A 227255-nucleotide genomic window follows, 5' to 3' on the forward strand; every position below is an offset into this window, starting at 1 on the left:
ATGGCTTTGCTATGTGGGGATAAATCTGCTGGTTACGTTCGTGAGACAGCTGATTAGTACTCTAGTCATTGACCGTAAAACAGTAACGTTATGTTACAGGAATCACCAACCCGTCGATCGCGGTCGGCAAGTCGATCTTTGAAGCATTTTATGTCGATCGCGAAGAGTTTTCAAAATCAGAGAAAAAAAGCCTATTGTAGTAGCCTAAATGGTGTCTAGGGGATGCGGAGGCACGCGCGCTTACAATCATGTCATTGTTTGCCTAGCGCACCTTTGGGCTCATGCGGACGCGTCGAGTTTAAACAAGGCTTTACGCTTTAACCAGCTCAGCCACAGTAACAGCTCATTTTAGCCAGCTAAACTTTTACTACCCTGTTAGAAAAAATATATAGTTGCATAGTTTCATGTGGTTCTTCTCCCTCGCTGTATTATGGGTTTGCTATGTGGGAAGAAATGTGCTGGTTACGTTTGTGAGACAGCTGATTATTATTATTATATTATATATTAAGACCCTTGATCCTTACCTGACTATGGCTTTGTAAACTTTATCCATGATGTGGTTTATAATGGACTGTGGTACAGAAACAGTGACAATGTTACACACTCTTGGCTTACTCTGGCTATTCTCTCCTGTCTCAGACGACGATATGTTTGTCCCGTTTTAGCCACCGTAGCTTCTTCGAAAGGGAGGGGTGAGCAGTGGGCTGAGCCCTTAGTGCAACTCGCAACCGAACCGCTAGATATCGCTAAAAATCACACACTGCACCTTTAAAGGTTAACCACACAAGCTCATTGGCTACTGAAATGGCAGATAGCAATCAGCTGTATACCCTATAGATAACGATGTGATTGCAAGAAGTCGGCATGTCAGTTTCCGGTTTACGGCTGTTCATCCGCAACCGCTATAAACGAACAAGATGAGTGCTGCTGTTGTACGAAAAAAAGAGTTGTTAAACACATCTAAGTTTCTAAGAACTGTAGGTGGATCCATCATCTAACGCACGTTTCACACATACCCCGTTTGCAGTGCGTGTTGCGGTGCAGGAGCAACGCGCGCTATAGTGCAGTTTCACATATGATGCGTTTGCAGTGAATAACTGATCCGCGGCTGTACCACAAACACATACTTACTTTTTTTTTTTTGCGCGTCGCCCAAAATGTCTATTTTGTGCAGCCACTGCGCACGAAGGTTGGTGTTTTTCGGGAAGCGTTGGAAGCTCAAATGGCTGTTGGCGACTTGAAGCAGAGCAAAGTGGCACACAGCAGTGCTCCTAACGCACCATGTTAACAGGTTAGGGCTTTCACTTTTCACACCGTTTCAGATGCGGCACGTATAACAGCAGTGCAGCAATCGTTTCTGCACCGAATTTATTTCTGCTGTGCTGCATTAAAGTGACACCGCATGTTTCGTGGTCAAAATGCACAAAGATTGACCTGAAAATGTAGTAATTTCACCATAAATGCGTTTCATTAAATAAAATGTAGTAATCTCACCATAAATGCATTTAATATACCAGTACTACTATTTTTCACAGTCATCTGAAGACTGTGAAAACCGGGGTAAATCAAGGAAAACTACAATTAAGGCGACATAAAGAACAACACTCGTCTCATTCGTGGAGGTGGAAAAACAAGTTCTTTGTGACATGCAAGATCTATAGGCTATTACAATTTAAATGCAAAAGAAAAGGCATGTGAGTCGGCTGTTTTTGCCAATTTTAAGTTTTAATTTAAAATATTTGCCATTTTAATATAGTAAATTTGACCACTTGCTTGAGCAACTTAATATAAGTAATGCATGGAATAATAGCCCTAACTTGCGTTGTTTAAATTGTGTTTAAACGTGCATACATCCATTAAAGAGTGTGTACAAAGAGAATCGCAATGCTGACAACTTTTTTTGAAATAAAAGTTGCAGCACAACTTCTGGATTTTAAATAAAAATAGTAAGTATGTGTTTGTGGTACAGCCGCGGATCAGTTATTCACTGCAAACGCATCATATGTGAAACTGCACTATAGCGCGCGTTGCTCCTGCACCGCAACACGCACTGCAAACGGGGTATGTGTGAAACGGGCGTTAGATGATAGATCCACCTACAGTTCTTAGAAACTTAGATGTGTTTAACAAATCTTTTTTTCGTACAACAGCAGCACTCATCTTGTTCGTTTATAGCGGATGCGGATGAACAGCCGTAAACCGGAAACTGACATGCCGACTTCTGACAATAGCGGAAGTTCGAAATTACGCTTGTGCACATAGCCTATTGGTTGCTTCAGGTGTATTTGATAAGGTTTGGAGATAAACTGTGCAGGGCAGTCGATCGGCAGGAGCAGTGTTGGGCACCCCTGATCTAGAGTTTCATGACAGAACATTGTATTAAACTACATAAAAAATATATATATTAAAAAATATATAAAACATTTTTTTTTTATTTAAACAATTTTTAGATAATTGAAAATTTAATTCGACAAATTCATTTGATTTAAATCATTTTAAATAAATATTTTTTTTTTGTCTTTTTGACAACAACATTATAGCAGCCATTCCTTTTGCCATTTCAGCACAGATCATTGTGTCACTATCAGAATTACATGAGATGAAACTGCACCTGAGACACATCATGAGTTTGCTATTTTTAGATGCATATTTCCAGCACTGCTGCTTTTATTATCTCTCTCTTGTTCATTCTGTGAAGTGATGAAAGGGACTGAATTTAAACTACAGTAAGAGAAATATGACACCTCCCACACAAGGCTGCAGATAACTCTTTGGGTAACCACCCTCATATGGACTAAGTGTGATATATGTTTCGAGCTGCATGCGTCAACCAACAGAACGCCCACCTACTGTACGCCCACAACAAAACAATGTTTTTTGGTTCCACTTTAACCTGCAAGGCCTTGTTTAGCTTGGAGTCCACATGTAGCTAAACCTCAGAGCTCAGCAGCAGCTTAACCATATGAGGAAACAACGAGATGCTTCACTCACCACCAGTGTTGACAGGGGCTATGAAAACCTGAAAATTCCTTTTTTAAATAGAAGTCCACTCAAAAAAGCTATATTTGATGAACTCTGTGAACTCTACTCAAAGATATGGAAATACAAAGTTTTGTCATGAAACTGTAGATGGTGCAGGCTGATAGGTCCTTAACTCAGTCTGCTTGCAATCACATCATTCTCTATAGGGCACAGCTGATTGGTTCCTGCTGTATCAATAGCCAATGAGCTAGCTCCTCAACCTTAAAATACTTGGTCAGCATTTGTTGTAGCAGTTGTAGCAGGAACTCTCCACCTTCCCCAGCTCCACCTGTAAAGATCTGCTACGGGTAATTCATGTATGCTATATTGTTCAGCAGCAGCATGTCTTACTTGCTAGCAGCATATTGTGTATGTATTGGAAGTAGCAAGACCAACGCTATCTCACAACCAATTCGTACAAGTGAGTACGAGGTGGCTAATTATGGAGGGATTATTGGGTCAGATTGAAAACTAAAAGTCTAAAACTAAAAGTCTTAAACGAAAACCAAAAGTTTAAGTTTGAAACTAAAAGTCTAAGTCGAAAACTAAAAGTCTAAGTCAAAAATGAATTCGGTATTTAGGATTGGGCATTTGGTATTTAGGATTGGGCATTTGGTATTTAGGATAGGGCATTTCGTATTTAGGATTGGGCATTTGGTCATTTAGCCATTTAGGATTTAGGATTGGGCATTTAGGGATTTAGGATTGGGCATTTAATCATTTAGCCATTTAGGATTGGGCATTTGAGGATTGAGGAGTGTATGCAAATAAGGAGGCGTGGCCCAAATACTGGAGGCTGGGTTTTAAATGGCTGGTGCAGATGCACCTTATGGACAGCAGAGGGAGCTCCAGTGCTAAGGAGCACACTGTAATGAAACCAAACAGAGCGAGTGAGCAGGTCTGGAGCGAGGACTGTACTTTATAATGTGATAACTTCAACTTAATGACAGCGTTGTATAGGGGTACTGGAACGGTACATGTATTCCTATTGAACCGAGACGGTAGCCTACGGGCGTCACTAATTGAACCCAGACGGTAGCCTACGGGCTGCACTAATTTACACGGAGAATACACGGTATAAAAATAAATAAAACTCTAAATAGCGATACATTTCGCTCTATTCGCGTTTGGTGTGAACGCAGCATAATAAACAGGCTGCGACGTCAAGGTTGCAATGTTGAGTGTGTGCGCAAAGTTCAAACTGCAAAGTGTGTATATTTGTGTACACTCGCAATAAAATACAACATTGTGCTTTTGTCACGCGCTAAAATCTTGTCAAACTGTAACCTACAACTGTCACCCAACCAAAATCACACACACACACACACACACTCTCTCTCTCTCTCTCACACACACACACGCACACACCTAGTTCGATCGCGCCCGCGCCTCCCCCCCCCTCTCTCTCTCTCTCTCTCCCTCTCTCTCTCTCGCTCTCGCGCGCACACACACACTCCAGCATTGCAATCTTGACGTCGCAGCCTGTTTATTATGCTGCGTTCACACCAAACGCGAATAGAGCGAAATGTATCGCTATTTAGAGTTTTATTTATTTTTATACCGTGTATTCTCCGTGTAAATTCGTGCACCGAACCGTGACGCCCGTAGGCTACCGTTTCGGTTCAATAGGAATACATGTACCGTTCCAGTACCCCTATACAACGCTGTCATTAAAGCTGCCGTCGCCAAGTTTTTTGATCATATTCAGTGAAATCGACACTACAACTATAATCTGACAGAACAACATAAATAAAGTGGTTTTAGAAAAAAACCCGAGCTTCTAACTCTACCTGGAGCGTGTTATTTGTTTTGCAAAAATCCACAGCTCCCGGTTCATCATGTCCAATCAGCGCAGGGGGGTGTGAGATCTGACTGTCAATCACAGATCGGGCACACGCCACCCCTCGCGCACGTTACAATCACATGCACACGCCTGAAGTTTGCGGAAGTTCGCGCAGTAACGAAGAGTGATGGTGGAAAATCAAGTACGCTCATTTAGAGTATAAATGACGTTAGCAATTGCAATCTATCGGTAGATTAGCCAGGACAGCATACCTCCAAATACTCCATGGTGTTGATGGATGCTGATGAGACGGGCGCGGGAGAGCGTGACAAAAGACCGAAATGAGTGACTGTCACGCTCAATGCGTGACACTTGAGAGTCCTGGCGTTCACTGAAAATCTGGTGCACACGCACTGACGAGCATGAACTGGGTGGGAGGGTATCCGTTGATAGTGGGGGAGGGGCATGAGAGTTGTAAACATTCAAAATTTTCCTAAATCCACTCAATCTGCCAGACTTGCCGACTGGAGCTTTAAGTGGAAGTTATCATATTATAAAGTACAGTCCTCGCTCCAGACCTGCTCACTCGCTCTGTTTGGTTTCATTACAGTGTGCTCCTTAGCACTGGAGCTCCCTCTGCTGTCCATAAGGTGCATCTGCACCAGCCATTTCAAACCCAGCCTCCAGTATTTGGGCCACGCCTCCTTATTTGCATACACTCCTCAATCCTCAATCCTCAAATGCCCAATCCTAAATGGCTAAATGATTAAATGCCCAATCCTAAATCCCTAAATGCCCAATCCTAAATCCTAAATGGCTAAATGACCAAATGCCCAATCCTAAATACAAAATGCCCTATCCTAAATACCAAATGCCCAATCCTAAATACCAAATGCCCAATCCTAAATACCAAATGCCCAATCCTAAATACCAAATTCATTTTCGACTTAGACTTTTAGTTTTCGACTTAGACTTTTAGTTTCAAACTTAGACTTTTGGTTTTCGTTTAAGACTTTTAGTTTTAGACTTTTAGTTTTCAATCTGACCCAATAATCCCTCCATAGCTAATTCGTACGAATTCGAACAAATTCATACGAATTGGGCAACTCGTAAAATATGTACGATTTAGCAACAATCTTGTATGAATTTGTACGATTAGCCACCTCGTAAAATACATACAAATTGCAGTGAGATCGGGTTGACAAGACCCGTACTTACTCTGCAGCAGCAGCAATAACAGCAGCAACAGCAATAACAGCAGCAATAACAGCAGCAACAGCAATAACAGCAGCAATCACAGCAGCAACAGCAATAACAGCAGCAATAACAGCAGCAACAGCAATAACAGCAGCAATCACAGCAGCAATAGCAGCAGTAGCATAGCATATCTATTCGGCCAAGATCGAAAATATCAACATTGTCATATCCATTGTCAAACCCCTGAATACCTTGCTTTTTACAATGACTGAGCGAAAGCGCACACTAAATGTAACCTTTTTCTGTGTTTAAAAAAAAAGGTATAGTGATGCACCAATTTTTATTTCTAAAACAACAAAACCACAATTAAAGTTTTCATAATTACATTTGGTTAATGGGTAATTGAACTCTAATTGCATGCTGTTCAGGGTGATCTCAGTTGTCTTCTCGGGTAATAAATAAAACCAGTTGTAGTGAAGTTCTTCAGCAACAAGCCACCTCTTGATATTTCGCCAGACATTTTTTTTTGGTTGCCGAAATTTTGGTGCATCACTAATAGACAGAAGAAAGACAAATATATGTCCTCAACCTTACCAACCACAAGCTCAAATCTTCACCATGACAATAACCCATAAAACATCACCAGAAACTCTGTCTATTTTTTTCTAATCTTGTTCAGAAACTTAAAATAACACTAAATTTCAACATTTTTTTCCCCATGCAGTCCAGCCAGACAATCTGTGGAATCAGCATTTTGGCCATTATTCAGGTAACCAAGGCAATGGTTCTCCCAAGTGTGTTCTTGGACTGGCCTCAAAAAATTTATTAAACATGTACTAAAGTTGAGTGTAGCTCCAGTGAGACAGGTCACCAGCGGATTATGTCAGGCTATTAGTGGATTCAATGAACCCCTGAATCCTCAGGCCTGTGCTGTATCTTGGTAAGGTTTCTCTTCTCCGATACAAGCCTGCAGATCAGTGTGAGCTCACTTAATGTGATTATTTGGCAACATGCTGGCTTTCGTCTCCATTAACAGTCAGATGGAGCATAAACACACAAGAGCTGTGACCAAATGCACAATCATTAGGACTAAAAAATAGCATAGCAAAAACAGAATCTAGCACCTTTTTAAAACGCATTTCCTGCTCACTTGCAACCCTACTGCAGCTGAGATAGAACAATTAATACACACACACACACACACACACACACTCCTTGTCAGAATTACTTGCACCTTGCTAAATATGAACAGAGGCCTGTGAAAATAAATCTGCATTGTTAAGTCTTTTGACCTTTTATTTGAAAAAATTGACAAAAATCTAACCTTTCTTTGAAGTAAAACAATTAAAAATGGGGAGAAATCTCATGAAATAAATGGTTTTCTCTAATACACATTGGCCACAACTTTTATTCCATACTTTTTGCAACCTCCAAGATAACAGCTCTGAGTCTTCTCCAATAATGCCTGATGAGTTTGGAGAACACCTGACAAGAGATCAGAGATTGTTCCATTCCTCCATACAGAATCTCTCCAGATCCTTTCAAATTCCCAAGTCCACTGTCCTCTTCAGTTTTTTATAGGGTTCAGGTCTGGGGGTTGGAATGGCCATGATGGCAGAACCTTAATTTGTGCTCAGTGACCCATTTTTGTGTTGATTTTTTGATGTGATTGATGTTTGTTTCGGATCATTGTCCTGATGGAAGATTTGACCACGGCCCATTATAAGATTTCTAGGTGGTTAATTTTGATTTTTTCTCTGTTGGTATTTGATAGAATCCATGATGCTATGTATCTGAACAAGATGTCCAAGACTCAACTATTCTCAGCAATTCTTCAGTAGTGTTCCTGGGAGAGTCTTTGGCCACTCGAACTATCGTGCATTAAGACAATAATATACTGTAGACGAAACAGGAAGACTAAAAAACAAAAGGATAAACAATGCAGGTTTATTTTCACAGCCATCTATGATTATATTTGCCAAGGGTGCCAATAATTCTGACCATGACTCTAAAGGGAAGATGCCTTCCTGAAGAGCGTTTACTTCTAAATTGTATATGTAAAATAAATCACACATTTTTATGGATATTTTAATAGTAAATATAAAATACTAAATAGTCCATATACATTTTAACATTTTGACAATTTAGTGAATACTTTTCCCAGTGATAGAAAGGTGACAGTTTTCAGTTAAAAGCAAACAACTTGTGGAAAGTGTGACAGTGACTGTAACTTTCTAAAAAATGTAAAAAAAAAAAAAATATTCATTTCAAAATGTTGCAAAAAAAATTGGGGGAGTTGCATTTAAAAGCATGTTTTATGTTTCTCATTCTGGCTGCACATTCACATTCACCTGACATACCTGACCCGCTCATTTGTAGAGAGCTCCATAACCTGAATTGGGTGTCAGATTAATGAGACGCCAAAAATGAGCAGTGCTAGGGGGTTCCTATAGGAGCAAGACTGAAAACACATTATCACACTGCTCAGATCTTCATGCTCTCTCTGTAAACACAAACCTACTGTGCAAAATGAGTAAAAGCAAACCTGTGACCCTGTACCTCAAATGGAAAAGAACATGGTTAAGGGCAACAACACGGTCACGATGACTGACTACCATGGAATGCACATACTGATAAAAAAATTATAGCTTGAGTGCTCCATAACTGAAGATGTCTGCCAATGCCATGTGCAACAAATCCTGTTTAATTTGTGGCTCTCGACAAATCGCCAATATTCCTGCAATTAATTTCAATCCACAACAAAAAAATCTACTTGAAAAACAACCTAGATGTGAGATTGGTTATGCTTTTGTCCGGTGTCTTGACCATGTATATATATATCTATCATTGTTCTCTAGGATTTTTCCAAACCTTTCCCTCTTCACTGCCATCTCACCCAGAAAAGAATAGCTTCCACGTTGCACCATAATACTTTTTGTTCTGGTGCTGTGTCTCGTGTCAGTTATAAATAACTTCCTTTCCTCCAGAGGAGGCTGAAGCTAGAAGAACTGCTTTCCCTCTCTCTCTTCCTCAAAGTGTGAAAGCATGCAGTACTTAAAGATTTCACTGCAGGGGCGGAGGAACAACCCAATCACCTCTTGCAAAATAAATCACCTTTGCCCTAAATACTGAACATCTACTGCCTAGTCTAAATTTACCTACAGTAAATGTAAGAATGCTTAGGCCATTATGAAATTGTGTCTTTTTGATGCAGTTTCAGACAGGCTTCAGAGAAGGTAATTTATTCTGTTTTAGTAGGTCAGACGAAAACCTACTAGGTGCTAGACCAGTCATTTGTGCTTTAGAGTGAGTCCCCCTGCAGCACAACATATAGAGAATGACAGTTAATTAAATCAAATCTCACACTATACTGGTGAAACTGACTGTGCAAAGATGTGTGTTTTTTTCCTGCAGTGTTTTTATGGTGTGCAGTGTTCTGCTGTCTCCACCCATCAGCAGACAAAAGCTATGCTTCTCATTACCATTTTATGAGGCCCAGGGCACTATAAGGCCGCAGAGCTATAGTGTCAGAACCAAGCTGCTATCTAAAGATCTTCATTTCAAGGTAACTTGAGCCAGTGTTCATTGAAGTTGTGCCAGTCCTGCTCTATATGAGCCCGATTCGAATGATTACTTGACAAACTGTTCGGAGAATTTAATTGGAAAGTACATTTCAGGATTTACACAATTCACCTGGACTTTGTTGTTCTAGTAATCCAGTCAGACACTAGGGTGGAGGTTTGGCAGATTAGCATGGCTCCATTAGCCCCTTGCAGATGCTAACTACATTCTAAAAAAGCATTGTTTTGCCATTTACAATAAAAAAATGCTAACATTAATGTAATAAATTCTAAAGGGATTTAAGCCATAATTTGGCATTATTTCAAATGATTTGAATCTCTCTCTCTCTCTCTCAAAATTATTATAAACAAAATTATAATAATTCTTAGAAGAGTCGTCACAATCAATGTTCTGCAGTGCATTTTGAGAAATACTATGCAAAGCCTGGGAACAGAGATGAATACTTGTCTCATCACACCCGTGAGAGATTAAAGAGTCACACAACTGTGTGTACTCAAGAGGGACTGGCCGGGAACCCATGACATCACCAAGGGTTATCACTAAGGAATGCACTCTCTCTCACCCACTCATTCTCTCTCTGTGGCTTTTGCATATCAAATCCAACCGGAGGCAGAGGTGCTGAGTCGTTGCTGACTGAGTGCAGGAACAAATGGTGTGGAACATGTTTTTGTCTCATTTCAAATAAATTGCTATGTACTCATGGCCTCCAGACCGAACCATTAGCATTACAAAATCACAAATCAGCTGGAGCCATGGAGCCTGTTCCATTAAAGAAAAACACCACAAGCACAGCTTTGACCTTTATGCTTGCCGATATGTTAAAAACAAGCACAGATTTTTATTCTGTTAGACAGGTGTAGGGGGTCACCTTCAGCAAAACAACACAACATAAGCCCAGCGTGTAAGACGGAAAACTATGTAAATAAGGCATCAAGGTCACATTATTACGAAGTGAAGCCAGCATCTTTCAGCACATTACAAACTGTTAAAGGTAGCATCCAGACTGGCCTGAAGCCCTGTTGTGTTAGTGGCATCATAGCAATGGAACTGACAGTTGTGCACTGCTTTTTTATCTTCACTGTATTCTGCACACCCAGTCCAGCCTTACTGAAAAAGAGCAGCACTGCATGACTTCAATCAACTTCTTCAGAATAAAACATGCTTGCTGACCAACTTCACCAGATTTCGTACAAGTTTTGTATGGCTATGCTGATTGACTAGCTAAACCAGTCAGGCTGCAGTTATTTAAAAAAAGAAAAAGAATTTTGCATACATCCATGTTTAAGCTGTGATGCCAGGTTTGTGAACAAATAACACTTATGAACAAGTTCTTCTTAATGAGTTCAGTCAAAAAGATTCAAGAAACATCCTGGAACTAGCTCATAAGCAAGCCATTTGAAGGAGACAGTGAACTCAGTGACTCACACCCTGAACTGTTTTTTTTTTTTAACTTTATATTAGTGTTTTTACATTGTTAGAAAATATTTTTTATATATATATTTTAAATGCTGTTCTTTTGAACTTTCTATTCATCAAAGATTTCTGGGGGGGAAGTATTATGGTTTCCTCAAAAATATAAGATACCTGTTTTTAAAATTGATAAAAATAAGAAATGTGTCTTGAGCACCAAATCAGCATATTAGAATGATTTTATGAAGGATCATGTGACACTGAAGACTAAAAATTAAGCTTTGTTACATTATTAAATTACATTTTAAAATATATTAAAATAGAAAACAGATTTAAAAAAGGCTCACTCCTTGGTGAGCATAAGAGACTTATTTCAAGACATTCTTCCAAATGTGTGGAAGTCAGCTGCTGTTGTTCCAATTTTCAAAAATGGAGATCCATTGTCAGTGGGCAATTTATTAGTATCACACCTACAGTGTCAAAAGTCGCTGAGAAACTAATTTCCCAACAAATAATAACACATTTGAATACCACTACATTTTCCCTTCATTCAATGCAATTTGGTTTCAGAACTAAACATTCTACGGAAACTGCTAATTGTTTTTTCATAGAAAATATCAAACAATTACTGGATAAAGGTGGCGTGGTTGGAGCTGTTTTTCTCGATCTAAAAAAAGCCTTTGACACTGTAAACCATAAAATATTATTAACCAAACTAAGAAAATTTAATTTTTCCTCGGATGCAATAAAATGGATAGAATCATATCTATCGAATCACTCACAGTCAGTCAGAATCAGTAATTACCACTCACCGCCCCTCGTCATGTCCACAGGGGTACCTCAAGGTTCTATTTTGGGGCCTCTGTTATTTTCACTCTATATAAACGACCTCCCTTCAGTTTGTCCTGACGTCTATATTCAGATGTACACAGATGATACAGTTATTTATATCCATGGTAAAAACACAAAACAAGTTGCTGAAAAACTTACACAGTCTATGGCCCATGTCTCTGAATGGCTAAAGCAATCCTGCTTAAAACTTAATGTAAACAAAACAATGTACTCAATGTACTTCTCTAAATCAAACATTGCAAATAATCTGGCAGATATTTATGTGACAGGGGAAAAAATTAAAGTTGTGTCAGAATTCAAATACCTAGGCATTTTAATAGACTCTAAATTAACTTTTAAATCTCAGATAAAAAAGGTATGCAATCGAGTCAAATTTAATATTGCAAATTTCCGGTTCATAAGATCACACTTGTCACTTCAGGCAGCTAAAATGTTCATGTACAGTATGGTTCTGTCTCACATTACTTACTGTCTTACAACCTGGTCACAGGCAAATAAAACAACACTAAAATCTTTAGAGTCACTTTACAAACAGACAATTAAAATTCTGGATAAAAAACCATCAAGCTATCACCATTGTGCCATTTTACAGAAGCATGCATAAGCTTCTAGGTTGGGAAAATGTCATCAAGTTTTCAAATCTTTGTTTGTTATATAAAACCATCCATGGTCGTTCATCTCCTCCACTTAGTCAGTTTATAAACATTAGGAACACCACACAGAGAGTAACACGAGGGTCGGCCCGAGGAGACTGTGTTGTTCCTCTGCGGAGAAGTGCATTTAGTCAAAGTACCTTTTCCGTCACAGCAGCACAGGAGTGGAACTCTGTCCCTCAGAACATCAGAGAACTCACCACATACACTCTGTTTAAACTACATCTAAAAAACTGGTTCATAACACATCAGATATGTCAGCATTAATAAGAATAGGTATCTTCCCTCATCCCAACTGTGCTGCCACTCGTGTCTATGCTGTGTCAATGTGTAGTATAATTTTTATAAATTAGTATCAATGTTAACAATGTCCATTATAGCAAACGTGTACACTGTATTTATCATATCTGTTTTACTGCTTTTTATATTTGTATTGGTCATTGTAATTTTTTATTGTTGTTTTATTGCTTTTCTTTTTAGGTAGACAATTTAAGATCTGTCCAGGGACAACAGATGAAAAATAGCCTTTTGGCTAATTCTGGTGCATTTACAGCAATGTCAATTAATGTACACTGTCCCTGTCAAATAAATTAATAATAATAATAATAAAATAAAAAAACATAAAAAAATCTTTCTAACCCAAAACCTTTGAATTGAATTGAGTTCTTATTCATATTGCAATGTGAAATTAAAGGTACATATTACACTCACGATAAAGTGTTAATATATTCTAGAACAACACATTTTCCTAAAGAAAAATAAAAATAAAAAATAAATCTGAATTACATCTGAATTCAAATCCTATTTTTAATTTAAAATCCACTTGTCTCAATATGAATGGGCATGATGCTTCTTGCCCCTTCATTAGATTCCTTGAATAAAACAGAAGATAATGCATCTGAGTGTGCATGCCAGTTATTGACTGCACTGCCAGGAGATGAAATCTGATATTGAATTTGTACTGAATCACAGTGAATTATTGACTACTTTATTTTTAGGCAGTGGCGCATTTATAATTAATCAAATAATGACTGGCCATGTTTTTATGCACTGGGCTCTAAAGCATTTTCTGGAGGTCTAATTTCAGAGGCGTTGAACTAGAATGAATGAGAGAGACAGGCATTGTCGCTGCTGCATTAGCAGTCTTGTTCGCACAGTGAGTCGTGCACTGGAAGAGGGTGTCCGGCACTTGGGAGAGGAAAACACTTCACATATGGATGCACAATTGTGTTGAATGCAGGTTTCAACAGACTCTCAAACACACTCACACAGACAACACACAGATGCCATGTACTAAATGCAAGAGGACCGTCCCAGAGGAGGCTTCATTTTGCAACACTCTGTTTAGCCAGGCAGACTGAAATGCCCCTCAAAGAGCAAGTCAGTCAATTCTGATGTTGATAGATGGCAGACTAAAAGAAGCATCTTGCTCTCTGGCCTGTCTGTCCGACACGCTTCAAGTGTGCTGATTGCAAACCAGTCTCATGCTATACATTCACTGACATCTGATGCATATTGCTTCCAAAAACCAATATAATTCAACAGTTCCGTTCAAACTGACATGTTTATTCTGTCACAATCAAAAGGCGGAAGCAAAGATGCAAGTGACACTTTATTAATATGAGGATGGACGAAAGTTCAGAGATACGGGTGGGCTGGTGGCGCAGGGACTAGATGGTCATGATGCGTGAAGTGGTGCGGTGAAGAGACGATGGTGAGACAAACGTAGAACTCGAATCCAGACGAAGAAACAGGAACACAAGGCAGGAACTGGACGCAGGAACTGGACACCGGAACACCAACACGAACCACATGAAACAACGATCTGACAAGGATGAGAGAATGACGGTGAGTATAAATAGTGTGGTGATGATCAACTGCAGCTGGTGATGTGATGATGAGCAGCTGGAGCGGATCAAGTGATGTCATACAGACACACCCCTCACACACGTGCATTCATACAACAACATAAACACGAGACTAGAAGGAAACAGAGAAAACGTCTACCGTGACAGTACCCCTCCTCCTAAGAACGCCTCCTGGCGTTCTCAGACTCCCTTACCTGTCGATTGTAATCATCGATAAGAGAGTGATCCAGAATGTCTCTAGCAGGAACCCAACTTCTCTCCTCCGGACCGTAACCTTCCCAATCCACCAAGTACTGAAATCCGCCTCCCCTCTGTCTAGAATCCAGAATACGATTGACCGAATAGGATGGTTCCCCATCTACGAGTCGCGGCGGTGGGGGAACCGGGACTGGCGGATTAATGCGAGCATAAAACACGGGCTTGACTTTGGATACATGGAACACGGGATGAATTCTCCTGTACGCAGGAGGAAGTTTGAGGCGGACTGCCACCGGACTAACGATCTTGGTGACAGCAAATGGGCCAATAAATTTGGGAGCAAGTTTATTCGAGACGGATCGGAGAGGAATGTTCTTGGTAGAAAGCCACACTTTAGAACCGACGACGTATACGGGAGGTCTCCGCCGGTGGCGATCGGCCTTGGCCTTGGTGCGTGCTCCCACTTGGAGTAGAGTCTCGCGGGCTCTAGTCCAAGTGCGATGACACCTCTGGATGAAGGCGTGGGCGGAGGGGACCGCGACTTCGGACTCCAGACTAGGAAAAATTGGTGGTTGGTAACCTACACTACACTCAAACGGAGATAGGCCCGTAGATGACACTGGTAACGAATTGTGGGCGTACTCCACCATTGACAGTTGCTGACTCCATGAGGAAGGATTCTTGGAAACCAAACATCGCAACGTTCTTTCCAAATCCTGGTTGGCTCTCTCAGTTTGACCATTGCTCTGGGGATGAAACCCAGAGGACAGACTAACAGTCGCCCCCAGTAATCTACAAAATTCTCGCCAAAATTTGGACACAAATTGGGGACCCCTGTCGGAAACCACGTCTATCGGGAGGCCATGTAACCGAAAGACGTGATCTACGATCGTTGTCGCTGTCTCCTTAGCTGAAGGTAATTTGGGTAAGGGAATGAAATGTGCTGCCTTCGAGAATCGGTCCACCACAGTTAAAACCACTGTGTTACCCTGAGAGGGTGGGAGGGCGGTAATGAAATCTAGAGCGATATGGGACCAGGGTCTTGAAGGCACCGGCAGCGGCTGAAGTAACCCATCTGGAGGTTGATTGGAAGACTTACCAATGGCACAAACTGAGCAAGCCAAAACAAAATCGTGAATGTCGCGAGCCATACGTGGCCACCAAAATCGTTGCTTGACTGAAAACCCAGTGCGATTAACTCCTGGATGACAAGCTACGTTGGAACTGTGACCCCACTGGATGACGTCTGACCGTAATCCCTCCGGTACAAACAAACGGTTCGGTGGGCACCCGGGCGGAGGCGTTACCCCTTCTAAGGCTCTCTTGACCTTCGCTTCGATCTCCCATGTGAGTGTTGAAACAAATATGGTTTCAGGTAAAATACACTCGGGAGTAGACGGGCGTTCGGAAAAATCAAATATGCGAGTTTTGATGTTCTTGGAACCCGGACGGTAAGAGAGAGTAAAATCAAAACGACCGAAAAAAAGTGCCCACCGAGCCTGCCTGGAGTTCAATCTTTTAGCAGTTCTGATGTATTCGAGATTCTTATGATCAGTCCAGACAATTAAAGGTACCCCCGACCCTTCCAACCAGTGACGCCACTCCTCCAACGCCAACTTGACTGCCAACAACTCTCTGTTACCAATGTCATAATTACGTTCGGCTGGGGATAATCGATGTGAAAAAAACGCGCAAGGGTGCACCCTGTCGTCCACAGGTGAACGCTGGAATAACACTGCTCCTACTCCCACCTCTGACGCGTCGACCTCCACCACGAACTGACGTGATGAATCAGGGGCTATGAGAATCGGAGCTGAAACAAAGCGGCTTTTCAGTTTAGAGAACACAGCCTCGGCTGAGTCAGACCACCTGAACGCAGTTCGGGGGGAGGTCAAGGCAGTCAGAGGCGCGACTAGCTGGCTGAAATTGCGAATGAAACGCCGGTAAAAATTGGCGAACCCCAGAAACCTCAACAGGGCCTTGCGTGAATCTGGACTTGGCCAATCAACCACAGCCTTGATCTTCTCAGGGTCCATCCGCATACCCTCGGACGACACGATGTACCCTAGAAAAGGAACAGACTGTGCATGAAAATCGCATTTCTCCGCCTTGACAAAAAGCCCATTCTCTAGCAACCTCTGAAGCACTCGTCGGACGTGTTGCACATGTTCCTGGAGAGATGAGGAAAAAATCAATATGTCATCCAGGTAAACATATATGAACTGATCGATCATATCTCGCAACACGTCATTGATCAGTGCCTGGAAAACTGCTGGGGAGTTGGACAGCCCGAACGGCATAACCAAATATTCAAAGTGCCCCCTAGGGGTGTTAAAAGCAGTTTTCCACTCATCATCCTCACTAATGCGAACCAAATGATAAGCGTTACGTAAGTCCAATTTTGTGAAGATAGATGCTCCCTGCAACCTCTCGAAGGCTGAAGACATCAACGTATTCTTCACCGTGATGTTATTCAACCCTCGGTAATCAATGCAAGGTCGCAACGATCCATCCTTCTTCCCCCAAAAAAAAGAACCCCGCCCCCGCTGGAGAAGAGGAAGGGCGAATGAACTTGGTTGCCAGAGAATCAGAAATATATTTCTCCATAGCCTCTCTTTCAGGAATCGAAAGTGAATATAACTTGCCCTTAGGCGGAGACTTACCTGGCAGTAAATCTATAGCACAGTCATAGGGACGATGCGGAGGGAGAGAAGCAGCGCGAGACTTACTGAACACTTCCTTCAGGTCCAGATACTCCACGGGCACGTTAGACAAATCCCCTGCTTCCTCCTGAAACACAGAAACCGGTACAGACGAACAAGCAGACACAAGACAAGACTTATGACATTCCTTGTTCCACTCCAGCACAGCTTTATTAATCCAGTCCACACGAGGGTTGTGTTTGATCAGCCAGGGATGTCCGAGAACAACGGGTGCCAGGGGTGAGTCCAAAATAAGAAAAGAAATAGTCTCGGTGTGGTTGCCAGAGGTAATAAGTGTGATGTCTTCAGTGGTGTGAGAAATGATGGGAAGCTCTTGACCATTTAATGCGTGAACTGAAATCTGGTGAGTGAGGGGTCGGAGGGGAATCTGGGATGTAAGTGCGAAATTATAGTCCATAAAATTACCTTACGCCCCGGAGTCCAACAGTGCAAGACAATCGTGCTGGTGGACTGACCATCTTAGTCTAACCGGGAGGAGCGTGGAGGTAGATGTAGTCGATGAGGTCTTCCTGGCGGAGATCCCACCCGATAGTAGCCTCAAGTTTACTATCGGGCTTGGCCTTTTACCGGGCAGTTGTAAGCATAATGTCCCGCTCCACCACAGTACAGGCAAAGGCCCTGGGATGTCCGCCTCTCTCTCCTCCCGGGAAAGCCGAGCTCGCCCGACCTGCATGGGCTCGTGATCGTAGACGGGGCTGACCGCGTCCCCGCCGCTGGCTCGCAGAGTCTCCACCGCTCCAGACACCCGAGCGGGTAATCTCCGACGCTCGACTCCACACGGAGCGCCAATTCGATCAGTCCATTGAGAGTAGTAGGTAAGTCCATGGCGTAAATCTCTCGCTGGACGCGGTCAGCCAGCCCATGCAGGAACATGTCCCACTGCGCCTCCTCGTTCCACTGACACTCTGCCGCCAAGGTCCGGAACTCGATAGAGTAATCAGATACAGATCTTTCGTCTTGCTTGAGGTCTGCGAGAATCCGTGCCGCTTCTCTTCCCGCGACTGCGCGGTCAAACACTCTTCTCATCTCGGCGGAGAGTGTCAGGAACGAGGCACAGCATGGATCCTGGTTCTCCCACACCGCCGTCCCCCATAACGCTGCCCTCCCAGTCAGTAGCGTGAGCACGAACGTGACCTTGCTACGTTCGTTCGCAAAGGTCCTGGGCTGCAGAGAATAGTGCATCGAACAACGTGTTAGGAATGCTCTGCAAAAGTTCGGCTCACCGTTGTAGCTCTCAGGCACTGGTAGGCGGGGCTCTGACTGGGAGACGTTCTCTGGTGGTACCGGGGGAACCGGCGGTGTGGGTGGCGCAGTGGGAGCTCGCATAAGTTGGAATTGCTGGGTGAGCTCGGACACCTGCGCCACAAGAGCTTGAATAGTCCGACCCGACTCGTTCATGTTCCTCTCCTGGGAATCCATCCGTGACATACTGGACTTGATGAAATCCTCCAGGGATGAGGCGGTTCCGCTTGCTGCTTCCATATCAGGTCAGATCGTTCTGTCACAATCAAAAGGCGGAAGCAAAGATGCAAGTAACACTTTATTAATATGAGGATGGACGAAAGTTCAGAGATACGGGTGGGCTGGTGGCGCAGGGACTAGATGGTCAGGATGCGTGAAGTGGTGCGGTGAAGAGACGATGGTGAGACAAACGTAGAACTCGAATCCAGACGAAGAAACAGGAACACAAGGCAGGAACTGGACGCAGGAACTGGACACCGGAACACCAACACGAACCACATGAAACAACGATCTGACAAGGATGAGAGAATGACGGTGAGTATAAATAGTGTGGTGATGATCAACTGCAGCTGGTGATGTGATGATGAGCAGCTGGAGCGGATCAAGTGATGTCATACAGACACACCCCTCACACACGTGCATTCATACAACAACATAAACACGAGACTAGAAGGAAACAGAGAAAACGTCTACCGTGACATATTCAATTTAAATTTTTTAAAAGATATTCACAGTTTTGTTGGATGCACCTAGCAACAAGTAAACTAAATTTCTGCAAGCAGAAATATATTTTACTTTGTTTCCTGAGTTAATGAATGCATGTGAAATAATCCATTCTTATTTTGAATACTGATATACTTCTGCATTTGTTTCTGGTTCGTTTAAAAAAAACAAAAACCTTTTTTTTTTTTATCCGGTAATGTATGTACTAAGTTCTTATTCATATGGCAACAGTTAATGAAAAGTAGATATTGCACTCACAGTGAAGTGTAAATATATTCGAAAACATCAAAGATTTTTTTTTTTTTTTTTAAATGGCGTAATTGAATTATAGCCTAACAGAAGTATGAAAGATTCAAATCATTTCATTTAAAATCCACTCGCCTCAATTTGAATGGGCATGATGCGACTTCATAAGATTCCTTTATTAAAACGGATGTTTTCTCTGTACAATTTTTCATTTAATTTTCTTTTCACACTGATCTATTATTTTGAAAATATATTTTAGATCCATCTTTAAGCATGTCAAAAACAAAACAAACTGTGATTGGTTGCTTTACATTACAATCAGTCGTAGTCAGTCTCTTCCTGTCTAAGTGTCTGGTTCTTAGCCAGAATACCAATCAGTTTCAAGCTGTATGCTCTCAAATGTGTGACACGCAAGATGACAAATGAAAAGGGAAATAGTGCAGAGTCAGATGTTAAAGTGGCAGTGAATGAGTGTTCATGGGTCCATTAAATGCTGCAGTTTCTGATTACTGGAGGTCAAGAGCATGACCATACCCTGATTGACTAATTCATTAACAGCCCTACCCACTTAAAACATCTAAAACAACTAGCCCACAGCAGGTAAAAGGTAATGTGAAAGATATCATGTCAAATCCTATAGAGCCTCTCATGGCCTGTTTTCTCCATGCACAGATGGCTGCTAAATTTTTTAACATGCAAGAAATGCTTTAGACCTGTATCTTACATAATCTCAGCTTCTCCCTTCTTTCATCATGTTTAGTACTGTGTGAGTACTATACAGTCAAGGTTAGACTGTTCTTGGATGTAAACAACACATCAAATTTAACATCCTAACAAATAGCCACAGTCACATCTAATTGTGTGTCTGTGCAACATAATAATGCAAATAATTGCACAGGCTCATGTAAATAATATACTATAATAACCTTGAATTCCCTTAGATATTTACAGAATCGTCTTCGCCCTACTAAATTCATTAGCTCAATATTAAATTCGGTACAGTGATTCCATCATCTGAAAGAGGATCTTCTCATGCTTGCTTTCTTTCTTGCACTGATTGCCCATTTACTCCTCTTCAATCAAGAGGGTCCTCTGTGTGCTGTCCAACCCCTAATTGGACCCAGAGGGGAATTAGAGTGGACACAACTGAGTACAAGCAGCCAAGTTCATCACATTTACTCTGATTAAACATTCACCTACTGAACACATACACACAGCATCGTCACCTCACAACTTTTGCAAAATGTTTGACCTCTGGTTAATCAAAAGAAGTTATCTGTGTTTCAGTCTGATTCGCATCAGCCTGACACCCACAACATTTCATGCATTTCATACGTCAGATTTGTGGAGATAAGGTTTTGGCATTGTTGATGCTGTAAACATATCCGCTTCATATCAGCATCACAGATATCTGGTCCCGTCTCAAGACCAGGCTCGAGTCTCAGACCAAACCTGAATACTAATGTTCAGATAACCAAGAGCATGGAAAGGTCAGTGGGTAGGAAGCAGAATTCCAGAGTTCCAGCTGCGGTTTGAACAAATATTAGTTCAAACAGAAGGAGAATCTACTTAAATTTGGCCAAATTTGGCTTCTGCAAAATTAATCTAGTTATTAATAACTTTGTGAATGAATAAATTCATTAATAATTGCTTTATTTAAAACATCTGAAATCAAAAGCAGAACATTATATTACTGTACCTTATAAATGCATTCATAATTTACATACTGTATGTGAAAAAAAGACTCCTTGTTCTCCTTGAGGACAATATGACGAAAAGTGCTTCTAATATACTTGGTATTCATGAAGGCAAGTGTGCAGTTCTCTGCCCTTGCTTTGCAATATTGCACAACCCTGAATAAGTCGTTATCCAAAAGGATTGAACGAAGACCTCGACCTTGGCATTTACCTTGCTGTTTTACGTTCCTTTACAATTTGTCTCCTGGGCAAGGCACTTTACCATTCTATAATGCATAAAAAATACAATGTCATTTTTACACTAGTCTCTATCAAAGTCTGGCCGTCTTTCTAAGTCTAGTGTCTTTCACTCAGGCCGTCTTACAGCTTCCCAGCGGTGTGAAGTAGTTTACATATTTTGAAACCCGCTGTTCCGTCACCCTGAGTTTCCTGAGCATTTTGAAGTACTGGGATCACTGTTCTGCGTCTTTGCTGACATGTAATTGGACAGACAGGAAGGTAGTAGCCCTGCAGTGTGGTCCTGTCAAAGTAGGGTGAGAGCTGTGCTGTCAAATCCTTGACATTCACTGCTTTGGGTAGCCTGGGAAAACCCAGACAACTTCCGGCAAATTTAGATTTGCTCTGAAAGTTAGTCTGGCAAAGAGCTCATTCAAGCTCATTTCCAATCCGCCGAAATCGCGGCACCAATCAGAAACGTTGGGGCGGGCTTTACACGATGACGACAGCGCTGGGATTTTGAACATGATTTTGTAGCCTACATTACAAAGATGGAATGCGCCGTCGAACATCACTCGTTCGAATCAGCTATCGCATCTGTTTTAAGCGGTTTGAACGTTTCCTTTTAGTTAAAAACCGAGCAAAGAACAACACTCGGAGATGTTTTTCCGCCGCTCTGCATACGTCATCTCCTTCATCGCTCTGATTGGTTTTAGGTCTATCCGCGACGTCCATTGATGACGCCCCTCTGGAAATGATTTGTCTATGACGCTTTGCCAGACCATAACTCAGTTACAACTGAGAATGGTCTGGGTTTAACCAGGCTATGCTTTGGGTCCAGCATGGATTCCAATAATGCTTCAAGGCTTCCTTTCTCCCTACAGCAACATGGCATCAATTTGTATTACTTATCGTACACGGTGGCCCAGATGAATAACTCACATTATAACTTACATTATATTTATGCATTTAGCACACCAGAGTGAGAAACATCGCAAGCAATTCATCATAAGAGGCAACAATATTTGCAGCACACATTACCAAGTTTCAAGTATAAGCTAGAATACAAAAGCTAGAGCTGCAGAAATGCAGAGAATTTTTTTTTTAGAAAAAAAATGTTTAGGTCCACATGGAATTTTCACATTAGTTGTGCTGATTGTGAGGGGGACATCTGAGTAATTTTGGAGAATGGACTTATAATCTTAAAGGCAATTTACTATTTATACTTCTAAAAAAGGTGTTACTTACACTGAATGTAAATGGTAGATGTTTTTTGCACCTATATAAATAGCAACAATTAGCATCTTGGTTACACAAGAAGCAGCAGATGCTATTCAGACAAAGTGTAAACAGAAGTAATATGCTATTTGTACTGAAAAAGCTGAGTATTGCAGATGGAGTTCCTGAAAATAGCCTCTGCCAACAATGTTAGCTATTTGCATTCAGTGTAAGCAGACACTGTATAATTAGTTCAATGTAGCTGCGTAGCTAAAAGCATTTTCAAAATACTAATTCACATATTTCATCAGCAAAATGCAGTTTTCTGTTGAATCATGAGGGCACAAATTACATGCAGACTTGACCAGATGGATCATATGTTATTTTAATAAGAAAATCAATGGAGGTTTAAAGGTGCTGTATAGCAATTTATCTAAACTGTCTGTCAGGATATTTCTTGCTGTTGACAGAGACAGGTGTGATTTCTCAGGAGATCTACAGTATTTCAGGGAAATCTGTTTTAGGACCTTTTATAGTCTGAAGATTAAAAAGAAAACCCTTAAGAAAAACATGTCAGATGCCTCACTGGCAGCAGGATTATAGTGTGATTATGCAAACTCCATATAGGCCATCTGGGTGAGTCTAAATCAGACAATAATTATTCTGATACGGCTGAATAGCTAAAAATACACCATAAGTCCCATAAAGAAAGGGGAATTATTAATAATTCTTATTATTTACATATTATTCTTGTTAAAATGTTATCGGCATTTTTTTATTATCATGAATACAACACTACAGTTCACAAGTTCACCCTTAGGATAGGAAATATTTAAGAGTGAGGAGTAGGGGTGGTGGAGGGATGCTGGGTAGGTCGGCTCCCGACATATAGCGACATATACCTCTTCTCATGCTAATTAGGTTGATTATCTAAACGTTCTCCTGCCGAACTTTGTTCGTAAAACATCATTACGTTAATCAATCACACTAATTATGACACAAAAATCCAATCTTAGATGTGTTATAAAAAGATAAAGGACACTAAATTCATTAAATATATGAAATATTCATGGAAATACTGATGAAAGTGAGAAGTCAAATAGAGCGAGAGGTAGAAGAGAATAAAAAATACATCAAAATGAGCCTTTTAGTGTTTGAGCTGAAGCCGATTGAGGTAGAAAATCTCTCCTGCTGAGTCAACCTATTTGCTGCTAAATCTATTCCAAATGAGAACACACTGTGAAATTATCTGTTTCTGCACTATACCTGAATTACCAGCTGTGCCTCCCGATAATAGAAGATTACACTCAGTCCCACAATGCAACGGGGCAACTCTAGATAAGCACCAGTGGCCACTGGACTTGAGTGAGCGAGACAAAATTAAGGAGAAAACTGAAAATAGATCTGTGGCGGGAAACAATCCAGTCAAGTACCTCTATAACCTTGTTTAATCCCTGATGATTGCTGTGAATTTAGTGAATGCATAAAAAACTAATTTTCAGGCACTTCTCCATTTACAATACCCATGAAAGATGATAGTATTTACAGTTTCAAGGTTTAATCTACATTACGATCAAGACAACATGAAATTAAACATACAGAAGACTTATACACAAGGCTGTTACAAATATCTTTTTGAAGTTCCTTGGTAAGATGATTAAAATGAATCAAAATGAATCTCACTAACCTTTGCTGGAATATAAACCGCACACTGAGAAGGTTCTGTCTAACACTTTCTGTTGTCTAGAAGTAACATTGCACCTATGTATGTCTAGTCTACGAACTCTCATAAGAGTATTAGTAGATTATTAGTAGACTGGTAGGGTTAGGGTTAGAATAAGTTGACATGTAGTTGCAAAGTTACTTATAGTCAACAGAAAGTTAAAAAGAGACCATCAAAATAAAGTGTTACCAAACAGTAATATTGTGAAATATTATTACAATGTAAAATAACCGTTTCTATTTTAACACATTTTAAAATGTGTGATGGCAAAGCTGAATTTTCAGCAGCCATTACTCTTTAGTGTCACATGATCCTTTCAGAAATCATTCTAACTGTGATACATTTTTTTCCCCAGGATTTTTTAGAAAGTTCAAAAGAAAAGGATATATTTGAAATATAATTTTGTTTGAACATTATAAAAGTCTTAGCCATTTTAAGTATATTTAATGTGTCCTTGGTTAATTAATAAACGTATACATTTCTTTTAAAGAAAAAAAATCTTTCTAAACAACTTTTTAAAGGTAATGTAATATCTCTCAGCTTTTGCCAGTTGAACACCACGGGGTAAAATCTTCATAAAGTCTGCTTACTTGCCTGTATGTTTGTTTCTAAACTTAAATATACAACTTAAACTTAAAATAGGTTGAATTCTATGCTCTTTATCCACATTTTTGCCAAACAAATAAAATGCACAAAAAGTCAATAAGCAGAGAGCTATTCAAGTAATGCTTGAGCTGGCAGGCGTCTCCCTGCAGGCTTACTCAAAGCCCTCAAAGAACAGTGCCCAATATCTTGCAAAGTACGAACCAAAAAGAGTTTTACAGCCTAAAAGAACACTTTGTTCCACAGAAACATTTTACTCTCTAGTTCTTAAGGAGTCTTTGAAGAGGCACTTTAAAGAACCCAGAAACTATTAGGCTGATTGATCTGAAGAACCTACAGTATATGTAACACCAATAATTTATGTTCCCCATTTACACACAAGATACAACAAACATGGATAACATTTACATCTAATGTCTTCAATCTACAAAAAAAAAAGGAACCCAACTCAAGGTATAAACTGCTTAAACAGTCTATATGGAGTCAGATTTACTGTATAGAAAGCGTTGGTATTTGTTGGTATTAAATGGATAAAAGACATCAGCTCTGTGTAAAAATTTGATGTCTTCTCACAATTTTTCTTTCTTTTTTTTTTCTTGAAAATGAATCACAAGATTCACAGTACCTACAGTATTCACATGCATCTTTAATAACACAGGCTACTACTCATCACATCACACATAAATCTGGCAATCAAACCAAAAAGGGAAGAGACAAGCAGAGTAAGATCATCCTTAAGAAGAAAAGATATGACACACTAGTCTAAAAGTATGAAGAAAAATCAGGCTGCTTAAATGCCTGGTGGATAACAACAACAAATGGCATGTGAAATGAAGTATCAGACAAGACCATGGAATGATTGGCATGCCAGCCTCAGTTCAGACGCACTGTCCAATTCTGTGGCTCAACAGACCATTGACGACAGCTCATGAAATGAGCTGAGCGGAACCAAGCCATAAAGACAGCAGTGTTGAAAGGGATAGTGTGTGAGGGGTAATATTGAAAACAAACATTGCCCATATGTAAAATAAGCAGCTAAATTGTACCTCTGTCTGTTTTACCAGATGCTGTTTCCATATTTTAAAAGCCCTGTGCCTATAACACTTCCTCTGAAACCACAACTGTGACATCAATACAATACAAACAACATGACAACATCACAACCTCATTTACATACATAAAACCAAACAAAGCTAAAATTAGGAAATATTTCATTTGTCCCCAACCCCACATAGTGTACTTCATAAAGGTATGCGCGATAGTGGTGTTTCATACCTGAGTTAATCAGTGCTTTTGAATGAAAAAGTAGTGAATGATTAGCCTGGATGCAAGCCGAACTTAGCCCCGCCCACAACCTTTGATGATGGGAAGTTGGGTCTGGGTGCTTCTCAATATCCCTCCTCGTCTCCTCGATCCTCCGTCCTCCATCCTATGACCCGGAAACCGATCGAGCTCAGCCATCTTGAAGGACATCTCAATTCTCTAATAATTGCACCGCGAGGAGTCGAGGATCGAGGAGTGAGGAGACTTCCAGAGGAGCTATGAGCGAGGATGCACAGTTGTATGCTTTGCGGAAGTGTTTTATCGATTAAACTTGACGCACGTATAAATTCTCTTCCCCCTTCACGTCGGTCACAATCATTTTAATTTATACTTTACCATTGCAGTTTATATAAACCACACATCTCACATATTTCAACAGGGTATCTTGCTTTATTATTATTTATTACTAATTTCTGGAGCTGAGACGCAAGGAAAGGAAGCGAGGAAAGGAAACGAGGATGCACAAATAAGAATTGAGAAGCACCCAAGGACTTGATCCGTTGTGAAGCAAGTATGCCTGAACCAAAGCTGTTCGGACCAATCAAATTGTCAGGGCGGGCTTTATACGATGATGGACAGATGATCAACCGTAACGTAATCATCCACGTCACCAAAGAGCGCTTGGGTTGAATTCGTTTACAACAAAGAATGGCTGCCGCTGGAGAATTTCATAGACAGTAAAAAAAATGGACACAGCGACCCCATAGACTTCAACGGAGAAAAGTGAAGTCAATTCGCCTTTGGCTAAGCCACACCCTAGAATGTAGATTGACCAATCACAGCGCAGCCAAGAACGAGCTGCCACATAGGTCCGACACTTTTTCACAGCGCTCCGTTGACTTTAACACAGGCGTCTCATATTTTTGGTCTCGGCAGGCTATTACCGTCGTAGGTTTACCTAAAATATGGTTAAACGTTGTGCCTGGGGCATTTGTAACACAGATGCGTGTTTCCCAGAGAGGTTGGAGGAGGGTGTCCGTTTTTTTCCCTTCCCAAAACCGAAGTCAAATCCTGACAAGTGCGTCTAGCACACGCTGCTAATAAATACAACCTTATACTCGCGTAGTCCGTTTGCTTTGTAATAAGTGAATAGAGACCTACCCAGCTTTGTATGAACAGTGTTGCTCCTTGATATTGTTAGTCCCAGCCTCCGTCTCGATTAGTAGGATATGCGGTGGTTCATTTTTTGACTGTGACCGGTATGCTTTTGCCTCTATTTGGATGCCTTGTTGTTCCTTGCGTTTCACCTGTATGTCGTTAATATAGCCTTCGAATGTATATTGCAGCCCCTTTTGCCTACTTCTATCGGACACTTTATTTGCTGCTTTATAAAAGTTTGATAAAATTTCAGCAGGAAGAGCTGTCACAGCAGAAGCCATGTTGATACCAGAGCCTAGATGAAGTTTGTTTGTCGGACGTAGCAACAGTAACTAAGGGGGGTGGGGCTTAGCCAAAGGCAGCACTTACTTCCTGATGGCCGAGCGAACTGCGCAGGCTCAAACTGAGCTTGACGACGTAGATGTGACGTGGGCAACCTGTCTGACAGTTGTACGTCTTCTAGTAGCTGTGGAAGGAGAAATCTGAATCATTCCCTTCCGAATCTTGCAGAGACTGAGAGCGTGAGTAGGAGCTAGCAGCAGGATCAGCTTTATGACTCTATATGGGCTTCTCCCTTGACTTTATGCCTCCGTGTCCCCCCGATTGTCCGCGAGCTTCTCCTCTTGTCTATACGGTAATTTTCTACTGCGCGACAGAGAGTCGCGTGTTATGATGCAATCGTTAGCCTATTTTTACAAAAACTGCTTCTACGGGGCCATAACGTAAGATACAAGGTAATGGAGCCTTTTATACATTGTCGTGTTTCTTTAGAAATAAACAATGGACAAATTGAGTCTTTAAACGCCTCAGATGTAAAGTTATTCGCTGTCAAAATGACACCAAAATGAATTGGCTTGTTAGCCAATGGCGGCCCCCAGCGGGAGACTTCAGTTTCCGGCTGGTGGATTACCCCCTTATAGAGAATTTAGATGTGTAGATTCAGCCATCACGTCTGTTATAGAAGATGTAGACAGCACATTCGTTTTAAAAGAGGAACAGAGAACCAAGATCAAGGCATTTGCCGATCCAATTGAGTGCAGAGGCATTTTCTTTCCTGGTTCGGTTGAAACACGCCCCATAATCACAGCCTAATGGAGCAGTATCAGACTCACATTCTGACTAGAATCTGAGTATGACGACGTCAGGCTAGTGAATGATTGCAAAGGAGGGTGACTCGCTCAAAAAGACTCTTGATTATTTTATGTATCAGTGTTTTAAATCAATCACTTGAGTGAATGATTCAATAACTATAAAAAAAAAAACTTCAATAAAGATCATCTCTGGTTTCATCCTTGAATGAATCAAGGCTTTTGAACGAATCAGTTGAATGAAATGAAAGAATGTTTAATGCCGCACTTGCCACACCTACTGGAGGAACAATGAAACCTGCAGAAAGAGTCACTGAAAATTCACTGGTCTAGACACACTGGCAGTCTTTGAGGGTTTGATCAATGTTACAGACCAGGGCCCGTATTCATAAAGATTCTAAGAATCCTCTCAGAAAACTCTTAATTTAGCTTAAAACCTTTTACGTAGGATTCTTAGCTTAAGAGCGATCCGGGACCGATCTGAGAGCAACTCTGAGTAAGGAAAAGACAAAAACTTTCATCTTAGTGAGGAGGCGGGGTTGACCCCGTTGCTATGTATGACACAATCTTTTGAAGGCTGTGATTGGTTGGTTGTCCAAGAAGGAAAAAAAAGAGTGATTTTAAGTATAGGGTCTATTATAAGCCTTCACTTTGAAATTACATGCGTAATTTTATCTATTTGACCGTTCTCTCTCACACACACACACACACACACACACACACACACATTATATATGTGTATATAAATCCTTTTTTTATTTACCATGCTGTTAATTTCCTATAAGGTATTTGATCGGCTTAGAATGATAAAAAATTGTTCCACTCTTTCCAATTACACTGATTGCTGGCATGTCTTTTTAAGTGGTGGTTTGAATGTTGGTTTTAATGCAACAAACATGGAATCAAAACAAGAAGGACGAGAAAGCCCGACTGGACAGAGGAACAGTGTTTACTGTTAGCCCAGTAAGTGGATGAACACAAGGCCATCCTTAAAGGAAAATTCGGGCCGGGTGTCAATCTATAGCGTCTTATTACCGGTAACTCACTGTCATCCATTGTCTGCAACACATTTCTTCTCCCTCTTCATCTTTCTGCCATTTTCTCCTCTGCTAAAGAAACTCTTAAGCCTCTTAAAAGTCCTTTCTGAATTACTTTTTTCTTTAATTTTAAGAGTAAACGCCCACATTTCTAAGAATTTTCTTAGAATTTTGTCACTAGGAGCTACTCTTTGCATTAAGATTCTTTATGAATACAGGCCCAGATTAAACAGTAGCCTATGCATTAAGATGTTAGATTCTTCTGTTACTGGTGCAAGACTAGACAGATACTGTATGTTAGCAAGAAAGAAAACAATAAAATCATGATAAATTTCAGAATGGTTTTTCTGACCATCATATTGTTCCCATTGATTTTAATATTTTTAAAGTACCACATCCAATTTATTATTGCCATTTTTATGTTAAATTATCGCTGGATAACTCTTTCTGTGAGAAATTCTGGGGGGATTTTGATATTGAACAAGAAAAATTGTGAAAATTTGACTCAGTCTCTTTCCCGGAGATAGGGAAAACACAGTGTCATGATTCTGCCCTCTTGTCATTTCCTTTCTCTAGTTTTGAGGCAGGATCATGACAGACCCATGTTTTGTTGCAGGCACATGGCCTTGATTTTGGGTTGTGTGTGCTTGTGTTGTCTCGTTCTCTTTCCCCGCCCCCTTGTTATCCTCATCTTGTCTTCATTGCCTGATCAGTGTCACCTGCTGTCGTTATCTGTTCTCCCTATATTATCCCCTTGTGTTTGCTGTCCTGTGCTGGTTCATTGTGATTGATTGTGTATGTATCCACACAGGGTAATACATGTGAGTACCTTGTCTTGAGTTCTGTCTAAACAAAGAAGTTTTCTTGTTATAGTTATTTTGTGCCTGTGAAGTTTTATGTTTAAGTCTTAGTCTATTGTTGTTAGTCTTTTGCTTTGCCTGTGCTGTTTTTCCCCCCCCTCGTGGGGTTTTGTTTTCCCTTTTTGTTATCAATAAACCTTGTGTGTCAGCAAACTGTCTGCAATTGGGTTCGTGAAAATCCGCGACACACAGATCAAGTTTTCTTGTAATTCCACTGTCTATATAAAAAAAGGAAATAAAACAGTTGAAGAAAGATTTTCAAGATATGGAAACCTTGATGTCAATGATGTAAGATTAATTAAAGGGTGGGTTGATTATGATTTCACTTTTCTAACTTTAGTTAGTGAGTAATGTTGCTGTTTGAGCATAAACAACATCTGCAAAGTTATGACGTTCAAAGCAAAGGGAGATATTTTCTTTTAAAGAAATTGCTTTTTAAGGACTACAACAAACGGCTGGTATAGGGACTCCAATACATTCCTCCTGGGTTAGTGACATCACAAACTTTAAAATTTACATAAACCCTGCCCCCGGGAACACACTTTATAGATTATCAAGAAAGAATATGCTAATCAATGACTAGAAGATCACTACATAAGCTACATAAATTCATTAAACTAACCATTCAGAAATGTTGTCACTTCTCTCCATCTTTCTAACTCCAGTTTGAACATAAAAGGCTAAAAGTGTCTGAAATTTTCAGTGCATGTCTGTGTGAGGTAATTGGCTTTATGCCACAGCTTCACTACTTCCTGAACTTCAGCCAGCCCTTTGTTTCCTGTCTGTCATTATTGGACAAACTGATTAATCCAGGTGTGCCTGGCCTCAGTAACAATAATCAGGCACACCTGGATTAATCAGTTTGTCCAATTATGACAGACAGGAAACAAAGGGCTGGCTGAAGTTCAGGAAGTAGTGAAGCTGTGCATAAAGCCTATTGAAGCTTCTAAGGGCACAAGTTGTTGTAGCTCCGCCCTCTGTGCCGGGAGCAGCAGCTCATTTGCATTTAAAGGGTCAGACACAAAAGCGGTGCGTTTTTGCTCACCCTCAAAAAGTGACAACTTTTAACATGCTATATAAAAATATCTGTGGGGTATTTTGAGCTAAAGCTTCACACACTCTGGAGACATCAGAGATTTATTTTATATCTTGTGAAAAGGGCATTATACCACCCGTTTAAGGATTTAAAGAATAAGAAAATGGATCTGAAAAGTTTTTTTGGAGGAAAGAGTCAAGGGTGCTTTGATTAGAGAAAGAATAATGTCTATTAAAGAAACTGATGCTCCTACTTCTTATTTTTTAAATTTAGAACGGAAAGTTGCACAACAGAATGTTTTGCACTGTTTGCATCGCGAGAATGGGACATTGACTTTAAATCCATTGGAAATGAGACAAATGACTATAGACCTTTATGCTTTTTTTTTATTAAACTGGAGGGAAAGTTAGGGTTTTATTATGGGTGAATGGAGGAATAGTGGGATACTTCACATTCCAGGAAGATTGAAGTGGGGCACAGAAGGTATTAAAATCTTAGGAGTTTTCTTGGGTTCAGAGAACTATATATATATATATATATATATATATATATAAAGAATTGGGAAGGTATGGATAAGGTGCTAGCCAATTTGTCTAAATGGAAATGGCTATGACCTGAACTATCCTACAGGGGTAGTCTTGGTCATAAATAATTTGGCTGCCTCTATATAGCACAGGCTAAATGTGCTAGAGCCACCTAATGGACTGATAAATCATAATATCCAATATAGGATATCCAAAGAAAGTTGGTGGAGCCTCCTGTCTCAGGTGCTGAAGGAAGTGCATGCAGCTTTACCTAAAGTCTGCAGAGAAGCTTTAGTACTTCAGCAAGAGAGGGGGGAAGACTGTAAGTTTCCATTGATATCTGTGTCTGCTGTGGCACAATATTGACTTTTAAAACACCAGAATTGGGGAGTTTTCGGGACATTAGTAAAAAGCTTTATATTCTGTGTGTCAAAATGTTCCATTGGCATGTTTCGAAAAAAGTCAAAGCTTGGAGGTGGTCTATTTGGGCCAAGTCTCCTAGTAAAACGTACAGCTGATTTGAAGGGGACACTAATTTATGGTATTATAATTTATGGTATATACACTCTGTCTGTACGAACAGACACGTGGCGCACCTGAATCCATATAGGAAAAAATTGTCCCTTTTGCGGAATAGAAGAAACTGTGGATCATTTGTTTATTTATTGTGAGAGATTAGGTCTTTTTGATATTTGAAAAAGTTGGTTTGAAGGTTTTGGTATGAATTTTTCTCATAAAGGTTTTATTAGTGGTCCGAAATATAACTTCCAAGAACGAAAAAATTTGTTTATTAAACTAGGATCAGCAAAGATAGCAATATGGAAATTTAGGAACTGGATCAGTTGATGATGATACTGAAAGGGATGGTTGCTGCTTGAATTAAAATTGAGTTTTCATATTTTAAAAAGGTTAATAATGTATTAGAAAATCAAAAATCAAACACATTTGAACAATAACAACACTCCCAAATGTTTCTCTGCTGACTATGCCCAAAAGTCTAGAAACACAAAGCTGATTCTTCAGGACTGAAGGCAGCTAGCAGGAAAATCAGCAGATTTTGTTTACAACAAGCTGTCAGTTGTGGTTAGGCTAGCTATATATAGAGCTGTTAGAAGTTCTGTCGGGAATGTCTAATAGGTTTTTAAAATAGCGTTAAGTTGTTTATAAAATAAAACAAGGTCTATGGTTAACATTACAAATTAAGAACATTAAGAAACTTTCCCATGCAGCCTTTCCACATCTAAAATCACATCTCTGGGAGTCATCAAAAAGATTTGTAGTGTTTTTCATATCTCACACACCCATTTGATTGTTATTAAAGTATGATGCCACACTACATACTGAAACAGCCATGACTCCAATAGAGAATTTTTGTTAGAAGTAAATTATAAGTTGTATGTGAAAAGACTGCATGAGTAATTTTATTCAAAAAATTTTTTTTTTAATCTTTCATTGAACACTACTGCCATCTTACTATGAGCAGAATAATGGGCCATTATCACAGAACACATTCCACTGCGCTGCTTTTCCATCATTTTTCTATTTAATCATGCGCTAGATGAACACGTTTGACCGTTGCATGTCTTTTGCAGAATCTCGCACATGCAGAATCTCGCACATGATATTCTGTTCTAAAAACACTGAGCATAAGTTAAAAGTTGTTCCACTTATAAAAAAAAATGCATCTCTTGACCTTGCTCAAGCCCCTGCCTCTGACATTTTTAACTGAAAAGTGAGTTCTGTGTAAATGGCCTTTAAGAATGTCACAACTAGTAACTTGTCAGCAACTTATGGTTTAAAAATATACACAATGGTTTCAAATTTCACATTTGATGTATGATTGTGTAATTTATGCTCTAGAATAAAATAGAAAACTCATAAAATAATGTCAATCACAGACCTTGTTTTAGTCATAAATTAAAACATGCTATTCTAAAAAAACATTTGAAATTCCTGTGAATTATACAGAGCCCATAAAATGACTGTATATACAGTAGTATACTGTATAAGTATACTGTATATACAGATTTTAGATTGCCCGCAAGAACATTTTTGCATGCGCACGAGGAAGTTTTCAGGTGCGCACGGGAATTTTTTGCATGCTCACGTGTTACAATACAAATGGTGTTTATGTACATTATTTCCTTCCGTCACTCTGCCCTCTTACTGTGAAGAAACAGAGATTGCTAAAAATTTCGGCCAGCACAGAGGATGCGTTAAAGTGGACATGAGGCCTTGATATTAGAGTTACTGCCCTAACAAAAGCAATCTTTTGAGCAAATAGATCTCTATTAATTCATAGGCATCCGTGCTCTCATTTTCTTCACTGTAAGATGGCAGTGATGCACAAAGAATAAACCGGAAATTGTAATGGAAAAAATTTCTGTGCGCATGTGAAAAGTTTCTAAGTTTCGCAAAGCTTCTAGGTTGTACGTCACGCATCACACACATGACCAGCGTCGGCCAATAGTGAGCCTACGTGTGACGTGCAACCTAGAAGCTTTGCGCAGTTTCACTACGTGAAATATCACGGCCTTACAGAGTAGTTGAATAAAGTTGTTCTTTTTGTTTGTTTTTTGCGCACAAAAAGTATTCTCGTCGCTTGATAAACTTAAGATTGAGCCACTGTAGTCACTCGGACTATTTTAACGATGTCTTTCATAACTTTTGGTCCGGCCAGTTTCGCTCCCTTAAGAAGCCTATGGAGGAGTGATCCAGCTCTCAGATTTCATCAAAAATATCTTAATTTGTGTTCCGAAGATGAACAAAAGTCTTAGGGGGTTGGAACAACATGAGGGTGAGTAATTACTGACAGAATTTTCATTTTTGGGTGAACTAACCCTTTAACACACAAACAGTATCTCGTGCACACATACAAGTCTGTATATTTTTTTATTTTTACAAAGGTCCCTTTAGGGGCTCCGTAGTACCGTATTAACCTTCAACGTTTAATTTGATGTCATGACCGCGGATTTCTGTTGAGATGCTTATTACAGCACCTTGAAAGTGTGTGGTGTTGTCCATTCACAGACTGAGGTAGGTGCAGCAGAGAACAGCAGGGCTGACAGGTAAATGACATCGATCATAGTGCAATCATCATCCCGGGCTCAGTTCCCATTTATTCCCCACTGGTGAGGAAGAGTAATTTATAGGAATCATGTGAGGTCAGTCGTGCAAAGAGTTGCCACGGAAACAGACGTGTACACTTCAGCCTCAGTGTATGACATCTGTATCCTTCATGCATTGGGATGACAATTAATCATTTCAGGGGTCAAAGTGTTTGACGTATAGACTGCATTCAGATGGATGTAGCTATAGACAATTGATGACGTGATGAGATCCAAGAATCCCTAAGAACCCCAAGAACCACATTCTGCACAAAGAGAACTCTAGCTGCGCACTTTCCCTCTGGCATTAGGCTCACAATATCTACAGCTTGGATTCTTATCGCTTTGACTAATTCAGCCTATTATGAGGATGTTTTGGCAGAAAATAAGAGGTTAGTTTGATATCAAGCCCGCAGAGCTTTTTCAAATCCTAACTCGCACTCTCTCTCCATTTTCCCCAGAGAGAAAACGCTGTAATCAAACAGTGGGTCAGGAAGCAATCTGTAAACCACAAAATTGAACACGCCGTAACGCAAACATCACCTTATTTATTTAGATGTAATCTTCAAGTGTGTCTTGAGCAGCACAAAGCAATCTTAAACAAATACATAATTCATTTCATGTTCCAAGCACGATTTCTTAAACGATAACAGTTCAAATTTGTATTTCCCAGAGCCATGGAGGTGCCAATGCATATTTTAGTTCAATTCACCCACAGCCACAAGCAAAAACCATGTAAAACATTTAATCCACACACCAGTGGTGGTGACAGGATCTTTTCATTAGGGTGCCCAGCAGCCAGTCTGGGGTGGCACAGAAATCTTTATTATTCAAACATAAAAAAAAATGAGTTCGACTATAAAGTACTGGACTGTTTTACTGCCTACAACACAACTTTTTAATTGAAGAAGTGGTGGAACAGTTCAAGTAATACTGGGTGAATTAAACCATTTTTTTTCTTAATCCTATAAGACCTGTTTCAAAAACTTGCAACTGAAAAATTAAACACTAAATGTTTAACATTCAATTAGTTGCCAAAATAAATTAATTGCAACAATTATATCAAACTTAAAGGTGCTATATGTATTTTTTAGCGGCCTCTATCGGTGATGTTTCAGATTGCAACCAATTTTTACAAGAGCGCTCGTGCTCTTGCGCGTGCTCGAACACAAGAGCGAGCACTCATGGTACCGGGCACACTGAGACTTTCAACACACCGGAGAAAGCATCACACAACATGCTGGAAACTCATGTAAACTCCCACTGCAACGTTACAATAATAGGCTACTTTTATCAGCTTGACGTTGAACTAATGCTCCATGCTCGTACCATGATAACGTTAACTTACATTGACTGCATTTACATTGACTGCACGTGGTGTTAGCATAAGGTATTTCACTAACTATTCGTGTATCTTTCACAATCAGCAATGTCAACATAGGTGAATGTATAATATGATAATGAAAACGGTTAGTGAACTAGACTGAACAATTTCAGTGTAACAGTAAGATCGTAGGAAGTAACATTACTGTACTGAACGTGTCTGGAAATGTGTATTATAAACGATATGATAGTAGTGGGATGAGTGACGTTAGACAATCTAGTACATAAAATAAAAGTTACATCCTAAAGCACCTACTTTTTGTTATCCTGGAACAGTCTTTTGTATTCATTTCATGTCTCATATATGTTGTAGTTTACCTTGCTATTTTATTACAGTTTACCATTATTTCAGCTGCTGAAATAATGGTAAACTGTAATGAAATAGCAAATTCAGCATATCTGAAAATGTGTAATTTATCACAATAAAAATAGCGGAGGTATCTCCATAATTCAAACGCTCTGCCGATGTTGATCCGTGTTTTCGTCCTAAGTCGATCCGATTCACGTTTGGCCTGACGAGCTTCAGCAGATACATTTTTGTTTTGTTTTGTTTTTTTTATATTTATGTGGAGTTTGTGTTGGAGTCTGTGTTGTGCTGGAGGCAGGTCGTTTTTGGGTGAGTAAGCTGCAGTGCCGTCGCATAGACTGTATATAAAAAGGAGAGAGGCTCGGGAGCGCGCATGCACGTCACATCCGATGGATTTCGCAGAAAATCCGACCCGGAGACTTCACATAGAAATAGGAATCCTGGCCTTCAGAGGTAATAGCAAAACCCAATAAGTGGATCATTGTAATGTGTGATTACAACCCCTTCACACACAGGCAATAAAAAAAGGATTCATTTTAGAAGAAAAGTTACAGATGAAACTCATTACAAAGGAAAAATATGTTCTCTTTTGATTCCCCATGCGCAACAATGTGAATATAAAAGCTGCAGCAAAGAAAACAGATGCCAGAATATAAAATCTGTAATTTATAAATATATAAATTCCATTTAATTTACTTCTGTATATTGTGAGCTTACATAGTAGCAGTATATAAAGCAGTATACTGCTTTATTGAAATGAACTTGTTTAATGATTGATGATCTTTACAACTTGACTTTAGCTGAACAATGACACTATTCTCTTTTAGAGCTGCATTACAGTCGAAAGCAACTGTTTGCATCATTGAATCACTTCCCTGTTATCACTGTAAAGCAGCTTTGAAATCTGTATTGTATAAAGCGCTATATAAATAAAGGTGACTTGACTTGACATTTGAGGATGATTTTCATAAATGTGATGCTTAACAAATACATGATTTTTTTTACTTTAATCATCTCCACATTTAACCATGTGGTCATAAAAAGACGGTTCTAAATAAACTCAATTCTGGTCAAGATTTAAAAAAGACAGAAACAGCAATTGTGTGCGGGGTGGCCAAAAGGGAGTGCAATCCATTCGAGAGTGCAGCTCGTCCTTTCAGATCTCTCAGATCTATTCCACACAATACTGCAATTTCCAGCAAAAGCTACAGCAAAGGTTGAAGGGGAAGGGAGGTGTAAATATCTCTAATTTGCAAATATAATGCAACATCCTGCCCCCAGGTGTTAAAACAAACAAAGATGTGCATCCACACACAAAAAACACACAAATCAATGGTTTGTGGTAAAAGGGCAGCAGAGGGTCATTCGGGATGCAACCTATTCTTTCTGTTTACCCTGTCAATTCTCAGATGCATGTTATCAATTAGGCCGCTAAATGAAGTAAGTGAAAGTGTATTCATGAAAATAGCAGGTGGTAACAGGCTGGAAAACAGGCTTAGAAAAGCAAACTCTGCTTTTCTAAGTGGCCTTCAACGTAGATCGCTAAAAGGGATGAGAGCCAGAGAGATACATTTATTTCTCTTTGCTAAAAGGACACAAGCTTTAATTAAATCTGAAATGGGCTCTACACAGACATTTTCATTTCAGAAAATTGACTTAATAGTGCACTATTTCTCCTCTCCTAAGGCCATTTTTATTTTCATATGTTGTTTTCCTATAGGAATTATATATAATCTCAACTTCTGTGAGGATTCTGTTACAGCTTCAGCAGTGTATAGTGCAATTGGGGAAGGATATAGTGTTAGTGTGTGTACAGTATTTTGTCGGTCTCACTCACTGGGAGGATACCTGCAAATGCTGATAAACCACCATTTCTTCTTTCAGTCTTTCTTTCTCTTCTCAATTCCTCTGATCACATTAATAATCCATTTTTGTCCAAACAGAAAACCGCAATCAACTTTCCTAATCTTCCTAATGATATTCCCCACACAATCCTCAGCAAAATTCATCTGACATACTTATTTATCTATATATGTATTTTTTCAAAATGGAGAAAAAAAAAAGGAATTTGAATATCTGCGCATATGCATGCAAAGATTCAGTATGAGCATTAAAATAGTCAAATGTTCTGGGTTTTAATGCTTTGTCTTCTAATTACTCTGAACGCATAAATTGGGTTCTGGGGTCATAACGTCTGAAAACGTATTGAAGATTCAAAATCTGATTTAAACCTGGAAGTAATCAAAAACGTTTTAAAATTTAAAAAATCGAAACAAAAAAATAAACGTTATGACGCAAATTGCATATTAAATATTTAAGATTCTGTCACAAATTTGTAACAATGTGAACTCCATTAAAGAAGCTTGAGACATTTTCAAATCATGATTTATATAGGAAAATGGAGAAAAAATTATTTTTTAGATGTGGCATAGAAAATTTGAATTTTTAGTCATATTTTATCGTTTAAGTGTAAGTTCAAGTTAAAATATTTTGTCTTTTTTTAGATAGTTTTACACATATTTGTGGAATACATGCGTATTGGAGTACATTTTTATGTACTTTTCAGTTAAATTGTTGTGTTCATTATCTTATTTGCTGTTAGAAATTTGAATTAAAGTATACATTTGCAAAACAGGAGCATTTTCACTAGTGATCTAAGATGTTTGAATCACACTGTTAATGAATGTGTGCACACATACTTACAGTGGTGTGAATAAGTTATTACCCCCATGCTAAAGTTGCCTAAAAAGAGGAATAAAAAATCATCTTTTGGAAATTGATCTTAATGCCTTAATTAGAAAAATGAGGAAAAATCCAACCTTTAAGGACACCAATTTTCTTTGTGTATGAATAATGTATCATAAATAAATAAATGTTCTTCCTTAAAATACAGGGTGCATAAGTCAGGCCCCCCCTATGTTAAATTCCCATAGAGTCAGGCAGATTTTTATTTTTAAAGGCCAGTTATTTCATGGATCCAGGATAATATGCATCCTGATAAAGTTCCCTTGGCCTTTGGAATTAAAATAGACCCACATCATCACATTCCCTTCACCATACCTAGAGATTGGCATGGGGTACTTTCCATAAGATCATCTTTCAATGCAAATCAAACCAGCTATTAGGCTAACTGAAATAACACCATGCCAATCTCTAGGTATGGTGAAGGGAATGTGATGATGTGGGATATTTTAATTCCAAAGGCCAAGGGAACTTTATCAGGATGCATATTATCCTGGATCCATGAAATAACTGGCCTTTAAAAATAAAAATCTGCCTGACTCTATGGGAATTTAACATAGGGGGGGGGGGGGCCTGACTTATGCACCCTGTATTTTAAGGAAGAACATTTATTTATTTATGATACATTATTCATACACAAAGAAAATTGGTGTCCTTAAAGGTTGGATTTTTCCTCATTTTTCTAATTAAGGCATTAAGATCAATTTCCAAAAGATGATTTTTTATTCCTCTTTTTAGGCAACTTTAGCATGGGGGTAATAACTTATTCACACCACTGTATTATATACAGTATATCAAACAATACAGATGTGCTTGGTAAATAATATGTTGAACTGTGTGTGTGTGTACCTGGTATTCCCTTTATGGTTACCAAATGTCCCTATAGTAAAACCAGTAAATTTTTTACCTTGAGGGGACTTTTTTTTTTTGGTCCCCTTGACAAAAACAGCTTATAAAGCATACAAAATTAATTTTTTTTGAAAATGTGAAAATTCTAAATAGTTTTCTGTGATGAGTATATTTAGGGGAAGGGTTAGGGTTAGGGGATAGAATAGTTTGTACAGTATAAAAATTATTTTCTATAAGTCCCCATAACACATAAAAACCGGTATGTGTGGGTGTTGTTCTCATGATTTATTTGTCAACAGAAATCCTCCTCAATATGCTCTCTGACTCAAAAGAAACAGGAAATCCAACAAATCTCCTTCCTGCAATCTCCTAGACACCTTCTAGCCCTTTCCATTTTTATCCTCTTTTTAAACTAGCTTCCTACTTCTCTGTTACTCTTTCTGCTATCTAACTCCATAATCTCTCTATCTGCCATTCTCTCTCTCTCTCTCTCTCTCTCTCTCTCTCTCTCTCTCTCTCTCTCTCTCTCTCTCTCTCTCTCTCTCTCTCTCTCTCTCTCTCTCTCTCTCTCTCTCTCTCTCTCTCTCTCTCTCTCTCTCTCTCTCTCTCTCTCTCTCTCTCTCTCTCTCTCTCTCTCTCTCTCTCTCTCTCTCTCCCTCTCTCTCTCCCTCTCTCCCTCTCTTTCTAATAAGAGCCTCCTCCCTGCTTGAATGTCCTGCAGGATCCACTTCTCTCACAGAAGTGCATTACTACTCATCTGCTTCTTTGGCAACACACAACTCCACTTGAAGCCAGGAACTGAAGCAGAAGGGCAATGTTCCTTCTGCAACTGGCATTGTTCATAATCTCAGCCATTCTTCTTCTGCTAACAAGTTTCTTAAGCAGCCAGGAGACATTTGTTAGGTTGCTCCAATTCTGTTACGTCTGATCAGATTTTATTGCTAATAAAACGAACGGTATGACAGCAAAGAGGAGGCACGCCTTTATGTGTTATAATGACTAACGAATCTCTTTGCGACATGCTGCGTCTCATTCCTCTGAACAAACGGTGCTTCATTTAAAGAGTGTCTGTCTCACCTGATACCAATCACTTTTGCGGAGTGTTCAATCACACACAAAAATGCTGATGATTATAAAAGAAATTGTGAGCAAATGCCATTGAAACGAATGGGGATGCTAACTAATAGCTTTTCCCAGATATTATAGACTTTCTTGGATAAAAGTGTATCATGGCAAGTTAAATCTGGATATCCAACAGGTTTTGATAGCACAGTGTTTATATGACCTTATACACATCAATGTAAGATTGTGCGTGTAAACACATTCATTCTAAAACATACATCTGCAATTTTTGGTCTGCCGCAGCAGCTTAATACAATATTTGATTTTCATGAATTGACTGAGTGTGCATCTCCATGTGCGTGTATGTGCGTTGAGTGAAAAAGAGAGCACAACAAGGAGAAAGGAGTTTTGTAGATGAGGCAATATTAAAGAAACAGGCCTTAAGGCAATAACCCTGCTTGGTGAATGGTATAACAAAGCTCTGCATGATGACCTACAGCATCGCTCAGCCTCTTTCCTGCTGTCTCTTTGTGCTACTGAGAAAAATACAGTCTACTCATAGACCCCCAACCACGAATTATATGATTCCCAGAGATGAAGTGCAGTAATAGCCTCGAAAAACCATGTCATCCGGCTTCCTGTTATGGACAGAATGAAGTAGAAAATTGGCAATTTAGGACAGAGCCCTGACTGAAATTTCAATTGACTGGGTGAGAAAATCAAATCAAATATAAATTCTAATACACAAAACTATTAAAATAAAATAAATAAAAAAGATTAAATAAAATAAAATAAATGAAATAAAATAAATAAATCATGATGTGCTCAACATCTAGTGTAATGAGGTAGAGGTAGAAAATGAGCAATGGTTACCCTTTGAGGCTCTGAAAAAGCTGTCAAAAAAATGTTCTCTACAAAATGTCCTCGTTTTTTTAACTGCTAGTGGTCTTGGTGAGGGACCATCTGCTGATTTTTCTAGCTTTATGTGATGACAAGCTGCTCTCACTCTTAGTAGAGAAAAATCTGGCAGTTCCTATATCCAGGCCAGTGGAGAGGAGAGCTGGCAGCTCTTCAAGAGGTCACACTCTTCACAGAGGCTTCACTTTAAAAAGCGGAAAGCTGGAATGTGTAATTAAACAATTATTTATAGTCACTGCTATATGTCAACAGTCATGGGAAATATCTCATCAATTTAGAATTATTTCCAACGTTAGTTAATGCTTTTAGGCAAGCTTTTCAAAGGCATTTTGCCGCTGGTAATCACGACTAACAGCTCAATTGAGAGTGTGATATTGCTTTTATACAACCATTCAAAAAGCAAGAATTTAATATTGAGCAACTTTCATTTTAGCCACAAATTTCATTCTGTTAACGAAAGTAGTTCCAAACAATGTCAAAGTAGAATTCACCACTGCACGTATCAAAGCCACGCACAAGAGCGGTTGTGTTTGGTTCCTGAATATATATATATATTGAATGAATCGATTGAGTGAATAACTTAATTTCATTTCATTTCATTTCTTTGTTTATTTTACAGGGACAGTGCTCATTAATTAACAGTAAAATAACTGTAAATGAGCCAGAGTTAGCTCAACAGGCTAATTTTCATCTGTTGTCCCTGGCTAGTTATTATGAAGGCAACCTAAAATCAAGATATAAAAAAAAACATAAAATGACTTTTTATAGTCCACAAATAATAACAAAAAGTAGTGATAAGACATAAGACAAGGCTAAAACATAATAAGAGATTTCAAAGTCTGACACAAGACAATCTAGCCTGGGAAAACCCAGACAACTTCCGGCAAATTTTTTCCTCTGAAAGATAGTCTGGCAAAGAGTTCATTCAAGCCCATTTCCAATCCGTCGAAATCGCGGCACCAATCAGAAACGTTGGGGCGGGCTTTACACGATGACGACAGCGCTGGGATTTTGAAGCAGATTTTGTAGCCTACATTACAAAGATGGATGCCGCCATCGAACAACACCGCGTCTGTTTTAAGCGATTTGAACATTTCCTTTCAAAACACGGAGATGTTTTTCCGCCGCTCTGCATACGTCATCTCCTTCATCGCTCTGATTGGTTTTAGGTCTATCTGCGACGTCCGTTGGTGACGCCCCTCTGGAAATGATTTGTCTATGACGCTTTGCCAGACCATAACTCAGTTACAACTGAGAATGGTCTGGTTTTAACCAGGCTAAAGACAATCTGCTAGCAAGCAACAATTCTCAGTAGGCAGTCAGTAGTCTAATGTGCACATATCTGATTATCAATTAGCCAGTTCTTAAGCTGACCAGTAAAAGAACGATAAGTGTTTGTTTCTCTTATCAGCCTTGGCAATATTCCACTGTTTAGTTGCTGTTACAGAGAACGCTGACTGACTAAAGGCACTTTTTCGAGTGGGAATGATACTGCTTAAAAAAAGCTAATGACTCATTAAAACAGTCACTTGTTTAATTCCTGAATAAATCCGTGTTTTTGAATGAATTGGTTGAGTAAATGACTCAACTTCATCTGTTGGCCTAACGATGTAATGTATAGAAAGCAATTCCCCGCCACTTAAGGCCCTGTCCACACGGACAGGGGTATTTTTATAACCGTGACTTTTTTTATGCGGTTCGGCCGTTTGTCCACACGAAAACGCACTGAAACCGAACATTTTTGAAAACCCCTGCCAGGGTGAGGATTTTCAGAAACGCCGGTTACAGTGTTGTCGTGTAGACAGTGAAACCGGGGTTTTTGCCTTGTGACGTCAGAGTGTGCGCCGTTATCCGCTGTTTTTGACGTCAGATTTGCGCTTCTGATTGGCCAACGTGGCTTTACGGTTAAGGTTTATATCGCCGCCTACTGGCGTGGCATGCTCTTGACCGCGCTTGATAGCGTGTTTTTGCGTTTTCATGTAGACGGAGACCGAGCATGTGTGGGCGGGATTTTTTTTTAAAACGCTGAAGGAAAAACTCCGGTTATAAAAATACCCGTGTCCGTGTGGACAAGGCCTAAGTCCCACCAGCAATAACTGTATCAATAATTATATTTCCGGCATCCACATCAATGACGATAACATTCTGTTTATTCTAAGCACAAGCTGCTGTTTAGCACATGCAGCTGTTAACGCTAAAGCTCTTTAAAGTCAGATGGATTCTAATTGACTAGTTACAATGGCCATGCCGCCCATACGTTAAAACAAGGTGGATAAACAGTGAAAAGTCACATTGCCGTTAGCTGTTTCCATCCACCTAGTTTTATGTGCATTTTGGGATATTGCATTAAAAAATCTGGATGAAAACAGCAAGATGCGCATACATTTTTTTAAAATGCACATAAAAAAGTATGCGCTCAATGGCGGATACATTTTTTTTTTATCCGATAAGAAGTCAAGCTCATAAAATGCGATGGAAACACATTTACCGATCCCTCCAATGTGCAAAAAAAAAAAAACTTTGGCTCAGCAGTGGATGTGGTTGGATAACTAACTAACCAGCATACCAATTTCATTGCACAGCATCTCAAATGTTGGTTTGATCATTCTGAAATGTCATTTATTTATAGGGGGGGGGGGGAAAGCCACAGTAGCTCTCCGATTGCAGCAACTTCCACTTTTTATTACAGAAATGTTGCACCAATTTCCCAGGAAGTTACGATTTTTTTCTCTTGAACACATGATATAGAAACGCTGTTTCATTCACAAATGTTTTATGCAAAATTCCAATTTTGTGCATAAGTTAAATTCACAACTTTGGATGCAAACCTAGCTAGTGTATATCGACAATCTTGGAACGCCGCTCTGCCAATCAGAATCAAGGATCAGAACTATAGGGTAATCTGTTCAATAATACTGACTATCCTAACACAGTGTCTGAAAAGGGGCATCATGCTCTACCACTACACAGCCATAAAGCAAATTACAATTATAAACAACCAAAACATGCATTTTTTAAAACAGGTAAGGTCTTGAAGTAAGGCTTTTCCTGTCATAATCACATGATTTTAGGCACTGTGTAAGTAAATTAGTAAGTAAATGATCTGATGCTTGGCTGTAAAGTGCAGGTCTCCGTAGGGACTTAAGAGTCAGTCCTTTATGACATGATTCTCTCTTGATAGTTGCTTTTAAAGGCAAATGGTGTTAATAGGTCTTGAAAGGTGTCCTGACTAAGGAGACTGAAATAGAACCAGCCGACAAGAGTTTAATCATGTCGACTGCAACAGTGCAAAGCCCAGATGTTTGCCAAAGAAAACCCAGCAGTGTGGACAATCTGAGTGGGTCATTAAGGTGAATAGACAAATACTGATCTTGGTAAAGTGCTGCTCTCAAACTGTGGACATAGCAAATGTTCCTTAGGGAGGGACTGCAAGCAAGAGGAACACAAAGATCTGCACGTCTCTGTCTGCTTAATAACTACAACTCATCCTCAAAGCATTTTTAGGCATGCGTATATGGATGATATGGAGCTGGACACAAAATGGCTCAGCCATTAAAATCTACACAAATGAGTCTCAGGGGGATGGCCTTGCGGTTACAAAAGTGCTTACGTCACATTTTCAGATGCGTTTCTTTTCAGGGAAATCACTCAATTCATGCCTTATATAGGGTGGAGACTCTTGCAATGCTTGGGATATTCAAGGTGGATCAGGGACATGTTCGTGCCAAGACTGCAGTCAGGTCAAGTAAAATGTAAAACAGTTCTGCTTTATTTGAATAAATAAACAGAAAGGCATGTTAGATGCAGATTGTCTAGTCCTTGCTGAACTGCGATTGTTACCCTAACGTCAGTCGAGAGGAGCTGGACACCAATTAGGTAAATGTTTAGACAATGTGTTCAGTATTGACAAGCACAACATGGGCAACAGTTTGGGTGTTATTTGTTTAGGCAAATTGTGTTTGTCTATTTTTGTCATTGCCTTTGGCAGACCACATTTCAGCAATTAATGCAGGAGTTAGGTAGCCTACTAACAAAGGTTCCTAATCTTTTTCTTTCAGCACTATTTTATGATCAATTTCGTTTATTGCCAAAGTCTTTGCAGCTTATAATAAAAATAAAATGCAAAAGACAACCTATACAGAGTAACTAGAATTGATCAAATAACATTATAACAGTAATAATAACCATTTATATTTTTACAAAAATAATATTTCTGTATATAAAAATATTCATTGACATGATATTTTGCTTAGGAAATAGGTCCATCTCCATATGTAACAATATGATTTGGGCTCTTTGTTTAACTCTCTGACCTCTAACCCCCTGCGTATGACCCTTTGGCCTGCGCTCTATGCCAACAAACAGTTGAACAGCTTTGATAAGTGCCTGGAAGATTTCCCATTGTAATCCAGTATACAAAACAAAAGAAACACCCTTATTATCCTGAGAATCCTACAGTCTGTCTGTTTGTTTGGTTGTTTGTTGATTTCTAATTTCTTTTGTCATCCCTTGAGTGAGATCCATTTATGTGGTCCTGCTCTGCTGGGGTTACAGATTCTTAGTGCCAGTTGTGTAATAAGTAATTATCATTATCATTAGTATATTTTTCAACTCCCAGGGACACTGCTCTTATAGAACACAAAAAGGGCCTCACAACATATTCAGTCATGTTATTAGTTTTATTGGTTGAATAATTAGTTACTGCACATCTGTGTATTGATCTGACTATTATTAGAGCACACTGGGGAATTGTAGAATCCCACATAGTTCATTTCATGAATCACTGACGTTTTTTTTTTTATGTGCTTTTTATTTCTTATTTAAACTACTTTATTATTATTTTAAATGATAAAAAAGAAATGTGTTTTTTTTTTCTAAATTTGTTTTGTATTGTTTTATCTGTGTGCATATCAGCTGGAAACACTGTTTCAATAATGTGCAAATATTTGTCATGCCAATAAAGCAAACTTTACACTGCTATATAAAAGTTCTTCCTGTGTAGTCATGGAGGACTCATTTAGAGGAATGTGGCGTCCCTTTCCTCAGAATCAACAGGATAAATCTCATGTTGTAATTCTGTGTGAAGTGCATGAATGGATTCACCGCACATGATGGATCATCCAGAAACTTCTCTTATGGAAATGAGACTGGCACTGCGGCCAGCTTTCTCGTGCTATGAATTTTTCTACTTGCTAAAATCACCTGAATTGTGGAGGGGTTCTGTGCAAAAGCTGGAGAAACCATGACTGAAAGCCCTGCATGTGAGTGGGGATTTGACCGGGAAATGACAGATGGAGAAATACTTCATTATGATTCACCTTAAAAAACAGGAGATTTTTGTCAGCCACAGACAGAGTTAGTCACTGATCCACAATACCAACAAACATAACATGCTCTAGAATTTGTCATTTTATTTTTTTTTATAAATATTTTATAAATATATATTTTTAATTATGATGTCTGTTGATCAAATAAATAAATAGTACATTTGCATTTATATTTGATATTTTGCATTTATATTTGATATTATACTGATCAATAAATCAGTATCCTCATCACTGCTTTCTCTGTTCTTCACTTTTCTTCACTTTTCCAGCTCTATTTGCAACATACTTCGTCGTAATTGTATATTTTGAAATAATACAACATGTCTTTCTTTGATTCATGTCAATCAATGTAAGCTTGTTTCCATCTGTTTTGTCTCTCATAAGCAGATGGCCTTTGTATTTGTTTGCTTGTTGTTTGTTTGCTATTTGTATTACATTGTGACTCGACCTTGGGTTCTTGAAAGGCGCTATAGAAAATAAACGTATTATTATTATTATATTTTTATTTGCTGTGTCTATAATGGCAGGTTCTAATGTGACAATTTATACAAAAATTAACTTACAAAAATAAACCTACACTGATAAATATTAAATGGGGTAAAAAGTGGGACAACTAGCCCTGTCTCACCGATTTAAAACTTAAACATCAAAAGGACCTTTCAAAGACATGTGGATAGCTACATCATTTTTGAGTAACATTAGATGGCTTTATTTGTGAGATAACTGGAGCATACTGGTTTTTTTTTAATTAACTTATGTCTCAGTTGGCACACTAAGCTTATTGTAGATTATTAAACCTATTAGTTTAGTTGAAATATTGCAAATATATTTCACAATCCATTTTTATATCTTCTTTGGGGCGTCGTTTGAGCGTAAATTAGTCACTGCATGCTTATCAGCCTCTGTCACCTCCTACTTCCCTGCACTCTTATGAATGCAATATCTCATAGGTTATTATAGTGCTCACTAATATTACACTAAACAGAGGCACGGTCAGCCTCACTCTTTATCTCGAGTTAAACTCTGAAGACGAAAGAAAGTAGAAAACGCATGTTGGTTGTCCCTCAGATATGCTCAAGCAGGGAATAGACGGCGCGGTGTCTGGGTGGTTTTTTTTTCTCCTGTCAAAGGAAAACGGAATGACCTCTGGGTTTGGGATTTTCACCAAAAAAAAAAGGAATCCACACGGGTTAGTTGGACTTATTTTGCTCCCAATTGTATTAAATTGCTAAGTTGGCGAGTATGTGTGAGACAAAGAGGTCTACCCATCGACAGCTATTCTGGGGCACCGCATAGCACAGGAGTGTAAACGACCCGCTCTGGACAATAGGCTATATTGTTTCACATAGGCTATCCAGGGACAAATATGGTGCGTCTTTTAATTTACTTTACTATTGTTTGGACATTCAGAGAACTGCCTGACAGTTGTAGGTGACATGGAGAAATGTATTTGTTTGATTGTGGGATGAATAAGTGGCGCGCGCATTTCTCGCACGAGCGCAGGTGGAATGAAGAGGCGCTGTAGTAAACGAGGAGAAAACGCCGAAACTGGTCGATATTTTTAGCAGAAGATTGTGTTAGTCACTTCTGTGGTTTGTGGGGTTTGTTCTTCTCGCGTTCCATTTTAAAATGTAAATAGGCATGTGTGGAATACCGCTACTCTTTTGAGGGGCAACGCTTTAATGGGAGGATTTTTCTCTCTGGACTACAGTTAATCAATTTACACACATCACTTTCACTTGAAAACCCATTTTCGCGTGGATATTCATCGTCGAGCAGAAGAATGCCCGAGGAGTTTTCCGCAGCCAAAGCCCTCTACATGGGCATGGAGGTGGTGATCGCCGTGTCATCCGTGATAGGAAACGTGATGGTGGTTTGGGCAGTAAAAATTAATAAATCTCTGAGAGATACTACATTTTCCTTCATTGTTTCTCTGGCGCTCGCGGACATTGCAGTAGGAGCGCTGGTCATCCCACTGGCGATAACTATAAGTATCGGACTCCAGACTCACTTCTACAGCTGTCTGCTGGTGGCGTGCACGGTGCTGGTTCTGACCCAAAGTTCGATCCTCGCTTTGCTCGCTATAGCCATCGACCGATACCTGAGGGTCAAGATCCCAACCAGGTAAAGTTATCCTTATTAAATTTGTGACTTGCTTTCACACATTCCTGTAACACTCTCATACCAAATGCAAATTATGAAAAGGATTACATTTAATAAGTTAAATAATAATCATCATCATAGCCCCACTGTCTGGCCAGACATTGAGGGGTAAAGGAAGAAACCTCATGCACCTGACCCAATGACATGTGACTCATGCCTTTCCACATGGCTTACACTTTATTGTGCACTATTTGCAGAGCTCTCCATACATTGTATATGAAACAATTCATAGAGAATGTGTCTTTAAGTAAGCAAGCACTATCTCAACGGATCTGAAAAGGCTCTTATTTTCGTTTTTAGAACAGGTATTATATTCTTTGGTAAATGTGCCATGGTAAACATTTTTATCCTTTTTTTTTTTTTTTTTTGTATATGTTCCTTATTTTTGTATTGTTCCTTTCTATACTTACTGCTTATCACTTAATGTCAAGTGTCAGAGACATCATGGACAAAATTCAAGAAACATGCCACAATTCAACTCATCACAACAGTTTAAAAGCTGCACCTGACTCCATATGCACAAGTGCATTATTTCTTTAGGGCACAAAATGCATACACAATCTACTTTTAAGTTCTAGCAACATCCTATTTACATACTATGCCTGGGTTCTCCCTAGAGGAGCTAAATGCAACATACTCAGCTATGTAAAAGCCATTCCATTTTTAAAGAGGCTTTTTGTGTGGAGAATAGTTCTGTGCTCTTTTCTCACTGTAATGCATCAAATATGGGAGTCCTGTGTTCAAATCCCAGATGAGCTTAATCAATAACTTTGCGTTTAATTTTTTTATTTCACCGTCTTGATTACCATGACCTGTACTATACGCCAAAATTAACATGAAATCCACCCCTTCAACACTTTTGTGAGGTGACTTGTGGGCAGGCTCATAGTAGAAAATGTGTGAGGGAAATATAGCACATGGGGGCTACATGGAAAAAGTTACCTCCTAACAATTTATTTTGAGAGGTGTAAGTGGAGAGCAAAAACAATCCCATGAAAATGTCACGAAAGAGCTATAGAGAAGTGAAGTGTGTCTGAGAAGTGTATAGAGTTGCTGCCCTGAGCGACTGCCTGTCGGCTCTGCCAGGATCATTCATTGTGCACAATAGATGAGAACAAGTTATCAAATAAAGGACCTACAATGGGGTCCAAAAATATAAGACCACTATAGAAAATAATGCTTTTTTTCTCATTAATGAATCGTTTTCCATTGCATATTATCTTATCAGCATAACAATTTGAGTAGAAAGTTGATGTATCATCTTATCTAATATGTCTCACTGATAGCAGCATTCGATCTGTATGAATTCCACAAGTTTCATCCATGTTATCCCAGCATGATCCCAGAATAATGGAAGGATAAGCTTATACAGAATACTAAAATTCTGAGGTCTACTGTGCTGATGCAGAATGTTGCATGTGCATTACAACCTACTTGCAGAAGACCAAATTATTTGACAAATATGTTCCACTCTTCAATACCATCTATTTTTGTACAATCAGAAAACTGATCATTTAGTCACAGCAACAGCGCTTCTCTTGGGCCTACAGCATGAGTGAAAACAGAGTTATGTGGCTCTAGGCAACAGAAATCATGTAAAAGAGTATGAATACTGAGATGAAACAAACAATTCGTCATTTGACATTTCTGTACTTAATATGATTAATAAAAGCACATTCAAGCAATGATTCAAACAAAAACCATCTACTGAATCTTAACAAACGGAGTATTGACTCAAAGCGTCTTTGTGTAGAATTCAGTCAGACAGCTGCAGAAAAGTCTGCCATTAAATCACAGGTACCTTTGTTGTGAAATCATTCACACAAAAGACAAGGAATCTCAGATGAAAGATGGCATTTTAGAGAAGATGCACTTGTATTGAAGGACGAGAGGGAGTGGGTGGGACTGAAACAAGCTTTCTGGTGGTGGTACTTTGTCACAATTTGGCTCTTAATTTAAAGTTACATGGCAGGTCAAAGAAGCTGCCCTTGGTCAGTCAAAGACTATACACCTGATTTCAAGTGATTTGCAAAGTAATCATAATTCTGTACAATTTACACAGAATTTAGCCTTTTATTTTCTTGTAATGGAGATAGTGAATATGTATGTGTTTTCTTGACTGCACATTTTGAAGTATCTATAATACTGCATATCATGAGAAATTGATTCAAAGTAAAAACTTGTTTAACTCTTGTGTTCTTGTTTTGTAGTTATAAGCGAGTGGTCACTCCCAAACGAGCTAGAATTGCAGTATTCATGTGTTGGACGGTGGCCTTCATAATTGGCTTGACTCCCATGCTGGGCTGGAACAATTTACACAACCTGCAACGTAACAACCGCTCACTCGGCCCTGACCTCAGCATCACCTGCCAGTTTGAGAACGTCATCAGCATGGAGTACATGGTCTACTTCAACTTCTTTGGTTGGGTGCTTCCCCCTCTTCTTTTCATGCTCATCATTTACTCTGAGATCTTCTACATGATCCACAAGCAGCTGAATAAGAAGGTGTCCAGCCACTCTGAACCGAACAAGTATTACGACAAAGAACTGAAGCTGGCGAAGTCTCTGGCACTAGTCCTTTTCCTGTTCGCCGTTAGCTGGCTCCCTCTCCACATCATGAACTGCATCACGCTCTTCTGTCCGAAGTATGAGAAGCCCATGTTCCTAATTTATATAGCCATTCTGCTCTCGCATGGCAACTCTGCAGTCAACCCCATCGTTTACGCTTTCCGCATCAACAAATTTCGTACAGCGTTCCAGAGGATCTGGAAACAGTACCTCTGCTGCAAGGAGGCTCCTCCTCCTGACAGCCAGCCAAGCGAGAGACTGGATAACAATCACTATATCGCCGCCGCCACTGCTCGTGCAGACCCTGCTTTGGAACATAACGTCTGAATGACTTCCCAGCATCCTCTGGGGAGCTTGAATGCCTTCTGCTGGCTGGACAGCCAAAGCTGTCAAGTCTCGGTTTGTCTCTTTTGAATGTAAATCAGAGCTCACCACAGACTGTTCTGGCTGAAATGTCCATTTATTGAAATGAGACCACATCGCTCATAAAAGAAGACAAAGTTCATAGGGAATCACAGGAAATCTTGCTTTATGGAGAGAGGCCTTGAAGAATGTTTTGGAGTAAAATGAGTTTGACAGTACAACACATCATACAATTAAATGATAAAAATATAGAAATATTTGCTCAAATAATGCACACAATTGTATATCGTGCAGTTCTGTAAACATCTATTCGCCAGTTAACTGGTTCAATCTGAATGTATGCAGAACAGATATCAGAGCACCGTACACACTCAAGGTTCTTGGATATTCTACTTGTATTCTGAACCTGTGTGCACAATGACAGGAAGAGGATGTCAAAAAACAGTGACAAGGAGGTGGACACGGGTCTTTCTTGTCCTATTATGGAGTGTCTGAGCACTGGTCTGTTATTGTGAAGGACAAAAGTATGTACTGCAGACAGCTGACACTGCATTTCACTCACAGTTACATTGAGGTTCTCTTGCCTTTTTGCAAATTTGTGTGCGTGTATGTGTATGATTGTGTGCATGTCATTACAAAGCTAGAATTATTAGAGGAAATGAAGATGCACTGAAGTCCTATTTATTCTTTTTTCTTGTGATCGGAAAACAAAAGTGGAACTGTCTGTACCCAAGACTAAATCTCCACTATTTGAATATTCAGGGTTAATAAAAGATCAAATCCAATAGTGTATTTCCTTTCAGTTTTATAGAAGTACTTAGCTATACTACTGTTTCAACAAAACAAACAAACGGACTCATTGGAAGGATTGGAATGAGTATGTAACACTACTGGGTAAACCTACTGAACTTATTATTTTTTTATTTATCTTAAAGAGATAGACCTCCCAAAAACAAATATTCTGTAATCAGTTAAACACACTTTTTTTTCTCCTGTATAACACAGAAGGGTTTTTTAAGCAGAATATGAACACTTCTATAAAAAACAGACACAATAATAAACTAGTTTGACTAATTCTAAAATCACAGCTAGAAAAAAAAAAGATTTCATATTTTACATATAAAATCTTTTTCCAAAATTAGTTTTCTATCCATTTGACCTTTGACCTTTTTTTAGGGTGCTGTCATTTTTAACGGACTTTGTCCTATTAGGGTCAATTATTTTTGGCAAATTGTCTGAAACTTCACACACACACATTTAACTTGTGATTAATCGCATCCAAAATAAAAGTTTGTGTTTACATAATATATGTGTGTGTACTGTCTATAATTATTTTGTATATAAATACACACACATGCATGTATATATTTAAGAAATATTTGCATGTATATACTGTATATATTTATATATAATTTATTTTATATATAAATATGATTATTTTATATATATAAACACATTTTTCTTAAATATACATGCATGTGTGTGTATTTATATATACAAAATAATACACACACATATATTATGTAAACACAAACTTTTATTTTGGATGCGATTAATCTTTTCACAGCCTATAATTTAAATGTATTTTCAAAATCTGAAAAGTACTAAAAAAAGGTCTTAGTGTTTCAAAAAACATTAAAAAGATTTATTAACTTTCCATTTCATTTTGTGCTTCTATATTTCATTAGGAACTAACATGTGAAAGTCAGAAAATGTGACAAAAATTCAGATGCAATTTCACTTCCGATAAACTAGTGAAACCATGTCTTAACGTTTCAAAAATAATTGAAAAAATCTTTAACATCGTTTCTTTCTTTCTTGGCATTCCAAATAAATTGTTGTAGCACAAGTGAAAATGAACAAGACTCTTCTTTTTCAGTGTAGCCCACACTTTCCACGCATAACTCGATTTTGACCTGTTTAGTCATCATTTTTGGAGCATCCCTGCTTGTCAGTGTATTGACACCAATAGGCAGTGGCATCTGACCTTTGGTTGTAGTATGGATCAAAACTTCCAAACTGGCGTAGGATAATGTACCTAAATGCCTGACAACAACAGTCTATGGCATATATTCTTCATCTCTGCCGGCACCCTCACTGCATCTATCCTCCTTGGTCTTGAACTTCTTCCTTCCTTACTACAACCTTATTTTCTGGTGCACTGCCATCACCATCATCAATACTTTCTGGAAAAGGTATAAAACGTAACATTAAAAAAGACTATTATACTGCCTGCCAGTACTGAAAAATAGTGCAGCTACACAGAAAATATATATTTTCTAGTCTAAAATTAACTCACTTTGGAGCCTTGGCAGCATGTGACCTAACATACTGGTGTCTCCACTTCCTTGTTGCCAAAAATGTCAACCACATTGCAAATAGATTTTAATTTTATTGGCTGAATGGGAGGTCATATGACATTACTAATATTTTTGTTTTGTTGAACATTATTATTGTATTAGTGACATTTATAAATGGCAATGTCCCTTAGAGGGTTAAGGATGAAGTGTATATTTTTTGAGATGATAAAATGCTTTCTCCTATCCCAACTAAAAGTAAAGCCATTTTAGGTTGATTTCCTCAAAAACACACTGTGGCTCCGAGGCACTATCAAAACATTGCTCTGTTTGTTTGAGCATCCTGACCATGAGTTTAGGCATCAATTACTCATGGGGGAGTTTGGGAATTTGAATGATTTTTGAAAGTTCATTTTAGTCATTCTAGTGGCACAGAAATTACACATGTGACTTGTCACACTTCTGTGGGTTTTTTGATCTCACATGTGGATGTAACACCAGGTCTATACTGACATCAAAACTGAACATGTATTTAATCTGTACATAGCAATGTTATATGCACCATGTCCAAGTACATTATGTTCATAATTGTTTAAAAGTTGTGGAATTACAATCATTTGTACATGAAATATTTCTGAGTAAATGGGAACAATGGGCTAATTAATTCTAGCATTTTGTTTTTACTGCACTGCATCAGACAGACCGGACAGAGAGAGTATACATAAAGTGCATTGCCTGAGTGAGGAGGTGGGGGCTTCTTGTCCCTGAACCCCACGCAGTTCTCAATATGTTCGAAAACAGGAAATGTCAGTTTACTATCAATGGAAGTGGTTCATCGTCATTCATCATCTTTACTGTCAGCACATTTGCCTTCTAGCTGTTGGTATCAACTTTTGTTTGTCTCAAAGCCTCTATTATGCAACCATTCCTTATGCGTGAGCAGAAAGAAGCCAAGGAAGAACTGAAGTTTCTTATTAGAAATAACACAGGTCCCAGGGGTCCACATGCACGGGTAGGGGAGACAGGGTTGGTAGGCACAGTTTTTTTGTTTTGTTTTTTGAATATCTCAAGTGGAAAAAAAATATATTAACCCAATTACTGTATGTTCAAAATTAAAGCTTAAGTTAAATAAATATACATTCAATGTCATGAAATATTTACTAAATTTTGTTCATTTATGACTAAAGTTATATTAATGGACATACCGGTAATAGAAATGGTTGGCACAGTGTTAAACATCTACAGCTTTGAGACAGTAGCAACAAAAATAAAATAAAAATATATATATATGCGATATGAAATTATGATCCGTATGAAACATGATTAATATGATTACTCCACAAGTTGCCTTTTTTATTATATTATTCTGTTCTGTTATTATTATAGTTGTGTATGTGTCTGTATGTATTTGGTAAATGATTATAGCTTATGAATGTGTCATAAAAATGAATAAATTACAAATGATTTTCATAAATGATTTTAGCCATGCAACATCGTTTATCACAGGCTTTCAAATCCGGTTCCACGGAATAAAAAAAAAGCAAACAACCCATACTCTCACAATTCTGACCTTTTTTTCTCGCAATACTGAGTTTATAGCTTACAAGTCATAGTAGCGAGATATAAACTGAGATATGAACTAGCAATTCTGAGAACACAAAAAGTTGTGAGATGTAAACACAGAATTCCAAGAAAATGTCAAAATTGCGAAATGATTGAGTAATGACTACCAACCACAGTTTCTCCCTAGTATGTTTAGTCAACGTGTTGTTATACTGACCTCTAGTGGAGGTATAGGCGCTGAATATAAAATAAAGCATTCCATTATTATTAGGCCAATTGTGCAAGATTTAAACAGTTTAGCCTAAAATAAAATAAAAACATATTTTTGTATTTGATAAGGGAATATAACACGACCAACATCTAAATATACAACAAATCTAAATCTATATTTCATACAACACATTGATTAAATAAGTGAAAGTAATTGAGCGAACAGCACCGCCCAGTGGTTACATATTAAAGTGAAAATAATATGGCTGTATTACCGTTTATGTGATTTTATTACATAATGAACTGCTTCTCAAAGCCAATTACAAAGAAAGAAAGAAAGAAAGAAAGAAAGAAAGAAAGAAAGAAAGAAAGAAAGAAAGAAAGAAAGAAAGAAAGAAAGAAAGAAAGAAAGACCACAAACATTAATAAAGCAAAATGAGAATTGAAAGCATCTTATTTGAAGTTTGAATGCCACTTAATATCATCTACTGTGATAAATACTCGTTAAAATATATATATATATATATATATTTGGAGGAAGCAGCGATTTCTGGGTTAAGCTCAAGCAAAAGACCCGAAATCTGCACATCACGGAAGTCAGTGACGTCAGATGAGCTCGTGAGCGATATGGAGGCGTGGACAATAAACGTATTTTTTGGCGGACAACCCAGTCGCAAATATCATAGCGCGCTGAAATCTTTTGAATTGGTAAACACACCGCGACATGGCGCTCATCTGCAAAAATAGAGCACATCATCATCTGCCCGGCTAACCGGCCTGCTAACACACTCGGATAAACAAAGACTGGAAAGCATGCAGTTACATTTATCCTTTTTTTGTCTGACTTTGTGCCTGCATAAAGCCGCTATTCCTGCTAACGCTGCTTGCTTAAGCTGTCCGTTACATTACAAACACTTGCCAGTGCATATTGAATATTGTGTGTTTACATGTATGACAGCGCTGCTAGAGAAGTGACGCTTTTTAACGCCAACAAAACCAGTGCAGCTGAAATACGGCTTTTGTCAAAAGAAAATCCCTTTAGGAATAAGCAGTAGGTAACGTAACCGCCTGAGCTCCTCACAGAAGCATAAAATGAACGGAAAAGTCCTACCGGACACTCCCATAGCCGTAGACTGTTGGCAGCTCCGTAAGTGCCATCACGTCCGACTGTTCTTTCTGTCTCACATGCACGCGGATCACACCTCTGGCCTGTCATCCTCCTGGAGTCACAGGCCCATCTACTGCTCACCCCTCACTGCCAAACTGCTCCAGCTCAAACTGCAGGTGACTGCCGGGGGCCGCACAGGGTTCTGGGGAACATTCCAAAGAAAACAATATATATATTTATATCTTATTTATATACTATTTTAAAAATAACAACACTGTTATATATCAAAGTCAACTGTAAATTATGTTATATGGAATGACATTTAGCCTATAGTGAAAAGTGCTATGCATTTTTTTTTTTAAATTGACTTAAAAACGTTTCTCTTCAGGTTTATTCAGAACATTAATCGTGGGTCAATATTGTAAGAATGTGCTTGGCTTTGGTACTGTAACCAGGTTATTCATATATGGTTTATGGTTTATATGGATACAGTACCAAAGCCAAGCACATGCTTTAGAAAGCCTGTTTTATTTCATTTTTACAAACAGCATGTTTTCTATAATATACATTTTTTTCTCACTCGGTATAAATTGGTCTTTGTACATTACATGAATGTATTTAGCTGTATTTATATTTACAAAGGGGTTCCTTCGCAAAGGGAACAATATATTTTGGGGGTCCTTAAGTTTGAAAACCTACAAAATGGATGAAAAATTATAAACAGATTCCACAGAATCCTGGACCTAATATCCAGAGATGAATAAGTACATTTATGTACGCTAAATGGCTGAAAATGGCAGGAGTGAAAAATTGTGTCATGTTGTTGTGATCTACAGGTCAGACAGAAATGGATTCGTCCTTTGGAGATTGGGGAAGCTCACATGCTGTTGCTAGATGATCTTGGAAAAGAGCGGCTGACCGTTACTCTAATAGATGCCAATCACTGTCCTGGGGCAGTTATGTTTCTCTTCGAGGGATACTTTGGCACCAGACTCTACACTGGTGAAAATTAATATTATGGAAATGCACAATATTTTAATAGTTTTTCTTAAGAAAGTTATTGATTCTCACTGTCACATATTGAGATTACATTTTAATGATAGTTAATGTGTTTTATCTCAGGTGACTTCCGTTATACCCCATCCATGCTCCGTGAGCAATGTCTGAGGAACAACACTACTATTGACGTGCTGTATCTGGACAACACAAACTGTGACCCCACTCGAGCTGTACCTTCTCGTCAGCGAGCCACTCAGCAAATTAAAGAGATCATTAGGGCTCATTCTGGATACGCCGTTGTTATTGGTAAGACACGCACACTTTCAACATTAAAGAATTTCATGTAATACAGTTTCATGTGTTTTTACAAAAAATCGAAAAACATTTGAGTCTGTTAGTTAATAAAGGCCAACTGTAATGATAATAGGGATGTCTTTTCACACCGGTATATAAACTTGCAACAACACCAGTATTACAGATAAAACTGTGAATCACTGTTGAATGCGTCCTCCCTTTTCGATTTTCGAATTTGCGATCACGTGTTGCCCACTCTGTGTGTAGGTGTATAATTTGCCACTATTTATATGAGGGGTGTTGAAATCACTTTTGAATGCGTACTCTGTGTATAGGGAGTGGCTGTACTGTCCTCACATTTTACAAGATATTTGTCAATGACGATCAAGATCTGTTGCGCACCAAATCCTCCTCCATCGTCTTCTCAGTCATCTCTCCTTGCTCTCGTCATGTGATAAGTGAAATCTGACTTCTTCTGCACTGTGCTGCAACACTGCAGCTCATGCTGTATGGAGCAGAGCAGACACTTTCAGCGTCCGTTGTCTAGGGGTGTTCGATTCAGTGTTTTCTGGAGTTAACTCCGATTCCCGACTCCATTTGCTCCATTTACTTTGTCAAAACAGGGTCGGCAATATAGGAATACAAGATTGCCGTCATTATTACACACTAGGCTATTCTTTTTTCCGACAAAAAGCCTAAAACTACCTTTATTAAAACAAAACACACTTTTAGCGAGACTGGCCAAATTAGTCCAGTTTAGAAATTACATTACCTTGAAATGATGTGTCACCATCATTTCCTAGTTGTTGCAAATACTACCTAATTTTAAAGCTACTGTAAATGTAGGATAAAACTATGTGACTGTAACGTTGTTAAGTAATGTCACTGATGTACGCCCAAACACAGTGTAACACAGACTACCGTAGCAAGCGTATACCATAACTGTAATGATAATAACTATAAAGTTTTACTAATCGTTCTAATTCTGTAAGAATAGGGAAGTCCACATCTCCACAAAACAGTTTCAAACTAATTACAACGATAACGACAGAGAGGAACAATATTTTTGAAAACATTTTTTTTTCCAGCTGATGAACAATAAAAACATTGAGAATCAGATTCCAGAGCTTGAGCATTTAAAGCGGCAGACAACAAAAAGCCTCCAAATATTTGTAGGTGACTCACTCACTCTCTCTCTCTCTCTCTCTCTCTCTCTCTCTCTCTCTCTCTCTCTCTCTCTCTCTCCTCTCTCTCTCTCTCTCTCTCTTTTGTACAAACAAATGAATTTTCTATTCATCAAAATTTGTAACTTTCTATTCTTTAAAGTATCCTGGGGGATTCTGCTTTCAACATTGATAATATTAAGAATTGCTTCTTGGGTACGTAATTATCATTAGAATGACTTCTGAAGGATCATGTGAGACTGAAAACTGGAGTAATGGCTGCTGAAGATTCACCTTTGCCATCACATGAATAAATTACTTACTTGAATTACTTTCCTTTGTGAGCATAAGAGACGCATTTCAAAAATATATATTTTTTAAAATGACCGACCCCAAACTTTTGAATGGTAGTGTATATACAGTACGTCGCATTTTTTCATGTTAATCTCTCGACTAATTAATGTTATGTAGAAAACATACTGTGAAAAGTGACTGAATTCATCTCACACTTTTGAGGTAGTTTGATATTTTAAAATTGCAATAATTATTAATGAGCCTGCTATCTGTTATTAGGTCTTTACTCTCTGGGTAAAGAGTCCTTGCTGGTGGAGCTGGCTATGGAGTTTAAAACATGGGTGGAGGTGGATAGAGAGCGTCTGGAAACCTTGCGAGTTCTGGAGCTTCCTGACGTTTTCACCACTGACTCTGGTGCGGGCCGGATTCGTGTGGTCTCTCAGTCTGTGATCAACGCCTCCAACTTGCTGGCATGGAATAAAGTGCAGCCTACCATCGCTATATTGCCCACCAGTCGCCCTATGGTCTCCTGCCACCCTAATGTCTATGTGGTGCCATACTCTGATCATTCCTCCTACCAGGAGCTAGAGGACTTTGTGTCTGCCCTGAAACCTTTCTCACTAGTGCCTATAGTGGGCAACTGCCTGCCTTATTTTTCTTCCCTTCTGAGCCCCCGCAAGAAGTCTAAAGAGGTGGTGATTCCAGAGTCGGTCAAGCACTACATGATGAACAATTCTAATATTCAGGCCTCCACAAACGGCATGACAGGCGTGCTTCAAAGAACCTCACGTCTTGAGTCTCGAGGGGTGGTGTTTGACTCTCCAGAGTCAAAAATAACCCGTCTTAGTCACAATGACGGGGATTCAGATGATGTGGATGTAGATCATGATACTGTGAATGGGAATTCTAAGATGGATCAAGATTCTGACTGCATTCTTCTAGACATGAGCACCGACTCTTACCATGGCCCACGTGGCAAGCATTTGAAACTCGTCCGAGTTGCATCGGAAGATGTCGTCACGATTGGCAGCAGCCTTCCTCCGGATGACAACGAATCCATTTGTACACTTAAAGATGTAGGATCACCTGATCACAGCTCCATGTACGAATGTGAGCATGAAAGTCCAACAAAATCATCCAAGGAGAAGAGTCCTCAAATGGGCAGCACCAACTGTAGAGAGATGTGCTCATCGATGGACAGCATCAGCATCCATGATCAGACCTGTGTTTCCTCTGCGGCTGCACTCACACCCCCTGAAACAAGACCAGCGGCCTCTGCCTTGACCCTCAGATTAGAGCGAGAGCAGTGGCTCCTTCAGAACTTCACCATACCCGCTGAAGAATGCAAAAGTGACCACGTGTTGTGTGGACTTTATGAAATGTTTCGCATTAATCAGGTTGATCTTCCTAAACCACCAGGTGATCCTCTTGAAGCGGCTATAAAGGAGATTCAAAAGTCTAAATAAAGCAGTTTGTGATTAAGATAAGCACTTATGTTTATGTAAATGTTTAATAATTATGTATCAGTGACAACAGTATTGTCTCCAAGTCATTAGTGCTGTGCCAAAAACTGTTGATGGCATCAATCTGATGGTATTATTTTCAGTTCTAATGTTTGACACATCACACCAACATGTTTTCATATGTAGCATTTACAAAGCACCTTATTGTGGCAGATTTGTTTTTAGATGGAAATAAATGTTCTCATTAAAAGTGATCTTTGTCAAAATTGGCTTGATTACAAATAATCTTTAGATAATTTTTTTAATTAATGCATATGATTTTTAGACCTTTCAAAACTATAAACATTTCCGTTTCATGTGTAGAATATTGATTCATCCAAATGAACTTTTATTTAATGTGAGAAATGTTTGTCAGCCTGAAACAGATGGACTCGGGATAGAAAATGTGCATGTTGTGATGTGTGACAGACCAAGGATTTGAAGATTATTAAAATAATAATTCTTGGTGGTATTTTTAAATTAGCACAAACTTCTGTGGCATAAAGAGGATACTTTGAATTATAAAGAGAATAGTCTGAGACTTTATTAGCTGCTCAAAGCACTAAACATTAATGGAGAAAAATGCCCTTAAGTAATGCTTTGATTAATCTGGCACTTAATTTCTTACTGAAAGCTTTCTTACGGGCAGTGGTTCTTAAAGTGCGGGGGAGACTTCCCTGATTTTCCTGATTTGGTTGTATGTGCTATTGGGCATGCTGAATTTATCTCTGAAAGCAAACAAATATGTCCCTGCTGCGCTGCACATCATTAATGTGGCAGAATAGATCTTAAATTTCAGTGTGTTTCTAATACAATGTTCCTCAAATGACTAGTGCAAGCGATGCATAGACTACTTTTGTCATTTGTTCCAGGGGAAAAGAGTCATATAGAATGACATGAAGGTGAGTAGATGATGGAAAGATGTTTTGTTTTCAGGTGAACTATCACTTTTTCTAGACCAAAAAAGGGAGAAGCACTGCTTTAGGCGGTGTGAATTGAATAGGCTGTTGGTTTAACCAGAAGGTGGCAGAGTAGTTCAATACTCTAAAACTCAGCTATACATATACAGTAACATGCAATAAATGCAGGGAAATATTCTGAATTAATCTTATTGATTTTACAATTGCCAATAAAAGTTTGAGAAAGGTTTTTATGACAGTACTGATTATGTCCACAGCTGCAAAATTCTATTAATTTTAGTCTCAAAATGTAATCTGGAAATACTATTCCGTTTAAATTGAAATTCCTCCCAAGAAAGAGTTTCTGTAGAAGGAACATTTACACCACTGAAAGTCTGATTAGATAAGCAGACATTAGAGAAGCAGCCATTCTTGATCATGTCATATGCTCATGCCTCACAGATGGGTATGAGTTTAAAAAAGAAGAACTTCAACCAGTTACGCACAGAGAAAAGCCCCAAGCAGCTCCAATGATGTTTTTGAAAGAGATGCATTACAACTTAAATTTCAACTGTGACAGATTCATTGCAGTTTTATCAGACATTCCTGTTTCCTCAGATAATTTTATGTTCGAAGAATGGGCACCGTCAAAAGTTTCACCTAAACAATTCTTTTCTGAACAGATTAACCGCAAGGATTTGTCCCTGTCACTGATACCAATGCCTCATATTCAGAGAGATATGAATAAAATAAGAGCGGATCAATGTCTAATATGTTTCTCTCATACCGCAGATAGGGAAGTCAGAGGTTTGTGATTTAGTATTCACCAGCTTGTGATAATGCAAGTAATACATATTTAGGTATTCCAAACACTTCTATTTGCCATTGAATTCACGTACTGAGGGATTGTGCGTAAGTGATTGGGCTTGCATGCTGCTCGGCAAGGAAATATACAACTTAAGCCAGGCTGTCCTATAGCAGTGATGTTTAATTCACCTCTGGTTTCTGCCTGCTCACTCGGCTCATAAAGGATGAATGGTTTGATGTATCAGGGGGGCTCTTTGCATTCCAGATGAGGCCAAATCCACATTAAAATGCTCTCTGGCCTGATCAGCACAGGCATCCTTACATCAGCTGACATCCTAGAATGATGGCCAAGCACTGACTCAGCCAACCGCCACAGGGAAACAGACTCACCACAGCTAGTGAGAGTTATCGGCCTAAATGAGTGATTCAGTTGGCCCATCTGAGTTATCTCTGAATGGTTAAATGTTAGACAAGTACACCATTATCGACATCAAATCTTGTTACTTTGTGCTTCAAGAGAATTATTTTGTACCAAACAAGTCACAAATGGACTGTGACCGGGAGGGGACATGTTCGGTTCACTTAGTTTTGTCAACCTCAACGAAAACCTGACTTTTCTGTCTATAGGAAAGTAAAATTGACATGTGAAGACCAAATATGGTAACCCATATGGAGAGTTTGTCCTCTGCATTTAACCCATCCAAATTAGTGCACACATTAGGAGTAGAGAACACTCACACACTGCAAACCGTGGACACACACACACGGAGCAGTAGGCAGCCATTTTGCTGCAGCGCCCGGGGAGCGATTGGGGGTTAGGTACCTTGCTCAAGGGCACCTCAGTCATTTCCTGCCGCAACTGAGAATCAAACCCGCAATCTTTGGCTTGCCAGTCTGATTCACTAACCATTAGACCACGACTGCCCTAAAGGAGAAGCAGAAGACAATAAAAATAAACAACGCATTTGCTCATGATCCACAATAGGACAGCTAATAGCTTCTCTCCACGCCCCATTAGTCCTTGCTGGACACTGCCGTTTAAGAGAGTCAGACAGGGCAACGCATTTACACCAAGTGTAAAGACATTTTAGCTTGTTAAAAAGTCACTGTCCTGTCTGTCCCTTACAAAAAATAAGTATACTTCAAGTTCATTTTATTAAGTATACTTAAGAAAAGTTCAAGTATATTTTTATGTAGTAAGTAGGCTATAGTAATATCAATGCACTAGTAGTATAATTGTAAGTGTACTTTTTTAACACAACTTGGGACTAAATTGGCCAACTTTTTAGTGTATAAAAGTATACTTTTAAGTAAACTTTAAGTGTAACAGCAGTAAACTAGTTTACAACTAGGCTACATTTTTCATTTGCTATACTACAACTGAACTTATAACTAGTTTTACTGATCATTTACTAGTTAAATATTTTTAACTAGTAAAAAGGTGATTTTTTAATTTATGAAAGTAGGCTACACTTTGAAGTATACTCTCAGTAAAGTACAATAAACTACAATTTTTTGTAAATTTGGAATCAGTAACCGACTACAATTCAAAATACAATTCAAAATACAATATTTAACTGTTGCATGAAATCAGTCACACTCATAATCATGTTTGTGATTCGTTGTGCAACTCCGAGAAAAATACAGTGGTGTTTTGTTCTGAAATTAATCTTTTCAAACTAATCTTGTCTAAATAACTAGCACTCAAGTGATATTTCTTAAAAGTAACTTTATGTAATTGGTCCTACTTGACCCGCTTCGAGCGGGATTCGAATTGGCTTTTCCGGCATCTTTGTTGTTGTTGCTGAAAGTCATCAAGGCTAAACATTGAAAAGCCTATAAAGAAGCTATATTTAAGTCTGAGTGATATAGCAGATACAGGGCTAAATGCTCTACATGTATTTGATTTTAATACTCTTCTGAAGACTCTCCTTCTCAGTTTGATCTCAGATCGCATAATTACTATGGTCTCTCTCTGATCAGTAGGATACAGCATCATCACCCCAAGCATAATACAGTTATTCACTCTCTAAGGTCGGTTTGGTCAGAATCAGAGCCTCATGTTATTTGAGCCTGCTTCCTGAAGTAGGCCATCCAGTGACTTTTACTGGGAAGATTGAGCCAAGTTCTGGTGGTGCTGCTGGAGTGTTAAATTAGGCATGGAGTATTTCATCAGCTCCTGTCGCCACCGAGAAAGTCTTTGATGTGCCCCAGACGGGGTGTCCCTCACTTTACAACAAGAGCCAAGACAGCTTAATGAGAAAGAAAAAGAGGGAGAGGATGTAGAGTAGAAAGCTGGTCCTATATTAGATGCCTTTAACTACTATTTACTAATATTTAAATTAATCATTTGATACAATGCACTTATTGTGTAGATTCATGTTTTTACATTGTGCTTATATTTTTAAAATACCTGCATGTTACAGCTGTAATTGATTTCTGTAATTACATCTAAATTACACCGTTGACCCTTTCCTTACACATTTCACCCATAGACAGTATAAGAAGTGGACAGAGCCATCTCATTGGTGTTACGGGTGTGGTGCCGGTTGAAGGAGAGGCAGAGTCCAGATTTCCAATTCAATCACTTTTACTAATAATATAAACTGACAAGGTTCAAACAGGCAGATGGACGGAGGAAACACACACCATAATACAAAGTAATATCAACGAGAACCGACAAGGAGTGAGGGAGAACACAGGGTTTACATACACAGAGAACAGAATAGGGGAACAAGACACAGCTGGGGCAAATGAACTAGACACAGGTGAAGGAACTGAGAACTAACGAGGAGCGGGAAAACTGAGACACAGGAATAAACCAAATACACAGTGACGGGGGGAAACTCAGGACACACATGTAACAATTGGAACTCAGTTGAGACAGTTGAAGCCCATTTTGAGAGGCATCCAGCTGCAGCCCCGCAGACTCACTTCTCGCTAGACACCAGTGGCTGGACACCAGTGGATGGACAGCCTACGTCATTTCCGTATCGTCATTTCCGTATCGTCATTTCCGTATCGTCATTCACTTTTCAAATTTGACGCCCCATGCAGATGTCAGCGGTAAGAAAAAAAATATAAACTGTCGATGATTTATAGGTCATGTCAGAATTCAAATGCACAAACTAGCTAGTTAAAAAATCGTCTTGTTTTCAAGGTACTTTGTCGTGTTTTTTAAAGGTATTAGTGAACTCTGGTGTGCCTCAATTCTAGAGCTAGGTTGCTACAATAGAACACTTGTACTCTAATATAGTTAAATATAAACATGCTCATTCTAATCATATTGTACATCTGTTATTGCTTTAGGTGTGGTGAATGTCAAAAAACTGCCCCAGGCTGTAAGAGACATGTGTGTCCCTTTTAAAATTGTACAATGCAGAAATTGCAGATGTTCTTTCAAAGACTGGGTGGGGTAACGTTACCGTGGAAACGGAAGACGTGGAGACCTGCGAGGGTTTTATACAGACCCTGAATTTCCTGAGCATTACCCAGACTGCCAGTTTTAGGGGGCAGGAATGAGGTGTGGTGTGCACAGTGTGCAATAGTTTATTTGGTCTATAGTCTATAGTTTATTCTCTTGAAATAGGGACTTCCCGCACAACCTTACGGGCCTGACTGTGGCATCTTCATTCTGATGGTCAGATTTGACTAATTTTACTAATTAGATTGTGCAATTTCCAATAAATATTGCAAAACCATGAAGTGTTCATTTGATCTGGATTGTTTGGTAAATTGTCTGATCATGTGAATCTACGTATATTTTAAAAACAGAAGTGGTTACATTTACAAAAAAAAAAAAAGGAAAAAGAATTGAATATCCAAATGGGCAAGGCAAAAAACTGTGGTCAATTAACATGTACACGTCTGTTGTATTGACAAAACGTTATAGTCCATTGATCTAGACTGAATTTAAGTCACAAAAAATAGTGATTTGATCTGAACAATATATATTTTCAAGGTGGTTCTTGTGAATGCAGTTTGCATGAATTATTGAAGTTATAATATTAGGTATATAATTGAGAATTGTTTTATGTAAAGAGATATGATAAAGATCATATTTCAATTTGCACACAGCTTTTATATTATATATTTTAAGTCATAAAAGTAAAATGACAATACGGAAAAGACGTGTGCAATTAAGCCTGCAAAGAATGCTGTCTATCCAGAGGTGAAAATCTAAAATAAATATATGTCTATCCAGAGGTGAAAATCTAAAATAAATATATGTCTATCCAGAGGTGAAAATCTAAAATAAATATATGTCTATCCAGAGGTGAAAATCTAAAATAAATATATGTCTATCCAGAGGTGAAAATCTAAAATAAATATATGTCTATCCAGAGGTGAAAATGTAAAATAAATATGCTGTCTATCCAGAGGTGAAAATATTAAATAAATATGCTGTCTATCCAGAGGTGAAAATATAAAATAAATATATGTCTATCCAGAGGTGAAAATATAAAATAAATATGCTGTCTATCCAGAGGTGAAAATATAAAATAAATATATGTCTATCCAGAGGTGAAAATCTAAAATAAATATGCTGTCTATCCAGAGGTGAAAATCTAAAATAAATATATGTCTATCCAGAGGTGAAAATATAAAATAAATATGCTGTCTATCCAGAGGTGAAAATCTAAAATAAATATATGTCTATCCAGAGGTGAAAATATAAAATAAATATATGTCTATCCAGAGGTGAAAATGTAAAATAAATATGCTGTCTATCCATAGGTGAAAATATAAAATAAATATGCTGTCTATCCAGGGGTGAAAATGTAAAATAAATATGCTGTCTATCCAGAGGTGAAAATGTAAAATAAATATGCTGTCTATCCAGAGGTGAAAATATAAAATAAATATGCTGTCTATCCAGGGGTGAAAATATAAAATAAATATATGTCTATCCAGAGGTGAAAATGTAAAATAAATATGCTGTCTATCCATAGGTGAAAATATAAAATAAATATGCTGTCTATCCAGGGGTGAAAATGTAAAATAAATATGCTGTCTATCCAGGGGTGAAAATATAAAATAAATATATGTCTATCCAGAGGTGAAAATGTAAAATAAATATGCTGTCTATCCATAGGTGAAAATATAAAATAAATATGCTGTCTATCCAGGGGTGAAAATGTAAAATAAATATGCTGTCTATCCAGAGGTGAAAATGTAAAATAAATATGCTGTCTATCCAGAGGTGAAAATATAAAATAAATATGCTGTCTATCCAGAGGTGAAAATATAAAATAAATATGCTGTCTATCCAGAGGTGAAAATATAAAATAAATATGCTGTCTATCCAGAGGTGAAAATATAAAATAAATATGCTGTCTATCCAGAGGTGAAAATATAAAATAAATATGCTGTCTATCCAGAGGTGAAAATATAAAATAAATATGCTGTCTATCCAGAGGTGAAAACGGAAATTAGCGGCAAAACGGAAATGACGGAGAAAACGGAAATGACGTAGGCTGTCCATCCACTGGTGTCCATCCACTGGTGTCCAGCCACTGGTGTCTATCGAGAAGTGAGTCTGCGGGGCTGCAGCTGGATGCTATTGCCCATTTTTAGCGATTTTTGAGCACTTCCGTTCCTGACGCGCAGACTCAAACCGACTCAAACTAAGCTTGATGACGTGAGCAACCTGTCTGACAGACGTTAATCTTCTAGTAGCTGTGCGTGAAAATTGCCAATGTTAATCTTGCAGAGACGGGGAACTTGAGCAAAGAGTTCTTTGTCGTGAGTGAGCAGGAGTAAGTACTCCGTTGCTTTTATGGACTCATTATCAATGGGCTTCTCCCTTGACGGGACGTCCCCCCGATTGCCTGCGAGCTTCTCCTCCTGTCTGTAAGGTAATTTCTGTACAGCGCGACAGAGAGTCGAGTGGTTATGACGCAATCGTTAGCCTATTTTTACAAAATCTGTTTCTACGGGGCCATAATGTAACATAGAAGGTAATGGAGCCCTTTATACATTGTCGTGTTTCTTTAGAAATAAATAATGGACAAATGGAGTCTTTAAACGCCTCAGATGTAAAGTTATTCGCTGTCAAAGTGATGCCAAAATGAATGGGAGTCAATGGAAATGCTAACACAAGGGAAGTTCTGCTACAACATGGCGGCACCCGGCCGGCTTCAACTTCCGGTCGATGGATTACCCCCTTGATTTCACCCTTAAACCCATAGACATAATAAATACATAGACGCCCTATTGGCCGCTGGAGCGTACGTCAACGGCGCCGCCATGTTGGGGATGGCAACTTTCCCATACCTCTCATACCGGGAATTGAGAAAAATGCCTGTTTTGTGCGCTGCTTGGGGCTGTACACGTCGCCACACAATTGAAAACAGCTTTCGAGGAATTACGTTTCACAAGCAAGACTGAACGTTTGTTTTTGGTTGTATTTGGTCATGATTTAATCAGTAATAGTAACGTTCAGAGGTTACATTTAAAAATACTACTGTTATTGTGTCACGAAATGTAGTTTTAATAGTTTTTCAGTTGACAATGTAGTTGTTTAAAGCTCAAATCTGTGGTTTGTTTATAAAGATAGCGCCTATTTAAAAATTTGATCTGACGTTTTCGGAGTTGTAAGATGCGCTCAGCGCTCGTCTACCCCGCCTGGAACAGCCGTACCTCGGCCAGTGCTTCTGAAGTTTTGCCGCTGACTCGGATGTCTGTAGTCTAGTGGTTAAACATGAGATATAATTCGTCTTGTGTATATCTAACGGGCGATCTTTGGTCTCATTAATCTATAAATGGTTCCCTAGTAAATCGTTTTGGCTGAGGGCTGTTATGTTACTTCTGTTATAATAGCTATTACTGATCAATAAAACTGAAATTTAACAAAAAGAGTTAAATATTAAAATGTCACTATTTAACTTATTTTTTATTGTATATATTCTGTAATTGATATTTCTTATTCTATTGCTATTATTATAGCATTATTAATAAACGATATGCTATTATCAATATTTTTATGATTGTATTATTGTACTTATGATATGATATAATTATACTATTCATTACTATTTTATTTGCTGTATACTATTTGTTTATTTTATTGACTAAACTATTTACTATTACTTCTCACTTTATGTTATTTACTATTTGCATTGCACTATAGTTGTACCGTAACATATGTATTATCATCAGTGTTGGGAGTAACGCGTTACAAAAGTAATGCATTACAGTAACATATTTCTTTTTGCTGTAACGCAGTAGTGTAAGGCATTACTAATCAATTTTCAGTAATATTTTACTATATTACATGTTCAGTTATGCTTGCGTTACAACACACTTTTAGTTTTAATTGTAAAAAAACAACAACAAAAAAAACACCAAGACCGCGAGACATTAACGAATGAAAAATGCAAGTAGGCTAAGTTGCCTGTTCGTGGTCAGTCAATAATAGCCGCGTGTGGTGTCCAAGTTTGTAAATAAAGACTAAATGGCAGCGTCTGATATATTTTTTATAGCGATTTATTCTTAACAGGAGTGCTGTGAGGCCTGATTTCGGCCTCTGTGCTCGCGCTGGCCAGTGGAAAAGCGGCTAATGGGTGAAAAAGAAGACCGTACATTCGCGAGATGGACGTATGCGCATTAGGCTACTCCATTTGTTCTGTGTTTTCTTTCTAAACAGTTACTGTAGGCTATGTTTAGGTGGTATTTTTCTTGTTTTCATCACGCAATCATTTTTGATGCGGTGGTGACGCGTTCACGTAACATGATGTAAGGAAAGCAACTAAAAGCTGTCACAAAGAACCGGCAAAAGCAATGATTATGAATATGTCAAATATAGCAAGGAGACATTTTAATTGTTTATTAATAAAGATGAAGTTGAAGTTGCTGACTCGCGATCTTCGCAGTAGTGAATGCGCCAGAGAGAAATGCACATTTCATACAGATAAGCAGGGAGCAGTCCGTTTTCTTTCGTTTTGAATCATTCTGTTTACAAGTAGACATTTCAATATATATATATTTTTTTCAGGTCTGTGAAGTAGGCTACCTTATAGCCTACGCTGAGTTTCGGTTAATTTATGAGATGCGCTCCAGTTCACGCGCAGGCGCCTCCATGTCGTGATTATCTATTGTCTGCTATATTTACTTCTTATTTATTAAATCCAGGCAATTGGTTGATGAAACATTGAATAAAATTAAGATACAATTAGTACAAATCGAAATTCACTTTAAAGAAATTTGTGTCTTCTTTTTGAGGTCTCTGTGAAAGTTCAGAGCGGTCGCGCCCGTAACGGAGAACTGTCACGTAGGCCTACATTGTTTTTTCCTCATAAATGCGAACACGAAAAATAAAATAAAATGAATATTTTATGTTCTGTGGAGAGCCAACCCTTCTTCATCCTGTGGGTAGTATTACTTTTGATTTGCGCAGTGTAATTCACCGAATTACAAAAAAATATTTTGCCTCCTAAAAGTTAAATATTTTTTTTGTCACGCATGAATGCGTGCATTTCCCTCATATTAAATATAAAACGCATGTGTAGACTGATATTTTTCTGATGTCTGGACTCTTTTAAGGGGGTATCCTATGGATAAACAGACGTTTCAATATATTGGTACAATACATTACAATTCTGAGACAGTAATATTGTAAGGTAATGAATTACTTTTAAATTACAGTAACAAGTAATGTATAATGTATTACAGTTTGGAAGTAACTTGCACAACACTGATTATCATAAAGGATCCATCAGTTATCTTTGTTATTGCTAAAATCTGGTCAATCACAAAAAATGCTTTTTCCACAATAAGAAAACTTAAATTATATCTCAGTGTGGGGGTCTTCACCATTCTTATCCAAGAATAAAAAGCCAAATACATGACAAGCCTGAGCTTTGACCATTCTTTAATAAAAAATATATATTTTACAAGTCTAACTATCGAGATTTTAAATAACTAGAGATGGAACTTTTTGTACACCACATACAAACCACTGAAATCGGTTGATAAATGTAAAAACAGTTTGTTTTTATCCAGAAAAAACGCAGCTCACCCGTTTACTTACATTTGATTACAGTGCAGTCTTGCCCTCCGCAAAATGGCGGACCCGTTGACATATCGCAGCAACGTTCCAAAGCGGCCAATAGGGCGTCTATGTATTTATTATGTCTATGCTTAAACCGACCAAACCTGTCCCTATCCCACCTCAATAGCAGCACAAGTGTTTTGCAATTATACATATATGTCATGGATCAGCCAGGCTCCACTGTCAGCCAATCACAACGTTCTCAACCACCGGAATAATAATCACCCACACCTGCAGATCATTCCCTCATCATCCCTAAATGCACATAAACACACTCCTCACGCAGTCACTTTGCCTGGTTTCCTTTTGAGCTATTCCACATTGTCTCCAGCACAGTTTTGTGTTCCATTTGGATACTTTCCTGTTCTTTGTCGAGGTGTGCGCTTCAACATCTGTTCATCCATCCACAATCTCCACTCCATCTGCAATACAGAGACTGTAAGTATCTTTCCCATTTCACTTTATTGAAACCTCTATTAACTTTATCCCTGTCTTGAGTCTCTGTTCCATAACAATATACACAATAAGTATATATTTTTGATGTAAGTAGACTAAATAGTAGTTAAAGACACCTAAAATAAAGTGTGACTGAAAGGCTTTTTTGTAAATGTCATTAAATGTCAAAGCAGAGAATTTATTCGGGTATTAAGTATAGAAGAGATGCACAAAGTTACTAAATCTCTCAAAATTGTTGATACGTTACATTTATTACATTTTACATGATATTGTTTTACTTAACCTACGGTTTACAGTTTTATTATTGCACTTTATATTAATTTGTGAGTTTTCTATTTTCAAACTGGAGATCAAGCACACTTCAAGAATTAAAAGATAAACAGCGGTGTGACACAGGCTCTATTGGGTTTGTTCAAGACCAATCGAGCTGATGAAATCTGAATCATTTGATTTGATTGCACATGTTGGAAGTCCATAAGAGCATGTCAACAGTCCAGCCTAGGAGTATCAAGGATGAGAAGTATGTTGCATGCTTAGTTAGGAAGGGCCTGATCTTATGTTGTGTATCACTGCAAACCTGTGTGATCGTGCTGTCGTTGCAATGTGTGCAATTGTGCTGTACTGATGAAACTTACATGAGTTGACAAGATTCATGAAATTAAAAATAAATACAATTTGTGTTAAGCTAAGAAAACATACCGTGCTGTGAACAAGTCCAAATTATGTTACTTCTTGGGTGTCAAACTGTAAGGACAACAAAGTGTATTATATTGGTGAAAGTGCCAACTATTGAAAGTTATATCAGTTTACTTAGTTTTATTTTAGGTTAGCTTGGCGTAATTTCATTTATTTTAACAGCAAAGAACACCAAGCCATTGACTAAGTCGGCTTATGAAGATACATGAGGTTGTTCTGTTTGTCCTCTGAGTAAAGTTAATGTGTTGTTGCAAACCTCTCTAATTTTATGAGCAGAAAAACCCATTTAACTGCTCACTGCACTAGAAAATGAATTCTGTTGTTGGCTAAAATATGCCTGAAATGAACACACAAATGAGATATTTACAAAAACCCCTCGCTTGTGTATTTCTGATTGTGAATATGTAGATTTTATTCTCTCTCTGTCACTAGGGGAGATTATTTTGATTATCTCACTAAGCATTGCCAAAAGTCTTGTTATGTATGTATTGTTGAAACTAGATGAATGTCAAAGCTGTACAATGAACACTAAAATGATTTGAAAATGTGCAGTCTCGCAGGTGCAATGAAATGTGTGTGAGGGCTGGAGTTCTTCTAGACTTCCGATGCCCCAGATTTCAGATGACATTTGTGAAAATGTTCCCTGGTTTCTCTATTTCAGGCTCATGCTTTTCAATGGAGTGACTGTATTTTAAAGCAGGCTGGCTTAAGGCAGGTTGACAAAGAACATTAGTGTTCCAGCACATTGATGACCTCAGACCTGCCTTCCCTTCAGCCATGTGTTTTATAAGGGGACTGACATCTACCGAGACAGACAACAGATAATAGCCTGATACAAACAAACAAAACTAAAGATGTTTTAATAGCACATCAATCAGTAGCAAAATCAGTCTGCAAACCCTTAGCGGTTAATACTTAATTTACCAGCAATAAAACGAAACAAAAGATACATGATTGCAGAGAACAATAATTCACTCCTTTCCGCTCACGGCACTAAATGAATGAATAGAGTAGTGGTTTTCAAACTATGGGTCATGTAAGAAATATGAAACAAAGTACTCAAATTAGGTACGATGAAACAGTTTGTTGGTGGACATAACTTGTACTCACATATTTCCATACGGGACGCAGACCATAACAGTGGTATGCAAGTCGCATACTTCCCTACTTTATAGGTCAAAAAGAGTTCATGACAGTATTCATAAAAGAGTATGCAGGAAGTACCCGGATGACCTACTACTTCCGCTGATATTCTGAAGTGCGCATACAATGGAGACTTTACTATCCCATAAGGCCACAGAAGAGGATTAATGAATGGCAGTGAAGCCACGCATGTGTCGTTGGTTGGACACAATGACAACATGGCGAATGTAGTATGCCCAGATTACTTTCATACTATTACTTATACAAAATGAGTACCAACTCAAGAGAGCATCCAATTCTAGAAGCAACCACTTTCTCCTGCATCCCAATATTCGGAAATAGCGTTTACCCACCTCCAAAGTGCGTTTATCCACCTCTAAATAGCGTTTATCCACCTCTAAATAGCCCGTAGTTCCTAAAACATTTTAAATTAAGCTTATGTCGTTTTAGTTTCATATTGTTCATTATTAGTTTCATAGGTTGTTAAAACTAAGACGAACTCTTTCATATTGCGCTGCATTACTGTCAGTGTTGTTGACTTTTACTGACGGTCGGGCAGCCTCTCGAGGAGAAATCTACACAAATGAGCGCACACACACACTCAGTTAACCAGTTAACAACATACTGCTGCCTATAAAAAATCTAAATGTAGTTTTTATATTTTTAACATATGTTAAGCAACCTCAATTATTTTTCCTGAACACCATCACGATTGAAAATGTGACATTTCCTACAACAGTTCAATAAACAGTTAAAATTAAGTCACTTACATTTTAGATGCAATATTGGCTGTTTTTGTTCTGTTTCAGCAGCGAAAATAGTTCCAAACAAAAATCACAGCAGAACCACGGCACATCTCACAGGAACACTCAACCTGTTTTCATTACTGAATGATTCAGCATTTTGAACGAATCGATTGAGTCAAAGATTCAATGACACATTCATAAACATCTGTCTCATTCTTGAATGAATCAGCCGTTTGAACGAATCGTTTGTTTGTTTGAATGAATGAATCAATGACTCACTCATTAAGACGGTCGCCTGCCGCCACCTACTGGCGGTTTAGTGTTATGTTTAAAAGTAGTATCATTCTTTCCAATGTTTCTTATATGTAAATTTAAATAAATTTCATAACATTATTTTACACAATTGTAATTTTTAAGTGTAAATTATTTAATTTGATCAGCCCCTAGGGTAACAGCCCTAGAGTGTCTTATTATTCTAAATAACTGAATTTATTGACCAAATGTATGAATTTAAAATGAAAGAAGAAGCATACATTTAATAATATTGGGGGAGGGGATGCCCTTTAAAGGTGCAGATATTACAAAATGCCGATTTAAATATCAAAGCTGATTGAACACTGATGAGAATAATCAGAATAAATGAGAATATTGTTTCAGAATAAATTAACACACACACCAAAAAAAAAAAAAAAATCCGGACGAGCAATTTTTTTACTCAGACAAGTGAATGACAGATTTACTTGTCTGAAGGACAAGTGAAAAGGCTTAATGTCGAGCAATGTTAGCAATGTCATCAGGTAGGCAGTGGCCCACCTTACCGGGTGACCACGTCGTGGTCCACCAGAATTTATAGTTTACCCACCTCTTTTTTTTACCACTACACCTCTGGCGTGACCTGAATACGTAGATTCCCTAACAAATGACTATTATGAGCCGGTTCCTTTAATGAATTGTTCAAAAAACACATGCCATACTTCTCAGACGGAAGGCTGCGTCTATAGTCTTTGGTCCTAGAAAGGTTGCATATCTCGGCTGCCATATGCACTGCCAAAGAAACTTTTTTTTCACCAGGCAGTGTATTTTTCTCCATTTTGGCTGTCTACTAATAAAAAAAAAATTTTTATACCTTTTTATAAGCCTATTACTGTTGCCGGTGTTTTTACAGTAATTTCCTGTTTGATTTAAATTTTTTATGTTTTTAACCTACCATTTTTAGGGTGTATTGTAAATTGAAACAATGTAGCCTACTGGGTGAAGAAATGTACTGCATGTATTTAATTATTTATTTATTTTTACAGTAAATGGCTGTTAAGTAATTTCACAGTATTAATAGCATAAAATTACAGAAAATTGGTGGCATCTCTGCTGCCAGTATTTTACTGTAAAAAAAAAAAAAGGAAAATACTGTATTTCGTTTTACAGCAATACGCTGTAAAACAATTCATACCGGTGATTTTTTTTTTTTTTTTTTTTTTTTTTTTGACGGCAGAGGCGGAAACATTTATTATGTAGCCATGCACACTTAGGCCTAGAGCGTCTTATTCTAGCATTTAATGCTGAGGAGGACTCTAACCTACAAGCCCCGAAGGACTGAGGACACAGCTTTCCATTTGAGAAGCACCCACGAACTCTTGAGCTAATCACTTTGACGAATCCGACACTGAATGATCTCACCTAATCAACCGGAGCGGCTATTGAATCAATATGACTCACTGAACTCACTGCAGGTTCCATGTCAATGTCTCTTAGGAACATTTAGGCTATTATTACTTGCTGTGCCACCAAGAAAGTAAAACAAATATTTTCACCCTTTACCTGTAACTCAGAGTGATGCATTTGTTCATGGTTGTCCTAATTGTTATATTTTGTCATAATGCGTATGCAATGAAACTGAGGAATAAAAAAAAAGCATATTTTACTCTAAAAAGTGTGTAATGAGTCCTAAGATTGATTATAATTGGGTGCTGGGTCCTATATGACAGTGGTTCTCAAAGTGGGGTCCGCGGACCCCTGGTGGTCCGTGAACTATAGCCAGGGGGTCCGCGAAATAATTTATAACAGCCTACCGTTTTTCCCGACTATAAGTCATGTTTTCTTTAGCATCTGAAAACTTGCTATTTATTCCAACGTGACTTATATAATGCATTTAATGTCAAATAATAAAAAAGTAGGCTCTTAAAGGTTTCTATAGATAGATAATCTATCTATATTTCTTATGTCTGTGCGTCAAGTATTCGCTGTGTTTTGGTCGATTTTTGGGCACGTGCGCCAGAAAGGAGACGGAGACGGCAGAACGCGCATCCTGTTGTGTTCTTTATTTTTAAAAGGCATGACATTTTGTAGTCATTTTTAATGTAGGCCTATACACAAATAAAAAAATAGACACTTTGCCGTTTTGAATGATGTACTCTTATCTGTATGACCATAAATAAGAGTATTCCTTTGTTTCCACTGCTGAGGAAAAATCCAAGTGTTCGCGCCGGCGTCTCGTGTGCGCGCACAATATGTCAGTTCTAGCACTGCTAATTTGACATCAAAACCTGTTCATTGTCAAAATAAAATACTCACCGAACTTATAAAAAGTTCTGCTTAATTTAATTTGTCTGTTGCAGTTGTACACTATGAAGGCAGTGACGGTCAATCATATACTGTCGACTTGCTATTGTTCCAATCTCATTTCTCCAAAATGTGAAGATGCTGATACGTGTAGGCCTATATTGGGACTGAAGCATGAAGCTTTCTTTACATAAATAGTTAAGCATCCAAATGTTAGGCTACATCGCAAATATGGAAACTTTGGACCGAATGAGAGATGCACGAGCCCAACGTCTGCAGTTTCAGTTTCGATTCAACTTAATTCGTTTAGAATTGATGTTTTAAATAAATGTTGTCTGTATACTACTATTATTATTATTTGTATTATTATCTATTAATAGTATAATTTTTCATTCTCGTTTTGTTCTGAATACCATTAATTTAAGGATTTGCTGTGGAGTGAGGGGAAGTAGGCCTACTACGCCTCAAGAGCGCAACAAAGTATTACACACTCAGGTGCAACTTATTTTCTGGAAAATACAGTAAATTATAAATTTGTGCATAGGGACAGTGTCGTATACCCACAATTGAGGTCCCTGAGGTCCGGGCCTCTGTAATTTTTCTATGTGTATAATGAAAGTTGTGAAATAATTGCCTAATATTAACTCTAATTTGGTGCTGCAAGGATATTAAACATCGCGATGATAACTGAGCTTCTCATCTGAGCTGCTTCAGCAGACTAACAGCGCTCGTCAATGTCAAAATGTTTGAGTCGGAGATTAAATCAAAGTAGGCTGGTTTATGTTCACAGAAGCTGCAAGCCGAGCGCGAATTTCCGCATGACGCTTCAGTTATTCGGTCATAAAGTGCGAGATAAGATGTAAATCGCTAAACTAAACAGCTGTTTAAGATAGAAGTTTTAAACGAACGACAGAAACAATCAGTTTGCAAAGTATCAACCGGGAAAGGAAATATAGGGGATAGCGGGGCACAACGTAAATCCCAGTTGTGCAAGTGGGTCATGTTGTCACACTGCGTTACAATGAATATGTTTTGAACTATGTTGTATATGTGTTCGTTGTCAAACTCAAAAATTAGTTTATTTTTAATTATTTTAAAATGCCATTATTTTATATGAAAAAGTTAATTGTATTTTATTGAGAAAATATTTTTGTTTGTCTTGTATATTTGTTTGATTAGATCAGATAACATTTTAATCTGTCATATGGTCATGTTACAATGTGCCCCACCTATGGGACATGTTGTCACATTGCACTTCCATTCTTTCTGGGTATATCAAGAATAAAAGTACAATTTTTGGCCTTAAAAACACCTTAAAATGCACGTGTAGATCAAGAAAATCTAAAATTCCTCAGGGGGGCATGCCCTCGGACCCCCCTAGCAAGATCACTTTTGGGACCTCAGTATGCTATTTAGAAAACCCTGCAAATGACCCTGGGTGGAGACTATTTGTGTCAAAATATTTAATTAACCGCTCCCACATTAACTTTAGGCTCAGTCACTGCTATAAATATGAGGGGGTCCTTGGAGATGTTTTTCCCCTGTAAGGGGTCCCTGGCTCCAAAATGTTTGAGAACCCCTGCTATATGAAACCGTTTAGGGAACCCCGTATGAGCATAACTGACTAGTTCATCTCCGCTTTATCACTGTCATCTGTGTAGAATGGATTGTTATGATGTATGTGTCTCTACCAGATGGTTTCAGACATTTGGATCTGTTCTTCCAGAGAACATTGTCCAGATGTTTTTTTTTCCTCTCTGTTGGGAAACCGTTGCCAGTGAAAGCCATTCCTTTCGCTGGTTCTTCAGAGCAATTTGTGGAATTAATTTGGCATTATAGCACTCAAAACCGATATGGTGGTATTTGAAGGGACCGTCAATCAATCTGTCAGAATTATGAGTCTCCATCTCCCCTGGTAACATTGAATAATACCTTTTGATTTCAAAGAGGTCCACTCATTATAGAACAGCTGAAAGCCTAAAGAAGCAGGACGGCAATTTAGCAAATGCATTTTTGTTTGAGGGAGAAAACAAATCAACTCCTAATCAGTGATTGTATCTTGTCCTTCCTTCCTTCAATTCAGGTGATGCAGCTGATGTGTCAGAAGTGAATTTTATTAAATGCTGCAGGTGCTCTTGAGGAAGGAAACACACAAGCTGGCCTCAGGGAGCCCACTGATTGGACGGAGAGTTAGTTATCTACTTTCCTGCTGTTTGGCAATGACAAAAAGACTGTGATTGAAGGACAAGTCTGAACAATACTTGTCACTTAGTTAAAATTCTCCCTATCTCCTGACTTAGAGTTTGCTTCTCTATTTGCATCAGGATGGCCCTTTGTCAGTCAATTTCAGCCTAAACAGAATTGACCACACACTAAATAGCAATAATTTAACAAGTAAACATAATGAACACAGGATAGATTAGAACTTCTGCAGTTCTTCTGCAAAAAAAAAAAACTAAAGACATTTGTACAGTAACAGTATTTTTACCCTTTTAGGAGAGGAAATGCACCCATGTACACCATCTAAACACTGACCAGAGAGACTAGTGACTAATCGCTCAGAATAAATGTGACAAAACCCAGAGGAACTAAAGCGAATAGACTTATGTAAATGCACACCTGTCTCTGGAGGGCCCGGCCGTGGCATATAACATGAATTAATGAGAAAATCTCTCTGCTCTCCCATTAAAGGCTGCTTCGGTTTGTAATAGACTGTAACAGTTTGTAACTGATGGATTATTCATGAAGAAGAAACTCATGCATACAAAAAAAATCTCTTTCCGATCTTCTCGAAAAACGTCATTGTTTTATTCTTTGTAATTTTTAAGGCAATCCATTACAAATTTCACACACCACGGGAATGACAACAGCAATGTTCTATGTTCGGTTTGGAAATAGCTCACCATGCATATCGACTGATATAAAGAGAGGTAAAGAAGAAGAGAAAAAGAGAAAAGGAATCCAGCAAGAACGAGATGCTTCATGCTCTGTATTCCGGTTATGAGGCTTAAAAGTAGAGCAACAGGCCAGTTTTTCACTGAACCCATCGGCCATTTTGGCACAATCATGCAAATCTCACAGAGGGAATGTTAGCACTGAACATCTTTAGTACACAATTGACACTTTTTCATACTATTATACCTCTTTGCAATAATTTTGAGAGCTACTTCACTATGACTTACTGGATTTATTATAGTGGGATAAAAAAAAAATAGTATTTGCTAAATTTACACCATGCCATAAAATTAACCCATTAACATTCTCTGGATAGTGATATACATTTCAGGAAGCCTGTAATTTGTTTTCAGATTTACAAGCCATCTAGCAGCAATGCGTTGATGAATATTAAATAGGATTAAAAAAAAAAAGAGGTTACATTTATGCTAGTAGAAATTACAAGTTTACATCTAGAACACAGAAAGCCCCTTTGGCGGGGACAAACAAAAAAAACCTTTAAAACACCAAATAATAAAAAAAACAATATCCAGTGAATAAGTAAAGTAGAATAAATCAATATACCCGTTAACACTCTCAAACAAACCCTTTCACCCAATGCTCTGTGTGTCAGACTTCATCGTCGTCCCCTAATTGATTGATGGATCACTTCATTCTCAGTTACTAAAGGTTTGCTAATAACTCATGGAAAAAGAGAGGTGCATTTAAGCACATTGTCTTATTACCTGGGAGCAGATTTTCCGAATGTAACCATCTCTGCAAAAGAAAAGTGTCGTTCTTGTTGTAGAAGTGGATTAAAAAGAGAATTTCTCATTTTGTAAACATCTGTGCTCACTCATAAATTTGTAGTTTCAGGACCAATGGAGACTTTTTAAAAAATGCAGTTCAACTTCACAGTTCATGTAAAATTTAAATATATTAACAGATGCTTGGTCTAAAGCCAAAACATTGTTACAGCTTGGGACAAACAAGAAAAAAGATGTCAAGATTTACTCGACAAGAAGAAAATGTATCAAAACTGAGAGTAAGAGCAAGTATAAACAGCCCTGCTGTCCAATAAAGAAAAACAGTATTTACTGATACATACACATTTGTCTGATAATTTTTAGGTTTTAAAATGGACCTCTGACAAAAGAGGCTGTATGTATGTTTTTTTTAATGTTTCTAATGCTAAATGTTTGAATTTTGTTATGGTAGTAAAATGAAAAAGAAAATCAACATGAGCTTCCTTTGTAAAAAAATATATAAAATACTGTTTCTAATGTATGCATGCTATCAACCATTAATGTAAACTTACTGTTTGTAAGGCAAGTTTATTAATTTAACTGTTCGATGTTTATCAAATTACTATGCCAATGCTATAAATCATCCAAGGCTAGAACATGTAAACAAAATCGCACAGCGAGAAAAGCAACTTCAGCTGCATGCAAAGTGTTTTTTTTTTTTTTATCTTTTGAAAACTCCAGGGTGAATCCCAGAAATGAAAGGGCAAAAGTTTAGTGTGGCTGGATGCGGGCAGACAGAAACACAGCAGATGTTGCCTCATCTGCAATCATCTTTAGCAGCGAGCGGCGAGGCATCTCTCATGTTTCCCCCTGATGGGTCGTGCTGCTGTACAATATCAAGACATACTGGCTCCAGAGCAATAAGGAATTGGAGTGGCAAATTAAAAAGGAAAGTAAATCTGGCGTTCTTGAGCATTTACGAGGTGAGTACATCTCTAACTTCTCTCTGATTCACATTTACAAATTTTACAGCATTAAGAAAATATTTGTGCTTTCTTTTACACTGGATTTTTCCTAACTGACTTGAAAGTATGTAAATGCATTTATTACAGTGTCTTAATGCAATGTACAATTGTTTTTACCTGGATTTCATGCTTTAGAATAGCATCATATAGCTCTAAAAAGCTATAAATGGGAAACTGCAATGGGAAATATTACTTTGTACTAAAAAGACTTTGCCTGTGGAAAAATTAAACCACAATTACACAAACTATCTACAAATTCTGCAAACAAATCAATCAATTCCACTACATAGATTACCCATAAAGGGTATACTATTTCAAACAATCACTTATAATTTCACTATTTTTCTTGTTTACCTCTGGTGGATATAAATTATATAGGAAGATTTTCCTATATAATTTTCCACAGTCCTCGCATGCTGACGCACAAGCGTTTTTGTAGATTTTCAGATGTTAAATAAATAAAAAATAGTATTGCTTGCGCAGATCTTCTCCATATATCCAGCACAGTCAGATCCAAACTATTAATCTGTTCATAGCATTGACTAATTCGTGAATAAATTATGGGGGAAACAAACTCACAGACCAGTCAGAACCATCCTTTTCTGTTCAAAGGCCAGAATACAGATTTAGTTTTCAATTTCTCCAGTGTATGGGATCCAAAAATGAAGAATTGAAGCCATCCGCTCTTCTAGACGCCCAATACTGATTCAGTCGTATTGGCTTTGAATGAGATCCAAATTGGAGGTGACATAACAAGCATGGCTGTTTTCTTTCAGCATGCTGGGTAAACTCATATGGTGGGGGTTGGGCTGAGTCCAGGTGGGCTGTAGTCTGGTGGCGGCTGGTTGGGCTTGATGCCCCTTGACTTCATATATAAGATTAACTGCTCTGGAATCTCAGCCAGGACATCCTTGGCAAGTCGGGCCATACTCAAGACATGGTTTCCCGTCCGGTCCATATAGTCTCTGAATGGTACGAACTGCAGGCACAGACAAGGTTAAAAGGAGTTAGTAATAGGTGTTTATTTATTCCCTGAATCATTTTTATGTTTTTAAAATGTCCATGTAAAAAATGTAACAAAAACCTGGCTTTTTACAAAAAATGTTGGTTGCACACAGCTAGTTGTTTGTTATCTTGAGATATTTTATTTTTTCCATGTGTGGTGTCGCAGTGTTAAATCTGACATGCCTGTAAATGTAGGTCACCAAAGTTATTCCTTAAGAAACTTCCTCAAATGGATTATTTTGACACTAGTTAGACAATATATACACCACATACCATCCAGTAGTGATCCACTTCCTGATTAAATCAATATTTTTGAACAAATAAGTTAAGTGAATGATTTAGGGGCTCAGTTCCTGAATTAATCAATTACTTTTTTAACAAAATTGAATTAATGTTTAAAATGTCTCTCTCATAGACAACCACTAGTCACCATAAAATAGTGTGTGCATTTGTGTGTAGAGTAAACGCACACATATAAATTTAAATACAGACATAAATTCATAAATATACAAATACATAAAGATATGTACCTGTACAATATCTCTCTCCGCCAGCTTTCCTCTGGAGGATATTCTTACATCGTCGCCATCCAGTTCTACCATGGCTAAAAAGTGAGATCATCAGGTTATCTGCCCTCAGGCCAGTAAAACTCAATCTTGAGCCTTTCCCCCAGCATGACACCAACATTTACCTCTTTGCTGGAACATTATGAAAGGCTAAACACAAATACTAATAGCAGATGGTGGGACAGGCTAATTATATTGAACAGCTGTGAGATCTGTGAGTTGACATCTGCTTACCAGTCCGAAACCCTAAACCTTCCAAATTAGGTGACGTTTCATCCAGAAACTCTACTTTATGTGAGTGCAAACTGTGAAGTCGCATTCATGCCTTCAAGTTTTAAACCTCCATGTGGGAATGCTAATGTTAGCTTTCATTTAGTGGAGTTGATAGTTATGAGCAGATGCTGAGTACAATACAAACAAGCAAGCAAAAAAAGGTTTTCAGTACATTTTCTTTTTATGTTTGCAGTACATACAAATAATGAAAATAAGAGTAAATATACAGAAAATAAAGATAAAACTAAATAAGATAAAGACTGAATCTTTACAAAAGTGTGAGATTAGATTTCTTACCATCAAACTCAGCCTGGCCGACTCCAACAATAATGATGGACATAGGTAGTTTTGCCGCCTGAGAAGAAGAACACAGAGAAGATACATTCTACCTCATGAAACATTTTACATGCCTTAATCATCCCCTGTCTATTTAAGCCCTGTGTTCCCTCAGTTTCTTTGTCCAGTATTGTTGGTATTAAAGTGAATGTTCTATAGTGTCATGTTGTTTTGGGTTTTGTTTAATGTTTATATTTCCATGTCTTTAATTTTGTCTTAAGTCATGAGCTTCCCTTGCTTCTCATGTTCCCTTTCGTTGTCACTCCGAGTTCCGTCGGATGACGACGAATGGGGTTTCGCTTAGAAAGCCTATCGACTTCGAGTATTACAAAACGAGCCAATGGCAAAGAAATGCCATGGGTCTGCGGAATTTGCATAGCATATCTCCGCCTTACCTCATGGGTATAAAAGGAGAACGCCGGCAATATGCAGATATGTTTTCGCTTCGGAGCCAAGAAGTTTTCTTCACTCCTGCAGCCTATTCTCTTACTATCTTCGAGAATCTTCTAGACGAGCAGCTTCCAGTCGGTGTTGGTGTGATGGCGAGTTCCAGCGAGTTTCATATTCCTGCCTGCTGAACTGATCAGCGTGTGTGTTTCTCCCAGGGCGCTTCAGCACTGCTGCGAGCTTTTCTCTCACAAAAAGAGCGTGCACGCGGCACGTCTTTCTAAAGACGCGTCTTTCTAAAGACGATCTGCCCGTGTCTTTCATTCTGAGTGCGGTTTTCTGATAGATTCACCTGATGGGCACGAGCGCTGTTTTGACGTGTTTGGGCTTCGATCGCGTTCAGACAGCGCTCGTAGATGTGTCACATTCTCCCAGCGGGAACGTGACCATCGCAATGTAACGGTCGAGACTCGATGAGCTCAATAGAGCGAGAGTCCCCTCATCCACACCCCGATCTATTTTCTCCACGTGAGATAATACTTCGGCTGGTGGCCAGGGTGACCTAAGACAGCAGGTCTGGAACTAAACCGACGAAATATCCTCGGTCCACACGCCGTCTTTCACATTGCAACCCGCGTGGTCCCGAGTGAGTTCGCCGGCCCGCCCGTGGGCCCGCGGTCTCATTCGGTCCCCCGACTGATGAAATCATGTATATCGCCGCATCACAAGGTGAGCTGGAGTCCTCTGGAGATGATGGCTCGTCTGTGCTGCCATCCTCGGGTGTGCTAGCATAACGAGTCTGATCCAGAGTTGACAGCTATGCTTTCCCGGGCCGCCGTGAGTATCGGGCTTGTGTGGAACCATCTGCCATGTCCCGAGCACTTAAGGCTGATGATTGTTTTTTGGGGGAGGCGAACCCAAATCCTTTCTGCCCGGACGTGCATGAAGAGGTCATGAGATCGTGGGAGTCTCCTTTGACTTTTCGCGACTGCTCAGCGGCCTCTTCCGCCTTCTCTGCCCTCGCAGAGGCCGCGGCCAAGGGTACACTGGGGTTTCCCCCGTGGAGTGTTCTGTGGCAACACATCTGTGTCCCCACAGCGCCTCCACCTGGCGTGGCGACCCTAAGCACCCCTCCAATGAATGTAGGTTTTTTTGTCTACTCCGGTGGCAAGGACCTATAGAACTGCGGGGCAGGCTGCCACCTCACTGCATGTTATTGCCATCCTTCTGGGTGCTCAATGACATGCACGAGGGTAGGGCTGATTCAGGGCTCATCCAAGAGCTGCCTGCCGTCACCGACCTTGCTCTATGAGCGACAAAGGTGACCGCACGCTCCCTGGGTCAGGTGATGTCCACATGCGTGGTCAGACATCTCTGGCTTAACCTGGTTGATATGCGCGAGGCTGAGCGAACCCGTTTCCTCAACTCCCCATATCCCAGGCTGGCCTTTTCGGCGGTGCGGTCGAGGACTCTGCCCAACAGTTCTCGGCCGCCCAGAAGCGGACTGTGGCTACCAAACTTGTCTGACCCCGCGGCCATATGCTGCCAACCAGCCGCCGGCTCAGACGCCTCAGTCTGCTTGCCGCCGAACGCGCCCTCCTGCGACTTCCGCCCCCTCCCGCCCGGCCCCAGCAGCACTGGGCCGCGCCGTGGAGGTGGTCGCAGGAAGGAGCCCCTGCCCGTACCAGCCCCGCTGAACGCCAGGCGATGCGGCGCTCCCGTTACGGGCAGCTCAGACGTGGGTTGCAGTTCTTTCAGGAAGTGGTTGCAGGGCCACTCCTTCCCCCGGTGGAGGGCCGGGGGAGAACCTCTTCTCCAAAGAGCTGCATCCCATCTCTGAGCCCCCAGAGGGCGCGGATGACAGTGCGCGCCGCTTACGAGCCTCGCTACTCTTATCCCCCTCTGTCCCAGAGCTCGGATGACAGTGTGTGCCGCCCCCGGGCCGTACCACTCTCATCCCCTCTCTGTCGCGAGACCCTTGGCAGAGCAGGCCCCCGTGGAACGCTGGTCCTTCCCTGGCCTCCTCTGTCAGGACGCGGCTAATGACCGTGCCCCCTCGCCGGGCCGCTATGCCACCCTTGCCTGGGCCGGTCATTCCGCTTCGCTGCACCACCGAGGGGACGTCTGTGGTTCGCGTGACCCCGTTGGCACAGTCCTTGGGAGCCAGGCTAGAGCTTCCCAACCTGTGCCACTGGGTCGCACGAACCATCAGGCTCGGCTACGCGATTCAGTTCGCACGGTCTCCTCCCCGCTTTAGGGGAGTCTGCTCCACTATGGTCGGTGGCTATGCCCCTATCATGAGAGCGGAGGTTGCTACCCTACTGGTGAAGGGTACAATCGAGACTGTCCCTCCAGCCGAAATGAGGTCCGGATTTTACTGCCCCTATCTCATTGTCCCGGAGAAATCCGGTGGGTTATGACCAATCCTGCACCTGCGCATCTGAACCGCTCGCTTCACAGGCTGCCGTTCAAGATGCTCCTGGCCAAACGCATTTTCGGATGTGTGCGGCTACAGGGTTGGTTTGCAGCGATCGACCTGAAGGACGCCTACTCTTATGTATCCGTTCGACTCAGACGGTTTGCTGTCAGGGGACGCGCAGATCAGTACGCCGTTCTCCCATTCGGGCTAGCCCTGTCTCCTCGCGCCTTCACAAAGGTTGTTGAGGCTTGCCGCCGAACACGGGGAACACGGGGGAACACGGGGTTCGCATCCGGAACTATCTCGGCGACTGGCTTTCCTAGCTCACTCTCGAGACTAGGTTTGCGAACACAGGGACCCAGTGCTCCGGCACCTAGCTTGTCTGGGCCTTCGGGTCAACTGGGAAAAGAGTAAACTTTGCCCCGTGCAGAGGATCTGTTTTCTCGGTATTGACTTGGTCGCCTTCTCCACTCAGCCACTGCTGACTTGCCTGCAATCAAGCGCAAGAGTGCGGTTCTACTGAAGTTTTTTCAGAGGCTCCTGGGGCATATAGCGCAACTAGGGCTGGGTTTCGATTCAAATTTCAAGAATCGATTCGATTCCGATTCTCAAGATCTTGAATCGATTATCATTATTCGATTCGATTCGATCCGATCTGATCCGATCTTCGAGATTTAGATAAGTGTTTTTGAAAAAAGCATTTTTTTTCCAGCTGTTACGTGAATTACAGGATGCAACATATTGATACTTCATTATAGACATTTAACTGCAAATTAATGGAGTATTGATGGTTGTAAAGAACAATCCCCCTTCCAGAGTGTTGATACAACTGCTTTCACAAACTTGCACTGGTGTAGACCACAGAGGACGCAGAGGTATATCAGCAGCAGTATTAGGGCTGTCGCGATTACCGCAATCTTGTAGTACCGCGCCACTGACAAGTCAACCGCAGAGAATTGCAAGTAATCGCAGCAATCGCGATATTCACGTTTTTTTATAAGGCTACACCCTTCTTGTTTTGAACTTCATGCATGTGTATTGAATGTTAAACAAGTTCATAATGATAACAAACAAGACTGTTTATCGTGGTGATGTGTAGCCTACAGAGGCTCCGCACAGACAGTGAATGAGAGAGATCGGCAGAGCGCGTGCGATACCTGCGTCTGTCTTTGAAGTCATATGTATTCGTGAAAAAAGTTGCCGTGTCAAAGGAAAGGGAAATATGTGTCGTATCATCCTTTTAACTTTCGAGTCACGGGTATTTACCATAAAAGCGCGTCAGCAGCAGCGCTGGTCAGCATTCCACAGCGCGAGGAAGCCGCGGGGAAATAAAATCAGCGAGTCACGCATTGAATCAATGCCATATTGGTCTCTAATAAGTGAAGCATCAGCTTCAGCGTTACCCATGCGACGCATTGCTGCTCAGCTGAGCCTTGAAAAGTGGAACTCAGTTACAAATAATTAACACCTTGTTTCATTACATCTCTTTTAATGAATCAGATTTTTTGAACGTGTTCGTTGAATGAACGGTTTAATGACTCACTCAAAGCCCGTTGTCATAACAATGTGCGCGCTAAATGAAAGCCTTTCAATGCGCATAAAGGGATCTCCCAGTCGCGGCAAGTTAAAGTTCACGGGGAAAATGTAAGCCTATTATTAAATCGATCCTCTGAGTTACGGATCGATCTTTAGAAATTAATATCAAAATCGATTCAGAATTGGTGAATCGATTTTTTCAACACAGCCCTAGGCGCAACATCACCGCTCAGATTGCTCATATGAGACCGCTTCAGCTTTGGCTTCGCGACCAAGTCCCGAGGTGGGCATGACAACACGCCACCCTCCGAGTACCAGTTACTCCGACCTGCCGTCAGACCTTCACCCCGTGGTCGAACCTCAGTTTTCTACGGGCTGGAGTGCCCCTGGAACGAGCTTCCCGGCATGTTGTCTCAACAGATGCCTCCACCACGGGCTGGGGCGCCATGTGCAATGGACATGCTGCCGCGGGCTCCTGGACAGGACCCCAGCGCCTATGACATGTCAATTGCCTCGAGTTGCTGGCAGTACGTTTTCCTCTGCACCGCTCCGGGCGTTGCTCAAGGGTCAACACGTACTGGTCCGATCAGACAATACCGCCACTGTAGCGTACATCAACCATCAAGGTGGTCTACGTTCCCGCCGTATGTCGCAACTCGCCCGCCACCTCCTCATATGGAGTCAGAAGCATCTGAGGTCGCTTCGAGCCATTTATTTTCCCGGAGCCCTGAACTGCGGCCGACGAGCTCTCACACCTTCAGCCCCTCCCTGGAGAATAGTGACTCCATCCCCAGTCGGTTCAGCTGAATTGGGACCAGTTTGGGGACGCACAGGTAGAACTGTTTGCCTCCCACGAGGTTACGAGGTTATAGCAGGTTATTCTGGTTGCGCCTCACTGGCCCACCCAGACTTCGTTCTCCGAACTTGTACTCCTCGCGACAGCACCTCCCTGGCCAATTCCTCTGAGGAAGGACCTCCTTTCTCAGTGACAGGGCACCCTATGGCACCCTCGTCCCGATCTTTGGAACCTCCACGTGTGGCTCCTAGACGGGACGAGGTAGGTTTGAGTACCCTACCACCACCGGTGGTGGCTACCATCACTTCCACTGAGCATCGTCCACGAGACATGCCTATGCGTTGAAGTGGAACCTCTTCGTCTCCTGGTGCTCTTCTCACCGAGAAGACCCCAGAAATTGCTCGATCAGTGTCGTGCTTTCCTTCCTCCAAGAAGGGTTGGAGCGAAGGCTGTCTCCCTCCACCCTGAAGGTCTATGTTGCCGCTATTGCTGCACATCATGACCTAGTTGAAGGTAAGTCCCTGGGAAAGCACGACCTGATCATCAGGTTCCTGAGAGGAATCCTCCTCGCCCTCCTCTCGTTCCCTCTTGGGACCTCTCAGTGGTTCTAACTGCCCTGCAGAGTGCTCCCTTTGAGCCTCTGCAATCAGTGGAGCTTAAGTTCCTGTCAATTAAGACAGCGCTCCTGGTTGCATTGGACTCCATTAAGAGGGTAGGGGAACTGCACGCATTTTCTGTAGACGAAGTGTGCCTAGAATTCGGGCCGGCCTACTCTCACGTGATCCTGAGACCCGGTCTGGATATGTGCCCAAGGTTCCCACCACTCCCTTCCGGGACCAGGTGGTGAACCTGCAAGCGCTGCCCCTGGAGGAGGCAGACCCAGCCTTGGCACTGCTCTATCCAGTACGCGCCCTCCACGCCTATGTAGACAGAACGCAGTGTTTCAGGACCTCAGACCAGCTCTTTGTCTGTTATGGTGGGAAGCTGAAGGGAAAGGCTCTCTCCAAGCAAAGGCTGTCACACTGGATAGTGGACGGCATTACTTTGGCTTACCAGCAGCAAGGTCGACCATGCCCCCTTGGTGTGACTGCCCACTCCACCCGGAGTGTGGCATCCTCTTGGGCTCTAGCGTATGGCGCCTCGCTAACAGACATCTGCAGAGCTGCAGCCTGGGCGACACCCAACACATTCGCCAGATTCTAAAATCTCCGAGTGGAGCCAGTGTCCTCTCATGTACTCGCTTCAACCAGTACCGGACCCGCTCAGGTGTCTTCGCTTGCTCGCCATTCCACTCCACTGGATACGTGTGATATTCTTCTCAGGTGAGCCTCACAAGCCCTGAGTTCCTCCAGCACTTCTGACGTCGGCGCCAGTGTCTTTTGCCTGTGCGTCGGCTAGGTGCCTCCCGTGTGCATGGTACCTCCTCTGAGCTACCCCCACATGTGTATTTCCGCTGTAAGCCTCTCTGAGGCTGTGTCTTTCCCTTGGCAAGCCACCTTGCCACCCCTGGGGTTGAAATATTCCACCTGCGGCTGGACACCCCAGTGTTCTCCATATGCATCCCTCCGGGTCATATGTGTATTCTCTAAGCCCCCCCCCCTCCCCCCTCTGGGTTGGCAGTAATTGCATATTTCCTCTAAGCTTGGGATATGCTCCCCAGTGTACCTTGGTATTCCTGTGCTAAATAGGAGTCCTTCGTCCGTGCTAGTCTCACGACAGGGATCTCAGATTTACGCAGGGCACTGGAAGACAGCCGAGAAGGTGGCGTGATTAGACTGGTATCCCCATTCGTCGTTATACCTTACCTCGTGGGTATAAAAGGAGAACGCCGGCAATATGCAGATATGTTTCTTCGCTGAGGAGCCAAGACTAAACTCGGCTGTTCCAGCGGTACAGCGGAAAGTGGCAGGAAGACAGAACGTCTCCGTTCCCTACTCAGGGAACGTCTCTGCCACTTTCCGCTGTACCGCTGGAACAGCCGAGTTCAGTCTTGGCTCCTCAGCGAAGAAACATATCTGCATATTGCCGGCGTTCTCCTTTTATACCCACGAGGTAAGGCGGAGATACGCTATGCAAATTCCGCAGACCCATGGCATTTCTTTGCCATTGGCTCGTTTTGTAATACTCGAAGTCGATAGGCTTTCTAAGCGAAACCCCATTCGCCGTCATCCGACGGAACGTCTCCGTTCCCTACTCAGGGAACGAGGGTTACATACGTAACCGAGACGTTATCCTGCCATGTGATCCCCATGTGTCATGTTCTCATTGGTTGATCTAGTCATGTGTTCTATGTTCTAAATGGTTCATTGTTTGATTATTCACAGGCGTTCCTTGTTAGTAATTAGTCTCTTGCTGCGTCCCAATTCGCCTACTTATACTATGCCCTAAAATTGTGTACTGTTTTTTGTGTAGAAATAGTACATACTTTTTATTGTGTAGCAGAATAGTATGTGAGCTTTGGGACATACTACTGTACTTTGTCATAACTGCATCTTTAACGGAGAGCTCTGTCGCTTAGTTACGTTCATCCTGTCATGGTTTAAACTGCCTTGTCAAACATCTTGTTGTCACAATTAAAATACCGTACTCCAAATTAAATTAAATTAAATTTCCAACCGTTTCGGAGAGAAATATAGTAGCACGTTGATCTGCCAGTCGTAAGTCTTTCATGCGGAGAACTCTCCTCATGTGTTTTCAATTTGCATTATAATACATTTAAAAGTTAATGACCAAAATGTATCTTTACAAAAGTTCACAATGCTGTTGCAGATGAAATATAACATGGACAACATAGAACTGCACTTCGGATTCTAATCGGAAAAAGTAGACCATCTGTGTATCTATGGAATACTCATTTCAACATAGGACTATGATTTGGGATACACTGATTCTAATTTTGAATACTATTTAGGACGGATACTATGTGAAATGGGACGCAGCATATGTGTATATTTAGCCCTCATGTTTCCATTGTTCCCTGTCTAGCTTTGTTCACTGTAACCTCTTTGGGTGAGTTTTGTTTCATGTTCAAGTTTAAGTTTAGTTCAAGCCAAGTCAAGTCTGTTTATTTAGTATTTTGTTCATGTTTGGATAAATAAACTGCACATGGGTTCTTCAGCGGACTTCCTTGCATAGTTTATCTCCTGAGTGTTCTGTTTAGAGGTATTAAATACTATTTTAAATGAAAATCACAAAACAAAAACTCATTTCATTTGCTTTATGCAAAATACAATTTATTCTTAATTTGTTTCTGTTTTGGGGCCAAAGTTGGACGTGTTCTTGTAGGATTCACCCTTACAGGGTCAATTTTTATATACATTTAACACACAGCTTGTGATAGAGATAACAATAGATTTTTTTTCTCGGTACATGTTGAGCCAATCAGGTTTGAAAGGACATTATGACTTTGACTGTGATGGTTTGAAAAATGTTTGAAAGCTATGCATTATTCAGGCCCTCCTGGATCAACATTCTCTCTCCTGTGCTAGCTTTCCCTGTTCCTGATATGATGCCTGACTGACAGGTCAAATCCCATTTATCAGAGAAGTAAAGAGTGAGTCTATATTGAGAAAACTCAGAGGCAGCTTAAGTGTGACAACGGATAACAAGAAAACCACAGGATATTCACAGAAACAAAACTCACTTTCTCCCTAAAGCGACTTCCCAGTGGTTTGAAATGAAAAGTAATTGCAGATAATGCATTACACATGATCCCAGCAGAAACAGAATAAAATAAAGGAAATACATACATGGGGGAAAACATTATTTCTATGACATGTAATCTAAAGAGCTTATAATGAGATATATACCTTTAATATACAGTATCAAAAATATAATGAGAGAAATATTAAAGGCTCCTGAGGGTTTGGATTTTGAAAGTACTTTCCCAGAGGGCCTGTGAAAGCCTGTTGAGAGGAATGAATAATTTGTTGAATAAAGCTGGCTGGACACACAACCTCAGTCACGCTGATAAGTTTGTGGGCTGTAATGGAGTTAGAATTGGAATTTCACTGGGGGCCACACACTAAAACACATCACACAAGATGAAAAAGAGACACACACAAACACAACCCCCGAACTGTGGGGCCTGGAAAGCTAATCAAACCAATGAGTGATTTAGATCATTAATTACTACGATTCAGAGATCGATTTCTTCAGTAACCCTCAAGCTTTATGTGGGAAAACAAAAGATGGACTCAATAAATTGTGAGAATATGAACAAATACTAAAACAGAATCAGCTGATTGCATATTTCAGAATATCAGACATACATATAGAGGAAATCAATATAAATAAATAAAATAATTTATTTAAAAAAAATAAAGTTGTAGGTAATAATACAAAATTAAATAATTAAAATGAATTAATTTATATGGATTTTCATGGTGTTTCTTTATTTCTGAAATATACTGTCTATGTATGTGTGTGTGTATATATATATATATATATATATATATATATATATATATATATATACTGTATATATATATATATGAAGACCTCTGATGCAAAAGCCTCCCCGCACATAGTATACATTACTGTAAGTGTACAGAAACCTATACAGGAGTCTGATAAAAATGTTAATATTAAAGAAAAACGTTAGACGGACTTAGAGGCTTTTCCATCTGAAGTCTTCATACATATATATGTGTATATATATATATATACACACATATATGTATTTTTCAGTTTATTATTTATTATATATATATTATTTATAATTTTTTCAATTAGTTTATCTGTGTAACACTGACTGGCCACTATATTAGTTACACCTGTTAAACTACTCGTTAATGCAAATATCTAATCAACCAATCATATGGCAGCATCTCAATGCATTTAGGCATGTAGACATGGTCAAGACGATCTGCTGAAGTTCAAACTGAGCATCAGAATGGGGAAGAAAGGTGACTTAAAGGGTTAGTTCACCCAAAAATGAAAATTCTGTCAGTAATTACTCACCCTCATGTTGTTCCAACCACGTAAGACTTCCGTTCATCTTCGGAACACAAATTAAGATATTTTTGATGAAATCTGAGAGCTGGCTCACTCCTTCATAGGCTGCTATGTAATTGCACCTGCCGGCCCAGAAAGTTAGTAAAGACATCGTTAAAATAGTCCAAGTGACTACAGTGGCTCAACCTTAAGTTTATCAAGCGACAAAAATACTTTTTGTGCGCACAAAAAAACAAAAATAACGACTTTATTCAACTATTCGTTTTCTTCCGTGTGGGCCTCTGAGTGAGTTCGCGAGAGCGCCACGACGCATGCGCGAGAACTGAGAAGATGACGCAGATGGGACTCGATGTAGTGTTTAAAATGGTTCTAAAGTGTGCATTTCCTGGATGTCCGAATCGTGAGAAACCAACGAGAAAACGTAAAAGTGCCTTACCAATGCTGCAAAATGGCTTACCTTTCACACTTTCCCATCAAAGGATCGTGAGCGTCATCTTCTCAGTTCTCGCGCTTGCGTCATGGCGCTCTCGTGAACTCAAATATATCTTAATTTGTGTTCCGAAGATGAATGAAAGTATTACGGGGTTGGAACAACATGAGGGTGAGAAATTACTGACAGAATTTTCATTTTTGGGTGAACTAACCCTTTAAGTGACTTTGAAGGTGGCATGGTTGTTGGTGCCAGACGGGCTTGGTATTTCAGAATCTACTGGGATTTTCAAGCACAACCATCTCTAAGGTTTACAGAAAATGCAGAGAAAATATCCAGTGAGCAGCAGTTCATAAAAATCTTTTTACCCTTGTTGATGCTAGAGGTCAGAGGAGAATGGCCAGACTGGTTAGAGCTGATAAAAAGTCAAAAGTAACTTGTTACAACCAAGGTCTGCAGAAGAGCATCTCTGAATGCACAACACGTCAAATCTTGAGCTACAGCAGTAGAACACCACAGCGGGTGCCACTTCTGTCAGCTAAGAACAGGAAACTGAGCCCACAATTCACATGGGCTCACCAAAATTGGACAATAGAAGATTGGAAAAATGTTGCCGTTCTGATGAGTCTCGATTTCTGCTGCAACATTCAGATGGTAGGATTAGAATTTGAAATAAACAACATGAAAGAATGGATCCATCCTGCCTTGTATCAACGGTTCAGGCTGCTGCTGCTGCTGGTGTAATAGTGTGAAGGATATTTTCTTACACACTTTGGGTCCCTTGATACCAACTGAGCATGGTTTAAATGCCACAGCCAACCTGAGTATTGTTGCTGATCATGTCCATCCCTTTATGGCCACAGTGTACCCATCTTCTGATGGCTACTTCCATCAGGATAACACGTCATGTCACAAACATCAAATCATCTCAAACTGGTTTCTTGAACATGACAAAGAGTTCACTATACTCAAATAGCCTCCACAGTCATCAGATCCCCATGCTATTGAACACCTTTTGAATGTACTGGAATGTGCAGTATCTGCAGCAACTGCGTGATGCTATCATGTCAATATAAAACAATGTTTTCAGCACCTTATTGAATCTATGCCATGAAGAATTAAGGCAGATGTGAAGGCAACATAGGCCATAACCCAGCACTTGCAAGGTGTACCTATCAAAGTGACCGGTGAGTGTATATACTGTACATACATGCATACATACTTATATACATACAAACAACCAACAAACATAAAAAAATGCAGCCAATAATTATTTTATCCACTTGTGATGTTGTGATGGGGATGGTATTGGTCCCAGGCTGTTTTTTGTCCACCAGTCAGTCCAACCCTGTCTGTATGCATTGTGCAGACAGCACACTGAGTGCTTGGTGCCAATGGGCAAGGATTATAAAAACATATTTATGGGGTTGGAAGTAGGTCAGTCTTCCCGGAAATGCTCACGGGGGACAGAGGCAGTCATGAGTTGAAAGAAATAGAGCTGGGAAGATGAGCCTAAACAAACACATTTCTCACACACACACACACACACACACACACACACACACACACACACACACACACACACACACACACACACACACACACACACACACACACACACACACACACTTCATGTATTCACTGCTCTGTTTCCTGTAGGTCTTTCCTTCAAGCGCCTCTCTCGCAATCTTTCTCATTCACTTGTTTACTTTCCCTCTCCTTCTTGTTTCTCCCTGTTTTCTTTACTTTTTCTTTTTTTTTACCAAATAACTCTCTCAGCCTTGAAATAAGTGCAGATTACTGTGAATTATGTGAGGTGACACATTTACAGCTAGCCTATAATAAACTCTGTGAATTACAGTGTTTTCTTGTCTGCTTAGCCACATACCCTCTTGCCTGGCTTCAGTGTATTCCTAGATTTTCAGTGAACACGCTCACACCTGCTGGTATCGGTGAGGATAAAACTTCTTTGGAGTCATTTAACAGATTTATTAAATATAAATCTTTTTCAATTTGTTCTTTATTTCAATTGACAAAATGTTTTTTTTTTCTTGTTTCAAGGATAAATTTAACAGTTGAATTATGTTAAACAAAAAAAAACGATGCTAATTGGGACAACTTTTTATTTACATTTATTTGTTCTTTATTTTAAGGATGTTTAAACAAATCTACAGAAATAAAAAGACAGTTTTTTAACAATAATTAACAATTATTTTTACAGTTTAGCAGAGGTGCATGTGTGTTTAAAATTGTTGATTATTGTTGTTGTTTTTTTAAACTCCAAAGCAACCATTTGGTAGAAGGAAATGAACCTACATCATTTTAGTTTCTCTCAGAAATAAGAGATCTAAGCTAAGCTATAATTTAAAGATGTTTTAACTTTGCTTCTAAAGTAAATCATTTATTTATTTAAAGGATGTTTAGATATTTTTACTTGAAAACAAGACAAATACTGATTATGAAAATGATTCCAAAAACAATTCCAGAGTACCAGCGAGCATATTTGTCTATTCTTGTTCAAAAATCTAAATTAGTGACAGAAAGTGACCACACAGTTTACTGAATTGCCCTACATTTCACTTCAGCTACTCTCAGAATATATAAGAGGCCAAATTGCTGTAAGTGCAGAGAATCACAGAGCGAGAGTGCATATGAGAAATACTTCAAAGTGCTCATTTTAATCTAATCATTTAAAAAAAGAATAACATAAAAGAGCACAAAAGTGGAAATCTCACAGCAGACTTCAATAAAAAATCACTTGAGGCATAGAAATGAATAACGCACATGCATTGTTCGGTCATTTGGCGTGAACCCAAACTCAAACCTCGTGACTGAAGACTGAGATCCAAAGCATCAAGGGAAGAGGGTGAAGAGACAGAGCAGCAGGCAAGATCTTAAAAGGAAGGTGTGGCTGTTCTAATAATGTGACTAAACAGTCGCAAATTCCCTTTAAATCCAGTCTGCTGGGTAACTATAGCAACGGTGACAGACGAATCCCATTAGATGTGAAGAGGACCTCCAGAAGACCCAAAACACACCTTAACTCTTCTTGGGCTTTTAGACCTCTTGTGATGCAATTTTTTACCAGTGTGGTGATATAAACAGTTTTTGAAGACAGAATGAGAGAGAGTGAGGTCAAAGATGACTTACATTGACGATGGCCTCTTTAGTCTGAGCCATATCTGATATCACACCGTCTGTGATGATGAGAAGCACAAAGTACTGCGAGCCATCTTGAACTGCTGCGCCATACCTGTGTCCGCACACACACACACATACACAGTCACCTTTTCATATTAACAAACATATTAGCAAAAATCCAAATCACCCCAAATGAACCATTAGCCAAACATGAAAATTTCTTCATGCTGGTTCAGTTGATTGACTGTGTTTTAACATCCCAGATGAATAATGAAAGAATGAGCATCCTCATTAAACACTTAGTATTCAGTGCTGAATCTCATGCATATATATATTTGCTCAGGGATGTCCCTGTGCTATTGACATAGCTCTTCTGCCTTCATCAAAATCCAATAATGCTCTTTGTGATGCAAAACACTTTACAGAAGCTATGACAGAAGATCTGGCCTCTCGGAGTTCCGCACTCGTGCACAGCGACAAGAAACCAACATTTGGGGGTTGTTAAAATCATCTATAGGCATGTTGAATTAGACCAGGGATGGGCAACGTCGGTCCTGGAGTGCCGCTGTCAGAGTTTAGCTCCAACCCTGATCCAAAATAAAAAACCTCACCTGACTGTAGCGTTAGTAATCCTGAACAGAGATGGTCTTATTATTGGAAGATACGAGGGGCCGTGGCTCTAACGTTGGAGAACGGCTAACTTGGATAACGTGTGCCTTGATAACCAATCACAGAGTTGTACGATAGTCAATCACTGTTCGCGGATACCATAGAAATCATACCCGTCACGTCTGTGACTTCTCTTATAAAGAAAACAGCATTCTTTTCGGTGTAAACTCTAAAAATAGATAAATCCAAAACTAATGTTTAAGAGCAAACATGTTGAAGATTAGCCGATGGGCTGTCGATTAATTAAATAAGCTATTTTTCTTCACAAAAGTGGTTTATTCAGCATAGTGAAGCCTTCCCTCCATTGACATCCATTTAAAAAAGCACTCTAGTCTCTTGTCTGTCCAGCAGCATTAGCAGGCGTTACGCTTTTTTCAGCCAAGGTTGCAGGCTTGCCTTTAAAGGAGTAGTTCACTTTTGAAAAAAACTTTTGCTGATAATTTACTCACCCCCATGTCATCCAAGATGCCTATGTCTTTCTTTCCTCAGTCGAAAAGAAATTACGGTTTTTAATGAAAACATTCCAGGATTTTTCTCCATATAATGGACTTAAATGGGAACCATACGGTCCAAGGTCCAAAATACAGTTAATAACAGTTTCAGATGCAGCTTAAAATGTCTTTAAACGACACCAGACGATGAATATGGGTCTTATCATGCGAAACGATCGCTCATTTAAAAAATAAATAACAACGTTTAAGTTTTATAAGCTCACGTGCTCGCCTTTCTCTGTTCTGTGTGACTCTCCTGTTCGAACTCGTTCATCAAAATGAACAAATCTTTTTTCGAGTCATTTGATTCATTTAACGACCGAAATGAACGAATTGACTCGGAAAAAGATTTGTTCATTTTGATGAACGAGTTCGAACAGGAGAGTCACACAGAACAGAGAAAGGCGAGCATGTGAGCTTATAAAACTTAAACGTTGTTATTTATTTTTTAAATGAGCGATCGTTTCGCATGATAAGACCCTTATTCATCGTCTGGTGTCGTTTAAAGACATTTTAAGCTGCATCTGAAACTGTTATTAACTGTATTTTGGACCTTGGACCGTATGGTTCCCATTTAAGTCCATTATATGGAGAAAAATCCTGGAATGTTTTCATCAAAAACCGTAATTTCTTTTTGACTGAGGAAAGAAAGACATAGGCATCTTGGATGACATGGGGGTGAGTAAATTATCAGCAAAAGTTTTTTCAAAAGTGAACTACTCCTTTAAGTGGCTTTGTCCTGAAGACTGATGGGCTTGTTCAGGTGTGTTTGTCTGGAGATGGAGCTAAACTCTGCAGGACAGCGGCACTCCAGGACCGACGTCGCCCGACAATAAGTACAATCAGCTACAGTATTCGCTACAGTATTCAGGAGTATAGAATTCTGTGTTCATCTCTGATTACAAAACAAAAAGGCAGAGTGTGACTTTTTTTCTTTTAATTGCTACTTAAGTAATAGTTACTTTTTCCTCACAGTTGCAACTTCTTTTCATAATTCTGGCTTTATATCTCACTATTGCGACTTTGTTTCTCATAAATGTGACTACGTCAATAGTGACTTTTTCCTCACAGCTGGGATTTTTTTTTCTCAATTGCAACTTTGTATTTTCCAAATGTGACTTTCTCATAACTGTAACTTTATATCTCACAATCGCAACATTGTTTCTCATAATTTCAACATTATATCTCAAAACTGCGATTTTGTTTCTCAAAATTGCGATTATATACTGTATCTCTCTGTTGTGACTTTCTCACAGTTGCAACGATATCTCACAACTGCGACTTTTTTTCTCATAATTCTAACTTTATATCCCACAATTGTGACAATTTTTTACAGTTGCAATTTTATTTCTCAGAATTTTTTTTCATTTTTTACACAGAGGTGAAACTAATACATCAGCACCTGGGTCAGCCTGAAAATCTGTTAAGTTTTATAGGGTCCTGTTGTTCTCATATAAATGTCATAATTTCTGCCTGTGAGTTTTGGTTTGTCTGAAGCAGGGGTCCTAGAACATCAGCTGAAGATTTGTTTTTCCAATACTGTGAAGTCTGTCTTTAAAATAAAGTCTGTCACAATAAATTACAATTAATACAACCATTTTCTATTCATTTGAATCCAGGAATCTGTTTCAGGACTGTTCTAGCACGCTCCTTTGAGCGTTGTTGCATTTTTCTCACCTTGCTACATGGTTGATAACAGGAGCAAAATTGGTGGGGCCGTAAAGCTGGACAGTCTTCAGACTCTGGTGGTAAGCCTCCAGGATGCCCTCCATCCCGTTACAGTATGGGTTATCTACATTACCATTCTTCAAAAAGAACATCAGAGATCAATCAACAACTACGCCTCTACTGTCAAGGTCAAATCAGCAGATTAGATTTATCACAACACTTACATTTCTCAAGATATCTGCAGTTATTCATTTGAATAAGAAACTTTACAATATAAAGTACTTGATGCTTATTAGGGCGTCTAGACACTTTAATTTGCATTGCATCAGTGATTTCAACTGTGAATCCATTGAAACCGCAAGGGTTTGCAAATGTGTAATTCAACCAAAAACTGGTTCTTTAACGTTCTTTCTGTATCCTCGCAGCCCATCTAGCACATTCATATTCTTCAAATGCACCATCAAAACTTTCTCTAGTGTATCACCCTTAGGGATCTCAGTATCTGCTCAGTATTTTATGATTCATTAGATAATTATTCATGCTCTAATGACGGTGATATTCAAAGAATCAGGGAGTGAAGCAGCAAGAATGAAAATGAACAGTCATGATCTCAAGTTCCAGCACAAGGAAAGATAGAGAGGGGGATGGGGGGAGAGAAAGAGTGAGCAAAAACTAATTAAGAGACTCCAAATGCTCGACGAGTTGATGGTTTGGCACACACACATCATGAATGCTCGGGTAACGTTAATGAGCAGGAGTGTCAAGAGCGCCTTATTTACACATTACACATAGATGAAACCAAGCATTACTAATTACAATATCATCAACATATGTGCAAACAACTAAATAAATACCTCGAAACAACCATACACAACCTCACACATAAAATTTCACCCACAGGATAAAGCAACATTATTCTGAGTGTCTAAAAAAAAACACGGCACGTATTTAGGACTCGAGCAGAAATTACTCTGGATATGTGCCAGATAGCTGTGAAATCCACATAATCTATCATATCTAGGAACAGGTACCAGGGGAAATTCATGGGAAACCCGGCCATCAGGAGGAAGTTTGGCTCCAAAGCCCAATGCAGGAAACATCTTATCGCTGTCATAGTCTTGAATGATCTCGCCCACGGCCTTCAACGCCATGGCGTACGCGTTCATCTGATAGGGGTTCATGTAGTGCAGGGAGGTTGACTGTGAAGGGTTCCCTAGAGTTTAAAGAGAGATGGATCATGAATTAAGGCCAAATCTGATTCAGATATGTTAACCAACTGCATGGAGAACAAACTCAAAACAGGAAACAATCATCACGGAAAAAATTACCATTGGAGGCAGTGAAATCAATGGCCACTGTGAAATGGATCTGAGTGCTAGAATGAGAGAAAGAGAGACGGTAAGAATATCAAATGAAAGCATTTAAATTGACATTACAGATGTGAGAACCTGAAGCTGAAGCTCAACAAAGGTGATGGATCCTGATTCACACCAAGCCGTGGCACATAACATTTCCTGCTTCAAAACACTCCAATGTTTCCACTCCTGCTGTTCGATGGGTTGGTGCAATTACCATCTCCAGCCCTGCATTGTGCCGTCTCTCACCCGACAGGCAGACAGCCAACCTCCCGCTCACCAGCCAGACTCAACTCTGCCTGGAGGGCAGATCCAACATCTGTGTAATCCCACTTCTTTTTCCTCATTTTTTTAAATTAGAGCAACAGTGAAACTGGTCTCAGAACAGCAGTCGACAAGCTTTCCACATACAAAACTGCCAAAAATCATGGATTCTCTAACAACTCTGTTCTTGTATTGAAATCTGTATTGTCCTCTAGCCAGTCTCTCTGCAGGACAAGCATCTGTAATCCAGGATTAAACTGGAGTTCCCACTGATTTCAATACAGAAACGGAAAGCTTGCCGACTGACTGCTGTTCTGAGACCAGTTTCACTGTTGCTCTATTTAAGAAAATTGGGTGAAAATTTGAATTGAAGTATATATTTATTTTAATTTGTATTATTTAATTTTTCAGTTTCAGAATTTTAGTTTATTCCAGGCTCAAGTTCAATTTTGTTTGGATTTAGGGTAGTGCCGTTACAACATAAAAATGTCCCAGTCCTGTTTTCCCTTAACTTTCCTGTCAGTTTTCCACAATCATAAATCATACAAACAAAATGGCATGCATAACATACATGCATAAATTGTGTCTTCATAAAGCATTATTCTTTGTAAAGCTTCTTTAGTACAATATATATTATAACAATAATATTGTGAGAAAGTACAAAGAAAAAGACAAATCTATTACAGAACAAATTGTAATACTGGTTTTTTTTTTTTTTTTTTTTTTTATCTCTTGCATTAGATCATTTTATTCCCTACAAACTAACAGGGCACTGAGCCCACAGAAAACAAATGGCAAATCTGAACACCTGCACAACGGAAACGATTATACGATAGCAAGCAACTTTTTCTGCTGCTGATGGGAGTACAACACTTGCACAGATAACCTCTGAAGCACCGAAAAATATTATAATGACATCTAATATCTGAATCTCAAAGGCATTCCTCTTTCACCATGAACTCTGCATGTGTCTGCTGTGCTCTCTGTGCAAATGAGAAATGAGCTTTAGATGCAAATATATTGTTGGAAAACATGGAGTAGGAGGTCAGTGAATATTTATAAAACATTTCCAAACATACAAAGAAATCATCCTCTGATGCAAGTGGGTAAAAAATATTTTAAATGAAGGCCTGCCCTGATCTGCTGTCATTCATATGCAATCTCTGCGGCGAGATGTTTTCTTAAGAGCTGATTCATCAGTGATGATGGGTCATCAGAGAGTAATTATGTATTTTAAACATTCACTGTACATCCACAAACATGACCACATATGTTAATGAGTGATTCTGGCCAAATCTCATTCATAGGCAACACAAGGGTATTGTGTTTATGCAAAGACCTTGGGTAAGCACCAAAAAAAACCTGCTTCCTTTTTATCAGCCCTTGCTTTTTTTTTCATTATTTAACTCAGCACAATATAAACAGGAGCAGCACAATGGTGATTAACAAGCTCTGTGTACGCTCCTTTATCTTCATTTCTTTTTTTCTGTCCATCTCAAGTTTTTTTGTGATTATCACTGATGTCTCCAGGCACAAAGTCTGGGCTGGTGCATTAATCTGCATTATACCGGAAACCTCAACAGCTCCTGTGCTGGAGACGAGAGAACTCGGAGAGCTTTTGAACCAGAGCTTTCATATGAAGAACATTTATCTTAATGGTGGAATTCTGAATGTCATCTATAGGAGTGAAAAAACAGCTGGAAAAGAATGATATAGAATGATGGGATTGTGCCTGTCACATTAGCAACAGTGCAGACAGATATATATACAAACACACACATACACATACAAGATATATAAATGTCCAACTTGATCCAAGAACACACAACTCTGCAATGCGGCAGTTTAGAAATTCCTCGCTTTATGGTTAAGTTACGAATATCTTGTCTTTGAGGCTATATTCCCCTCATGAGTTCTTTAATGACATTTGACACAAACTCTGGACCAGAAGTGAAATCTGATGAGTTCAAGAGACCTCTAAACACATAAATCACCAATAAAAAAGCACTTCACTCAGATTCACTAAACAAAATAAGAAATAAAAGTATCACATTTTCATGAAAAGGTACTTGCTAAGCCTATTTCTTTCTACAGTATTTGTCATTGAAAAAGAATCAAAAATGAGACCTTTTTAATATTTTTTTTTTTTCACTTTGTTCAGACAGCAATGAAACTAAATAGAGAGCAAATGGAGACTTCAGATTCTCAGGTTTTCCTCCATTCATGAATATGGTATATTTAAATAATCTAAATGTGTAAATGTAAAGTATTATTTTTACATCATCACTTTGATAACAGTAAAAGAGTGCATATGCACAGTGTTCGTATTTTGGTTTAATATGTTAATTAAGAAAGAAAATATCGAAAAAAATGGGATACGTCATAAAGGGCGTGGAAATGGATTGAATACAATATGTCAGGAGATATGGAGTGGGTCGGAGATGATTTTTGACCACTTCATAAGTTTGTTTGAAGTTTTTTCGTTTTGTATAATTTGTACCTTAATTTCAATCGATGTTTTGTAAATCAATTATCTAGATTTAAATAAGAAGAAAACTAACAACGCTTGGTGGAATGAAGTGCGTAACAAAACACAAGCCCACTACCATGCTTCCGCGTCCTTGAGAAAAGGCCGAAACACGGTATATCGTTTTCGTTTCTGAATTGCGTTGTAATCCATCCGCACATTATTTTTTCAGGGGCCTTCAAAAAAGTGGTGGGGACATGTCCCACCTATCCCAACCGCAAATTACACATATGGTAAATTTGGTTTATTTACATGATTTTAGCATGTTAAAAAAATCACAGTCTAAAGTCTTTGCTTGCTGTTGAAGAAATATATTTTTTACCAATAAATACTGGGCTTAAGGCAAGATAAAACAGGCAAAACCATTGTTTTTTCAGGCTCTGGTCAATTTTGAGATTCCATAACTTATCTTTATGTCTATAGATTTCAATTACAATACATATCTTTAAAGGTTGTTTTCAAATTCAAGTTTTTTCTCCTGCACTGAGCCAGAAATCTCCACTTCAGTAGCACTTGTATGCCAAACTTTCCAGTTTTATTCCTATATATATTCTGAAGGTTTTACAGATATCATATACCTGATGATATAACATTTTAATCCTTAAAACAGGTGAAAATGCTTAGGGGTCATAAAAAGAGATTAAAAACCTTTGAATCTAATGTCAACAAAATGAAACAAGAATTTTTAACCTGGCTTTGTCCAATGTTCAGATTTCTGTTTAGAAAATGTATGCAAATTAGAGCAGATTATTAGGTAATGCATCATTTGCATATTTAAATAACATTTCAGAAAACTTGTAATACAAAACAACTGTATTAATGTACTGTGATAAATCAACTGGGGAAAGTATGGAGACATCTTTTAGTTGAAAGTTTTAACCTATTCACCTGTCTTGCCTTTATATAAATGAAAATAATTAGTCTAGAAAAAAAATCTTCCAGCAGTCCATTTCTTTTCAAAAACATGATTAAACATTTAATAAGTTCCTTGGAAAGGGTTTTGAATTTTACATTAACTCTGAGAGCTACCTTTCTGACCTGCACTAAATTAACACCTCACTCAAGACATGATTCTTTCACTCAATCACAGAAGTAAAAAGTGAATTCATCACACTCTCTGAAGCAGGATATGTTGATTTAACAGCCAGAAGGGTAATATATATAGTCCTCTCTATAAAGAGGAAAGTGAATGAAACATGTACTGTAGCAATGGGAAATCCATACAAAGGTCTGCTTTCAGCGTCAATATTAAAGGTCAGAGTCTGATGGAGAAAAATAACAAAGGTGAAAACCTGACAGAAAGCAGTTTGAGTGTGAATAGAGTGATCTGACTAGGTGTGAACTGAACGTGGCACACAGGGTGATGTCAGAGCGATATGGATTACTCTAGTGTGAAAGGTCAGCCACATCTTTTTGGATAGTCATAGATAACAGTCCACACACTTTCTGACCTCTCTCTTTTTTATTTTTTCGGCTTTTGCCATATTTATTTTTGACCTTAGTGACAAAGAAAAATATATTATATCCCCAAACTTATTTCCCCTAATTCCTTGTAAAAATTATTTTGTCTTGTTTTCCATTAAAAATATCTAAACATCCTTAAAGGACAACTCCGGTGCAAAATGAACCTCGGGTGTAATAACACATTGGTACAGACTAAATCGTTCCCTGAGATTTGTTTTCATGATAATCGAATGTAAAGAGTTTTATCTCTAAAAACAGTTTAGCTTATAACGCTAGTATATTGGGCATCGAGTAAGCAAAAAGAGATCGCTAGTTAATACCATTAACAAGGCTCAAATTAGCCCCACACTAACACGGCAGCATAATGAGTGTCCTTACATGCAAATCGAAGCATTGAGAACTTTGTAAGTGTATAGACAGTTTAATAAGAAGATACTTTACACAGACAGTACAGCTAGCGCATACGCACATTCTGTAATACTAATCTTGAAACAATACCACATTTGTTTTTTGAATGTGATTGTGTAAAGGAGTTCTGGAAAAAAGTAGCCTGGCTTATTTTTTCTACTTATTACAAACTCTTTACTTTTGAGGTTGTGAATGTGCTGTTTTTGATTTGGGACTCTGGGTTAAAGGAGATGGATGACAGATTAAAACTACTTACTTTATGTGGTATGTTTCATCTTCATAAATGTAAAGTGACTGACTCTAAGCCCAATTTTACACTTTTTTGTGTTGATTTAAAATTATTTTATGACTCTCTTTGTTTATCAGCTAATAAGAAAGCTACTAAAACTACTTTGTTGCTCAAAGAAATTATGATTTCATTATAAATTACCTCCTGATTGTCGGAAGATTATTATTTATCTATTTCCAATGCTATTTATTTCTAATTACTTGTATTCATTTTGTGTATTTGTAGTTTCTGTGCATGTTTTGTGAACTTTTATTTTGATTTTTTGTAGACTATCCCGTATCTACTGCCTTGCTTGATTGTACTGTTATATTTATTTTATCTTTTGTGATTGATGCATGTATCCCCTGTACTTTGTGTTCATTAGAATAAAAAAAAAAAAAAAAAAAAAAAAAAAAAAAAAAAAAAAAAAAAAAAAAAAACAGCTAGCGCATACAGACAGCAGCCATCTTGGAAAACAGCCTCGATCAGTCAAACCACGAACACGGTGATACGTGAGCTGAACTGTGACTTGGAATCTCATATGGTCCGTTGTTTCCGGAAGAAAGCACTGAGCGCATAAGAGAAGCACTGAACGCAACAGAGAAAATAAAAAAATAAATATAATTTATCTTATCTTCAATATCTACACGTACTGTTCGCTCACCTTCGTGGTTCGATTGATCGAGACTGTTTTCCAAGATGGCTGCTGTCTGTATGCGCTAACTGTACTGTCTGTGTAAAGTATCTTCTTATTAAACTGTCTATACACTTACAAAGTTCTCAATGCTTCGGTTTGCATGTAAGGACACTCATTATGCTGCCGTGTTAGTGTGGGGCTAATTTGAGCCTTGTTAATGGTATTAACTAGCGATCTCTTTTTGCTTACTCGATGCCCAATATACTAGCGTTATAAGCTAAACTGTTTTTAGAGATAAAAGTCTTTATATTCGATTATCATGAAAACAAATCTCAGGGAACGATTTAGTCTGTACCAATGTGTTATTACACCCGAGGTTCATTTTGCGCCGGAGTTGTCCATTAAGATGTAAAAGTTTGAGGTCAGTAATAAAAAAATAAAAAAACACAATAATGCTGTTTCTTTTCCGGCTAGGATGCATTAAATTATTCAAACAATTAATCAAATGTGACAGTAAAGACATTTATAATGTTGCAAAAGATTTCTATTTCATATAAATACTGAACTTTCTATTTATCAAAGGATCCCGAAAAAATGTATCATGGTTTCCACACAAATATTGATAATAGTAAGAAATGTTTCTTGAGCACCAAATCATCATTTTAGAATGATTTCTGAAAGATCATGTAACACTAAAGACTGGAGTAATGATGCTGAAAATTCGGCTTTGCCATTACAGGTGTAGTGTCTGGACTGAATCAAGGTGATCGAGTCAGCTCAAGGCCTCAGCGAAGCTTTTAACTTTTGACTTCTTCATGTAAATCACACCCCTGGCTCCAGTGAGTCTGTACCCTGGCAGATGCTAAACAGAAACACCTTTAAAGGTGCCCTAGAATTTGACATTGAATTTATCTTGGCATAGTTAAATAACAAGAGTTCAGTACATGGACATGACATACAGTGAGTCTCAAACACCATTGTTTTCTCCTTCTTATTTAAATCTCGTTTTTGAAAAACACCCCTGAAAAATAGGCGAATCTCCACATAACACCGACTGTGGCGCAACAGTCGGGATCATTAGTATGCACGCCTCCAAAAATTTGCATATGCCAGCCCATGTTCAATGCCAGGCAGAACTGCGCAGCCGAATCATCGGAAGTTCTGCAGGTGAAGAAACAAGCGAGGATCACAGGGAAAATGGCAGATCATGGAAACAAATGTTATGTTCAAGGCTGTGCAGGGGATGTGAGGACTTTTCATACCCTTCCCACAGAAAAGAAATGTCAACAGGCGTGGTTGATGTTTATCTATAATCGGATAACGTTACCGCAACAGTTTAATTCGAAGTTGTTCGTTTGCTCTGCCCATTTCAACACGGACTTATTTTCTAACCTGGGACAATATCAAGCAGGCTTCTCTCAGCGTCTTATACTGAAGTAGGAGGCAATTCCAACTATATTCCCACAAGCGATAAGTAGTGATTTTATTAACGATAATTTACACTGTGTTATCTAGATCCAGCGCAAGATCCTAGTACAGTAACAAATAGCAAACTCCAAGTAACGAGCATACATAACTAAATAGTATGACAAAGTATTTACGCTGAGGTTAATATTTCTTGCCTGTGTTGTCATATAAATCTACAAAATAATACTGTAGATACATATGTAAATTCCCTTTTGTCAAATAATTTTACTTTCGTCTATTTCATCAACAACATGTCAGGGGCTAACTACGTTAGTAGTTGCTCAAAGATAATGTTAGCTCACTTGATCCTTCTAGCTAACGTCACATTCTCCACCACATAAGTTGAAGCTATATATTTATTTGACAAGGCATCTAACGTTAGTCCATTTGTTAGTCCATTTGTTTCACTGAGCCCACAGTGAAACAGCCAATCAGAGCAGAACTCCTCATTACTATTCATGACCCTTCCAAATAAGGTAAAAACAGATCATTTCATTCTAGGGCCAATTTCTAGAGTTGAAAATGGACCTGTAAAACCATTTTAACATTTTAAATGCCCTTAACCCTCTGGGGTCGGCAATCACGCCGGCGTGATCTGCTCGCTTTTTTCCTTATCAGTGCAAAAGAGACTCAAAATACTCTGTTGATTTTGATCGTACATATAAGTGTTATACATCAATCGATCCTATTAAGTGTCCATTTTTTTTGTGGATACTCACAATAAAAACAAAGTGTTGTGCTTTTCGCCAAATAAAGAAAAAAAAAAAACATGATGCGAGTTCTGCGTTCTCTCTGTCAGTGAAGTCAATTCTGAAACGCGTCCTAAGATTAACTGTAACTCCGCGAATACTTGTCACACAGGCACGAGAGATTTTTCTTTATGAAGCTTGAATTCTCTTCTTTTAAATGAAGTAATTTATATAAAAAACAAATTCTCAGTTTATGTAATCCGTTTGAAACCAAGGAGGTCCAGTTTTTTCTTTCTCCCCTCATTATTTTTAATGAGTTGAGGCCGCCACACCCCCGGCGCTATTCACATGGTAAATAGGCGATCTATGCATCGCAAACGCGGCACGCCCCCCGATCAATGCCATAACAACACGAAGTAACTTTCTTCATCAGAATCAATGAAAACGTAGCGTAAGTTCCGCCAGGAAGACTCAATTGTTACGTCATGTATTACCTTCTCATCTATCCAATCGCGTTCTAATACGTGAAGTATAAAAGATCCTTACTTACACTCGTCTGAGTTCGCAGATGCTGACGCTTTCACTTTCCACCATCCTCCCCACCTCCACCAAGACGGTCTTCGCTCCATCCTTTCCACCACCACCAGGTCGGTCCCTTCTAAAACCCCAAGGGGGGGTCGGCTGCGCCCCTGCCTTCATCTTCAGGCAGGATATGCAGAATCCGTACCCTCAGATCGCGAGTTATGGACGGGCCCTACGCCAAAGAACTTTATTGCATATATGGCTTGCTGGGCTGTTAATAAAATGCATTATTGTACAGTATCTTATCTCCCGAGTCTTTCTGGTAGAACTGATAGTTCATCGCGTTTTGAGGATGGCAGCACGCTACTCCTTCAGAGGATTATGGACAGCAGGGAAAAATTCACCTTTTCCTCAGAGGAATTTGAAACTTGGACGACGAACGGCTGCATTTTGAAGAACGAATTGACCCCGCCGATGATACAAGCTCGGAGTAAGTTGTTTAGTGTTATATAATTCCTTTTCTGATCATAGAGCTCAAATGAATTTTCATACTATATTTTGCCTAGTTTTGGCTAGCTCTTAACATAGGAAATATTACCTATAGGCTCGTGTAAACTTTTTGAATAACTGCTTAGGTTATAATGATTTTGTGAAATATATCGATCCGCAAGTTTTGCTTGAGTACTTCAGTGGTCTAGTGGCAGATCTTTTGCCAAGCGTGTCAGAGGTTACGGGTTCTAATCTCTCATCAAAACCGAATATGTTCATCAGTGGTTACAGTCTATATCAAGCAGTTGTGTGCCTTTTATTTTGTGATTTCACCGGAATGAATAGTGTCCGCCGCAACGGCGATAGATTGAAGAGCGCGTCCGAGTGAAGACTGCACGCGCGCCGCCACAAGATAACACTGTATCAATGACACTGATAGCAGCGGACACGAGCGCTTAGCTTGAGTTCAAAAACAAAACATTTTAGCGCTAGATCTCTTATTTAAGAGCGGACTAAATGAATGCTCTGCTAGTTAACTGGAGATGTTTTATTTGTATTAGGTACATCCGTGCCTCAATGTTTCCAAAAGTGGTGGGTACAAAATGACTCATGACGAAATCTGGTGGGGACGCGTACCCACCGCCCCCACCGAAATCGACGCCTATGCAAATATGTGATACTGTCTAAGTAAATACAATATATTTTTTATATATAAATGTTCAGTTTTGGTTAGTCTATTACCCAGGCTGCCAAGGCAACTGCAAAAGGCTGCAAATATAAATGGACAGATGTCAGCATCAGTGAGATGTCCGCTAACTTACCTAACTAACCATCAGCCTTCAGAAATCATTCTGATATGATTTTTTTTTTTAAATCAATGTTGGAAACAGTTGTGCTGCTTAAATAAGCCACATACCCTCTATGTAGATATCAGAGACAAAATTATTGGGCATCTTTAAGTTCCGTGGTGACTTTAAAAAAAAAACACAAATAAAGGCCGACTCCACTCATAGGTATAGACATAACCCATACACACATAAAGACTTGGGCATGTCCCCATGTTATATTAGCCTACTTATGATTCTTTAGTTATGTTAGGGTAATTTTAAATGCTTATATTCATATGGGAGAATGTTTCACTCCTTTAATGTCTTCACATTTGGTATTAAAATGTCCCTCTCTTTATGCCTTAATTATTGATGTACAATATCTTACGATAAAATGCATTATATTAATTTTTAAGGTTTAAGGATATACAAAGAAATAAATTTCAGGTAATTTCAGAAAAGATGTGTGTGTATTGATGTGTCCTTATAAGAGACGTACACTAGAACATCTTCGCTCATTTTGCTTATTTCTTCTTCGGATGAGACAACACTGTCCTGACTTTCCAGCAACTCGCTTTCAAGTAAAACCTTTTTGTAAACATCCCACGAACGACTCAATCTCTGGAGGAATCCAACTAAGCTTCAGCTCACGAACGCCTTACTCAGCAAAAAAAAAAAGCAAAAAATGCATTTGATTCTTTGCTGGCTCTCAAAGGTTAACTGTTTGTGATATCTGCCATTCTTTGATCTTCTCTCTCTTTCTTTCTTTACTTTTGGTTATTCTGTGTATAAACATCCTTTGTATACAAGTTTGTTGTATGTATTCGTATAGTTCCATTTATTGAAACCATATAAATAAACATCACAATTGAACCTTTTCCACATAAGCATGGCTCAATAAGTCTAGAACATGTATGCTAACCACTAAGTCTTTTGTCCTTCTCTCTTACGTAAGCTGACGTGAATTTCAAGCAAATTATTATTCTTAAAGCAAACATTTGTTTTGAAGAATAATGTACCACAGCACAAGATCGAAGATTAATTCAAAAGCTGAACAACAGTACTAGCAATTGTACTATCCACATAGACTACAACAGTAAAGAACACTTTAAGGAAGAGTCTGTTGTTTTCTGAACCTTATCTATGAATCAATTCATAGACCTTATCATTACTTACTCAACACTACAGTCAGGTTGCAAGCCACAGCTTTCTTTCTTAAACCAACTGCTGCCTAATAAGTCAATGAATATATAATGAATGAAGATATCTTCAACAGGAAGAATAACATCTCACCTCATGATCTACAAAAATATAAGAAAGCCTTAGAGACATCTAGGCAAATATTTATAACTATACAATGTTTACTTTTCAGTAAAAAAAAAAACTTATATTAATAAGTTTAACATAAATGAGCATATACTCTATCATTCAAAAGTTTGGGGTTGATCTGTTTTGTCTCTTATGCTTATCAAGGCTGCATTTATTTTCTGTTGGCGCCAATAGCTATGTAGGCAGCGCTGACATATAGCGCCATTGCGCTTGGGGCAACCCGAGTTCGAGTTCCTGGTCAACTTTCCCGATCCCGTCCCCTTCTCTCTTTTCCCACCTTCCTTCCTGTCCACTCTATACTTTCGTATCCTAATAAAGGCAAAAATCGCCCAAAAAAAAAAACAAAAAAAAAAAACTTTTTTTATATTTTAAGATATAGCCTAATCTATTCCTGTTATGGCAAAGCTGAATTTTCAGCATCATTATTCCAGTCTTCAGTGTCACATAATCCTTCAGAAATCATTCTAATATGCTGATTTGTTGCTCAAGAAACATTTCTTATTATTATCAATGTTGAAAACAGGTGTGTTGCTTAATATTTTTGTGGAAACCATGATTTAAAAAAAAAAAATTCTTTGATGAATAGAAAGTTACAATGAACAGCATTTATTTGAAATAGAACTATAGGGATTATAAAATGTCATATATAAATGTCAATTTTGATGAATTTAATGGATCCGGTTACCACCCCTATTAACCCTCTGGGGACCAAGGGTTTTTTGGGGCCCTTGGGATGTTTTGACATGCACTGACATTTGTGCTTTTTTCAGTTATTTATAAACATGTTAATGGCAAAGGTGTAAATTCACTCTATATAGCACAAACGGGGCTACCATAATCTGTGAGCAACATGTATGTACATGTTTGTATTTTTGAGAGAATATTATTTATGCATGGTTATTGAAAAACTTAAAAATAAAAGTTTATGAAATAAGGCCACAAAACACATTGATTATTTCTTCACAAGACTTTTGAAAATTGTATCACATAGTCTAGAATATTTGCTCCAAAACTATGTGAGAATCATCCTGACTACTCATTCAGATAAGTCAATAAAGTCTTTTATAATGTGTTTGACGTGTTTAGTGTGAGAAAGCTTTATGCAAGGAGGCGTGATCTCTCATTAATATGTATGGCATTTCACACTTGAGAAAGACAAAGACCCTCCCATAATGGCCCTATTAGGTGCTATCAGGCCCCATTACGAGGAGCCTTGCACAATGAATGAGGAGATTTAAAAAAGAATGGCTTTTAGATTGTTTGGATTTATTTTACAACACAACATAATCCAAAGATACACAACAAAGGACAAAAAAGCACATTAGTAAACACACTGATCTAAAAACAGAGGCTTGCACAGTCACACAGCATTGTCCCATTCCTGAAACATAGTACATACCTGTCATTTCCAAGGTGTTTGATTTTTCATTACAGTCTCCTGTGAATGTTGAAGTCAGCAGGACTGATATCAAGAGAAACTATATGGCTGCACGACTTTGGGCATGCATTGTAGATTTTTCTGGTTAAAATAGCTTTTTAATTGTAGGCTATATATATATATATATATATATATATATATATATATATACACACACACACACACACACACACATACTGCTTAGAATTAGAAGTGAACACACCCATGCTAAAGTTGACTAAAAAGAGGAATAAAAAATCTAAATGCCTCAATTAAAAAATGAGGAAAACTCTAACCTTTATGGACGTGAATAATGTCCCTGAATTCTTTGTGAATGAATAATGTATCGCAAATAATTAAATGTTCTTCTTTAAAATACAGGGTGCATACCTCTGGACACTTCTATCCCCAGAAACTCCTAACAAAAGCTGATGTCTTTATTTTGAAGCTTATTTGAAGCTTATTTGATGCTTATTTGATTTGAAAAACTTTATCCAAAACTAGTCAACGAAATTTTGTCTTTTATTTCGTCTGTAACAGTGTGTATCTGTGCGTTCATTCATTCATTTACACACACACACAGAGAGAAACATGATTCACATTTAAACAGTATGCTATTTTTCCGTTTACAGACACTAACGTTATTCTATATCGCGATTAGAACAAAGCACAGCCATAAAACACTTACAGTTCTCAGCTGAATCTGTTGCTCCTCCTCGAAGTGAAACCAGCACTTCTGTATTAAATGTCCCAGGATTATTCCTCAATCATAGCCGCGCAAGACGAATCTTAATCTGACTAAAAAATATAGTGCGTTTACAGCATTTGCCTGGGGGCGTTTATCTATTTTGCAAATGGCCTCAACACATTATCTTATGAATAGCGCGCTCTGCGAGTGGGTGTGAACAAATTAACGATAATGAGCTGAGACAGGAGAAACTGTACTTCTCTTTAGTTTCAGACAGATTACATTGCAGGAGAATATTTGTTTTAAATGTGAATTGTTTTATTTAAAAGAAGAAATTTAAAGCGTTCTTTAGACGTATGTTTCATGTTTGTATGATAAGTATTAGCGGAGTTTCCGTTCATTTTCCAGACATGTTTCAGAAAGATTTTTGCGGAGACAGAGTGAGCTGAAAGCGCACCCTGTTTACTTTATTTATTTAAAAAAAAAAAAAAAAGGTTTTGATGTTAATGTGAGTGTACACAAAAAAAGAAGACCCTCTATAGTTTATAATCATGTATTGATTTTATTTATATGACCATAAATGACGGAGTATTTTAAGTCTATGTTGCTGCTATGTGAAAAAAAAAACGCGCGGGCGCGTTCTTGGTCCCCAGAGGGTTAAAATTAATTAAGTACTAATTTCTTTTAACCTCAATTTATTCAATTCATCACCACACCAAACAGACAGGATACATCGCTATACCTTTAAAAATCAACCAGATGGAGGTATCTTAATAAGCAGGATATTATTCAAACCTTGGATTCGGACATGCCCTGATGCCTTCCTACTTCCAGATACTGCCTGTCAATGCAGCTTTTTTTCCAGTTTAGGACAAAGCCTTTGAGTCAGGGATAACAGACAAAGAGGGGCAAGCAGGTCATACGTCCTAATGCCAGATATATCAATGGATCAGACCACAGTATAAGGTCAGCGGCCCTGAGATGTTTTCCCCAAAACTGGCATCCGAGCAGAAGGCAAGCCTTTCATCAGAGCAAACTGAAAAGGACCTGGCAACCCCTGAATACTGATTACAGTAACTACAACAATAGCCGTGTTTGTTGTTCTAGTTTAGTATTTAAGGGGTTATTCGGGTCTTGTTTACAGGAACTCTTTCCCAAAGCTGTTTGATGAGCTGTTTGACGCCATTACAATGATAACATCCTAGTGGCTTCAGCAAGATTTTGACCTTTACATCCGCTGAGAGTGTTTACAAAAATTACATGTTGTGACGCTGAGATTTCAGAAGCATTTTAGAACAAGCTAAATACAGTACATTAGCTTACATGAGGGTGAATGTGTGTATTTTCGCCCATACCCTGCTTTGATGTAGTCCAGGAACGTGTGTTCGGCCTCCACCGAGAATGAAAGCATTGTCACCTGGGTAATTGAGCAACAAAGAACAGATGGTTTACAACAGCATATGCGCACAAACCACATCTGCAACGAAACAATCCATCATGGCATTATGCAAAGACTCTCTTCTCTCAGCTGTCAGTGCCACACAGTCTTTTTCATTAGTATTGTCATTAGACAACCAGGATCTTTCCATGTTGGGAGGAAGACAGGTGATGGACTATTCATTTGAGTTTTGATTAAAATCTCAAAGCCAATTCATGGCAGTCAATGCGGAGAGTCTTTGTGGATCATCAATCACTGTTATCCACCCGGACCTCCGATATTACTTCCTCACTGCTCTCCTTATCAAAGTGTGAAACAGAAAGCACTATCCAGTCAAGGGACTTGGATCTCAGATTGTCAAATAGTTTATCTGAATAATAACCAGACATACTGAGCCCTTGTGGAATACAGCTGGACACATATATTTAGTGTTGTAAGAATGCAGTTAATTCAATGCAAAACATTTAAAATGTTGTCTTGGCATCAAACTGAAAAAAATGTAGTTTAAAGGTGCTGTATGTAAAAAATTTTTGGACTGTACTAAAGCATAAACATATCATAATATGTTTGCAGATATTTAGGAGACATGCTAAGTTCACATACTCGTTTATCTGATAAACAATGCTATTGCCAGTTATTCTACTTTGAATTGTGCGTTCCGTGTCGGAATGCCTGTTTTTGTTTTGGTATGTGCGATGCCGCACGCTGCCAGTTTAACCACTACTATTTCCACACCCCCGGTTGCCAGTTGGCGGAAAACACAGCATATTGCATATTCCAGACCTAAAAGAGCCCCAGCATCCATCTAAAAAACCTCTATGAACGGGAGCATATTAAAATGCGGATAACTCAACAACTTACAGTGTGTAAGTCTCCTCGGCTTTCATTGTTAATTGGGCTCTCTCCTGTTGCGTGTCTTCAATCTGGCAACCTGCTTGAGCATCGAGTCTGAGGAGGGGGCGGGGGAAACAACTCTCTCTAATGTTTTGAATTTGGACTGAAGTACCCATTTCAACCACTAGCTGTCAATATTACATATTGCACTTTTAAGATGAAGTACAAAAATGACTAAAACTAAAATTGAAATGAAAATAAATGGAAATATTAAAAAACAAATAAAAAGCAGTTTTCATTTTAATTTTAGTTTAAAGGATTAGTTCACCTCAAAATGAAAATTTCCTGATAATTTACTCACCCCAATGCCATCCAAGAAGTTCATGTCTTTCTTTCTTCAGTGGAAAAGAAATTAAGTTTTTTGAGGAAAACATTTCAAGATTTTTCTCCACACAATGGACTTCAATCGCAACCAACATGTTGAAGTCCAAATCAATGCAGTTTCAAAGGGCTTTGACGTGCTTCAAAGGGCTGTGCACGTTCCCAGCTGAGGAATAGGGTCTTATCTAGCGAAACGATCGTTCATTTTCTAAAAAAAAAATAAAAACTTTATATACTTTTTAACCACAATTGTTCGTCTTGTGCTGGTCTGCGGGATTACGTCATCTATCTAAGTTATTTGTCTGTGTACTCCGGTTCAAAAAGGCAGGGAAGGGCGAAAAATTCCATCTCATTTTCTCCCGTTTTCTCCCCCAACTTCAAAATCGTCTGACATCTTTGTTTTAATTTATTATTATTATAAAAAAAATTTAAAAAACGTGACGTTTCCAACGTGATGATGTAATGCCTGGCGCGTCGCCGACCAGCACAAGACGAACAATTGTGGTTAAAAAGTATATAAATGTTATTTTTTTTTAGAAAATGAACGATCGTTTCGCTAGATAAGACCCTATTCCTCAGCTGGGATCGAGCACAGCCCTTTGAAACTGCATTGATTTGGACTTCAACATGTTGGTTGCGATTGAAGTCCATTGTGTGGAGAAAAATCCTGAAATGTTTTCCTCAAAAAACTTAATTTCTTTTACGCTGAAGAAAGAAAGACATGAACATCTTGGATGGCATTGGGGTGAGTAAATTATCAGGAAATTTTTATTTTGAGGTGAACTAATCCTTTAAGTAGTAACTAAAAATATAAAAATAAACCTTAATAAAATATTACTTTTAGTCAAAATATAAATAAATACTAAAATCAGTGTTTCCATTCATTAACTAGACTAGCAGCCCGCCCGTTTTCATAATGAACTGAAAATATATTTAAACTTCTCACTGTAACATAAAAGGTCTTTAACGTTGTGTTTTCCGCCAAAATAAAAGCATACATGTAGCGTAAAATGAAATAACATACTTATTAACATATTTATTTTACAGTGCATTTGTTTCACAATTTATGGCTATTACTGTCCTAGGAATAATAATAATATACTATGTTAATATGTTTATAATATGTTTTCCTTTGTTCAATTTGCACACTGAACATGGGTTGGAGCTCTTAATTTTGAACTCTCAAAGTTCAACAGATTGATGAATTTAACATGTACAAAATTTTCTTCCGGTGGAGCATGTCCCTGGACTATCCTAGAGGGACCGAGGTTCACCCCCCACAGTCTAACTAAATCCTGTAGAAAAATACTAAGATAGCCCTGTTGCTAAAGACAGAAAAGCTTTTTTTCAGAGAACATATCTTGAATTGAGTTTTGTTCTTATTTTCCATTTGCAAACTTTTTTTTTTTCTTATTTTAAGTATAAACCTCACTAAAACAATGTGATATGAAATATAACCTTAATTCAAGATATATTGAAAACAAATCGTATTATCTTATTATATCTAACCTGTTAAAACATTTGTAGCCTACTAAAACACAAGATTCAAAAAAATATTTTTGTGCAGGTTATTAAGAGAGCAAATTCACTACTCACTGTGCCAGAGTTGATGTATCTTCTCTTTTTGAGTTTCTTTTTAGAATTCACCACCTGAAATATAAAATTTAGAGATGACACATCACTTACAGGAAGAGTGGGAGTATGTGTGTGTGTGTGTGTAAGGGAGAGAGGGAGAGAAAGAGAATGAGAAAATAAATGTGGTTCTTGTCCAAAAAGAAGAAACGTTTGAGAGAACTGCTACTGGATCATTTCCAGGCTGCCAGTCATTTTTTTTTTGTTCCTCATACTTTAAAGGACACCACTGTTCTAAATGTTCAGATGCTTTGACAAATCCAGCTCAGGTCAGTTACATACGCAGCCTTGGCTAACAGTTTGGAAACCAGGACACAGATGATTTGATTTGTATGGATTGGGGTTTAGCTGAACCGACCCTGCAGCTTCTAGTGTTGTTTGTCCGACTCAATCCCCAGGAAACCCCAAATCCTTTCAGCACACCGCTGAGACTGTCACACTCCTGTAGAACATCTTACCACCCCCTCACCCCACCACTGGGCTAATGCTAGGGTGAATACATACATACACACAGCACTTTTATACACACCCAACCCTCTCCTCCTTTCTCATACACAAAAAAGATTGAGCTCCTAGATAAAACAAATATTCAAGATCACAAAGTATATGTGCATTTTTAGCTTGATTTATGTTGTGCACTGTTATGGAATTTTTCTATTATTACTCTGATTTCAGTGATTCCTAATGATGGCCTCATCTGTTCTCACGAATGTAGTGAGAGGGGGCCTTTGGGTGATAATTTACTGTGGTTGGGAGTCAGTGGAGGTAAGGAAAAGCAGGTGGTCAAGGGGTTATCTTGAGTGCATTTGTACGTTATAGCCTAAATGGTTAAGGGGGCATTTACCTCTCAGGGACAGGGAGAAATAGGAAAAAAACAAAGTATATCTCTCCTGTGAGGGGTGGGCAGAAATAAGGCCTTGGAGGACGCAAGATATAAAAAAGACAGACACTGCTTCTCTTTATCTCTCCTCACTGACTCACGAATGTGTATTGGTGACGAAGATCTCTTTTGCAAGAGAATAAATATTTTATAAACTATTAAATTGGACTCAGAGGCCCCTATCTTGCACCCGGCGCAAATGACTTTGTACACTGACGCATGTATCATTCCTATTTTGCACCCGCGCAAAGCGGGCTTTTCCCTCCACAGACGCACGCCGGTAAACTAGGAAATGAACTTGCGCTCCCTGGGCGGGTCGGCGCAAAAAGGAGGCGTGTTCCGGCGCAAACATTCCCTGGTGGTATTTTGCAGTTCCAGAAAACAATTGCGCCACTGACCAGAAAAAAACTAGTCTAAAGTCAGTGGGGCGTTTCAGATGCTATTTTAAGCGCGCATGCTTGGCCATAATACAGAGTGTGAACAACGCGCATACACTGTAGATGATTCTCTCATCTACACAGATGCATTTTACTTTTTGCAAATGATATATTATTATAAGGAAAAATATTAAAACACGAGGGAAATCATTGTTGTGTCCATGACAATTTGAAAAATAGGCATAAAGCTTACACATTTATCCCGATTATTATATGCATGTTTAACCGAAGCTAATTTGGGTGGGTTTGTCCCGTCCCCAATGTCACTTCTCTTTCTTTAACGGCCCTGACGAGAACATCGATCTCCTCGGCTGTGAACCGATTCTGAAGCGCGCCTGGTAAATGCGCCGTTATAATAGTTTTGCGCCATGGAACAAGCGCACCTCGTTCATCATGCTCTTAAAGGGAATGTGATATGACGCTCTTATTGGTTTGTTTCCCGTTACGCCCAAACCACACCTATGAATAATGAAGCTACTTCAGACAACCCCTTTTAGATTTGCGCCTGGCGCAAGAGGCATTTATCCCGCCGGGAAAATAGCAACAGCGCCGGGATCCGCCCACAAAGTTACTTGCGCTTTGACACTTGCGTTTCAGATCGTTAAAATAGGGCCCAGAGTGTCTCTTACTCAGTGATGATGTTTGTTGGACAGGAAAAGCCACAACAATTTGGTGTCAGAAGAGTGGGATTCCTTGGAAGTGGCTTCTGGACCTGAGAGCGGGCGGTGTTTGGCCACCTGGACTGAGCAGTTCCAGCTCTACCTCGTAAGCTTGCGAGAGAGGGGCCGACCGCTATCGGGTCCGGGAGGGGCTCCACTGGAATCAAAAGAAAGCGAACCCGTGGCAACCAACATATCTCTGGTAAGAGACGTCTAAAATATTTTCTTTTGGGGAAAAGTATTTTGTTTCGGGTATGAAATGTGAGTGAACCATATTGGCTGAGGGCTGTTTCTGTGGTACGTAATCTGAGATTAATTGAGATCTATATATAGATCAAGAGGTTTCAAACAGATACGAGAGAAAATTGTCTGAGATTAATTGAGGTCTGTAACAGATCAAGAGATTTCAAACAGATAAGTACCCTGAAAATTAGTTGTTCCACGACGGAGCAAATTGTTTTTAGGTACTGAGGCTAATTAGGGGGAACCAGAACAGTTTTTGGTAAACCATAATTAGGAGGGCACTAATAGTGCAACCCGACCGATTTGGGTTAAAAGAGAAAATCGGGTCTGTTGGGGACGCCTAACAGATCAGGAAAACGCGCGTTGAAGAGAAATCCACAGACAACAGAGAAGCAGCCAATATGGGGAAGTCTCAAGGTAAGCATGCAAAATTTGATACACCGGTTTTCTATCAAATGAGAAAATTATGGGGGAAAATTTATGTTTTAGATATTGAAAAAAACTGAGAAAATACCATGATTTCCCCAGGGAGGGAACACTGAGCACAACTAGACTGAAAGTAGTGCGAGAATCAGTTGAACAGGGCAGTGAGAAACAAAAAGGTTGTTATGGCTGTGTTCAACGTGTGTAAGCAATGTGGACAAACAATGGATTGTTGTCTTAAAGGGTCAGATAAAAAAGAACTGTAGAGAGAAATAAGGTTTTTACTTCTTCATCCAGTAAATGGATGCATGACATTAGATGTCTAGAGAACTTAAATTTATATGATAAGGATTGAAGTAGCAAGCAGCAATAAGGCTGTCTGTGTGAAATAGAGGATTGTAATTTGATATTTTGGTTTCTGCAAAACAGTAAAGATAAGTGGGACTGAGACAATACGGATAATATTTTTTTTGGATCTCAGACTAACCATTTGATAAAGGAATACTGTGAGAAGTAGTTATAATGAAAAAAAAATAAAGTTAAAATTAATGTTATCAAAACAAGGGAAAGATTGGAAATTCAAGTGTCACTATGACGGGTGAGAGACTTGATGGAAGAAGAAAGTGAAAAACAAAAGGTTGGTGTGTGAGATATGTTTGTGTGGGGATTGTGCAAACAATCATGTACTGGTTAGATAATGAAGGAACTGGCATGTTTGAGAAAAGAAAGGAGAGGATAATGAAGGAAACTGGCATGTAGGGAAAAGAAAGGAGAAATATAGTAGAAAACTATATGTGATGAAAATAGACATGGTCTGACAGAATTTATGGAAGTCAAATTAACTGTTTAAATGATATGAAAAGTTTTAGAATAAAATAAGGCATTGTATGATTGACAGGGATTAACATGATATGAAGAATGTTTTAAGCAGAATGGGGAACAATTCTAGATTTTGATAAAATAATGATTGAAATGATGATATTTCTGCTTTATTTTATTAATGTTAAGAAAATAAGGGTATTGAAGCAAGTAGCTATAATGGTTGTCTGTGTAATTTACGGACTGAGTAATATAATCTGTTTTGGAGAAACAGTAGAGATAAGACTGAGACAATAATGATAATATTAAGTTGAATCTGCAGACTAACCATGTGATGGAAGAAAAAAAGGCTTCAAACCAGTTGTAATGAAAATAATGATGTACAAATTGTTACACTTTATGAAGAGTAACTGAACAGTCCGGGAAAATAAATAAATAGTGAGACAGAAGAGAGCAAATGCTGTAAACAGCTCTGCTCTGAAGATCTCACTTTGAAGAGATTTGCAGATGATGTTTTGTAAAAGATAAGCTGGGATAACAGCAACAGTGCTTGCTTATTCGCCCGGCTTCCGGATGTTAGACATGTACTTGTAATTAGTGTTGTTGATGATAATACCAAATTAGTAAGGTAAAGACAGAAAACAAATTCGAATATTTTGAGCATTTTCTGTGCTGCTCATGAAAATGAATGTGTTGCCAATGATAATGATAATGAAGATTATGATTTGGCTATTGTGATTAAATCCGCCACTGGTGGACTGTAAAAGAATACAGAGAACTGCTTAATCAGTGGCTCTGTTTACATTCCTGAATGGGACACACACTGCTTCAAGGGTGTGCAGTAAGTTGGAGCCGTTTGCAAGCTCACAGTGATCAAACTATAGTCAAGGTGTCTGATGCTGTAGTTGAGGCTGACACATGAACCCACCAGATGACAGAGAGTGTCTGGATTGTGGTCAGCAGGACCATTTAACACGTAACTGTAAATGCCCACCGAGAAGGTGTTTAAAAAAAATGTGATAGTGACACATTTCTGATAATAGTGTGGGTTTGAAAGTAGATCAGTGTTTAAATGACGACATTAACATTTTGTCTGAGAAATAAGAGATAAAAAAAACAAGGTCAAAAGATTGAAGTCTTAAAGTGAATCCTTTTGTGTGACTCCAACAAATGTGAGTTGCAAAATATGTAAAGGTAACTAGAAGGATGATTGTGTTTTAATTAAACATTTTTAAAAGGGTTCAGGTAATATAGAGAGACAGATCTCAAAGATGATTTATAATAACTGCAAAAGATGCAGAGTAGCCTTGTCAAAGTTAGTGTGAATCCTGATTGGAGACTGATAAACTCCTAGAAGAGAAAACTTTGAAGTCAGAGATTAAACTATGGTAATTGAGATTGAGAAATGTGAAACGTTATTGAGAACTAGAATAATTACCATTATGTAAGAACAAATAAGCAGAAGCAGTAGGCTACTGAATTAACAGTTGCTAAATGTAAAATGTGTTGAAAGGCATCTGATTAAACAAACAGCTTGAAAAGTTGACCATGAAAGAACTAGAAGCTGATGTTTTGCTTTCAAAAGATAAGTTTGTTATTGGCTGTAATGAAACAGTTCGCTTATCTAAATCTGATGTGTGCTGTGGCTGAAAACTGCCAGAGAGACAGAGACTCAATCTGAGTGGAAATTTGTAATGTCTAAATTCCCTGAGGTGGGCAAAAGACAACTATAAAATTATGTTTATTTGGAAACACATGTAATTTCTGGCAAAGATGCCTTAAGCTGGGATAGAGTTAAAAGATGATAGATAAAAGTTTGATGTTAGAAGTATATGAGAGAGCAGTGTACCATCCAATAGAGTCTCAGAGTCTCTCTCATTCAATGAGTCAGCTAAAAGCTGTTATCTGTGATAATAAGTAAAGCACAGTGTTTCAGTTGAAGATCATAGACACAGAGATGTTTTAAAAATAAAACTGAATGACTTTAAAGAAGTACTTAAAATAATAATACAGATAGAGATGACATTTTGATTAGCTTATTTTAGGACCAGTAACTTCTTTGTCTCATTTAGTCTCCACCATTCAGGACCGATGGCTCCAGCTACAGATGAAGTACACTGAATGTACGGTTGTGATCTAAATTCACTGAGTATAATCTAAGCAGCTAGGTTTCTGCTTTTAAGATGGTTAATGGATTTAAGTGATTAAATATTGCTGTTATTAACCTGTCTCCCTGTGTGAACACTATTAGGCAATCGGAATGGCTCTGGTGACTCTTGAACGTGCCTTTCCTAAGCTCCAGAAAACAGCTGAGTTCTGTTGAAGAGAACTGATTGTGTGAAGGGAAAGAGCGGTCACCAGTGGGCACGAGTGACCATCTCTATGACGGGTAAGACCTTCTTTGGCCAGACAGGGGGCAACCTAAGGCAGAGGGGTCACGTAAAGTCACTGGGCATCTCCTGAATGGAGGTGTGTTATGTGAGACAGGTATGAGGGTTGAGCAGGAGCTGTGAGGCCAGCAGCGTCCTTATACCGTTACAGGGAGATGAAGCTGTGACGAGTCACGGCATGTCTGCCCCATAAAGCAAAGCTCCTCCATACCACTCACCAGAAGAAACCGCATTAGTTGTATGGCTTGTTTTTTATTGTGACAAGCGTCTGCAAATATGCCAGGGGAAAACACCCTGATGGAGATTATAGATAAAGGGCCAACAGAAATGGGCTTTCAAGGGCCAGCTGAGACCATGAGGGGATTGCCATTAGTTGTTGTGGAGACAGTAGCAAAACTTTTTATGTACTGGTTGCCTTATGGGCAAGGAAAATCATAGTGTTGATTTTGAACTAATAGGTCTATGACATAGTTTTAACTCTTGAAGGTCGTTAGACATGGTGGTGGCTAAAGATGAAGACAGCTTTTGATTTAAGGAAAGTCTGGATGACAAAGGTGAATGGTCAAAGGTTATTGTAATGAATACAAATTTTGTCTAAGTTACAGCCTTAGGAGGCTGGTGGAAAAATTATTTGTTTATAGTGAGAGAGACTGCCTGAGTTGGAGGAAGGGATGGTAACTGTGTCTGTCTTTCTGTTATCGGCCTGCCTGAGCAAGCTGAAGGGAAAATAATGATAAGGAACCAAAACAACCCAGCTGACTTGTCTAAAAATCAAATGAATAATGAACAAGACATGCTTTGAAAGTGGTTAAGAGACCATGTAAAATTAGATAGAAGCTACAGGAAAATGGAAAGGTTAAAATCTTATTTAAAATTTAAATCTTTTAGCAATAATATAAAGAAAAGTGAACATTGAGAATGAGCAGTTAACATATGTGTGTCTAGTGTGAGTGTGTGTGATGGTGACAGCACTTTATGTCTTGTATGTATTAGTTTGGGGTAATAATATTCCGCCTGAATAGTGAGTATACTGTGTCATTAACCATCTGGAATGAGTGTTTTATCATTACAGATGGGTTAAGGTAAATGACAAACTTTAAAGAAGCTGATAATTGTGATGAAAAGACAATACAGAACATGGGACAAGCTTTAAGTTGATTGGCCATCAAGCTCTGTCTGGTAGTAATACTTTTGTCATACATAATGTAGATTTGAAGATCAGTTTAAGTAAATGGGAATTGTGTAAGTTGTAGATCACCATCTGGCATGGGCTGAGATAAATGAAAATGTTGTAGATTTGATGGCAACAACAAAGTGACATATTGGCTGTCAACATGAAATTATCAAGAGAGCCCCTCACATTTATGATTATTGTGAACAAAGGGGGAGAAATGATTGACTGACAATGACCAAGTCTGTACAGCACGACCTGACCTGATAGAAACAATTGATGACTTTGGAAATGTTTGTAGATGACTGACTTGAGAGACCAAACAACAGGCCTGAAAAGCAGGATTCGCTGTGAGACTCAGGGCCATTGCCCTTCAAATACTTCGATAAGAAGATGAGATTGGGCTTTGAGTGAAGAATGTAATATTTTGTTTCAGAGACAGAGAAAGATGTCTGGAGGAAATTTGGCTGAAGGACAGTGTTGATGGCAAACTTTGTTCATCCAAACACAATTATGTTAAATTGATGCATGAGTTGATTAATGCATCAAAAAAGGGGGATGGTAACAATTGACATAATATGGTTTACTAAGGGACAATATATATGTTGGGAGGACACTGGGTTTAATTGGGTAAAAGCCTGGCAAGAAGCCATTCTTCTCCCTAACAAAATTGCTGTCTGTAAGTGTATTTGCAGGACTGTTTCAACAGGAGACGCCAGGGCAGATGCAGCAGCGAAGGCCGCGGCAGCACAGCAGACAAAATAAACTACGTGTATTTTACTATCTGAAAATAACCTCGACATTTGTTTTTCTTTATAGAGCATGCAGACTTTTGATACAGGACAGAATGGGCCCAATAAAATGATGGCTATGGATGAATTTGGCTAACTATCCTGGCCTGGGTTATTATTGCAGCAGAAAGGTGCCACACCTGCGCAGCGCATAACTTAAGATTTTCCTTTTACAGAATGTCAGGATGGATTGCGGAAAACAGAACTGATTCTGTTCCAAATGTATAAATATTGTGTTGTGGACATGAGCAAAGGGGGTTGAGTGTTTTTCAGGGTAAAAGGATCGACCCCGAGTGCTATTAAGTGAGCAAGAGATTATCCGGTGATAATGTTTCAGGTTGTTGATTCCACAGGTCACACCAAAGGGGACGAGCGGCTAGACAAGTCACTAACAAAATACTTAAGGTCTCCATTCACAGGTGAAAGCAGGCAAGAAATGGTTCACTCCAGTGGGGGTGCGGTCGTGATTTAAGGGAAAACCTTATAAGGATCAGAAAATGGTTGGAGAGTGTGACACCTGGGTCCAAGCCTCTCACCTTAGACAACACCAACAGGCCTCAACCATCCAATAGAGCACAAAGTGAGGGATTCAAGGACGTGCTAGTAACGTACCTCGCTCACCAGCGATGGAAGACCATGGCTACGGCACGCAAAGTGTCAACATGGTGAACACGGAACGTCCGTGGGGCGAACGAGATGATCAACACACCTGGAGGAACCAACTGCCAACTGATGGTTTAAGTTTAACAGAAGAATCTGTTTTTGTGATGATTTTGATGATTTTGTTTGATTGAATCAAACTAGGTATTGATTTGATTGGTGCAAATGTAGAAAATCTATTAATTTATGTGTAACAAGCAAAAAAGACGGACCGTAATGGAGATATTAGAGTTAATTTTGAACAACTAATTTGGTTAGAGGAATGGGAAAAAAAATTATAAGACTTCTCTGGTTAGATTTGTTAAACAGTGCGTTCAATAGAGCTTACTAAATTGAATTAGAAGTGAATGAAATATGGAGATGGGCGTAGATTAATGGAAAAGGCTTAATGATAGGAGTTAGGATTGTGTGTGTTATTCTGATAATTTTGTTATTCATGGGTGAATATGATTAGAGAGACAGGTGAAAACCTGCTGTCTGTTCAATTGGTGAAAATGACAGTCTATCCCAAGGATGAACAAAATTATGCGACGATACAGTTAGCGGGAGCAACAGTGAGATATGTGTTAAATGTATGTTCTGTTTGTTTTTCTTCTATTTGTTTATTTTCTGAGAAAGATTAAGGGCAAAAGATTTAAAGAAGGTTACAAGCAGCGGTCATCCGTGTTACGAGGTGGCGTACAAGGACAGGGTTTGAAACTGAGGGATTTTTATTATACTTTTTCTGTTTGTTTTCTTAATGTGTTATAACTATTTATTCCTTACTGGTGTGACTGAGGGTCTGCTTGCAGGAGCGCAGAAACAGTGATTTCTCGTTTAGCCCGGCCCAGTAAAAATGTTTACTTGCTTGCTAAATAATTATGGGGCTTTCCCCCACAAAAAACAGCCTTATGCTTCTTCATTCTAAACTTTTTCTTCACAGGTTCAAGGAGAGTGATTTGTATGTAATGACTTGAACTTGCATTTATTATTACTATTATTACAATGTTTGATTTATCAGTTATCAGAGTTTGATAAACAGAGAGGAGTTGTTATGGAATTTTCCTATTATTACTCTGATTTTAGTGATTCCTAATGATGGCCTCATTTGTTCTCACGAATGTAGTGAGAGGGGGCCTTTGGGTGATAATTTACTGTGGTTGGGAGTCAGTGGAGGTAAGGAAAAGCAGGTGGTCAAAGGGGTTATCTTAAATGCATTTGTACGTTATAGCCTAAAGGGTTAAGGGGGCATTTACCTCTCAGGGACAGGGAGAAATAGGAAAAAACAAAGTATATCTCTCCTGTGAGGGGAGGGCAGAAATAAGGCCTTGGAGGACGCAAGATATAAAAAAGACAGACACTGCTTCTCTTTATCTCTCCTCACTGACTCACGAATGTGTATTGGTGACGAAGATCTCTTTGATGATGTTTGTTGGACAGGAAAAGCCACAACAGCACTTATGCAAAACAACTCCAACAGGGTTGGTCCAGGTTGTCTGTGTCCACAGTGTTAAAAGACTAGTTTAAAAGTCTACCTTAAACCAAGTCTAACATTAGTCTAATATTAATATTATTTCTATAATAATCATAATAATAATCATAATAAAATATGTCAATGAATACTCTGAATATCAAGGGGATGTTCCAACCAAGTCTCCCCTATTTTTTTTCAACAAGATAAGCTCCCATACACATTTTTATTTCTTTTTTTGCCATCATCACTTCATGAATCTAGAATCACCTCCTTTATATGAACACAATGGTTCCTCAGTGGATTAATGGATCAGTATCTGATTCACTAAACTCACCTCATACACGTTGAACTGACTCTGACCGCGAGAGAGCTCTCTGTAGCTGGTGGTGAACTCCCCGATAAAATCATGACTGAAGCACAAAGAACAACAAAGAGACTCTTACTGTCTGTGATGATGAAAATAGATGGATTTGAACTTATTTACGAGAGAGTGATCAGTATTTGTTAGTGCCAGGCGTTTTAGAGCATGGGTCTGCAGGAAGCTAGGATGACATTTTTCCACTATGTTTTCAAGAAAGAAATCATAATTGTGTGGGGTTTACCAAATGCACATATTAGATCATGAGATCATATTACGTAAATGTGTATTGTAAATAAACAAATGTGTGTTTTTCTACCTGCCATCTCTGTCCCAGTCGTACACCTCCACTTTAATTGACCTGAAAGATTTAAAACAGAGCATTTAGAAACATGGTGTGGTGATATGTCAGAAACTGAAAAGAGAGCAGCAGCTGAAATGATGGATGCTTTCTGATTATAAAAGGGCTTAAAGAACCTGTCTCACTGTCTTTTCATCTCAGTGCTAAAACCAACCAATTACAGGCTATTATCCAGACAGTGCACTCGGAATTAAACAGCGGTTGGCAGGGAACGAACTCCCGGGTTGTGACACAGAGCAGCCCTGGAGCGTCACTTCACCTGACAGGACGCAGGCGAGTTTCATTTAAACATTAATTACATCTGAAGTTTTGAATAATTAGAACCTCATTCTGTTCAAAGCAAGTTAACACGATCAATTACAGAGAGGCAGCAGAGATTTGTAGCCTTTGTTAATAAAAATGGCAATAGCTCTAAACGGCATTCGGCACCGAAGCATGTCACACACTTGTTGTCACAAAATACAGGGATGTGCTTGTATTTACTGTTGCGATGAAAATGAATGAGCGAAAACGGACATCAGTCATTCTTTTCCTGTTTGATAACCAGCACAATGTATGTTGTGTTATCCTCTTGAAGGGATAGTTCAACCAAAAATGGTTCTCCTCAAGAACACAAAAATATATATTTTGAAGAATATTTCAGCTGTTTGTGTCCTTACAATGACAGTCAATGGCGTCCAAAACAACTCATTGTATGGACCACAAAACACTGACTTGCAGTGTTTTGTCCAGACTTGATTATGTTTTCACATGAGTATGCTACAAAAGGTGGATTTGTACTTTGTAAATCAGGAAATTTCCATAGTCGTAGGAAAAAAGTCGTAGACGTAAAACATGATTTTGTACGGTTGCTTGATTAGAATCATTTGTAAAGGTAGTAATGAAATCTCAATGGCACAAATGCATCATCTGAGTTGGGATGAGAGAATGGACCTAAACTCAGAGCACTGAGCTTCTATTGAGTATTTCCATGGAGTACATGGAGAATCTCTCCATCTGTTGGTAAAGCAGATTGGTACAGCTCTGGAGTTAGAGAACAGATGTAGGCGATTCATCAGAGATCATATGGAACACATCATGTCTATCAGTTCTCAGATTCCCTGCAGACAGGCAACCAGAAGATTCACAGACCCTCAACTAAACAGCAATAGGTCTGGTTCAAATTGCAACTTATTCTATACAAGGGTCTGATTGACATGTAAAGTGACCAACCACAGTTTATTTTGTTTTCATGCCTAATCTGAAATAAAATATAATTACTTTTCCCTACTCCAGTCTTTTATTGTGGTATAATATATAAAATTATATTGTATACAGTACCGCTTTTTTTCTTTTAAAAGAAATTAATACATATTAATTTATTCAGCAAGGATGCATTAATTGGATGCATTAGATGTCAGTAAAGACTTTTACATTATTAAAAAAATATATATTTAAAGTAAATGCTGTTCTTTTTAACTTTCTATTACGGTAATAAAAAAAATCGTGGAAAGAAAAAATTTATTACAGTTTCCACAAAAAAATATTATTCAGCACGATTGTTTTCAAAATTGATAATAATAAGAAATGGTTCTTGAGCACCAACTCATAATATCAGAATGATTTCTGGAGAATCATGTGACACTGAAGACTGGAGTAATGATGCTGAAAATTCAGCTTTGCCATCACAGGAATGAATTACAATTCAAAATATATTCAAATAGAAAACATTTATTTTAAATTGTAATAATATTTCACTGTTATTTGCTATATTTAACTGTTATAATAAATTAAATTACTGAACTTTTTAACAGTAGTATACAGTTGAATGTATTTTAATATGAATATTTTATTATATATTTTAGTATTTATAAATATTTATTTAAATATAGCAAGTACTTTTTTCTTCTCAATTCAAACCAGACAAAAATAGAAAAATATTGGAAAATGTATAGCCTAGACTAATTAGAATTTCTGCACACATTTATCCACTAAAACCTCCAGTGCCAAACATTACTATTTTATAGGACTTTCTACTGGAAAACAACTTCCACAACTTTCTATCAATCTCCCAGAGTGTCGGAAACATCCGGAAGCCCTGAGGTAATTTCCTCTGTAAAGTCTGAGACGTGTCCCTCAGGAGCTTGGCTGATTGACAGGGTTAAGTGCTGTTCCTGTCTCTCCCTGAGATCACAGACAGATGCAGATCAGTTATGACACTATGGGCAAATTATGGCTTCCCCTCGTGTCAATCAAACCAAATTTTCTCTCATTTGTTTAAGACCCCTGAAGGAGACCCTGCCCTCTTTTCTAACCTGATTTAATACAACAAGCATTTGTTTCAAAGAAAATAATAAGATATGCATCCAGAAGATTCACACTAATGGTCAGCAAAACAGATAATGCTTTATGTTCTAAAAATAACTTGAGCTTTTGGTTCATATTAGCAAAACCTGAGCTGATCATCAGTACAACAGCACTCCGTTACAATGAAATGAATCAAATAATGTCATAATAGCATACTTTCTGCCACATTACTGCTTAAAAGTCATTATTATTTGCTATTCTGATTTGGAACCAATATATTAAGATCTGCATAACATCTAAAACTTAGTATGGTCTTTTTTCTGTTGAAAAAAATATACCAACTACAATATAAATACTCCTCTCAGCTGGCACCCTTACAGCAGGTAATAATTAGCACAGCACCACAACAGCTGGAGTTCCCCTTTCCTTTTTCTTACTCTCGTTTGCTCTGTCTCTCTCACACACAAAGGATCAGAGGCCAGGTGGGAACTGGGTGGCAGGTGGTTCTGTTCCCTGTGTTCTGATTGGCTATGACAGCTCTCAGACGACACACAGCTGCCAATGCGTCTGCAATCCTCACCCTTGCCATGAAAATGAACACACAGGTATAGCCTAAGAAAGGGTAGGCAAGGTCGGTCCTGGAGTGCCGCTGTCCTCCAGAATTTATCTCCAACACTGATAAGAAAAACTCACCTGTCTGTAGCATTAGTAATACTGAAGACACTGATTAGCTTGTTCAGGTGTGTTTGATTAGAGTTGGAGCTAAACTCTGCAGACAGCAGCACTCCAGTACCGATGTTGCCCGTCCCGGCCTACGAAATATCACTGAACATAACAAACTGTTTGACACACTAGAAAGCATATAGGCCCATGTAGACCAACAAAGAAACAGTGTAGTGCAAACACACACAAATATATGCTACACAGAAAGTAGAAAGCAAAAATAATGTGTCCTTGTAGAGCATAAATCACAACAGTGCAGCACCGTGAACAGGAGGACTGTCTATAATCAAATAATGCTGATGCAATGAGTACCAGCAGTCAGGTCTCAATGTGCGACTGAATCAAAGAGCACAGGGACACGATCCCTCTCGACACGCACATACACAGGGTCTTATTCAGTAACAACAGCATTCTCACGCTAAATTTCCACAGGATTCATAACATTCTTATGTTAAACCCTCATTGCTAAAATGAGTCTAAGTAACGGAGTGCATACCCACAGAGTAATTAGCATAATTCACACCCAAACATCTCTAAATAAGGCTATTCCACATACTAAACACCTTTACATAGTGCTAGACGGCAAGTGATCGACTGCATATCAGAATGAACAATAACACAGTTTTGTTACTCTAAAAAAGACAACATAGTTATATAGTTACTTTTTATAGTTATATTACAATTATATTAAAATGTTATATTAATTATATTAAATAATAATAATAGTAATTATATTATATTAAATTTATATTAAATTAAAATATAAAAAAATTATATTTTAAGCAATAATAGTAACAATGTAATATATATTTATTTTTTCAAATTATATTTTAAACTATATATTTAAAAAATGCAATTATATTATAATTTATAACAGTAAAAAAAAATTATATTATATTATATTGTTACTATTATTACTTATAATATTATTTATTTTGTTATATTTTAATTTAATAAATAAAATGGCCAAAACAAATCACAAAATGTAATTAATATAATATAATATATACTTTTCTGTGAATTGTCTTTATCCTAAAAAAATGATCCTACATTTTAAAAAATGTATTGACACATCATAATTACAGTGTGAAAGCTTTTGCACACTGGTTTTAAGTGCATGCACAGTTAGTACATGAGACCTGTTAACACTGGTGACAGGCGTAAAGCATCAGTGCATATTGACATGCACGTCTGTTTGTGTATGTGTGAGTGCACCTGTCATAATCTCCATTGCAAAGCGCTCTGACAGGGATGGTGAACGCCTGCCAGACAGGGTTCAGTGTACTCTTTACCACTTCAGTTTTATGGCAAATAGTGAACCTAAGCAACAAAACACAAAGATGTGAAATTCAAACAAAGCAGTGCACATTGTATGATTACATTGTATTATATACACTGCGTGTAGAATTATTAGGTACAGTACGTTGATCTTCTGATCATATTTTTTTTTTCAAGCACATTTTACCAATTCCAAACCACATTAATCTTAATAACTACTATTAATTGTGTATTTAATCATTTATAAGTGATATATAATTGTTCATGAAGGCTGGAAATGAAAAACGCCTCATATTCAGTTGTGCATAATTATTAGGCATGTTTTCTTTTACAGATAAAATAAGCCAAAAAAGAGATTTAATTCAGACTGAAAAGTCAAAAATTATTAAATGCCCATGAGAAGGATGCATTACTAATTGTCATGAAACTGCACATGGAACATGGACAGAGGTGATCCAAACGCAGGCTTTATTAAGAGGAGAATCCAGAGACAGGTACAAGGAAACAGGCAGGGGTCAAAACCAGGTAAGCAGTCCAAACAAACATCAAATCCGTGCAGGGATAAGGCAAACGGGAAACCGGGAACAGGTAGATAATCAAGGAACCGAAACACTAGAATACAAGGAAACTGGAACAAGGCTAGGTAATGCAGTCAGACACATACAAACAATACTGAGCCCTGAACAAAGGGAAAACTCAGGCTTAAATCAGGGACGCTCAATCTAAAACAGGTGCAACAAATAAACCATAATCAGTCCAGGGTAAAACATAATGGAAACAATAAACTAGGAAGGAGTGCCCTCCAGAGGCTCAAGCGGGCACTCCAGCCGCAGATCGTCACATAACCCCCCCTCTAAGGAGCGGCTTCCAGACGCTCCTAAGAGCTCCGGAGGGAGGTCGACGGGGGATGGGATGGAGGGCCAGGCCCGTGGAGAGGCAGGGGGCCAGGCCCATGGAGAGACCTGGGGCCTGGAGACCAGAGCAGGGCAAGAGACCACGGGGAGGCACGCTCCGCAAGTAGCCAGGGCGGAGCATGCTTGGCAGGAAGACAGGCTGGAGCATAAGTGACAGGAGAACAGGACAGAGTACACATAACACAGGACCAGGGCAGAGTACACTTAACAGGGGACCAAGACGTGGGGAGCAAAGGGCTGGACAGGACCAGTGACATGGTAAGCTCAGGCGAAGGTGGTTGTGCAAAGGTCCATGTAGGCACCACCTCCATGACCCTCTCAGGTGTAGGTGGTAGTGCAAGGGTCCACGTAGATGCCACCTCCATGGCCCTCTTAGGGTACCTATTGCCCCCCCCAAAAAAGTTCTTGGGGAAATTTAAAGCTAAAGCCTCCGGGCTGGAAACCGCTACTGGAAAAGGCTCCCGAAGCTTGAGAGGCGCAGGTAAGGCGAGGCGCAGAGGCGGGACCGGAAAGGCGAGGCGCGGAGGCGGGGCCGGCAGGGCGAGGCGCGGAGGCGGGGCCGGCAGGGCGAGGAGTCTGGGAACACCCACCGGAGCCTGGCGAACCAAACGAGTCCTCCTTCTCCTCCTGCGACGGCGAGTCACTGGGCTTGATACACTGACTTGACTGGATTCACTCATTTGGCTCGACTCATTTGATTCACTCGACTTGGCACTAGATTCACTTGACACGGCACTAGATTCACTTGACACGGCACTAGATTCACTTGACTCGGGACTTGATTCAGTTGACTCGGGACTTGACTCGGGACTTGACTCACTTGACTCGGGACTTGACTCACTTGACTCGGGACTTGACTCACTTGACTCACTTGACTCGGGACTTGACTCACTTGACTCGGGACTTGACTCACTTGACTCGGGACTTGACTCACTTGACTGGGGACTTGACTCACTTGACTCGGCGGCACTTGACTCACTTGACTCGGCGGCACTTGACTCACTTGAATCGGCGGCACTTGACTCACTTGAATCGGCGGCACTTGACTCACTTGAATCGGCGGCACTTGACTCACTTGAATCGGCGGCACTTGACTTACTTGATTCGGCGGCACTTGACTCGGCAGTTGACTCACTTGACTCACTTGACTCGGCACTTGACTCACTTGACTCACTTGATTCGGCTGGCACACGCTCAGACTCAGTAGAAAACTCTTGAGGCAGGAATATAACGGAGCTTACGTGAAGTGTTAGAACGTCGGGATTCACATGTTGCGTGGATACGGCGGACCCTTTACGAAGCGCTGGTTCAACTGGGCTTTCATGTAGCGCAAACTCGGCGGAGCACGTGTGATGCGCTGGTTCACCGGGAGACAATTGATGCGTGGATTCAGTGGGTACCTTGTAAAGTGGCGAATCGTCGGGTCCTTTGTGAAGCAAAAGTTCCAAAAAGTCCACAGTAAAAAGCGAACCGCCCATGGAAAGGGCCAGGTCAATATATTGGGTTAGAGTCCAGCTTGAACACGGAAACGGTATAGCAGACCCGAGCGGTTCAGACAGTCCTCCCCGAAAGAACATCATCAAACAGAAATCATTCAAGTAGGACTGACGAGCGAGCTTCAAAAAATCTGTCACAAAAACCTTAAATGGACGTTCTCCTTGACGGAGGCTTACGATCTGCGCTGTGGGATCCATAACGAGGTCCGTGTTCCTCTTAACCGCTGGATCAGTAGTGGCTCAGTATTCTGTCATGAAACTGCACATGGAACATGGACAGAGGTGATCCAAACGCAGGCTTTATTAAGAGGAGAATCCAGAGACAGGTACAAGGAAACAGGCAGGGGTCAAAACCAGGTAAGCAGTCCAAACAAACATCAAATCCGTGCAGGGATAAGGCAAACGGGAAACCGGGAACAGGCAGATAATCAAGGAACTGAAACACTAGAATACAAGGAAACTGGAACAAGGCTAGGTAATGCAGTCAGACACATACAAACAATACTGAGCCCTGAACAAAGGGAAAACTCAGGCTTAAATCAGGGACGCTCAATCTAAAACAGGTGCAACAAATAAACCATAATCAGTCCAGGGTAAAACATAATGGAAACAATAAACTAGGAAGGAGTGCCCTCCAGAGGCTCAAGCGGGCACTCCAGCCGCAGATCGTCACACTAATGCAATACTAGAAATTGCAGTTAAGGCCTGACCATTGGACAGTGAAATGCTCATTAGGTCAGCAGGGTCAGACAAAACCAGGTGGAGAAGAAAAGACACATTTTAACTGCAAAAGAATTAAGAATTAAAGGTGAACTAAGTAACTTTTTTACCTTAACCGAACAGCTTTGGAGTCATTGTAATGTTTATATTACTGATTTCGTGTTGAATGGTGGTCGTCTCGCACCCCCCTGGTGCCTGTGAGCCGCAAAACCACCCTTGCAACTTTGGGCCGCCGGCCTCAGTGTAAGGAAGTATCGTGTGATATCAGGTCTCGCGAGGTAACGAATTACTTTACGGCAAAAAACAGATCTGATAAAATTCTGATAAAACGAGCATCAAACAGAAATAACCCGGCGCCGTATACATGTGGTGTTCGAGGCGCACATACAATACAGATTGCCGACAGTTAAACAGGGCGCGCGCAGCTCTTAAAGGGGCCATACCTTATTTCCACTCGTTACAGCGTCCATCCTACTGAACAGGTACCGGTGTACAGGGGGAGGGGATCCGGCCGTGAGTGCGAGCCATCTCTGCGTGAGTGCTATTCACGACAGTACAAGTACTCCACAGCGACTCTAGGGGTCGCTGTTTGACAAAAACGGAATTCCTACTTAGTGCTGCTTTAAGGTGAAGAAACCATCAGGAACCCTTTAGTCTCCAGCGCCACCATTTTCCAGAACTGCAACCTACCTGGAGTCTCCAGTAGTGCAAGGTGTCAGGATCTCAGAGACTCAGGCTAGGTAAAGAATCCTAAAAAATGACCCCCTCTTAATAAGAATCACAAGCTGAAGTGTAGTAAAATACATGAAGACTGTTTTTTTATAGGCTTTATAGACAGACAGATTGAGAGTGACTCATAAAGGACCAGCACCACATCCTCTTGTACCACTGTTTGAAGAATTCATCTTCTAGAATCTTGCAGTACGTTTTGGGAGTTCATTATTTGTTCATTTTTAGTCCATCTCTGCAAAACGCATCTGCAGACTTCAGGGTAGGAGATGGACTGCTTACTTACTTACTGCCAGATTCTGGAAGATGAATTCTTCAAACAGTGGTACAAGAGGAATTTTTTTTTCTTTTGCCTTAACTGCAATTTTTAGTATTGCATTAGTATTAAATTTTATAGTGCGCATTTTCCGCACTATAAGGCGCACCGGATTATAAGGCGCACCTTCAATGAATGACCTATTTTAGAACATTTTTCATATATAGGGCGCACCGGATTATAAGGCGCATAAAATACTGCAGTCAAACGTTTGACTGGGTTTGCGTTATGCATCCACTAGATGTGCTAAAGGGAATGTCAACAAAACAGTCAGACAAAGTCAAACTTTATTAAGCGTTCTGACAACTCCGTTCACTCCCATGGTAACGTTGTTCAAACGTTGAAGGAGAACTCTGGTCAATTTTAACATTGAGCTCATTTTTTTGTAAATTCTGAGTGCTGTCAGTACAGATAACAACGACAAAAACCGACCGTGTTATCCTCTTTTTAAAATTCGCACCCTGTTGACTTAAACGGGGCAAGTTTTAAACCTGCTTTTAGCCTTTTAACAACCTTAATGTGTCATTACAAGTGCACAGCCATGTGAGTGAACACGGTGTATCTGACTGCATTAAATGTTAAAGATATGATTAAAAATTATATTTATTCAGCCAGCTCACATACCCGTATTTTCTTCACGTTTTCGGTCGAAGTCCACGAAGTCCACATGAGTGCGCGCGCGCAATCATTGGTAACTAAGCAACAGTGGAGACTCAGACTGTCAGCTGTCAGCCGATGACGGTGCTGTGTGGTGTTCTGAGAATATCAGCTCAAATGGATAGTTCATCCGAAGTAGATGTTGAACACACGGAGGAGGTTTGATTCCGCGCGCGAACTCGACAATCAACTACTGTGGACTTCGACCGAAAACAGGAAGTAAATACGGGTATGTGAGCTGGCTGAATAAAGAGATTATTCCTGCCTTCGTGAAAGCTCGGATCACAATTGAGACTGATATATCAGCCCAGGCATCCACGTTCCATTGGCAGATAGTGGCGTAAGTCGCCCGGCGCTGTCTCCCCGTCTTGGTGAACGTGTGTTCACCATCCATATATAAGGCGCTCCGGATTATAAGGCGCACTGTCGTTTTTTGAGAAAATGAAATGCTTTTAAGTGCGCCTTATAGTGCGGAAAATACGGTAATGCATCCTTTTCATGGGCATTTAATAATTTTTGACTTTTCAGTCTGAGTTAAATCTCTTTTTTGGCATCCCGGCAAATTTTCCCCTTGGCCTCTGTCCATCATGGCCTCCTAATCATCCCCATATACTGATTGGCTTCATCACTCTGTCTCCTCTCCACCAGTAAGCTGGTGTGTGGTGGGCGTTCTGGCGCAATATGGCTGCCGTCACATCATCCAGGAGGATGCTGCACATTGGTGGTGGTTGAGGAGATTCCCCCTTCCATGTAAAGCGCTTTGAGTACCAAGAAAAAGCGCTATATAAATGTAACAAATTATTATTATTTTTATTTTATCTGTAAAAGAAATGCCTAATAATTATGCATACCTGAATATAAGGCGTTTTCATTTCCAGCCTTCATGAACAATTATATATCACTTATAATTTATAACTTATAATATTAGTACAAAATGAATAGTAGTTATTAAGATTAGTGTGGTTTGGAATTGGTCAAATGTGCCTGGAAAAATAATATGATCAGAAAATCAACGTACCTAATAATTCTGCACGCAGTGTATAGGTTAAAAGTTTGCATATTGATAAAAGTACTAAGTCAATATTATTGGCTAGAACAATTTTCAAAGACATTCCTAAGACCCAGATCAATTTTCTTCACCTCTCCTTAGACATGACTTCAAAAGAAGACTTGCACATTTCTCGTTCATGCTTCCCTGTCTGAGAGAGTGCTGTGAATCAATGAGAGAGAGAGAGAGAGAGAGAGAGAGAGAGAGAGAGAGAGAGAGAGATAGAGAGAAAGAGAGAGAGAAAGAGAGAGAAAGAGAGAGAGAGAGAGAGAGAGAGAGAGAGAGAGAGAGAGAGAGAGAGAGAGAGAGAGAGAGAGAGAGAGAGAGAGAAAGAGAGAGAGAGAGAGAGAGAGAGAAAGAGAGAGAGAGAGAGAGAGAAAGAGAGAGACGGCTAACTCACGTTCCGTCCTCATTACTTCTGTAGAACATCATGAACGGATCAGAGCGGCCAAAGAAGTCTTTCTTATCCAGCTTATTGGCACAGAACTGCATTGTTGCACAGTCCTGTGGGGAAGAGAGAAAGAAGAAAAGAAAGAACATGGGGGGTGGAAGGAAAAATGCAGAGAGCAGAGAGCAGCTAAATCTAGTGAAATCAGAGGCACATTGCTTTTTCTTGAGCAGCTTAGATGAATGATGAGGGTCTCTGGACCTTCAGGCACAATTCACCCCCACCATGACTCTATAGTTCAACATGTACGCATGCACATTTTATAAAGTCATGTGCTCCAGACAGCTACGTCTCCTTCGTTCACCTTATGATTTTTGGTGGGAAAAGGTTTAAAGCTAAAACAACTTTTTGTTTTCCTATTCTTTAAAAGACTGCAATAAATAATTCGCTAATAAATGATTCCTCCCACAAATACCACTGACCCTGACAGCGGCTCAATATTTAGCTCTCAAGAAACATGGCTGGCCCTTGTTTAATCAGAATATTTCAAGCCATGTCAATACTGACATTCCTGACGTCTTTTTCCAATGACTAGATTATAATGTTTTTGTTTACTAGAGCAGTTTTATGCTAATACATTTTACAAACAGTTTATCATGAGGTAGTGTTACCCAACAACATCTCTAATGGAGTGGTAAGGGATGATGTCAAATCTCTGAGCCCTGGTTCCCTTGAGATTTATAATGTTTTTTTTGTTTTTTTTTAACTTTATTTAAATAAAGCCTATGGTAAACATGGCTTGACGACTTTTTGTTCTACAACGTAAATTACACACCCACCCATACCGAAAGCATGAATTTAGAAATTTTGAATTTTGATTATGTTTATTTTTGAAAACGTACTTTTAAAAAAAATAACTAGATAAGAGAGTTTGGGGTGTGAGTGTATGCAGTTTACGTTGTAGAACAAAACGTCAAAGTATTGTGAAGTTATATTTACCACAGGCTTTATTTACTGATAAATTGAAACCCCCCATTATAAAACTCATAAGAAAATAAGGAACCAGTGGCGAATTAGTCTTCTGGGTTCTGACCTCATTCCTGCTCCACTCTACAATGATAATATGTGCAAAAAAAGGAAATTACTCAAACTTAAAATAAAATGTAAACTAAAAAATATAAAAATAAAAGCTAATTCAAAAAATTAATAAATATAACTTATAAAACGGTTAGTTACAATCCTTGATTCTGATTGGTCAATAGCTGTGCTTTATTCACGATAAAACACGGCTATGACCGCTTCACCCAACGGTTCTATTTATCACTGCGCCATTAGCAACACCCTTAGCAACCACACGTATCAACATAAACAGACAAAAAACGTAAGAATTAAAAAGGCTAAAATGTTTAAAGTAAATTTCGATTTATTAGGTGGCATGACGATGGATAAGTGGTTTGAGGAACAATTTGTAGAGACTTCTACAAATATGAACCGTCATGCTGAAGTGCTGAAATGTAACATTGATACATTCGAGAAGACTCGTAATGAAAAAAATACCGTGCAGCAAACCCAATGGGCAGTGAAATGCTTCGGTGACTGGTGTAGTGAAAAGGGTTGCAGCATTGATTTTAAACAAATCACCAAGACGGAACTCAACGCACTTCTCCGTGACTTCTACGGAACTGTCAGAAGCTCCAAAGGCGAAAAATATGGGATCAGTAGCTATGTAGCGTTACGTGCGGGTGTGAACAGATTCCTGAATGATCCACCTTTGAGTTTGTCCTGGTGTCTGATGAGAGACAGCGAATTCACCTCATCCAATAATGTTTTCGTTGGAGTCGTAAAGACAATGAGAAGAGAGGGTCGTGATAAAACGGAGCATCACACATCGATTTCTACGAAAGATTTCAGCACCATAAAACTGTCCGATGCGCTTAATCCTAACACACCTGAAGGACTCGTTAACAAAGTCTGGTTTGACGTGCAGTTACACTTCGGACGTAGAGGAAAAGAGGGGAACCGAGAACTCATTCCAGACTCATTCCGCATTTTAACAAACGAAAATGGTGTAAAGTATGTCACAATGAGCTTCAATGAAGACACAAAAAACCATAAGGACCCACATGACAGAAATAAGGAGAGCAGGCGTGGCTTCATGTTCCAACAAACTGGGAACCCGCTTTGTCCCGTTGCCTCTCTAGAGAAGTACGTTTCTCTTCTGCCATCTAACCCCCCTGCTTTTTACCTTCACCCCAAAAAGCAAAACCTCTCTAAATGTGTTTGGTACGTAGATCACGCAGCGGCACATAAATCATATTAGCTATTTATAATTTGTGTTAAATCTTGTTGTGTTAAAGTTTTTTCTCGTTTTTGACTGTTGCAGGTACACAAGAGAGCCTATGGGTGTGAACTACCTCGCAACAATGTTGCAGAGAATTTGTAAAGCAGCAGGCACCTCAAAGGTTTACACAAATCACTGCCTTCGCAGCACCATGGTGCAGAGATTGTCCGATGCTGGTCTCGAATCGAGGGAAATTATGTCTGTGAGTGGACATAAGTGTGAAAGTTCACTACAGAGCTACTGGAGGCCAAACTTAAAACAAAGAAAGCACTGGAGCGACATTCTTGCTGCAACAGAAAACACTGCTGACAGTGCTGAGCCCCAACTAAAGAGAACCGCGTTAAATATCACCACAGTGGAGCCGATTGAAATGAGACAAATATTTAATGCGTGCACAATTAACGGAGATGTTCAAATAAATTTAAATAAACAACAATAAAAAAGAATCTCTTGTTAGGCAGCATTTTAATAACTGAATTGATAACATTAATAAAATAGATTAAAGACCTAACTGTTATCTATCAAAATATGTGCCCTTGTGTTTTTATTTATAGGCTATGTAAATATTTAGTTTAGTGCAGAGAGAAAATAACGGAATAAACAAAAAAGTAAACGTTTTCTCATGCTGAGAGATAAGCTTTGCCTATTTGTGTGAGGAAATTTCACAAATATTGTGTTGTAAAAAATAAAAAGAATGAGACAAGTTTGAGAACGGTTTGTTGTTTTTATTTGAGCTTTCATGCATATTACACATTGGAACGTTGTTGTTCACGGTCAGGGACTATTTTTTTTCTAGCGGAAGGAATGCTTTTAATGCTTTTATTGATTTAACTTCCATGAAATTTCCACTAATAATTTTTTTTTTCTTTAATATTGTGTGGTAACCGTTTTATAAAAGCAATAAGGTACTCGAGGCAAGTGCTGTATCGTGAATAAGTAACGGCTGAAGGGGTTGCAGGCACTCCGCTTCGCGTCGTGCCTAACAACGCCCTTCAGCCGTTACTTATTCACGATACAGCACAGCCTCTCGTACCTTATTGCTTACACATATAAATAATACTAAAATAACAATATCAAGATACTAATTTAATTATTATTATTATGACATCATTTTACAGTAATACATACACATTTTGGGGATAAAAAAAAGAAAAACTGGCCCCTAAAAGGCTATTTTGTGCCCCAAATGGTTAATCTGTGCCTGCCATCAGCAAGCATCAATTCCATTTGAACCAATTAGCCACTAAACACTATCTTGCTTTGAGAGTGCCATTCAGGGAATGATCAAATTGTAGGCTGGAGTCAGTGAGAAGAGAGGAAGAGTGAGTGAGAGAAGAAATTGAAGAAGAACTGTAGAAGATTTCCAGAGGAATCAATCACAAGACACTTCGTCCAGTGTGTACTTGGTAAATTACACTCCAGTAATGACTGACATTGATCAGCGAACATAAACAGAAGCTCTTGCGGAAGCTCAAACGTGCTGCGTAGCACACGAGAATCCATTGGTTTACCACAACTGATGTGTGAATTGATAAATGTTTATGTGAATAAAAGCCTAAATTCAATTTGTTCATCATATAAAGCGATCGTGTCTCTTCAGAAAATGTGGACTAAACTACTCGATTCATATGGATTAGTTTTAAGTTTTAGATCTTTATTTGTGTTTGGAACAACATAAGGGTGAGTAATGACAGAATTTTCATTTTTGGGTGAACTAAGGAGACAACATCATTAATCATAATGGTATGTGTGGTATTTGATACAAAGTCATTAAAACTAATGGTAGGCTATACTGATTTCTTGAATAGAAAGGAGACTTTTCAGGCTAGTCTAGGGACAATTTACCTCATATTTGATGGACAAAAGAGCACTAACTTTTTATTAGTAATGTAGGCTTATACATTGCTCGAATTGTTTCTTGACCGAACTAAACCACAGTGTCAGGAGGACTTTTCGTATGATTAACGGGTCCATTAATACCAAGCATTCAATATGATTATGATCCCATAAATAGAAACTTAGCAAAATCAATTCAAGCTGAAAACAATTTGAGCAGAGAAAAGCAAAATATCAACCTAAGCTAGCTTTGAAACCAGACTCTATGAATTGAGCAATCAAGCATAAAGTGACAGTTTTCTTGGAAATGCTTTCTTCAGCAACAGTAAACAATTCAAGGATTCAAAGCCCATCACATCACAGCTAAAGCTTCCTGTCTTTGGCCACGTTGTACTTCGTAGACGAAACATTTCACTCATTATTTTGGGTTTGTAGGTTTTATCTGGTCTTTGAATGTGATTCCGCTATGTGACTTCTTGGAAAGAGACAGACTTTTGAAGATATTTGCAAAACCTCGTTCTCGCTAAAATCAGAGGTTTCCTCTCAACATGATGCATTTCCTCATAGATGTTCTTTGCATGTACCTGATCAAAACCCGGCCTTTCATAACATCCTGTAAAATCATCTTTTGATCTCCCATGTGAAATATATATATAGATCAAGCAGATGTACCAATCTATTACCCTCAAGCAGAGGGGAAAAGCTTTTTGGGCATTTCAAATGAGCTTGAGTGTGGCTGCGAGTGTGTGCATTAGATCGCTCAAATGAGCAGTCCTTTGTGTGTGTTTGAGCCTGTAGTCAACACAACATAGCCATTTACAACCTGGAAAAGCTGTAATTTACTCTGTGCTGCTATTTCTGCTATTTAATGAGTACTATCACCGGTGACAGAGTAAACTTTACTAAACAGCGAAACGAAACCAGAACAGTCCAGTGAGAAGACATGATAAAGAGATGGGAGGGAAGGAGATGGAAACTTTTTTGTCTTTTCCTGGATCACTGACCTCCTTAATCTACAGAGCCATGGCATTGTTATATTTTTCCTTAGTCTGAAGAGAATGAGATAAAATAAAACAACTGTGGACTTCAAAACAATATCAGTTCAAAAAAAAATCTATTATTTTATCTTTGCGAAAAATTTTAGTCTGAACAAATTAGTCTATTCTTTTAATTAATTTCACAAATTCCCTTATTGAGAATAAACTTTGAATCCATCGAAAAGGCAGATTAATTAACATCTGTTTTATTTGAAATAAAGCCAGAATTCATGAATTCAATTAAATTAGTTTCATTACTAACTGGGAGTTCATATGACAATGCATATCAAAAGATCACCTTTTTTCAACCGATATTTAAAATTTTATAAATTAAATTAACACATTAAATTATTTAATTGTTATTTTAAAAATGTTATCAAAATAACATTTTATTATTAAAATATAATAATATAGTAAATATGAAAAAAGTATAAAATTTGATATCGTATTGTATATTAAAATTAAAAAAAACTATTCTGCAGGAAACACTACATGGTCTGCTCACCGCACCGATTCATCAGTCCATATGCATGTCTACAGAACCAGCTTTCATGAAACGCCACTTAATTAGCATGTTATTGCTTATCATTTTCCAAGCCATCACTCCCAATATAAGAAGCCTCTTAACATATACATCTAGTGCTATTCACCGACACCATCTCGGACCCTTCAGTATCCAACAGCAATCAACACTTGATGTCAGAACAAATTTAAAATGCATAAGCAGAATATTAGATTGGATGCTTTATCCTCTTCAGTTTGTTAGGCCCAGACAATCAATGCAGGTTGAAACAAGAGTACAAGACATGTAGAAAATTTGTCCAAAGTACTTCCAAGAGCCTTCCAAGAATTCACATGGATCCTTATGAGCATTCAAGTCTTTGAAGGGAACTTTAGAGACATCGTCACCCTTAAATTAGTTCAGATAGGTCACAATATCCATATCTCCCTTTTTAAGCAATTTTAAGAAACGCAGATTATTTATACTAAAGCTGTGACACCAGTTGCCGCAACATTCCATTCTGTGTTCATTCTTCCTTGAAAACATTGATGCCAATTCCATGATCCTTTGGTTCAATAAGAGCTGGTCTTAAAATACTAGCTTAAAGCATTCAGGAGAACAAGGGAAACAAACTCAGCCTTCATTGTGTACTAGATCAAACGTTCTTACAGTACCCAATGAGCAATGATCTTCACTACTGAAAGCGCTGTCATTTTTCAACTGTTGCTCCATCAGCCCATGTTCTGGTTTGTATTTAGTTAATGGCAGAGATCAAGTAAATGGCCAATTTAAAAGTTAAATTAAATAATGATGATGCAAACCTGTGACTACAAATACCAAGGTTTTCTGTTATTCCATTATTTATGCTTATAAAGCATTTTTTTCAGTAAAATGGAAATAAACGTATTAAAATATGTCTTTGGTGCTCAGTTGGTTTTTGAAGTTGTTTCCCTTTTGTCTGTGGAGATAACATATTGCAGTTCATTTCTCTGGAATAATGTATTTGGCTGCCAGGCAGTGAATGGTCTGATCTCAAGAGTAAAACAGTCAGCTTTCTTATCAAAGTGAATCATTTCAGTAAAGGTTTTCACTGCTGAAGAGTTACAAGCATTTCGAAAAGAAAGGCGGTTGAAAAAACAATTATTCAGAGCAAAACTATTCTGTGGAGGATAAAGTAAAACTGCTGACTTACCCGACAGTTTCCAAGTTCCTCTGCAGTAAGGATAATGGTACCGCAGTTCTTCCCAGGGATGCCACTGAAAGAATAACACAGTGCATTAGTGCAAACGGTTCTGTGTTACTGGGAATAGCAAGGCATGAATAGTGTAAACAAAACAAAAATACTGATAATAATGACCTGATTCCCATATAATTACAGTCAAATACATTTCAGGATTGCACATGGCCACATGCCAGAACAGCAGCAGGATAAGTGGTATCAGAGAAAAGATGATATACTGGGGAGCTGAAGATCATAGTTGTGTTGTGTGCTGACAAAAACTGGATATTTCATCTGAAATATATCTGGATCGGATAGATCATTGTTTTCCACCAAGCGTTAAAATAAATCTCTGCCTCAGGATGTTTTTAGGATGTTGTAAAGCTTAAATCTTTGGTTGATTCGCACCAGTTTATTTCTGTCAATCACTGAAGATTCTAATTTAGATGTCAACCGGTGCACAATCATGTAAAGGATTTTATGCTGACCCTGCTATGTGTGCAAAGAAAATGCATCCTCTCGTGTCTACTTCTACCTTTAGGGTCACTGCAGACTAAAGATAACAAATAAGTAATGCATTAAAGTGCTCAGGTGCAGAACTGACTCTCAGTTCATTTGCAAATCTCCTTCATGCTTTGCATTACCATGTAAACTGTGGGAAACTGTTGTAAACTATGCATAGGTTATAATAGTAATTAATTACTTTAAAACACGGTTTAACTTTCACATGACAGTGCATGCAAAAGTCTGGGGTCGGTAAGATTTTAAGTCCCCATCAGCACAGGCTGCAAATGGAAGGCGCAAGCAGAGGTGGAGCGCGCCATCGCCAGTCTGCAACACCGAGAAGTGATGGGGGCTGTCCAGACCAGTCGTGCTGGGCTGGGCTGGGGAGCAGCGTAGCAATTCTGGTCCAAAGCCACCAAGAGACAGCAGAAGACCATGGTGGTGGACGAAATCACAAGACTGGAGAAGGCGCACTTCCATCTGAAAGCAATATCCCAGGGCACGCAAGGAGCCTGGACGAGATGGGATGCTACCATCAACAGGCGTATTACCTGGGCGGATATCTGGAGGGTGCCTCAATCCAGGCTCAGTTTCCTGTTGAGGGTGACCTACGACACCCTTCCATGCCCTAGGAACCTCACACTGTGGTATGGTGATGAAGTGGGCTGTCATCTGTGCGGGAGCGCCAAGGCAAGTCTCTGACACACTTTGTCGGGATGCAGAGTGGCACTGACCCAGGGACGCTTCAGGTGGCGCCATGATGCAATCCTGACAAAACTGGCCGAGATCCTGGAGGGCTGTAGGGTGGCAGCAAACCACTCACCGGCAACTGAAGAGCATGCCCTGACAGGATTTGTAAAGCCTGGCGGTATACACTTATTTCCTGCTCAGAAGAAGAGCAGCATGCTCGCACCTGGTAAAGAGTGGCAGATGCTGGCAGACCTTAGGAAACAGCTGGTCTTTCCAAGAGAGATCATGACTACCACTCTCTGACCAGACATAGTCATGTGGTCCACAGTGGCGAAGCGAGCGCTCCTCCATCCAACCATCCCCTGGGAGGAGAATATGGCAGCAGCCCACGAAAGGAAGCACCAGAAGTACGCCGAGTTAGCAGAGGAGTGCAAAGATGCTGGCTGGAAAGCAACTGTTCACCCTGTGGAGATCAGCTGTCGAGGCTTCGTGGGCAAAGCAGCAGTCCACCTGCTACATGGAGTGGGCGTAACAGGCTCAAGGCTGAGGAAAGCCACGGGGGTGCTGGGTGAGGAAGCGGAGAAAGGGAGCTACTGGCTTTGGTTTAGGAGGAAAGAAATGGGGTGGGGATCATCACTCCAGTGAAGGCAGCTGCAGGGGGTGTCGGAGAGACGTCCCCAGCATGCCACCGGCCCCCCCGCCTGGAGATGTACTGGTCGTGGGGGCGAAACATCTATGAACGGTGGTGTCCAGCTGATGACCCTGCAGCTGTCCCAACGGCACCGTAGGAGGTGCAACAGGCTGGAAAGCCAGAGCAGGTAATGCCATCTCACCTGTACAACAAACTAATGTCACTCTTTAATGCATCCTTGGTTAATTTATAAAATTTTAAAAATCTTGCTGACCACAAACATTTGTACAGTGTATATTATATAATCACACAATATTAATTTAGAATATGGGCAGTCATTTAACTCATTCAGACCCTGCGTCCATTACAATGGACATCACATGTCAGCCTCCTTTTTTTTTTTTACTTCTGGAGCATTTCACCTAGTTTAAAGCCTGCAGTCCATGAGATTGGACGTTTGTCATCCAATCAAATGGCAGTAAAGCTCTGCATGTAGTAATTATAAAAAAATACACTTCATTGAAGAGAAGCATGGCAGCACTTCACTCCAAGCACAGAAGCAAGCAACATTTTCTATGGTTTTATTGACATTTTTTATATATTTTTGCCATTATTTCATAGTTTGTATGTAAAATAGAAAGATTGAACTTATTAATTAAAGTTAAAAATCGATTGTAGAATTGCACGTTTTAAATCAGGATTTTTTCAAATGTGTCTGTCCATTAGAATGGACAGTGGGTTCGAAAGCCTGTTACTGAAATCACATGTCCAGTAATGCTGATTGAAATTTCTTATATAAAAAAAATCTATATCACAGTACCGATACATTTTTTAAACTTTTTCATATGCAGAATATACAGTTCTTGAAGTGCTTGAACATATAGCTGATGAAAATATCTCAGATGTTGACTTTATGTGGAGTGATGAGGAAGATGGAGATGTAAGAAAAATATCCGTATTTAAAACTTTATAAAGTAAAATAACTAGCTTCCGGCCAAATGAACATACGGATTTGACTTCAATCTAAAGCGCAACTTGAATATGAATATTTTTCATATTTTATTTTATATTAATATTTTTTTATGGATATGCACTTTTATGATGGATAGATGCACTTTTATGATGGATAGATGCACTTTTATGATGGATAGATGCACTTTTATGGACTTTCAAAACAGAAACAACCATTCACTGCCATTATAAAGCTTGGAAGAGCCAGGGCATTTTTTTTATATAACTCTGATTGTGTTCGTCTGAAAGAAGAATGTCATATACACCTAGGATGGCTAGAGGGTGAGTAAATCATGGGCTAATTTGAATTTTTGGCCAAAAATTATATTTGTCATCACTTACTCACCCTCATGTTGTTTCAAACCTGTATGAGTTTCTGTATTCTGCTGAACACAAAATAAGATATTTTAAAGAATGTCGGTAACAAGACAGTTGACAGCCATTGACTTCCATAGTATTTTTTTTCCTACTATATATTTTCCTAATAACTATATTATATTATTATAATATTATCATTATTAGAAACTATTTTGAAAATTACAATAATATTTAGCAGTAATGTCTCAATATAGATATTACAGTACAATACCGTATAATTAATTACAGCAGAAGCAGACCAAATTACGAAATACAGTAAAAATACAGTAAAGTACTATTTTGTAGTCTACAGTACTGATCTTGTGCACTGTAAAGTGAATTACACTACAGTTACTGGAAATCGAAATACAGTAACTTGCTGGCAACCGTGCTGCCAGTAATGTACTGTAAAAATACAAGAAAACCGTTAACAGAGAAATTGTTTCAAAGATGCACACTGGAAATGACTCTAACGTGAATGCATTCATTGATTCCTAGGTTTATTTTGTTATGAATAAACAAATGTGCGATCTATAAAGCAAAAACCTTACAATTAAAGTTGCAATGTTATAATGTTCAAGTTTTTGATCTAAAAAAAAAGAAAGATGCATACAGAAAATGACTTTAATATGACCATATTGATTGATTCAAAGATATTTAGTTTGTTACAAACAATGTGCAATCTGTAAAACAAAAACCTCAAAATTAAAGTTGAAATGGTATACTGCTGAAAAGTTTTTGACCTTGAGAAAAAGCTTAAAGTATAGACCAACAAATTTTATGTTTATTAATTTATTTCATGTTGGTACATTTTTGGGAAGTACACCTGTTTTGACCTGACGTCCATTGGAATGGACAAAAAAAATTACAATGAAAGACAATTTTTTTTTTTTTTTTTTTCATTTGGTCTCATTAATAGAAGCCTCATGAGCTGGGAAAATGTACTTTTATATTTTTCAGAAACTTGAAACATAATTCAGGTCTGAAGGGGTTAAACTAATGCATAGACCTATTATTGTTAAATAGCTTTGAGTTCAAATGGCTGGAGGAAAAAAAATTCACAAATAATGAATTTAAATGAAAAAAAATGTGGCAAGCAGGGCGAGGCCGAGAGCCGTGGGAACGCAGCAAGGTTGGTGGCGTGAGTGATAATGAGCGTCACCAGCGCGCCACACCTGAGGCGAGCTCTGGAATGATAAAAGGAGAAATGGCAATCCTGAAAGACGAGAGAGGACCAGGCCTGGAATCCACATTGTGTTTTGTTTGTTTGTGCAGCAATCATCCGTGAGAGGCTGCCGCTTTACTTTCGTCACTATAGTGTTTCTTTATTTTGACATTAAAGTTTATGTTGAAGGTTTGCCTGTTTCCATCTCCTTCTTCCCTGAACTTTTAACTATATTACACTGAAGTTGAGAATTAAAAAGTAGGCCAGTTCAACTTGAGTCACTGTAAGTAAGTCAAATGAGGAAACAATTTGTCCTTTGCTTATAGGAGACACTTCTGTAAAAAATAAATGACACTGAATAATTCAAATACACAACGGATTTCAGGCCAGTTTCCCCATTAACCTTCTGAAGTTGCAGGATCACTCAGTCTCACCTCCACATGTAGGATGGAAAGGTCAGTGTTTGCTGCTGCTCATGTATTTCCCTCAGGTATTAGAGATGACTTGTTAGATGAAATATATTGTGTTCAATTTATTAAAAACTATTTCTTTGCTAAATGAAAAAAAAAAACTTTGGAACGTTAAATGTGTTCTCCAGTGTCTTTTCTGCAGTCTCTAAACCAATTCCCCTTAAATATTTGACAGTAAGACGTACAGCAAAACAGAATCTTTGATTCAATTATTAAACATGAACCATAAACAAGTAAACAGGGTTAACTGATGGAGTTCAGTTCATTTTCTAAGGTCATACCCTGATTAATGCTCTTAGGGACAGGCTTCCAAACTGCCAAAATAATGAATGCTAACAACTCACAGCAATATTATACTTGTTGCACTAGTTGCAAGATACAAGAACAAATTGACAACTGTAACAAGTGAAGCAATCTTTTATAACCATATTCATTCACAAGCTGCTATATGTAGTCATTTGATGCGACAGGAAAGTAAAAATGATGAAACTGTTTGAAATACGGCATTGTTTCCTATCACAAACCCCACTGGTGTGGCCATTTGTTTATTTGGAAAGTGGCTTTTAACACTGTGTGTTAGCTGTGCTCTGCAGAAGAGCAAAATCAATGGCGCTCACGCCTCTCCCTGCTGCATTGCCAATTGATTAGAGTCTGATCAAACATCTGAACCGCTTGGTGCCTTTAGCCTGACATTGAACGCAGCACGCCGTTTTATTCTTATTAATGAAACTCACTGAAGTTTAATTTTCCTTTCATCAAGCTTAAATTGAAAAAGTATATATTTTTTTCAAGGCTCTCTGAATGTTTATTTGAACAGCATTTACTGGAAATAGGAATCTTTTTGTAACATTATCAAGTTGTTGCTGCCACTTTTACTCAGAAAGGATGCTAGATACTTTGCAATGAGGTAATAATTCAGTATAAATTAGACACAAACTCCTTACACAAACTGCAGCCCATGATTTGACAATGGGCAGATATTCTTGGCATTCATAGCATTGCACCTTCCCAGGGAAAGCTCAATAATGTTGGCATAAGCAATATCAATGATCTAGAGCGCACACCGGCATGAGGAAGGAGATCAAGGCATCTTTTTGCACATAGCCAAGAGCTTGATATCAACTTTCTAACCTTTAACTGGGGCCAATGGAGATTCGGAGGATCAATGATACTGTCCCAAATCCGCCACTCAAAGCCAAATGACTTATAAGTCAACATCACACAGCCTGACCTGTTCGCTGTGATCAAACAGTCCTTTAACAAAGTATGCGCACCAAATCCTGTCCTTAAGGGACAGGGAGAATATTTTTACATACTGATCACAGATGAAAGAAAGTTGATTGTGAGAGAGGAGTTAGTTGGTATTATGCTGAATGTTTTCAGTCTTTGTTGCACTCTGTGCATCCTTTTCTTCATCTTGGCATCTGTAGCTGTTCAGCATCTCATTTCACACGTGCAGGCCTGATTTGACCAATTCATGTGAGAAAAGCAGGTGATTTATGGAGCTACTCGTCAGCCTAACAAATTGCTTGGTACTTGCGGCTTGTGAGGTAATTCTATATGCTATATCAGAAACTATTCATCAAATTGTTGACAAAGACTCCAGGGTTTACAATTAAGGAAGATTTCTCTTTATCCTTGTCCTCTGAAGAATCACAGAAAATTGTATAATGTACCGAAGAATAAAATAAACTGCATTGTAATTAAACATGGTGTCCCATGATGTCTTAAACCTGCCAAAAGCCCTCTGGGTAATCAAAAGTGCTTAATGTCATCGCATGCGACTAAGGAAGATGCATAACAGGATTTAACGCTAGCCAGCATTGTCATTCTATACAGCAGGAAGTGAGATTTGTGGAGATGTTTGCACATTTCATCATTAGGATGAAGGATTATGTTGGTATTTAAGTAGACGGCAGGTTGACAGGTGAGAGAGGGGAAAAAAAGAAATGAATGAACAATCAGGGCCGGCGTAAGGAGCAAAAGGGTGTTAGGGAGTCTTTGAGAATTAAAAGTTTATAGGAAAAAAAATGTTAATAATGCTGTTAAAAATTATATATAAAATTGTTCAAACAATTGTTTAAACAATAAAAATAATAAAATGAAATACTACAATAATGTTAAATAAATAACACATTAAAGAGCAACGTGCAGGTTGAATTTATAACTGAATTAATACTTGATATTGTCTGAAGAGGTCTTTTAAAAACACATATGTAGAAATTACTAATGAGATCTCATTTGATGTAGAGATTTTGATGAAAATGTGCTAGGCTCTGGAATACGCCTTTCCCGCTAGCAACGCGTCATATGACGTAGGCCGAGGCAAACAAGAGCTCGCGGTCAGCTGTAGTTAGAGCGGTAGTGAGACACAGAGAAAGTTTTAGATCGAGTTTTAGAGATGCCATAATGGTAAATGGTTGTGTTTGTGCTGGTTGCACGAATTCCAGCCTGTCAGGACATCGTGTCCATCATTTTCCTTCTAGGAAAAACAAGGCTTTTCGTTCTTGGGTGCGTTTTGTGCAGGTGAAGAGAGCAGACTTCACTGCCGCGTCTGTCACCACACACTCATTCGCTTGTAACGCACATTTCACTCCGGAGAATTATAGACCTGGAGATTTTTTGCATCACAGACAGATGATTTAATTAATATGGATTTGCAAACATTGCATTTTGCTGTCTTGCTCTGCGGTGTTTCCAGTGTGAAGTATTTACACACAGCTCAATGCTATCCTGCTTGCTGGCTGCAAACTGCGGAATGGATTTCCTGAGGGGGGTCTCTGTGTCTCATTGAGCCGCGCCTCCGTTCATGAAATCCATTCCACAGCTTGCAGCCAGCTAGCAGACTGGCCGGCGGGAATCACTTTTGGAGTCATTTCAGCAGGATATTGGATATCTCCGCAGGTTGGATCGGGAAAATCCGTTACATGAATTACACTGGTTTCTGTCTCGATACCGACACTGGATCGGATCGGCCCCATCTCTACCTGTGGGCCATAGGCATGCTCGTCAACATCGGAGAACTCGGTTTCTTCATTCACATCCATTGTAACCTGAGCTTGAACTTGACCAGACTCCCTCGCCCATCGTCACTTCCGGTTAGTGCTTTATAGACGCGGAAGTTATTTTATTTCAAAATATCGTTAATGGCTAAATATATATTACTCCAGTTCAGAAAATTTGGTTCTTTTATCATCAACATACACTATGCTATATAGGGGTGTCCAACCTGCATGTTGCTCTTTAAGCAAATTTGATATTATTATGGTTTCCATTTTAATTTTACATTTAGATTTAATCATTTAGTAGACGCTTTTTCCCAAGCGACTTACAAATGAGGAGAGCAATATAAACAATCAAACCAACAACAGGGCAACAATATGCAAGTACCATGACCAGTCCCAGTTAGTCCAACACAGTACACGTAGCAAGTGTCAAGTGTTGCCGAAAAAGATGCGTCTTCAGCAGATTCTTGAAAATGGCAAATTTTAGTTTGGGATCAAAATAGTTTGATACCAAAAAGAATATGCACAGATTATAAGGTGTCCATCATAACATCTTTCGGCTATCAGCAACGCAAGATGGCAATCTGAGGTTCACAGTTTCTCCACCGAACAGCAGTGCATCACCAGCTCAGATTTCGGCACCACACCTGTACCAAAAAAACAGCACCATTTTGGTGGAAAAATTATAACAGAGAATGGTTGCTTATACGTGAATAAAAATGTTAACATGTTTGTTACAAGTTTAAATGTAGTATACATGACTAAAAACAGTGTCAAATATGCTCTATTTAGAACTGTATTCATCTAAATGTGTCCAAAATGTGTGGTCCTGGTAAACCCCATGTTATGAGGACCAAATGTCCCAACAAGCATTGTAATACCAGACATTTTTTGACCTTGTGGGGATTTTTTTTGGTCTCTTTGGTATAAATCAAACTATATGATGTTTTTTGAAAACGTAAAAATGCAGAAAGTTATCTGTGAGGGTTGTTTTTAGGGGTAGGTTTAGGTTTAAGAGAATATATATTGAACGTGAGAAATTAGAATGAGAGAAAACAGAAAAAGGCAGATTAAATATTCATGTGTTTCAGAGTATGTGAGCACGTATGTAACTAGAGTACCTGAAATAAACAGCCCTGTTTGAAAGCGATAAGCTGTAGATTCACAGACCATTGAGCTGCTAGGAACGTTTACATTCATCTGTCTAACAAAGAGATTAAGTGAATACGTTTATCCAGACTCATTTCATGTGAAACTAAGACAAACAGAGCGGAGGGTGAAATATGACGGATCGCTGATTCACTGCGCAGAGCGAGTCGCAGTCAAGCTGCATTACATAAAGCTCCAGAACTCCACAAGGGGTTGGAATGAGATTATAACTTAAATCCAATTGCTTTTCATACTTGGACAGACAAACCTAATCCTTAAATACACCCGGATTTGAATTAAGATTGGTGCACCGTTCTCCACCACTTGTGGAATGTTTCAACGCCTCAAACGACTAAACACAGCAACAGTGAATGTTCTGACAGCTGAAAAAACCTGCAAAATGGCTTTAACCAAACCAAAGAAAATCAAACCTCTGTACATGATTTGCAAGAGGCTGCATAATCCATAATTAATAGGAAACCTCCTGGCTAACCAACCACTGCTTTATCATAATGAAGACTCATTTTCAGCATCCAGAGCTACTTAAGAAGCTTCATAGTTAAACAAGCTTCAAGTGAATAATTATTGTCTATTGTGCAAGAATGCATGCATACCTACAATGTTATTCATAAAACAATCAATTCAACATAATGGAGTGGATCTACCTCAGCTAAACATAAGCCATTCATCTAGCAGAAGAGAAGAGGATGTTTGTAACAGACCTGAAATTGGGCTTACTCTTGGTATATGACTTTCCATGAATGAGATATTCTTCAGAGAGTCATTTTTGAGTCATAACTGATTCATTTTATTCTTCCTACCACTGCCACCTGCCTGTGCATAGGGATTGATAGCACTCATATCTATAATTCTGTTTGCTTTTGTCCTTATGGATATAGGCTGCTGCCTATAGTGGAGTCAGTTTAACAATATGAAACCGTAAGCATGTCAGAGGTCTAAAGAAAAGAAAGACAAGAGTCGATCCTTCTAGAGGTCAGAGAGATGGCGGTGTGCCTTTGTCCACTGATGAGACATTTATCTTGCCCTTAAGATGACCATAAGTGAACACATCAGCTATTATCAAAATTACATCAGGAAGAATATCCATGAGGTCAAATTTGTTTCCGGCACTGGAGGTGTTTTACATGGTCTGTCTGCTATTTAAATACTCAGCCAAGAGCTATCATTGTATACTGTACATTATGACAACAATTCCCTTTCATAAATGACCCTAGCCTAGAGCGCTGCTCTAGATGGAATGGAAAATGCATTTCCTGTCCTGAGCTCGCTGAACGTGACAGAATGGCTTAAAATTTCATTTTGTGATGGGTACCTATATATAAAAAAAAAGCCCCGAAAAGCACCATCCTTCAGTGTGAATGTTTGTGTATTTGTATAATATGGAGCGGCTTAGACCATCACGGATTCCTGTGCTGAATGTTTAAACTCCAATTTAATTCATCCAAGGTGATGGATTAACACTAGATTTCCCTTTCAATATGACTATTTAGTAAAAAAAAAAAAAAGATTTTTGAATTTTTTCAAGATCTACATTGCCATATGGCTCAGTGTTATGTGTTATGATTTATATATATCAATTTAATAAAATGTTTAATTATTTTTTTTATGAAATTAAATAATTTTAATGATACCGAGTTTAAAAAATACAAGCCAATATTAATTAAATATAGATTAATCTTTGTTAGAGCTTGTTTGATTAACATTAATGACTTAGCAGCAGATATAATAGGTTGATGTCCCTTTAAGACTGAATGCACGGATACAATATAATGATACACATCCGACTTCTTTTTCAATTCTTTACGTTTTCTTAAGACATTACCGACTGTGTTTACGAGAATACTTGCAGAGACTGGTTTTCTTACATAATTTTGTGCGTATGTGTCCGTTCAAGCACATTAAGGGACGCAAAAGAGGAATTAATTTGCTGTTCACGCACTCTGAAACGCAGCTCTGTGCGCGTACAGATAACAACATACGAATAAATAAATGATTAATGAATTGTATACTGTACAACATTTCTATTATAGCTACTTACTTTGAAGAAAGGTCAGTTTAATAATATGTACACTACCGTTCAAAAGTTTGGGGTCAGTGAGAATTTTATTTTTATTTTTTGGAGGAAAGAAATCAATACTTTTATTTATCAAGGACAGTAAAGACATTTATAATGTTACAAAAGATTCTATTTCAAACAAATGCTGTTCTTTTGAACTTCCTATTCATCAAAGAATCCAAAAAAAAAAAAAAAAAACTCTACAACTGACAGACCAACAACTGTTTCAACATTGATAATAATAATAAATGTTTCTTGGGCATCAAATCCTCATATTATACTGATTTGTGAAGGATCATTTGACACTGAAGACACTGACACTGGTGATGCTGAAAATTCAGCTTTGATCACAGGAATAAATTACACTTTATTATATATTCACACAGAAAACAGCTGATTTACACTGGAATAATATTTAATACTATAACTGATTTTTGTTGTATTTTTAATCAAATAAGCGCAGCCATGGTTAGCAGAAGAGAATTCTTTTAAAAGTATTTAAAATCGTACCGACCCCAAACTTTTGAACGGTAGTGTATATAACTAAATCAACCTTTCTCCAATGAAAGTAGACTGTAATAGTCAGTAGTCGGATCAGGTAGAAATAGCTCGTATCAGACCAGCATCACAGCACATTTTTGCAGTTTGTTTTTCTTGAGGGGATTTTTTGGGGGACAGTGGCCGTCAATGAGGGCAAAAGCTTCCTCCAAAAGATTCCTCTGCCCTGTCTGCTGTTGCACTCCACAGCTCGCAGTTAGTTGTGCTTGTTGTGCTTTTTGTCTGGCTACCATTTAAATTTGAAATACTTTTTTTTTCAGTAAAAAGCTCAAACAGCCCGCAGTCAGAAACACATGGCTGTGTTGTCCCACCAGAGTATCGAATCTGAGGCCTAGATAAGACTCATTGGCCCATATTTCTCTCTCTCTCTCTCTCTCTCTCTCTCTCTCTCTCTCTCTCTCTCTCTCTCTCTCTCTCTCTCTCTCTCTCTCTCTCTCTCTCTCTCTCTCTCTCTTTTTCCTGCCCCCCTCTCTATTTGTCAATGCAGCTCAGCATAGTGCATTTCCAGAATCAAGGCATACAAGTCCTGTTTAACACTGATATAAAGCACAGGCCCAATCCATCAGCATGACATAATAACCCAACGCCAAGGGCCAGAAGCATGATGCCCATTTAGACAGAATGGGGCACAAAAATCTAAATGTCAAAGCTGCCCTTTTCTGTACAATGAAAATGCAAATTAAGCAGAAATAAGAAACTTTTTTTCTAATCAAAGGCACCAAGTGAGCTATAAGTGCTACTTATGCTCCCTGACAAAAAAATGACAAAAAATAAACTAATAATTATATATATATATATATATATATATATATATTCTTCGTTTTTCAAAGATAAATAGCCGTAAATTGGGGTCAATCTGATTAAATCTCCACCACTAAAAGAGGAAGTTTTACAGATGCTTTTAAGCCACAGATGGACCAAATGTACTGTATTCAATAAGATTTATGTTACCTCCATTCCTATATCGCCTATATGAACACGATCTGAAGTGTAGACAGCTCTAATTGAATCTAAAGCTGGGCTATGTTTTGTGTTCTTTCAGCACACAGCCAGTGAAGGGAGATGATGAATTAACATTGCTGAAATTCAAATCCAATCAGACTAGTTTTGCAGTTTGTCTTAAAGCAGTTCTGCCCGCAGCTAAATTCTACTTACTCTGTTTATTGCCAAACAATTCTCTTTATTCAGCTGCCAAGTCTGTAGTCTGTAGATTTATTTATTTCAACGCAACGGATGGATACATTTCAAGAGATGACTGCATCTATATCCGCTGCACAGGATAGAGTGAATGCTAGTCTGTTTCCTGCATACACAAAGACAGCTCTATGGCTATGGGGAAATATTGAAGAGTGGAAAGAGGACGATATTAGAGTTCATCCGTGTGTAATAAAGAAGACAGGCTGTTCAAAAGCAGGCCATCCTTTGCTCAGACATTTTTCCACAATTTTAGTATTTTTTGAAATCTTCAATTGCACACACTGATTACAAAGTTATTTTTCTTCAGATTCTCTTTCCTTCGGTGATCTATTCAAATAAAGTTGGCATGAACACAAAACCAAAGTCACTTGCTGTGTTCCAATTCACCTACTTGATACTCTACAAGCATATACTCTTTTTGTGAAGATTTTGTTTCAGTTCATTTAATTAAGTTGACACTATAGTCAACAATTCTTCCTACCGTATTGGAGTGAAAAGTAGAAACACGTTGATCTACCAGTTGTGGGTCTTTTTTTTAAAGGAACACGGCGACTTTTTGGGACTTTAGCTTATTCACCGTATCCCGTATTATGTTGTGATTTGTATAGTCACAGTGTGTACAAATAACAAGGTCATATGAGACACAGGCATCTTTTAACCGTATACCTACTGGGAACTATATTCTCAGAAGGCGAAGCACTACTTGGGCGGAGTGATTAGCGCAACACTCTGAGCGAACTCTCTGCTCCTCATATAAATAGGAAAATGTTGGCGTTATTTTGTCACTTATTGGGAGCAGTAAGCTAGCTGAAGCCATTTACTTCCAGTCTTTGTGCTAGGCTAGGCTAGCGGTGGGTGCGTCAGACAGAGTTACGGGACGCACGGTGATGAAAAGGGTATGTATGGACTTATCTAACTCTGGGGGATACGGTGAATAAGCTAAAGTCCCAAAAAGTCGGCGTGTTCCTTTAATGCAGAGAACTCTCATATTTGTACATAATAATGCATATAAAAGGCCAAGCAAATACTTAATCCCCCCGTGTATTTATAAATGTTGACAATATTGTTGCAGATAAAATATAATGAAATATATAGTATAAATGAAGCTTTACCTAAACCTCTCTCTTAACAACCAACCAGTCTCTCATCACAATGGGTTGAGGACAATATTAGCCATTAGAGTGTGCATGGATCTATTTATTTGATATATATATATATATATATATATATATATTATATATATATATATATATATATATATATATATATACACATATATATTAACATTTTCAAATTAACAGCAATATTTGTGTGCCTCGTGTCATATGTACAGTGGCATTAATGGCACTTTTTAATTTATAAATTAATTAATGAAATCAATATTTGGTGTGACACCCTTTGCTTTTCACTGGACTTTTAGGCAGAACAAACTTCTGGAAAACTAAAATAATATTTTCTACTGACACACTAAAGCAGAAAATAAAAATAACCATCTCGATTCTTAAAACAAATATTTTTGTGAAACATCTAGACTTTTGCACAGTATTGTATATCAGTGACACAACAGATAGCAGTTGTTGACTACAGTGACGTTCGTTCGATCCAATATACCTGCTGTCAGACTTTGTTTGCGAATCCTGAAAATTTAAGACAGTCACGGTGTGGAAACCAGTTGCTACCCTGACAACTAACAGAATTCAGTACACAACCTTATTTATCTCTCTAAAACAGGACTGACAAGTGTATTCTGCTGCTGTGTGGATGCATTCTCTCTCTCTCTCTCTCACACAGCCCTTACCCTTCCCTGTCTGTCTCCATCTAGTTCAACACCGTCTGGGAAAACTGTACTGAGATCAGGGGCTCAAATTCCCCCTAAAGCTCTTAAACTCCCACAGATTTTGACCAGAACAGCTCATCATCACCAGGCAATCTCTTCTCCAAATCCAAATTTCACCAATCACACCCTCCTTTCTGCACAGATAATGCCCATAAATTAAAGCAAATCACACGCCTCTGTAAGACTTGATTTTCCTGCTAAGACAAAAGCTGAGATAAAACTCACCCTGCAATAAAGCAATAAAACGTACAAGCCTTTTGTTCTGGTCTGTGTATATAAGGGAAAGTGGCAGAGCAGTCTTTGGGAACCTGTAACCAGAAAACCCCCATGCAGTGCTGTGTCAGTGGCTTCTCGAGTCTTGCACACAGAACACACTCACACACCACTGTGTGTTTTTGTCAGGAATGCATTTCTTACTCTTAGAGTCATCTTTGAGCAATTTATGTCATGTATTTATTATTTCTTAATTGACTTTTAATCATTTACTTGTGTAGTTGGCATGAAACAATTTTACCTGACAAATAAAATGTTATATTTGATTTATTCTGCATTATTCTGAAATCATTTTTTTAGTATGGATTAATGTGTAGTCTGGTGTTTCCGCAAATCTCTTCCAGGGTAGATCACACTGAAGGCACTAATGAATGGAGCATGGAGCATGGAGCACATCATTAAGGAGATCTTCTGATTTCTGTCTATCACTGACTTAGCACGTTGCATCTTGAGTGAGACTATTAAAACATTACACCTTTTGTTATGAGTCAGCATTGAGCGACATCTTAAGGGTAAAATAGATAGCACTGCATCCTCTGACTATTTCAGAACTGGCTAGTTTGTGATCGTGAGCGCACATTCGCGACGTGACGTCTCAAAGCGATTCCGTGTCCTTTAATCAGTGTTGTAGTCGAGACCAGCTCATTCGAGTCCGAGTCGAGACCGAGACCATAGAGGGTCGAGTCCGAGTCGAGACCGAGACCATAGAGGTTCGAGTCCGAGTCGAGACCGAGACCATAGAGGGTCGAGTCCGAGTCGAGACCGAGACCATAGAGGGTCGAGTCCGAGTCGAGACCGAAACCATAGAGGGTCGAGTCCGAGTCGAGACCGAGACCATAGAGGGTCGAGTCCGAGTCGAGACCGAGACCATAGAGGGTCGAGTCCGAGTCGAGACCGAGACCATAGAGGGTCGAGTCCGAGTCGAGACCGAGATCATAGAGGGTCGAGTCCGAGTCGAGACCGAGATCATAGAGGGTCGAGTCCGAGTCGAGACCGAAACCATAGAGGGTCGAGTCCGAGTCGAGACCGAGACCATAGAGGGTCGAGTCCGAGTCGAGACCGAGACCATAGAGGGTCGAGTCCGAGTCGAGACCGAGACCATAGAGGGTCGAGTACGAGTCGAGACCGAGACCATAGAGGGTCGAGTCCGAGTCGAGACCGAGACCATAGAGGGTCGAGTCCGAGTCGAGACCGAAACCATAGAGGGTCGAGTCCGAGTCGAGACCGAGACCATAGAGGGTCGAGTCCGAGTCGAGACCGAGACCATAGAGGGTCGAGTCCGAGTCGAGACCGAGACCATAGAGGGTCGAGTCCGAGTCGAGACCGAGACCATAGAGGGTCGAGTCCGAGTCGAGACCGAGACCATAGAGGGTCGAGTCCGAGACCATAGAAGGTCGAGTCCGAGTCGAGACCGAGACCATAGAGGGTCGAGTCCGAGTTGAGACCAGAGAGGTTGGATAACCTAAGGTTGGGTCTGTAACCAGACCTAAAGATATCTTCAAGAACATGTAAAATATTTGGTGGTAACAATAAAATTGGCACCATACTCAAACAGTAAATCAAATATACCATGGAATCATGTACACTGTAATGGTAAAAAGGCCACATAGTAGGTGGTGTAAAGGTAATTTTATTACAATTATGACTTACAATTATTACAATCAGTAAGTGCTCTTACACATAACATTACTGCACACGAATTCTGTGTGGCTCTTATGCAAACTGAATTATGGATGATAAGGCAGACATTTTTAATACTGAGCTAGAGGCTCCACATCACATCTGACCTGGGTCCTGCTGCATTTGCGCGCCGCGAACGTTATAGTCTCAAGTCATGCGCAGTTGCGCACAAGAAAGTCAGCAATCATTGGACGTTTCAATCAAACAACAATTTAAAGAAATATTAACATACAGTAATAATCATGACATATTTTGAATGGGACTCGAGTGGACTCGGGAATAAGTCCGAGTCCTAATAGAGTCAATTCCGAGTCAAAATGCACACGAGTCCATGACAAGACCGAGACCATTAAAATATGGTCTCGAGACCGAGACCGAGTCTAGAGTACACAACACTGCCTTTAATGAATGAATAATTGAAAGTATGGGATGCTCAGAATAATCAAAGATCTAAATTAAGTCATAATCAATATTTATGATTATTTTCTAATAAGAAACACAATCTAAATTTGATAATCATTTGAAATTGGAGTCAGATTAAGCGTAGAGCTAAAGTAATATTGAAACTAAATATATATATATATACACTGATTGGCTTCATCACTCTCCACCAGTAAGCTGGTGTGTGGTGAGCGTTCTGGCGCAATATGGCTGCCGTCGCATCATCCAAGTGGATGCTGCACATTGGTGGTGGTTGAGGAGATTCCCCCTTCCATGTGAAGCGCTTTGAGTGCCTAGAAAAGCGCTATATAAATGTAATTCATTATTATTATTATTATAAATTCTAATAAATTAGGTGAACTTCACAGGAGTGCTGAAAAGACACACACGCATTATACCTTCGCCCACACCGTTGGATTCCGTCGTTGGGCCGATGGGTGGTCTTTACACCTCAGTCCATCATGAGATTGAGTGGGTGTTTCAGGTTGATCAATAGGGTCTGTTCCATCCACAGCACTCACTCATTTGTGTGCCGTATTTAAAGGCTGACTAAACCATGCAATCGTTACATCTACCTCCTAAACTTCAGCTTGTATTCTCTAATCATTTTGTACAAGCAGCCAGCACAGATTTAGAGGGGGGAAGAGATTTGGAGGGGGAAGAGGTGTCTGCACATTTATGCCCCATGGGTAGATTTTTATTAAAACTAACAAATTTTTTTCTTTTTGCTATATGAAGGTCAGATTATGCCATTACTTATTTTTCCTATATTTCAAAACATTTAGGTTTTTTGTATAGATTTTTTTTTAATGTTTAAAATTGAAATTATTGTTGTAAAATGACAATTATCAGAACAATATGAATTCATATTTTCTAATATTTGTAATATCTTTTTTTATTTAAAAATATTAAAAATATTAGAAAATATGAATTCATATTGTTATGTTTCATTACTATTGGTCACGCTTTACATCTGTCTGTGGGGTTTGCAAATATTTAACCAATGAAAAGTATTAAAGAGAGCTTGTGACTAAACCTCATAACTCCACTAGATCCTCAAGCTATCTGTAAAACCTCATATAGCTCCACCTGCCTCTATCATGAATGAAGTGCCACACACAGTTTGGACCATCTCTTCTTGTTTGCAATGCAAAATAAGAACTGGTTCTTTGAATAAGTACAGTGGGTAACATTTTATTTTAAGGTGTGTGTGTTACAATGTAATTGTACATTTTAGTACTGAGTAATAATTAACTACATGTACTTACTATACAATAAGGGTTAGGATTAGGGTGTGGTTAATGTTAGTTTTATGCAATTATACACAATTACTATAGTAACTGCATGTAACGTGTAACAATGACACTGTAAAATATTAGAAAAAGTGTTACCGTACAGTGTTTTCTTTACTCTAGAAACACTATATATAACGTGTAACAATGACACTGTAAAATATTAGAAAAAGTGTTACCGTACAGTGTTTGCTTTACTCTAGAAACACTATATATAACATGTAACAATGACACTGTAAAATATTAGAAAAAGTGTTACCGTACAGTGTTTTCTTTACTCTAGAAACACTATATATATACCTTTAGTATAACTTTAGTTTACTTAACAAATGACTAGCCAAGAGACTAGCCTTAGCAAAACAAGACATTTTGTCCCAGAAATCTTTCAAATGTCAAAAGTGTGTGTTTTTTTTCTAAAATACCAGTGGCAGTAGTTGAAGAAACCTCCACCTCTAAAGGTTGTATGCCAAAATCTTTAGGAGTAAATGCAGCATGGAAGTCTGGTTGTGTTCCATAAGCGTTTGCAATCTGCAGCGACAAGCCTAATCTGCTACAGTGACATAAGACACAGATGGTGAGGAATAGATGGGAGTATCCATCATCATTCCGCAGCAATAACGCTCTAAACTACACTAGAACACCAGGCTACGGCCCATTTCAGCAAGATCTGAGCAGACCGTTTAAACCAATCAAATGGAGTGCATGATAGCTGCTTGGCCAAAGTCAAAATATACAAGGCCAGAGCCTTGTACATTACATCACGCTAGAGCCTCTTCAAGACATGGCCGCCACGCCAGAATCTCCAGCCGCCATTGGCCGTTACGCCAGAGGCTATGGAACTATCAAAGTGGTCCTTAGGCATTTGAGACTGGCTTCTGGTTTGGCAGACCCACCACTGATGTCGGTGCGAACAGCTGGCATCTCAATGGTCTCAACATCCTCCTCAAGCTCAGCGCACCCAAGATCAGTGGTACCGAGTCCGGGGGACTAAGAGGTCCTTCCACCGTCGGCTGTGTTTCCTGTGATGCAACTGGCATCTTGTGTGTGTGGGCCGTGAACTCTCACGATGACAGAACCACAAAGATGTCCCTTTACTTCCTGTCTGCCCGGTTATGGCCACGGAGGCCATTTTGACACGGCCCTAGAAGCCAACCCTAACCTCTATGTGCTCTTTGTTCCAGTTTTGCATGATCTGCCCTGGTGGTCTTCAGCTCCGCCATGGTGGTCACCAGTCCAGCCTGCTCCACTGTGGTGGTCTTCTGCTACACCTTGGTGGTCACCAACCCCATCTGCCCTCCTGTGGTGGTCTTCTGCTCCGCCGTGGGGAACTTCAGTCCTGTCTACTCTGCTGTGGTGGTCATCTGCCCCGCCATGGTGGTCTTCAGTCCCGTCAGCTCCTCCTTGGCCAGCTGCTCTGCCTGCTCCACTCTTGTCACCCACTCGGCCTGCTCCAGCCTGGTCACCTGCATCTCATATAACCCATTGCCCGGACTTATGTTTGATTACTTACACCTGTGTCTCATTATCTTGTTAATGCCTGCCTATTTAAGCCCTGTGGTTTCACTCATTCTTTGCAAAGACTTGTAAGTGTCACACTACAATTACACTCCCCGGGGGGTTGACTTTCTGCTTGGTTTTCCAGATTTCCCTGTTTCCCTGTGTTTGTCTGACCTCTTTGTCTTTTTAGATTATCTGCCCTGAGTTTTGACCTATTGCCTGTTTTATGGATAATGATTCTGGATTTCCCTAAGAAAACCTTTTGGATCCTCAACCCATGTTTCGGAGCAGTTTGTGACAGAAGCCTTGGTGAGCATAAGATAATTTTTTCAATAGCATTAAAAAAATCTTACCAACTTTAAACCATAGTGTATATGCATTTTTTATGTAGATAATTTCTTAATCTATATGTAAGTAAGTTCTTAATATATGTGGCTCAAAAACACCAATGTAATTCCCCGTTTTACAGTGTAGATAGATAGGCAGCCAATAGGAACGAAGGCGATCTACTTAAGAACAGCTCACAGAAAGTGGCTGGTAATCTGTCTGAGATGGTTTCAGGCACAACCGTTGAGCCCATACAGCTTCTCTAACTTTGAATACATCCCGATCTGATTGAGGAGGTAAGCTTGGCTCATAGAACAGTGCATTAGCTTCTTACCCCAGAGGCTTTTCCAGATGACTGCCTGGTGAACCCACTATCTCACCCAGAGTGCAGAAGGTCTGACCTAGGAAGTCCTACAGAAGGGCGGCCCAAACAAAAGATGGCCCAGAGGAGGCAGGATCGACACGCAGGAAGTAAAGGAGAGAGAGCAGAATGAGTCAGGGTGTTACTGGGTATAAATGAGTTGTACCGGTAAAGAGAAAATTCTAGGAGTGCAAGGCAGAGACGTACGTTGAAATCGGAGGGCTTCCAGGAGGGAGGTGAGGCCGCAAATATATCAATAACAACAGAGCATATCATGTAACAGAAAAGACAAAAAAAAAAAAAACGAATTGAAGAAGTCAGGCCGAAGAGGATAGGAGAGAAAAAACGAGAGTTAGAGAATAGTGAGAAAGGATCTTGGAGAAGAGAGAAAGGGAAAAACACCCACGATGATCACGGATTACAAACAAAACAAAAAAGAGTGAGAAAATCATAAATCTGAATTTCACTAAAGATGAAAATTAACACAGACACACACACACACGCACATTCGGTTGGTTCTATACAAAATCGTAATTTCATAAACCCCAGTTGGCTGCATAGTTTTGGTTCAGGTTTTATATTTATGTAACTCAAACTAAGATGCAAAAATTGACAAAAACCTACTACCTATTTTATAATACTTACATTAATTTGAGAATGCATAATAATAATAATAATAATAAATAATTATTTTATAATGAATTATACTTTTCCTTAATTTCTCTAAGCAAATAGTTTTTTTTTGCAATAAGTCTAATTTACATAGAAAGAAAGCTTGTTTCTGCTAAAAAGAATGACAATGCCTGTGACTGAAAAGTGCTGCAAATGTTTAGTAAATTCATCCCTCAACGCATTATATATTTTAGCTTGCTTTTTATCAGTTTAATAAGGAACAAATTGTTTGTATTTACAAAAGTCAAGCACACTGCAGAATACAGTGCTATATTGTGCTATTGTGAGCTAAAGAGGCTGTTTTATTAGAGAGCCAGAGAGAGAACTTTAGTTCTTCAGTTTTGCACAGCTTTGATAATGATACAAAATATGACATCATTTTGAATCATTTTAGATTGCATAAAACCAACCGCAGAATGAAGAAGCATGCATGTCAAAATGTGCAATTGCCAAAGAACTTTCATATACATCCAAGCAAACACACATGCACATACACATACAAAGTGCTGCTATATACTCACGTGTTTGGCCAGATCAGGACTTTTGGAGTCAATGTCATATCTGAAATCCAAGAAAACAGCTTAAGTTAGTATTGTTAGAAGACAGCATGGCCCATTTTCTCTTGTTATAAAGAGGAATGCTTAACCCATCCTCACATTCTTTGATCTAGAATGGACTAATGATAATGATATTTTGATTTCTTATAGAGAATGTCTCTTAAAGGGGTTATCGGATGCAAAATTCACTTGTATATGGTGTTTGTATATAAATGTGTCTCTGCAGTGTGTGGACACAACCACCATACAATGAAAAAAATCCATACACCCCTTTTTTTAATCCTCAAAAAGCATAAAACCTCTTAATAATCAAGCCGTTTGGATTTTCTGAGCAATATGATGTCATTTTGCTCATGCTCCACCCACGACCTCTGACGGACTGTCCCGTATTAGCATATTTCGGCCCTCAGCCATTTGTATACTGTCCACCAAGGCAAGGCAGCACTTTGTGTGTCTTGTGTCGACTCCCCCCATGGAAGAGAGGGGTGGGGTGAGCAGTTGCTAATTCTCATTTAAAGAGACATGCACCGAAACGGGTCGCTGTGAACAGAGCTGTTTTTGAGGAGGTAAAAAGGGTGTTGTTTTACACAACCATTGAGGAATTTTAATCAAAGTATGTTACAAACTTTACATGGAGACCCTAAAGAATCATACCAACTTGTGGAAAATGGGCATCCGATGACCCCTTTAAAGTCCACATGAAATGAAAATTCTGTTTTCTAAATGCATGTTATAGATCATTTTGTGAACAATTAATCTGTGCATTCGTTTATTTTTTTATTTTATTTTTAAATTGACCTTGTATAATGTTCAATTAAAATATCTTAACTGGACCTTCCAGTGAAAATCACATACTTCTCTCTAATGGCCAGACTTATCCAATCATTTATTCCGCCTCTACAAGCTCATGTTCATCTGCCGTCACTTAAGTGCAATCAAGAATCGATGCATAGACCAAGTCCTAGATTTTTTATTTTACAATAATTCGTCACACTCGGATGTACAACACAATATGGAGGAAAAAAATGTGTCGCTAGTTCCGTTGCATGGTGATTTTAACAAATCAAAACTTTGGTTGTCATAAAAAATGATGTCCGGAAAAATAGAAGATAGAAGGAGTGTTATTTTTGCAATTACATTTCGCTACTGTAGAAGAAATGGTACGTTTCACCCTAAATCGGATCACTACTAGTCTGTATTTAAATTCTTGCCGCTGTTAAAATGTGAGTGGGTGTGCTGTTCTGGGGCACAGCTGGTTGGTTCTGTGAATATTTGCATTTGTATAAGCGAGAGTTGACATAAACGTGGAAGATTTCTCGCTGACAACACACAGAACTCTCCAGCCTGCACTGCAGCAGCCCCTTTTCAGCTCAGCAGAATAACCCATTTAAGGTGGTAAATGAGAGCGAGATGGACAGTCAGGTGCAGGGAAGGGAGGAATGCGTTATAAATCATCTGGGATCCCACGCCACACATTTGCTTTTGAACCGCTGCGTAAAGATTGAGGATAAAACTCATCTGAAATATTTATCACCCTTTCACTGATCCAGCCCCTTACACGTGACAGTCAAGAGAGAGGCAGCATCAATAATTACAGAGGAAGATGCACTGGGAGAGGGAGAGACAAACAGACAGAGCGAGAGCAGAAAGCCTGGAGTGGGACAGCACATCGGAGAGTGAGGCAGATTTCTGTGTGTCAGCATCAAAGGGAATAACTCACATGTCAAAGCGAAGATTCTGTTTCTCCTCAAAGAAATAGTCCAGGATGTACTTTCTCACAAAGTCTGGGTTCAGGGTGTTGTCAATGACTTCAGTTCTCCCAAACTACACAAAAAGAGAGAGAACATCTACATGAGAATGAAAAAGTTGTCACAGTGCAGCCACCGGCGTCTCTGTCCAGTCCATTAAAAGCCCCGTTCTTCTGACTCTGCAGCCATAGGAAAAACTAGAAGAGGTGATATTTTGAAAGGGTGAAGTATCTATGCTTCTAATGAACAACAAGAACCCCTGCTCAGAATCAGTAATGTGTATGTTTGTGTGGCACGTATGTGTGCATGTGTATGGGTGTGTGTGTGTGTTTGTGTGCAAATGAAGACTACACAGGTAATAAATATCCAGGAATATTCATGAGTTCATGGCTCTGAGCTCATGCCTGGGATGTAAATTTAATAACAGTCTATTCATCCACCTGAACATTATGCAGTACTGCAAACTGTGATTTCTATGCTTATGTACAAATAACAGTTTTATTTGTGCTATATATGAATTACTGTGCAACCACAAACATTCCCATTTCCATACATTCCTTATGTAACATCCTCTGAAAAAGCAGAAGGCCTTTCACAGTGATCCAGCTCTCAGATTTAATCAAAAATATCTTAATTTGTGTTCTGAAGATGAACGAAAGTCTTACAGGGTTGGAACAACATGAGGGTGAGTAATTACTGACATAATTTTCATTTTTGGGTGAACTAACCCTTTAAGGCAATTCAAAGATAGCATTCGATGCATATGTTGTGTTCTTAAAGCCTGTCAATCCACATTGGAGAGCCACCCTCAGGCTAAATAATGCAACCCTTGTGTGTTCAGCGATTACACCATAAAGCTTACAAAATGTTTAAACTGGTGCTAAGACCCAGAATCTGCCCTGCCTACATTTTTGGTCAGGAGCTGCTAATTGATTTACTAATGAGAAAAGCTCCTCTTCATCTTCTACTGTCTCTGTATGGATGTGTCCATTGTTGGTTTTATGTATGAAACTTAAATCAGAGTTTGGAGAGCCATTGAGCTTGATTGTGGTAAAATCGTTTTTGGAGATACAAGGATTCAGAGTCGAGTCGAGTCGAGTCGAGTCGAGTCGAGTAGAGTAGAGAAGAGAAGAGAAGAGAAGAGAAGAGAAGAGAAGAGAAGAGAAGAGAAGAGAAGAGAAGAGAAGAGAAGAGAAGAGAAGAGAAGAGATTACAGAAGAGATTACAGAAGCCTGTCGTCTTTGCACTGTATTCTTGAAGGCTGCACTGCAGTCGGTTCCCTCAGCTAATTGTGTTTCCCATGAATAATTAAACAAGATGAGGCAGATGAGAAATACATAAATAAATGAATCACCAGAAGGGTGTTACAACACCCTGGCCATGCAGAAATGAAGGAGACAGCTTATGAGGGATAAGGGAGTGATGTGGTGATTTAAACATAGGTGATTTTGAAGACCACAGTGATCTTGTAAACTAAAGGATAAAGAAACACACTGTATCACAACAGTCTGACTTTCTTACAAACATGCAGTGCAATATATGGTTAGTACCTGAGGCATGTCTGTCTGACGTTCTCTGCTGTAGTTTAGATATGCATAAACTCTAGAATTAAACGATTCTTTCCTAATCACATAGCCTGAACCACAAATATAGTGGTTCTTCATAGTCCTAAATCTATAAACATTAGGTTAAATTTATATTTCAAGGCCATAAACATAATGACTAAACATTCTCAAGCAAGGCTCTGTGATAGCAGAGCACAGTGTCATTAGCATTCACAGCATAATGCATTATGTACTGCTAATAAGACCTCGCAGTCTGGCTTTACTTTATCATTTCACCGGCTGCTATAAATCATTCTGTAGACCTGCTGCTATATAGCGCCATAATGCCTTTTATGTTTGTCATATGGTGCATTATTCTATTCGGCAAGTATTGCACTGGTTTCCAACATCCTTTTTGTCTAAACTGTTTTTGGAGAGAAATCCCATCGGAGAGAGGAGATGCAAAGAAAAACATTTAACTTAAATCACCAAACTGCTTTTGGAAAAGCTTTACCGCCCACTGAGTGTTAGAGACAAAGCCAAGGCAGTGAAAAGGGGCTGAAGCGTGTTGTTCAGACTGTGCAGAACAGGAGAATTAGCACAAGGTCACATTCAGAAAGTATTTGTCAATTTTGAACCTCAAAATGTGACAAAAAGATGAAATCACAAGAGGTGTAAAAAATTAAGGTTCATAAAGTTAATTATGATGCCCAGAAGAGAAAAATGAAGAGAAATTACTTTTTAAAATGACAATGATGAAAAAGTTCAAGCACTAAGTGAAAATTAATCATCATGTGATCTGATTGTCAATAGTCGATAATATAAGAAGGAAGAAAATCTGTGACTTTAGAAAGTGAGATTTAAGATATTTGGGATTTCTAGACGTTTTCATTCTAATTGTATGAGAATGTGGAAGTCCGCACCACAGATATAACAATAACGACATAGAGAGGAACAATATAATTTAAATCACTTTCAGAGCAATTTTCTTAACAGCCAATCAGAATTTTAAAAGAGTTTAGGCTAAGCGTTTAATGCAGCAGACAACATAATGCTAATTACAATCGTCCATTGGTGTTGACGCTAATATAATTATCATTATAGTTATCTGTATAGTCATCATTCTTGATGTGAATAGGCCTTTAGGCCTTAAGTTTTCTTTTTTTTTTTTAAATAAACATTTACAACTGCAAATCATGTTAAACTTTCTTAAAGGTGTTGAACATGATTTTTTTAATCGGAATGCCACTCAGAAAATATCCCTATTAGTTAGATTTTTTGTTTAGTCAGGCAAAAGACATTGATGCGCTTTCTGCTTGTCCATGAGTCCGTGCAATCATGGACAGCTCTTAAACTGAGAGTGTGGTAGTGGAAGCATTATCATTTATGTTTAACACCATTTTCAGCTTCGTCAGTAGTTGTCAGGTTGGGGTGCGAGACAGTGAGAACGCTATTTTGATTTAAAAAGGGGTGTGTCTAACTCAGTCAGGAGGAAACTCCATAAAAGGATTACAGAACTTACAGAACCTTTAAATAATATATATATATATATATATATATATATATATATATATATATATATATATATATATATATATATATATATATATATATATATATATATAATACACACAGTATGTTTTATTTAAGCAATAATGTACGAGAGGCTGTGCTGTTTCGTAAATAAGTCACGGCTGAAGGGCGTTGAGGCACGACCATAGGGCACGACGCGAACAGGAATATTTATTAAACGGTTAGTTCCAGTCCTTGATCCTGATTGGTCAATAGCTGTGTTTTATTCACGATAAAACACGGCTATGACCGCTCCACCCTACGGTTCTATAATAGGCCTGTCCCAAATGGCACCCTAAGCACTAGCGGTCTTCCTATATTGATATGTGCCTTGCTTAATACTCATTTACCTGTATTTACCAATGCCATAGATGTATATTCTGTTTTTGTTCTGTTCTTAGTGTTCAATAAAAAACTAAAAAAAAAATAAAAAAAACTAGCGGTCTTCCTATGAGTCCACACTTTCGTGACGTAACGCCACTTTGACTGTTGGGAAGAAGTCTGCTGTAGAGCTACTACTGCGGGCCATAGACAGTAAAAGAAATGGACACAGCGACCCCATTGATTTCAACGGAGAGAATTGAAGCCCAATAGAAGCACTCACTTCCTGATAGCCAAGCGTACTGCACAGGCTCAAACTGAGCTTGACGACGTAGATGTGACGTGAGCAACCATTCTGACCTTCTAGTAGCTGTGCCAAGACAAATCTGAATTGATATCTGAAACAAATCTGTTGTTGAAATATTTTGTCACGTTGCTTTTATGGACTCTCTATCTATGGGCTTATCCCTTGACTTTATGCCTCCATGTCCACCCGATTGCCACATAGACAGTAAAATATTGTCTACGAGCTTCTTCTTCTGTCTATCCGGTAATTTCTCTAATGTGCGACAGATAGTCCCGTGGTTATGACCCGATCGTTAGCCTATTTTTACAAAAACGGCTTCTACGGGGCCATAACGTAAGATACAAAGTAATGGAGCCTTTTATACATTGTCGTGTTTCTTTAGAAATAAATAATGGACAAATGGAGTCTTTGGACGCCTCAGATGTAAAGTTATTCGCTGTCAAAGTGACGCCAAAATGAATAGGAGTCAATGGAATGCTAACAGCAGGTGATAGTCTGCTACAATGGCGGCTCCCAAGCGAAGCTTCAGTTTCCGGCTGATGGATTACCCCCTTGACTTCAACAGAGAAAAGTGAAGTCAATTAGAAGCACTCACTTCCTGATTGCCAAGCACACTGTGCAGGCTCAAACTGAGCTTGACGACGTAGATGTGACGTGAGCAACCTGTCTTACAGTTGTACGTCTTCTAGTAGCTGTGCCAAGGGGAATCTGAATCATTCCCTTCCGAATCTTGCAGAGCCGGAGATCGTGAGTATCTGTCCATGAGCTAGCAGCAGGAGCAACTTTACAACTCTCTATGGGCTTCTCCCTTGACTTTATGCCTCCACGGCCCACCGATTGCGCGCGAGCTTCTACTTCTGTCTATACGGTAATTTCTCTACTGTGCAACAGAGAGTCGCATGTTATGACGCAATCGTTAGCCTATTTTTACAAAAAACTGTGGCCATAACGTAAGATACAAGGTAATGGAGCATTTTATACATTGTCGTGTTTCTTTAGAAATAAACAATGGACAAATGGAGTCTTTAAACGTCTCAGATGTAAGGTTATTCGCTGTCAAAGTGACACCAAAATGAATGGGAGTCGATGGAATGCTAACAGCAGGTGAAGGCTTGTTAGCCAATGGGGGCCCCCGGCCCCGGGTAGACTTCAATTTCCGGCTGGTGGATTACCCCCCCTTGCTGCGGGCTGGCAAAAGTGCGCATAGAGGGCGCAAATCGACCACAAAGGGGGACGCTCGCCAGCACCCTTCTGAGACCTAAAATGACAAAAGGGACACCCTACGGTCTCATGGACTTAACGGACACGAGGCAGCCATTGTAATTCCAAAAGACCGAAAGTGTTATGATGATAGCAGAAGAACCCAAGCGCAGACGGTAGACAATTACACAACGTTTATTATAACAGAAAAACAGGGGAAAATAAAGCCCACGAGGGGGCAAAACAGAGGCAATACAAACGAGGGATAACTAAACTAGATAACACTAGACAAACACTAGACTATAAAACAGCAAATACAAGATCAAGACGTTCTTCAAAGACAAGGTACTCACAGGTAGACTCTCACAAAGTGTGACACAATGAACCGGCACAGGACAGCAAACACAAGGGGATGAAATAGGGGAACACTAATGACAAAGACAGGTGAAGCAGACTAGACAAGGACAGGTGAAACTGACTAGACAATAATGACGAGACGAGGATAACAAGGGGGCGGGGTAACGTAACGAGACAACACAAGCACATGGCTCAAAACACAAGACCATGTGCTTGCACACAAAACATGATTCTGTCATGATCCTGCCTCAAGACTAGAGAAAATCAAGGACACGAGGGCAGAATCATGACAGAACCCCCACCTTAAGGAGCGGCTACCAGACGCTCCTCAAGGGGACATCAAACACGGGACATGACAGACTGAGACATCGACACAAACCAACAAAACATGACAAATAACAGTAACGGCAAACACGAAAACACAACAACAGGGTTAGGATGAAACATTAAAAATAATAAACAAGGAAGAGGTGGCGGAGGAAACACAGAGTTCATGGGGGGTGGTCCAGGGTGGATGGGTGTGCTGGGGGTCTTAGGTCCACGGGATGAGGGCTTGGGACGAGGATTCCGGGCGGACTTGGGTGGAGGCACTCGAGGAGAAGCCATAGGGGAACCAGACTGAGACAGGGTGACACGTGGAGAAGCGCTGGGGGAACGTGACTGGGACAGAGAAGGAGACAGCACAAGACAGGAGACAGGGTGAGAAGTAATCGACTCAGACTCAGATGTAGTGCTCATATTAAACTCGGAAGCGCTCTCCTGTGCAGTACTCTCAGGAGCTGGAGCAGCGAGCTCGGAAACAGCTCTCTCAGAAGTTAGCTCAGGAACTGTTCTCTCAGCAGCGGGTGCTGGGACCGCCCTCACAGCGGCGGGCTCTGTGACTGCAGCGGGCACTGTGACTGCAGCGGGCTCTGTGACTGCAGCGGGCTCTGTGACTGCAGCGGGCTCTGTGACTGCAGCGGGCTCTGTGACTGCGTTCGCTGGAGCGGGATCTGGGATGGCGCTTGAAGAACGGGAGGCTCCCCTCTTCCTCCTCTTTCTCCTAGGTCGAGAAGCAGAGACCATCGCCGGAGCTGAGACGGGTTGGGGAAGCACGGCTGGAACTGTGTCGTGCGAAGGAGGGGTTATCTCTGGCAGGATACACTCCGACGCTGAGGACTCTGAAGGAGAGTCCCACGAGGTTCGCCTCCCTCGAAGACCGAAGGAGGTAGATGAAGTGCCAGGAGTTGTGAGGGAGCCAGCCTGGTCCCCAAGCATCGCGACGCCTATCATTCGACCCTCGCGAATGATAGGTAGGCGGGCAGAAGGTGAAGACCTCGAGGATGCTGCCTCGGACTCCTCCCGGGAGAAGTGGTCATACAGACGAGAGAAGTTCGACAAGATCCACTCACCCTCGGGTGAGTATGGAAGGGTGACACTCCTCTTGTTGAGGGGAGAAGACAACCAGACTTCTCTAAGGGGGTCCGGATAACACTTGGCAGGGACGGGCAAACGGTCTGCAGGGTTCGGTTTTGGCCGGTTCATTAGGTAGACTCTCACAAAGTGTGACACAATGAACCGGCACAGGACAGCAAACACAAGGGGATGAAATAGGGGAACACTAATGACAAAGACAGGTGAAGCAGACTAGACAAGGACAGGTGAAACTGACTAGACAATAATGACGAGACGAGGATAACAAGGGGGCGGGGTAACGTAACGAGACAACACAAGCACATGGCTCAAAACACAAGACCATGTGCTTGCACACAAAACATGATTCTGTCATGATCCTGCCTCAAGACTAGAGAAAATCAAGGACACGAGGGCAGAATCATGACAGAAAGTGCATATGAAGTGTGCCATTTGGCACAGGGCCTATGTCTACACAACACCGCTAGCAACGTAAACATGTTTGTTATCATTGATATTGTTCATTGAAGCTTATATAAAGTAACGTTAGTATTGTGAGGGAGCGAGTGTACCTGCATTTTTACAGTATAGCATGTTCCTTCAGGTCAGCCTTATATTCGTAATAAAAAATCCGTTTGAATGTCCGCTGCGATGTCATTTTAAAGTCGGCATGAAATCAAATTTGACAAATCTTCTTTTTATATGTAATATTGTAGTGTTCATTGTAAATGATTTATATGTGCACTTCATTATTTTTTTTAATTCATGTACCCTAATAATCTTTAATCAAATACATTACCCTTCCCTCCCCCCTCGAAACGACCTCTCTTCTCTTTCGGTCACGTGCCATGGCGAAAGGGTGCGGCCAAAGCCGATGAGGGTGCGGCTATCGGTGCACCGCCTCTCTTGACTGATGAATTGACTTGATCTTGGTTCGCGGGAGGCTCGAATAAATATGGGCTGATTCCTGCCTGAAAATGTAACTGCTCGTCCGCGTTCTCGTCGCCGGGCTCCTCAATAAAAAATCGTTCATGGGAGGGTAACGGTGGGGAGTCCGGTGGAGAGAAATCCTCCACAACTGAATGTAAACTGGCATTCAAATCTGACTACATTTTGTTTGCAACGCCCAACCTCCAACGATCCAATCAATTCCCGAAGGACGAAATCAAGCCCCGCCCTACATTTTGTTCTAATTTCAGAAGCCGTTTCACTCGGATATACATCACAACAAGGAAAAAATGACAATCTCAACTTCCGTTTCATGCCGACTTTAACAGTTAAGGGGTTTTCCCGTGCCATGACACGCTAATCATTTATCAGTTGCATCTCTTGCTTCTCTGTGTTCACAAGTTTCAGTCGTTTCAACATAAAAGTCTTCTCTACTGACTGACTCACCATAAAGACTGTCTTTCCCGCCATCTAATGGCAAACTAATGTAACCTCTGCAGCTGTTCACGGTCAGGGACAATTTTTTCCAGCGGAAGGAAGGCCATTAGTGATTTTCATGAAAGTTGCACTAATACATATTTTTTTAGCATTATTGTATTGTGTGGTAACCGTTTTATAAAAGCAATAAGGTAGGCTACTCGAGGCTACACTCTTTAGCCGTGATTTATTCACGACACAGCACAGCCTCTCGTACCTTATTCTTTACATATATATATTAGTACTAATCATTTATTGAACATTGGTGTGTTTTATCAAATTAAATATTTAAATCAAAGCAATAAGCATTGTTTTACTACATTTAAGCGGATTTTGCACATAAAAACACTTATCCATGGTAAAATCTCTGTAATGTGTATAACTGACTGGTTTCATTGCTTATTAATAAAGAATTAAATACAACAAAAACAAGAAAAAAGTTAAAAGAAAGTGGAATACAGTAGTGAAACCATGGGCACAATCACTCAGTGAAAGTAAGGCGCTTATGCTGTGTTAGTAACAAAGAGAGAGACACACAGACTCCCAAATCTCCTGCTGAGACAGAGAAACGCACAAAGAAAACTCCATCCTTATCAATCCCTTACAGCTTGACTGCCTCTTTTCCACAGCGGTCGGTATTATACCCAAACAAGAGGCATCTTACATGGGCAGAGGCATGGAGAAAGTCTACGCAGCTAATCGGAGTTAGAAACCTGCTCAGTATGTAAGCAGTCGTCTTTCATCATAGAAGAAAGGTGTTCCATCAAAACCTGCTGTGAAGGAGGAGGATTGACACCAATTCGGTTTTATTTTGGGTCAAAAAGTTGTTACAGCTCCTCATGCGCGCATCGTGACATTTACGACCGCTTTGACGCATTCATGTCGGCCTTGAAAGCACCTGCTGGAACAACTGTCACCTGCTAATAAGGGATTTAATTAAAAAAGGGTCTCTGTAGCACAAACCAAAACTTGCACAAAAAAAAGTACCGCAATGCGATTTTTCATATTCAGGGTCTTTTTTACAAGCTCAGTGATGGATATGATAGCCCGAGGATGTCCGTTTTTCAGCTGATTGTAATGACCTGCCAAATCCAAAGGCCAGGTCCTCTAGCTCAACACAGCTTAAGTCTGAAAAATCACATTCAATGAGCTGGGAAGCATCACAAATGCCCTGGCCTGTAACTTTAGAGCAAGATCGACTTTAATGCTAATCGCTAACGGAAAGTGTACAATCATCTTAACAGCCAATCACTAAGGGCCATGGGGACAGATTCATGAATATTCAAAAGGAGAATCAATGGGCAGTGATGGGCACCAGAGGGCTGTGGAGAGAGTGAAGGGGGCGAGAGACGGAGAGGATATGCAGAGCTGATTAGGGGAAATGAGGGAGTCTCTGTCAGAGCTGATTGTAGGTTTGTTCCCGAACGTGGACACTTACCTCACGCCACTGCTTAGACTCCACTCCCTGAGTGTACAGAACACACACTGAGAAGACAAGAAAAGGGGGAAAAAAGAGAGAAATCAGCATCTATTTAATTTTTTTTAAAAGCTTTTAGGTTACAGTTACTGTAGATGCATCTCTGAAGAACAGCTTAAAAGCTAGAAGCTTAGTTCATGATTAAAACAAACTTTTTTGAATCAAATCAACACATTTACCTAAACTAACACTGATTTAATGCTACAAGGTAAGTTAAACTGACCCATGGAAAATAAACGTCTCAAATGAGATCTCTTTTTTAATGTCTTAATTATTTCTTATAGACAGCAATTAAATTAAACAGAGAACAAGTTTCCTTCTTACATTTGTCTCCTGAGAAATAGACCTTATTTTCTATTATTACATTCTTCCAAAAAATGGAATGTTTTTAAATTATTTTATCCAATTATTTTAAAATTGATACTCTGTACAATGTAATCTGGTGGGTCTATTATTCATTTCTGATTAAGAATTTTAGGGGGAAAATATTAAGATATATTAAGTATCTAAATATTTAGTTAATATTTAACCCTCAAGTTCCATGAACATTTTAAAAACATTATTTGAATTTGGGTTCTCAGATGATTCTACAGAAGGTTAAAAGGTCAACATTTAACTACTGGGTTTTTAAGGGGGTCAAGGACATATAAAAAATAAGTTTGAAGGAAAAATAAACAAGGTTATTAGTTTTACACACACTCAGTACTGTGGAACATGAAGGTTAAATGAAACTGAACTGAGAATTCTAATAATTTAATAATGTTAACATCAAGTTTCATTGATGAAAAAGCAACCTCTAAGAAAGAAACGCTCTTTTTAGCAAAGATTAGAATTACAAAGGAAGCCAGACTATTTGACCTATTGCTCTCTATTTCATAATCTCATGTCTTCAGCGAGAGATTTACTGTACACAAGTCCCCAATGACTCATGCAGCATTTGTATTCAGGGGGCTGAGTTCATGCTCTGCATATTTTAAGCACTTCTGCATTTTTCTTGATAGTGAAGAAAAGCTGTCACATTGTGATGCAAATTATATGCATGTGTTTTAGGCAACTTGGAGAAATAGCAGAGTAGACAAATTGCAAAGTGTGGAGAGCGTAAGAAAGTCAGAGAGGAGGTGTGTGGAACCTGAAGAGAACCTGAGAACCTGAAAACATTTCAGTGAGGTACGAAGCCTGGGGAGCGAGATTGTATATGTGTGGAAAAAAAGAGATTTTAAAGAGATTTTAGTTTTTTACTTCAGCCATGGAAAAAAAGAGAAATACTTACAAGGATCAGACTTGGAGAACGTGTCTCGATCTAACAGGTTTCTGGGGAAACAGGAGAAAGAAAAAAAAGTAAAATTAAGGGCTAATAAACTCGGTCACTCCGGTCAAACAGTTCAGCCATACAATGAATAAAAGGCCTCACAAATAAACCAGATGGAGCTCTCATTTACATGTTATTTCCCAATCCATTCATTCTCTTCCATTAGCAGCCACAAAACATCTCTTGACATGAGATTTTGTCAATGTCACTATGTTCTGAAGCAAATTACGCTTCCATCATGATATATGAAATAAAGAAGGCATCTCGCTTTTTTTAATGCATGCACATTGTTCTCCAGTCTCTCCAAAAATTCTACATTTGGCTCCAGGAACATTAGCCAAGCACAAACACAAAATGAAGGGATCTCTATTCTCAATGCTTCATAAAACACATACATTCACATACACTTTTTGGGTGGCAAATAAACTGTACCCCAATAACTCAATAACATACATTTGAAATCCTCGCAAATACATTCATCATGTAATGAAATATATTCATGTACAGGTATTTTACAAGCAATCAAACAGCCTTCTTCATTATAAATATTAGGGATGTAACGGTACATGTAATCATCCCAAACTGTACGGTACGGACATCCCGGTTCGGTGCATGCAGTCGCAAGCCGAAAACATTCAGTTACCGGCGATCCACACTCCAATCCGGAAGGGCGCGCAGCAATGCAACGCTGTTTGCTACCAGTAAAAAGCGCAGAAGAAGAAGAGACTATGTTCGGCAGTTTACATCTCTCAAACAGTGTTTCAACTGCAGGAAGATATAAAAAAAAAAACAGCTTGAGAATTATATCTCACGTAGCATTATATTTACCTTACATTAGGTCGGGCCTTTCTAAAGGAATAATATAAAAGGTGCCACTTAGATTCCAGGTATACGGGGTCCATCAAGAAGTAGAAAGTTAGTCTGATCATCTCGAATCTATCCTTGCACCTTTGGTTAAAAAGTGAGCTGAAATGACAGATTTTCTGTGTCCCGCTGTGATTTTTCACTTAGCTGCCCATCTTTGGCAGCTACTGAATTTTACAGTCTGCTAATCGGGTAACTGACAAGTTGTGATTAAAAACAGAAAAACACTGTCTTTACATAACAAAAATAAATCCAAATTATGCTCAAAAACTGAATCTTTTGCAGAAAGTAACAATTCTGCATCCCATTCAGCTCTTGGCATCTGAACTTATTCTCATAAACTGGATCTTTGAATCAGCGCTGATTGAGTCAGAGAGTGATTCTGGCACACAGGTTCAATAGACTCTGAGAGTCTGAAATTACTATAGTTGCATGATTATACAAACCTAGAAATTGAGAGGGTCAACAACAACAACCGTTTGATTTGACAGGCTTGAAAAATATCTAATTTCTGTCACAATATCACTGTCAGAGAAACTGGTTTTTAATTAAATTGTTTATGTGGCCCTGGACTATATAATGGCTGTTTGAATATGAAATTGTTATCTAATACAGTTGAGTGTCAGCTACAGGTTGTTAATGTGTGCTGTCATATCAAACCTCTAACAGACAAAGACAGGAGAAAAACACTGTCACTTCTCCTGCAAATGAAAACGAATCGGTTACCTATAACGTAACCTCGGTTCTCTCTAGAAGAGGGAACGAGTATTGCGTAAGCTAGCTTACGCTGCGGGAAAGATTCATCTTTGCTGAGATATTGAAGCCAAAAAATTATTTCATAATTTGTATCCATTGACAACGCAGTTCCTCTGCGGCAGACCTAGAGCAGGCTAGCTAGCAGCTCATTGGTTCGCTCAGAGAGAACTGCTTAAGCCTATGGGAGAGCGGGGCTGAACCCGCTTCCAATGAGAGGCGCCCGCGCGCTCATTGCGTCATGGCCCGCCAGAATGGGCGTGGCTATGGTGTATATAACAGTCTCTCCCAGGCTTATATGTTGATTTATTTCAGCGTGAAGCGAAACGCTAGTAGCGCAAGCACGGCCGGGAACGCAATACTCGTTCCCTCTTCTAGAGAGAACCGAGGTTACGTTAGGTAACCGATTTGTTCTCTTACGAGAGGTTCTCTCGTATTGCGTAAGCTAGCTTACGCTGCGGGAACACCTGGTCAACGCCGAGCGCGCTATGAATCCACTCATGAATCCCAGGGTGATACCGGGGGATTTTTAACGTGGAGTGAATGTATTATGAGGCCGGCAGAGCGGGCACATGAAGTGTATACATAAGCATGTATGAGGCCGGCAGAGCGGGCACATGAAGTGTATAAGCATTTAAGGAGAGCACAAGGGGCGAACCGGTTGTGTGAGGGACTCCCAGTAATGCAGCTTCTTAGGGAGCTGGTCGTTAGACAGCTAGTAATTTTGCCTGCAAGGCGGGAACTTCCAAGTTGTAAAATCTGACAAAAGTGGACGGGGAGGCCCATCCCGCGGCCACACAAATGTCATGAATGGAAATTCCACAGGACCATGCCCACGATGAGGCCATGCCTCTAGTGGAGTGCGCCCTGATGCCCAGAGGGCAGGGCAGGCATTTAGATGCGTAAGCAGAGGCGATAGCGTCTACTATCCATCTAGACAGTGTCTGTTTAGAGGCGGCCAGACCTTTGGTGCGCCCCCCAAACGACACGAAAAGCTGCTCAGCGCGTCTGAACGCGGCAGCGCGCGTAGTGTACAATCTCAGAGCCCGCACCGGGCAGAGGAGATTGGCGTCGCGCTCACTATCGGATGAAGGCAGAGCCGATAGGGAAATAATCTGAGCCCTGAACGGGGTACCAATCGCCTTCGGGACATAGCCATGCCTAGGTTTGAGAATGACAACAGAATCATTCGGTCCAAACTCGAGACACGCGGCGCTGGATGAGAGCGCGTGAAGATCCCCCACGCGTTTTACTGAGGACAGAGCCGTCAGAAAAACGGTTTTGAGCGAGAGGTATTTTAGGTCCACAGACTCGAGCGGTTCGAACGGGGGTGCTTTCATAGCTTCGAGAACTATAGAAAGATCCCAGATAGGAACCGAAGGGGGGCGCGGAGGGTTCATCCTCTTAGCTCCCCTGAGGAAGCGGATGACTAACTCGTCTTTGCCCAGGGACTGAGCGCGTCGGGGTTCAGAGAACGCCACGACGGCTGCCACGTAAACCTTGAGAGTGGAGGGGGACCTGCCCTTGTCCAGCATCTCTTGAAGGAAAACAAGCAAAGACGGCACCTCGCATGACCGTGGGTCCAGATGTTTGTCGGTGCACCATTTTGAGAACACAGACCATTTAGACGCATAGAGCCTTCTCGTGGAAGGTGCTCTAGCCTGTATGATAGTGTTTCTTACTCCTTCTGGCAAATCGACGAATAGTCGTTGATCACCCATGCATGTAGCGCCCAGCGCCGTGGATGGGGGTGCCAGATCCTGCCGCGAGCTTGAGAGAGGAGATCTGCTCTGACTGGGATGGGCCACGGGGCTGTCTGTGACAGCTGAGTGAGCTCCGGAACCCAATTCTGACTCTCCCAACGCGGGGCTATGAGGAGCACCGAGTGGCGTGTGTCCCTGATCCTCTGAATTACCTGTGGTAGCAGAGCGATCGGAGGGAATGCATAGAGCGGGCGGCGAGGCCATTCCTGGGCTAGAGCGTCCTCGCTCCTTGAGAAAAATATTGGGCAGTGAGCGTTCTCTTCTGACGCGAAGAGGTCCACCTCTGCTCTGCCGAATAGCCGCCACAGTATTTGGACCGTTTGTGTGTTCAGGGACCATTCTCCTGAGGAGATGAGGTTCCTGGACAGTATGTCTGGACCGTCGTTCAGATGGCCCGGCACATGCGTCGCTCTGAGCGAGAGCAGGCGGCTCTGAGACCAAACTAAAATGCGGTGTGTCAGTAGGAAGAGATTCCTGGACCTGACACCGCCCTGACGGTTGAGATAGGAGACCACAGCCATGTTGTCCGAACGGATCAGGACGTGGTGTCCCCGAATGAGCGGGAGGAAGCGCGAAAGCGCGTTCTCGACCGCAAGCATTTCCAGACAGTTTATGTGTAAGGGGCTTTCCTGTGTCGACCAATGGCCGAAGGCCGGTGAGCCCTCGCAGACTGCACCCCAACCCGTGTTGGATGCATCTGTCGAGATGACTTTTCGGCGGGAAAAGGTCCCCATCGTGACGCCCTGTCGAAACCATTCTGCTACTGTCCATGGCTGCAGCGCCGTGAGACATGTCTGCGTAACTCTGATCAGCTGGCGGCCCGTGTTCCACGCGCGGTGGGGTACACGGCTGTTTAACCAAAGCTGAAGCGGACGCATGTGCAGAAGGCCCAGCTGAAGCACAGCGGAGGCTGAGGCCATGTAACCCAGCATCCTCTGAAAAGTTTTCAGAGGTGTGCGGGTGCCCATCTGAAACGAGGCGGCCAGTCGCTGTACACTGCGCGCGCGCTGTGTAGACAGGCGAGCCGTCATCGTGACCGAGTTCAAATCTATTCCTAGAAAGGAAATCGATTGACTGGGTTGAAGGGAGCTCTTTGTCCAGTTGACAGAGAGGCCCAGCGTTTTCAGATGGTCGAGGAGAACTGCGCGGTGCGACAGAAGCTCCGTCTGTGATTGGGCCAAAATCAGCCAGTCGTCCAGATAATTCAATATGCGCAGCGCCTGGCTCCGCAGGGGGGCGAGCGCCGTATCCATGCACTTCGTGAATGTGCGGGGCGCCAGGGATAAGCCGAACGGGAGAACGGCGTATTGATAAACATGACCCTCGAAGGCGAAACGGAAGAATGGCCTGTGACGGGGATTTATCTGGATCTGAAAATAGGCGTCTTTCAGGTCTAGAGAGATGAACCAGTCCCCTTGGCGCACCTGCGCGAGGAGTTTCCTGGTAGTGAGCATCTTGAACGGTCTCTTCATGAGCACTTTGTTCAAAGACCTGAGATCTAAAATCGGTCTGAGGCCGCCGTCTTACTTGGGAACCAGAAAATAACGGCCGTAAAACCCCGACTCGGTCATAGATGGTGGGACTCTCTCTATGGCGCCCTTTTGCAACAGCGTCGCAATTTCTGAGCGGAGCGTGCCGGCGGCCAGCGGGCTGACAGTAGATTCGAGCCGCGCGCGCGCACGAGGCGGGCGGCGGCGAAACTGTAGCAGATAGCCGTTCTTTATAATGCTTAGCACCCACGGGGAAATGCCTGGAATGGCTTCCCACGCTTTGGAGCATGCGGCTAGTGGCCGAATGGCTATATCGCCCTGATTGCTGCACATAGCGGGCTGGACACAGTGTGTGGGCGCGCTTTGAATGTGTGTGGCAACGGGATTTGCACTCAGAGAGGAGTCTATGGGCCGTGAAACAGAGCGAGCAGAGAGGGGACACGCGCACGAGCTCGTGGGCGTATTTATGTTCTCTGATATTAGAGCGGGCTGTGCCCGTTTCATGTGATGGGGCTCTGATAGAGACACGGGATATGTTATGCTTGTGTGTATGGGTGAGCACATGATTGTGGGCACATTTTCTACACAACTGGCAAATTTTCTCTTTTTGAGATTTCTCTGGGTAGCCGTAAAAACGGCTTTTTGTCGCTCGCAAGCGGGCTGGGACACCGGCTTGTTTGTGGCGGTCAACACTACAGCAGTCGGCAAAACAACGGGGACTGGCAGAGGGCGAAGCTTTGACGGCGGTCCGGCCGCAGCGGGAGAGCACCGTCGTTTTCTTAACTTTGCTAGGCAGACTTCTGATGATCAGGCTTCAGCGTGATCTTAGGTCGCGGGCCCCGTGGGGGCGGGGGTCTGCGGCGGCTGTCAGAGCGAGAGCGAGGGCGGCCGCCCTGTCTGCGCTGGGCTGTTTGAGTCTGCGGAGGGGGGCGCTGTGGTGGAGCTCTGGCAGGAGGCTCGCGAGAGCGGCCCGCGGAAGAGCTAGCGCGGCGGGGCAGAAACAAATTCATCGCCTGAGTAGCTTTCTGGACCTCGGAAAAGCGATCGACGATTCCCGTGACAGCAGATCCAAAAAGGCCCGTCGGGGAGAGGGGCGCGTTAAGAAACGCGGCGCGCTCAGAATCTCCCATGTCGGCGAGCGTGAGCCATAAGTGTCTCTCGGCTACACAAAGGCTGGCCATGCATCTCCCCAGAGCTTGTGCGGCGGCTTTAGTGGCGCGAAGGGCGAGGTCCGTAGCACTTCTCAGATCCGTGACAGCGGGGGAGGGGTTTCTACCGCTTTCGGCCCACTCACGGATATAATATCGCTCTGTAATACTTGGAGGACAGACATAGAATGTAGCGCTGCGGCGGCCTGACCGGCGGCGGCGTAGGCGCGAGCATGAAAGCTCGAGGTCGCTCTGCAAGCTTTCGAAGGAAGCGTGGGGGAAGAGCGCCATCTAGCAGAGGGCGGGCAGAGGTGTGCGGCGACCAAGTCCTCAACGGGCGGCATGGCTGAGTAACCTTTTTCGGCGGCTCCGTCCACCGAGCGCAGCGAGGCGGATATATCGGAGCGGTTTCTAGCCGAGAGCGGGGCATTCCAGGACTTCGTCAGCTCTGTGTGAAGTTCAGGCAGGAATGGGGCGGCCCGGTTGCACGCGGGGGTCGAGCGCCGATGAAAAAAGCTGCCGTCCATCCGGTTCGGGGCCTGCTCGGGTGGAGGAGACCACTCGAGACCGAGGCGTTCGACGGCCTGTGAGAGGAGGCGCATTAGTTCCTCCTCTATCCCGGCGCGGATCCCCGCCGACTCTCTCGTGGATCCGAGAGATGACCATTCTTCACTGTCTGATGCGAGCAGTGAACAGGAATCCTTCTCCTCCGCGGCGTCATCGGAAGCGACAGAGCGGCCACTCGGCGGCAACTGTATGTCCGGCAGGGGCGGGGAGGGAGAGCGGGAAGCGGGAAGCGGGAAGCGGCGGCGGCAGCCCGCATGGTTCCGCAGGGGGCTCCGGCGGCCTCTGGGAGCGGCGTTTCTTCTTACGCGGCGAAGAGGGAGGCGGCGCGGGAGCGGATTTTGCTGCCAGAAGTCGTGCCCGCAGGGACGACAACGGCAGGCTCTCACAGAAGTCGCATCCTCCATCCGCGAGGGCGAGTTCTGCGTGCTCGAGTCCCAGGCAGAGAGCGCAGATGACATGGCGGTCTCCGTCCTCAAGAGGAGCGCGGCAAGAGCCGCAGGAAAAACGAGACATCTTTAAAAAGACGCTCGGCTCTTTTAGATATATATAGAGAAAAGAGAAGGATACAGTCGTCGGATGGCGCTAGCTTGCAGGGCGGCTGAAGGTGGCGAAGACGGCCGGCTTCTTCAGGGTCCGGGAGCTCGCTAGAGTGATGCCTTCTCGACGGCGACGGCTTTTCTCAGGACAGCAGAAGCGTGCAGCTTGCTGAAGATGAAATGAATCAACATATAAGCCTGGGAGAGACTGTTATATACACCATAGCCACGCCCATTCTGGCGGGCCATGACGCAATGAGCGCGCGGGCGCCTCTCATTGGAAGCGGGTTCAGCCCCGCTCTCCCATAGGCTTAAGCAGTTCTCTCTGAGCGAACCAATGAGCTGCTAGCTAGCCTGCTCTAGGTCTGCCGCAGAGGAACTGCGTTGTCAATGGATACAAATTATGAAATAATTTTTTGGCTTCAATATCTCAGCAAAGATGAATCTTTCCCGCAGCGTAAGCTAGCTTACGCAATACGAGAGAACCTCTCGTAAGAGAACCTTTTAAATGAGTCTCTCAATCCTTCACCAGTGGAAAATAGAGCCTTTAATTAATGCGAAAACCAATCATCAGTGTTTGAAAAACAGGATAAAAATCCTCACATAATTGAACTTAAAGTATTATTATTGTATTATTTTATTATTTGTCTGTTCTCTCTGTATTTTAAAGAGGTCGGCATTAAAATATATGGGATGCACGATATATAGGCCATCATATCGGTATCGGCCGATATATGTTCATTCTTAATGTTATCGTTATCGGCCTGATAAGAAAATGTGGCCGATAATTAATGGATTATTTCCTTCAGCTGAGATGCTTCAGATGTGCACTGTTCGCCATGATGGTTTTGAATTGCTTGAAATATGATTGGAATCACTTCAAAAAAGGGAAATACGGTTAAGTGCAACATGTGCAACACAAGTCTGTTACATAGGCTACATAAAATTATAATGAGAATATTATAATTGTGTGCTTGGGCTTGGATTTAGATTTATCGGCCAATATATTGTTTATCGGCTTTCAAATATAAATAATTATCGGTTATCGGTATCGGACGAAAATCTGCACTACTAAGAGAGAATCAACAATATTCTATGATATGCGGTCTACCGTTAACAACACACTTCTGGAAAGCCATTATAGTCTGCTGAAATGGGCTTTACTGTCTGAACATATAGAAGCTCTGACAGATCTGTGATGTTCAAACACAGACCACAGACCAAGTTCAAATTAACTCCTTTGGGCTTTGAGGCAGGACTGCATTCTAAGAGGAATCTTAGAACAGTAGTTTAAATGTCTGAGGTTTGTGAGAAAGGATTAAATTTAGCCATAAAAGACAATACATTAATCATAGATTTACATATAAATAATTCATCAATGCCTTGCTTGTCATGTAATTTTTTTCTGAGGTTCACATATAAATGTTAGTGAAGCTACTAAAGAGACTAATATCAGTCTTAAAGGTACAATTTCTTCTGTGGAATGCAAAAGATGATTTTCTTCAAAATATCTTGTGTTCCACAGAAGAAAGAAGGAAAAAAAAGACAAACCGAGTTGTCACAAAAATAAACGCAACAATGAAATTTAATTTAATTTACCAATGAATGTGCTCTAGGAACTGAGAGCTAATAAAAAAAAAATCGAAACCGAAAAAAAGAACCAAATTTTAAATCAACACTCATGACCCTAAATCCGATGATCTGTCATTTGGGACTAATTGGGACATTTTGAAACTAGAGAAAGAACACTTAAGATGTCAAGTTTAACTAGACAGGTTGGTTTCTGAGACAGCACATCTTGGGTCTCCCAAGGTAAATCATGAGTTTAAACCAAAGCTGGTTTGATTTCCAAGACAGGGACTTTAAGCAGACCTTCTCAAAGACCTCTGTCTGGCCTTTCCCTTAAATGCAGGACCAAAGAAAATCCTCTCGAAAATCCACAGACTGCCTTTACATATCAAAATGCATCAGATCATTCCAAAACAAGAGGGACTTATAATCAAACATTGTTCAACTGCATAACCTATATATGTGGCTATTAGGATCACAAACTTTTGAATGGTTGATTGGGGGTGAGTCTTGTTTGATATCAGCATGAATGTTTTCTCATTTCTTTAATTATTGTATGTGTCACGGACTGCGCCGAGACAAGAAGGTTGAGGATCCAAATGCAGTATTTATTGTACAGGGTAATCCAAAAACGTAATCCAAAGTACAGGCAAGATCAAACACAGGCAGGCAGTAGTGATGTTACATATGACACTGAAGCTTCAAAGCGTGTATCGAGTACGCAGCGCAATCTCTCATGAAGCTCGGAGCACGTGCCGGAGCACGTATTGTTTTCAGAGAAACACGTGATCAACGAAAAACGAAGCCTCACTTTCTTTCCAGTCACGTGAATGCTTCACTTTGCGTGTCGGAATGTTTGAACCCAGATCACGACTCTACAGGTTTTGGGAAGTTTAAGTCCTTTTACTATTTTTCTTTATAAATAACCCTATAAAATGTTACATGATCATATATTCTGCCATATAAACAGCATAGAATAATAATACCACCATTTACTTGCATGAAGCAACTCTGTTGGTATTTTTATAATTAGTATTAATATAATTGTTACATTTAATTTATTGCCACACTTTAATGTGTGAATTTTATTATAAGAAAACTGAACATTTAGAGTTGTCAGGCTTTTATTTGTGCTTAGATAAAACAACGGCACTACACTTTGGTTTACGACTGCAATAAATTTGACCTGCCACAAGATGGCACTGTTTTCGACACTCTTGATGCTTTGAATCTTTTCCTTAACAATCAGGGGAAAGCCTCGATGCTTCATGAGGCTTCATTTGCCCATCCCTAGCAGGCAGTCCATACAAACAAACACAACACAAGAAGGCAGGGAACCAGGGAGAATGCTCGGAATTGCAGTGTAACACTAAACAAGACTCTGCCGATAATGAATGAGAAACCAGGCTTATATGGGGTGAGCTAAACAAGATAATGAGACACAGGTGAATGTGATAATGGATGAAGAGTCCGGGCAGTGAGTTATGGGAGATGTAGTTTGTGAGGGAATGACATCAGTCTGATGTGGAGTGCCCTCTGGTGGCTCTCAAGGGCACTCCAGCTGGTAACCGTTACAGTATGAATCAAATCTATGTAAAATGTATACTCTTATTATAGGTATCATGTCTAAATTGTTCTCTGCTTGAGTGGGAGAGTTAAGAGACCATGAGACTAATCAGATAACAAGTCATTTATGTGAGGGGAGGAGAAATAGTCACACCCCGAACTAAAGACAATGTCTTATTGGTCAGAATTCCTCCAAAGGGTTGGACAGACCTCTGAGTTTAAGACGAGACAGAGATCCGATCAAGATCAGACCTGAAAATGGGTTAAGACCTAATAGCTTCATGCAAGCCATCTGACTACTCTCGTCTCACTTGCTTTTCTTACTTTTACTTAGTTTCTTTTCTTTCCCATTGAGTCTCGTTTTCTAAGTTTAATTTTTAGCTGAAAAGCTTCAGTCAACGACTCTATAGACTTTCCAAGCCCCAAACTTCAAACTTTAGCCACGAGAGAGACTCCGTTTCCATTAATCCGCCAACAGAGGGAATCGCCAGGAAAGGACGCCAAAAATAAATCAATTAAATAAAACAATTAAATTAAATAAAACAAAATGTTTCTATACTCAGAACAGATGTTTAGATCTGGCCGAACAGACTTGTAATTGTAGTGTAGTGTTCTATGTTGATGTTTTGACTGATCTGTGTGCTGTAACACATCTCACTTTGAAAGGTGATATTAGCACCACAGATCAGTTATTTCTCTTTGCCAAGAAGTGGTCTGACACTATTGGGCTTGTGATCCAATCTCCATCTCACCCCCGCTCTCCCAGAACCAGTGGCACTGTAATTGGCACCCTCATGCGGGAGAAGCTATTTCAGCCAGAGGGGATCAAAATAGATTCTAAACTCCTCAGCCAATGAATCCTCATTGGTTCAAAGAAGCAGGAAAAAGTAATTCAAGCTGCTATCTGGTTAAGGGGGGCAAAGAGAAATTTCAGAGTGCATCTCAGCCAAAAGCCACATACCTTGAGGTGGAGGAGAGGAAAGGATCATGTCGCTCGTCTGGAATGAAAACTCTTGTAGTCTGGCCATCCTGGCAGGGCTATTACCACCATGACAGACTCTCCGGTCAATGGAGAGTGCTTATCATCATGGCTATTTGATGTACATCTGTAAATACCCAGCAGGTCTGAGTACGAACAACACTAGGCGAAACTTTTCCCATGAGTCAAAACAAAAGATGGCTAGCAGGGCATAATTTAACATATAGGGCTCCATCTAACTGCCACCTAACAGCACATAGGGCACTGGCAATCAACCAGTGCGTTCTTAGAATGTCTCTCACAGGTCCTGTGCTACTTCTAAGACCTGGAATTTCTGTTATAGTGTTTCATTAAATGTAATATCTAATCTGATCTACAATCCCTCTGTCTTCTCCTCAAGAAGTAATTACAGAAGAACAGGAGTGTCAGCATTTTTCCAGCTCGTCAATGAAACAGGGTAATTAAATCCTGGCAAGCGCTGTTCACAAACCAGGCATAAATCTACACAAAAACCTCTGGTGAAGTTAGAAGCCACAGGTCTCGTTTTGCATGTCTCTCGCTCAAGCTTGTAAATGCAACACTTAATCAATGTTACACAGCACATCCTGATCTATGGTGCTCATTTAAGTTGAATTACCTCTTTATAGGATAAACCTGTTGTTTATTTGATTACAGAGGACAGTACAAACAATAAAACTCGAGTTCAGCGGATCAGATATTAATGAAGTGTCATATTGCACAATAAAAATGAAAAGTGCTTTAAAAAGGCATTAAAATGGCTAAAGTGATGGTAATATGTGATTAAGTAATTGTAGTGGAAATACATTTGCAATACATTTCAGAATAGAGGGAATGCATTGACGTCACTTTCCCGCCGGGAGACGCCTCTCTCAGCCGGAGTGAGTGGCAAAAGAGCCTGCTGCGTGACTGGATTTTATAGGAGAAACCGCGAAAACGCGAGTAAAACAAACGATTATCAGTTTAAACTAAAGGTTGGACTCGATGTAGTGTTCCTAGTGTTCTAGATATCCATGGATATTTAAATGCAGCCAGGAATCGTGTTTACTGACATGTGCCTGATTTCAACACATAAATTGTGAAAACTTATATAAATACAATATAGGTCTAAATCCGAGTGAACACTCATATCAATGTTATACACTCACCTAAAGGATTATTAGGAACACCTGTTCAATTTCTCATTAATGCAATTATCTAATCAACCAATCACAAAGCAGTTGCTTCAATGCATTTAGGGGTGTGGTCCTGGTCAAGACAATCTCCTGAACTCCAAACTGAATGTCAGAATGGGAAAGAAAGGTGATTTAAGCAATTTTGAGCGTGGCATGGTTGTTGGTGCCAGACGGGCCGGTCTGAGTATTTCACAATCTGCTCAGTTACTGGGATTTTCACGCACAACCATTTCTAGGGTTTACAAAGAATGGTGTGAAAAGGGAAAAACATCCAGTATGCGGCAGTCCTGTGGGCGAAAATGCCTTGTTGATGCTAGAGGTCAGAGGAGAATGGACCGACTGATTCAAGCTGATAGAAGAGCAACTTTGACTGAAATAACCACTCGTTACAACCGAGGTATGCAGCAAAGCATTTGTGAAGCCACAACACGCACAACCTTGAGGCGGATGGGCTACAACAGCAGAAGACCCCACCGGGTACCACTCATCTCCACTACAAATAGGAAAAAGAGGCTACAATTTGCAAGAGCTCACCAAAATTGGACAGTTGAAGACTGGAAAAATGTTGCCTGGTCTGATGAGTCTCGATTTCTGTTGAGACATTCAGATGGTAGAGTCAGAATTTGGCGTAAACAGAATGAGAACATGGATCCATCATGCCTTGTTACCACTGTGCAGGCTGGTGGTGGTGGTGTAATGGTGTGGGGGATGTTTTGTTGGCACACTTTAGGCCCCTTAGTGCCAATTGGGCATCGATTAAATGCCACGGCCTACCTGAGCATTGTTTCTGACCATGTCCATCCCTTTATGGCCACCATGTACCCATCCTCTGATGGCTACTTCCAGCAGGATAATGCACCATGTCACAAAGCTCGAATCATTTCAAATTGGTTTCTTGAACATGACAATGAGTTCACTGTAGTAAAATGGCCCCCACAGTCACCAGATCTCAACCCAATAGAGCATCTTTGGGATGTGGTGGAAGGGGAGCTTCGTGCCCTGGATGTGCATCCCACAAATCTCCATCAACTGCAAGATGCTACCCAATCAATATGGGCCAACATTTCTAAAGAATGCTTTCAGCACCTTGTTGAATCAATGCCACGTAGAATTAAGGCAGTTCTGAAGGCAAAAGGGGGTCAAACACAGTATTAGTATGGTGTTCCTAATAATCCTTTAGGTGAGTGTATACAGTAGTATAAGTAGTCAACATTTGAAGTGGATCAAAAAAAGTTCATCAAAGTTGTCTTATAGTAAGACAAGAACGGGTATTGTTCAAAATTCATGTATAACTTTGATGAAAGTTTTTGATCCACTTCAAATGTTGACTACTATATAGGCCTATCATCATATCGTCCAGCCCTAAAACTTGTATATTTTTTGTCAGTCTTTATTTAAAAACGTGTGTAAAAATCCGACAACGCACGTGGTCATGTAAAAGCGGAAGCCCGGTTATACTTTTATCAGAGTAAGGTCATAAACGGCTTAAACATAAACCTTTTTTTGCCTCTTATTACTCCGATTTTGCGCGGTATGTAAACGCATTAACCTGCTTTCTGCCGGCTTATTGAAGTGCGCATGTGTGAAATGTGACAGGATCCTTAGTGCAGATTTAAACACATCCAGACAGAGCGAGCGTTTTGCAGGAAAGGAAGAAGGAAATATATCACAAATGCAGACTCTTTTATGACCCAGAAAATAATAAAAATGTCCTCTCATCTCGTGCAGCAGAAGTAGAAGTGGTTCAGTCAAAACGCTGCATCTGTAACTGCATGAGAGGGTACGAGCTGTAAGTTTCCCGCTGACATGTTGCAAGCTTTATTTTTACATCACAACCGACATAACAAATTAAATACTCGGAGTCAGATACGCAAATTATTGTTTTGTCGTCACACAGGGGCATAGCCTGATTTATAAATACAATCATAAAAAGCATTAATGTGTTATGTATGACGATTTTTTTTTTTTTCACAAAAGGTTAGAGAAATGCAGATTGCAATACCAGAGAAATTGTTATCAGATAATATTGACTGAAACCCTTTTTTTTATGGAAGTAGATCAAAGGAAAGGAGAATTAAAATAAGTGATGCCCAAAGCCAAAAACTGACCTCCACGCACGCCAGCTCTATTGCTACGCCAAACAGTGTTTGCTGGTGGTCCACTTGCCAGTGCATTTATGAAGATGTCAACAAAAATGAAAAGTCATTTAAATGTAGTAGTTTTGATGCAAGCAATTATATTTTAATTAAAGAAAACAAGAAGTAAATAGGGTCAGTTCATGTTGACTCTTCTGCAACAATCAAAAACTCCCCAAATCCGTTGATAAAAAAAATACTAGTAGTGAAGGGAAAAATATGCAGATATTTAGCACATCTCATTGAGTCGGTTCTTGTTTTGGAGTTCAAAACTGTGATGCTGCCAATCAATATGGGGCAGTCACACTCAACTGAATAAGCCAATAAAGATCAAGGTAACATTTTTATTTCGATAATCCACTTTAGACATTCTACTAATAAGTTTGCAACTGCATGTCAACTAACTCTCAAAGTGATGATGTCACGGACCATTACATGGTAACTTGCATATTACGTACTTCTGTAATATGTCATGCTGCGCCACGTTATCGACCAGGTAGAACAATTCTTACATCCACCATAGATCATTTCTCAAATAGCTTATCTGATCTGACTCAGCTGCTGCCTGAACCCAAACAAACAGATGAACTAGACGAATTAACTAGCACTATGAGCTCCATTCTCTCTAGAACATTGGATATTGTTGCACCCATTAGATTAAAAAGGTCAGAGAAAAAAGTATAGCACCATGGTACAATAATACTACGTATGTTTTAAAGAGAGAAACTCGTAATTTAGAGCGTAAATGGAAAAAAAATAATTTAGAGGTCTTTAGAATCGCGTGGAAAGACAGTATGTCACGTTATAAAAAGGCCCTTAAAACGGCCAGGGCTGAGCACCTCAGCAAACTAATAGAAAACAACCGAAATAATCCAAGGTTTTTATTTAATACCGTGGCTAGACTAACAAATAAACAGACGTCGTCTGAACAAAATACCTCGTTACAGTTTAGTAGTAATGATTTCATGAACTTCTTCACCGAGAAAATTGAAAGCATCAGAATCACAATCGTAAACGCTCAATCTTTGCTCGCGCCTTATAATTCAGCCGCAATTGTCACCCCGCAAGAACAATTACAATGCTTTACAACCATAGAACAAAAAGAGTTAAATAAACTTATCACTTCATCTAAAACAACAACATGTTTATTAGATCCTATACCAACTAAACTATTGAAAGAAGTGTTACCTATAGTGGAAGAGCCTCTTCTCAATATTATTAACTCATCTTTATCTTTAGGTCATGTTCCAAGAACGTTCAAGCTGGCAGTTATAAAACCTCTTATTAAGAAACCACAATTAGATCCAAATAACCTAGCAAATTACAGACCCATCTCAAATCTTCCATTCATGTCAAAAATATTAGAAAAAGTTGTGTCCGCTCAACTCGGCTCTTTCTTGCAAGAAAACGACATCTATGAAAAGTTTCAGTCTGGATTCACGCCACATCATAGCACTGAAACTGCGCTTGTTAGAATCACAAAGGATTTACTTTTAGCTTCGGACCAAGGCTGTATCTCAGTACTAGTTTTACTTGATCTTAGTGCTGCGTTCGATACTATAGATCACACAATACTCTTAGATCGACTACAAAATTACACTGGTGTTCAAGGACAAGCATTAAGCTGGTTCAGGTCATACTTATCTGACCGCTACCATTTCGTCTACTTAAATGGAGAAAAATCGATCATAACTCCGGCAAACTATGGAGTGCCACAGGGATCTGTGTTATTATTCTCAATATATATGCTGCCACTTGGTAATATTCTAAGGAAACATGGAATTAGTTTCCATTGTTATGCCGATGACACTCAAATATATATTTCATCACGGCCAGAATACGCTAAATTATCCAAATTGACAGATTGTGTTAAAGATATAAAAGATTGGATGACGCGTAATCTTCTTTTATTAAATCCAGACAAGACAGAGGTAATACTTATCGGTTCCAAAACCGTCCACAAAACCTTTCACAGCACGACTTTAACATATTAGGATGCCCTGTTACTTTATCCGCTACAGTAAAAGACCTGGGTGTTACATTAGACTCCAACCTGTCTTTTGAAAAGCATATTTCATATGTTGCAAAAACAGCCTTTTTCCACCTTAGAAACATTGCTAAGCTACGTAATATGCTATCAGTCTCTGATGCAGAAAAGTTAGTTCATGCATTCATGACCTCGAGACTAGATTACTGTAATGCTTTATTAGCTGGTTGTCCTGCATCTTCAATAAACAAGCTAGAGTTAGTCCAAAATGCAGCCGCTAGAGTTCTTACTAGATCAAGAAAATATGATCATATAACACCGATTCTATCATCACTTCATTGGTTACCTATAAAGTTCCGTATTAATTACAAGGTATTGCTTTTGACTTATAAAGCTCTAAATGGTTTAGCTCCAGTCTATTTAACGGATCTTCTATCGCCCTATAATCCATCGCGCTCTTTAAGATCACTAAATTCGAGGCTTCTGGTCATTCCTAGGATATCTGTTACGGAACGACAAAGGCAGGATGCAATTGCAAAGAACGCTATTTATTATCTCAAAAGGTCAGAAAAGTACAAACACACAGGGAACACAACACAGAGGAATGGTCGAGCGGACACCAGCGCAGGATGTGAGGTGACGCAGGGACCTCGGTGGACAACTGGTGATGGTGCTCGGTGATCCAACGGTGGTGCTCTGTGATCCGGTGGTAATCCCAAGTAAGGTGCTCTGTGGTCCAGTGAAGGTGAAGTAATCCAAACAACCCGACACGACGAGAGACACAGGGAATCCACGATCCAGGAAGACAGACACGGGAACAGGAACAGGAACACGCCAGGGATACCAAACAACGATCTGACAACATGAGACAGCAGTTACTGACATATAAAGGGACAAACAAGTGGAACCAGCTGGCGCCGCTAATCAAGGATGATCAGCGGCCACACCCACACACACGCAACAGCACGCAGGACGAGAGAGAGACGGTGAATTGATCAACCGTGACAGTACCCCCTCCCCTAGGAACGCCTCCTGGCGATCCTCGACGGACTTACCTGTCGATTGTAATCATCGATCAGGGAGTGATCCAGAATGTCCCTACCAGGAACCCAACTTCTCTCCTCCGGACCGTAACCCTCCCAATCCACCAGGTACTGGAATCCGCGTCCCCTCCTTCTCGAGTCCAGAATGCGATTAACCGAATAAGATGGTTCCCCGTCTACGAGTCGCGGCGGAGGGGGAACCGGGACCGGCGGATTAATGGGTGCATAAAACACAGGTTTAATTTTGGACACATGGAAGGCGGGATGAATTCTCCTGTACGCGGGAGGAAGTTTGAGGCGGACTGTCACCGGACTAATGATCTTGGTGACAGGGAATGGGCCAATAAATTTAGGAGCAAGCTTGTTAGACACGGATCGGAGAGGAATGTTCTTAGTAGAAAGCCACACTTTTTGACCAACGACGTATATCGGAGGCTTCGACCGGTGGCGATCGGCCTTAGCCTTGGTGCGCGCCCCCACTTGGAGAAGAGTCTCACGGGCTCTAGTCCAAGTGTGGCGGCACCTCTGGACGAAGGCGTGAGCAGAGGGGACCGCGATCTCGGATTCCGTACTGGAAAAAACTGGTGGCTGGTACCCTAAACTAGCTTCGAACGGTGTGAGGCCCGTGGATGACACTGGTAATGAGTTGTGTGCGTACTCCACCATAGAAAGTTGTTGGCTCCAGGAGGAAGGATTCTTGGAAACCAAACATCGCAACACTCTCTCCAAATCTTGGTTGGCTCTCTCGGTTTGGCCATTGCTTTGGGGATGGAACCCCGAAGAAAGACTGACAGTCGCCCCCAGAAATTTACAAAACTCTTGCCAAAATTTGGACACAAATTGGGGACCCCTGTCAGAAACCACGTCCATCGGGAGGCCATGTAAGCGAAAGACGTGATCAATGACAGTTACCGCTGTCTCCTTGGCGGAGGGTAATTTAGGCAAGGGAATAAAGTGAGCCGCCTTCGAGAACCGGTCCACGACAGTCAAAACGACTGTCTTGCCCTGGGAGGGCGGGAGGGCGGTGATAAAATCTAGCGCAATGTGGGACCAGGGTCTCGAAGGGACAGACAGCGGTTGGAGTAACCCATCTGGGGGTCGATTGGAGGATTTACCAGTGGCACAAACCGAGCAAGCCAAGACAAAACTGCGGATGTCACGAGCCATAAGTGGCCACCAGAATCGTTGCCTTACCAAAAAACTGGTGCGATTAGCTCCTGGATGACAGGCCACGCTGGAACAATGCCCCCACTGAATAACGTCGGACCGACACTCTTCTGGCACAAATAAGCGATTCGATGGGCAATCGGGCGGAGGCGTTACCCCTTCTAAGGCCTTCATGACCTTCGATTCGACCTCCCACCTAAGAGTGGAGACGACTAAAGTCTCGGGTAAAATACACTCGGGAGTGGACGGGCGTTCGGATTGGTCAAAAATACGAGATAAAGAATCGGGTTTGATGTTCTTGGAACCCGGGCGGTACGAAAGAGTAAAGTCAAAACGTCCGAAAAAAAGTGCCCATCGAGCCTGCCTAGAGTTGAGTCTTTTGGCGGTTCTAATATACTCTAGATTCTTGTGATCGGTCCATACGATAAAAGGGACCCCTGACCCTTCTAACCAGTGACGCCATTCCTCCAGCGCTAACTTGACTGCCAACAGCTCTCTGTTACCAATGTCATAGTTACTCTCGGCAGGTGACAAACGATGGGACAAAAACGCGCAAGGGTGCATCTTGTCGTCTGTGGAAGAGCGTTGGGAAAGAACTGCTCCTACCCCCACCTCTGACGCGTCGACCTCCACCACGAACTGACGTGATGGATCAGGGGCAACGAGGATGGGAGCCGAAACGAAGCGGCTCTTAAGTTTAGCGAATACAGCCTCGGCTGTATCGGACCACCTGAACGTCGTTCTGGGGGAGGTCAAGGCAGTCAGAGGTGCGGCTAGTTGGCTGAAGTTGCGAATAAAACGCCGATAAAAATTGGCGAACCCCAGGAACCTCTGTAGGGCCTTACGGGAATCTGGACTTGGCCAATCAATCACAGCCTTAACCTTGTCAGGATCCATACGCATTCCCTCAGACGAGACGATGTACCCTAGGAAAGGAACAGACTGTGCATGAAACACGCATTTCTCCGCCTTGACAAAAAGCCCATTCTCTAACAACCTCTGAAGCACTCGTCTGACGTGCTGAACGTGTTCCTGGAGAGAAGATGAAAAAATCAATATGTCATCCAGGTAAACATATATGAATTGGTCGACCATATCTCTCAACACGTCATTGACGAGTGCCTGGAAGACCGCCGGGGAGTTGGACAGCCCGAACGGCATGACCAAGTATTCAAAGTGCCCCCTAGGGGTATTGAACGCGGTCTTCCATTCATCGCCCTTCCTTATGCGAACCAAATGATAAGCGTTACGTAAATCCAGTTTTGTGAAGATGGATGCTCCCTGTAACCGCTCGAAGGCTGAAGACATCAACGGCAAAGGATAAGTATTCTTTACCGAGATGTTGTTCAACCCCCGGTAATCAATACACGGTCGCAGAGATCCATCCTTCTTCCCCACAAAAAAGAACCCCGCCCCCGCAGGAGATGAGGAAGGGCGAATGAACCTGGATGCCAGAGAATCAGAAATATATTTCTCCATAGCCTCCCTCTCTGGGACAGAAAGCGAATATAATTTGCCCTTAGGCGGAGACTTACCTGGCACTAAATCTATGGCACAGTCATAGGGACGATGCGGAGGAAGAGAAGCAGCACGAGACTTACTGAACACTTCCCTCAGGTCCTGGTACTCCTCGGGCACGTTCGACAAATTCACCGCCTCCTCCTGGAACACAGAGACTGGTACAGACGAACACGCAGACACTAGACATGACTCATGACACATATTACTCCACATAGATACAGAATTGTGACCCCAATCGACTCTGGGGTTGTGTTGAGTGAGCCACGGGTGACCAAGTACAATGGGTGTAAGTGGAGAGTCCATGAGGAGGAATGTTATTGTCTCAGTGTGATTGCCAGATGTAATGAGAGTGATGGGTTCAGTGGTATGTGATATGTTAGGAAGTTGTTGTCCATTGAGAGCATTGACGGCGATCTTGTGTGTGAGAGTAGAAACAGGAATGTGAAGACGTTGTGCCAGTCCAGAGTCCATAAAATTACCTTCTGCCCCCGAGTCCAGTAAAGCCTTAGTGTCGTGCGTGTGAGTTGCCCACCTAAGTCTTACCGGGAGGAGGGTAGATGATGATGGTGATGAGGTCTTCCTGGCGGAGATCCCACCCGATAGTAGCCTCATAGTTACTACCGGGCTTGATCTTTTACTGGGCACGAGTGAATAAAGTGCCCCATCTTCCCGCAGTATAAGCACAGTCCCTGGGACCTCCGCCGTTCTCTCTCCTCCCGGGAAAGCCGAGCTCTACCCACCTGCATGGGCTCGGGATCGGAGACGGGGCTGACCGTGTCCACGTAATCAGCGCGCGAACCCTCCGCGCCACGAAATGGCTGGTTCTGTAGGACGCGACCCATCCTACTCAGGCGTGCATCCACTCTCAATGCCAGTTCAATGAGTCCATTAAGTCGAGGTGGTAGATCCAGCATGTAGATCTCTCGTTGAACACGGTCAGCCAACCCATGCAGGAAACTATCCCACTGTGCCTCCTCGTTCCAACGGCACTCTGCAGCCAGGGTGCGGAACCGGATGGAATATTCCGACACCGAGCCGTTACCTTGGCGGAGATCAGTGAGTAGTCTGGCTGCCTCCCTACCCGCTACCGCGCGATCGAAAACCCTCCTCATCTCCTCGGAGAGTGCCTGGAACGAGGCGCAGCATGGGTCTTGATTCTCCCACACCGCCGTTCCCCAAAGAGCCGCTTTGCCAGAGAGCAGAGTGATCACAAACGCCACCTTCGATTGTTCTTGACTGAACGTCTGGGGCTGTAAGGCAAAATGCATAGAGCAACGAGTCAGGAAAGCTCTGCAATATTCAGGTTCACCTGCATACCCTTCTGGTGTAGGAAGTCGTGGCTCTCGCTGATGATGCGACTCCGGTGGAATGGGTTGAACGGGCGGTGTGGGCGGCACAGTGGGATCTCTAAGTTGTTGAAGCTGTTGGGTGAGCTCGGACACCTGCGTCACAAGCGCTTGGACCGCCCGACCAGTGTTGGCGATCGACTCTTGTTGTTGATCCATTCTTGAGATGCTCATGGCAGCGAAGTCATCCCAGCTCGTAGCGCTTGCTGCATCCATGATGTGGTCAGATCGTTCTGTTACGGAACGACAAAGGCAGGATGCAATTGCAAAGAACGCTATTTATTATCTCAAAAGGTCAGAAAAGTACAAACACACAGGGAACACAACACAGAGGAATGGTCGAGCGGACACCAGCGCAGGATGTGAGGTGACGCAGGGACCTCGGTGGACAACTGGTGATGGTGCTCGGTGATCCAACGGTGGTGCTCTGTGATCCGGTGGTAATCCCAAGTAAGGTGCTCTGTGGTCCAGTGAAGGTGAAGTAATCCAAACAACCCGACACGACGAGAGACACAGGGAATCCACGATCCAGGAAGACAGACACGGGAACAGGAACAGGAACACGCCAGGGATACCAAACAACGATCTGACAACATGAGACAGCAGTTACTGACATATAAAGGGACAAACAAGTGGAACCAGCTGGCGCCGCTAATCAAGGATGATCAGCGGCCACACCCACACACACGCAACAGCACGCAGGACGAGAGAGACGGTGAATTGATCAACCGTGACAATATCCAGATCCACCAAAGGAGGGAGAGCATTCTCACATTTAGCTCCGAAGCTCTGGAATAGCCTTCCTGATATTGTTCGTTGCTCAGACTCGTTCTCCCAGTTTAAAACTAGACTAAAGACACATCTATTTAGCCAGGCATTCATATACATTTTTTATCTTACAGTTACTGTAAATTCGGCCTCTACTTCATAAACGCCAGAGGAGAACTGGCCCTGACTGAGCCTGGGTTCTCCCAAGGTTTTTTTTTCTCCATTGGGTCTTCTGATGGAGTTTTAGGACACCATCGGGTCACATGATGGAGTTTTTCGGTTCATTGCCACTGTTGCCTTTGGCTTGCTCAGTTGGGAATATTCAAATTAAATGACCCATCATACCACTGATCAGCTCTACCAAACTTGGATGTCTTTTCCAGTAATAAACAAACACTGTTAAGTTGTTTTGATTGATACTGTGAAGCAGCTTTGATACAATCTGTATTGTGAAAAGCGCTATATAAATATATTTGACTTGACTTGACATTAGAGTATATATAGAGTATTATAAGACTGTCTACTTAATATCTGCTACACTTTATTTTGATGGTCCCCAAACAAACATTCAGCTGACTATAAGTAACTTTGCAACTACGTATACTGTATGTCAACCTAATCTAATAGTCTAGTCTACGTATACTCTAATGAGAGTTAGTTGACATGTAGTTGCAAAGTTACTTATGGTTAGTAGAATAGACAGTGGACCATCAAAATAAAGTGTAACCAAGATCAGAGATGAACAGCAAATGTAGACAAGCCTTTTGTCATTCCTAGTATCTTTGTCATATCACACAATGAACCCAAACACCACACAAGAGAATTCTGGGTTTGTGAAACAGCCGTTTTGAGCTCTTTGATTCAACACCATCCTCTGTCAAAACGCAGGCATACCCTCAGTCGCTCTCCGACTAACACATTTATACGCATACTAAATCAGCCAGCTCAATTAACAACTGGCCAAGCTCTCATCCAGCTCATCCATCCGTTCAGCAGCTGTTTTTTTTTTCTCAACCATCTGTTAGACTATTCACCATATTAAGTGCTTCCCTCTGCGACATGCAGAGGTCAGACACTCAGTCCCTCCTCCTAAAAACTGTTATCTACCAACCTATGATTTTATTTTAATCACATACTGGACATATCGCAGGGCTTGTTTATTCCTTAAGGTTCAAAATTACTGCTTCAGTGTAATATCGGTTGGTTCTTCTAGATGTCAACTATGCCAATCAACCGTATACACACAAAAAACACTACAAAAACCGGATAAAGAGATGTGAATAGAGATTGGATGAAAACAATACATAAACTAGGACACACACAATCACTTCTGCAGTAGATTACATTGTGAATACATAATGACTGAAAATATCTGAGCTTCATTCAGCCTCTCACATCTTTTGGCATTGATTCTGCTTCTTTATAACAAGCCGAAGACCTCACCATCTATCCTTCCGCCCCATCATCATCATCGGCGGTCACTCTAGGCAAGTATGAATGTCCTCTCTATTGGGTTGTCTACTTGTGGGTCTTCAGATGGCTGTAGAGGCCAATTGCTGGGGGTTGAGCCTTTTTGTCTTTCTCCTTGTGATGTGCAGCACCTTTCTGGACAGATTTCTTCCAGGAGCTCCTGTCCAGTGCAATGTGTTCCCAGTTGCTTGATGTGATGTGACCTTGATCTTTTCCTTGTAACGTTTCTTTTGCCCACCAGTGGCTCGATGACCTTCCTTCAGCTGGGAGTACAGGATCTGCTTGGGGAGACGTGTATTGGACATGCAGATGACATGGCCTGTCCATCGAAGTTGGTACTGCATTATTATAGTGGTGAAGCTGGTCATGTTGGCTTCCTTCAAGACGCTGATGTTTTGCAATCTGTCCTCCCAGCTGATCCTCATGATCTTTCGTAAGGGTCTTTGTTGATATTGTTCCAGGGCTCTCAGGTGGCTGCTGTAGGTGGTCCATGACTTGGCTCCATACAGCAGGGTGGGTAAGACAACAGCTCTGTAGACCAGGATTTTAGTTTAGGCTGTTAAGTCTCTGACTTTGAAGACTCTTTTCCTGAGTCTTGCGTAGATTCCACTGGCACAACTCAGGCGATGGTTGACCTCAGAGTCGATGTCAGCTTTTGAGGAAAGAAGGCTGCCGAGGTAAGGGAAGTGGTCCACGTTTTCAAGAGATATAGGATAGAGGACCTGGGTCTTCTTGATGTTTAAGGTTAGGCCCAGGGCTCTGTACGCCTTGGCAAAGACATTCAGGGTGCCCTGGAGGTCTTCTGCGGAATGCGCTGCAATGACATTATCGTCCACATACTGAAGCTCTGTGATGGTGGTTTAGTTGACTTTACTCTTGGCCTTGAACCTGTCAAGGTTGAAGAGTCTGCCATCAGTTCTGTACATGATTAGAAACCCTGTGGCAGCTCTTCACCAATGAGATGGAGTATGGCAGCAATGTAGATGGAAAACAGGGTGGTTGCGATAATGCATCCCTGTTTGAGTTTCCACCACGAAGGGCTCAGACTCTGAGAGTCTGACATGCCATCATGTAGAAGAAGCCTTAGTATTCTGATATACTTGTCATCCATCCATCCATCCAGTCAATTAATTCACCCATCATCTTTCTACATTTCTCTTTCTCTCAGTCTCACTTTGGAGTTACTTGCTTCTTCACCAGTTCAGGTTCAAGTAGCATCTGTAAAATCAAATCTGATTGTTTTTCATTTCGGTGGCAGAGTTTTTCCATCTATGAAGGAAGACATGTTTGAAGCAGGATACATAGGAAGACGTGAATGTCTGCTCTAATATTCACAGATCTGGGACAATAGGTTCTCTGATATTCTTGCATATATAACCAGGGGAAATCCAGCAATAAAAGGCACTGGAGCTGAATGGATAGCAAAAGAACAATAACGGCTTACAATACACCACGGCTCCATTTGGAATCAAGTCACACACTGAGAAGGGAGCTGAACCCCAACTGTAAATCATCTACAGGCTTGCAAATACCCACCAGACAGAGCCCTTCTCAGCAGTGGAGAGCAGCAGAGCAGTGCAGACTGAATGTAGATGCATTCCATGATCTGGTTCCTCACCTGCAAGGTCAACTAAGAGGAGGACGTAGGTCTGCAGTGAAACTGAAGCTTGCCAACAACTGCAACTTTATTCCTCCACTTTTTCATCACAGAGAGCTACTCATGGAGCAACTCATGACGGATAGTAACAACAGGGACACATGATTTTTGGCAAGGACATGCATTTCCCTGCAGCAAGAATTAAATTCTAAATTCAATGTTCAGAATTGAAAGTAACTAAATGTTAGGTTTTATTAAAATAAACTGGATCTAAAATCACCAAGGCTGAATTTATTTGATTAAAAACAGTAAATAATAACATCATATTACAATTTAAAATAAATGTTTTCCTTTTGAATATACTTTCAAATGTAATTTATTCCTGTAAAGGCAAAGCTAAAATTTCAGCATCCATTACTCCAGTCTTCAGTGTCACAAGATCCTTCAGAAATCATTCTAATATGTTGATTTGAATGAATGAATGAATGAGGCATTTATGTAGCATTTTCATATGTATTACTGTACACCCAAAGCGCTTTACAATCATATCAGGGATTCTCTCCTCAACCCACACCAGTGGAGCATCCACTTGGATGATGTGACAGAAGCCACAGTACAACGGCGCCAGTGCGCTCACCACACACCAGATATTAGGTGGAGAGGAGAGAGAGTGATAGAGCCAATTCAGTGGATAGGGATTATTAGGAGGCCATTGGAGGGAATGTAGCCAGGATTACACCCCTACTCTTTATGAGTAATTAGCACGATTTGGTGCGAATAATAATAATAGGTATCAATGTTGAAAACAGTTGTGCTGCTTAGTGGAAACTGTTCTTTGATTCTTGAACAGCACACTTTTGAATATTTCATATTTGTAGTAGTTAAAATGCTCAAGACCCACTAAGTATATCCAAATACTTTTCTTGCCACTAGATACTAAAACACAAAACAATCAGAACCCAAAACCCAATTAGTGCCAGACAACTGGATCAATTGCATATCTCACAGCCACAGGGCAGCTTTTGTTTGTGATAAGGGTTATCACAGAGTTTCTGGTTTGTCAGGCCAAACTTTCTGCACTCCAATAACATCGGCAGGTTATGAGGGAATCTGGAGGGGGAAGTGAAGCGATTCAATTCCATGTCTGCCACAATCCCCTGATAATCAGCCCAAACTAAATCAATTACAGAGAACAAACGCAGGCGATGATTTCCACCACCGCCTCGCAGAGTCTCATCACAAACCTGGAGAGAATTCTGCGCTGACAGAGAGGGCCATAATAGTTCAGGGCCAATGGATTTCTTTATTCATTGATTCAATCTCAGAAGCAAGGATGTAGCAAAAATCTAATTCAATTAAAATAATAACAATAATGTACAAATCAATAACTTGATCGCATGTTTGATAACACTAATGGTTTTTTTTATCTGTGTTTGAATTATTGCAGTTATGTGGGAGTGTAGAAGCAAGAAGGGTAGAAAGATCATATAAAGGGAATGCTAATGGAATTTCATAATTAGAAATGGGAGCCACTCCTGATGACATCAAACAAGAATCATCTAAAAATTCTCTTAGAATCAAATGAGATCATACTGTACAAACTGAAATTCCTACTTAAAGTTTAATCTGTAGTATTTTATATTCATTAGAATATTATTTGCACCCATAATGATTGGATATATGAAAGAAATCCCCTTATATGCATGCATTTTTTACAAGTAGTATAAAGAAAGAATGAAGAGACAGGTAGGGAAAAAAATCAATAATATGTTCTTACATGCATGTGAGTGACACTTAAGGCCCAAGTCAAATACATGTCGAGTTCAAATTAAAATGCAATTTATCACTGAAGTCAGAATTTTTGTGTAATGCACAGTGCAGTATGTATTGCTTGTATAATGATATAATCATTTAGTGGATGTAAAAGCTGAAAATGAATTTCAGATCTAAAAAGCTATTTATATCTGGTTCATTAAAAACAGTTGAGATCACAGCTAATGTGATGAAGTCTTGGTCTTTAACAGAGAAATTTATTCAGCTAACAATCAGACCAAATTACACCCATAATCAGTTATCTTTCTTTCTCATTGCAGACAGCATGCAATATTAACTTGCAGCTGAGAAGTTGGCGAGTTTATGGTTATTAGCTACTTGCATGGGAAATTGCTCTCATTAAATAGATGGTTTGACTGTCAAGTTGGGAAATTCAGTAAAATCATTTTGTCTAAATTGGACTGGAGCGTGTATAATTGACTATAAACGACTATTAAAGGCATAGCAGATGCTGAGTACACCAGCCGTATCCATCACACCTCAAGATGATTAAAACCCCAAACCAATAGCCCACCTATCACTCTGAGCAATGAGCCAACTGTGGTCCTGCCTGAAATTCTTTTTCACCACATCTCAGAACCTGTTTTTCCAGTAACAGCAGCATTTCAGTGATGCATTCTTATCAAGACCAACCTCTGCTCTAAAAGTAAAGATGATGTTATAAGCATCAGAAAAGAAAAGAAAAATCGTTTACCCAAAGAAATTGCGTTGCATGCAACATATAAACCCCTCTATGCTGTTTTGAATGCTGTATTCATTGACATGAGGACACTGGGTGGGGTTTTTATGCTCCTTCTCATGAATATTCACTGCTTGCTTCAGCACTACAGTATATGATTTGGGGACTAATACACATTTCGAAAGCCAGCAAATAATAACTGAAGATATATTTCCTCTAACAAGCAGTTCTTAATACAACTAAATACACAAACATGTGACATTTATTATGGATGGAAAGCGAAGATGATATGGGGACGATCATATGCTTGTGGGGACTTGATGTTCAGAGCATCTGACAACTTATGGCATCTAGGTGGAGACAATTGAGCAGCAACGTTAAATGCTTTGGGCAAGTAGCTACATACACGCAGCTCACTGGATTTATTAGATATTTACGCTCATATTAATATTGTAGAGCCAGAAAGTCTCGTATCATAATTGTTGCATGTGAACTACTTCTAAAACTATTATATATATATAATTCATGGCGGGTTAAAAAAAAAAGGACAGCCTGATGCAAAAGGACAGCATTTCTATCCATACCTACAAAACCATCTACATACTGGTGATTCAAAGAACAAAAGCTTCATTTTTCTCAGTTAATAGAACCAATAAGAAAATTCAAGAACTTTTTTCTCTAAAGAACCAACCAGTAGCCTACTTGTTTTCTATACAAGACAATGATTATTTGCTGAAACTAAAAATAAAAACCAAACCTTTTAAGAACTTTTCTCTAGTCAAACACCTGCATTATGAAGTCCATATGAACTATAAACGCCATTAAAGTGATTTCAACTTGAGTGAGCGAATGTAAATTGATTCTATCTCATACCTGCACGAGACTGTGATCTCCACTTTGGTGGCGGGAATATCCCCCGTGATAGGGTCGAACTCGCTCACTGAGGCCATGTCCTCCAGTTTATCCATAACGTCCCCTTCCATTGGCGCGCGGGACAAGAGGACACTCTCTACTTCAAACAGTTTAGCAGTTCGTAGTGCTGCAGTGCTTCCTAAAATCTCACAGCTCCAGGGAGACGCGGGAGCGCGCAGGACCGCAGCAGGGTGTCAGAAAATCAGCGTCTGTGCTGGTCGCGCGCTGGAGAGCGCAGATGCCCTGTGATGCGCTTTATCATAAGATATCAGCAATGTTACAAGAAAAAAAGATGACTACACAACGGGTTTGGTTCGCTGAATGAAAAACTCAAAGAAGAGTGCAAGTGCGCGCCTCTTCTGACAGCGGTGAGATCTCTCTGTCCGCACTGTGTGGAGAGGAAAGTAAAAGAGTAGAACTCCACCCCTCGCGCATTCTTTCACATATCCGTGGCTTTGCGCTCGCTCGGCGCAGCATCACGTTATTGATCCACAGCCACGGCTCATTACTGTCTGAGCTATTTCTCACGGCGGTTAACTTCTGAAATACAACCCTCAAACCATTCTGTAAAAACAAGGGGGAGGGAAAATTAATGCATGCTACATTGAGAACCTGTAAGTTGGTTAACTGTAAGTTACCACATAGGCTATACGGTAAAACATAGCCTATAGGCTGTACGGTAAAATGCATTGGACCTATTCTTTCTAAAGAGACATGTCATTTTACTGTAAAATATTTTAAATTACCTAACAACTCACTAACTTACTTTAACAAGGAGATATTTCACAGTAGAATTGTTTTTTATAAGAAAAAATACAATGTATGGACTGGAGAGAGTGTCTTGCCAAAATTGCCTGCATGAACGATCACATTTCAGTTCATTTGAACTTTTAACACCAATTGGCAGGTTTTAATAGCAATTTAGAGAATGTGTTTATTAACTCAACTGTGAAATACACAGACAAAAATGCTATCCCGTAATATTTCTTATAATCTCATAATAACTACAATAAAAATACAGTATGTTACAAGTAATAATTACCGACAATTTAACAAAGAAATGTAAAAAGTTGTTTTACCTATGGCATCTCTTTTTCTAGGTAACAGAAGCTTTTGTTTATAAGACAATATTTCAAACTTAAAACTGATTCTGAAAATAAGTGGTTTGTTATCAGCAAATATGTCCAAAGAACTGGGATAATTATCACATAAAAACCCATTTACTTCTAGTGGGAGACAAGAATCTGAGTTTGAGCTTATAAAAAACACAGCGTGAGAACGCCCACCTGGAGTTCTACATGCTGCAACTGCATTTCAGCACCACTGCATTGGACAGCTCCCATTTCTCCACCGATCAGCACTAACACTAATTGCAACAACAACAAAAACTTTACTTGTAAAGACACATTCCCATTTCCCACCATGGTGCTTGGAGTCAACGTTAATCCCTTGTCAGATTTAATTACAGCCACTGTTGTCCACTCTGGCCCAATGGTGGTGACCCATTTCAGGGCTTTTCTCCAAACCTTTTTCCCTCCAAGCCACCCAGTGGGTAATTATGGGTGTTACTAGTGGAGGGCTGTAGTTGACATCATGTGGCCTGCATTCTGACAGGACAGCATGCTGGAACACTATAGTCCCACTGTCACAGAGATCCAGGCTTCAGCGGGGGTCTGACTGACACAATGATGTTGCACTGTTCATCAAGGCTTTGAAGCTTGGATGGAAGGTGTGTGAAAGTGAAAATAGACACACTATAAAGAGAGAATGGAGTGAAAATAAGACAGAATGAGAACCCTCTTACACTCTTGAATTACTCTGCTGCTCAGAATGTGTATTTCCTATCAAATGCATCTGTTATTGTTCCCCTTAAAAATGGAGAGACACTTCATTCAGAGTCTTTCCCCTTGGTTTGGATCCAATTCCACAGAGGACTTCACAGATTGACACCCAGCCCTGCCTTTTAGTCACACACACACACTGGTGGATCAGACACAGATGCCTCTTTTCTCACAGCCTCCATTAAATTTCCGTCCCCAAAGATCACTCCCCAAAATAAATCAGAAACCAAATGGCTATTGCTATGTAATTTCATGGCTTCATGCATGGTGGAAACCATAAGACAAGTGGCTTCACTGAACGTGACAACATTTATCCACAAGCCAGCCCGTCTAGACACAAAGCTATTGGAGAATGTGTCAGAGATTGGGTGCTTTCTCAAGCTGAAACCTCTTGTAGTATCTGTCTAGATAGCCATAGCAGGTCAACCCTGCCATATCTGCTCACAGACCATCTATGCAACCCGATACATATCATTTCATCTATCACTTCCTTAAGAAATACCGGCTGGATATTATTTATCTTTGACCTCATGGAATCCAGCTTGAGGCGGGTGTTTTTAGTTATACAGCCAGTGGGATTGTTAAGGTGACAAGTACGAGGCTGCACTTATGTTCACTTTAATTGGATAAAGACATAAAAGAAATCCCTTACAATTGAATTTTAAATTCGCGAATCGCGATGCAATGGAAGTAGTGACAGATTTTTCTTTTGAATTGTGACATACATCCAAGTGTATTTTAAGATGTGGGTGATGCACTCGAAAATTGCAATCGATTGTGGAGGGACTGAGTTTAAGCGGATGAAATGACCGGCTGATAGTGGCGGGTCATTGCACAATATATTCTGAACTGCTAAAGTGTTTTGCTTTTAGCAGTTCATCTGTCTGTTATTTTGCCACAAGCTGATGAAAGCAGCTGTAAGAACGGGATCTATCTACCCTGAACAGATGATTCCCTCTCTGGATTCCTTCTGGGTTCGGCCACATGTTACTTCAGTTCAATTAGGTGAATTCTGTCACCGCTGGCTCAATGGATACACAACAGGTTATTTGTTGGTAGTCAAATGGAAGAACGGTCCTTTAGCCAGGAGTCTGTTTAAGAGTTTTATCTTCTCTAAAGCTTTTGATAAATGTCATTTCATTTGAGAGAGACAGGCCTATGAAAAAGCAATAAATTCAGTGTTACAGCAACAACACAATGTCAGACAGCTTGTTTGAGAATTATTTTCTTTTGGCCTAGTTTCAGAGAAATGGACTACGAAAAGTCTTCACACTGCAATGTAGCTTAGGTTTGAAAGTGTTAAAGAACAGAACAGTCTATAAATGCTTTTAGATGGCTTTGTAAAGATAATTTATTGTCCATCTGTCATCCTGTGTAGGGATCTGAAATAGATCAATATAAAAGAACGATCACAGTTCTATCACAGACGACAGATATGGTGACACATGCCATAGTAACAGGAAGGTTTGGGGGTCAGATGTTTTGTTCTGTGACAGGAGGGCTGTCGCCTTTTACATTCTTATGTAAACTCATTTTTCCAGAGTTATGTACAATTTTCCAGTCTTTTGCGCACTTTTAGACAAAATAAATCCCTGAGCACAAGCTCACAAAAAAGGATAGTTCACTTAAAAATTACAAATCTGTCATCATTTATTAATCACCCTCATCCATGTCATTCCAAATGTGTAAAAAAATATATATTAAAAAAATTCAAGTGATTTATTCCTTTAAATTTAAATCTGTGAGATAAACAAAAACACACCGAACACAAAAAGAGGTTCTTGAACTTACACCTCCCCACCTGACATTGTTGTGTATATTTGCAGGAGCAATCTCTCTTGAACAGTTCTCCATGAGAAAAACCTTGAAAATGACCTTTGATAACAAAAGAACAAGTCAAAGTAGTGAAAATGAAAAAAAAAGAGGGCTGTCAAAATAATATCTGGGCTCAGAGATGACTGCCCTTTGTACCTGGAAAACCTAAACATGGTTAGATGCTTTTTCTGCAGTCTGAAATCAGAAGATCATGCATAGTTTTTTCTCCAAACATCTATAATCTCTGTCAATTTAATAGATAAATGTAAAAGATACATTAGAGCTGTTTGATTAATCGAAAAATAATCGCAATTACCATTCGGACATCCTGCGAATTAACTAATCAGGAACAGAATTCTATTTAGATTTCTACTCGCCGGCAAATGTCGGCAAAACATTTGTTTTTTTGCAGCATTGAATATTATAACCAATTACAGTCGTGTTAAACACATGAACTCAATGGCAAATCAGAGGCGTTTACATTAGTCATCGGCACATAATGAAATCCACTCAATACCGCTTAAGACACGTGCTCACTGACTTAGTTCTGCACTCATTATAACAAACAAGGAAAAGATGCAATTAAGAGATCAATTAAGAGACTTCAATGATTATAACGAGAGTTTTCACAAGAGTGCAAATCAGTTAGTGAGTGATGTGAGCTATACCGGCCAAAAAAGTATCAAATAAGTAAAGACTTAAATAGAAATATTTGTGCATAAATGTAAAAGGAACATAACAAACAAATAAATAAATACATAAATAAGCTAATAAATAATTTAATTAATTTATTATGTTTACATCATCATCATTAAATCAGAAAGAGTCAAGGTAGTAAGATGGTGTCAGAGAGTGCAGCTACGCTTCACTCATAGCACCGGAAAAGAATACCACGCCATTATGACCCAATTTCAACCTCTTCTATCAGAGTACATATACATATTCATGAACTCGCTAATCAGAGACCAACCATATGCATGCGAGAAAGAGATGTTAATTATTACCAGCCGGCTCATAGAGCGCTGAGTGCTCATTAAGTGTTAGGGGCAAAATAAAGAAATGCATGTCTATGACAATGAAAAAAGGGCTAGAGCTATGTTTTTCATATATTTTTAATTGGAGAGGTCCTGGGAAACACCAAGGAAAGACATAAAAAGCACAGCACCATAAACTGCATTTTAGGCAATTGCAAGTGTCATACAAAATGGTAATTTAAAGTGATTTACATGAAAAGATTAAATAAATAAAGGAATCATAAAACAATACTGAATTCCTAAGTGCCTGATCACTAAGTTTCTGGGTGCCCCTATCTGGAATGGAAGAAATCAAGAGTCAGTTTTGTGATTTTACACTAGAGCTTTTTCACTCCTACAGAGGTGTGTAATGCCTCTAATGGCTCCCAGCACCCCTCACCTCTAATAAGCCTACCATGTCTTCACTCCTAAAAGAGCGCTTAAACCCTATACACAGATGTATATTTGTATAAGATGTATAAAAATCACAAATAATCACATTTCTATTAACACTAAACACTAAAATGTTAGGTGAGATTTCAAGGCAACCAGGAAAGATTATATTCAGCGCTTCCTGTTGCAAGAGATTTTCATGGGGTTCCATGAGGTGCCAAACACACACAAATAGACAGACATTCACAAAATCATTACTTGGTTCCTATTCATTCCCAGCTGACATTCTACAGCAGATAAGTCATTTGCTCCGAAAAAGGGCAATGGGAGGAAATAGGAAGGCGAGTTGGAAGCGAAAAAAAGCGGTTTCTTCGAAAGCCTTGTGTGAAAGGCAGAGTCAGAAATGTCAGATGTTCCCTCATGTAAACAAACAACCAACCACCAAAGATGCTTCCAACATTATAAACGCAAACTGTGGCCTTATTCCAATCTTTCTAATCAGCATTCTAATGTTTTGTATTTTTATGTTTTGGAATTACAAAAGCCCCAATGACTGTTGAGACATTTAATTCCTAGTCCCTCTACAAACCTGCTGCTGTCATAAACGCACTGAGCTGCTGTGATAGAGGAATTATCCCACATCCAACAGCGGATGCTAATCCTGTTATTTGGATACCAACCGATGCTAATGTGGTTTGATGTAAACACAGCGGCAACTTCTTTCGACAAAACACATAAAAAAAAAAAGATTTATGAAAGGAATACGAAGCAATTTAAAAGACAATATTTTGTTATCGTTTTACAAAGGGAGATTTTTTGGATCACTTTTATATTATCAATTTTAGAGAGTAATGTGTGGAACAACAAAATAATCCTGTAAATTTGATTCAGTTTAAGGCCGGGGGGAATTGATAATTCAGTGAGAGAGGCTGGAGGAGTATCTTATCAAAACTGTATGGGAATATTTGGATTCAGAATCACAACCAAAACACATAAATAGAGGAAACAAGGGCTCGTTGTAACAAACGTGGTTTAAAGGTTCCACCTACATTTGTATGACGGATTTCAAGTGTTTACTCGTTGCTATATCAATACAGCATGGAAAAATTTTGCAAAAATTCTAAAACATTCTGAAAAAGCACCTGCCATTCAAACGTTTGGGCTTTGATGTTTATTTTATTTTTTTAGTATCTTGTGCTCACTAAGGCTGCATTTGTTTGATCAAAAATACAGTGACATTGTGAAATATTATTACTATTTAAAATAACTTTTCGATTTTTCGATATCAATTTTCAATTTCAATTTCAAATGTAATTTATTACCGTGATGGCAAAGCTGAATTTTCAGAATCATTACTCCAGTCTTCAGTGTCACATGATCCTCCAGAAATCATTATTATATGCTGATTTGGTGCTCAAGAAACAAATTTTTTTGGAAATCGTAATATACTTTTACTTGAAAGTACTTTGAAACTTGCATTTACACAAACTTGACAAAAATTAGAAAGAGTTTGCGTATGCCTTGGTCTCTAGAATGAAAACCTTAAACAGTCAAGTCAAGTCAAGTCACATTTATTTATATAGCGCTTTTCACAATACAGATTGCATCAAAGCAGCTTCACAGTGATAACATGAAAGTAGTACAACACAGTTCAATAATATTGTTGAATATTAAATATCCCCAACTAAGCAAGCCAAAAGCAAGGCGACAGTGGCAAGGAACCAAAACTCCATCAGATTGGATGGAGAAAAAAACCTTGGGAGAACCCAGGCTAGTCAGGGGCCAGTTCTCCTCTGGCTAACAATCATAGGGTTTTAAAGAAGCTTTACAGTAAGTCCATATCAGAGAGTACCTGGAAAAAATACATTTAGTTAATCATGTAATATTTAGGGGATAACATATCGCCGGCGTTGAGTCGTCTCTTCGCAGGCGTTGAGTCGTCTCTTCACAGGCGTTGGTCTTCTCATCACAGGCGTTGAGGCATCCGAAATCCCCGTGAGAGGCAGGATACCAAACTGGAGCCTACGAACGCCATTTTTCTCGGGACAAGCGTCCCGAGATAACAGCAGAAAGGCAGATGGGAAATAATTAGCATAGCTGATGTTCATAATGATTTCCATTACACGGGAGTAGGTGTTAGAAAACCATAATCTCACAACTCTCCGTAACCCAAACTCTCCGCAACCATACGGACCGACCCGTTTGTCTATAAGGCTGTCGAGCCCCACTGGTGCGTTAAGCAGTTTCAGTGGCAAACGGTTCCGTATGGCATAGCAGAGGACTAAAAGGTAAGCATTATGTGAATGCTTGACTAAAGAGACACGTCTTTAGTCTAGTTTTAAACTGTGTCAGCGAGTCAGAGCATCGGACCGTATCGGGAAGGCTATTCCAGAGTTTTGGAGCTAAATGCGAGAATGCCCTCCCTCCTTTCGTGGACTTCGATATCCTAGGAATGACCAGAAGCCTTGAATTTAGTGATCTTAGAGAACGCGGTGGATTGTAGGGCGAAAGAAGGTCCGTTAAGTACATAGGAGCTAAACCATTAAGGGCTTTATAGGTCAGTAGTAGTACTTTGTAATTGATACGGAACTTAATAGGTAACCAGTGCAGAGATGATAAAATCGGTGTTATATGATCATATTTTCTTGATCTAGTAAGAACTCTAGCGGCTGCATTTTGCACTAACTGTATCTTGTTTATTGAGGATGCAGGACAACCAGCTAATAAAGCATTACAATAATCTAGTCTCGAGGTCATGAATGCATGAACTAACTTTTCTGCATCAGAAACAGATAGCATGTTACGTAATTTAGCAATGTTTCTAAGGTGGAAAAAGGCTGTTCTTGTAACAGATGAAATATGATTTTCGAAAGACAAGTTGCGGTCTAGTATAACACCCAGGTCTTTTACTGTAGTGGAAAAAGTAACAGGGCATCCTTCTATATTAAAGTCGTATTGTAAGAGGTTTTGTGTGTAGTTTTTTGGACCAATAAGTAATACCTCCGTTTTATCTGAATTTAATAGCAGGAAATTACGCGTCATCCAGCATTTTATATCTTTGAGACATTCTGTCAATTTAGATGAGGTAATGTTTTCATCTGGTCGTGATGAAATATATAATTGAGTGTCGTCAGCATAACAGTGGAAATTAATTCCATGTTTTCTTATAATATTACCAAGTGGCAGCATATATATTGAGAATAGCAGAGGGCCTAGCACCGATCCTTGCGGTACTCCGTAGTCTACTGACGTTAACTTTGATTTTCCCCCGTGTAAAGAGACAAAATGATAACGGTCAGATAAGTACGATCTAAACCAGCTTAATGCCTGTCCCTGAACACCAGTGTAGTTTTGTAGTCGATCCAAGAGTATTTTATGATCTATAGTGTCGAACGCGGCGCTAAGATCAAGTAGGACTAGTATTGAGATACAGCCTTGGTCAGAAGCTAAGAGTAGATCATTTGTAATTTTAACTAGCGCAGTTTCTGTACTATGATGCGGTCTGAATCCTGACTGGAATTTTTCATAGATATCATTTTCTTGCAAAAAAGAGCACAGTTGAGCGGATACAACTTTTTCTAGTATTTTGGACATAAATGGAAGATTTGAAATGGGTCTGTAATTTGCTAGGTTATTTGGATCTAGTTGCGGTTTCTTAATGAGAGGTTTTATTACTGCCAACTTGAATATTCTTGGAACATGACCTAAGAATAAAGACGAGTTAATAATATTAAGAAGAGGCTCTTCCACTACAGGTAACACTTCTTTCAGTAGTTTAGTGGGTATTGGATCTAATGAGCATGTTGTTGGTTTAGATGCAATAATAAGTTTATTTAGCTCTTCCTGTCCTATCGTTGCAAAGCGGTGTAGTTGTTCTTGAGGGACGATAATTGAGGCTGAATCATAAGAGACCATAGAGGATTGTACATTTATAATTGTGTTTCGAATGCTTTCTATTTTCTCATTGAAATAATTCATAAAATCATTACTACTAAACTGTAACGGTATATTTTGCTCTGGTGATGTCTGTTTATTTGTTAGTCTAGCCACGGTGTTAAATAAGAACCTTGGATTATTTTGGTTATTTTCTATTAGTTTGCGGAGGTGCTCAGCCCTGGCTGTTTTTAGAGCCTTTTTATAACGTGACATACTGTCTTTCCACGCGATTCTAAAGACCTCTAAATTAGTTTGTTTCCATTTACGCTCTAGGTTACGAGTTTCTCTCTTGATAGCATGCGTAGCACTGTTGTACCATGGTGCTTTAGTTTTCTCTTTAACCTTTTTTAATCTAATTGGTGCAACAATATCTAATGTACTAGTGAAAATGGTGCTCAAACTGCTAGTCATTTCCTCTAGTTCATCTGTTTGTTTGGGTTCTCTGAGCAGCTGAGATAGATCAGGTAAGCTATTTGAGAATCTATCTATAGTGGTTGGAAGGATTGTTCTGCCTGGTCTATAACGTGGCGCAACATGACATATTTCAGCAGTACGTATTATGCACGTTACCATGTAATGATCAGTGACATCATCACTTTGCGGTATAATATCTATATCAGTTGGATTGGTTCCATATGATATAATTAAATCTAGTGTATGATTTAGACGATGAGTGGGACCACGGACGTTTTGCTTGACCCCAAAGGAGTTTAATAAATCTGTAAACGCAGCCCCTAAGGCATCATTTTTGTTGTCTACGTGTATGTTAAAATCTCCAACAATTATTGCTTTATCGACATTGACCAATAGATCCGAGAGAAAGTCTGCAAACTCTTTTAGAAATTCAGCATATGGCCCTGGAGGTCTATATACAGTAGCCAAGGCTAGAGATAATATGGATTTCTTTCTTACATCTAAGAGCGTAACATTTAGCATAAGTACTTCAAACGAATTAAATCTGTGACCTATTTTCTGAGAAATATTAAGAATATCTTTATAGATTGTTGCAACAACTACAGCTATTGGTAATACTGTGAGATGCATCAAACTATATCAGCACACATTGTTCCTTTTGAGGGATGAAATACACTTTGCTTATAATAGACTTAAAGGTTAGATAAAAATATATGTACATATCACTCACGCCTCGATGACAGTGTGGATAAGGATGTGAGATCTGATATCAAGAGAGCACAATATCATTAAAAACTCAGACACACAGTCCTGGGCCATATCAGCATATATTTTTATGATCTCACTGCATACGAGCAAACATTCCTGTACAACATTCACGTGCCTACAGGGACATCATTAGAGGAAACAACGTGTGTGTGTGTGTGTGTGTGTGTGTGTGTGTGTGTGTACCCATACACCTCACAGAGGTGTGAACTAAATAGTTCAACTCACAAAGCTCTGCTAACTTCAGATCCGTTTCCGTCCAATCGAATGGTGAGTAGCTATAACCTCGGGGAGGTTGAGCAGCTCCAAAAACTCCAGTAGGGAAAATGAAACAGGAATTTGTCTAGTTCACCAACTGTATCATCTTCACTGCAACCATAAAGAATCGAAATCTGTTAAACTGCATCAGTCATTGCCAAATCCTTCGCTTTACCCCCCAAGGAAATTCACAACAGTGATCAATGGCGTCCAAGTAGCAGGTCAGGCCTATAACAGGCATTAGCTGAATATGATAGATGAATCTGAAGATGAAAGTACCGTTTCACTGCTCTTATTATGGGGGGGGGTTGTGTATGATTCTTGTCCATTCTCCAGATAGATCGATGCCATCACAGACATTACTCATTTTCTGACCTTACTGGCTGCTCTGCTGACAGGGCACAAATAATAAAAACCCCTACAGGGAATTGACCACTAAATAACGACTCATCTTGACATCAATATCCGAACCGAACACGTTTCTTAATCTGAGGTCCACACAATGAAAAATACATGGGTGTTTCAGCAAGGGTAATGATGACAGAGGTAAATAGCCTGCTGCAGAATGTTGTTTCTAAAAAATGTTTTTCCACTGTTGCATTGCAGTCGATAATAACTCACGTTAAACAAACTCACACATTATTCATAACGTAGACAGTGCAAAAATGCCCTCTGGTGTGGCACAGAATTCGAAATAACATCATGAATGTCAGTGTAAAGAATGTAACAGAGTTAAAAGTTGTTGACTTTGTCTCTCCCGTTATCAAAAACCCATGCAGATAACAAACAAATAGAGTGTGGTAAAATGCGTCACCCTGTTAATCTACAAAATTTGAAGTGGATCAAAACCTTTCATCAAAGTTATACATGAATTTTGAACAATACCCCGTTCTTGTCTTATAGGACAACTTTAATTAACTTTTTTTGATCCACTTCAAATGTTGACTTGTAGCAAACTGCATTGTATGATTATTAGAAATTACCTATCATACACAGCTGATGCACATGAGAAAAATTAGAAAAACTGTAAACTCTCTACATGTCAGGTGAAATTTATCAAAAATGTATCCAAATCTAATAATATTCACCATTTAAATAAACAAATTAAGAAATCAATACTTTTATTCAGCAAGGAATAGCCCGGAGCTCAAGCCGAGCCTCGGGTTTGAGCCTCCTCCTATATTAACCTTTAAGGCTGAATGAGCAGGCGAGCGAATCAGCACAACAGTCTTCAAGATTGATAATAATAAGTAATGTTTTTTTTAACCAAATCATCATATTAGAATGATTTCTGAAGACTGGAGTAATGACTGCTGAAAATAATGTTTAAGAACCTTTCTGTTTTCACTGTATTTTTTATCAAATAAATACAGAAGTGTCTCATAAGAGACTTCTTTCAAAAACATTTTAAAAACTCGACTTTTGAGCTATCGACGGTGTGTATTGGTGAATTGACAAGATATAAAACATTGTCCTTTCTTTTGGCTAAAGATTAGACATGAATTATTCAATGAAGCATTTTTGCTTATATCTGTATCTGTGGGGTAAAGCGTGCCAGGAACTCCAGGGTAAGTGGCTCAATTAGTGAGCTTTGTATCCAAATGGCTGGGAATGGCTGTGCCATCAATACAATAAAACATCAGGGATAATTACCAAAGACTGGACACTTCTGTAACATTTGAACTTGTCTTAGTTTAGTAGCTTTCATGGACTGATATTAAGATGACTGACACTCACCGAGAAGACACACAGATGGATCTTGCTGGTCATTTTTACTGCACAATCTTCTGTGGAAGCCTTAAAAACAGCTTGATGACCAATTCCTTATAACTACTCAATCACTTCAGTCTAAACACATATACTAACCCTCAATTACAAAATTACTTGATTTTCTACCAATTTCTACAATATGGTTTAAATACATACTGTATACATAATGTACGGATGGATGGGTGGATATTCAGAGACTGCTGTGACATGTGACAGTCTACTCCTCTTAGCAGGGTCATGCTGTTTGTGTTGTTCAAATTAATACATGGCTGTGAGTGGTATGAACTGACCAATCCTTAAAAAATGATATTACATTTTATGCGGCAGAGGTCCCAGTATGGCAAAGGGCAACAGTAGCAGGTGAAGAGCTTACAGCATATGATAATGACAGTTTACATTAATGATAGCAGTGCCCTGCACTGCCAGGACAAAGACCTCCACTTAATACCCAACAGCAATTACGCTAAATTGCTTCATTCACCACATAAACAGTTGTCCATAAAAAGGTTGGGCTGCTGTTTCCCAATGACCTTCTGTGGAGGAGGTGAGGGAAGTCCAGGCCAAACAAAGCCATTAGCAGACACAAAAAGAGTGCTTACACATGCCATGAAAGAAACAAATGCCAATGGATAGACAAACCTAACTTCTCTCATTATCTCTATTAAAGGGGTCATATAATGGTACATGCACTTTTACAAGTTGATTGTCAAGTCAAGTCAAGTCACATTTATTTATATAGCGCTTTTCACAATACAGATTGCATCAAAGCAGCTTCACAGTGATAACATGAAAGTAGTACAACACAGTTCAATAATATTGTTGAATATTAAATATCCCCAACTAAGCAAGCCAAAAGCAAGGCGACAGTGGCAAGGAACCAAAACTCCATCAGATTGGATGGAGAAAAAAACCTTGGGAGAACCCAGGCTAGTCAGGGGCCAGTTCTCCTCTGGCTAACAATCATAGGGTTTTAAAGAAGCTTTACAGTAAGTGCATATCAGAGAGTACCTGGAAAAAATACATTTAGTTAATCATGTAATATTTAGGGGATAACATATCGCCGGCGTTGAGTCGTCTCTTCGCAGGCGTTGAGTCGTCTCTTCACAGGCGTTGAGGCATCCGAAATCCCCGTGAGAGGCAGGATACCAGATGATTGTACTGAAATGTGTGTTGGCAGTGCCTGTACACAACCATCATAAAATGATAAAAATCCATCCAGTGTTTTTGTTTTAATCTCCTTATATGTTTTCCCCTGCCTCAAATTGAGCCGTTCGATTTTGTGACGTCACACGCTCGGAAGCCGCGTGTGACGCTTGTGGTCCGCGTAGAATTGACGTGTTGTTACATTTTTTGGAGAGGTGCACATTAGGGTACGCCGAAGGGTACGAGTGCTACACACAGCCTACGGCGTGGCTACGGCGTGAGTTCGACGCAGAAGTATAAATTGGGCTTAAGTGTATTATTTTCTTTTTTTGGTCAGGACTAAAAGAACCAAGAAAACCGAATAAAGTGTGAACACACCCTAAGTAATGCTGACCAGGCAAACCTTGACCCCCTGATCCCTCCAAGCAAGATAAATGTATCATCTTCAAACCTTCAGAGCAGATTTCTGAATTTCCTGGTGTGGGTTTGATGAAGAGAGGCGTAACGTAGGTCCGCTCACCTGCAAGGTGAGAGAAAATGTCCAATGCTGAAATCACACCACAGAGAGCTGCAACAGGGGTCAGAGGTCAGAGCAGATGATGAGAGGCAACCGTTGATCTGAGTGAGGAAAAAAAATCCTTTGAAAAAAATTACTGTTGCAGCCTTTGATATGATCAAAAGCAAGATGACAAAACCACATAAAAACATTGGTTGTGTCTTTCTTTATTTTTGGCAACTTCTGAGTAAGGAGGAGGCACATAAATAGTAAATACAGTGGCCCCAAAAAGTATTTGGACATTTAAACAGCACATAAGAATTTATGAAGGTTACTGCATTATATAACAAAATATCAAACCAAGTTGTATTTATAAAAATAAAATTGCACAAATACACATTTCAAACAAAACATTTCACATTTATACAACAATATGTATTATTCATAATGTAGAATCTTACAAAAGTATTTGAACACTCGTGATATTAAACATGATCTTAAAATAACTAAAATGGTAAGAAAAGTGAAGTTACTCCTGAGAAAAGGTCAATCATTTGTTAGCAAATGCCATTTGGTTTGATATGCACACATTTTTAACCGTGACTTAAGTGTCCAAAATGCTTTTTGGGGTCACTCACTGTATATCCATTGCGATTGACTCAAAATCTTCAAACTTCACAGTTAACAGAACAAACTGGAAGTGCTCAAACTGATTAGGAGGTCTGATTGGTTGTACAATTACATTCCAATAAGAAAACCAAGGATCTGTCACTATATGAAGTACACATTGCATAACTGGGATAGATGTACACAGGTCAATTTCACAATAAGCGAGCAAAGGGCAATCTCAAATTTACTGCTAAAATCTAATTATGTTTACCATGTGTCAAATATGACGCATGGCATTATTACAGTCCCAATCAAAAACCAATAAAACCTTTCCTTAAAGTTAGTGTAAAATGAAATAACGGTTGCAATGAAGATTAAACTAGTCTTAAATGTAATAAGACTCACTGGCCTCGGGTGTTTTTTTTTTGTTTTTGCATTTGTGCTGTCACTGAGCTAGGTTACTTCATATTCCAACATGATTAACAGCCCTCAGAGTCAGTAGTGCTTTTGCTAAACATTAGTTCATGGGCTTTCTATCATGGCAAGTATAATATTTTGAATAATTTTTTAAAGGGGTCATATAATGGTACATGCACTTTTACAAGTTGATTGTACTGCAATGTGTGTTGGCAGTGCCTGTACACAACCACCATATAATGATAAAAATCCATCCAGTGTTTTTGTTTTAATCTCCTTATGTTTTCCCCTGCCTCAAATTGAGCCGTTCGTTTTTGTGACGTCAATAAAACGGAAGCCCCTCCCACGATTGTTGATTGACAGCAGTGTTTCAACACAGACCCGCCCTGCAGTAGTATGTTCCTGCAGTTTCAGGACCCCAGTTTTAGGACCGCAGTTTCAGGACCCTAGTT

At 39.8% G+C, this 227255-nt stretch overlaps 4 protein-coding genes and 1 long non-coding RNA gene across 8 annotated transcripts; 3 read left to right on the forward strand and 2 right to left on the reverse strand.

The window, feature by feature from the left end:
• The first annotated feature begins 48696 nt into the window (after positions 1 to 48696).
• On the forward strand, positions 48697 to 52857 carry adora1b (adenosine A1 receptor b). Of its 2 annotated transcripts, none has more exons than XM_056261007.1 (2): positions 48697 to 48805; positions 51990 to 52857. In XM_056261007.1, the coding sequence occupies exons 1-2, from the start codon at positions 48756 to 48758 to the stop codon at positions 52672 to 52674; spliced, it is 735 nt and encodes a 244-aa protein (XP_056116982.1). In that variant the 5' UTR covers positions 48697 to 48755; the 3' UTR covers positions 52675 to 52857. The 2 variants fall into 2 exon arrangements, with proteins under 2 accessions (XP_056116982.1, XP_056116981.1); XM_056261006.1 differs by having other exon boundaries at positions 48726 to 49740.
• A 4828-nt stretch (positions 52858 to 57685) lies between these two features.
• Positions 57686 to 62355, forward strand: dclre1b (DNA cross-link repair 1B). 2 transcript variants are annotated; one of them, XM_056261008.1, is made up of 4 exons: positions 57686 to 58064; positions 58725 to 58890; positions 59011 to 59193; positions 60918 to 62355. In XM_056261008.1, the coding sequence occupies exons 1-4, from the start codon at positions 57873 to 57875 to the stop codon at positions 62102 to 62104; spliced, it is 1728 nt and encodes a 575-aa protein (XP_056116983.1). In that variant the 5' UTR covers positions 57686 to 57872; the 3' UTR covers positions 62105 to 62355. The 2 variants fall into 2 exon arrangements, with proteins under 2 accessions (XP_056116983.1, XP_056116984.1); XM_056261009.1 differs by having other exon boundaries at positions 57686 to 57835.
• An 18926-nt stretch (positions 62356 to 81281) lies between these two features.
• On the reverse strand, positions 81282 to 81909 carry LOC130094707 (uncharacterized). Its single transcript, XR_008808000.1, has 2 exons — positions 81534 to 81909; positions 81282 to 81501 (listed from the first exon to the last, which is right to left on the reverse strand). It is a non-coding gene; the product is annotated as an uncharacterized LOC130094707 (long non-coding RNA).
• A 1699-nt stretch (positions 81910 to 83608) lies between these two features.
• Positions 83609 to 212350, reverse strand: cpne5a (copine Va). 2 transcript variants are annotated; one of them, XM_056261010.1, is made up of 21 exons: positions 211895 to 212350; positions 183009 to 183049; positions 181700 to 181746; positions 172116 to 172219; positions 170360 to 170399; positions 169374 to 169388; positions 169140 to 169216; positions 148618 to 148681; positions 141722 to 141825; positions 135379 to 135483; positions 131113 to 131154; positions 130770 to 130845; positions 120474 to 120527; positions 117580 to 117641; positions 103202 to 103248; positions 102905 to 103086; positions 101883 to 102010; positions 99055 to 99157; positions 85342 to 85399; positions 84736 to 84809; positions 83609 to 84179 (listed from the first exon to the last, which is right to left on the reverse strand). In XM_056261010.1, the coding sequence occupies exons 1-21, from the start codon at positions 212002 to 212004 to the stop codon at positions 83991 to 83993; spliced, it is 1722 nt and encodes a 573-aa protein (XP_056116985.1). In that variant the 5' UTR covers positions 212005 to 212350; the 3' UTR covers positions 83609 to 83990. The 2 variants fall into 2 exon arrangements, with proteins under 2 accessions (XP_056116985.1, XP_056116986.1); XM_056261011.1 differs by lacking the exon at positions 169374 to 169388.
• LOC130094631 (uncharacterized) lies at positions 142934 to 144507 on the forward strand. The gene is made up of 2 exons (XM_056261012.1): positions 142934 to 143992; positions 144093 to 144507. Exons 1-2 carry the CDS (start codon positions 143001 to 143003, stop codon positions 144487 to 144489), a joined length of 1389 nt encoding a protein of 462 aa, XP_056116987.1. The 5' UTR covers positions 142934 to 143000; the 3' UTR covers positions 144490 to 144507.
• Positions 212351 to 227255: the final 14905 nt, after the last annotated feature.

The sequence above is a fragment of the Rhinichthys klamathensis genome, unplaced genomic scaffold (genome assembly GCF_029890125.1).
Source record: "Rhinichthys klamathensis goyatoka isolate OS25496 unplaced genomic scaffold, OSU_Roscu_1.1 h1tg000180l_1, whole genome shotgun sequence".
In the NCBI taxonomy this organism is placed as follows: Eukaryota; Metazoa; Chordata; class Actinopteri; order Cypriniformes; family Leuciscidae; genus Rhinichthys; species Rhinichthys klamathensis.

Excerpts from the sequence above, each read along its gene's own strand:
- adora1b (XM_056261006.1), top strand. The coding sequence starts at position 49,400 with ATGCCCGAGGAGTTTTCCGCAGCCAAAGCCCTCTACATGGGCATGGAG. Across the intron at positions 49,741-51,989 it reads AGGGTCAAGATCCCAACCAG|TTATAAGCGAGTGGTCACTC; the intron begins GTAAAGTTATCC and ends CTTGTTTTGTAG.
- dclre1b (XM_056261008.1), top strand. The coding sequence starts at position 57,873 with ATGAACGGAAAAGTCCTACCGGACACTCCCATAGCCGTAGACTGTTGG. Across the intron at positions 58,891-59,010 it reads TGGCACCAGACTCTACACTG|GTGACTTCCGTTATACCCCA; the intron begins GTGAAAATTAAT and ends GTTTTATCTCAG. Across the intron at positions 59,194-60,917 it reads TGGATACGCCGTTGTTATTG|GTCTTTACTCTCTGGGTAAA; the intron begins GTAAGACACGCA and ends ATCTGTTATTAG.
- LOC130094631 (XM_056261012.1), top strand. The coding sequence starts at position 143,001 with ATGACCGCTTCACCCAACGGTTCTATTTATCACTGCGCCATTAGCAAC. Across the intron at positions 143,993-144,092 it reads AACCTCTCTAAATGTGTTTG|GTACACAAGAGAGCCTATGG; the intron begins GTACGTAGATCA and ends TGACTGTTGCAG.
- cpne5a (XM_056261010.1), bottom strand. The coding sequence starts at position 212,004 with ATGGAAGGGGACGTTATGGATAAACTGGAGGACATGGCCTCAGTGAGC. Across the intron at positions 120,528-130,769 it reads GTCAGTTCAACGTGTATGAG|GTGGTGAATTCTAAAAAGAA; the intron begins GTGAGTTTAGTG and ends TTTATATTTCAG. Across the intron at positions 102,011-102,904 it reads TTTCCCATGAATTTCCCCTG|AATGGTAATGTAGATAACCC; the intron begins GTACCTGTTCCT and ends TTCTTTTTGAAG.